General features: G+C 39.8%; 1 protein-coding gene across 1 annotated transcript; it reads left to right on the plus strand.

Moving 5' to 3' along the window:
- Positions 1-5,487: 5,487 nt before the first annotated feature.
- On the plus strand, positions 5,488-243,069 carry DNAH5 (dynein axonemal heavy chain 5). The gene is made up of 80 exons (XM_053599003.1): positions 5,488-5,593; positions 6,141-6,273; positions 7,658-7,787; positions 11,270-11,354; positions 23,138-23,295; positions 23,920-24,141; positions 25,582-25,719; positions 26,723-26,899; positions 36,624-36,737; positions 37,675-37,782; positions 40,031-40,153; positions 40,790-41,005; positions 43,541-43,648; positions 49,517-49,602; positions 50,074-50,395; positions 52,404-52,610; positions 56,825-56,996; positions 61,313-61,458; positions 68,444-68,609; positions 69,329-69,562; positions 71,690-71,880; positions 71,970-72,057; positions 73,570-73,703; positions 78,246-78,447; positions 79,009-79,244; positions 80,939-81,157; positions 82,240-82,302; positions 82,765-83,003; positions 83,709-83,949; positions 85,597-85,796; positions 88,327-88,480; positions 90,305-90,468; positions 94,426-94,582; positions 97,444-97,656; positions 98,312-98,536; positions 100,063-100,235; positions 108,474-108,652; positions 109,035-109,222; positions 109,539-109,733; positions 114,517-114,651; positions 115,623-115,730; positions 117,976-118,129; positions 122,167-122,313; positions 125,330-125,571; positions 127,974-128,150; positions 128,563-128,764; positions 129,610-129,752; positions 130,457-130,591; positions 140,975-141,097; positions 141,770-141,983; positions 144,083-144,306; positions 146,102-146,300; positions 148,469-148,641; positions 153,425-153,555; positions 158,386-158,539; positions 158,995-159,262; positions 164,296-164,527; positions 165,609-165,723; positions 165,977-166,153; positions 168,065-168,268; positions 171,365-171,544; positions 174,251-174,388; positions 178,258-178,393; positions 179,383-179,699; positions 180,928-181,083; positions 181,937-182,119; positions 191,074-191,317; positions 192,603-192,717; positions 193,210-193,400; positions 201,223-201,344; positions 203,337-203,486; positions 209,086-209,331; positions 212,288-212,507; positions 213,862-214,067; positions 214,661-214,864; positions 216,640-216,855; positions 220,665-220,877; positions 225,118-225,270; positions 225,692-225,923; positions 241,351-243,069. The coding sequence occupies exons 1-80, from the start codon at positions 5,488-5,490 to the stop codon at positions 241,500-241,502; spliced, it is 14,043 nt and encodes a 4,680-aa protein (XP_053454978.1). The 3' UTR covers positions 241,503-243,069.
- Positions 243,070-288,358: the final 45,289 nt, after the last annotated feature.

Genomic DNA, 288,358 nt, shown 5'->3' on the forward strand with positions numbered 1-288,358 from the left:
TCTGAGTAATGTCTTGGCTATTCGAGTTTTTTTCTGATTCCATATAAAATGAAGTATTATTTTTTCAAGATCTTTAAAGTATGACAGTGGAGCTTTAATAGGGATTGCATTGAAATTATATATTGCTTTGGGTAGTATAGACATTTTAACAATGTTGATTCTTCCCAGCCATGAGCATGGTATGTTTTTCCATTTGTTAACATCTTCAGCTATTTATTTTCTTAAAGTTCCATAGTTCTCTTTATAGAGATCTTTCACGTCCTTTGTTAGGTATATTCCCAAATATTTCATCTTCTTTGGCACTACTGTGAAAGCAATAGAGTCCTTGACTGTGTTTTTGGCTTGGCTATTGTTGGTATATATAAAGGCTACAGATTTATGGGTGTTGATTTTGTAGCCTGAGACATTGCTGTATTCCTTGATCACTTCTAAAAGTTTTGTAGTAGAATCCCTGGTGTTTTCCAGATATACAATCATATCGTCTGCGAGGAGTGAAAGTTTGATCTCTTTTGACCCTATATGGATATCCTTGATCGCCTTTTCTTCCCTAATTGCAGTGGCTAAAACTTTTATTACAATGTTAAAGACCAATGGAGACAATGGGCAACCTTGCCTGGTTCCTGATCTAAATGGAAACGATTTCAATTTAACTCCATTCAATATGATATTGGCTGTGGGTTTTCTGTAGATGTAGGTTTTCTGTAGATGGCCTCTATTAGTTTAAGAAATGTTCCTTCTATACCAATTTTCTTAAGTGTTCTGATCATGAAGGGATGCTGGATATTATCCAAAGCTTTTTCTGCATCAATTGAGAAAATCATATGGTTTTTATTTTTTAATTTATTTATGTGCTGAATTACATTTGTAGATTTACGTATATTGAACCAGCCTTGAGACCCTGGGATAAAGCCCACTTGGTCAGGTGTATAATTTTTTTGATGTGTTGTTGGATTCTGTTTGTTAGGATCTTATTGAGTATTTTTGCATCAATATTCATTAGTCATATTGGTCTATAATTTTCTTTTTTTGTTGGGTCTTTCCCTCATTTAGTGATCAAGGTGATGTTCGCTTCATAGAATGTGTTGGGTTGTCTTCCTTCTTTTTCTATATTTTGGAAGAGGTTTAGTAATATAGGTACTGGTTCTTCTTTAAAGGTTTGGTAGAATTCTGTTGTGAAGCCATCTGGTCCCGGGCTTTTCTTTTTAGGCAGATTTTGTATAGTTGATGCTATTTCCAAACTTGATATAGGCTTGTTCAACGTTTCCACTTCATTCTGGCTAAGTCTTGGTAGGTGGCGTGCTTCCACGTATTGATCAATTTTCTCAGATTTTTGTATTTCTGAGAGTAAAGTTTCTTGTAATATTTTTTAAGGATTTTTTGAATTTCTGAGGGGTCTGTTGTTATTTCGTCTTTACCATTTCTGATGATGAAATTAGAGATTTTACTCTTTTTTTACTGGTTAGGTTAGTCAAAGGTTTATCTATTTTATTGACCTTTTCAAAAAACCAACTTTTTTTTATTAATATTAAATCATAGCTGTGTACATTAATGTGATCATGGGTCACCATACATTGGTTTTATAAACAGTTTGACACATTTTCATCACACTGGTTAATATAGCCTTCCTGGCATTTTCTTAGTTATTGTATTAAGACAATTATATTCTACATTTACTTTGTTTCACATGTACCCTTGTAAGATGCACCGCGGGTGTAATCCCACCTGTCATCCTCCCTCTGCCCATCCTCCTCCTCCGTCCCCTCCTTCTCCCCCATCCTACCCTCCTTCTCCCCCTTCCCCCTATTCTTACGTAATAACTGGGTTATAGCTTTCATATGAAAGCCAAAAATTAGTTTCATAGTAGGGCTGAGTACATTGCATACTTTTTCTTCCATTCCTGAGATACTTTACTAAGAAGAATATGTTCCAGCTCCATCTATGTAAACATGAACAAGGTAAAGTCTCCATATTTCTTTAAAGTTGCATAATATTCCATGGTGTACATATACCACAGTTTATTAATCCATTCGTGGATCAGTGGGCACTTGGGCTTTTTCCATGACTTAGCAATTATGAATTGGGCTATAATAAACATTCTGGTGCAAATATCTTTGTTGAAATGTGATTTTTGGTCTTCTGGGTATATACCTGGAAGAGGAATTATAGGATTGAATGGCAGGTCTAAAAAACCCAACTTTTTGATTTATTGATCTCTTGTATAATTCTTCTGTTTTCGATTTCATTTAATTCTGCTCTAATTTTGGTTATTTCTTTTCTTCTGCTGGGTTTAGGGTTGTAATGTTCTTCCTTCTCCAGTTGCTTGAGATGTCTTGTTAAGTTGTTAACTTCCTCTCTTTCCATTTTCTTAAGGAAGGCTCGTAGTGCTATAAATTTCCCTCTTAGGACTGCCTTTGCAGTATCCCAGAGGTTCTGATAATTCATGTCTTAATTGTCATTTTGTTCCAAAAATTTGGTAATTTCCTTCTTAATGTCATCTATGACCCATCTATCCTTCACCACAAGGTTATTTAGCTTCCATGTTTTTCTGTGATATGCAGGTTCCTGTTGTTATTGAGTTCAACTTTTATTCCATGATGGTCTGCGAAGATGCAAGGAATAATTTCTATTTTTTAAAATTTGCTGAGGTTAGACTTGTGACCTAGGATGTGATAAATTTTGGAGTACATTCCATGGGCTGATGAGAAGAATGTGTATGTAGTTCTGTTGGGATGAAATGTTCTGTAGATGTCTGTTAAATCCAGATGTTGAATGGTTAAATTTAAATCTAAAATTTCTCTGCTTAGCTTCTTTTTGGAGGATCCAATACTGCTAAAGGGGTGTTAAAATCTCCAACTACTATGGAACTGGAGGAAATTAAGTTGCTCATGTCTGTTAGAGTTTCTATTATAAATTGAGGCACGTTCTGGTTGGGGGCATAAATATTAATAATTGAAATCTCATCATATTAAGTGTTACCTTTAACAAATATGGAGTGCACATCCTTATCCTTCCTTATTTTGGTTGGTTTAAAGGTTACTGTATCTGCAAATAGGATTGCAACACCTGCTTTTTCTGCTTTACATTTGCCTGGAATATAGATGACCATCCCTTCACCTTGAGTCTGTATGTATCTTTTAAGGTAAGATGAGATTCTTGTATGCAGAAGATATCTGGCCTGAGTTTTTGTATCCAGTCAGCCAACCTGTGCCTCTTTAGAGGACAATTTAAACCATGCGCATTAATTGAAAATGTTGATAAGCCTTTCGAAAGTCCGGTGGACATTTTTAATCCTTTTGCGACTGTGGAAGTTAGAATTTGATCAAAATTTTCTGGGTGAGTTTACTTTTGTGGTGGAGGATTATGCTGGTCTTTATGGAGAATAGGTCTGAGTGTACCTGGAGAGCTGGTTTAGTTATGGCAAATTTCTTCAACATGTGAATGTCATTAAAGTATTTAATTTCTCCATTATAAATGAAACTCAGTTCAGCTGGATACAGGATCCTGGGTTGAAAGTTATTTTGTTTTAGGAGGTTAAAAGTCGATGACCATGCTCTTCTAGCTTGAAAGGTTTCAGCTGAGAGATCTGCAGTTATTCTAATATTCTTGCCCTTGTAGGTGATGGTTTTCTTATGTCTGGCAGCTTTCAGAATTTTCTCCTTCATACCCTGTTTCCCTGAAAATAAGACATCCTCCGAAAATAAGACCTACTTACAGGAAAGATAAGATGTCCCCTGAAAATAAGACCTAGTGCATCTTTGGCAGCACACCTTAAAATAAGACACTGTCTTAAAATAAGATACTGTCTTATTTTCGGGGAAACAGGGTATTAACTTTCGTGAAATTGATTGTGATGTGTCTGGGGGATGTCTCATTCAGGTTGAGTCGTGCTGAAACTGAGTTCTGAAACTGTCTGCTATCTGAATTTCAGAATCTCTTGGCATTTCTGGAAAGTTCTCTTTCATAATCTCATGGAGAAGAATCTCTGTGCCTTGTGAAGCTACTTCATCATTTTTGGGGATCCCTATAAGACGAATATTAGTTTTCTTCAAATTATCCCAGAGCTCTCTGAGAGAGTGATCTGTTTTTGCCCTCCATTTCTCTTCCTCTTTGAAAATTTGGGAGCGGTCGAAAGCTTTGTCTTCAATGTCAGAAATCCTTTCTTCTACTTGCTCCATTCTGTTACTGAGGGATTCTACTGTATTTCTCAGATCTTTGAGGGATGCAACTTCTTGTCTCAATGTGTCAAAATCTTTGGTCATTTGGTCTTTGAATTCATTGAATTCTTGAGACATCTTTTGGTGTTGGAATTCTAATTTGATCTTATTTGCTTATTCTGAATTCGGTTTCTGACATCTCAGCCATTTGTTTATGCATGGGATCTTGTACTGTGTCTGCCTTGTTGCTCTTGGGAGAGTTGATCTATTCTGATTATTCATATTGCCAGAGTTTTTCTGTTGATTCTGCCTCATGATTGGTTTTCACCGTTGCCTTTGGCCGTCCTCAGAGTTAAGGAGGTGTTTCTCTGAGATTAAACCCCGACAGGATCACTATATTATTATTGGATCTTTGTAGGGAGTGACCCTGTGTAGCTCCTCTGGGACTGCCCAAGCCAGGGAGTTCTAGCTGTGGGAGTAGCTCTGGAGTGTGGCACACCCAGATCCAGCAACAGGGTGGGGTATGGTGTACATGGTTCTGTTGGAACCTGGTGCCTGGTGACTTTGGCATAGAGAGCCCAAGACTTCAGCATTCTATGGCCAGGAGAAGGGCTCCGCACATAGGCAGGGAGGGCTCTGGAGGAAGAGCGCAGGTCACACGGTTACCAGAGTCCTTGGCTGGGTGGATGTGCTGGTGCAGAGGCAGGGAGGGTATGAGAGGGAGGATGTGGGTTGCCCGGCTCCCTGAGTTCCTGGCTGGGTTGGGTCGAGGACCGGTGGGCGCTGGGCCTGGGCACAGGGCCTTGTGTTTGTTGGCAGAGTCCCTAGCTGGGGTGGGCGTGGGGAGGCCTGGTGGGCGAGGGTCGTTGGATTGTGTGGTTTCTGGTGGAGTCCCTGGCAGGGATGGGCACGGCTTGTTGGGTTGTGCGGGCGCCAGCCCCTTTTCACTTCTTTCTCTTCTTGCTTCTGGCATATTGAAGTCCTCCAGTTTTTTCACCTTGTTGTCTTTTTATCTCCATATCTTTTGGTAGATATGGTTTAAATTTTATGCAATCACTTAACCAATATTTAATGAATATTTAGCATCACATACCACCTGCTGGATAAAAGTGCTGTGGAAATAGTTTTGCACAACTTCAAAAGATGCTGTTCACATTGTAGCTTTTGTATTGACCGTCTTGTTTATCTGTGTCTCCTATGTCTATGTGTATATCACGTTGGTAGTTCCCAACGGAGGGGTAATTTTATCCCACGGGGGAGATTTGGCAATGCCTGGAGACATTTTTCATTCTCACAACCTGGTGGTGGGGCTGCTGCCATCTAGCATTTAGACATGGAGGATGCTGCTAAAAGTCCCACAGAGCACCCAGGACTGCCCCTCACACCAAGAATGATCCAGGCCCTACAGTCCTTGTGCTGGATCGAGAACCTGCCCATATGTCTGTGTGCATGTCTGTGTCTGCAACGCAACTTCCCCTTGACCCTCAGGTCCATATTTCCAATCTGTCCAGCACTGTCGTTCTGAGTACTGACTCACCTCGCAAAGCAACACACCCCCAAGTGCCCTCATGGCTGTGTTGATTTCACCTGGCGTGTGTCTTGGTGTCTGGGAATGCCACCATGGCCCCCTGATGCCACCACGGCCCGCTTGATGCCACCATGGCCCACCTGAAGCCACCAGGTTCACATCACTCCAGTCCACTTTCCACACTGCTGTCAGAATGATGGCTTTTTCCACAGACAACTAAACATCTTTCAGGGATTCTCCATAGACCTCAGATAACACTTAAACTTTCTAATGTTGTTTGCAAAATATTTTTATGATCATAGACTTCAGATAACATTTAAACTTTCTAACGTTGTTTGCAAAATATTTTTCTGATCTGATGTTTCCCCCATTTCCTATTATGTTTTCTAGTCCTTTTCTGTTCAGCCACCCTGACTGCCTTATGGTTTCCAGAATGTGCTGTTTTCTTATGCCTCTAGGCCTTTTGCCTGTGCAGAAAGGCCTCTATCCTCAGAGTGTGGTCAGCCTTCCTTTAACTTTAGGTGTAAGCTGCTGCCTTCTGAAAACTTTCCTGTCCTCCCACCCCAGGCTACAGGGGGAGGCCTCTTCTTTGTACCTTCTCTGAAGATCCCTAAAGCCTTGTGCATTTGGAGACCTGTACATTTGATGCTTCTGTAGCAACTGTTAAGCCATTTGTCATATCTACATTTTCAGCTTTCAACTTGCCAGCCAGACTGTGAGCTTTCTTAAGGTTGCTGGGTAGTGTAAGCCTCTATCGTGCTGGCACGTATGCGGGGTTTAATACATGTTTTTTTTGATTAAAAAAGGGATTCAGAGGGGCTATGTTTCCTCTTCCTAGTGGGAGCTACTGATTGGCATTAAGAATAGTGAGTTTGTTCTGAGAAGTAGATTGGAAAATGACTGTTTGCCAATGACAAAACAGTTGAATAAATTATGGTACATCTGTATCAAATATTTTGCAGTTATTACATAAGTTGGAATATTCTGTACATACTGGAAAGAAGTCTGTGATACACTGTCATGGGAGAAATGCACAAAAAAAATTTATGGTAGGATTTAAGTATAGATGTGTATATTTGTATATGTTTATAACAACATAGAACATAAAGAAGGATGCTTCAAACTGTCAACATCAGTTCTATAAAGAATGCCTTATTATTATTTATTTATTTATTTATTTATTTATTTATTTTTTGTAGAGACAGAGTCTCACTGTACTGCCCTCGGGTAGAGTGCCGTGGCGTCACACGGCTCACAGCAACCTCCAGCTCTTGGGCTTACGTGATTCTCCTGCCTCAGCCTCCTGAGCAGCTGGGACTACAGGCGCCCGCCACAACGCCCGGCTATTTTTTTGTTGCAGTTTGGCTGGGGCTGGGTTTGAACCCGCCACCCTCGGCATATGGGGCTGGCGCCCTACTCACTGAGCCACAGGCACTGCCCCTTATTTATTTATTTTTGAAGAATGCCTTATTATTATTAACAACTGATAGTTAAAAAGTTAAGTACTGGTATTCAGAAATTAATCTTGAGACCAGACATGTACCTACAGACAAAAAAATAAAGACAGGAGATGGTGCGGAGAAATATTTAATGGCTTAGGAAAATGTTTATAAAAATAGGGAATTTTTTTTTGTTTATCTGATGAATGCTTATATGTGCATAGAAATAAGTCTGTAAAGATTTAGAAAAAATGTTAGTAATAATTTCTGGATGGCAGATGATTTTTATCTCTTCTTTTGGCTTCTCAGTATAATGCAATTTCAAAACAGCGAGCGTACCTTGTTTTCATAAGAGAAAAAAATAACATTATTTCTAAAAATAGAAGATAGTACATAACAAACTGTGCCATTAAGTTGTCTGTTCCCTGAACACCGAAGATTTGAAAAAAACAACAATAGTATGAAATTATCATAGGACGAATCCATTTGGAACAGCAGTTGCCATATAACATTTTTATTCTTTTCTTTTAGCAAAGACTGAAGGAAGAGAAGGAAGCCAGGCGGGCTCTTCTGGACGCCAGGCATGACTACCTATTTGCCATTGTGGCTTCCTGTTTGGACCTGAGCAAAACTGAAGTGGAGGATGCCATTCTCGAGGGGAATCAGGTTGGACGCACCCGACTGCTCACTGGTTTGATGGTGGAGGGCACAGACTCCATGCTGTGCCTCAGCAGGTGTCTGTTTTAACATGGACGGGGCTTTATTCTGACTCCATGCTGGTAGTGACAGAATGAGCTTAGGACTTTCTTGTTCTCCATATTAGACAAGAAAACCCATAACTGTCATTCTGAGATTCTGATGGCAAGTCTGTCTGCATCTCTCTACAGCCAATGAAGAGGGGCTCTCATGCTATTTTGGAAGCTGAGGTTGGGTCTCTTCTCAAGTTGCTGATTAATTGTGTGCATTTATTTTGTTCTAGGATTGGAGACTAAATTGTGCCATGATTTTCTGGCTTTGACTTTGGTTTGGCAGCTGAATTTGTTTTTTATTTTTTGATCCTAGTCTTGACTTCCGTTTTCTGCCATAATTTCTTTCCAAAACCCAGGGTGTGATTTGATTTTGGATGGGGAAGGCCAAGATATGGACGGATATAATTTCCTGAGCAGTGGGCAAGGCATGTCAGGAGCTCTATGATACGATTAAAAGAAAACTAATTATGCTCTAGAAAAAGCCAGCCAGCCCTTTTTGTTGCCAGGGTGCCACACTGTGTTGAGAATCCTTTTCGGTGGGAGGCTGACTTGTAGATGTTTAACAGATGACTCTGGGTAGGGTGGTGGAGGGAGGAGTCACTAGTTTGAGCATTTGCTGATTCCTGCATAGTAAATGCTTCTGCTATGGCTGTTTTAAGACCATCCCAAGGTTACTGAATGCTGAGTTGCAAGGAGTTGTGACCACCTGGATCTCAGGGGCCGGTACCCGCAACTCTAGCACCTACCGGTTCCACCCCTTCCAGCTGAGCTCCTCTGGTGGGGTTAACAGGAGTCAGGGGAACAATCAAGGGTGGATCTCACTAAAGTATGTAAACTCTGGGGTGAATCAAGTAGGAGCTGAGGACGTGTCCTTCCCTTGCCCTTCTCCTCATAGCTAACATTTGAACGTTTACGGCGTATCAGTCTCTGTTCTCAGTGCTTTTCATTTATGATCTCATTTAATCTTCATCCTACCTGGAGTGAGGTAACATTATTCCCCAAATGTGGAGGCTTAGAAGGAGACAGGGTCCTTTGGGGAGACAGCTCAAGATTTGAAATGCTAGATGCCACTCTGCTTTCCAATTTAGGCATCCAGATTTGGGACCGTGCAGGTGGAATCCATGGGCAAAAGTTTGGATCTGTAGGAATCCCAGGCTAAACTGCTATTCAAGTTCAGGATGCAGGAAAGTCAGAACCTAGAGGTTCCAAGAAAGCACTGGCTCATGCTCTCAGGCAGGGCTAGAGGGAGCGAGGGTCATTCCCGGCTGTGATGGAATGACAGGTCCCATCCTGGCTGGACGGGTCCCTCCTGCTCAGCCTGTGGCATCCTCAATTAAGGAAAAGTAAGAAAGAAAACAGAGCCACCTACTTCTCCTTGTGCAATAGTTCAACATTTTGTCTGTAGTGTGGTGGAAATGGAGGTGGGGGGGCCTTATTGTCACACTTAAAATTTCAGGCTAGATTTTACCTTTTTAAAAAATTATTTTAGGTTGTATAATACACATAACACACAATTTACCACCTTAACCATTTGAAGTGTGCAGTTTGATATGTTAAATACATTCGCTTTGCAGTGCAATGGATCTGCAGAACTCCATTAATTTATTTGTTTATTTATTTATTTTTTTACCTTCCAAACAGAAATACTTAACAGCAACTCCCCAGTTCCCCTTCCCTCCAGGCCCTGGCAACCACCAGGACCTCCTGGCTAGGAGCTTGGCTGCTCCAGCTGCCTCATGTCCATGGGGTCCTGCAGCATTTGTCTTTCTGTGATTGGCTCATTTCACTTAGCGTCTGGTTTTCAGGGTTCACTCATATTGAAAATGTCCCTCCTCATTAAGGCTGAATGATATTTCTTTGCATATGGAGACTGCATGTCACTTATCCATTCACCCCGGCTTCTAGCTTCTGTAGAAGCTGTCGTGAGCAGTGATGTGAACGTAGGTGCACAAATATCTCTTTGAGACCCTGCTTTCAATTCTTTGGCCTGTACACGCAGGAGTGGAATGGCTGGATCTTGTGGAAATTCCATTTTGTTATGTTCTGAAGAACCTCCTATATTGTTTTCTGCAGCAGCTGCCCCATTTTTCATTTCCACCAACAGTGCACAAAGGTCCAGTTTCTCCCCATCCTTACCAACACTGGCTGTGTTTTGCCTTTTTTTTTTTTTTTTTATTGTTGGGGATTTATTGAGGGTACAATAAGCCAGGTTACACTGATGGCAATTGTTAGGCAAAGTCCCTCTTGCAATCATGCCTTGTCCCCATAAAGTGTGACACACACCAAGGCCCCACCCCCCTCCCTCCATCCCTCTTTCTGCTTTTCCTCCCCCCCCATAACCTTATTGTCATTAATTGTCCTCATATCAGAATTGAGTACATAGGATTCATGCTTCTCCATTCTTGTGATGCTTTACTAAGAATAATGTCTTCCACGTCCATCCAGGTTAATACGAAGGATGTAAAGTCTCCATTTTTTTTAATGGCTGAATAGTATTCCATGGTATACATATACCACAGCTTGTTAATCCATTTCTGGGTTGGTGGGCATTTAGGCTGTTTCTACATTTTGGTGATTGTAAATTGAGCTGCAATAAACAGTCAAGTACAAGTGTCCTTATGATAAAAGGATTTTTTTCCTTCTGGGTAGATGCCCAGTAATGGGATTGCAGGATCAAATGGGAGGTCTAGCTTGAGTGCTTTGAGGTTTCTCCATACTTCCTTCCAGAAAGGTTGTACTAGTTTGCAGTCCCACCAGCAGTGTAAAAGTGTAATGGTAGCCGTTCTAATGGGTGTGGAGATTTCACCCTGGGTCTTCTCATGAATTTCAAACTGAGACTGTTTAAAAGAAGCACTTCTTTTGGTAGCAGGCAGTTGTCAGACCTCTGTACTTGGATGCTTGTGAGTGGGACTAAGTTGCAGGCGGCTACTGGAGGGAGCATTTGGAGTCAGACATGCTCTCCTGGCAGTTTTGAGGGATTATTGCAATTTCATATTAATTATCTCTGGTATGTTAGACTGAATTTTAAGAAGGTTTATTCTCTCCTTCTGATCCGCTGTTGACTGAAAACGAAACATTCATCTACATTTATATCTGCCTTCAACAGCTCAACGCGTTAGCTCATATTAACAAAAAACGGAGGGACAGTCCCTTGTCAAATGTGCATATGTAGCAAATATTTCTGTGATTGATCAAATTACATTTTTGAATGGAATCTGCCAAGGTGAGACATTTTACGTTGAAGGCAGTGCTCCCTTCTATGAAACATGCATTTGACGTAGTCTTGTTTGAAGAAGAAAGATGATAGTAATTTCACTTTTTTATACCGACAAGGTTGACTTTGAGTACAGCTACTGATTTAGGACAAAAGTCGTTACCTTGCCTTTTTTTCCTCCCCAGATTGAAAGAATCGATCAACTTTTTGCAGCTGGAGGTCTCCGTCACCTCATGTTTTACTATCAGGATGTGGAGGTAGCAGAAACAGGTATCTAAATTTCATGTGCCATTACCCGGAAACGCGTTGTTAGGTTACGCGAGGGTGGCTTGCAGAAGAAAACCACCATGAGAACTGCCCTCTTCCACCTGTGCAGGGTGACAACACGGGGAACCATGGGTGGGGTGGGACCGTGCTGGGGGGTGGAGGGAGGTTCTGTCTTCATCACAAGGATACAGGACTGATAATGGGATTTAGCCTGGTTCTTCTGACTTTATTAGGGATATTTTATTTTCCTTGTTAGGCTGTGCTGACAATAAGGGAATAATAAAGTGTGGGATGTCTAGAGGCTTCCTCTTCTTATAGTCTAGTTCCTCCTGTGGAATTATGTTCTAGATCTTCTAATGGCATTTCTTTCTCTGTACAAGCATTATTTCTTTTTAACACAGGAATTATCCCCAGTGAGTATAATGTGATTTTTTTTCAGTTAAACATCACATTAGGTTTATTTTCTACTGACTCTGTTTTAAATGAGTAATATCAAATCACAATTTCATCATTTTCAGTTAAAAAAAAAAGTGCCAATCTTTCTATGGATTTGGTTGGCATATCCTGTTCTGCTTTTAAGTGGATTAATGTAACTTTTTTTTTTTTTTTATTGTTGGGCATTCATTGAGGGTACAATAAGCCAGTTACCCTGATTGCAATTGTTAGGTAAAGTCCCTCTTGCAATCATGTCCTGCCCCCATAAAGTGTGACACACACTAAGGCCCCACCCCCCTCCCTCCATCCCTCTTTCTGCTCCCCCCCCATAACCTTAATCGTCATTAATTGTCCTCATATCAAGATTGAGTACATAGATTCATGCTTCTCCATTCTTGTGATGCTTTACTAAGAATAATATCTTCCACGTCCATCCAGGTTAATACGAAGAATGTAAAGTCTCCATTTTTTTTAATGGCTGAATAGTATTCCATGGTATACATATACCACAGCTTGTTAATCCATTCCTGGGTTGGTGGGCATTTAGGCTTTTTCCACATTTTGGCGATTGTAAATTGAGCTGCAATAAACAGTCTAGTACAAGTGTCCTTATGATAAAAGGATTTTTTTCCTTCTGGGTAGATGCCCAGTAATGGGATTGCAGGATCGAATGGGAGGTCTAGGTTGAGTGCTTTGAGGTTTCTCCATACTTCCTTCCAGAAAGGTTGTACTAGTTTGCAGTCCCACCAGCAGTGTAAAAGTGTTCCCTTCTCTCCACATCCACGCCAGCATCTGCAGTTTTGAGATTTTGTGATGTGGGCCATTCTCACTGGGGTTAGATGATATCTCAGGGATGTTTTGATTTGCATTTCTCTAATATATAGAGATGATGAACATTTTTTCATGTGTTTGTTAGCCATTCGTCTGTCGTCTTTAGAGAAAGTTCTATTCATGTCTCTTGCCCATTGATATAAGGGATTGTTGGCTTTTTTCTTTTTTTTTGGATCCTGATTTTTATTTTAATTTAACCATACAGAATAATTATTTTTCCTGTGCCTTAAAATGTTCTTTGAAAATAGGATTTTTTTTTTAATTTTTTTTTTTATTGTTGGGGATTCATTGAGGGTACAATAAGCCAGTTACACTGATTGCAATTGTTAGGTAAAGTCCCTCTTGCAATCATGTCTTGCCCCCATAAAGTGTGACACACACTAAGGCCCCACCCTCCTCCCTCCATCCCTCTTTCTGCTTCCCCCCCCCATAAACTTAATTGTCATTAATTGTCCTCATATCAAGATTGAGTACATAGGATTCATGCTTCTCCATTTTTGTGATGCTTTACTAAGAATAATGTCTTCCACTTCCATCCAGGTTAATACGAAGGATGTAAAGTCTCCATTTTTTTAAATAGCTGAATAGTATTCCATGGTATACATATACCACAGCTTGTTAATCCATTCCTGGGTTGGTGGGCATTTAGGCTCTTTCCACATTTTGGCGATTGTAAATTGAGCTGCAATAAACAGTCTAGTACAAGTGTCCTTATGATAAAAGGATTTCTTTCCTTCTGGGTAGATGCCCAGTAATGGGATTGCAGGATCGAATGGGAGGTCTAGGTTGAGTGCTTTGAGGTTTCTCCATACTTCCTTCCAGAAAGGTTGTACTAGTTTGCAGTCCCACCAGCAGTGTAAAAGTGTTCCCTTCTCTCCACATCCACGCCAGCATCTGCAGTTTTGAGATTTTGTGATGTGGGCCATTCTCACTGGGGTTAGATGATATCTCAGGGATATTTTGATTTGCATTTCTCTAATATATAGAGATGATGAACATTTTTTCATGTGTTTGTTAGCCATTCGTCTGTCGTCTTTAGAGAAAGTTCTATTCATGTCTCTTGCCCATTGATATAAGGGATTGTTGGCTTTTTTCATGTGGATTAATTTGAGTTCGCTATAGATCCTGGTTATCAAGCTTTTATCTGATTGAAAATATGCAAATATCCTTTCCCATTGTGTGGGTTGTCTCTTTGCTTTGGTTATTGTCTCCTTAGCTGTACAGAAGCTTTTCAGTTTAATGAAGTCCCATTTGTTTATTTTTGTTGTTGTTGCAATTGCCATGGCAGTCTTCTTCATGAAGTCTTCCCCCAGGCCAATATCTTCCAGTGTTTTTCCTATGCTTTCTTTGAGGATTTTTATTGTTTCATGCCTTAAATTTAAGTCCTTTATCCATCTTGAATCAATTTTTGTGAGTAGGGAAAGGTGTGGGTCCAGTTTCAGTCTTTTACATGTAGACATCCAGTTCTCCCAAGACCATTTATTGAATAGGGAGTCTTTCCCCCAAGGTATGTTCTTGTTTGGTTTATCGAAGATTAGGTGGTTGTAAGATGTTAGTTTCATTTCTTGGTTTTCAATTCGATTCCAAGTGTCTATGTCTCTGTTTTTGTGCCAGTACCATGCTGTCTTGAGCACTATGGCTTTGTAGTACAGACTAAAATCTGGTATGCTGATGCCCCCAGCTTTATTTTTGTTACTAAGAACTGCCTTAGCTATACGGGGTTTTTTCTGGTTCCATACAAAACACAGAATCATTTTTTCCAAATCTTGAAAGTACGATGTAGGTACTTTGATAGGAATGGCAATGAATAGGTAGATTGCTTTGGGAAGTATAGACATTTTAACAATGTTGATTCTTCCCATCCATGAGCATGGTATGTTCTTCTATTTGTTAATATCTTCTGCTATTTCCTTTCTGAGGAGTTCATAGTTTTCTTTATAGAGGTCCTTCACCTCCTTCGTTAGGTATATTCCTAGGTATTTCATTTTCTTTGAAACTATGGTGAAGGGAGTTGTGTCCTTAATTAGCTTCTCATCTTGACTGTTATTGGTGTACACAAAGGCTACTGACTTGTGGACATTGATTTTATATCCTGAAACATGACTGTATTTTTTGATGACTTCTAGGAGTCTTGTGGTTGAGTCTTTGGGGTTCTCTAAGTATAAGATCATGTCGTCAGCAAAGAGGGAGAGTTTGACCTCCTCTGCTCCCATTTGGATTCCCTTTATTTCCTTGTCTTGCCTAATTGTATTGGCTAGAACTTCCAGCACTATGTTGAATAGTAAAGGTGACAGAGGACAACTTAGTCTGGTTCCAGTTCTAAGAGGAAAAGCTTTCAGTTTTACTCCATTCAGTAAAATATTGGCTGTGGGTTTGTCATAGATATCTTCAATCAGTTTTAGAAATGTGCCACCTATGCCTATACTCTTCAGTGTTCTAATTAGAAAAGGATGCTGGATTTTATCAAATGCTTTTTCTGCATCTATTGAGAGGATCATGTGATCTTTATTTTTGCCTCTGTTAATATGGTGGATAACGTTTATGGACTTGCGTATGTTAAACCAGCCTTGCATCCCTGGGATGAAGCCTACCTGATCATGATGAATGACTTTTTTGATGATAAGCTGTAATGTATTGGCTAGGATTTTGTTGAGAATTTTTCCATCTATATTCATGAGTGAGATTGGTCTGAAAATCTCCTTTTTGTTTGGGTCTTTTCCTGGTTTTGGTATCAGGGTGATGTTTGCTTCATAGAATGTGTTGGGGAAGATTCCTTCTTCCTCAGTTTTTTGGAATAATTTCTGCAGTACAGGAATAAGCTCTTCCTTGAAGGTTTGATAGAATTCTGGAGTGAAGCCATCTGGACCAGGGCATTTTTTGGTTGGAAGCTTTTTTATTGTTTCTTTGATCTCAGTGCTTGAAATTGGTCTGTTCAGGATCTCTATTTCTTCCTGGCTAAGTCTAGGGAGAGAGTGTGATTCCAAATATTGATCCATTTCCTTCACATTGTCCAATTTCTGGGCATAGAGTTTCTGTTAGTATTCAGAGATGATCTCTTGTATCTCTGTGGGATCAGTTGTTATTTCCCCTTTATCGTTTCTGATTGAGGTTACTAGAGATTTTACTTTTCTATTTCTAGTTAGTCTGGCCAATGGTTTATCTATTTTATTTATTTTTTCAAGAAACCATCTCCTTGTTTCATTAATATTCTGAATGATTCTTTTGTTTTCAATTTCATTGATCTCTGATTTGATTTTGGATATTTCTTTTCTTCTACTGAGTTTAGGCTTAGATTGTTCTTCTTTTTCCAATTCCATAAGATCTCTTGTGAGATTGTTGATGTGCTCTCTTTCTGTTTTTCGAATGTAGGCATCTAAAGCGATGAATTTTCCTCTCAAAACTGCTTTTGCAGTATCCCACAGGTTTTGGTAGCTTGTGTCTTCATTGTTGTTATGCTCAAGGAAGTTAATGATTTCCTGTTTTATTTCTTCCTTCACCCATCTGTTATTCAACAGAAGATTGTTTAATTTCCATGCCTTTGGGTGGGGTCGAGCATTTTTGTTAGAGTTGAGTTCCACCTTTAGTGCCTTCTGGTCTGAAAAGATACAAGGTAAAATTTCAATTCTTTTGATTCTGTTGATATTTGTTTTGTGTCCCAGGATATGATCAATTTTGGAGAATGTTCCATGGGGTGATGAGAAGAATGTATATTCTTTATCTTTGGGGTGGAGTATTCTATATGCGTCTATCAAGCATAGTTGTTCTAGGGTCTCATTTAAATCTCTTATATCTTTGTTTAATTTCTGTTTAGAGGATCTGTCCAGCTCTGTAAGAGGTGTGTTAAAGTCCCCTGTTATGATGGTATTATCAGATATCATATTGCTCAGACTGAGTAAGGTCTGCTTCAAGAATCTGGGAGCATTTAAATTGGGTGCATAGATATTTAGAATTGAAATGTCTTCTTGTTGTAGTTTTCCCTTGACCAATATAAAGTGAATTTAGTTGCTTTAAATCCACATGTATCTGAAAATAAGATTGCAACTCCTCTTTTCTTCTGAATTCCATTTGCCTGAAAAATTGTCTTCCAACCCTTGACTCGGAGCTTGAATTTGTCTTTTGAAGCCAGGTGTGTTTCTTGCAGACAGCAAATGGATGGCTTGTGTTTTTTAATCCAGTCAGCCAATCTATGTCTCTTCAGTGGGGAATTCAACCCATTAACATTTACGGAGATAATTGATAAGTGTGGTAGTATTCTATTCGTCTTATTTGGTGAGAGTCCATTGCTTAGTTTTATCTTTTGCATCAGTGTGGAGGTTAGGTTCTGTCCTTTGATTTCTGAGTTCTTACTTTGCTGCTGATCCATTGTGGTGGTCAGTGTGCAGAACAGGTTGAAGTATTTCCTGTAGAGCTGGTCTTGTTGTGGCGAATTTCCTCAATGTTTGTATATCCGTAAATGATTTGATTTCTCTGTCAATTTTGAAGCTTAGCTTAGCAGGGTACAGAATTCTGGGCTGAAAATTGTTCTGTTTAAGTAGATTAAAGGTAGATGACCATTGTCTTCTTGCTTGGAAAGTTTCATTAGAGAAGTCTGCGGTCACTCCGATGTATTTGCCCCTGTAGGTCAACTGGCGCTTACTCCTGGCAGCTTGCAGAATCTTTTCTTTTGTCTTGACTTTGGACAGGTTCATCACAATGTGTCTTGGAGAAGCTCGGTTAGAGTTGAGGTGACCTGGCGTCCGATATCCCTCTGAAAGCAGTGTGTCAGAATCTTTGGTGATATTTGGGAAATTTTCTTTTATAATATTCTCTAGTATGGCTTCCATTCCTCTGGGGCATTCTTCTTCCCCTTCTGGGATTCCTATAACTCGTATGTTGGAACGCTTCCTAAAGTCCCATAATTCTGACAGTGAACGTTCTGCTTTCTCTCTCTTCTTTTCTGCCTCTTTTACTATCTGAGTTATCTCAAAAACTTTGTCTTCTACCTCTGAAATTCTTTCTTCTGCATGGTCTAACCTGTTGCTGATACTTTCCATTGCATCTTTAAGTTCCCTGATTGACTGTTTCATTTCCTTCAGCTCTGCTATATCCTTTTTATATTCTTCATATCGTTCATCTCTGATTTGATTCTGTTTTTGGATTTCCTTTTGGTTATTTTCCACTTTATTAGCAGTTTCCTTCATTGTTTCCATCATTTCTTTCATTGTTTTCAACATGTGTATTCTAAATTCCCTTTCTGTCATTCCTAACATTTCTGTATAGGTGGAATCCTCTGCAGTAGCTACCTCATGGTCCCTTGGCGGGGTTGTTCTGGAGTGGTTCTTCATGTTGCCTGGAGTTTTCTGCTGATTCTTCCTCATGGGTGATTTCTTCTGTTTCCTTGCCCTAATTTTCCTTTCACTTCTTCTTGCTCTTTAAGTTCTCGTGCCTGTGGACTAAGGGTTACAGGACCAGAAGGGTGAGAAGTTTTAAGAGCAAAAAAGAGATGAAAGAAATGAGGACCGAGTGATAAGGAAAAAAAAGAAAAATAGAGAAAGGAGAGGGGGTGGGTAAAAGGAATATTGAGAAAAAGAAGAGAGGCACAGAAAGAGGAAGACAGAGCAATATTGGTGTACAGTACGGTACTTTGATACAACCTTAAAAAAAAAAACACCTTCTGGGGGTGCCCAATTGGGTGGTTCCCTTTAGGTCAGCAGCTCTTTGCTAACCTGATCAGACACAGTACCCCACCTCCACCAAGTAGAGAGGAAAGACAAAAATGCTATAAATCAAACCAAAACAAGCAAACAGAAAACTTTACAGGATAAAATTCCTGGAAAAACCAAATAATAGCGGTAGTAACACTAACAAAAATGAAGTTCTAATTATTGACATAGGCAGCAATGGGAAATTATAATTAAACTAGAAAAATTGAGAAAGAAAAAGGAGCTGTATGGAAAAGGTTGAACTTAAAAAACAAAACAACCATCCACAACATCAAAATAAACAAAAAAACCAACCAAACCAAAAAATAAAAAAAAAACACAACCAAAAACAAAGCAGTATGTATATGTTATTGAATATCGTCTGGGCAACATGTGGTCTTCTGGGGTAAGAGATGTTAATCACAGTTCTGATACGACTGGAGGCTGCTAGTTTCTCAAACCGCAGCAGGTACACACCCTAAATCTCTCTTCAGCCCACTTAAAAGGCACTTTGAACTTGTTTACTTACTGAGCAGAAGCTTTCTCAGGGAAGTGCTTGTCGCTGGAATCAGTGCTGAAGTGTCTATCCACTTATCCTGTGTGTCAAAACTGGTCTCCCTCTGCCCCCGAGCGTTAGGGCTGCAAGGCGGCTCAGACCCCGCCCTTAGGCTACTTGGTCGCTGGGTTACCAGCTTCCACCCAATTCCAGCTCTGCGACCCTGAGGGCGGAACTTGCGGGGCAGATCGCTCACAAGTCTGCCTGTGACCCAGAGCCAAACACTATTAGCTCCGTCCGGCTCAGCGGCTCAGACTGGGGCCCTAAACAAAGGCCAAAGTTCTCCGCACTCCTGCTCAGGCTCTCCCCAAGGTAGTTCAGCTGAGTGCCAAGTCCAAAGACACCAAAACGGTTCACAGGTAAGGCCTTTCTGGTTTGCAGTCTCGCTGCTACTGAACTTACAGTTGCGGGCGGGTTTAGACGGATTGAACACACGCGACCACTTGCCGGTTTTCCACTGTTTTAGTCCTCCTCTAGGGGTCCAGAAGTCTCTTGCTGACTCCCTTTATCCTCTCAGGGGTGATGATAGGCAGATCCCACCAGCCAGAGATGCCTGGAGTCCTATCTCCCCAGACTCACGGTGGCCAGATTCAAGGAAGCTGTTACTCGGCTGCCATCTTGCTCTGCTGCCATTTTTTATTATTTTATTTTATTTTATTTTTTTATTGTTGGGGATTCGTTGAGGGTACAATAAGCCAGGTTACACTGATTTCAATTGTTAGGTAAAGTCCCTCTTGTAATCATGTCTTGCCCCCATAAAGTGTGACACACACCAAGGTCCCACCCCCCTCCCTCAGAGAGTGGGATGTCAGGCTTCCAGCCCATAACTTTCATACATACAGTCAGCAACCAAAGAGAGAGTTAAATTGGTATGATACTGAGAAAGGCAAGAAGAGTTTTGTTCAGAAGTGTGCCCAGTGCCATACTGTGGAAAAGGGTGGCAAGCATGAATCTGGGCCAAATCTCCATGGTCTCTGTGGGCAGAAGATGGGTCAGGCTGCTGGCTTGTTACACAGACAGCAGTAAGAGCAAAGGCATCCCTTGTGAGAGGATACACTGACGGAGTATTTGGACAATCCTAAGAAGTATATTCCTGGAACAAAAATGATCTTGACTGGCACAAAGAAGAAGGGAGAAAGGACAGACTGGATAGCTCATCTCAGAAAAGCTACTAATGAGTGGGCGGTGCCTGTGGCTCAAGGAGTAGGGCGCCGGTCCCATATGCTGGAGGTGGTGGGTTCAAACCTAGCCCCTGCCAAAAAAAAACCACACACACACACATAAAAAAGCTACTAATGAGTAATAGTTGGGCACTGTCTTATTTGTTATGAAAGAGAAATATCTCACAGCTTTTTTTATGTGTACCATAATTTGATTGATCTCATATACCAAAGTTCAGATCATGAGTGAGTAACAGAATATTTTTGTTGGACAGTCCTGATTTAACTAAGACTGGCTTATGGTTAAATGAATATGATTTTTTTTATTTTGATAGTGATTCCAGTTCAGTACATGCTATCACTGTTTTCCCTTTCTAAAGGTATGATTAGATTTAATTAGTGCTGTTCAATATTTTCCAAAGGTAGTAAATTGCCATCCCCAAACCTATTAAAGATTGGTTTTATAATAAGATTTATATAACTGGTTACGTGACTATATTTAAATACTGGGAAAATCTCCTCACTGTCTCAGAACCAAATCAGACTCACTGGTGTTTGATAGGCATTCATTAGCCTCTTAAAGGTTAGGGCTGGAGATCAGGCGGCAGTGTTTACTTTATATTTTTGGTCTCCGCTATGTCAGTCTAATTTTCTGGGGTCTCCTAAAATGTTGCCTTTTACTTATTGAAAGGTATTTTAGTGTGGTTTTTGTATAATGTCAAATAAAGAATATTTAACACTTCTCTTATTTTATAGACAATCTATACGGTCAAATGCTTTAAAAAGTCAATGTGTCAAGAAATAGCAAATTAAACTTTTGAATTACTTACTACCTAAGGCTAAGTTATAATTTGGGATTGTCTTTAAACAACTGCTCTGAAACACATAAAACTATATGTGTACCTGGCAATGGTGCTTTTACCAACTCATTATAGGGATTAAAATAGAAGAGATAAAAAAACAAATTTAAAAATTATGTCTGATCATAATGTAAGATAACTAAAAACAAAATAACAGATGAAACAAAATGAAGGTTGAAGTTTGCATTGGGACGGGAGCATGTGGTCCTCCAGTGCCATTTCTTTTTCCGAGCTTTGTACGTCTTGGGTTGACCAAAGTGCTTGACCGTGTCAGGCCGGAGGCAGGGCAGAGACCAGGGGTAAGGGAGGGAGGAAAGTCTTTTCTGGATGGTGCTATTGTGAATCAGCTGACTTTGGATTCTCTGAGCCTGCTCTTGCTGGCCCCCTCCTGGGTATTCCCCAGGTCACCACTGGAGCACAGTGGCCTCCTATGGTGATGGACTGTCCTCACGATGGCCGTTGTCTTCTGCCGCTATTAATTTGGTAGACTGGCTCTTTCCCATCATCCCTCAGGTGCTCCTTTTGAGCAGGATTTAAGGTGGCTCTAGTCTGACTCTTTTCAGTGGGGGCCCCACCTGGTTTCCTTGAAACACTCTGCGTGTCACCCTTATCATCTCCAGAAGTGTATTAGCTCCCAGCTCAGTCCAAATTCTCTCTATGTTCTTGCTGTGCTTAGATTTCCTGAACAGGTGTCATATTTCCATTCTTTCTTAAACTCCAGGAGACATAAATCAGACTTTTAGGTGGTTGGAGCGAAGACCCTGCTTTTTGACTAGGGTGACCAACTTTCTTGGTTTTCGTACTGAATGTTCCACATCCCAGGAAACCCATCAGTCCCGGTAGACATCTGTTCCTGACCTGAGGTAGAGCAGGAACGGTTGGCGGTGGGCACTCCTGCCCTTCACAGGCCTCACAAACTCCTTCCTCAGCCTACACTCCCTGGACCCTTTCAGATTCTGATGGGGGCAGGGTAGGATGTTTAATCAGTTATAGGGCAACTACTTTGAAATTTCTGCAGGACTTGTTTTTGGTCTTGGAACTCTCTTTGTTTCTGATATCTTTCATATCTTGTATTTTGGTACTTTGGTTGAAATTTCTTGTCTAACATTTTTATTACTCATGAGACCTGGGTGGTATTAGTCAGAAGTGGGACACAATTTTGAATGAGGCAGAGAGAAAGAGACCTTCTAGTTGTTTTTATTGGGGGTTCACTGACTAAGTTCCAGTCAGAAGTCTCCAGCTCAGCACCATCAGGAGGTGGAGCCCCAAGGGAGGATTCCTCCAGAAGGTCTAATCCCAGGGTTTTAGGGTTCAGCTCTCAGTCCACTGCTCTCCCTGAAGTCCTTCATTTATACCAATCCTTCCCACCCCAATCATCTTGACTGAGCTGCCAGTTCATGTGGAGATCTAGCATTTCCTGGGCAGATGAGAACATATTGTGGTGTGTCAGAGCATATTCTGTCCTTAGTGATCTGCTCAACGAGCTGCATGCTTAGACAATTGAAAGTGAATTTTCCAGTACTAATAAATACTGAACTGGTATTTTTACGTGTTTTTCTAAGGGCTTTCCATGTATTAACTTGTTTAATCTTCACCAGAATTCCATTTACTAAGTTCTAGTGTTATTATTCTCATTTTTAAGATCAGAAAACGGAGGCACAGAAGGACCAAGTAACTCGTCCCAGGTCACATAGCTGTGAAGTGCAGCCTGAGATGGGGGTCCTGAGTCTGACTTGAGAGTGCTCGTTATTTGTCAGGATGTGGTCCCACCTTTGCTCCATCCTGACTCAGTGGTGTCTTGAAGGACCACTCAGCTCTGCTGACTGTCACAGCAGGGACAGCTGGGGCAGTAGGGGTTCTGTGTGTGCAGTCCCAGTTAGGTTTTTAACATTGCCTCTGCTGCCTATTGGCTGTTTGACTTGGAACAGGACACAGCTGCCTCAGGGTTGTGGGTCTTAGCAGTGCCCCACGGTGCCCACAGACGCTGGGAATATAGCAGATGCCAGCGAGCACTTTCTTCTCCCTCACCCTTTCTTCCTGCGCCTGGAGCAACAATTTTGAGATGAACCTGTGATCTGGAATTGACCTATTTTTTTCAGATCCCTTTAAGCCTCATGTTAGAGGTGGTTCAAGAGGTGGACCCCTCAGGGGCCCATGGACAAATCAACAACGGTAATATTTTAACAAGGAAACTTCATTCCCAGAGGCACCCCCGGGGACTGTAACTGACATTTGTGAAACTAAAATTCCTTTGCATTGGTAGGACAACTTGGCTCTCCAGGAGGGGTTAATCTTTCTGGGAAGACTAAAAAACCTAAGGTGTTTGTGACCGAGGGAAAAGACGTGGCTCTTACAGGAGTATGCGTGTTCTTCATCAGGACTGACTCTTCCAAAGCCATCACCCCTGAGAACATCCACCGGGTAAGGGCAGGAGTAATCATTTACCCCGAATTACCAAAATCACATAAATTGCACAGAAACATCCTTCCTGTGGAGACAACCATTGTGTTACTACAATATCTAAAACCACTCCCAATGAAGTATGTTTTTAAGCATTCAAAGGAAGCAATTAAGAGAACATTTGCTTTAAATCTTTTCAATAAGAGGACTTAATGTTCAATTTATTAACAAAAAAATGATAGAACACTATGTGTGTGTCTAGCAGTGAGGTCTTCCTTTTTCCAAAGAATTCCCCATCCGTAATTTACTTAGTGGCAAATTTCATACATTTAAAATAAGATTTCTAAAAGTGGATGTGTCACTTTATTTTCGTGCAAAGCCATGTGCGTCTGTACACATTTTCCGTGCTTCCCCGTGCGTGCGTTGGCTTCTTGAAGCAAATAAGTAAACATCTGGTGTTCTATTTATTTCTTGCTTTTATTTTGGTGGTTGCAATTTAGAATAGTATAAAGCTTATTTCTTAACCAGGTTGTTGAACTAATAATTGGTCTGGTGTTGGCTTCACTATCAACATTCAGAAATGACTGAGTAGCCGGTTGCAGTTGAGGATTCTCTCACAATACAAATCTTCTACCCGCTCTGCAGGAGGTGAACTTCAACATGCTGGATACCGCAGACGGAGGCCTGTTAAACAGTGTGAGGCGTCTGCTGTCAGACATCTTCTTACCGGCTCTCCGGGCCACAAGCCATGGCTGGGGGGAGCTCAAGGGCCTGCCCGAGGCATCCAGCATTCGGCAGGAGTTCCTGAGCTCCTTGGAAGGCTTTGTGAGTGTCCTGACAGGTGCTCAGGAGAGTTTGAAGGAGAAGGTAAGAACGAGCAAGTTGCTCCTTTGAAAACGATCAGATGGTCAGAAATGCGATGTGTAAGGGTGGGATACTTCCCGCGGATGGTCTTAATTTCTCTGTATCTTGGAAAAAATTTGTAGGCAATTTTATTGACCCTTCAAGACATGGTAGTGACTAGATTTAAACTGCTACAGTCTGTAATGATTCATGTATTCAGGGATTCCATAAAAAATATTGGCAGTGATACCCAGTTGTAGTCAGTGAGATGTGTGACTGCAGAGGTAAGAGCAGGAAGCGCCTGTGGCCCTGCTGTGCATCCTGGAACAGCTGTTCTCAACCCGTGGGTCGTGACCCCTTTGAGGGTCGAATGACCCTTTCACAGGAGTCACCTAAGACCATCCTGCGTATCAGATATTTACATTACGATTCATGACAGTAGCAAAACTACAGTTATGAAGTAGCAACGAAAATAATTTTATGGTTGGGGGTCACCACAACAGGAGGAACTGTATTAAAGGGCCGTGGCATTAGGAGGCATTAGGAAGGTTGAGAACCACTGTCCTAGAATGAAAGGCATTTGGGACAAGGGTGGTGTGTGTGTGTGTGAAGAGGAGGGAGGAGGAAAGAGGACAGAGTGGCTTGGATTCTGGCTCAGTCAATGACTAAAGGGCCTGTAAGAGTAAGTTTGGTGAATGTGAGATGTAGCTTCTTGACCATTTGTGTTATCTACAATAAGTCTGTATTTGTGATTGTGTGGTATGGAGGGTGGTGGATGCATGTGTGTGGGTGTGTGTAAGAGAGAGAGATGGGGACAGAGAAAGAGAGAGCAGATAAAGGAACAAGGGGGAGACTGCAGAGCCCACACCAGGTATGTGTGGGAGGCAGTGGAATGGATCCTATGGCAATAAGGACAAGTGACACTCGCTTCTCCTGGGAATACGGATCCACTGAGATACTGGGATATTGGGAGGGTCATTACATTTACCAAGTTATGTGGAATGAGGGAGTTGAGCATATTTTATCCAGTTGGACACAGGATGACTTCAGCTAACATCCCAGTTATATTTGTGATTAATTATGGTGCAGGCAAGACCAAAGTGCAGGGTGGACCAAATGAAATGGTTGGCGTTTTCTCTTAAAAAAAAAAAAAAAAAAGCAGTGTGTTTTCAAATGGTTTCACTTCATTGTATAATAGAGAGACTGAAAGTAGGTTGGACCCCCATATGGAAGGAGACCTTTTCTCTGAGTAGGAGGGGTCGGTGGGCTTTCAGGATCAGAATGAATACCGGTCCTCGCAGGCTGGGGCGGTGTGAGCGAAGCCGCCAGGAACACAGTGGGGGCCGTGCTGCCCGGCGGCTTTCCAGAACTCTGTCAGAATATAGGAAAGTGTAAAACACACAGGCCTATGTGTGTGTGTGTTTTAAAAAGCAGCATCTTATATTGAATTTTAATTTTAACTAGGTGAACCTTCAAAAGTGTGACATATTTGAGCTGAACACTCTAAAGGAACCCGTGGACTACTTGACTCTAGCCAATAACCCCGAGACATTGGAAAAAATAGAGGGTTGCATGAAAGTGTGGATCAAGCAGACGGAACAGGTGATTTTCAGAAACTAAGTGTCAGTTTCAGGTGCCACATCACTGGACGAGCCACAGAAGAAGGCGGCATTTCATTTGCTTGAGTATTTTACTCTGAGACCTTGGAAAGGTGAGAGGTTCAGCGTGGCTTTCACTGATAGTCACTGGGTAAGAAGAGACAGTGAGAATTCTAAGAGATGAAAGTAAGCACCTTCATATATTCCCTGGGCTTCACCAGTTTTTTTCTTGAAGTCTAATTTACTTTGGAGAGAATTGTTGTACAAATATGAGGAGTCTTCTAATGCGGTGTGTCCTCCAAAAGGGAGCTGGAGACTTCACCTTTAAAAAGACATTTTTGGAAAAGTCCCAAGTGAAGGAAAGGAGGTGGTCATCACATGGAAAAGTAAATACAAATAAAGTTAATTAGCCTGAGGCATGGGGTTTTCCAAGGTCATAGCACTGCAGGATTATACAGTAAGCCAAATAGCCAAGAAAACTTCCTGAGGTCAAGGCCTCTAAAAGCTCGTTAAAACACCTGAAATATGTAGTTTTCAATAGTGAAGTAGGATGATTATAGTTAGCCACAATATATTGCGTATTTCATAGTAGCTGTAAATGAGAACTTGAAATGTCCCCAGCACACAGAAATGATAAATACTCACATATTCTGAGTTGATCATTACATATACATGAAACAAATACTCACATGTATTCCATTAATGTGTAGTATATTATGTATCAGTAAAATAAAAAAATTCCCCCAAACCCCCTGAAATATAAACTATTCTCAAATGGGGAAAAATTAAAAAATGTTTTTTCAGTGAGAACAAGTCAAATACATTTTTATTGACGTTTCAAAAATGGATACATGTCAAGTTAGCAAAGGGCTGTCATTCACTCATGTAAACTGATATGACTGTAGCATAATGCAGACAGCATAACCTTTATTTGCTTATGTCCTCGTGTGTGACTGTCCTATCTCCAGCTGCCCGCTGTGGTTCCTGTGTTCCCAACGCTTTTTCAGGTTCTTGCTGAAAACAATCAGCTGAGGAAGGAGGCGGATGATGTTGGGCCACGAGCAGAGTTGGAGCACTGGAAAAAGAGACTCTCCAAGTTCAACTACCTTTTGGATCAGTTGAAAAGCCCCGACGTGAAGGCTGCTCTGGCCGTGCTCGCTGCAGCCAAGTCAAAACTGCTGAAGGTCCTCAGCCATTTCTTTTTGCCTTATGAAATGCAAATGAGAATTCTTTTTTGTGTATATTCATGTCACAGACTAATTAGGAACAAGACAATGTTATTATACCTTTATGAAAAACTGTTAAGATTGGCTAATATGCCCTCAGATAATTTTGGATGCTGTGGAAATAGCCTTTGGATGAAAAACACTTTTTGGCTAGTGTACGTGTACATACAAGTATTATTAGAGGATGTTGCATGTAATTGAGGAATAGCATGGTAATATGATTTTGGGTATATTTATATATTGTGAATTCAGACCAGCTAGAAGTAGTCATAATGAAAAATTACCTTATTTACATGTATTTTTTAGTTCTGGTATATTTATTTTACTTTGCAAAAATACTACTTCAAAATTTATCAGCTTAAAACAATGGATTTTTAAAAATTTGTTTGTTGGTTCAGATTCATTGAGGGTACAAAGAAAAAGTCCCTCTTCTAGTTGTGGCCTGCCCCCAAGAGGTGTGGCATACACAGTGACCCCCCCATCCTTTCTCCCAGCTCTCTGATCCCTCATTCCTCCAACCCCCCACCTTGAATTGATTTGAGTTTTTGTCTTATGCGGGTATGTATTAGATCATTTACTGGCTTCATATTAGAATTGAGTACATTGGATTCTTGCTTCTGCATTCTTGTGATGCTTTACTAAGAAGAATGTGTTCCAACTCTATCAAGGTTAATACAAAGATATAAAGTCTCCATCTTTTTTAATGGCTGAGTAATATTCTATGGTATATATACCACAGGCTGTTAATCCATTCCTGGGTTGGCGGGCATTTAGGTTGTTTCCACATTTTGGTGATTGTAAATTGTGCTGAACAATATGCATTTTTATCTCATAGTCTGTGGGTCAGGAATCTGGGGTGCAGCTTAGCTGGGTGCTTCTGAATGAAAGCTTCTCATGACATTGCAGTGGTGATGTGGGCTCATCTGAAGGCTCAATTGGGGGAAGAGCTGCTGCTACGCCAGCTCATGTGGTTGTTGCAGGATGCACTTCCTTGCTGGCTGTTGGCTCGAGGCCTCCTTTAGTTCCTTGCCACATGGGCCTCTCCATTGGGAAGCTTATGACATGGTAGCTGGCTTCCCTTAGAGGAAGCAGTGAGAGAGAGCAAGAGAACACTCAGTGAAGAAGCCATAGTCTTTACATAAACTAATTCTGGAGGTGATGACTCACCAATTTGTCATACTCTGTTTGTCAGAAGCAAGTTACTAGATTCATGAAGGAAGGGATGACACAAGAGCATGAACACAAGGAGTCAGTGACCTTTGGAGACCATCCTGAAGCCGCCTAACTCTCTTGACATTGATGCCATAACATCTCTTTTTTAAGAACATTTATGTTTAAGTATGATAAATGATCATTAGATTTAAGTGGTTTCATAGTTTCTTTTTCACATTTTTTAATCACAAATACATTTATGCCATTTTCTTTTTTTTTTAATTTTTTTATTAAATCATAACTGTATACAATGATATGATTATGGGGCATCATACACTCACTTCATAAACCATTTGACACATTTTTATCACAGTGGTTAACATAGCCTTTCCGGCGTTATCTCAGTTACTGTGCCAAAACATTTACATTCTACATTTACCAAGTTTCGCAAATACCCCTGTAATATGCACCACAGGTGTGATCCCACTGATTCCCCTCCCTCTACCCACCCTCCCCTTTCCCACTTCCCCCTATTGTTAAGTTGTAGCTGGGTTATAGCTTTCATGTGAGAGTCCCAAATTAGTTTCATAGTAGGGCTGTGTACATTGGGTATTTTTTCTTCCATTCTTGGGATACTTTACTAAGAAGAATATGTTCCAGCTCCATCCATGTAAACATGAAAGAGGTAAAGTCTCCATCTTTCTTTAAGGCTGCATAGTATTCCATGGTATACATATACCACAATTTATTAATCCATTCGTGGATCGATGGGCACTTGGGCTTTTTCCATGACTTAGCTATTATGAATTGGGCTGCAATAAACATTCTGGTACAAATATCTTTGTTATGTTGTGATTTTTGGTCTTCTGGGTATATGCCCAGCAGAGGAATTACAGGATTGAATGGCAGATCTATTTTTAGATCTCTGAGTGTTCTCCATATATCTTTCCAAAAGGAATGTATTAATTTGCATTCCCACCAGCAGTGCAGAAGTGTTCCCTTTTCTCCGCATCCACGCCAACATCTCTGGTCTTGAGATTTTGTGATATAGGCTAGTCTCATTGGAGTTAGATGATATCTCAAAGTAGTTTTGATTTGCATTTCTCTGATGATTAAAGATGATGAGCATTTTTTCATATGTCTGAAGGCCGTGCACCTGTCTTCTTCAGAGAAGTTTCTCTTCAAATCCCTTGCCCAGCCTGCGATGGGATCCCTTGTTTTTTTCTTGCTGATGCGTTTGAGTTCTCTGTGGATTCTGGTTATTAAACCTTTGTCAGAGTTATACCCTGCAAATATCTTCTCCCATTCTGAGGGCTGTCTGCTTGCTCTGCTTACTGTGTTCTTAGCTGTGCAGAAGCTTTTTAGTTTGATTAAGTCCCAGTAGTGTATTTTTGAAGCTGCTTCAATTGCCCGGGGGGTTCTCCTCATGAAATACTCACCCAGACCAATTTCTTCAAGGGTTTTCCCTGCATTCTCCTCTAGTATTTTTATAGTTTCACGTCTTAAGTTTAAATCTTTAATCCAATGAGAGTCTATCTTAGTTAATGGTGAAAGGTGTGGGTCCAATTTCAGTCTTCTGCAGGTTGCCAGCCAGTTCACCCAGCACCATTTGTTAAATAGGGAATCTTTTCCCCACTGAATGTTTTTAATTGGCTTGTCAAAAATCAAATAGCGGTAAGTAGCTGGATTCATCTCTTGGTTCTCTATTCTATTCCAGATATCTACTTCTCTGTTTTTGTGCCAATACCATGCTGTTTTGATCACTATCGATTTGTAGTAAAGTCTGAGGTCTGGTAGTGTGATTCCTCCTGTTTTGTTTTTATTTCTGAGTAATGTCTTGGCTATTCGAGGTTTTTTCTGATTCCATATAAAACGAAGTAATGTTTTTTCAAGATCTTTAAAATATGACAGTGGAGCTTTAATAGGGAGTGCGTTGAAATTATATATTGCTTTGGGTAGTATGGACATTTTGATAATGTTGATTCTTCCTAGCCATGAGCATGGTATGTTTTTCCATTTGTTAACATTTTCAGCTATTTCTTTTCTTAGAGTTTCATAGTTCTCTTTATAGAGATCTTTCACGTCTTTTGTTAGGTAAATTCCCAAATATTTCATCTTCTTTGGCACTACTGTGAATGGGATAGAGTCCTTAACTGCTTTTTCAATTTGACTGTTGTTGGTGTATATAAAGGCTACCGATTTATGAATGTTGATTTTGTAACCTGAGACGCTGCTGTATTCCTTGATCACTTCTAGGAGTTTTGTAGTAGAGTCCCTAGTGTTTTCCAGATACACAATCATATCATCTGCGAAGAGCGAGAGTTTGATCTCTTCTGACCCTATATGGATACCCTTGATCGCCTTTTCTTCCCTAATTGCGGTGGCTAAAACTTCCATTACAATGTTGAAAAGCAATGGAGACAATGGGCAGCCTTGTCTGGTTCCTGATCTCAGTGGAAATGATTCCAATTTAACTCCATTCAATATGATATTGGCTGTGGGTTTGCTGTAGATAGCCTCTATCAGTTTAAGAAAAGTCCCTTCTAGACCAATTTTCTTGAGTGTTCTGATCATGAAGGGATGCTGGATATTATCAAAAGCTTTTTCTGCATCAATTGAGAGAATCATATGGTCTTTGTTTTTTAATTTGTTTATGTGCTGAATTACATTTATAGATTTACGTATATTGAACCAGCCTTGAGACCCTGGGATATAACCAACTTGGTCATGATGTATAATTTGTTTGATGTGTTGTTGGATTCTGTTTGTTAGGATCTTGTTGAATATTTTTGCATCTATATTCATTAGTGATATTGGTCTATAATTTTCTTTTCTTGTTGGGTCTTTTCCTGGTTTGGGGATCAGGGTGATGTTTGCTTCATAGAACGTGTTGGGTAGTCTTCCTTCTTTTTCTACATTTTGGAACAGGTTGAGTAATATAGGCACTAATTCCTCTTTAAAGGTTTGGTAGAATTCTGACGTGAAACCATCTGGTCCCAGGCTTTTCTTTTTAGGGAGGTTTTGTATAGTTGATGCTATTTCTGAACTTGATATGGGTCTGTTCAACATTTCCACTTGATTCTGGTTAAGTCTTGGAAGGTGGCGTGCTTCCAAGTATCAGTCTATTTCCTTCAGATTTTCATATTTCTGAGAATAAAGTTTCTTGTAATATTCATTAAGGATTTTTTTGATTTCTGATGAGTCTGTGGTTATTTCGTCTTTGTTGTTTCTGATTGATGATATTAGAGATTTTACTCTTTTTTTCCTGATTAGGTTGGCCAGAGGTTTATCTATTTTATTGACCTTTTCAAAAAACCAGCTTTTTGATTTATTGATCTGTTGTATTATTCTTTTGTTTTCAATTTCATTTAATTCTGCTCTAATTTTGGTTATTTCTTTTCTTCTACTGGGTTTGGGGTTGGAATGTTCTTCCTTTTCCAGTTGCGTGAGATGTCCCATTAAGTTGTTAACTTTCTCTCTTTCCGTTCTCTTGAGGAAGGCTTGCAGTGCTATAAATTTCCCTCTTAGAACTGCCTTTGCAGTGTCCCAGAGGTTCTGATAGCTTGTGTCTTCATTGTCATTTTGTTCCAAAAAATTGGTGATTTCTTTCTTAATCTCATCTCTGACCCAGCTGTCATTCAGCATAAGGTTATTTAACTTCAATGTTTTTGTATGGGTATGCAGATTCCTGTTGTTACTCAATTCAAGTTTTATTCCATGATGGTCTGAGAAGATGCATGGAATAATTTCTATTCCTTTAAATTTACTGAGGTTAGACTTGTGACCTAAAATGTGATCAATTTTGGAGTAAGTTCCGTGGGCTGATGAGAAGTATGTGTATTCAGTTTTGTTGGGATGAAATGTTCTGTAGATGTCTGCTAAATCTAAATATTGGATGGTTAGGTTTAAATCTAAGATTTCTTTGCTCAGCTTCTTTCTGGAGGATCGATCCAACACTGCCAAGGGAGTGTTGAAATCTCCAACGATTATGGAGCTGGAGGAAATCAAGTTACTCATGTCTGTTAGAGTTTCTCTTATAAATTGAGGTGCATTCTGGTTGGGTGCATAGATATTAATAATTGAGATCTCGTCATATTGAGTATTACCCTTAACAAATATGAAGTGACCATTCTTGTCCTTCCTTACTTTTGATGGTTTAAAGCCTACTGTATCTGCAAATAAAATTGCAACACCTGCTTTTTTCTGATTACCATTTGCCTGAAATATGGATGACCATCCTTTCACCCTGAGTCTGTATTTGTCTTTTAAGTTGAGATGTGACTCTTGTATGCAACAAATATCTGGCTTGAGTTTTTGTATCCAGTCAGCTAACCTATGCCTCTTTAGAGGACAGTTTAAGCCATTCACATTGATGGAGAGTATTGATAAGTCTGGTGGAATTTTGGGTATCGAGTTTTTCAAAGGTCCAGTGGACATTTTTAATCCTTTCGCCAGTGTGGAAGTTGGAGTTTGATCCGAAGTTTCTGAGTGAGTTTACTTTTGTGGTATAGGATTGGGTTGGTCATTGTGGAGGATAGGTCTGAGAACATCCTGAAGAGCTGGTTTACTTATGGCAAATTTTTTCAACATATGAATGTCATTGAAGTATTTAATTTCTCCATCATAGATGAAACTCAGTTTAGCTGGATACAAGATCCTGGGTTGAAAGTTTTTTTGCTTTAGGAGATTAAAAGTTGATGACCAGCCTCTTCTTGCTTGAAAAGTTTCAGCAGAGAGATCTGCAGTTATTCTAATATTCTTACCTTTGTACGTTATAGTTTTCTTTCGCCGGGCTGCTTTGAGAATCTTCTCTTTCATGTTAACTTTAGTGAAGCTAATTATGATATGTCTGGGAGATGGCTTATTGGGGTTGAATCGTGCTGGGGTTCTGAAGCTGTCTGCTATCTGAATTTCAGATTCTCTAGGCATGTCTGGAAAATTTTCTTTCATAATTTCATGTAGAAGGGCCTCTGTGTCCTTGGCAGCCACTTCATCATTCTCCGAAATTCCTATAACCCTTATGTTGTTTTTTTTTCGAATTATCTGAGAGCTCTCTGAGTGAGTGATCCGTTTTTGCTCTCCATTTCTCTTCCTCTTTGAGAGATTGGGAGCGTTCGAAGACTTTATCTTCAATGTCAGAAATCCTTTCTTCTGCTTGCTCCATTCTGTTACTGAGGGATTCTACTGTATTTTTCATATCTTTGAGGGCTGTAAGTTCTTGTTTCAGTGTGTCTAAGTCTTTGGTGGTTTTGTCTTTAAATTCGTTAAATTCTTGAGACAATTTTTGAATTTCTCCTCGAATTCCTAATTCCATTTTATTAATCTTGTCTGCAAACCAAATTCTGAATTCGACTTCTGACATCTCAGCCAGTTGTTTATGAATGGGATCTTCAATCACATCTGCCGTATCTTTTCTTGGGGGGGTTGATCTATTCTGCTTATTCATGTTACCAGAGTTTTTCCGCTGATTCCGCCCCATGGTTTACTCCCTTTGGTTTTTCCCCTGGGGTTTTATCGAGGGCCCGTACAGTGTTGTGGCCTGAGAAACTGGGGCCCTGTCTGGTGTGGTGGAGCAAAGTGGTTCTGTCTTGTTTTCAGCTGGTTTCTGTTTGATCCTATTGCAACTTCTACTCTGGCTTGAAGTCTCAGCTGTGTGGAAAAATCAGCAATTAAGTCACCCCGCCTGCCCACCTCTGGCCCCAGTTGGAAAAGGAGAATCAAACCTTCCTACAATCGCACACCCAGGGCACCGCCTGAAGAGTCCTCAGTCTATTAGCCCAGTTCAAAAGGTCCGAATCAACTGTCTCAATCGGCACTTGTCTCGGGTGGAAGGGTTCAAGAGGTCTCTGGGAACTGGATCACAGGGGCCTGGTGACTCCTCTGACACAGCTCACCCCAGTGCAGCGTGGAGTCAGGAGGAGCCACCCAGCAAACAGAGCAGTCTGGGAAGGTTGACGTCTCCTTCCCCACTTTGCCCCTCCGTCGGACCCAGTCACTGGTATCTCTGCAGATGGCTAACCCAGTTGCCTGTAGTGAACAGACACTCCAGGGGTTTGCACCTGCCTGAATCACAAGGAAGTCTGCCAGGCCCCCGCAGACTGCCGCTATCTAGCAGGAGGAGATGGGGCCTGACATCTTTGAGTGTTTGATGCAGGTGATGGGAAGGAGGTGTTCACTCAGGCTTAGCCCCGTCCCTGATGCATGCTGCTAACAGAACAGAACAGAACAGAACAGACAACTTTGTGAGGTTCTGTCTCTGTTCCTGTCGTCGCCTACAGGAGACGGGCTGTTTTGAGTTCAAACGTCTTTGCTGCTGGAGAATTGCGTCTGAACACCTCTCTGGGTCGGCCCCGCCCTGGAGGCTTCCGGGTTTGTGAGCCGTGTCACCGGTGGCCTCCTCTGGTTGCCCAGGGAGACAGGGGGTGTGGCCTCAGAATATCCAGAAGTGAGCGTTCTGCCATTAAAGAAAAAACGGCTGTTGATCTACCTCCAGGGAACTGCTGCTCTGGTGTGGGCACTCAGGCGACCCTTTTCTCCTCTGTCCCGCGCCCCAGAGTCAGCACTGAGCGGCCGCAGTTTGTGCTGGGTCCACACCCTTAAGAGATCCCCCAAGAATCAGAACTCTTGGGGGATGGGCCCCCAGACCCCGATTGGGAGTGGGGCGGGGGGAAGCTAGAGTTTCATTCAGTTTCACGCAATACTACGGTCCAGGGAGGGCTCCTGCACTGCACCGCAGGGAAGTGCCGCCAAGGCTTGATTTCCCCTCAGCAGAGTGCCCTCTCCTCGCTCACGTGTCCCAGAGTCAGCGCTGACCTGACGCAGCTCAGGCACTGTGCACTCCCCTTGAGAAATCACCCAAGGAGCCGAACTCCTGGGGGATAGGCCCTCAGATCCCGAGTGAGAGTAGGGGTTCTCAGCTCTCAGTGGGGAGGCCAGAGTCTGATTCAGTCTTGGGCCCCGTATGCCTGGGGAGGGTTGCTGCACTGCACCGCAGGGAAGTGCCGCGAGGCGTGACTCCCCCTCAGCCCGGTGCCCTCTCCTCACTCGGCGCGCCTCAGAGTCAATGCTGACCAGTCGCAACTCGGGGACTGTCCACTCCCCTTGAGAAATCACCCAAGGATCCGAAGTCCTGGGGAACAGGCCTCCAGACCTCAGTGGGCGGGAGGGGAGCGCCGGGGATTCAGGGTTGCCGGCAAAGGATTCCCAAAGTTTTATTCAGCCCTATGTCCAGCAGGAGAACGCCACGGCACCCCAGTAGGGGAGGTAGGTCCAGTTTTTAGAAGGTCTCTCCCGTGGAGTGTAGTGGGAGGGCCTTGAATTTCTGCCCGCTTGTTCAATTGTGGGGCTCTAGAGCCGGTCTCATGGGGGAGGGGGACTCCCGTCCGCTTGGTGGTGGATTTTGTACCTTTTGTTTGCGTCCTTGTGATCACAACTTGCCTCAGCGGTGTTGATGTGCGTTCTTCAGCCTTCTCTCTTGGTGAGGCTCAAGTCCACCAGGATACTTACTAAATTCCTGTCCCTTAACTCTCCTTCTGGACGGGAGCCTTTGTTGAAAGCTGGCTTCAGTCCGCCATCTTGTCTCCCCTCCCATTTATGCTATTTTCAATGTGTTGATTCTTTGTACAAATTGGAGTGCTTACATCGTACTAATCAACATAGCTTTTACCTCATTTACCCAATTATAGCATTAGGACATTGGTGTTCTACACATGATAGATCCAACTTGTACTTGCAATGTGCTTCACAGGTGTGGTCCCCTTCTATCTCCTACTATCCCTCCCACCCCAAATGTCTCTTTTTTAAACTTCAGAATATTAGAGGGTACATATATTTTGTTTACATACTTTGCTTTCTTACAGATTGAGTCAATGTGTGCCCTTCATAGGCTATTTGCATGGATGTGATCAGTCATTTGCATATTTCAGTCCATGCAAGTAATTCGGTGTGCTCTGGATTTACCTTATATCATTGCTCAAAGAGACAGGAGTCGCGGGCCTTGGAATACAGTGCAGAAATATTATCAGTTGGACTTCCATGCAGTCAACTGAATGTATCAGTCTGTGCTAAATCAGTTCCTTTAGCTTCTTTTGCCTTTAGATTATCTTTCCATTTTAAAGTTCTTAGCTCATAGCACAATCCCAGCATATGGTTGGCAGATAATAAATAGCTACTACATTTAATGGATAAACAAAGTACGGGGTTATAGGAAAGGAAGTTCAGCTGACAATAGAGGAAATCCAGAAAATGAGCTTCAATGGTGGTGCTGCCCTCTTAACTCTCTTTGCTCGTCATGGGTTAGATCTTAGAAAAGAACCCTGGAAAAGATGCTTTTGAAAACTTAGTCAAAAGTTTTAAATTGCTCTTCAGTGTAGTTATATCTGGCACCCCTCTGGATTCGGTGTTCTGCAGGACGCATAGAACAAAGTGGAACTTGTGCCCACTGGATCTGTGGTGAGTCCTGGAAACTGTTTGTTACGTAGAAAGTTCTATTAGTAGCTGCATTAAAATCACCTTTCTGTATTGTGCTTAGATGTGGCGGGAGACGGATATTAGAATCACTGATGCAGCTAATGAAGCAAAGGACAATGTTAAATATTTGTACACACTTGAAAAGTGTTGTGACCCTCTGTACAGCAGTGATCCTGTGAGTTAAGCATTTCTACTCTTAGTCTACTAATGATCCTTTTTTGCACTAGCTTAATTGAGTATTACATTTTGGTTCATAGACATTACAGTTTGTTGGGAAGGTCTTAAAGCTTTTTCTCATGAAGATTATACATATTATACTAATTATACAAACTATACATGCAATAGATTTCTATATTTCTATATCTACCTTTCATCTATTGGCTATCTATTGAATATATATACAATGTAATAGTTAAAAAATATTTATTGTATATTAAAATTTCCCCTAAATATCACAATTGACATTCTGGACTATACCCTAAAGAACTGTAGGAGAAAGCTCTTCTTTTTTTTTTTGAAAGTGTCTCACTCTGTCATGCTACTTAGAGTGCTGTGCCGTCATAGCTCACAGCAACCACAAACTCTTGGTCTCAAGCAATCCTATTGTAGTTTCAACTTCCCAAGTAGCTGGGACTATATGTGTCTGCCAGAACACCCAGCTAGTTTTTCTATTTTTAGTAGAGGTGGGGTCTTGTTTTTGCTCAGGCTGGTCTCCAACTCTTGGGCTCAAGCGATCTACCCACCTCCACCTCCTGAAGTGCTGGGATTATAGGTATGAGCCATTGCACCCAGCTCTAGCATTTAAAAAAAAAAAACTTTTAGCTTTAGGAAATGCCTGCTTTTATTTATTACAAAATTAACTGTTATTAATAATTCATCATTAATAACAGTTAACTTGTTACTGCTTATTAACAGCAGGTTACATTTCTTGCATTGAAGTAAAATTTGATTAACTATATACAACTAAAATAATAAAATTATCATTAAGTATATTTATCCAAAGCATTTAATAAACTCTCAAAATGTATTCCAATGAAGATGGAATGTTTAGACTATTAGAATTTTGCTGAATTTGATACATTTTTTCTGAAAATTTTTGTGGTGTCTTCCAGGTATCCATGATTGATGCTATTCCTACACTTATAAATGCAATTAAAATGATTTATAATATCTCTCATTACTATAACACCTCTGAGAAGATCACATCTCTGTTTGTAAAGGTAAGTGCATAGTGTAGAGTCCATGGTCAATTACAGTTCTTTGCCAGTGGTCATGTTTTTAATAATTATAAATTTACCCAATTGGCACAGTCCAATGTATATACATAGTATATCTTATCATTTCTCTTAGGGTACAGGGGAGATGAATTAAATTTATGTGAGAGGCTGATTCCAGCAAATCATAATACTTTATTCCCCAAAGTAATTATTATAATAAATATTTTCTTATTTATGTAATAAAATTAAAAAATGATTCTATTTTGGTATTTCTTTCCCTATGTTACTGAGTGTATCATTTTTTTCTATTGGGTAAATTTTAATTAAGAAAAACTATAATTGCTTATCTCCTGTTTCATATTTTATATGCTATTGTTCCAGATTTATTTGATGCCACAGTTGTTTACTTGGTGTTATTAGAACAGTAATCATGGTAATAAAAGCCACTCGCAACATTCCAGTAATCTATAAAGCAATTATAATGATTCTGCCAAAAAACATAATGATGCTTAAACTTTATGTTCTAACTCGTAAGTGTTTATGGTAAGCACTGTTGCTAGTCCCTTTTCAAACAGTCTCTAAGAAGTAAATGACTTTTTCATTATCAAGGCAAAAATCTTTAAATATTGCATTAAAATAGATGAATTTTTGACTCATCAAGACTTGTGTTCTGAATATCAATGAAGTGTAGGAGGCATAAATCTTGCTGAGATTAGAGACATGGCAGCCTTTAGAGCTCCCTGGGAAACTTTTTTCCTTCTTTGCTGTAGGTAGTTCAGGTAGAAAGAAAGGATGTCTGCAAGATTCCTTCCCAACTTCTTCATACTTTAAAACTATGAGGGTTAGGGAGAATATTTCCTGAGTAAATGAGACTCAAAAGTCTATTTGGATTATTAATCTAGATTTCATGCATGTTATTTGCAAGACTTGATTTAGAGTACAAGTGTATCAGTCCATTTTGTGCTGCTATAAGGAATACCTGAGGCTGGGTAATTTATAAAGAAAAAAGATTTATTTGGCTCCCAGTTCTGCAGGCTGTACAAGAAGCATGGTGCCTGCACCTGCTTCTGGTGAGGGCATCAGGGAGCTTCTGTTCAAGGTGCAAGGGGAAGGGGGGCAGGCGTACCACATGTTGAGAAAAGAAACAGGAGGGAGGAAGGAGGTGGGTATCAAGCTCCTTTAAAAAAACCAGCTCTCGTGTGAACTAAAAACTCACTCATTATCTAGAGTGGGCACCAAGCCATTCATAACCAAACTGTCCCCATGACCCAAACACCTCCTACCAGGCCCCACCTCCAACCTCGTGGGTCAAACTTCTACATCTAAACCACACAAAAAAGTGAAACAACCATTTATCTAGTTATCAAAATGCTTTAATTATGGAAATTTTGAAGTAGGTACAAATGGAGAGGGAGTTGTATCCTGATCCCCCATGTACCTATCACTCAGAATCAGCAACTCCCACCCAACACGTGGCCGATCTTGTTTCACCTATAGCCCCATCCCTAGCACTGCAAAGCCCGGCACCCACATTCTTTGTACTGCATATCCTGGGCATTATGTCATTCCATGAGCATAGTACAACCATTTCATTTTACTTTTACTTTATTTATTTTATTTTTTATTTTTTTGCAGTTTTTGTCTGGGGCTGGGTTTGAACCTGCCACCTCCGGCATATGGGGCTGGCACCCTACTCCGTTAAGCTACAAGTGTCACCCTTTCCTTTTACTTTGTTAAAAAAAAATCAATAAATCTCTGAAGGATTTGTATAAAGTACAGAGAGATGAAAAAATGTTCCTGGTTTTGAACATCAGCTTTGCTCTTTTCTCTGGGGACTTCTCCTTTTGACAGTTCCGCTGCAGATCATGGTGGCGTGGAAAGATCAGGGTGGACGGCACTTTCCATGGCCCTGAGCAACTGTGAGTCAGGTGTTAGAGGAGGCTACCCCAGCAGGTGGGGGGAACTCATCAGTTATTGGTATGGAAGTGAATGTTTCCTTGGTTGATTAAGACATTCATTCTCCAGAAACAGGGTGGCCTGAATTGTTGACTTTCCTTGGTGCTACCAACTGTGATTCCACACATGAGTTTGACAATGTCAAAGGGTCAGTTTTTGCATATGGTTGTGATGGAAAAAAAAAAACACCGAGTTTGCAGATTGTGAACTCTGAGAGGTAGAGGAGTTAAGGACCCTTGAGTCCAATTTATAATCCAAGCCATTTTATGTACTTAATTTTACTGGAAAATCCTAGGTGACCAATCAGATGATATCTGCATGTAAAGCCCACATTACCAACAATGGAACTGCTTCGATCTGGAACCAGCCGCAGGATGCTGTTGTGAAAAAAATATTATCTGCAATTAAACTGAAGGAGGTAATGTTAGCTTAGTAACAAATGTAGGTATTTTATTATTTTTATGTTATTTTTGTTGAAGCTATCTTAAATCATTTAGCAATTATTGTATTACTGGTTGCTAAAAAGAACAGCAATTCTTTACTGTCAAGAAAATTGAGTGTTAATAAACCTACCCAGAAAATGTATTAACTTTTTCTGCTGTGTTGGGAGTCTACTGTGTCCTGATAGCACACCACAGACATGACTAAGATGAGGTAGATTTCTTTATGCATCTTCTACTTAGATGAATGGGGGGCAGACTTAGAACGATGCTATTTCCAAAACAAGGGGACCCACATAGGAAGGCCAGACCTTGGGTTCTATCATGAATAACTGAGAGTGTGCTAGACTGGAGATGGGAACAGGTGATATTCCAGCCTGATGGATGAGTATGTGCAAAGGCATGAAAGTTTGAAAAGACTTCAGTTCTATCCTAACTTCCTGTCACCTTCACTTGGAAAGGTTGTCTGTCTTTTTTTTTTTTTAGAGACAGATTCTTACTTTGTCACCCTCGGTAGAGTGCCGTAGCGTCACACAGCTCACAGCAAACTCCAGCTCCGGGCCTAGGTGATTCTCAAGGTTGTCTTTCTTATATGTGTATTTTTTGATATTCAGGAATACCAGTATTGCTTTCACAAGACAAAACAGAAGCTTAAACAAGATCCGAGTGCAAAACAATTTGAATTTAGTGAGATGTACATTTTTGGAAAATTTGAAACTTTTCATCGACGGCTTGCCAAGATAATAGACATCTTTACAACCTTCAAGACATATTCAGTCCTGCAAGAGTCTACAATTGAAGGGCTGGAAGAGATGGTCACTAAATACCAGGTATTGTACTTTAAAACTGTATTTGGCCTCATTATCGGCAACTGAACTTTAATATTTTATGTGAATAACTATATTTAGAATGATTCAAATCATCAGCCTTTGGTGTAGAATATATAATCTCATGACTCTTTAATAATGAGGAAATTAGATTTATTTGAGAATTGTGAAATGGTGCTAATATGTTCTCTTCAGGTGTTTGGTTATTAGAATGGCTTATCAGTAGTCTAAAATTAATTACCATTAGGAAAAAGCATTTTCATTAGCGGCACAAGAAATACGTTTAATTATAACTTATTTCATTGATTTATGCAAGAAATATTTACTGTAGAATATACTGTTTCAGCCACTAGTTGACACCAAGTTTGGAGTGGCATCTGCTTATCTCTACATTTAAGCATTTTATTTGGATATGTGTTAAAAAATTTAAAGAACAAGATTTTATTCTCCCTCTAAAATTCATAATTATTTTGATTTTTACCTACTTTATATTCTGAGGATATCTATGTGACTCATCTTAGTTTTGAAAATGGGCCTGGTGATCTAATAACATCTGAAAGACTTACTAAAAACAATTTATAAACAAAATGTGTTTTAAATTCTTAATGTGGATATGGTCAATTTTTTCTTATTTGGGGACAGTGACAGGAAAACTTTAGTTTTTATACTTGAATTTGAAAAGGATCACATAATTAACTGTCACACATTAATTATTATACTCTAGCACTTGAGCCCAATATAAGGAATCCTTTTCATTTCTTGAGTATACCAAGTTTTGGGAGAGAAAAAAGAAAAACCTTCATATAACAGTAAACCTTTAAGGTATACCATGTATAATCTACAAAGTGGTTAATCTGTACTTTGAAAGTGACAGTTTTTGAAGATAAAGAGGGAATACATTCATTTATTTTTCAGTTGGGAATCTTATAAATTATTTTCTATTTTTAATGAAAAGATAACTTTGGAGCATATGTCAAAGTTTATTTTCAAGTGCAACGTTGAAGTGTACATCTAAACGCAGGTAAGGAGTCTGTTCTAACATGATAAAAATAGTTGGAAATTGCTTAGGAAAGTAAAATACTGGTTAATGTGGATACACCAGTGATAAAATATGGATAGTGCTTAAAGCATAAGGTAAAAATGTCATATATTAGTGCCAATGTTAGAAGCTCAAAGTGGCATCTGCAGAAATGAATTCCCCATTTTTCTGCATGGCTGTCGAGGCCCTACCACCCCCCCCACCCCCGCAGCTTCCTCCTCTGCTCCCTTCTCATTTGATAATCTTCAGCCACAGGAGAGTAGTTCAGTCCACGTAGGGCTTGTAGAACCTTTTTTTCTGGAAAGTTCTGCCTCTGGACCATCATGTGATTACTTGTTTTTTGGGTCCCAGATTTTGAGTGAAATGACCTTCTCAATTCAGTTTTCCTCAACTTCTGTTTCACTTAAATCACTCTGTGACCCATTTTATCACTGTCTGAAATGATCACCATTTATTTGTGACTTAGTATATTCTGACCCCCTCCATTGAGTATACAAATTCCCTAAGGGCAGGGACATTTGTCCTTTCTGTCCATTCTGTATCTTTAGAGGCTATTAGCACATAATAGGTGTGCCGTAAATATCGGCCAAGTAAATGATTAGATTGAGAACCAATTTTGTAATTAATGCAGCAGGAAAGAGTAGGTTGTTTTAACGCATAAACTTGGTTCAAGAAGTTCTGTAGTTTGTATACTTTTGTCTATGGAGAGATTTGAATTGATGTTTAAAAGGAAATGACTTTGAAGAGGAGACTGTAGAAGGAGTCCCAATATTCTTCATAAAAATTGTATGCCTCTGTCAACAACGTGGGCACCTGAGTTTGTGAATGGCTTAGTACCTGGTTAAGAATGATCACGGAGCATTATAGCTCATTATTCAGAGCAAACAAAGCTTCTGATAATAGTATTTTCAAGGAGATGAACTGCCTAATTTGTACTTCCATGGTCATAGGCTGCAGCTTTGCAAGGCAATAGGAAGCAATTAATTCTAGAGAAGTTTTAAGTGATAGATTGTAGTTTGACACTTTAAGACATTTGAGGCATGGGCGTAGCTATTAGAATGTGATTCTTTTCTTCTGACTTTGTTTGTGTTCTATTAAAGCCTCATTTATTTTTCTGAGAAGACTGAAACTTTTCAACACAAATACTTTAGTAAATTCCACTCTGGCTGACCCTTTTTATTATTTCAGATAGGATTAACAAGATATGTTTAGAGGAAACGCCTCTTCTAATTTTCAGACGTGGTTTTTATTTTATTTTTTCAAAAATACATAAAACCTCATGAAAATGCTTTCCAAATGATTTCTTTGAATACAGTGAGGCAACATTACACTGCCCCTCAAATAGTAGGCACAAAGCAGTGTGAGAAATTAAAGAAATAAGATTTCTGCTAAACTGATTTTTTGAGAGTGATTGTAGAGGTTCTCCATCGAAGGGTTTATTTAGTTAAGGAATACAAGGATATTGAAATATTATCTTAATTTCTTTTATAACATTTCAGGGCATTGTTGCAACCATAAAGAAAAAGGAATATAATTTCTTAGACCAGCGGAAAATGGATTTTGACCAAGACTATGAAGAGTTTCGCAAGCAGACCCACGACCTTCATGTAGGTTGTATAATAAAATTGTTGTTGACAGTCATGTGTTTATTTTTCCTGTCTGTATAATGTCGTTAATCATTAACCATTCAGACGGCAGAGGTGTCTTCATCATGGAGGTGACCCACAGCAACCTCAGCCTGCGTTTTGTGATTTCAGATTAATACTTGAGGGCTCTTTTTTGGGAATTAAAGGGTCATAAGTACAGCTTTGGATAATGATGCAATCAGCCTTCTGCATGTCTTCTACTTAAGATTTTTGAAAGTTACTTTTTGTCTTCCATTGACCCTTTATAGCATTATTAGAGATAGACCTTTATTTCCATTTGTCACTGAATAACACTGATTATGATCAGAGGTAACTCAAATGAATGGTCAGCAATGTCTGGCATATCTAAGGCAGGCCGGCAGCTGGTCTTAGAAGTGGCAGGATTAGGACAGAATCAGCCCCGGGACCCCCTTGGCCTTTCTTTCCCCCACCACCCACCTCCCTCTTCACTGTTCACTAGCTGTCCTGTCCTACCATCCTCAAGAACAGTGTATGGCCACCGTCAGCCTCTGAGAACACAGCACAGGACCATCCCAGCTCCAGACACCTGGGTAAGGGTTGGGTTGGCCAGTTCTAGTGGGGTGCCTTGCCTCGGGCTTCCCAGCTGTGGGATCAGATGATAAGTGCATGGGCATGGAACCCACTGGGGTGGTTGTGAATGTTTGTTACCAGGAAAGAGGTGTCAGGGAGGGTAAGATGAGGTGAGAACCTGACAAGTGTATACCAAATGAATATGCAGACTTTTTCCATCCCAGTGAGGTACAAATGTACATCTTTCTGACTATAAGAGGAAAAGGACCATTCCATTACTTCTTTCCCAGAATTTTTGGTTTGAATTAAATCTGTACATTTCAAGTGCAGAACAGCTTAGAGGCATCTTTGCGTGAGTAAATTCAGTGTTAGAAGGAATAGTAATAAAACTAGCTAATTCTGTGTGCCAGATTCTGTTCGAAGCAATTTATATGTGATAACTTATTTACATAATCGCAATAATTTTATAGAGTGGGTGCTTTTAGTACTCTCATTTTGCAGAGGAGGAAGCTGGGGCACAATGGGGTTGAGTGGCTTGCCCAAAGTCACAGAAATGACCAATAGGTAGAGTTGAGGTGAAACTCAGGCAATCTGGCTTTAGAATTCAAGTTTTTATCCATTATGTGATACAACATGTTTCAGCTCATAGGAAGATAGAGTGCCGGTAATAATGTAAGCAATAATCTCTTTGGGGAGGTGGATTCAGACATAAGCATCTCTTCTTGTTGGAAATGGATGGATAGTGGCAGATATTTTGATTCTGTATTCCGCAGTCAGTATCCATCTGTGGGGTCTTCACTGTGTTTCCCCAGCAGTTTCTGATCACGTGGCATGTCCAAGCTTCTAGGTGGAATTCGGTTAGTTGGTGAGCACCTGGAAAGGAGGGATCACATTGTGTTCCTCTTTGTTGATGAGATGTAGAGTTGCTGCAGTGAAGCAAGCATTTGCTGTGCAGCTATCATGTATTAGAGTTCTATGCTGTGGGTTATGAAACCAGAAATAAATCAAGTAGATTTTCCCTTGAAGGTCACAGACAGATGGAGGGCAGACAGTGAAGAATTGAAGTGTAAGTTCATAGATACTAACAGAATAAAAAAGGACAATGGGGGCTAAAACAACTAGTTATAAGTGCCTAATATTCTGATATTATACCGGAAAGTGAGGATTCAAAGGCAAAAATCATACTCCAAGTCTTATAAAAATCTATAGAGAGGAAAGGCCTGCAAAACATTATATATGATATGTAATCATTGCTACCATCTGTAAGGTAGGAGATGAAGCTGGGAAAAAATAATCCCATGTTTCTTGACTGGGGTTAGGAAAGGATTCAGAGAAGAGATTATGCTCTGTGCTGGAAAGATGTTTGTGTTTTGCATGTAAATGGAGTAGGAATAAATGGGGTGGGGAGACCTTTTCAGACCTGTGCCCACTTCTTACATATTATGATATGTTCTTGTAATTGTTTTATTACTAGTAATTGTTGTTACTCTCTTACTGTGCCTAATCTAAATTAAACTTGATCAGAGGTCTGTATATATAGGGGAAAGCATTGTACATAGAGAGTTCACTACCACAGAGAGTTTCAGGCATCCACTGGGGTCTTGGAACATATCCCCAAGGACAGGGGAGGAGCACTGTATTCTCCTTAACCTTTTTTTTTTAAGCCCAACACTTACTCATCTTGACTTCTGTCTCAGAAATGGTGCACTTCTATCTTTGGTTTGCTGACTAGTTTTCCTTTGGCGTCTTTATTCTGTTCTCTATTCTCTTTGTTTTAACTGACCATTTTACACGGACGCCTTCAAATACTTACCCACTCTCATGAACAGAGCCCTCATCCCTATAAAGTGGGAGCAAAAATATTTGCCTTCTGTAGACTCTAGATGGAGTGAGTAGGGGGTTGCATCTTGGAGACCAGGAATGGAGAGACTCACTTCTGTGACATCTCCTTCCCCTGCAACTTTGATTCTTCTTGCTGTCTCTGTAGTGTTGAATTTTCCAGAGAGTCACCTACTTGGGACCATATAGCATATAGCCTTTTCAGACTGGCTTTTGCTACTTAGCACATGCATTTAAGTTTCCTTCATGTCTTTTCATGGCTTTTTTTTTTTTTTTTTGTAGAGACAGAGTCTCACTGTACCGCCCTCGGGTAGAGTGCCGTAGCGTCACACGGCTCACAGCAACCTCTCACTCTTGGGCTTATGCAATTCTCTTGCCTCAGCCTCCCAAGCAGCTGGGACTATAGGCGCCCGCCACAACGCCCGGCTATTTTTTTGTTGCAGTTTGGCCGGGGCTGGGTTTGAACCCGCCACCCTCAGCATATGGGGCCGGCGAACTACTCACTGAGCCACAGGTGCCACCCAATGGCTTGTTTGTTTTTAGTACTGAATAATATTCTGCTCTTCAGCTGTGATGTATGGCAGTTTGTCCTTTCACACATCGAAACATAGCTTATTTGCTCCCAAGTTTTGGGAATTATAAATAAAGCTGCTATAAACATCTGTGTGCAGATTTTTGTGTGCAGAGGTTTTCATCTCCTCTGGGTAAATAACCAAGAGGCACAGGTACCAGATTACATAGAGTATTTTCAGTTTTGTAAAAATCCACCAAACTGTCCCTTCCCACCTGCAGGGCATGAGAATTTCCTTTGCTCCTTGTCTTTGCTGGCATTTGGTGTTGTCTGTTTGGGATTTGGGCCCCTCTTACTAGGTGTAGTAGTATGTTAAATATTTTGTTCACCTGCTTTTTCTTGGTCTGTTTCATGTTGCTGTAATCGAATATTTATTTATTTATTTATTTATAGACAAAATCTCACTCTCTCACTCTGTCCCTCTAGCTAGAGTGCCCTGGTATCTTAGCTCACGGGAACCTCAAACTTTTGGGCTCAGGTGATCCTCTTGCCTCAGCCTCCTAAGTAACCGGGACTACAGGTGCCCACCATTATACTTGGCTAGTTTTTATGTTTTTAGTAGTGATAGGGACTTTCCCTTGCTCAGGAACAGAATGATTTAGTAATTTTAGTTTGGAATTTATTTTTCTTTAGCACTTAGAAGATCTTTTTCTTCCATTGATTTTTTTTTTTTGTTATCTATTATTTTCAATGAGGTATTTATTATTAAATAGTTATATCTTTCTAGATAATTTGGTTCCCCACCCCAACTGCTTATAGTACAGGGTGTTCCAAAGGTCATCCATAAAGTTGCTATTCATAGGGAAAAATGGAGAATTGTAGCTAAATGTACCTTTATTTATAACATAGTCATTACAAATTTTATGAAGAGGTGGCCAATAAGTAGAGAATATTTTGTAAGATTTTGTAATGACTCTTTTGTGAATAAAAGTACATTTAGCTACAATTTCTCATTTTTCCTATTTATGGATGACCTTTGGGACACCTGTGTTATTTTTCTCTTTATCTTTGGCATCTCTGTGTGAGTCTTGGTGTGATTTAAAACAAAGTATTTCTGTTGTTCAGAATTTGGTGGTTCTTTCATTTGTGTATTTGTCTCCTTTTTAATTGTGGAAAATTCTCAGCCTTTATCATTAGGCCCTTCTTCCAAAACTTCCAATAGATGAATTCTAGATCTTTCTCTTTCTTCCATGTCCATTAGCCTCTCTTTTGTATTTTTCACTTTTTAATTTTTCTGCTGTGCCTTGGGTAATTTATTTTAAATTCTCTTACAGCTTGTCATTTTTCAGGTATATGTAATTTGCATCCATTGTATTTTGAAATCTAATGATTTTCTCCTTTATGTGTATATATATGTTTTATTTTTAAAAATCTGAGCGGGGCATGGTGGCTCATTTCTGTAATCCTAGCACTCTGGGACGCTGAGAGGGGTGGATTGCTTGAGCTCAGGTGTTTGAGACCAGCCTGAGCAGCAGTGAGACCTCATCTCTAGAAATAGCTGTGTCTGGTGGCAGGCACCTGTAGTCTCTACTCCTCAGGAGGCTGAGGCAAGAGGGTCACTTGAGTTTGAGGTTGCTCTGAGCTGTGATGCCACGTCACTCTACTGAGGGTGAAGAAGTGAGACAAGAAAACCTGAGTGTTTTATTTTATAATGTTCTTTTTATTTTTAAATATTTATTTCATTTATTTTCAGATTAATATGAAGGGAAAGTGATTAGGTTACCTTGTTTGCATTTGCTAGGGGAAGTTCACGCTATAGTTGAGCCCTTCACGGGGCGGGGTTGGGGGTGGGGGGTGGGAGGGATACACATTAGCTGAGAGCTTACCCATCTCTTCCTCTTCTCCTCTCCCCTTGCCCTCTTCCCCTCACCCTTCTATTGTTCTTTTAAGCACAGTTTCTTCTTTACTCTTCAATAACTCTAAATACACTTACTGACAGTCTCTTTCAGATGGTTCTATCATCTCTATTTCTTGAAACCCAATTCTGTTTGTGCATTCTGCTTCTCTTTCAAACATCATTTCTTCATTCTGTTTTTAATTTATTTTTGAGCTTACCTTCCCTAGCAGGTATTTATTTAATTTCCTGTAGGAATTTTGTGGCCCTGGGCTTTGCATTGCCTTTGCTGGGGCCCTAGTAGTTGTATTTTCCCAGATTAGCTTTTACATTAATTTTTTAGATTAGATGCCTTTTATCTTAAGTGTAATATAAACTTAGTCTAATTCAATTAAACCTAATCTAGGAGTGGCACAGGTGTGGGATTTCAGTTGTTCTGGGGCAGGAGTCAATACACTATGCTAAGGGCCAAACTGTGGTGACGCCTATAATATTCGTGCATGTCTATGGCTGCTTTGGCCCCACAGTGCTAAGATGAGCAGCTGTAAAAGAGACCCGGGTCTCACAAAGTGCACAGAGAAAGTCAGAACCTTACTGTAGGGACTTCAGTACCCTCTGAAGCACCTGGGCAGATGTGAAGACACTTTGCTGCTTCCCTGACTTGTAAATAGTCATTTAGTTCCCTTTGCATGGACCAGGCAGCATTTTAAAGATCCTGGCTTTCTGAAGTGTCTGTTCAGAGTGTTAGGACTCCACAGTCCCTCTCTCCACAATGTGACAAGCCCAGTACCTTCCCTGCCGAGACCCTGTGTCCGGCCCAGTGCCCGCGGAGCCTGCCGTGGTGGCTAGTCCCACAACGGCTCTGGCTCTTGGGTCCCTCTTTGTTTCTGGCTTCTGAGCATTTGTCTTTCTTTTAAGCTCATTAAATTTTCTGTGATATTTTATTCTGCATTGTATGTATTTGTAGAGAACCGGGAGCTCTTTTATCTTGTTGCAAAATAGGAAATTCCCAATTCTAATTCATTGTTCGTAATCGGATTTTGTTCCATTTTAGAATGAGTTGCAGAAGTTCATGGATGTTACATTTGAAAAGATTCAAAACACAAATCAAGCTCTAAGCATGTTAAAGAAATTTGAAAGGTAAAAATCTGAAATAATTTCCTAAGTCCCATGCCTAAAATTGGGATAATGTGAAATATAGTTTAGCTTCTTTATCATTGCTATTATTATTATTATTATTCCATATGCTAATGGAAGAAACCCTCTCTTGACAACATGGTTATAAGGTCAAAGTTTTTTAAGTTCTTTGGAGGATTAAAAGGATTAATCCTTTTAAGGATTAAGGGTTTATTTTATTTCTTCAAATAGAGAATACTCTCAGCTTTGAAGTACCTTGTAACTGCCTATAGTAATATTTCCTAATGTTTAAGTAGTTTGAAAAAATTCTGAGTTAACAGTTTTGCCTACATTTTAAGGATGGATACTATTTTGATTTTTAAATATACCACACAAATCTCTCATTCTTTTCCATTACCATTTGTTTGAAAATAGATATTATTGAGATACTAGGTATCTTTCCATTAATTTAAGTTTTTTACTTAAAAAAATCAGATTTAATATACCTAATCTTGGTATCGATGACAAGTACCGACTTATCCTTAAAAACTATGAGGCTGACATCGATATGATTTCAAAGATGTACATGAAGCAGAAATATGACCCTCCTTTGGCTCGAGACCAGCCTCCCATTGCGGGGAAGATTTTGTGGGCCCGCCAGCTCTTCCACAGGATCCAGCAGCCCATGCAGCTTTTCCAGCAGCACCCAACTGTCCTGCGCACGGCTGAAGCCAAGCCTGTGATCCGCAGCTACAACAGGATGGCCAAGGTCCTGCTGGAGTTCGAGGTCCTCTACCACCGGGCGTGGCTTCGGCAGGTGCATCTTCCCATTTATGCTCTGCTAGGGGTCTCCACTGTCAGCAAACTAGGGGCCTCTTCTCTAGCTTTCCAGGATGCATGTTATGTACAAAGTTGGACTTGTAGGTATTTTATAAGACAGTTGGATCAAATCTGTGTGATCAGTTAAAAAGGGTAGAATGTCCATAAGAAAACATTGATTTTGGAAAAATATAAGCTAGGTTTTGGAAAACTATTTTTTAACTTACAAACTTCTGAGTGAGAAGATCTCATAGATTGGTTACTGTACTCGACTGGCCAGAAAAATTTTTTTTTTTAATGCAGTCAGATCTTGAATGTGTCCGTGAACACCCGTACTAGGTCAGACAATTAAATGGGTGAACATATCCTAGAAAACGTGCTGCATGTCTCATTGCTGAATATCACTGCATCCACCAGGTGGTGAAGGGAAAATACTTCAAAGGTGACCATAGTGATACTCGGCAATGAGGTATCGTAGCAATTTTTCTAGGATGAGTTTGTGAACTTAATTGTCTAACCTCATATGTTTGTTAAACGAAGTATTAAATTTTCTTCAGTTGTACTAGTGGTTAATCCTGCTATCCCTACCAATACTTGTATTTATTTGTCAATTGGCAGGATGTGTGATGTCTCTATGGCTGTGTTCATTGTTTTTCTAGATAGCTAGAAACTGAGTTTTAAAGATTTTATGGGCTGGGTGTGGTGATGGCCCATACCTCAAATCCTAGCACCCTGGGTAGCTAAGGCAGGTGGATTGCTTGAGCTCAGGAGCTTGGAAGCAGCCTGAGCAAAAGCAAGACTCCATCTCTACTGAAAAATAGAAAAACTAGCTGGGTGTTGTGGTGGTGCACACCTGGAGTCCCAGGTACTCTGGAAGATTGCTTGAGCCCAAGATTTTGAAGTTGCCGTGAGCTATGACACCACAGCACTCTACCCAGAGTGACAGAGTGAGGCTCTGTCTCAAAAAAAAAAAAAAATTGACATTGTGAAACTTTTCTTAGGAAAAAATAAGCATGCATAAAGGAGTCAGGGAGCTAAATGGCTTTTGTGAAGTCACCACTATTGCAGTGTCTACTTATCTGTCAGCGTCAGAGTATTGTTGCGAGACTGGAGATGCAAGAGAACAGCAGCTTTGCTGCAGGTGCAAGCTTGCTCCTGCGATTAATAAGGGTAAACAAGAAACAGACTACACCACACGGGATGGCGTGTAGCCAAGGATCTTCATTCTTGACCACCTTATATACACTGGTGGTCCTGTGCACACTTAATCTATGATCTCTAACTCTTTCTGTCTAAATTTAACTTGTGGGGAGACACCAAGTCTACAAATCAGCACAATCTTTTTCTGCTTTTTCTTTCTTCTCAGACATGTATTAACTCTTAAGCAAGGTATCTAAATAAAAATCACAAAGAACTCCTGGGGAAGAAGGGGAAATAAAAATCTCTCAAGCACACACTTAGTTTGCCTCATAATGGAGTAATGACTTTGTTCTTCCACAAGGCAGAGACCTTTAGGCTCCAAAGACAATGTGTTTTTAACACCTGTCAACCTCTGGCCCATATCTCCAGTGGAGAGAATGTTAGTCTCTGCACACGTGGGTTTAACGGGAGCATAACATCAGAGAAACTGTTCTGGATTTTTACTTCTGAACAAACAGGCTCTGAGTATGCCTCAGGGGGAGCCCAGCTCTCCTTTTGCCTTTGTGTTAGCAAAAGCCATTTTTAACCCATTACAGACTTGCCTTGTGCGGCTTATGTGGGACAGTTTAACCCACAGAGTATGATTAAAACATATTTTTTGATTGTGCAACATCTCCACCAAAACTTAATGGCTGTTTTCTGAGAGGGACTTTAGGAGAAGAGTGGGCGATCTCGTTGCCTTTAATTTAGGAAGCTCAGTTCCATGGAAGAATACACAGCGATGCTCATTCCCAGAGATGACGAGCTAGATGCTCCATGTAAGTGTTGAAATTTCCCATAATAATAATATTAATTTCTTCCCACAGATTGAAGACGTTCACATAGGTCTTCGGGCTTCTTTATTGGTGAAGGCTCCAGGCACAGGGGAATTGTTTGTAAACTTTGATCCTCTGATATTAACCTTGTTTAGAGAAACAGAGTGCATGTCACAGATGGGCCTGGAAGTCTCACCCTTTGTAGCTGCCCTCTTCCAGAAACGAGATAGATACAAAAAGAACTTCAGTAACATGAAGGTATGCATTTCCCCCTTCTTGTTTAGCCCTAGATTATGGTATTTAAAAATATTTGGTGGGGTGTCTCTTTGAGAAGCAGAAAGTAGCCAGGTGACTGCAGTAGAAGATGTGAGGGGCTAGTGCTGTGGACTAAGGATGTGGGGTTGGCCGGGGCTAGGTCACTGTAGAGCTTTAGGTTGACATTAGAAGTTTGGATTTTATTCTGAATATGCCAGGAAATCATTAGAGGATTTTGATCTGGAGAAGAAGGTATAATATCTTTTAAAATAAAAATCATTCTTGCAGCCGAGTGCCAGTGAGAAGCCGGTTTGCAGGATGGTCCAGGATGGAGCTGATGGTGGCTTGAGCTAGGATGGAGCAGAGTTGATCAGAGAACTTAGAAAGTTATCTCAACATGCAGGTTACCAGGGAACTCAGGATAATTCCCGTGTTCTTGGTGTAAGCAAATCAATGAAATGAATTAGGGCTTCCACATTGTGCTGTGTAGGGTGCATTCTGCACAACTTGCACATTAACACACAGGGCTCAACTATGGAGATGGCAAAGACTGGAATTAGTTTATTTTGAGGGGCAGGAGGGAATCAATAGTTCCAATCATTAAGTACAAGATAGGTGTTAGATATCCAGGTGGAGTTGTTATCCATGCAGGTAGATATATAACTCTGGAGTTCAGTGGAGATGTTTGAGAGTCCAAGATGGCTTCAACCTGTGTCTGGTTCTTTGGTGGGGGTGGCTAGAAGGTATGCTCAGCTGCAACTGTGGATGGGAGCATCTGTACGTGGCCTTCCAATAGGGAGGCCCCAGGCTAGTAGAATTTCTCAGGGCAGGTGTTTCCAAGAGCAAGTGTTACAGTGAACTAGGGGAAGCTGCATGGCCGTATCACAGTTTCAGGTGTCTCACAGCACCATCTTCCTTGTTCTCTGTTAGGCTCCATAAGCCAATCCAACTTCAAAAGGGGGGGAGGCCCCCCACTCCAGGAGGAGGGGAGAATCAAAGAATGTTTCAAAACCACCACAGTCGTAAATGACAATCCAAGGAATTAACTATGCTCTGCTTGCCATTTACTATCTTAGAGATGAAAAGAGTTAAAAGTGCCTACTTAACATGAGTAGCTGGTTAAAGCAGATCTATTGGCAGGTTTGGGGGACCTATATAAACTACCGTAGAGGTATGGTGCTGAATATTTAACAGAGTGTTCAGGCTTCTACAGATATATCAAAGTAGCCAAGAATTTGTTTTCTTCTTCTATACCTTGAAAGACAGTTGTACTTAAAAAGGGATAAGCTAGCACAGGCTAATAGCTGCGAGTATAGATTCTGAAGCCAAGTGGATCAGGATTCAAATCATTTATCTCTGGGTAAATTACCTTCTGAGTCTAGGTTCCTCTTTTGGACACTAGAGGAATAATAGCTCCTGGGGTGAAAGGATTAAAGGTGGGAAATAGAAAGCCTGCTGGAGGCAGATTCTGAGGATGCTTCCAGACAGACTAACTGGTGGACCTTAGAGAAAAAGTATGCAGGGGATACAATCTCCAGGAAATGCGTAAGTAGCTGCTGATAGAACCATCAAATTTAGACTTTTCTAAAGTGGCTTTGATGGAAATTGAAAGAATATTATAGAAATTGTGGAAAGGTATTATACGAAGAAAAGATTATGAGATCCATTTGGGAAATACTGGGTTTAATAAAATTCTCAAAGCACCATATGGCTTCTTACTCCCTTGTAGCAGGTTTCTCATTAAAAATTGTGATGGTCCCAGATGGGAGATACTGTATGCTGTTTTTTTTCAGATTTACCCATCAAGGGGTCATTTTCCTTACGTAGTCTTTTGGGCTTTGTATTCCAAGGAAAACACTTTGGGAAACATTGATCTAATATCAAGGTAATATGTATACCAACATGCACATATGTAGGATTAATAATAATTGTATTTAAGAGGTACATTAAAGATAGTTTCTTATAATTAATGATTATTAATATTGATATTACCCTGAAAAGTAAGCCAGATGTACTCTTAAGCTCATTTAAAAGTGGTAAAAGATAAACAAAACACTGACATAGTTCAACATTATACAATAGGTATGTTTTTAGTAGAGGATCAGAATCTACAATATTCAGATTACAAGTGTTCCTTTTGATTTTAACTGATTAATTAGTTGATTGATTATCTCCCATGTGCAGGTGCTGTTATAGGCACATTGAAAAAAGCAGACAAAATTCTTATTCTTGTAGAACATATATTCTGGTTAGATAAGAAGAAAATAAGCAATGAACATTGCAAATAGATAAATCATATAGTTTATTGAAATAAAGTGATAGTTGTTATGGAAGAAATAGGAGGATGAAGTACAGAGTGATTTTGGTGGTGGTCTACAATCTCAACTATGTAGTTGAGATAGGTCTAATTGAGAGGGTGGCATTTGAGTAATTATTTGAAGGAGATACAAAGGTCCTGAGACTAAGGATCAAAAAGGAAGACAGTGGGAAAAAGAGAGAAAGTGTGATTGGAGATGAGATCAGAGAAGTAATGGGACAAAATTAGGTCTTGTTAGACTGTATACCTATCCAAGTATTTGTATAAAGATTTGTACTCCTGAATTAGATGAGAACCATGTAACCATATAAGTAAAGGAGGGACGTGATCTGACTTAACATTTTGAAAGGATCACTCCTGTTGCTAAATTGAGTCTGGACTTAGGTGGGAATGAGTGGAGGCAGGGAGATAGCGGTAGACCATCCCAATAATGTGGGTAACAGTCAATGATAGTGCTAACAGTGGACAGGTGCTAATACTCTGTATCTGTTATAGAAGATACCTTGATAGGTGGTGTGTGTGTGCATGAGAAAGAGCAGTCAAGGGCAAGTCCAAGGTCTGGCCTATGGGCTGGAAGGATGGAATTGCCATTGTGGGAAAAGTTTTGGGGGAAGAAGAAACTTTCAGTTTCTGACATGCTGAGTCTTAAGTGTCTGTCTGATATCCAAGTGGTGATATTGTCGCCAATATGCATCTAGACTTCAGGAATGAGATCTGAGATAGGGATGTAAATTTTTTTGTCTTTGACATATGCATGATACTCAAAGCCATGGCACCTGTTGTTAGGTGTCTAGGAAACCCCAACCTGGGACAGTGGTCAGCAAGGGAGATGGTACTGAGGAAATCACAAAACTTACACCAAACTTAGTGTATAAAATTGGAAGCATATAAGGGCATACACTGTTCCATGTGCCTGGTGGCATCATGAAAGCAATGCAGTATCTGTCTTGTTTCCTGGAATCCTTTACTTGGGTACATAACAGAGTATATGTGCAAGAATGCCTAGTAGTCAGTAGACAGCAGTCAAGATTAAGAAAAAGAGAGGGGAGATTACAGCCCCCAGGAATGTTGAGTAAAGGGTAAGCAAGGACATAGGGTAGTGGAGCAACTGAAGTGGCTAAATAATGGTGCAACCAGAAGGGGGTGGGAGAACAAGTCTCATCTCCTCAGGCAGACATCTCAGCTTCTCTAGCCCAGCCTACTGGTTGATGGCCTCATCTACCTGCACTGCTGATTTACCCATGCAGGTTATAGTCACACAGACTTTCCCCTGACTGGGCACCTTACCCTGGGTTGGAAGGTCTGTGAGGAATTCAGCCTGTCTACCTCCCACAACCTGTTGACATGAACACTGGTTGCTGACTCTGTGTGCTTTGGGTCTTGCATCAAGACTTGGCCCACTATCCCAGAAAAGGGCCGAGGCAGACCTCTGGTGACTCAGATGCTTTGGGTGCTGAATGTGGTTCGCAGGTGGTGCCCAGAGGAGCAGGATGCATGCCTTCATTGAGCATACACAGTTGGAGGAGTGAGCACAAGCTTAGACACTGTTACCATGACTCCACATGGTTTAGAAAAATTATTTGACTTCAACTTTTTTCCCTTTTTACGCTGTATGGGAGATGAGAAACTCTTAAGTTCTTCTTCATCTTCAATTGTATTTTATTGGATTAAAAATTTGTAATTATGGAAAGAGCCTCCCTTCCTTCTTTTCCTTTCTTCCTTCTTTCCTCCCTCCTTCCCTCCCTCCCTTCCTTCCTTCTCATTTTGGCTATTCTGCCTGTGAGGCTGTTAGAGTCCTACAGTTTGACCCTCAGTAAAACCAATCATTTGTACAAAAGGGATATTAATAGATATTAGAAGTGATATGTTGATTGATTATTTAGTCTCCATTTCATTATAGATGATGCTGGCTGAATATCAGAGAGTAAAGTCAAAAATGCCTCCTGTCATTGAGCAACTGATGATCCCTCATTTGGCCAAAGTTGATGAAGCTCTTCAACCTGGCTTGGCTGCACTCACATGGACATCACTGAATATCGAGATGTATTTGGAAAACACTTTTGCAAAGATCAGTAAGTCTAAATGGTTACTGTTTCTCAATTTGAAAGGCTGAGTTCTTAACATCTGGTGTGTAATATCTTACCAATATGCTGATATAAATAATGAAACGAGGAGGGTCATTCTTAAGCCGTTTCATAAGGAATTATTACAAGTATATGAATTTGGTAATTTCCTGGAAACCATAAATATTCACTATTGAATTTTATCCCTAGAGATTAACCACATATTTTTAATTATTTTTATTTTTAGATGTTAGGATTTAAAGGATCTTTAGAGTTAGTCAGCTTTTTATACAAGTAGATCAGTGTATTTTGAGACCCTGAACTGAAAGACGTAAAGATTTGGATGGACTGCTGAACAACAGGATGAATGGCAAAAATTTAAACAAACACTGTTTTTCCTTAGTGAAGGACATAATACTCTTTAAAATACATGTAAGGTAGTGTAATCCCTAAAATGTGATTTTCCAGAATGTATACAAGTACACTGCAAAGCAGGGACTCACAGACATCTGGGAGATTCAGAGTAAGCAGTGGGACTGTTTTCTTTTCTGAAGGGCTTTTCAGAGCCTTTAATATGCCAGTGTCGAGTGAGTCCCCAAATGTGGGCTCTTGCATGTGGTATTTCTCAGAATCCCTTGGCTGCTTTTCTAGAAGAACATATTAACCCCTAACACATCTTCTGTGGCAGGTAGGGGGATGCAGTTAGTGCGTTTTTGGAGGTTTTTTCCCCAGAAAGACAGACATCAGGATTCTCCTCTCCTACCTAATGCTCTATACTACTGTTTTTCAACCTTTTTTTTTAATCTCACAACACATTTGAACCAATAGTTGAATTTCTGTGGAACACTTAAATTATGTTGATCAAAAAAAGAATAATAATAAAAAAGAATGTACTTACTGTGCTTTGAATGTCTTTCGAAAGTAATTTAATTAATGGTCTTTAAAAATTTTTGCAGCCCACCTAAGATCCTTGCACGGCACACCAGCTGAAAATCACTGCTCTAAACCTTCTCCTCCACGTGGTTCCACTTTTTCTAACCCAGAGTAAGCCCTACTCCCAGGAAGCCCATGCTGACCACTCTGCCTCCTGTGAACACTTCCTTCTGTGATTTCCTGTTGTGTCTACAGTTAGGACCAGAGAATCTACCTTTTGGTTGTGTTATAAAGATTTACTGCACTTTCATCTTTCTCCCCAAACTGACAGCAAAGGGCTTGAAACTGAGGCTGGTTCTTAGACTTCTTTTGTGTAACTCTCAGTCAGGTGTATAGCAGACTCCCATACATTTACAGATTCATAACTGCAGTATTTTTATACACATATAGTCTCTTTCCATTTCTTTATGATCTTAACTTCATCCCCCTCCCTCCATCCTATTAGCTCCTTTCTGCTTACCCCTTCCTGGTCCTCCCTTCTCGATCCCTCGGGCGATGCTTCCTTTTATCCACTCTCTCTTTCTTCAGTAGGCTTTTCTCTTGCTCTGGTATTTATGGCTGCTGAAGTAGCACCTCATCTATTCACAGTCTAAATTGTCCAGAGCTTGTTGTACCAGTAGGTTGTCCCTGGACCTTCCAAATAATGTAGGGCTCAGAAGTATTCAGGCATTTCTTTACAGTCTTAACCTCTGGATGAGGTTACGACGGTAAAGAAATGGAAAGAGATCTATAACCAGGTGCTTTATATCATAGACTACTTGAGAAGCTCTAGTTTGAGGGAGAGTGAAGTGAAAAAGTATGGTTGAACTCCCTAGCTTCACCCTCTTTGTTTTGCTTTCTAGATTGGGAGCTGTATTCAAAGAAAAATCATAAAGGAGTGAATGTGGCTGGATATTAAGCCAGAGATGCTTAATGGTGTCTAATGTTACATAGATGTAATCAATAAAGATAAGAATGCAGTTTCTTAGCTCTAAATTAATATTCCTTCCAAAAATACATCTCCCCAGGAAATAAAGCAAGAGGAAATTGGCTGAAATTCTCTAAAGAGACATTTATAAAATGTATAAAAACGTCATAATAAGAGTTATCACAACCCAATTAGAATAGGCTACCCAGGTGGAATTTAGTAATATTCTCCCTAGGGAATATTAGGATTAGAGTGTTAACAATTTGGATGTTTTATTGGAGTGAGAGGAGGAAATAGTTTGTTCTTAGTTCTTGTATTCTATTACATTTTTTCCCCTGTAATTTAGATTAAGGAGCTAAAGTAGAACAAAGATTAAGTTTCTTTGAGAGGCAAACTATGTTAAATCTAAAGAACAGTAGGATTCTTCATTGGATTAGTGAGCTGACACTTCTACTTATAGGTGGCCATTTGTATCATGCATTTAAGAGAGTATCAACTGCTCCTATTAACAAACAGGACTACCGCAGACATGAGTTTATACAATCTATGCATAAATGTTGTGCTAGTTTTTCTTATTGTTGCTAAGAATTTGCCACAGACTTAGTGGTTTAAATTATGAAGGTCAGAAGCCTAAAATAAGTTTTATGAGGCTAAAATCCAGGTGTCCTCAGGGATGGTTGCTTCTGGAGGCTCCAGGGGAGAATTCTTTCTTTAGTCTGTCCATCTCCCAGAGGCTGCCTACACGCATTGACTCATGATTTCTCCATCTTTGACGCCACCAGCATAGCATCTTCAAATCTCTTTCTCTTGGCTCCTTTGCTTCCGTGGTTATATTGTCTTCTATATGACCCCAACCCTTCTGCCTCCTTATTATAAGGACCCTTATGACTACATTGCCCCCTACCTGGATAATCTAGGACAGTCTTCACATCATAAGATCCTTAACTTGATCACATCTGCAACATATCTTGTGCTGTATAAGGTCACATTCATGGATGTGGTTGTGGATATCCTTGGGCACTAGTTTTTTCAGTTTGCCACACACATCCTTGAATATGCTCTGAAGAATCAGTCAGGAGTAATGAATTTTATTGAGTACACATGCTTAAATAAATGTATTGGCTGTCATTTAGTACTGAATAAGTTTACCAGGCATAACTATTTGGTATCTTGAGTAGCCCCTTTAATCATTAGCTTAGAAATGATTGAAAACTTTTTAGGATTGTATTCTTTAGGAAGTAAAGGTATTTACTTAAGGAAGTGTTTATGTCTGTGATACATTTTCTGTAATCAATTTCATTTCCTAGGAGAAAGCAGTACTAGAAAAAGAGAGATTTTACTGTATGGTACCTGCTGAAAAATGTATTACCCCTTCAATGGATATCCATTAGCTATTTCAAACAATTAGGTTACAATGTTTGCGTTTGTTAGGTAGAGTCCCTACTGTAATTGTGTCCTGCACCCAAGAGGTGTGCCATATGCCCTATGCTGTGCCCATTAAGTGGAAGCAGCCCAATCCCTTTTCTTCATCCTTCTTACTTTTGATGTAAAATTGTCGTTAGTGTCATTCAGGGTTGGCCTTTTCATCCATGGAACTTACTGCTCAATTTACTTCAGCACAACTATAAAAAGGTACCCTGTGATACTAACAGTAAAAGAAAAATTAGAGGAATTTTACTTCTAAAATATTTGTTGAATACTTACTGTGGAATAGGCCTGGGGCCAAATGTTGAAAATGTAAGGACAAAGAAGATGAATTCCAGAAGGAGATCTGACACTGGGCAGACAATATGGTATTTGCAGGGCTAGAAGGAAGCTCCGGCTACTGTAGCTGTGTGCAGATTCACAGGAAGCCTCCTAGGGCAGGAGCGCGGGTGCCAAATCCTCACATATGAGTCAGGTTAGGCAGGCAGGGAGCTGGGACACTGGTCAGAGAAGGAACAACTGAAGATAAACACGGGTGAGTTATAACTGGGTTATAGCTTTCATGGGAAAGCCATAAATTAGTTTCATAGTAGGGCTGAGTACATTGGATACTTTTTCTTCCATTCTTGAGATACTTTACTAAGAAGAATATGTTCTAGCTCCATCCATGTAAACATGAAAGAGGTAAAGTCTCCATCTTTCTTTAAGGCTGCATAATATTCCATGGTGTACATATAACCACAATGTAAATGTCTTAACACAATAACTAAGAAAATGCCAGGAAGGCTGTGTTAACCAGTGCAATGAAAATGTGTCAAACAGTCTATAAAACCAGTGTATGGTGCCCCATGATCGCATTAATGTACACAGCTATGATTTAATAAAAAATAAATAAATAAAAAAAAAAACAAACCAAAAAAACCACGTGTGAGATAGTGGGACGTCTGCGGCAGGTAACTGAGAACTTTCAATCTGATTTTGCTGCTGTCATTTAATCAAGTGCTGTTGTTTTAAAAACAAAATACTTAATCTCCTTTATTCATTTTTGTTTTTTCCAAAGAGGACCTGGAGTTGCTGCTTGACAGGGTCAACGACCTGATTGAGTTCCGCATCGATGCCGTTCTGGAAGAAATGAGCAGCACGTCCCTCTGTCAGCTTCCCCAGGAGGAGCCACTTACCTGCGAAGAGTTTCTCCAGATGACAAAGGTTATTAGGATATTGATATTTGTATTTAATTTTTTTTTGCCATTTATTTTTCTATAAATGTCATTTTTTTGAAACACAAATTAGGATTTATTTCCCTCCACTCGTGATGTCCTGTGATAGATGCGACTTGAACATGGATTCTTTTGACAATAATTTGAAAATGAAGAGAAATGTGTCTAACAAGTCACTTAGATACGAAGAATAAATTGTTTCTTTTCAGATCAGTAGCAGAGAAATTGCAATGGAATGTATTTCCAAGTTTTCCATATTTTATGAAGAATGGAGCTATTTTGCAGAAGAGCTTGTAGTAAGCTAGGGTTAATTAATGAAACAATTGCTTTTTTAATAGCTTCTGGACAGGGTTTCTTCTTTAAACATTTCTGTAGAGCAGTGCTTCCCAAACTGGTGTTCTGTGGTACACAATTCTGGAGCCATAGCTAGGGATTCTGGCAAAGGGAAGGGATGTGTGCAAACTGCTTAGAGTGAAGACCAAAGGCTCTCAGGAGATCTCCATTTAATTCACTGCAACCCATTATTTTTCAAATCTATTTGTGAATGGGACATTTTCCTCCCTGTACCAGGAATGTTGTATAAAGTGCCCCCCCCCAACCATGTCACTTTGGCATCATTTACAATATTCCTGATGGGCATGTTGGGGATAAGGACTCATCAATCATGATTTTAAATGAGGGGTCCCTAAGACACGCCTACTAGGAGAACTCATGGAATGTGGCATGGAGTTGTCTCAAGCCTATGACTTCTCGTATTTTGCTGTGCATAATGCTCACCCACATTTGGGCCCAAAGTTTCAGGAAAATCCCTCTCAAGCAAGTGGCTGGCTCTCCGCTGGGTGAATGCTCCCCTGGTAAATGGGCAGATTGCACTGCCGCCCTGCAGTTGCCTGCTCTGTAAAGGCAGCCCCTTCCCTCTCTCCCGAGATGGTGGGCATGTGGCTGGTGGGGCGGGAGCGGCTGAGGCCATTTGGCCTGCAGGCAGCCAAGATAGTCCCTGGGGTCTATATAGAGCTTCCAGTCCCTTCCAAATGTGGCTGGGCCTCAGGCCTTGCCCCTTGCCCCTTGCCCTGCACGGCCTCGGTCTATCTCACCATCCTTGCCACCATCCCCTTCCCTGGTAGAGCCCCTCATCTGTTCCCACCATATCCTGGATCCTCCCTCACTGGAACCCTGTGCACCCAACCCAGTGGCTCCACGTGGGAGGGCATAGCAATCCCCAGAGGCCCACCAGGCTCTCCAGCTCCCCAGCCGTTCTACCCATATATAGCATGCATCCTTACTTTCCTTCAAACTTGGGCAAAAAAAGTATACATTATACATGCCAAAATATGGTATTACTGTGACATAGTAGGGAGACAGCTGGACCACAAGGAAAACCACAGGTAAGGTCTGTGGAAATCCCTGTGCAGGATTCCGTGCGTTTGCCCTACTGTGAGGGTCACGTGGAGGCTACATGAACTCACTTGCCACCCCCAGGAATGAAAGTATGGCAATATTTCTGCCCAGGGAAGCCCCAGGTTCTGACTGGCTCTGGTCACATAGGCGTACTCTGCCCAGTATGGGCCAAAATTCCAGACTCTCAGGAGAACAGGTATGTGGCATAAATCACATTGTTTACACACCTAGTCTAGGATCATAAACCACCTTTGTCAGCTAACAGTGGGAACCCACCTGAAATCCAAGCTCCCAGATGCCAGCCCATGGCCAACCTCACAAGCAGGCCTGTCTAAAGATAGTAGTCTCAGGCTTGCTGTGTTAAACCTTTTCTGCCTCTATGATAATCTTCAGATTATATTAAATCATTATTATATGTACATAATCAAAAGATAACATCTAGACTTTAGAAACTTCCAGCTCCTCCTCCTCTTTACACTCACTGTGGGTAGACTTAATCCTCTCCCGCATCTGTCCTGGTCATTTTAAAAATTATTTCTCCCAGGCGGCGCCTGTGGCTCAGTGAGTAGGGCGCCGGCCCCATATGCCGAGGGTGGCGGGTTCAAACCCAGCCCCGACCAAACTGCAACAACAAAAAAAAATAGCTGGGCGTTGTGGCGGGCGCCTGTAGTCCCAGCTGCTCGGGAGGCTGAGGCAGGAGAATTGCGTAAGCCCAAGAGTTAGAGGTTGCTGTGAGCCGTGTGACGCCACGGCACTCTACCAGAGGGCGGTACAGTGAGACTCTGTCTCTACAAAAAAAAAAAAAAAAAAATTATTTCTCCCTCTGAGGAATCACCTGGCTCCATAGTTTTATTATTACCCATATTTGATGTTTTATAAAAGTGAATTTGTTTTATATTTAAAACATTTTTATAAAATGGAAAAAATAGAATTCTTAAAATCAGCTACACTACCATTATCATTTTAATGTATTTTATACCTTTTAATACAATGTGATTCCTATGTATATACAGCAGGTTTTGAATAAGGATGTTTTTTCTTTCGCTTAATATTTTTTCACAAAATATTTTTCATATTGCTATATGCTTTCACAGGAACCACTTTAGTGATGCCTTTAGAATATTCTGTTGAGTTGATGTACTGTAACTTACCTACCAGGTTCTTACTGCTGAACATTTAGTTTCCAAAGTTTTTCTATTTTGCCAAGAGCTGTAATGAATATATGTATGTATCATGGTTTGTTTTCCCTTTAAAATTATTTCTTCTCCCCACATAGGATTATTGTGTCAAAGTGTATGGTCTGGTTTGATGGCTTTTGATATTTGTAACCAAATTGCTTTTATAAGGGATGTTATCAACTTACAATGCCACTAGCAAAGCAAAAGTACCAGTTTCACTACCTTCCAACAAAGCCAGTTTTATTATACTTTACTAATTTTACTTTAAATAGTAAAGTCAAGGAATCTAATTTGAATTTGCATTTTTTTGCACTTGCACCCATATAGGTGAATGATTTCTCTTGGATTTGTTTACTTTTCATGATTTATTTATTCCTTCCACAATTTTTGTGGAGCTTCTGTGCAAACCGTTACTGTGGGGATACAGACATAAATAAAACCTATGAAATCCCAGCCATTGTGGAGCCCACCGTCCAGTGGAGAATACAGAAAAACAAAAATAGAAAAGCCAGCAAACAAACGTGTCTGGTGGTGTTAGGTCAATGGAGAAAATGTAAGAAGATGATGGAGAAAAGAAGTAGCTGGCAGAAAGTTGTGATTTTATGTTGATGGTCAGGGGTGGCATTTGTGATTGTATGTGAACAAAGGCAGTGAGAGAGTAACTGAACCGCACGAACATCTCTGGGAAAGAGCATTCCAGGCAGCAGCAAGTACAAAGGCCCTGAGGTACAAGTGTGCTGTAGCTGGAGAAAGGCAGTGAGTTGAAGTACATCAAGTATGTTCATAGCTGAGGGAGAAAATCAAGTCGAGAGGAAGAAAAGGGGTGGCTGGTAAGCATGACGCCTGAGGAAGCAGGAGAAGTGATTCAGAATTCAGGGTGTAGATTATTCTTGAATAAAAAGAGAGTGATTGCATTTACTGAAGCAGGAAGATAAGGGGTTCGCGATGGAGGTCAGTTTGTTTTGTGGGTGAGGGCATGGGGCTGAGGCACTGGGTGAGTCCTCGGTTTGTGGCTTTGCCAGGTTCCCACCCTGGGGGCAGGGTCCTTTGAGACCTGTGAAGCTGGCAGTGATGGACTGAAGAAAAATAAAGTTAGAAGCGATGAGAGACCCACAGAATAGAATTTTCAAAGGTGGGAAACACAGGGGCCCATTGCCTGTTAGTGGGGTTCCAGTAATGACCCTGAGTGTTTTTCCACTCAGCTTTTGTTGAAGGCTATTTCCTCATTAGCCCAGAGGGTAAGCTGAGGAAGGGAACAAAAACATCAGCAGTTTCTCTGAGGAAGTGTGTCAGCTCCTTTTCTTTCTATTATCATGAACCTTAAGGGTCTGAGCAGTCTTGAGAAATCCAAAACCTGAGCCTTGTGTGGGGGCAGCCTCCTGTCTGTGGTCACACCCACAGATTCCTAGGGAGGAAGGTTAATCCCCCTAGTTCACTGTGGAGTAAAACACCACTGTTGTCCGTCTCCTCTGAAGAACAGGTGGGACAGTAGAATTTTCCTCTGATCTCCACCCAGAGGCATCTTCCTCTGTTGATTAAGGGATATAAGCTCTCCTATCCATATTTCAGGGCTTGAGCCAGTCCCTTCATCTCTGCCCTGGCCAAATACAAATCTCCACAATGGGTATTTGTTTGGCTGTTGATGGGAAGGGGACGGCCTGGTTAATCTTTCTACTCAGGCCTTGTGAGCAGCTTCCTCTGTGGCCATTGTTTCTTCAGAGTGTTCACAGACCCAGCAGGGGTGTTTTCAAGCTGCCTCCCCTGCAGGCCAGGCTTCTAGGAAAAGCAGGAAACTGCTCAGATAAGACATTTCCTGGCTGACCTGTTTTTATTCCACCTTGCTCAGCTTATTTCTCTGATTTCCCTTTTTCTGGGGGGTTTCCCTTGACAAAAATGGGGTCTTTGTTCCCCATTCTGCCTGCAGGCTTTGCATGCCTTGTACAGTAAAAGTCAAGGCTGCTAGCTGAGTACGATAGGAGGAAGGATGGTGTGAATCTTTGAGCACATGCCTATTTGGGGGCCCGGGGGAGGAAAGTGACTGTAGTCTTATACAGTGATTTCTGGGTCGTGCTGGGGCCAGATTGAGCATGGGGACCATGAATTCCCAGGGCCAAGCATCTGCATCACCATGGGCTGTGTGTGCCAGTGGAGAGGGTAGAGTACCGGCTTCATTAGGATTAGACTTCTCCTAGGTGGGGCAGTGGAAGCCTGAAGGGAGTAAATGATAGTGACAAAGTAATGGTTGGAGTAAGAAATCGTGTTGTTGGGAGCAGATGTGAACCAGGGGGTCAGGGTGAGTAGACCAGGAGAAAACGTGGGTCCTAGTGGAGTCCTGAAGCATCAAGGGAATGAGGAAATGTTGGAGTTCCACTGACGAGTCAGGGAGGAGACAACTCAGGATTGGAAGACAGACCTTTTGGGTGGGTTCCAATATCTGGCGCTATTGTGGGCAAGAATTATTGGAATGACTCAGGGTGAGTGGAGGCAGTGTGTGTGATATACTTTGTTTGACATAGGGGATATTTAAATGAATCTATTTATTACTACTTTATTTATATTCTGCTTTATTTCTATGCTGCTTTTTTTTTTTAATGATTATGCTTTTATTCTTAGAAAAATTAAGACCTTTAAACAATCCTATTAGTACTACGTTAGCCTTCAAAAAGTTATTAACCACTTCTGCCATCACCCTCACTATAAAGGAATTTTCTGATTTCAACTGTGTGTTTGTACTGTTGAGAGCACTGAAAGAATGGAGAGAAAGTTAATTGAGGATTCTCTGTGAGAGCTGGCTTTGGGGGTGAGAGATCACACCATGGCTCATGTGTTTCTCTCCAAGGTAGAGTCAGAGGACTTAAGATTCAGATGTTAAAAAATATACTGATCCACCAGCGGTGCATCTTACAAGGGTATATGTGAAAGAAGCTAGTGAATGATGCCCCATGATCATATCAATGTACACAGCTATGATTTAATAAAAAAAAAAAGAAAAAAAATATACTGATCATTCAGAAAATGAAGACTTCATTCATATAGAATGAGGTTAACAGGATGGCACATGTTTAGGTCCTGTGGTTGTATGTTATTTGCTGGCCAGTATTAGGACCAAGCACCTCTTATATATTTACTCTGAGCCCGGGACTTCTCTTAGCATTTTTCATGCATCATCTTACAGAATACTTGCAACGACCTGAGGTAGTTTCTACCATTTCTCGCTCTGTTATAGATGGGGAAGTGGGGCTGAGAAGCATTTTCCAGGATAACACAGAGCTAGGATTTGAATCCAGGGAATTTTGTTCCAGAGTTTGTAGTTGTTACGTGTAGATGATGCTAACTCTACCCCATCTCTTACTCCTTACCCTAGCTGTAGCTTTTCCATAACTGTCTCTCTCTCTCTTTTTATGACTATCTCTAAGCCAGGGGTGGTTATTGGTCATTGGGAAAAGTTCTGAGTTGGGAATGAAGTTATACTATACATTATTTAATGAAAAAGAAGTATAATAGTTTATTTCAGGGCCCATCAGAATGTTCCTGTGTTAATGGCATTAGAATGCCATGTGCCCTGGAGCAGGTAGTAGAGGTTTAAGTCTCTGTGGTGAGGAGGTAACAGAACAACAAGGCTGATGTTTCAAATGGATGGGCCATGAAGCTGGAACTTGGAATGGAGTTGGACACTGTGACCAACTGATGGTCTATCATTTCATGGACTAATTTTCTGAGTAGGTGGTAAATCACTCAGATTTACCTGTCCAGCCTTTTTTCTTTTCTGCTGTGCATTAGAAGAAGAGTTGTCTTGGGCCACATATTAATACATAAACACTAACGAACGCTGATAAGCAAAAAAAGGTCTGTGCATAATTTTTGCGATATCAGACACTACAGATAAGCAAGATAGGTCTCAAATAATCTACATACAGCTCGCAGGCCACAGGTTGGACACCCCTGGATCCATCTGTATCTCTGTGTTGAATTTCTTGCAGCGTCCATCACCTGCCCCAAATCATGGCCGTTTATACTTTTTATAGCCATTCTTTAGAAATGTATATATAGTTAGAGCAAAGATGCGGGGAGAAGGAAGATGGAAGAGTAGAGTTTTGTGATATCAAGGAAACTTCACAGGAAGAGAGGCCACTAATAGCCTTTGGAGTTATTTCCTCCACTGCTGGAGAAGTCCAGGTAATTTTAGTGTATTCACAATGCTCCAGTTTGTCCTCTTGTCCTTAACACATTACTTTATAGGATACCTGGCCTGGACTGGCATGGAGGCTGTGGCCAGTCATCCCTGGGGCTCAAATCTCACCTGCAGGCTGAACTATGGCATTGCTGCCGCTCCTGTTGTGCTCTGAAGACCTGGTAAACAAACAGAACACTCTGCTAAACTTCTCTATTTTTGTTTAGGACCTTTGTGTGAGTGGGGCTCAGATACTACATTTTAAAAGCTCATTAGTGGAGGAAGCAGTCAATGAGCTGATAAATATGTTGCTGGACGTGGAAGTCCCATCTAAAGAAGAAAGTGAAAAAATATCCAGTGAACTCAGCGTTGATTCAAAAAACAAAAGTTTGGGTAAGAGATGTGGTGATGAAAAGGTCTTGTTTTTCTAGGATATTTACTAAAAACTAAAATTATATTTTCTATATAGCAATTGATTTCATGCTTCTATAAACACCCTCCTAACACTGAATGATGTTTATAAACCTGAAATCATGATTCTGATCATATTGCAATGACTCTCTGTTGTTAATTCCATTACTTTTGGTTAAAGTCCACAAACATGCTCTTTGCATTGGCTCTTGTTAGCAATCTTTGCATTAATGTATGAGTGGGTGTTTATTTCACCTTATCAGTACAGTAGGATGTATTACGGATTGGTGTTCTCCTTGGAGAGCATATATATTAGAGCAAACATTTTATGGGACAGAGGAGGACACTCATTTATGGAGAAAGAAGTTATTCCCCTACCTTTTTAGGGGTGATGGTGGGGGAGAGCGCCAGGACCCAGGACCATGGGGGAGCCGTGTAGCTTTCTCAACCACAACTCCTGAGTCTCTTCTTGGTTATTTCCTTACTGAGGAGGAGAGGTGCCCTCAGTCCACCTAGTGTCCCGATTTCCTCCTTCTACTCTTTGATGGCCTCTCTAAGAAGTGAGATGGTTAAGTGATATTAAAGTTGAATGTCATTTATCTTACTTTTCTTTCCTTTAATGACTATCATTCTATCATCCATGTGCTCACCTGTTTATCCATCCATCTAATCCATCTCTTATTTCTTTCATCTTGGAACAGCAAAAAGAGAAGGAAATTCTGATACCTTGACATCATCCCTGGATGCCAGGACTGAACCTTTGCTTTTGACAATCATGAGAAGAAAGAAAGAGACTGAGATATTAGAGGAAGAAGCCTGTGAGTTGCTGTCTTACTTCAACCATCAAAACATGGATGCTCTTCTGAAAGTCACAAGGAATACGCTAGAGGCCATTCGCAAACGCATTCATTCCTCCCACATGGTTAACTTCTTAGGTAATAATCTGATGTGGTTTGCCTACGGGCTGATCAGGCATGGTTGCTGGTGTGTGTATGTGTGTGTGTGTGCTTCCTGTTAAATGTAAATAATACCCAAAATTCCCCATTTGTTGAGCCCTTCCTTGTAAATTTATATAAAGTGAACTTTGATCATCAAAACAATTCTGTGAAGTGGGCACAATCGTTACTCTCATGTTAAAACAGAAAACTGGAGCACAGCACAGAGAGGTTCAGTAATTTGCTTAAGCTTGCTTAGATTTTGTTAACAACATGAAAATTAGTGTAACTTTTAATCATTTTGTAACAAGGTGAGAACATGTGAAATGAATTATTTCACTTAGGGAAAGAGAAAATACATACTTTTAAAAGAAGAAATAAAGAAGAGATAATTTCATTGTTAAATCATTAGTTTTTTTTTTAAGCAACCTTTTAAAATAGGAAAGATTTTATTATGTCATACTCTTCAAAGTAGATTTTCCTTTTTACTTTTTCATGTGAATTTAGTACCTTCCAGCTGATTTTATAATTCTTAATATCATCATCTTTTCCTCAGCACAGTTCAGAAATAAGTGTTGCTCTTTTTAGTTGGAAAATCCATCAGATCTGGACATGCTGAAATTAAATTTTAAATGAAAAATAGTAAAAAACAATATAACAATGTATTAAAACAAAAATCATAGGATAATAAAATCTTTCTGCTTTTCATTTTGGCATTTAAGCAAAATATCTTTAATATATAATTAAAAGGGAATAAATGAAAGTGAAAACTTTGAAAGTTTTTTTTTTCTGGTCTGGCGGCATGGCTTGGTATGTTCCATTTCATTTCAGAATGGAGGATAATTTTTTTCTTTGACACAGGATTAAGCTATTATTATACCTTATCAAATGTTGGTTGATTTGATAAATATTAAATCATAGTTGTTTCCCAACTTTTTTATTTATTTTATTTATTTATTATTTATTTTTTATTAAATCCTAGCTGTGTACATTCATGCAATGGTGGGGTACAATGTGCTCGTTTTATATAAAATTTGAAATATTTTCATGAAACTGGTTAGCATAGCCTTTTTGGCATTTTCTTAGGACATTTATATTCTACATTTAGTAAACTTCACATGTACCCTTGTAAAATGCACTGTAGGTGTGGTCCCACCAATTACCCTCCCTCCACCCATCCCAACTTTTATACTACAGGTATTTCTAACTATATAAAGTTATGTATGATAAACATACACACATACACACACATATCCATACATAAATATAGATGTATTTATGTATCTAATACCTATATCCAGCATTAAAAGCCCCTTTGATGTGATTGCAATCCACACTTTCTTCTTCATTTTTTAACTGTTCTGAGTTTGGATTATACACTTTGTGATAGGAAAGGCATATGTTTTTCTTGAAATCCCTAGAATTTTCTTGAAATACTAAATTAGTTATTTGTTCTTTGTCTTGTTCTATGGTTATCCTTGTTCTTCCTTGCTTACTTATTTATTCTTCATTTAACTAATTTGTTGGCATCCTGTTATTTGGACAGCATCATCTTTAGTATTTCATTTAAGAGTTTATAGTTGGCTCGGCACCCGTAGCTGAAGTGGTTGAGGTGCCAGCCACATACACCAGAGCTGGTGGGTTTGAATCCAGCCTGGCCTGCCAAACAACAATGACAACTACAACCAAAAAATAGCCGGGCATTGTGGCAGGCGCCTGTAGTCCCAGCTACTTGGGAGGCTGAGGCAAGAGAATCGCTTAAGCCTAGGAGTTGGAGGTTGCTGTGAGCTGTGATGCCATGGCACTCTATCTAGGGTGACAGCTTGAGGCTCTGTCTTTAAAAAAAAAAAAATAAAAAAAAGAGTTTCTAGTTAAGCCTAATCTTACACAACGAGTTTTCTGAAAGAAGGGTAATTACAACACTTTGTAATTAGCAGAAAATGGCTTGGGTTCTACAGAACTACTCTGTTAATGTTGCACAAAACTAGATCTTCTATTAGTTTTCATTCATTCAACAGGTATTTGGTTAGGTACCTGTTATGTATTGTTTTATTTTTCTGATTAAAAATGCAGTAAATCCCATTTTAAATTAAAATATTAATTCTTTCCTGTTTTGGGTTAACTCAGATGGAAACAGTGCTTCTAAGGTGAGGCAGAACAGCCTGCCCATTTTCCGGGCAAATGTCACTCTGGCCATTCCCAACATTGTCATGGTCCCTGCCTTGGAAGATGTCCAGCAGACTCTGAACAAAGCAGTGGAGTGCATCATCAGTGTCCCCAAGGGCGTCAGACAGTGGAGCAGTGAACTTCTGTCCAAGGTGGGTGTGGGATGAAGAAAGGGTTTCATATGGAAGCTCCTTCTCTTACAGATGAAAGAGGGCTGAAATTTTTCTTTTTTACTTTGTAGAAAAAGATACATGAGAGAAAAATGGCTGCTTTGCAGAATAATGAGGATAGTGATTCTGATGTTGAGATGGGAGAAAGTGAACTTCAAGGTAAATGGTCTTCCCGGTTTTCTTTTTTAAATAGTCATTGCAAATCAACATTTGTTGAGTTTCAATGCACCCCCCACACCCCACCATGCAATTCTCAAATAATTTTAGTCAGAATATTAACTTATGAGCCAATTTTAAGTTTATAAAATACCAAGCTCCACATATTTCAATATTTTAATATCACTGGTATGAAGAGTCTACTCCTCGTGGTCCTGTCATAGTTTTTGGTTGTCACTAAAGCCAGGCTGTCAAGTAGCCACTGGAGGTGTGTGCTGTAAATCACTTCTGCAAAGAAAATGAGAAGTGCATGTTCCTGACCTTATTCTGCGCAGCTCTGAGGGGGCATGTTTGTTTGAAACTGCCTCTTTCTGATCTAAGGAGACTCACATATGCCTGTCACCTTCTGTACACCTAGCTAAGAGGTTCAGCATAGAGTCTTCAGAAGGTAGTTATAAAAGTTGGGGCACTCAATACATTTCATAAACCCGTTCTCAGGAAAAGCAGAGGGTTGTGTTTTTTAAGCTGCTTCTCTGCACTGCTCTTGGGGGTTAAAGCCTTTGGGGATGTTTGTGTGCCCACATTAAGCTGCCACTTTTTTCTGTGGTCTAGAGTGGCACAGCAGTACCTGTGAGGTCCAGACCTCTTTCCACAGGGAGAACCTGGGTGTTGAGGATTCTTTCCCCAATTTTGTAATTCAGTGTCCAGGGCAGCGTTGGTGCCCGAGTGTGTCTCCACTTTTCTTACCTATTTGATGTAGAAGCTTTTTGGTTGCTACATGAGTAAGGGTCTCTGAACGGGTGTCTTGACTGTCAGCTCCATGAATCGATGTTTATTTGCTGCATCTGTGGGTGGAGGTGAAGGGAGAGTCAGGACCTTCTTATTCTACCATGTTGCTGATGTTACCCTGCTCATTCCCTGGATCTTCAACCTTTTTGGCCAATCTCTTATGAGTCCCAACTAATATCATTGGCTCAGGCAGCTGCGGAGTTAAGCAATAGCAGCTGCAGTCTTGACCAAAGCCTTAGGGACATGGCTTTTTCATTCAATGAGTTCTGAGTCAAATCAAGTAAAGGTAAACTCTGAATGGGGCTTTTTCAGAGAACTTCTGGACAGGTCCAATAGTGACAATTCAGAGCTTTTCAGGAGCTCCAGACTGAGTTGACCCTTGCAGAGACCACTGGAATACTTGTTCTCACAGTGATAATGGTTGCAAGGCTGCTATGTTCAAGGCTACCCCCCAGCCAGAAAGGAGCAGCGAGAATAAAGCAGGTGAATGCAGTCCAGAACTTGCTGATATTCAGCATTTTTTCTTGCATAATCACTTTTTGGATTATTGCAAGCTCTAATTTCCAGAGTCCTGAAAAATCAATACTGACAATCCCTTCCTTTATTTTCATTGCTTTTCTAAAGGAGATTTTCAGGGTTTCTTACTTTATTACTACAGAAATGTCATCTTTTTAAAATGCATTCCATCTGCTGTTAATATAAATTTTTCTCTTTTTTTCCTTTTAGACACCATTGAGATAGCGTCAGTAAACTTACCAATTCCTGTGCAAACCAAGAATTATTATAAGAATGTTTCTGAAAACAAGGAGATTGTAAAATTAGTCTCTGTGCTTAGCACAATTATCAACTCCACCAAACAGGTAGGTCAAAAGATGCTGGAGCCTGGGTCCTATGTTTTGCGACAAGCACCTTTGTGAAGGTGAACATGTATCCTGGGTCCTACCCACTGTGCCTGCAGTGCGTGGCTAATGGCATCTTGTGTGGACTTAGCAAATGTGTGTTTAATTGAAGATTTTTCATTTAACTTAGAAGGTGAGAGAAAACTATTATTTTCATATTGAGTACTGTTTAATGCCTTTAAACTCTCCTTTCAATACAAATGAATCTCAGTTCAAAAAAAATCAAATAGATTTCAAAGCACAATTCACTTTTGAAGAGTCAGTGATACTGTTATATTTTGAAACAGAATAAGGTTTGCCATCGATATGAAATATCTGTCATATTTTTGTATTAAGGCAACTCCTTTAAATCATTGAATGAAAATTTATGTATGTTGTTATATGGAAATGAAATAAAATTGAGAATAGTGAAAATATTAATGCTATTAATGCAAACCTGTACTGGACACAGATGTAAACTGAAGGTTTTCTTCTTACTTGATCTTCTCTCAATTTCCCCCTTTTTGTTTAGGCAAATCCATTCTTGAAGTCAAAAAGACTCAAAACCCTGAAATCATCCTTTATTTAAAAAAATCTTCTAATTCATATCGCTGCTAAGACCTGTTGAGTTTTTAGGAATGTTTCTCAGTGTTGAGGGAATAGTTGTTGCTTAGTAAATACATCTTTTCTATTATTTAGTTTTGACAGAGTGAGTTGTTATTTGTTTGAAAGCACTCTGGAAAGTTACCATTGTTGTAACAATGTCGTTTATTAGGCCCTATACTAAATGATAAAGGAAGTTGAGTATTCTGTGACACCAATAAACATTCAGAAATGTTTTCAAATGTCTTAATAATTACAGAAAATACAATAAAATAAGTCACAATGGAATCATTACTTTCTCTGAAAATCTAAGGGAAACACATTGAAGTTAACATCACTGTGCTGGCAACAAAAACTTACCACCTCTGTGTCATTTTTATTGCATTCACTTGTATGTTACATGAAGGAAATGCAGAGTTCTTAGTCTGTTTTTTTTTTTTTGCAGTTTTTGGCCTGGGGCCAGGTTTGAACCCACCACCTCTGGTATATGGGGCCGGCGCCCTACTCCTTTGAGCCATAGGCGCCGCCCTTAGTCTTCTTTTTTTAACAGTAGAAAGATTGGTAGATACAATATGTGGTGTTCTACTGGGTGTACTGAAGGTTTTGATTTTACCACCATGCACCAAGTCAATATAACAAAATTGCACTTGTATGCCATGAATATATACAAATAAAAATAAAATTAAAAATAAAATAAGGAAATGAACATTAGCTAACCCTATTTAAGAAATGGAGCAAGGTTTGACATTTAGAATGACTTGAGAAGCTTTATTTCAGATTTATAGCATGGCTAAATTGTTTCTGGGAAACTGACTATACGTACACTTGGTTTTAGTACCAGACATAGCCACCTCCACACAGCCATAGACCCTTCTGAATGATTCTGCCTCAACCACAGAAAATTCTATGATCCCAGCCCCTTTATTGTTGCCATAGGTGATTCGATCAGAATGTAAATCCAACCTACATTCAGCTCATCGTAAGTTGGGCATCAACTTGTAACACTGCCTGTCTTGGAAAGAAGAACCAGTCCGAACAATCAAAATAACCTTGATAATAACCTAAATCATTGAAATAACCTTGGCAAATTAAGCAGAATAGCTCTACATACATAGTTTATCTGATTTTTCCATTAAGGTCTTGGTTATCTCCACTCCAGAAAGTTCCAGTTTAAAAACGATTGATGCTTTCAGATAAAATAGGAATCTAAAACTTATCAGTTAGGGTTTATTAATATTGTAAGCTCTTAGATATTGAAAGAGTTTGGGATTCTGAGATTTCTGCCCATATCCAGGAGTCTTTAATAATCTGTAATTTCTTCTCTAGACCAGTGTTTTTCAACCTTTTTTTTTTTTTAAATCTCACCGCACCCTTGAACCTATAGTTAAACTAATGTGGCATACTTACGTTGATCACAAAAGAAAGTGTAAAAAAAGAATATCAGAATATACTTACTGTGCTTTGAACTTCTTTTGAAAATAATTTAATTAGTGATCTAACATCCAAAATAATTTAGTGAAAAATGTCATGGCACACTGGTCGAAAATCACTGCTCTAGAGCATCATACATTTGTGAAAATGTGCACGTCTTCGCAATGCATTCTTGGTATGCACGTCGACAGCTCAGCCCAGGCGAGGGTTGGTAGTGGTTGGGATGGACAGTGGCGGGCTTAGCTTTCTGCATTTTAATAGATGGGAAGTCTCAACACCCATTAAACCCAAGGCTCTGAGCTGAGGGATGGATGAGCTGTATGTGGGAATTGGTGTGGAACAACTTGTAAATTTGGGGCAGGTTGGTGCAATTTGCTTAAAATAATCAGACCATTTCGAATGCTGTTGGTAATGCTCAATTATTTCAGATAATTGCATTTGCTATTCTGCATCAGTTTTTTTTTTTCATGCAGATGTAACTCTGAAATTATAATGGAAGTAAGTGGAAAAATTTGATTCCCAAGGGAATTAGAAATGAAGAGAAATTTGTAATTATTTGTAGAAGATATGATTTCTATCCACTAAATCTAAAAGGCTAATCCAAAAAAAATATTATGGCCCCAGTTAACTTAGGAGTCAGTTGAAAGATAATTATAGGGCATTTCTGATAGAATGCAACAAACATATTTCTGAAAATCCTCCTTTTTTGTGAAGTTGTATATTTAATACTAGCTATTATGGGTTATGAGAAAAAAAGGACTGAGGCAGATACACAATAAAACTAAAACGAGGGGAGTCAAGCCCCAGCATGCTGGAATAAAATCCTCTTGCTGTTTGCATCAAAAAAAAAAAAAAAAACAAAACAAAACTAAAACTAGGAAGTTTTGTAATCAGAATAGTAAGAAAATAATAGCAATCATAGTAAAGTAGCAATCATAGTTAAATATTCACACATTTAAAAATACATGGTAATTATAGTACTATAGTAACATAATATAAAATAGTAAATTATAGTAATTATAGAACTTTATTACTAAAAGGTAAAGAAAGTTTGGTGAAAGGTGGGATAAGGAATAGCTGAGGCTACTGAGGTATGGGAACAAGGTTAAAATATACAAACATTAGGCTAAACTGTGCAAAGAACGTTCTTTTTTGTTTTATTCTTTCTGCTTTTATTTTTGTAATTGTTTTATTGGTATGAATTTATAGGGCACATGTGCAATATTGTTACATGTATAGATTGTGTAGTGCCCAAGTCGGGAATAACACACATTGAACCCACTGGCCCATTTCTAATCATCTTCCCCCTTCCCATCCTACCACCCTTCCGAGTCTCCATTGTCTATCATTTCACTCTCCACGTCCATCTGAGCACATCTTTTTGCAGCTGCTTACGAGTGAGAATAATGTGTGAAGGATGTGGTTAAGATAAATGACAAAATTGGTCCAAAAGGAAGCCATGGAGGAGCGTGCTCTTCTATGGATGGCTGCTTTAGCTGGTACAAAAGAGCAGCATTCATTTTGCTGGAAAAAAATAGCATCTTATAACACGATATCCCCTTTATACTGATGCCATTCCCTATTTACTAATTGCCAAGGAGCCATTTCGTCTCACAGAAGCATGCTTGAGGAAACTGGACTGTTCATTACATTTTTTTTTAAACTTATATACCATTCATAGCCAGGTATAAAAATAGGAGAAAAGAGCTTGTTTACAATGATGACGTTATTTAAAAATACCTAGGGACATTCATAATGAGACATGTGTGGGGTCTCTATGAAGAGTAATAGAGAGTAAACTTGATGAGTAATTTTTGAAAAGATTGGAAGATATGGAAACATGTACTATATTCCTGAATGGTAAGATATAACATGGTATAGATGTCAGTTCTCATTGCATGAATTTGTATATTTTAAGCAATTCCAGGCAATCTCCCAGTGGGGTCCGATGGTGGCTATGCTCTGTTTGGCTCCCACTCCTGTCCCCCCAGAATCTAATCTCCACTCTTCTCTACCAAACTGTCAGACCTTGAGCACATCAGTAGGTTCCTGTTGAGGCTTCCAATGGTTTCACCAATGAGGAAGTGGGAGGAGGAGGGAGAGAATGACCTCAGACTACTTTTTCCCCTATAGCACCCTCTCTGTGGCATGACCTTGAGTTACAGTTTTTGACCTCAGGTTCAGCTCCAATCAAGAGGGCCCAGTCACCAAAGGTCTTTGAAGCCTCTGTTCCTCTGGTTTCTGGAAACGACTCCTCTCTCTTCTGGCTAGAGATGGGTCACAGTGCAATGTTACTAGCCCTGGGTTAGTGTTCACGCCATGGTATATAGTCCCAGTTCTGTGGCATTTCCAACTTATTACACAGTTCATTAATTAAACGTTTTCATAAACCCACGGAAACTGCCGGCAGTTGGCATGTGTTTACTTATGTCATGATGCCATTTCAGATTCTTCCTTCTTGAGACAAATCTGTTGTTATGTTTATTCTAGGAAGTTATTACATCCCTGGATCGCTTCAAACACTACAATCATGTTTGGAAAAAGGAGAAAGAAGAAACCATCCTGATGTTTATTATGCAAAACCCCTTGCTGTCTGAATTTGAATCCCAGATTCTGTATTTCCAAAACATAGAGCAGGAAATTAACGCTGAGCCTGAATACATCTGTGTGGGTTCCATCGCTCTGTACACAGGTTGGTTCATTTTCTTTTAGTCATATAAATTCAATGGTATTTTTCTGTTTTTCTAGATTAGTATTCTAGAGAGTTCTACCTATCTTAAAGATTGACTCTCCTTTCATGGGCCTCAGGCTTTAAGACCAATTTTTAGATTTGTTTTTAATTCCCTTCTGTATAATTATTTATTCGGGACTATTTTGAACACTTTGTTGCTAAACCTTGAAATAAAGGCAAGTTAATGAAAGGGATGAATATGTTGTATTTGGAATTAATATTTATTCTTTCTTTAATAAAGAACAATAGTAAACATTTGAGGCTTATCTCAGAGGGATTTCCTATGTGTTTTTTTAAAAAGCATTTTGAAATGTGTTTTGAATTATTATAAAAACAAATTTTATAAAATGAATGCATATGGAATGATTAGGAAGTGTGTATTATTCCAGTTAGATTTTTTTTTTTAAGGATCAGAGGGCTGTTTGAGCTGCCAAGTACTGACTCTCAGTGAACAGTGGCCCCGTGCCTTTTCATGCTGGCTCAAGTTTTTCAAACTTAGCTGTGGACATTTGGGTTTTACAGCTGACTTGAAGTTTGCCCTGACCACGGAGACAAGGTCCTGGATGGTTGTTATCGGCCGTCACTGTAACAAAAAATACAGGAGTGAGATGGAAAACATTTTTACACTTATTGAAGAATTCAATAAAAAACTGAATCGCCAAATTAAAGACCTGGATGATATTCGGATAGCGATGGCGGCACTGAAGGACATCAGAGAGCAGCAGATTTCCATTGACTTCCAAGTGGGACCCATTGAGGTGCCTGATTCTCACTTGTTCATTATAGAAATATTTCCACATGTTGGGTTCTATCAGTGAAATATTAATCTGGTCCTCACTGGAGGTTAGCACCACCTAATGTGTGCGAAACCTAAGAACAGTGATTTCAGGAATGATGCTGCTGAACCCTTATAGGGTGCCTTTCACAGGCCGATTCCCACCTTTACATGTCATCCAGGATCCAAAAGAGCAGAGCCTGAGATGAAGATTTCAGTGCAAAGGATTTATTGATGGGTGCTCACCACAGAAGGGGGGTGAGGGAAACAGGAAGGGGTGGGGAGAGAAGCCTATTCTGATGTCAGGATCAGACTCTAATCTCACTTTTCTATGTCCCTCTTTGAAGTCTGAAATATTTCATGGTAGTGTGAACATGGGACAGACCGGTGCACATTTGCACTTCCGCCATGTTGGCCAGGGGAGTCCCCTGGTTCATTATGCTCTTTTTGGGTAAATCCTCAAGGCAAAGAGCCCCTTCTTTGTGTAACACTGGAGAGATCTTGACATCTGACGAGGAGGTACAGTAACTGACAATCCTGTTTTCTCCCATCTGAGAGGCGAGACAAAAGTAGCGTCAGGTAGTCCAGGTCAAAACAGAACCTTTATCACTGACGGAATTTATTTGAGAGCCATGATTGAGCATGTTACTGTGGTTATGTACCTCTATCTCCTTCTGAAATACACACACATGTCCGTGCACACACACTGGGCTTGTGAGTACTAAATCCCAGAATTAATTATGCTTTTTCACCCCTCAGAGGCAGCATTGGAAAGCTGCAGGTTTCTCTTTCACCCTGACTCAGTTGGTGGCACTGAGTGTGGACCATGGACATCCCTGCACGGAGCGGAGGGCAGGGGGAGAAAGGCACTGTGCTGTGCTTGCTCAAGTTAGGAATTTCCCCCCAGATCAATAATCAGGTCCTCATTTTATCTCTACAGAGAGAAGTAATGGTGGGAGAATAGGGTTCAGATATTTAGGGAAAACGCTTTCTTTCCTTCATTTTCATCTTTTAGCCAGGAGAGTATTCCTGGAGTTTGCACGCTAGGGGGAATGATTTGGCTCAGGCTATAATTCAAGAACATGCCCTTGTGTCTTAATATTGGGACCTCTTATCAACAAAATGAAATGGACAGAGTTAAAAATCCTGAGTTTTAAATTCTAATATTAGAAGCTAAACTATTTTATGTTTTTCATTTACTTCATGTAATGTTGTAGTCTTCAAATACAATCTGGTGTCCTAAGTAAATGTATCTTTCGTTTGTACCAGATCAGACAGACTCATCCCAGGAAAAATGCTACACTGTAGTCATCTTCCAAGTACTTCCCTTGACCATATCATGACCGTAGGGATAGTCAGGAATGAGGTAGGCAACACTTTTTCCTGGACGAGTTTGCGAACAATTGTCAGACTTCCTATAATATTTTATAGCTTTCAAAATGTATTTAAAATGATATTTTTTAATACTTGCAAAGATCCTTTGAAGAAGCTAGAAAATTTTTGCATTTTACAGATGAGGACACTGAAGTTGAATGTCTCAGTTGCAAGTAGAAAGCTAGAGCTGTCAGGGTGGTTTTGGTATCATGCTGGTTTTTCCATTCTAATGCTTGAAAAAATGACTGTGTGTAGATTTATGCATCTGACCAGCATAAATTAGGTTCTTCTTCCTTTGTGTAGGAATCTTATGCCCTACTTAACAAATACGGACTTCTGATAGCAAAGGAGGAGATGGACAAAGTTGACACATTGCGCTATGTGTGGGAGAAGCTGCTGGCCCGAGCCGGTGACGTTCAGCATGAATTAGTCACGCTGCAGCCCACTTTCAGGAAAGAGCTTATTAGTGCCGTGGAAGTCTTCGTCCAAGACTGTCACCAGTTTTACTTGGACTATGAGTTGGTATGTCTCTGGCTTTCTCCATGTGCATTTTTGGGGATGAAGAAATAGAGCATGCAAAATGTAGTTGTTTAAAAATTGCATGTCAAATTCCATGAAATTTCTTAGGAATTCCCAAAGAGTAGAAATTTCATTTTCACGAGAGCAAAAAAGATTTTCCATTGTAATCCTTCCCCGTTAGAATTCATCCAAAATAATTTTAATAGAAAATCATGAATTTAAAAGTGCGGTTCATATTGTACGATTACTGAAGTTGTTGGATAGCATTCTAAATTTGTGCATAAAAATACTATTCACAAGTAGTTATAATAATCCTTCTTTTCACATCTCTTAGTTCCACAAATTATGTAGAGCGCAGAGCACAGGGTGGGCCCTGTCCTTGGTGCTGACAGATAGTGGTAGGCAGGACAGGTGGCGCTCTGCCTCCAGGGAGTCCATATTTTAAATTTACGTAAAAAGTTTAGTGCAGAATCTTCTAATGTACACGTGTTGCATAATGAGACTTATTTTCAGCCAATTCTAATGTGCTGCTGAAGGGAGATATGTAGAGTATAGGGTAAAATTTGTACCTATTAAATATCAGCACAATAAAATACAAAGCTAATAAAGTTAAGAGATTGGATTCACGTCCTAACGTAATGGATGGAGAAGCACAGATCTCCATATGTTTGAGTTGTTCTAATGTGGGAAAACCTGACTGGAATGTTAAGATTGTGGTATTGGAATGGTAAAATCCAAGAGGTATGTGGCGTTAGTATTTAGCTTAAACCAGATATTCTGTGTGCCCTCAACCTCTCTTCGCCTGTGTCACCTAAGAAATGAATACATATTAAATATGTAGTCAATTAAATATTTTTAATTTGAAAATATTTTTGGCTTAGGGCAGATGTGGAATTAAGGTGGCTTTTTTAGGCTTGAAAAATATTTCCAAATGAGTCACATTCTGAGACCTTATTTAATAAATAAAATACAAAGTTTCCCATTATGCATGTGACGTAGATAAACATTAACTTTAATATTAAAATATTTTGAATTCATGAAATTTGTAGGCAAACACTTTATTCTATGTTTAACTTTTTGTTCAGAGTGGTCCAATGACAAGCGGCTTGACACCCCAGGAAGCCAGTGACAGGCTTATCATGTTTCAGGTAATCATCTTTTGCATTTCTAAACAAACTTTTCTTTTTTTTCTTTTTTTGCAGTTTTTGGCCAGGGCTGGGCTTGAACCCACTCCCTCTGGCATATGGAGACAGCACCCTACTCCTTTGAGCCACAGGTGCCGCCCAACAAACCTTTCTAAATAACAAAACTTTATTGTGTTTTAAACACGTGTATTTTTCTTTTTTAAGACAGAGAAGCCTATTGTGGAATATAGTATGTACTTCCAATACTAAAAATACGTTAAAATTTTATATATATTAAAAACTATGATGTGGTGTGTTCACAATTAGAGATGGCTTCTGTGAATGAATCATAGCCCCTGAGCACTCCTATTTCTGTGCGCTAGAGATCTACATCTCTGGCTTGCTTGTTTGCTGTGTTTCATTTTTACTTGTGTATTTGTTCACATGCAAATCATTTTGATGAGTTTTCACTTGTGTTTTTATCAGAATCAATTTGATAATATCTACCGAAAATACATCACCTATACTGGAGGAGAGGAGCTTTTTGGACTGCCAGTTACGCAGTATCCTCAGCTTCTTGAAATAAAGAAACAACTAAATCTTCTACAGAAAATATACACTCTGTACAACAGTGTCATAGAAACTGTGAATAGTTATTATGACATCCTTTGGTCAGAAGTGAACATTGAAAAAATAAACAGTGAACTCTTAGAATTCCAAAACAGGTGAGAAATTAAATGTGTAGCATGCCTAGAGCTGTTGAACTTCAAATGCTTTTTTGTTTGGCAGATGCCAAGTTCTCTTTACATCCTGGGTGGCTGAAAAGCACATCTTGCTACATTGTTGTTGTCCATAGCTTCACCCTTCTCAGATGCTATTTATTAATTACCCCTGTGTGTGCACAGTGAGACAGGCACATCCTTTAAATCTCCATGCATCTTTTTAGGGGCTTCTCTGTAGCTTCGAGGGAACTGATCTTTATTTACTGTACACTTGTCAAACATTTGAAGTTTATGTTAGATGATTCCCTGGAGTAAAAGGAAGAGCCCCATGATTTTTCTACATCATCTTAAGTGTTGAATCCATAGAAAATGGACTTCTTGTATATTTTGGTTGACAGCCTGATATACTACATCGTGTTTTGTACTTAGTAAGTTCTCAGCATGTGTTTATAGAATTGAATCGAACGAAAAGCACATCTAAAATAATTCCTCTAACGAGGTGGTTGTTATGAGAGATGGGAAAAAATATTTTCTGATGGGCAGGAGTAATTTTATGTAATAAAAGTCAGTATCTTAGCAGATAGAGTATCAGTCATGAGTTTAAAAATGGGATATGTATTCAAAGAAACTGTTTTAGGTAGAAATGGTGGCAGACAACCTTGGAGTGGAATCATCGGAACTTATATTTCTTGTGGGTGTCCTTGCCAGGTGTCGGAAGCTGCCCCGGGCCTTGAAGGACTGGCAGGCCTATTTGGACCTGAAAAAGACCATTGATGATTTCAGCGAGTGCTGCCCCCTGCTGGAATACATGGCCAGCAAAGCCATGATGTCAAGGCACTGGGAGAGGATAACTGCTCTCACTGGGCACTGTCTGGATGTGAGGAATGAAACCTTTAAACTAAGAAATATCATGGAAGCGCCTCTTTTGAAATACAAAGAGGAAATAGAGGTACAGTTGACACAGAGCACGTGTGGTGGAAGATTTTAAGGTCTCATGGAATTTATTTGATAACATTACTGTATTTTGGAATGTAGGATCTGTAATGTTTGCTCAGACAATTGAAACTCTTTTCCTGGCATTCAGCCATTAATTCCTTCAACAAATGTTTATTGAGTGCCTACTGGAAGACAGGTTCTTACTGGGGACATAATGATGAAGTTCTGCATTTTTAGATCATTAAATGATTAGTATAATCAAATAATTATACAAATAAATGTACATTAGTTACAAGCTGTGGTGCATACCATTGAAGGGAAAGTATGTTGCTCTGCGAGAGCCTGTGATAAAGGGGTTTGGTTTATCTGGGGTGATAAATGCTGGGAAGCCTGGGGTGTGCGCTCAGGACAGGCTGGGTGAAGGGAGTCTGGTCATGTAGTGGGGGTTAAAAAGTGCAAAGAAGACTATTCTTGGGAGATGAAGCATTGTGTATGGGGGATCTGAGGGACATTTGAGGAGGCAGGAGGAGCCCCATGAGGCTTGGGTAAGGAGTTAGGGGAGAGAAGAGACAGCATCGGTGAGGGTGGTGGAATGGGCCCAGATAGAATGATCAATTTGGGTCTTTAGAGAAGTGAGGGCTCTCTGGGAGATGTGTTTGCAGTAGGGGATGACATGGCTAGTTTGGCATTTTGTAAATATCACTCTGGTGACCATGAGGAAAAAGAAGGTCTTTGCCTTTGAGGAGGATGGGGGGGTGATAGGAAAACCAACTGTGAGTTTCTAAGAGTAGTTCTGGCAAGAGGTGATGGTTTGCTGGATGAGAGGGGAGGGAGTAAAGCTGGAAAGGTGAGAAAAGAGGAAGGGATCTTTAGGGAGTAAAACTGGGCAGAATTTGGCAATGGAGGGAGCATGGTAGGAGACAGAGGATGAACCCTGAACTTCATGCTGAGAAATGTACACAGATGATGGTGATTCTCACTGAGAAGAAGACTATGAGAAGGGGCTCAGATTGCATGACCAGGTGCAAAGCTCATGAACTTGATGTGGGGCATGAGTTTGATAATTCACTGATTGGGTTTGGGGTTCCCTTGAAACACCTAAGCAGAGAAGTCCAGTTGGCAAATGGACGTGGGTCTTTGCTGGAGATATCAATGTTCACTGAATGCACGGGCATCAACGAACTTGCCCAGACAGTGGATGCAGCGTGGCAGTGTGGGAAGACACAAGGGGAAAGGCGAACTTTGAACAAAGGTCTGGGGTAAGGGAAAATGACCAGAGCTAGGGGAGGAGTCGGTGTCTGCTAACTTCTTCCTCTCATGCTGCCTTTATTTGACCTTGGAGGGGAATCAGAAACGCATTGCGTGTTGAATCTGTGATTAGAAGGTGCTTGCACATCTCTTCTGGCATCATTGTTTTTGGCATAGATTGGTGGGAACTTTTATACATTAAGGTTCTGTGATTTAGTCATATCTTTAATTCCATCTCTCTCCCTACATCGATACCTACATATACACACATGTCACAGTTTAGATCTGAAAATCTAAGTGTTTTTAGATGCATCTGAAGCAAATAGTAAAGCAGGATCTCTGCTGAACATAGACAGTGAAGGAAGGACGTGTGACTTTCACGTAATAAAATGAGCGTTTGCTATGTTGATAGGACATCTGTATCAGTGCAGTGAAAGAGAGAGACATTGAGCACAAGTTGAAGCAAGTGATCAGTGAGTGGAACAGCAAAACATTCATATTCGGCAGCTTTAAGACTCGTGGAGAGCTCCTCCTGCGGGGGGACAGCACTTCCGAAATCATTGCCAGCATGGAAGACAGCTTGATGTTGCTGAGTTCCCTACTGAGCAACAGGTAGGAAAATTGCCTGTCTTTTCTCTTAGATTTGAGAGCTATAAAAACATTTCAAGGAAAATTAATAAAAGATGTACTATGATGATACATTCATACAACTTATTCAGTGTTGAAAATACTCGTTTTAATTTTTGCCTTTGGCAAAGCGTGGGTAAAACTGGTTTTATTTCATTGTCCTCTATTTGTGGGATGTGTATGGAACCATCAGCTGAACAGAAGAAAGCAACCTGTCATTAGCCACATGGGTCTTGGGAACATTTCAACTTGGCTACCGCCAAGCCTCGCTGCCCAGCTAACAGCTCAACAGGCGGCAGAGTCCAAGGGGAACTTTATTCTGAGTTACGGAGTAATCATTCTCCTGGAACACACTTTCGCCAACAACTACAGTCTGGAAACTCTTAGTTGCGTTCACATTTTAATGAGATGACAAGTGAAGACAGAGAAAGAATTTAATTCTTAAAGAGGGGTAAAATAACACAGACTATCGACCAGTCTGACACTTCTAATGGACAGTAGCATCACTCTGGACACGCGGACCTTAGATACAGGATCCTACCTTTACCTGGTTCGTTGCCTCCATCTGCGCGAACCATATTCAAAAAAATGCAAAACAGTATTTATTTATTTATTTATTTTTGGTTCACCAGGTTGCCCCCAAACATGTGGCAGTTGTGTAAAATGTGTATTCCATTGAGATAGCAGATATTAGTGTGCTATTGTAGCTTTAAAATATCACTCTTCTTTCCTCTGTATAGGTGTATCAATACTTCAATGTAAGAAGTACCATCCACTTGATACTGGCTTGATAAAAATTTCTCTTCTTTCCATTTACTTGGTACACCTGAGTAAAATGGGGATATTAAATTAGGTCGTAGAGAGTTAGACCATTGAATAATGGGGAGGTTTTGAATTTCTCAGGATTTGGTGAGTTTTGATGAATGATTGTTATTATTCATACACAGCCAGATGGGAGGGTAACTGGAGGAGGACACCCTTGGGGGGCAGGAAGAGCGTACATACAAGTTAAAATCATCTGCTTTAGGGGGGCACACAACTTTCCTTACTAATGGCGTCTGGTCCGCAGATGGAGCTGTGGGAGGAACATATATTCAACGTTTATTTACCGAACATCTCCAGGGTTCCGTATGCTCTTCCAGGTCCTGTGAACACAACACTGAATAAGGCAAAGACCTCTGTTTATCTTACCTTTTAGCAAAGAGCATGAAAATGGTCAGAAAGATGTGTGGACTATTAAAACTATTTGGTTAATAATGAACGATATGGGAAATAAGAACTAAGAATATGGAAATAAGAATTTTATTGAATAGTATAGCTTTGAGTGCATATTATGTAGGGCTAGAGAGATTGACAAAGGAATAAGAAGAAAAGAGGAAAAATAACGATCATCTGTATCACCGTTTATGATCGCGTTTTCCAGCAAATAATAGAAGCAGTACATACAGAATTGCTTATGCAAGGCTGAAGTTTCTGTCTTTCTCATGTAGAAGTTGTCCCAAGATAGATGACCCAAGTCGGGATGAGGGCTTTGCACATCAGGGACTCACTCATGTCTTCCCAAGTGTTCCCCTGTTCCCCACACTGCCCATTATAGCCAATGCTGTTACTCACATTTGATATAAATAGTGGTTCTCAGCCTTTGCTACTCACCACATACACCTAGGGGACTTTACAGAATTTAAAAACTCCCCACACCCGTGTGCTTCCCGTGCATACTGAATCAGAGTCTCCGTGGGTGGGTCCAGGCAGGCATCAATAATTTTGAATGCTTGCCAGATGGTGCCAATGTGCAGCTAAGGTTGGGAACTAGTGATGGGAAACTTAGTTCCGTGACTGAACCTTGCTGCAAAGGAGGTTGGGAAATTCAGTATTGTAGCTGGGTAGCTGTGAGCCCACATGGAGATGGGACTATCAGGAGGCTACCTGCACTCTGTCTCAAGGGAACGAAAGGGGCAGAGATTAACTCCGGGAGAAACATCACCCTGGAGCACGTGTACACCAAACGTGAGCTGGGTGGGTGGGAAATCAGAGAGGCTCAGAAGAGGGGAGGCTAAAGAGAGAGTCCACATCTTCTCCTATTTGTAAACAGCATTCGTTGTCTGGGTGAACTGATGGTGCTGTAATTGCTCTCTCTTTTATAAAAATTGAAGATTCCACAGAATAGGCACAGAAGCGAGTAGAAAGCATATTACCCCCTTGGACATAGTAGCAATGACTCGTAGTATATTACTCTGGCAGCTTGGTGGAATGGCATCTGCACCCTGATCTGCTCCCTTGATTATAACCCTCTCACTCCTTTCTGTGCTCTGGATAAAAATAAATGAATAAATAAAAGACTACCAATGCCCACTAAATGGTGATGAATTACTCACTTGGTTGCCTCATTTAAAAAGCCAATCACAGAATCAATGTTGTACAGAAATACATTAAAGATTAAGATTTTTAAGAAGCCCTTCCTGAAAACTAACACAACACCACAAAAATAAAATCCTAAGCATGTGTTTTATTTTAGGTACAATATGCCCTTCAAAGCTCAGATTCAAAAATGGGTGCAGTACCTCTCCAACTCAACAGACATCATCGAGAGCTGGATGACGGTGCAGAACTTGTGGATTTATTTAGAAGCTGTCTTTGTGGGAGGAGACATTGCCAAGCAGTTGCCCAAGGTTTTGGAATTTTCTTTATAATGTCATCAGGGTTTTCAATTACAGAAAAAACTAAGAGCTAATACTCCCTAAAGAAAAGCCATAATATTTCAACACGTATTGAAGCCCTCTCCCCCGACTTCTGTTGTCACTGGTAATGCCGTCACCCTTCAGAGGGAGTGAGGAATTGGAGAAAGGGAAGGAGTGGCAATCAGAGAGCAAGAATGCTCCAAAACCATGTGGGTTGATCAGAAATGGCGTGTTAAGAAAACCAAGGAGGAACATCTGCGCGATTGATAGGCTCCTCCAGATAATTTTAAGGTGGAATTTGGAAGAGTATAGAATATGGCATAGTTATGTTGACAATGGTAGGATAACTTTACCTCTACTACTGACATTTTAAAATAATGAATGCTATACAATATAACCAATTATATCTGCACTATAAAATTGAGGGGTGGAAATGTGCAGAAAAAAAGCTTTAAAACAGAAAAACCTCCCCCCCCCCGAGATGTTGAGTATAGTTTTCTCATCTAATTTTAGTGCTCTTACTAGGTATATATGGAGTATATTTGGAGAATTTTAAATAGACATTTTAGCCAGTTTTCAAGGATTCTTATTCAATTATTTTAAGTCGTTTGCAAGATTCTAATGTTTTAACAATATATTCAAGTTTTGGAAGCATGATGATGTTAAATGTTTTCTTCATTTAGTTTTCTTTTCTTTTTGGCTAGTTTTTAGTTCATTTATAGAAGGCAAATCTGTTAACTGTTTGTAAGGCAGACAATTTTTAAAGTTTTTTTTTTTTTTTGCCAACAGTGAAATGTATTCACACACTAAAATCTATTTATTAATTTTCTCTTTATATTTGTGTGTGTTTTTCTTCTTGATGGCTAGAGAAGAATCTAAAATTTGACTTAATGGAAACTTTCACATAGAATATTTAATAACTGAGTGGAGTTTCTTGCTATCTTATTTGGTAGGATATGCTTGTTGGTAACAGTTTTAAGGAAGAAAAAAATTATCACTACCCTCTCAAGATAAATCTGTTCAATTTTCCATTTTTTCTTAAAAACAATTATTTAAAATTTTATTGTTGTTATGCTAGAATTAATTTTATATCCTTATTTTAAAATGATTTTTCTAAATAAACAATCCTTTGCTTATTATAGCAAACATAAAAATAGCAACTTTATCCCCTTTAGAGATAACTCATGAAAACAAATGAGTGTCCCTCGACAAATGAGTTCCTCCCATACTACCTTGTAATGTGTTATTACTTTGGAATTTGTTTCTTGTTTTTACTTAATGCAATGAGAGTGCCATACTGGAATTGAGCTACAGATTCTTAATAAAGAGGATAACACAGTGCAAAAGGGCCCAAAAGAATTTCAGTAGCTGGGTGTGGTGGCTCATGCCTGTAACCCTAGCACTCTGGGAGTTTGAGGCAGGTGGATTGCTTGAGCTCAGGAGTTTGAGATGAGCCTGAGCAAGAGTGACAATCCATCTCTACTAAAAATAGAGAAACTAGTTGGATGATGTGGAGGGCACCTGTAGTCCCAGCTACTTGGGAGGCTGTGGCAAGAGGATCACTTGAGCCCAAGAGTTTGAGCTTGCTGTGAGCTATGATAAGGCCACAGCATTCTACTTAGGGTGACAGAATGAAAACTTGTCTCAAAAAAAAAAATAAATAAAAGAATTTAAATAGAACTTGTATGACATTAGGCATTAGCTTGGGTATCTGGACTGGTCAGCACTCTAGCCGCAGCTGGAAGTAAATGAGATGCTCTGATCTGATTGCAGATGTGTCCACGTCCACTATTCTTTGTTCCTTTGTTCTCATAGGAGGCCAAGCGCTTTTCCAATATCGATAAATCCTGGGTGAAGATCATGACTCGGGCACATGAAATGCCCAATGTAGTCCAGTGCTGTGTTGGGGATGAGACCATGGGCCAGCTGTTACCACACTTGCTGGACCAGTTGGAAATATGCCAGAAATCCCTTACTGGGTAAGTGCACACTGGCTCTCTGAAGGCTGCAGTATCATTGAGATGAAAGGGAACGGAGAGGCTGAGAAGCAGGAGCCAAATCTCTTTTCTTTTGCTCTTTCACGTATAAAGTTGTTCCAGGGATAAAACTGTTATTCTGTAGCCTTATATTCTTTCCAAATACTTATTAGATTTGTTCTGATGTTGGAGTCAGGACTTAAGGCCACTTCCAGCACTGGGATAAGCTCTTAAAAAATTCATTCCTGCCTGGGTGGTGCCTGTGGCTCAAAGGGGTAGGGTGCAGGCCCCATATGCCAGAGGTGGTGGGTTCAAACCCAACCACCACCATAAACTACAAAAAAAAATAATAATAATTCATTCCTGCCTTTTAAAGTTAATATGCTTTTTATTCTGATATGATTCTTGGAAAACATCGTAGGACCAAAATATTTTATTATACTCATTGTATCATACAGTGTGTGGTCTCCAGAAGCAGTCAGTATTATGCAAAAATAAATGTCTAATATAACATGAATCTGTATGTAGACATTTACATTATCTACGATTACATATCGTATGGATTTACAATCTATGATACCTCAGCCTTCAGAGAGCACACACACACACACACACACACACATTTATGTATAGTAGGCTCAGTAGATTCCAAGAATCATAATTTTTTTTGCCCTTGGTTTATCAAAATAAGATAAGTAGAAATATGTTAAGCAGTAGTATTCCATAAGAAGTGTACATTGAGACTTAAGGCAAGCCCACTTATTCTGAGCTTTAAACTTTTATAATGATGCTCCTTGGTCAACTCTGGGAGAAAGATAACCTTTCACTATACAAAGTATCCTCAGGACATGTGATAGTGTCCTGTGAATAGCTGACTTGTTCTGCGCACAGAGGAATCCAGGTCACCTAAGCCAGCCTGCGGTAATAGACACAAATCCTGGTGAAAATGCTGAGCTTCATAGGTGCTTTGGAAAGATCTCTGTGAAGGAAATGGAGGAATTTATTAAACTTGAACAAAAAAGTGATTAAGCTGAAAATGGCAAAAATACCTGTATGATAACTTGTAAGTAATACGGATAGTAATATTTATTCATTGCTAATCAAAAAAAGTTTTGAGATAACTGAAAAATAAGGTAATGTGAAAGTTATGGTCAGATCAAAAGAAGGGCTAATAAACTAAGATGGTAAAATGGGTGCAGAGAAATCCTATAAACAGACCTCAGAGTCAGAGACCAAAGCCCGTTCCTAGGGCCCAGGGTTAAAAAGGACGTATGAGGAGGCACAGCGTTGATACAGGATTCACAGGATAAAAGGTGCTAGTTGTTCAAGAAAACATTATTTTTTTGTCCTTGAATTGATACTTTGGAAGAATTTCTATTGTGTATCCTCTTAAAAGGGACCCCCGAGTCTTCACAAACTTTCTTATCACAGTGTGGGGCAAACATGATCCTTCCTCATAAACGGAATGACTGTGTATACGTCAACAAATCCTTTGTGAATATCATTTTCGTATCTAAGTTGGTGGAAGGTATTGGGCAGCATAAAATATGATAGATTTAAACTCTGACAAGAGTCCAGAGGATAGGCAGCCTGCACTGCTGATTAAGGACAAATTCATAGACTTTGGCAATCAGCTGGGGAGAGATGGGGTTGGTCTCCTTTTGGGGAAGTTGAAGAGTCTAAACAAGACCATGCTCAAATCGATGTCCACCCCACTACCTGTGGAGCTGGTTCAGGAGGAGCTAGAGGTAGGGCCAAGATTTCCCTTAGGAAGTATTCGCATGTTTTCTCTAATTTAGGTGATGGATATCCCAAAGGTCTGTGCTGTAAAGTATCACCATGATACCTTTCCTTGAGAATTGCCCAGGGCAGGGTTCTTAAACACCATACTTATTGCCAATGTCAATATTAGTAAAACATCCTTTAAATGTCTACTTCAACACATAACCACTTGTAAGTAATTCCTCCAGTGCAAATTTTTTGAAAAAAATCAACTAAAAAGTATTCATGATTTGATCTGCTTTATAAAATAGATCAAGTCAAGTTCCTGTTGAAAGACATTTTACAAAAAGGATTTTTGTTTTCTCGTGATTGATGCTGTGCCACTGTTTTTAAGCTATATGATGATTTAGCATGACCAGCTGTGTTTCAGGCACCAATGAAGGTTCTGGGATGTAGATCTGAATTCTCTAAAGCAGTTAATTCTCTAAGACCCATGAGTCCACCACCAGAATAAGGAAGGCCTCAGAGAAAGAGGACAGAAGTTATGAAAGTTTCCATGATTCCAGGGCTCATCAGGATGGAAGGGTTGAGGGGCAGAGGCCATGAGGATCTTGTTCAGGTTCAGTCCCCCCTGAAAATCTTGCTGAGGAATCATACTGCTGGTCTTCCTCCAGCTGGGTTTGTTATTTTTCTTTTCCTTTCTTGTCTTCTACTCGCCACCATAGATGCATACACACACACACACACACACGTGCATTCTCACACACACACACGTGCATTGACACACATGTGCATTCTCACACACATGTGCGTTCACACACACGTGCATTCTCACACATACACACATGCATTCACACACACATACACGTGCATTCACACACACATGCATTCTCACACACACACGTGCATTCACACACACACACACATACACGTGTGCATTCACTGCCCTCTTTGTTATTATTTCTTTTTACCATGGACATATTCTATTCTGTCACTTGATCTTTTAACATTATTTTATAACTTCATAGAGAAAAAGTCTACTCTAAAATTATTCACATATTCACAACTTTTTAAAAAAACTGAGATTTCCCTGTCTTTTGATTCTATTACCAAGAAGAGCTTATGAGACAATATGTGTAAACATGTGGGTAATCATATTTACATGAAAGCAATGCCTTCCTGAGCTGTCAAGGATCAGCATGGACAAGAAGAGGCTTTACACAGATCAGATATAATTTGAATGGGTAGCTCAGTGTGGTGACACATGCTGTAGTCCCAGTTATTTGAGCCAGGAGTTGGAGGCTGCAGCGAGCTATAATCTTGCCTCTGCACTCCAGCCTGGGCAACAGAGTGAGAACCTGTGTCTAAAAATATGATCTAATTTGGGTGGGGGTTCAGCAGGAATGTCTCTGTCATGTTCAGTGGTCATTTTATGCCATCGTAGGAGACAGATTCCACAGTCTCCTTCCATCCTGGTCTAACTGGATAGGAAACATGACCAGATTCTTTATCAGAATCAAAGCAGTTACTGATGACAAGTAACCAATGGTAATTAGTAAGTCAGCTATTAAGAATAAAAATCAACAGTTATGCAAATTAGGATTGGGATATTTAAAAGAATAAAAAAACTAAAAATGTAAAAAGCTAAAACATGGAAAATTAAAAATTACTATCATAAAAGCAAGACTTTAAGAAAATGAAGGGAATATAAGATGATGACTCTGTGGGCTCTCCAAATTTCAGGAACTCCTGGAGGCAGAGAACAGGGCCACAGCCCCCACGGGGCTCCCCACATACTGGTTTTGCTTCTCCTTTGATGACAGATTCACTGAATTCCCTTTTAAGATATAACTCCAAGAATTATATGGAGCTGTTAGCTGACACAGCACTGTTCTTTAGAAGGAAAACAAAACAAAATCAAAAATTCCCTGGGTATATTTTATCCTGCTCTTCACACAGGATGTACAAGATTTTCCAGACTAAGCAAAACATATACATTATGCTTTTAAAAAATGAAGAAATTCTGCCACCAATTTTGGAAAAAAATCATTTCTCCATCAGAATATGGAATTGCTATTTGCCACATCTCTTAATAAAAAAACCCCAACCATTGAGAAGTCAGGTGGGAAAATCAGATTATCATACAATCACTCCTTTTTCCCCATGCAAGGTTAACTTATTCCTAGAATGACCAGTTTCTGTGTGTTTATAAAGTTTATATTTCTCTTTCCTTCTTAGATACCTGGAGAAAAAACGACTCTGCTTTCCTCGGTTCTTCTTTGTGTCGGATCCTGCCCTTCTGGAGATCCTGGGGCAGGCCTCGGACTCCCACACTATCCAAGCCCACCTGCTGAATGTATTTGACAACATTAAAACTGTCAAGTTCCATGACAAGGTTCGCTTAATCCGAATCGCGGGCCAACCCGCGATTCTCTTAGAATCTCAATTGTCTTTATTAAGTAGTTCTCTGATCCTGTGTTTACAAAGGGTTACTTTCATGTCTGTTAACTTTAGCTCAGTAATGGAGAGCAAACTTTGGGGTACAATCTACTTTCAGAACTGGGTAGTTTTTTACCATCCAAAGTGTAGATTCGAATAAAAAACGATAGTTTAAGAATGATTAAGATTGCATGTACACAGCTGTTGTGGTTTTACACGCCAAATTAACTCCTTAGGCGTCCAACAGGGTAGAGAACCCAGTTGGTCATAAAATAATGCCTTGAATAAACAGACCTGCCCTGGTGATTTGATTTTTTAAGTCAGATTGCAGAAGGTTATGGGTATGCTTTATTGAGTTTTTTTTTTTTTTACACTTCCATGTTTATGGAATTATGGAGCTGTGGGGAGCCTCCCTCAAAGGTCATAGAACTTGAGGGAGACTTCACTCGCACAGCTGCCAAAAGATACTGCCTACCCCAACCCTCTATCAAAAATCCCAGAGGAAAGCAACACTTCCCGTTTGTTATTGTACTCAGATTCCCTCTGCTGCATCAACAAATCCTTAGCAACGTTCATTTAGTCATCCTGGCATGCAGTTTACTTTGTGAAGGAGCTACCATGTGCCAGATGTCATGGCTGACGTTGGGCTTCCCTGCGAGGGACTCCTTCCCTGGTGCAGGGGACGAGAAGTAGACAAAGGAAGCCTGGAGGGAGCAGTTATCACAGTGGTAGGGATGTTCCACTACAGAAATTAAAAACCAGTTGTTAAGGTCAAGCCTCTTGCTATGTGCTAGGCCTGATGCTGGCCCTGGGTCCCCAGGAAGTCATTTTTATGTAGTCATGTAGTACGACACTCAAAAGAAATCTGGCAATTACATTATTGATGATCTTGGACTGAATTATTATTATCATGCTTGTCTGAAAGATAAGGCTCATGGAGAGTTCCTGACTGGGAGCCCCATTCTGGGTACATGGGTGTATTAGGGAAAGCTTTCTGCAGGAGAATATGAACTTAAACTGACATTTTGAACGTGAAGGGCACACACAAGGGCCTGGAGGTGCGGGCAGCCCAGGATGGCGGACGTGGGGGTGTGTGAGCAAGTGTATTTGTTTTCTAGGTCTGTTGCGGCTTAAAACAACATAAAAGTATCCTCATTATTCTAGAGGTTAGAAGCCAATCTTGCCTTAATTCAATTGCATCTGCACTGACTCTTTTTTCCAAATAAGGTCATGTTCATGGATACCAAGGCCTAGGACTTAAACACACTTCTTTGGGGTTCATAGTTCAACTCACAACAGGGAGCGATGGATAAAGGGAAAAGCAGGGGCAGGCCAGATTCCAAAGGCCAAGGGTGTCACATTGTGGAATTCTCCTGCATCCTGAATGTGACAATGGGCCATGGGAGGATTTCATGAGGATATAGTGGCCTGATCTGTGTTTCAGAAAGATTCTCTGGTGCAGTTTAGGAGGTGGAAGGGAAGGAACCAACGAAAACAAGATTGAAATCCACTGCAAAATCAGGATGGAAGAGGCTGAACTGTTGTAAGAAAGGGACTGAGAGGACGGAGGGACAGGATGGACTGCAGTGGTTCCCAAACCAATGTTGCTTGTTGATCTATTGGCTATGTGGGTTGAAAGTTAGCCAAGAAGTTCTTTCTGATGTTTCACATAAATCCCTGTCACCTTGTGGTCCAGCAGCGAAGCTTCTCACTGCCTTGGATTGTGCACTGAGGATAGTTTAAACCTCTTCCATTGTTGGTTAAATGCCTGTAGAATTTGAGCCTTTGTTCGTAGAAATTACTTAAGATCCCATTGTTTTTGTTTTTTATGGTTCTTGCCATAAGGTTTCTACAACCAGGGGCAGATCCTTGTTGTGTGAGTCCTAAGTCTTATAAAATCATAAATACAAATTTACATTTAGGATGTTGGAAAGGGTTTGTATCAGGAAGGGGCCTTGAAACTGAAGACTGATTAGCTTCTTGGTACACTGCTTCTGTCTACAACTAAGGAGGACTTCATTACTACAGCACTAAAACTGAGCCCAAAGGAACAGCATTCAATTTTACCAAAGAACAGAAACAACAGCAAACATTTGCATTTACTTTATATTTCATGTTACTTGGTTTAATTGGCATGAACCCCTTGTGAGGTGGGCAGGGAATTAAGGTAAGCATGACTTCTAATGACTAATTATAGGCAAGGAATTTAGTTTTGGAGATGTTTTCCTCCAATATCGCAGGGTCATTGACTGTATGTTAGAACTCCAAATACTACGGTGTTCTCCGTCATGCTGCGTGGGAGTGGAAGTGAAATGACCAGAATAGTAGTTGGATTTGGATTAGAAATCACGTACAACCACGATCCCCTGTGAAAAGTGCCAGGTTTGGTAAGAACTGGAATTATCTTGTGTAGTGTTTGCATTGATCAAATTCACTAGGTTAAGGCTAATGTCAGCTTGATGACCTTGTGGTGTGGAATAGCAGGTTCTTAGTCCCATGTCCCTTGGGAAACTGTAGAGATTTTTTTCATCATCCCATTTGTATTAAATATTTCCTTTAGAAAAGGTTTTCCCCCTCAGAGTATAGATTATTTGAATTGACTGAGTGTTCCCTTTTATGTGTAGAACACTAACATGGCTAACTTTTTTATTGTTTTCAAAGCAATTTTCTATCTTGCCCTGTGCAGTATTTTATAATCTGCAGTTTAATTCTCTGTAGCCAACATAACATTTTATAAGAGGAGACTGGAGGAAAGAAAGGTAAAACACTTACAAAATTTGTATATGACCATAGCTATTTTGTTGGCTCCTAACACAGGTCTATGATCGAATTCTGTCAATTTCCTCTCGAGAGGGCGAAACAATTGAATTGAACAAACCTGTGATGGCAGAGGGCAACGTGGAAATTTGGCTTAATTCTCTCTTAGAGGAATCTAAGTCCTCATTACATCATGTGATTCGTCAAGCAGCTACAAATATTCAAGAAACAGGTTTCCAACTAATTGAATTTCTTTCATTTTTCCCTGCTCAGGTCAGTGTATTGAAATGGGAAAGTATTCAGTCATCTTAAATCTCAGATATTGTCTATTGTAAGCTCCACAAATGGCTATACTTAAATCTGAATGAGTATTAAAGTTTTCACTAAATATCAATGACTGTAAAGGTTTCAACTACAGATTGTATGGTCTTACATAGACTTACCTGTGCTTTTGAGTTGTAGCGATGCATTTGATAAATCATCTTTAACATAAACAGCTTTTTTTCCCTATGGAATATCTTTATGTAACAATGTATATAATGTACTTAGTGGATACTGTACTAGAAAAGTGAAAAATATATTTTAGCATAAAATACGGGAAACAATGTTTTCTTAGGCATCGTGATTAGTAAAGATTTTATGAGCCTCTGGTCTGTGTAAACACTGCTAATTTGGGCAAAGCAAGTTTTAGGCATATTCTTTACCTACAAGAAACTTCAAATCTCTTTAGGAAGAAATGTGGCTTAAACATAAATGACTTAAAACTATAAGAAATGGCATTCTCATAGATTGTGAAAGAAGGTATCAAGTTGATGTTATAAGGCTTTATATTTTCATAATAATTACAACTATTCATTATGTTCTACTTTCCTTTTAAATATATAAATATGTCACACATAACTCATGAACCCTTTTTTATTTCTATAAGGTTGGATTATTAGGAATTCAAATGATATGGACACGGGATTCAGAAGAAGCCCTTAGAAACGCCAAATTTGATAAAAAGATCATGCAGAAAACCAATCAGTCTTTCTTGGAGCTACTAAACACTCTGATAGGTGTCACCACGAAGGATCTGAGTTCCACAGAAAGAGTGAAATATGAGACCCTGATTACTGTTCATGTGCACCAACGAGATATCTTTGATGACCTGGTAAATTCGTTATAAATGCTGTGACATATACAGAAAAGCAAATACCCGACACTATGTATGTTTACCCACTAGAATTAGTTTGATTGAATTCAAAGAAAAGGTTAAATTCAGGCAAAGAATCATCTTAATCAGAGCGTGTTGTCAGATTTTCTTTACAGTTCTTAACTAAAATGTTAGTCATATTCCGATGATCTATGCTAAGACATTATTGAGGCAATTAGGGTTTATTTAAAATTTTTTAAGTGATTCTTTTTAATGTTAAAATGTCATATAGCATCCTGAAAAGCTTTCATTTGTCTTTTTTTCTTTTAGCTGTTAATTGAAGATCACTATTTTCTTGCTAGAGAAATTATTAGTAATATTGTTACCCTGTTTCCCCGAAAATAAGACAGTGTCTTATTTTCAGGTGTGCTCTCAAAGATGTGCCAGGTCTTATTTTCAGGGGACGTCTTGTCTTTCCTGCAAGTAGGTCTTATTTTCGGAGGATATCTTATTTTCGGGGAAACAGGGTAGTAGGGCTGTTTAGGACCATCCAAAAAATCATATCCTGGACAAGTTTTGCTACACTTTATGTCATTGGTTGCAAATGGCCTTTCCTAATATAACTCATAACATTCAGGTGTCAGGGAGGTTTTTGGCTTTAAGGAGAGAACAGAGTGGAAAAAGCGAGTTTAGTAGCTGTAGGAAATGGGAAATGTGAAAAGAAATGAAATGAAATTTGTCCTGTACTGTAAGCTGTAACATCAGATAGGGGAGGCCAGAAGCTCTTATTTTCATAATAATTTTTTGGATTGTGTCTCACCCCATTATGTAAAAAAGATTACGAAAGATTGGTACTGATGTGATGGAAATAAAGGCGCACATTCAGGCTATTGTGTGCTAATCTCCTCTCTTAATAGTTAAGCACACTCTTTGCCACTCTGAGAAATAAAGGGCTCAGGGTAATTTTAGATTTCTTATTTGTCAAAGAAGAATGATTAAAGTGGCTTAAAATTTTGGTTAAAAATTCAGACAAAAGCATCGCTAGGCAAGAACTGGTCATTTAGATATTAGAAATTTTGGCCTTAAGTAATTTCTGGGGAAAATAATTAATGGACTAAAAAAACCCCAACAATGTGTTTTGTCATAATCTCAAGAGATGCCTTTTTCTTAATGAGATTGTTTAGTTCTGTCTTTGTGCCAAAATATGTTTTTCACAGATTGTATTTCATGCTATCGGGTACTTAAGGGTGAAAGTTAGGAAATGAGCATCTTATTATGAAAATATGTAATGCCAGTTAAAGAGGTGCAGAATAATTAGTTTTTTTTCTTCTTGAATTTTCCTATCCTCATAGCTTCTTTTCTATTGATCAGGGGGTTTTATTGATAAATGAATGGGTTAGCTGGTGATACGGCCGACATCTCTGAGCTGGTTGGGTTGTCTCTGAGTTCTGTTCATTCCACTTTATGATGTCTATGAATGCTAATATGTATGTTTAATAAGTGATTCTCATTCACTGCTCTAACATATATCTTTTGAATTTCAGTGTCACATGAATATCAAGAGTCCTGTGGACTTTGAGTGGCTGAAACAGTGCAGATTTTATTTTAATGAAGATTCTGACAAGATGATGATTCATATCACAGATGTGGCTTTCACATACCAGAATGAATTTTTAGGCTGCACTGACAGGCTTGTCATAACTCCACTCACAGACAGGTGATGGGAGGATTCTGATTCTTCAGCCTCTCTCACCCCCTTCCCCACCATTCTGATTCTCTTGAGTTGCTCAGGGGATTTTTGCTTAACGTCTCTTGAGGGTTTATTGGCTCTCTGATCTCAGAGCCTTTGAAATGTAGTATTTTTAGCTTTATACCTGTGTCTTCATATGGGATTTAGGTTTGTGGCAGAATCAGACCTTGCTTCCTTTGCCTTCTGTCTTATAGAAGGGAAGTTAAAATGTATCTGTGGACGTTGAATGGGTAAGAAAGGGAATAAATTGCGGTGTGTCACTAGGGATAAATCACAGTGGGCCTTGAGGGCTGATTTGGTACCTTTTCATTACTGAGAAACAGTTAAGATGGATTTTAGTGGAAAGAAATTGAGAATCAATGCAGGTGGAAAGCAGAGAGGCCATCGGCCCAGTAACTAGAGTCGCCACTGAGAGCTGTCACTGCAACCTCCTCAGACTCAGTCTCCTCATTTACAAGGAGACTATAAATAAACTAGGCTGTCCCCAAGGGTCCTTCTAGGGAATAATACTCTGTAATTTTCTCAGTCTAATCAGAGTGGTGTGGTATTAACCACATTGCACATTCTCTGTTGGGAGACGCATGGAATCTCTTTTATCGCCTTACATTCTGTACATGTAACATAATATCACATTGTACCCCATAAATGTATATAATGTTGGCCTGTCAATTAAAAATAATGTTAATTTAAAAAGTGTGAAGAGTAAGCAATAGCAATTTCCCTTGAAATACTTAAGCAGTTAACTCACACCTCTCTCTTTCAAACCTCTTGTACTTTTCCCTTGCTCTCTCTACACCAAAGGCCTGTCCCTGTTTCGTGAGCAGACAGACATGTTAACAGGAGAGGCCGTACACTCATCTTCCACTACCACATCCATCAGCCTGGGCTCGCTCACGTCACCTCTGTCTCTCCTGTTGTCTGGGCAGCTCACCCATGCTGCTGTCCAAAGCCAACAGCCCCACTGACACCATCACTTTCTGCTGGATCGTTGTCGTCACCGTGGGACCATACCGTGATGCTTCCACACAGACACTTCCACCGTGACTGCTCCATTTGCTTCCAATTCCTGTGCTCCCATCAAAACCTTTCAAAAGCACAATTTCTCTCCTCCTCATTTGTTTTGAACTTGCCCCCCTCAAATTCTTGGTGTTAGTTTTCTTTTGCTGCCATCACAAATTACTACAAACTTAGAAGCTGAAACGACACGGATTTATTGTTTTTATGGTTCTGTGCATCAGAAATCTCACACAGCCCTCACTGGATTAAAATCAGGGGTCAGCAGGGCTGCGTTCCTTCTGGGAGACTCCAGAGGGGAATCTGTTTCCTGCTCTTCTAGGTTGTTGGCAGAATTCCTTTCCTGAGGTTGTAGGATCTAGGACCCTGTTTCTTACTGTCAGCCGAGGGCTGTTCCCAGCTACTCAAGGTTCCTGCATTCCTTGATTCTCAACCCCTTCTTCCATCTTCAAAGAGAGCAATGGTAGATTGGATCTCTGTCATGCTTTGGAGCTCTCTCTGTTCTATCTCATGTCTCTGACCCACTTTTCTGTGGCTCTCCTCCCCTTATAAGGACTCCTGAGATCAGACTGGGTCCATTTGGTAGTCCAGGATAATCTCTTCATTAACAGTGTTATTAACATTAATGACATCTGCAGAGTTCCTTTACCCATGGAAAGTAACACATTTATAGGCTCCAAGGATTAGAACATCTTTGGGGAACCAATATTCTGACTATCACACTTTACCCATCACTCTGATAAAACAGAGTGAAAGTCTGTGAAAGTCACTTTGACCTTCAGGTGCTAAATCCAATGGTCATTTTTGGATCTCATTTTCCTTGAACAATCAGTAGCAGTGGCGTAGTTCATCATTCTCTCCTTTTTTTTTTTATTGTTTGGGATTTATAAGGAATTAGGTTATGCTGATTATAGTTATTAGGTTAAGTCTCTCTTGTAATTGTATCCTGTTCCCAAGAGGTTCGCCATACACCATGACCCTCACCCCAACCTCCTCCCCTCTCCCTCATTCCCCTTCCCTCCCCCACTTGTATTAGATCATCTACTGCCTTCATATTTGATTTGAGTACATTGAATTCTTGCTTCTCTATTCTTGTGATGCTTTACTAAGAAGAATGCATTCTACCTCCATCCAGGTTAATACAAAAGATGTAAAGTCTCCATCTTTTTAATGGCTGAATAGTACTCCATGGTATACATATACCACAGCTTGTTAATCTGTTCCTGGTTGGTGGGCAATTAGGGTCTTTCCATGTTTTGGTGATTGTAAATTGAAATGCAATAAACAGTCTAGTGCAAATATCCTTATGATAAAAGGATTTTTTTCTTCTGGGTAGATGCCTAGGAATGGGATTGCAGCATCAAATGGGAGGTCTAATTTGAGTTCTTCGAGGATTCTCCACCCTTCCTTCCAAAAAGTTTATGTTAGTTTGCAGTCCCACCAGCAGTGTGAAAGTGTTCCCTTCTCCCCACATCCACGCCAGCATCTGCAGCTTTCAGACTTTATGATGTGGGCCATTCTCACAGGGGTTAGGTGATATCTCAGGGTGGTTTTGATTTGTATTTCTCTGATGATCAGGGATGATGAGCATTTTTCCAAATGTTTGTTAGTCATTCATTTTTGGCGGAGAAGGTTCTGTCCATATCTCTTGCCCAGAGTTAGATAGGATTGTTTCCTCTTTTTCTGTTGATGAATTTGAGTTCTCTGTAGATTCTAGTCATCAACCTTATCTCAGATTCATACCCTGCCAATATCTTTTCCCATTCTGAAGGTTGTCTTTTTGCTTTACTTGGTGCATCCTTAGCTGTGCAGAAGCTTTTCAATTTAATTAAGTCTCATTTGTTAATTCTTGTTGTTGTTATGGCCACAGAAGTCTTTGTCATTTGGAACCAGAAAAAATGCTGTATAGGCTATTCTTAGTAATAAAAACAAAGTTGGAAGCATCACCCTACCAGACTTCAGGCTATATTACAAGTAAAAATCAAAACAGTATGGTATTGGCACAGAAATAGAGACATAGACATATGGAACAGAATAGAAAACCAAGAGATGAAACCAGTCTTTACTTGCCTTCTGATCTTTGATAAACCAAACAAAAGCATACAGTGGGGAAAAGAATCCCTGTTCAACAAATGGTGCTGGGAGAACTGGATAACCACATGTAAAAGACTAAAACTCGACCCACACATGTCACCCCTCACAAAAATTGACTCAAGATGGATAAGAGACTTAAATCTAAGACACAAAAACGATAAAAATCTTAGAAGAAAGTGTGGGGAAAACAATCTTAGAAGATGTTGGACTGGGGAAAGATTTTATGACATTCTCTCTTTTTTGATAGATTTTCTTCTTCACCACGCTCACCTGGTTTCTCACTCTGGTCTGGTGGTCCCTTCATATCTGTTCCTCCGTTCCACTTCACCTTCATGACCTCTTAAACCTAGAACATGCCAGGGCTCTTTTCTCCTCCATCTCCTTGAATCATCCCACATGACTTTACATACTGCTAGATGTTGACCTCAAATCTCATCATCTGGCCAGGCTTCCTCCCCGAGTTCTAAACACATGTATCCACCTGGCTGCATGCCCACCTGCAAGCTTATGGGATATTTGCCCTCAGCATGTTTGTTTGTCCCCCACAAAGTGCCCTCCCATCATCTTTTTCTTCTTAGTTTATCAGGGTGTTGGGGGAAGTGTAATCGTCAGAATAATGGTCCCCCCAAAGATGTTCATGTCCAAGTTCCTGAAACCTGTGGCCATGTTACCTTCTAGTTGTTCAACCCAACCATTCTTAAAGCAAGTGTCTCCCTCACCTCATCATCCAACCTACCATCAGGTTGGTCAGTGCTGCTTGGGGAAGACATCTAGAAAGTGACCACTTGACCACTTTTGCTGATCCTTTTGGTATTAGTACTCTCATCCAGACCACCACGATCCCTAACCTGGATTATCGCGACATCTTTTAACGCACCTCCCTGCCTCTGCTCTTGTGCCTGTATAGACTGTTTCCAGTTCAGATGTCAGATCCTGTCACTTCTTTGCCCACGCCTTCTGCGGTGGTGCCATGTCGCCACATCAGCCTACGCAGCCTGGCACAATCTGGCCGCTGATACTTCTCTGCCTCTCCTTCCTCCTTCAGCTCCTATTACCTGCTCCTTGGCTGACCCTTGAATAGCGCCAGCACAGGCCTGCCACAGGACCTGCCCTTGTTACGCTCTTGGCCCAGAAGCCTTCTTCCCTCAGGAGCGGCTCAGCCTGCTTCCTCACTTCCTCAGGCCTGTCCTCAATGGCACCTCTGCGGGGGTCTCTGACTCTCCACATTTGAAGCAGCAATCCTCACACTCCATAACCCTCTTAGCCAGCTTTATTTTGCCTGTTTCTTATTTTTAAAATAATCTGTTTCCTTTATTTATAATATAAGCTGCTTCTTTTTTTTTTTTTTTTGAGACAATCTCACAATGTCACCCTTGGTAGAGTGCTATGGTGTCACAGCTCACAGCAATGTCAAACTCTTGAGCTGAAGTGATTCTCTTGCCTCAGCCTCCTGAGTAGCAGGGACTACAGGTGCCAGCCACAAGGCTCAGCTATTTTTTGGTTGCAGTTGTCATTGTTGTTTAGCAGGCCCAGGCCAGGCTTGAACCTGCCAGCTTAGGTGTATGTAGCCAGCGCCCTACTCACTAAGCCATGGACGCTGAGCCGAATATAAGCTTCCTGAGGCATAGGCTTTGTGTGATTTATTCTCTAGAATAGGTCTGTCACCTAAAGGTGCTAAATAAATGAATACATGAAAGAAATGATTATTTTCCAAAATGGCATCTTAATGGTGAAAATCTTAAACGGCACAGAAGAACGTTAATGTAGAAAACGTGAGAGGGAAAACTTTCCTATGTTTCAAAACGATTAACAGTTTGTTTTCTATCCCTCTGAAAACTCTGCATGGCTGCGTGTCAACATCCTTTTTAAGTTTTGCATCTAAATATCATAGTTTATCACCTTTCCTGAAACTGGGTCCCCTTTTGCCACATTCATTATCTTACTTATTTTTTTGCATCAAAAAACTTGAGAACTTTAAAAGCTAAAGTATTTATAAGTGGAGGTGATTCTGAAGTGTTTTAAGCCTGTTTCACCAGAAATGTTCACTTGTTTATTTTTCTTTAACTAACCTGATTATGTTAAGAACTGATTCCTTGCTTTCTGCTACTTATTGGGCTTGGGTTCCATTGCAAGATTTTCTAACCTTTTACAAAAGAAAACTGCTCACTAAAATTTAAAATTAATACTTAAAGTCAAATGCTGGAAGCACTAATTTGTTTGTTGTTAGCATTTTGCTGATTGGTTTGTGGAAATCCCACAACTCCAACAGCTCTTGGGGCTCTGTCCATCTCAGCACCATGTGGACGGAGCTGCACATGTTTTAGATGATAAAATAGCCATTACTATGTAGTCACACATGCCACCTTCCGCCAAAAACACATGGTGTTTCCTCCCACTTTGGAGCACATGCGGAGAAGAACAGAATTGTCCTGTCACTGCTGTCACTTAAGACCGGGGCCGAGGCGGCTGCGGGCTGAGAGCTAACAGATGTGGACGGCCTGTGTGTGACTTTCCCTGACACACTCTCACAGTTTCTGTGAGTCGTGCCTGAATGTTGACCACTCAGTCTTACTCGCAGCTGCTGTGTGGTCTTAGGCAGGACACCTAACATCTCCGATTGTCTTCTTTTGGAATCACTGTGTGGACGGGGGGTGATACAAACACATAGAGCAGATGTTAGCTGTTAATATTTGTGCTGTGACTGTTTTTCTTAATCACCAGTAACACATTCTTTAGCAACTTTTCCTTAAGCACGTCCTACAAATAAAGGTCTGTAACTACAAGTTTTCGATAAAGAAAAGTACTTTGCTGATGCATGTGCTGTGTTATCTTAGGAAACTTTTCAGCATGTTAGAATCAGCAGGAGCTGAAACCACTTCTGGTTTCCATGTGGTGAGATACATCCATGGGGCTGTGAATACTTAACACCAATGCTGGGGATGGATCGGTCGTGTTGAGCGCTAATGAGCCTTGGCTCAGGGGGTTGGTTGCTGTTCTTCTGGCATCATGATTGCGTTTTATGTTTCTAATTCCAGTAACTGCCAGGACAGGACAAACCAGTTGAGAATGTAAGGCTGGACCAGCACAAGCCATTTATTCAACAAATGTTCACAGAGTACAGGTGACAGGGGTTAGGCAAGAGTTGAGGATACAAGTGTGAACTAGACACAGCTTCTGACAGCAGAGAGTTTATAGCAATTTAATTGGAAGGTGGGACACTGAGACAGAGCTGTCAACAGGCCACTAAAACACACACAGTCCAAACCCTGTTCATGAATGGAGACAGTTTTGAAAATAGTTAAGAGAAAGAGATTAGAAAGAAAAGCAGAGGAGGGAGGGAGGAAGGCACACACGTGTAGAATCCTCTGGGAAGAGCCTCATTAACAGGGACGTGGGGATGCTCTGACAGCCCTCTTGTCTCGGGAAGGCCATTCGGGCACCAGCGTAGCAGTTGGTCTGAAGCCTCACCTAGCAGAGAAGTAAGGGCTGAGTCACCGACATGTTCACTGACTCTTCAGGTAAATGGGATGATTTCTTTGAAGCAACTCACTATTTTCTCAGTTTAAATATAAACCCAATGATCCTATTTTTGATGAACATTTGTAAGATGGAGCAGCTGAGGGGACAGATGGAAACATACTTCTTACCCTAAGAGGGTAACTAGGCAGTGCGAGGGCCTGGCTCGTGTCTTAGCAGCTCCCCCACAATTCTGAGAATAGTCGCTCAATCTGTGGCCAGGCACAGTGGCTCAAGCTTGTGATCCTAGCACTCTGGGAGGCCTAGGTGCGAGGAGCTCATGAGTCTGAGACCAGGTTGAGCAACAGCAAGACCTCATTTCTGCTAAAAGTAGAAAACAACTAGCTGGGCATGGTGGCACCTGTAGTCCCAGCTACTCAGGAGGCTGAGGCAGGAGGATTGCTTGAATCCAGGGGTTTGAGGTTGCTGTGAGCTAGGTTAATGCCAGAGGACTCTAGCCTGGGGCAAAAGAGTGAGACTTTGTCTCAAAAAAAAAAAAAAAAAAGTTTCTCCATCCTCTGCAAGCTTCTTTCTTCACCTGTAAAACAGAGGGACAGAACAGTAGCTTCCATCCAGAGTTCCCTGGAGACTTAAATGCGATACTGCACGCGGAGCACAGGGTGGTGGCTGTTATTACCGGCTTCGCTCTGAAAGGAGTGGCAAAGGGGACGGGGAGGGGCAAGGCTTTGGGTTACCAGGCTCAATCACCGTGAGAGCAGGCCTCCTCCTGATTTCACGCCAGATTCTCTTCTCCTTAGCCAGGCTCTGTAGAAGTTCATGGCTGAGTCATTTACTTGCCTTTTCAGCACCTGTTTCTGATAAAATAGAGAGCCTGGAACACCTCCAGGTGTTGTGCTAACTGTTCATTTCCACCTTTCATGCTGGGTAATCACTTCATTTCCTTTAAAATATTTTTCAAGTCCAGGTGAATGCTTTATGGTTAGGCCATAAGAAAACCTTAAATCACACTACTTTACAAATGGTTGCCTTTGACGACACCAGGTGGTGCTGGGAACCAAGTAATTTGTCAGCAAGTTCTCAGGTTAAAACCTTTCCTTTACATTGCTGATTCTCTCACCAAATCTCACCAAATCTCATGTGCGGGTCTCACAGATGCTCACAGACATAGATTCGAGATGTGATTCCAATCCCAAGTTCATCAAATTGTTGACTCTTAGATTCGAAAGGGGATTAATCTACTTAAATCGTTCCAAATCTCTTTCATAGAATATCTATTTTTTTTTTTAAGGCAGGGATCGATTTCTGTGAAAAAGATGCCAAGTAAATTTTGGAAATGCTATGTATAATTTTTCATACTTGGAAATTCTGAATACGTGTTATCACAAGAAAGCCTGAAAAATTCAGCAGTAAAGAAAGCTGTTTAACTGTTTAAAGGGTTTCCAAACTTATTTGACCATAGATTACTCTTCCTCTTTATAGAACACATATTACCGTGGATAAGGATAAGTGTCTTTTAGGATGCATTGTTTTCTAATCTCGTATGGCTTTCATTTCACTGTGATGTCTCAGAAGAATCTTCGGGATGCTGGTGGGATGGGGCTAGTGATGTTTCTCCTGCAGGTGTTACATCACGCTGGCTCAAGCTCTAGGAATGAGCATGGGGGGAGCCCCCGCTGGACCGGCAGGAACAGGCAAAACAGAAACTACCAAAGACATGGGACGATGTCTTGGGAAATATGTCGTAGTTTTCAATTGTTCAGACCAGATGGATTTTCGAGGACTTGGACGGATTTTTAAAGGTTTGGGTTATATTTTTAATTTGATGAGAAATTTCAGTGAATATCTTCTTAAAATTTATTTTCCATCAGTTAGCTACAGTGTAGGGTCATTTTTCAGTTTGTGAAACATTTTGGAAAATCTTTCATCTTGCCAGGGTTGTGTGGACCACATGTTAATATCACTTGCCTTTTGTGATGTTCTTTTATCACAGAACATTGGATGATTACAGAAAAAAATGCCAAATTATGAGCTGTTTTGGGTTGCTTGGTGCATGCTTTATTTGTTCAATTTTATTTTTGAATAAACTTACATATGCTTGTTTTGGAAGCCGCATTATGTCCTTTTCATTGGATTTCCAAAATTGTATCCTAATTGGATTTTCTATTTAATTTCCTTCCTAAGGACTGGCACAGTCTGGATCCTGGGGTTGTTTTGACGAATTTAACCGTATTGATCTACCAGTTCTGTCCGTTGCAGCCCAGCAAATTTCCATTATTCTGACATGTAAAAAGGAGCATAAAAAATCTTTTATTTTTACTGATGGAGACAATGTGACTATGAACCCTGAATTTGGGCTTTTCCTAACCATGGTAAGGATGTGCCTGGAAAGCTACTGAATTTCAGCTTTATCACAATCTTCACGCATCCTCTGGTCATCTGTCCTCTGTTTTTCACAACTGGAAATTGGGATTATGATTTTCCCTCCTATCTGAAAGCCTTTAAGTTTTAAACAAAAATCATATTAATAACTCATGGGTTGGTCTGTCCAAGGAGAGTGATTTTGTAAACAAGTTCTGTGGTTGTCATTCCAGACTCATTGTGTGTACATAATGAATCTTCTGAGATCACGCTGACAGGTTGGCCCATGATCATACTGTTCATCCTTGGGTTGTATTTTCTGTTTAGAATCCTGGCTATGCAGGGCGGCAGGAACTCCCCGAAAACTTGAAGATCAATTTCCGCACGGTGGCCATGATGGTTCCGGACCGTCAGATAATCATACGAGTTAAGTTGGCAAGTTGTGGCTTCATAGATAATGTTGTTCTGGCCAGGAAGTTTTTCACACTCTACAAATTGTGTGAGGAGCAGCTTTCTAAGCAGGTGTGTTATTCTGAAGGTCTCTTAGGCACATTTCATTTTACTATTCTGTAAAATGTTTTTGTTTTGAAAAATTGTAGACTGGACTTATTAATAACATTTGTTATTGATACAAAGTAGGAAAGTGTATCATTATAAAATAATTTCATATGTATAGTTTGGTTGAGAAGTACATTTAAAGAAATTAATATAGACAGCATAGAAATGAAGTGAATTCTATCCAAACTGATTTAAAAGCCAAAGAATTATTCATATTAATATTTGCTGTTTATTACACCTATAGATTTATCATCATCCTGGATTTACTTTTCTCACTTCTTTTTTTGTTTGTTTGTTTGTTTGTTTTTAGATTTAGAGGGTACAATTGTCTTTTGTTACATGGATGAGTTGTATAAAGGTGAAGTCGGGGCTTTAAGTGTACCCATCACCAGAATCGTGTGCATTGTTCCTGATAAGTAATTTCTGGTCCCTCACCCCCTCCTTTCCTCCTCTTTTCTTAGTTTCCAGTGTTCATTACCTCTTTCTGGCCATAGGTACCCATTGTTTAGCTCCCACTCATAAGCAAGAACACGTGGTGTTTGGTATTTGTTTTTCCACTCCTGAGTTACTCCATTTAGGATAGTGGTCTCCAGTTCTGCCAAGTTGTTGCAAAAGACATTATGCATTCATTTTTATGGCTGAGTAGCACTCCATGGTGTGTGTGTGTGTGTGTGTGTAGGTGTGTATATATACATATACCAGATTTTCTTCATGCACTTATTATTTGATGGCTGCTTAGGTTGACTCCATAGCTTTACAAAGGAGAATTGTGCTGGGATAATCGTTTGGGTGCAAGTGTCCTGTTGATACATATATAATAACTTCTTCTTCTTTGGGTAGGTCCCCAGTAGTGGGATTGCTGGATTGAATGGGAAATCTAATTTTAGTTCCTTGAGGAATGTCCGTACTGTTGTCTATAGATGTCGTACTAATTTACATTCCCATCCACAGAGCGTACCTGTTCCCTTTTCACTATGTCCACACCAACATCTATTGTTCATGACTTTTTAATAATGGCCATTCCTACAGGGGTAAGATGGTATCTCATTGTGGCTTTAGTTTTGCATTTTCTTGAAGATTAGTAAAGTTGAACATTTTTCGTATGTTTGTTGGCTGTTTGTATGTCTTCTTTTGAGAAAAACCTGTTCTTGTCTTTCACTCACTTTTTGATGGGATTATTTGTTTTCTTTCTTGCTGATTTGCTTGAGTTCTTGTAGATTTTGGATGTTAGTCCTTTGTCAGATGTATAGTTTGTGAATATTTTCTCCCATTCTGTAGCTTGTGTTTTTACTCTGTGGATTATTTCCCTTTCTGTGAAGAGCTTTTTAATTTAATCAAGTCCCATTAATTTATTTTTGTTGTTTCTGTATTTGCTTTTTGGGTCTTAGTCATAAATTCTTTGCATAGCCTAATGCCCAGAACAGTTTGTCCTGTATTTTTTTCTATATTTTTTTTATGGTTTCAGGTTACATTTAAGTCTTTAATCCATCTTGAACCTTTTTTTTATACAGTGAGAGCCAGTTTTATTTTTCTATATGTGACTATACAATTTTCCCAGCATTATTCACTGAATGGGGTGTCTTCTCCCCAGTGTATGTTTTCTGTTGCTTTGTCAACAATCAGTTGACTTTAGCTATTTGGTCTTATTTCTGGGATCTCTGTGCTGCCGTGTGTCTGCTTTTAGCGTATATCAGTGCCATGCTGTTTTGGTAACTATGGGCTTGTAGTATCATTTGAAGTCAGGTGTGTGATGCCCCCAGATTTGTTGTTTTTACTTAGGGATTGCTTTGGCTATCTGGGCTCTTTTAAAATTCTGTATGAAATTTGTGGTTGTTTTTTGTAAGTCTGTGGAAAATGACTTTGGTATCTTGATGGAATTGCATTGAATCTATAAATCACTTTGGGAAATATGGATGTTTTAACAATATTAATACTTCTAATCCATAAGCGTGGGATGTTTTTCCATTTGTTTGTATTATCTATTATTTCTTTTCTTTTCTTTCATTCATTTTCTTTTTTTTTTTTTCTGAGTGAGTCTCACTCTGTTACCCTGGGTAGGGTGCCTGTGGTGTCTTAGCTCACAGCAACCTCAAACTCTTGGGCCCAAGTGATCCTCTTGCCTCAGACTCCTGAGTAGCTGGTATTATAGGTTTATACCACCATGCCTAGCTAGTTTTTTATTTTTAGTAGAGATGGGGTCTCATTCTTTTTCAGGCTGGTCTCAAACTCCTAGACTCAAGCAATCTACCCACCTCAGCCGCCCAGAATGCTAGGAGTTTCTGGGGTCTCTAGTGAGCCACTGTGCAGGGCCTCATCTCTGATTTCTTTCAAAAGTACTTAATAGTTTCCCATGTAGAGATCCTTCATCTCCTGTGTAAGTATATTCCTAGGCATTTTATTTTCTTTGCAGCTATTGTAAATGATATTAAGTTCTTGATAAGACTCTTAGTTTGACTATGATTAGTGTATAGAAATGCTACTGATTTGTGTATATCCATTTTGTAACCTGAGAATTTTCTGAATTCTTTCATTAATTCTGGGAGTCTTTGGGATTTTCTATATAAAAATCATATCATCAGCAAACAGGAATAACACCTAACATACGTACTGCTTTAGTCCCTGTCCTCCTTCAGGCTTCCGTTCCAAACTTCTTCACTTCTAGATTGTTTTATACCCACAGATTCAACCAAATTGTATTCCCACTCAAAAGTTCTTTCTCTGTGAGTGTTCAGACACTGGCCACTGAGCCTGCCTGGTTAGCCTGACCCTGACTCTTCCCATTTTGTCAGCAACATTCTTGGTTTCTTCTGCTAATTGCAGCCTTTGCTCACTCCCTCTTATCTTTCTCTCTGTCAGGGAAATTTTTCTTTTTCTTTTTTTTTTTTTTTGCAGTTTTTGGCTGGGGCTGGGCTTGAACCTGCCACCTCCGGCATATGGGGCCAGCGCCCTACTCCTTTGAGCCACAGGCGCTGCCCGGAAATATTTGTTTTTTCTGTGCTGTTTTGTGCATGTGGGAAATTCCCCATATTACTGACTCCTGTCTTTTTTTTTTAAGGTGGTATAAACATAGAACATTAAACTTACCACTTTTAGGCATACAGTTTAATAGTGTTAAGCATAGTTACAGTGTTGTGAAACTGATTTTCATAACTTTTTCATCTTGAAAAACTGAAACTCTGTACCTACTAAACAACTTCTCTTTTCTTCCTCCCACAGGCCTTGGTAACTACCATGCTACCGTCTGTTTCTACGAATTGGACCCCTTTAGATACCTTATATAAGTGAACTCACTCAGCACTTGTCTTTTTGTATCTGAGATATTTTATTTTGTATAACCTCTTCAAGGTGCATTTATGCTGTAACGTGCGACAGGATTTCCTTCCTTTTTTGGCTAAATAGTATTCCCTTAGATGCTTATGCTGCCTTTGCTTATCCCTTTGTCCGTCAGTGGATGATCGGTTTGCTTCCACCTTTCGGCCGTCGTGAACAGTGCTGCTGTTTGGGACCCTGCCTTCAATTCTTTTGGATTTATTCCCAGAAGTAGGATTATTGGATTACATGGTAGCTCTATTTTCTGACCATTTAGTTTTTTGAGGAACAGCCATATTGTTTTGGGTGATTAGACTTTAATTATTCACTTTTGATTTGCTGAATTTTGGCATGGTTGAGTCTATACATAGAAAGAGAGAGAGTGCGCGCAAGGGACTGGTGAAGCTGGGAACTCAGCTTCCTGATTTATCCTTATTCTCCTCCTCCAGGTCATCCTGAAGTGAGGCTGCTTTTCTACCGTCCTCAGAATTCTCATCTTCTTATTTATCAGTAAAAAGGCACATATGTGTGTGTGTGTGTGTGTGTATACAGGGTGTCCATAAAGTTCATGTGCAATTTAAAATTGCACACTATTTTTTTATTATTATTTTATTAAATCATAGCTGTGTACATTAATGCAATCATGGGGTACAATGTGCTGGTTTTGTATACAATTTGAAATATTTTCATCGAACTGGTTACCATAGCCTTCATGGCATTTTCTTAGTTATTGTGTTCATACATTTATATTCTGCATTTAGGAAGTTTCACCTGTACCCTTCTAAGATGCACCATAGGTGTGAATTTTATGGACACCTTGTGTGTATATATATTCATATACTTATGGCTATCTATGACAGTCATGAGTGAGGTCCCAGTTTAATTCTGGCACCTGTGGTGCATCTTACAAGGGTATATGTGAAACTTAGTAAATGTGGAATGTAAATGTCTTGGCACAATAACTAAGAAAATGCCAGGAAGGCTGTGTTAACCAGTGTGATGAAAATGTGTCAAATGGTCTATGAAACCAGGGTGTGGTGCCCCATGATCACATTAATGTACACAGCTATGATCTAATAAAAAAAAATTTAAATTTTAGCTTAAGGGAGATGAGTAAATTTCCTTACGTATGATTAAGAAAAAGCTCCAGGGGACATTTATACTCCAAAAGAAAATTTACTTGATTTTCCATCACGCAAGATCAGTTAGTTCTGACCTGAGAGCTTATGCTAAGGATAGCACATGGGAGGATGCTTTTGGATATTCTCTATTTGCTCAAAAAGTGTACCTATAAAGAAATTCATTGCTCCATTGTTTGCGTTTTCTAAAGGAAAATGAGCATTTAGTCGTTTTTGTGAATAAGACTTCTATCAAGTTCATATAGTTGCCTTGAGTAGGTGAGTGTTGAAAATGAGCCCGGTGTGTTTTCATTCTTCAGGTACATTATGACTTTGGTCTGCGTAACATCCTGTCAGTGCTCCGGACCTTGGGAGCAGCAAAAAGAGCCAACCCCACAGACACAGAGTCCAGGATTGTCATGCGTGTTCTGCGAGACATGAATCTTTCTAAGCTGGTGAGATTCACAGATGGAAACGTTCCACCCTCTTAAATATCAGTTCAACTAACAAAGCACACATGAGACTTAGAAATATTTATTTTAAATGCTCATTTAAAATGCCTAATTATCAGGCAAAGTGCTGGAAAGCATAGCTTTGAACTACAGTTTTTCAGGAGTTACTTTTGACTCCTATCTGTCCTGAAATGTGCCTATTCTAACAGAACTGAAATGGATTTAAAAAAATCCTCATGTTAAGATTCTGAATACCTTGAATCCTTTTTGCATTTTAGAACTAAAATCTTGCCTTTAAAGTCTGTATAGTCTGGTAGGAAATTGTATGTAAATTTTACAACTGTGTAATAATTTCACAGTCTTGTTTCAAATGGAGACTGAAAACCAATGTCCGATATCAGTGGGTCTAGCTCAAAATAAATGTATGAACCAAGTTCCAATTTTTGAATTTGTTACTATTTCTCACTTAAAAAATTCTTTTTATTTTATTTTATCTTTTATTTTTTTATTGTTGGGGATTCATTGAGGGTACAATAAGCCAGTTTACACTGATTGCAATTGTTAGGCAAAGTCCCTCTTGCAATCATGTCTTGCCCCCATAAAGTGTGACACACACCAAGGCCCCACCCCCCTCCCTCTGTCCCTCTTTCTGCTTAATGTAAATTAGAAATTGTGGACTGTAATGTAGTCCCCTAAACTGGCTATTTTATGGAAAGAATATTATGTATTTTCAGTATTTTCTTTCCTTCCATTTTCTTGCTTCTTGTTTTTTTCTTCCTTATCTTCAATTTTTTTTTTTAATTTATAGGAAAGATGAGGAAAATAATACTCAACTTCAATGAAGGTGATATTTTGTTTATTACTGGCCACATTGAAATAAACTGGTCTGGATTGGACATTTTCAATTTTTCTGTACCTTGCTATATTTGTGCCAGAAAAATTGGTCTGATTTCCCATTCTTTTCTCTTTCTTAGATCGATGAGGATGAACCCTTATTTCTGAGTTTGATTGAAGATCTTTTCCCAAATATTCTTCTGGACAAGGCTGGTTACCCTGAGCTGGAAGCGGCAATTAGCAGACAGGTACAGTGTTTCACAGTGCAGTGTCCTCTGAGTGGAGCGGGATTGCCAACCTGCGGGCTCCACAGACGACACCCAGGCTACCACTGCTGTCTTAGGAGAGGCCAAGTGTGTGGTGTGTGTGTGTGTGTGTGTGTGTGTGTATATACACTGCACCTCTCATGGAACATCCCGGGCCCTCGGGGCTCCTCCTGTCATACAACCACCTGTCTAGTAGTCAAGTGGGAGTGGCCACATGAGTGGGGAGGGGTCTCATACCAGGTGCAGAAATGAAAAGCTGTTCTGGCTCGGCTGGCCGCCTCTCTCGAGCATGGCTTGGTTTTGGGTTTGCCCTGGCATTTGCCACGTTGCCTTCTCTCCAGGGTCCTGACTGAGTGTTATTTGTAGTGAGGTCATGTGGCTTCTCAGTTCTCTCTTTCCCCCGTGGGCACCTGTGGTTTCTTCCTTAGGCTCTAGGGTGGGGAATCCGCCCTGTTATGTCCTTAAGTGTCTGGACTCTCCTCATGTTTAGTGCAGCTTTGGCTTTTTTGTTTTTTTTAGCTTTAACTTTTTTTTTTTTGTAGAGACAGAGTCTCACTTTATGGCCCTTGGTAGAGTGCCGTGGCATCACACAGCTCACAGCAACCTCCAACTCCTGGGCTTAAGCGATTCTCTTGCCTCAGCCTCCTGAGTAGCTGGGACTACAGGTGCCCGCCACAGCACCCGGCTATTTTTTTTGTTGTTGCAGTTTGGCTGGGGCCGGGTTTGAACCCGCCACCCTCGGCATATGGGGCCGGCGCCCTACTCACTGAGCCACAGGCGCTGCCCAGCTTTAACTTTTTATAATCTTCCTGGGCATGAAAATGAATCATGTGAAACTCGTGCCTCATTTTCCTTTTCTATGAAGAAGAATTTGGGGAAAAAAAAAGTGTTGTTTTATAAAAGTGGTGATTCGCTCATAAAATGCATGTCAATTCCTTGAAAATATTTGTAATAAAAAATAAATGTGTATTTTCCTTTAAAAAGTCAGTATATGAAAGTATGAATTTCCTGATTAGGGAAAGTGATAATCTTTTCTCGTAATAGTTTCTTCATCTTTTGGCTAAACTCTTTGTAGTACCACCTAAAAAGCTAAGTATTAAGTAATTTATAAAACAACTTACATCGGCAATTTGTAGTATAGATAAAATATGATGAGCAAATACACAGACATATATAGACTATTATCCAAAATTATTTAAGTAAAATTAAAATCATCATGTCCAGTGTGTTCAAGCATAGCCTAGTGGTTAAGCACATATACCACCGAGTTGAATTTCTTAGCTCAAATCCTTATTCCTTAGCTTTACAAGTTGATCAACTTGGGCAAATTGCTTAGTCAGTCTGTGCCTCAGTTCCCTTCCCTGTAAAATGAAGCTATGATAGTACCACTTGCTCATATTATTAATGAGATTCATCTTTTTTTTTTAATAAACTTAATTTTATTTATTTATTTTTGCAGATTTTTTTTTTTTTTGGCCAGGGCTGGGTTTGAACCCATCACCTCCGGCATATGGGACCGGTGCCCTACCCCTTTGAGCCACAGGCACCGCCCCGAGATTCATCTTAGAATAGCGTTTGGCACAGAGTAGCTGCCATATAATATTGATATATAAAAAGTACACCGTGGATTTACAAAGATAGCTTGAAATTTATATGGAATTGCAATCAACCTGGTGTGCTATCAATTTTTCCACTTACAAGTATTGTCTTATAAGTTAAAAATTTAAAATGCATTTTGCCACTTGAATCTTTAAGTCGCTCCTCAGATGTGCACTTGATAAAATGTTAATGTAAATGTCTGCAATGACCAGAGACAAATGCAGATGTTTCTTATTAGCTTGGGGTAGCATTTTGATTGTGTTCAACCTGACCTTTGTTTATGTACATATGCATTTTTCATGTGGTGTTTTTTATTATGGTAAAAGGTAAAACATGAAACTTACTATTTTAACCATTTTTAAGGGTACAGGTCGGTGGCTTTAAGTATATTCGGATGGTTGAACAGCCGCCACTACCATCCACCTTCAGAACTTTTTTCATCTTCCCAAATTGAAACTCTACCCATTAACCAATAAGTCCCCTTTGCTTCTCCCTACTCATATATTAAAACAATAAATCCCTCTCTAAGTATGAAAAGAATAAACCCCTCCTCCCTATAGTCCTGGCTCTCTCTGTTTTAGCACAGTGATACATCCAGATCCTTACTGATGTTTTGTTATGTTGTCAGGTTGAAGAAGCTGGTTTGATCAACCACCCTCCCTGGAAACAGAAAGTCATCCAGCTGTTTGAAACGCAGAGGGTGAGGCATGGAATGATGGCCCTGGGGCCGAGCGGGGCAGGAAAGACCACCTGCATCCACACCCTGATGAGAGCCATGACCGGTATGGGCAGCCAACCTCACTGGCTTAGGGCACATATTTAAGTAGTTGTGATGTGTGTGACTGCACAAGACGGGGGTGAAGGCAGACACATTAACATATTTTTACTGGAGGGAATGCTGTTACCGATTACTGGGGACATTTTAAAAGATGACATGGTATGTTGATGGGCCAGAGAGAAAAAAACATTTTTTAAGTGACTTTATGCTCTGGGCTATATGTCTTACACAAGTTATATCATTTAATTTTCACAAGGATCTTCAGAAATAGGTATTATCACTGCCATCTTATACAAAAATCACAGTTCAAATTCAGAAAAGACCAAGGCTTTTCTGAATCACTTATAAAAGTGACGTTCCACTCACAAAAAGCCTTGTTTTCCCAGTATACTAAGCCACTTTACAAAGTAAAGCGTGCTGTCTCCTAATCAACGTAAACTAATTTTAATATCAACTCTTGAATTCTATGTGCTGAAATGATCCTGATAACTAATCTTCTTCCCACCTGGAATCAGACATGTTTTCTGGTGAAGTTAAATAAATGTATTTCACTTCCTGATGTTTCCTTACATCTAGGGTCAAGGATGATGGGCATTGCCACTTTTGTAATTATTCTTGTATTCTGTGGTTCTGATCAGACATTGATAACTCTCTTCTTAAAAGTATTGGCAGTCCTTAGCCATGGCAGAGTTGAGTTTCAAAATGTTGTAGCTTTGGCTGCTGAGGGCCACATACATAGTGTTCCCGTGGGTTTTCAGTCACTCATGGAACCCCAGTGCACTCCCTGCTGGTGTGGTACCGGGACATGATTGTGGTCGCCACAGGCAGCTGGTATTTGCTGTAGGGCCCTGCATGGGCTGGATTTAGTCTCTCCTCAGTTGTTGGATGAAGGGAATTCAGCCTGTGTTACACTGTGCTCACAGTTAGCACCTGTCTGCGCCCAATCTGAGAATTCATACCTGCAGGACTGATCATGTCGGTTTTTCCATGTATGGCATTATGATCATATTATGGGATTTTTATGTTTTTAAATGATTGTGTTTTCCCTCTCAAATTATGGTTAAATATATCTTTGTTGCGGTTAGGAAGCTGCCTTTTGTTAACGGTAAACTACAAATGCAGCTGGTACAGTAACTTGAACAAAATGAGTACTAAATATTAAACAATGCAGATACATAATGTATAGTACGGCTGAATTATTTAATCCATATGGCATCACTGATTTTGGAGAAGTTCTTTCCAGAGATGAATTAATCATTAGACTATTTGCTATTTATTAACTTGTTCTTGGGGTTTGTAGGCAGGACAGACATGTCTTTTGAGTAACACAGTATTTCTTACTGAAAACTTTAATAATCCAGAGGATTGAGAAGATATTAATAATTGGGTTGAACTTCTTTTTATTAAAAAAGCCCAAAACTCTTGTATGATGTTTTCTCCCTGGTTTATCATGCATCCAAGCAGTAAGTGTTTTTATATTTGGTCCTTGGAGGTTCTGTTGGGCTTAGTTCTAGAAGCAGGAAAAGAGGTATGAAAAGGCTGGCTGCATCTTCACGGATTGTGAAGTGCAGCAGAGTGAGAGATAATTATAATGCAGCTGTGAGGAAGGCTTGGACAATTACACTGTGAGTAGATGTGAAGGAGGTTGGAAAATCTCCAGGGAATTATAGAAAGGCATATGGATCAGATATTGCCTCTTGTGAAGCTTAAAGGTTGAGTAGCAGATTCAAAAAAAGCATTCTGAGCAGGAAGAAGAGCTGGGGTAGGAAGAAGGGATTGGAGGGAACTTGATATGCCCAAGGAAATGCTTTGGTGTGGGTGAAACACAGTTGGTGTGGTGGTTTGGGGGTGGTGCTGGTGACGGGCTGCTTTTGGAGGTATAGCAGGTGTGACTGGTGCCCAGTGCCTCTTTGACTCTCCTCTGCTCTGGGTGTGGCTGTGCTGGACCGTGCCCCCTGCTCCAAGCTCCAGTAGTGTCTCTCAGCTTTTCAGTTTTAGGATTTTGCCTGAAGTCAGGGATTTGACTCAGCCTGGAAGTGGCTTAGGTGGTAATTAATGTCCCTGAAGAAGCCATACCCTCAACTAACAAGGGAGAAGGGTTGATGGCAAATGTCCCACCTCCTGTTTTTCAAGAAGATACTACATCGGCCCTGAACTCAGCAATACACCCTCCACTGGCTGCGGCTTCTTTCCTGCCTCACTCTCTCTCTTCTCTCACTCTAAACTGCAGGCACCCAGGTCCTTCTTTCAGGCTCTGTGTTCAAGAGAATTCAAATTAGGATGGCAGGTCTGGCATCAGGAACTTTGTTGGTCATGCTAAACTCCTGGGATTTATTCTGTAGCTGATGGGAAGCCACTGAGCTGGGGATTGGCATGATCACCTTTGTGGGCAGAAAAGCATCCAGTGGCCACATGGAGAACAGACTGGGGGCTGGAGGGGTGGTCTTGAGTCCAAAAGGGGGTGACAAGAAAAGGAAAGGGTGCCCACTCTTGACAGAGCCCGTGAAGGTGGGGAGATCAGGACAGAGCCAAGAAAAGCCTGGGAGGACGAGAGAGAGGAATGAGTTTAGCCAACACTGTGCAAGTCAAGCATTTTTTGTTTCTTAGAGTGTGCTTATTAAAGTGTTATGAAGTTTTAAATAAAAATAATGAGATTCTATCTACTACCATAATGAAATAATTTTTGATAGTTTCTCTGGTATGGGCCACAAAGTCCAACTTCACTTGTGATACTGTCGCATTAAGACTTTCCTAGCGTAAAGTGTAAAGTGTGATTTGATTAACCAATTAGTGCTACCAAAGTTTTACAGATATCGTCTATTGCAGAAGCTAAAGTGCGGCTGAAATTGAACTTCATAGCCATAAATTTTTATAAATAATTACTCTGATTGTTTTTGTGATTCCAAGAAAAGGAGAAATACGGTTTAGTTTTCTAAATGGGTTTTTAGGGTTTTTCAGAGAAAAAGAACCAGAAACACACACCCACGTCGGTATGTAGGAATTTATTATGAGTATTTGGCTCATGTGATTATGAAGGCCAAAAAGTGCCACAATCTTCCATCTTCAAGCTGGAGACCTAGGAAAGCTGATGGTGTAATTCAGTCTGTGTCCCTGCCGGAGAAGCCGAAGCGCTGATGGTGTAGATGCTGGCTAAGATGCATCAAATGTCCCAGCTCATAGAGGCAGCAGGGGGAAAAAGGGGGAAATCCCTTCTTCTTCGCCTTTTGTTCTATTGGGGTCTTAAAATACTGGATGATCCTAACCTGTCTACTCTGGGGGGAGGGCACGCAGCTGAGTCTATAGATTCAAATGCCAATCTTATCTGGAAATAATGTTTTATCAGAGCGCCTTGTTTCCAGCCCAGTAAACCATTGCAATAAGTTTTACTGTAACCCATTAATGCATGTGTTTGTGGATCTATCACACAGTAAGTAATATTTTAGCATTTATTTTTATCAGTTCATAATTTAAACCATGTTTATTCTTCACTCTTCTGCTCACTAGCCACCGTCTCTTATGCACAGAATCTCAGCCCATTTAAGAATAGGTTTAACGTTTGAAAAATTCGAATAAGTTTCTTGAGTTTAGTCATAAAAGAAAGTCTTTGATTTTTACAAAATTTATTTGGCTTATCTTTCTCAAGGTGAGTAAGACAACCTATCAGCAAGTTAAAGTTGATCATGGAGAGGAGGAGGCCTCTTCTCCGTGATATTTCAGGCGCAAGACTTAATCTAATATACTGTAAAACAAAGGGTTTTTTTTTTGAGCTATGAAATGTAGAGAATTTCTGTATTATGTTAGTACCTTCTAGTATGGTGTCCTTTCTTCCCTAGGCAATATCTGATTTTTGGTTACAGAAGATAAAAAGTTGCTTTAGTCAATAAAGTAACTTGGAATGCAGTGAGACATATTTTCAATGCAGTTTTGCATTTTTTAATATTTTGAGCAGCTGCTGACATACCCCACAGATTAGTGCAATGTTGCTTACTGATGGTTCACATGGCACTTGAGATGTTTAAAATTTGGTTTTCCTTGGTCTAGATTGTGGAAAACCACACCGGGAGCTGAGGATGAATCCCAAAGCAGTGACTGCCCCACAGATGTTCGGTCGGCTTGACGTGGCCACAAGTGACTGGACTGACGGGATATTTTCTACCCTTTGGAGGAAAACCTTGAGAGCTAAGAAAGGTAGAAGATAAACTACAAGTATTATTTTTGACTTCTGAATGAAATTCTTGGTGGATGTATCGAATTAGTAAAACGACTGTATTCTCCTTATAAAATTTTAACCAAGATTAAGAAATCATGAATTAGTATGATATTTGTGAATGTTCAAATAGTGACATTGATTAGCATATTTTAAGTCCCTCCTTTTCTAATTATTTTTTTGAAAAAAACAAAACATTTCTGCCTCCATATGATATCTTAGAATAAAGTAAAAATAGAGAAAGCTGTTAAGGGAAATGTATAGTATTGAATAAGGTTGATTTTACTATAACTATCTTCACTGAATATTTTATAAATATTACTCTTATTTAAGGATAGCCTATTTTTTTTTTTTTAAAAAAACCAATTCCACTATAAAATCATAAGAGAAAATGGATTTGGGATTCTCTAAGGAGAAAACTGTGTATATCAAAAATGAAGTCTACATTGACCTAACAAATTATTCTGTGCAGATGAATATTGTTGTTTGATTATTTAAACTCATTAAGAGGTCGCGGTTCAGTCTGAATAGCCTCTCATGGATGGACTCTGTCCATTTAACACAATGTTCTCAGAATATAAGCTCAGGGGGAAGAAGCTCTACTGTCACGGTGTTTCTTCATTCCTGAGTGAGAAGGGGAGAGGCACAGTGAAAATAATGCCGGGGAGTGGTAACATAAGAGAGGAAGGAGACACCTGGGCTTCCTTCCTGGGTCTACCATTCGGGCAACCCTGTTATACTGAGAAAAGTTCAAGGTAGCTCCATTTAAGTTTTATATAAGGAATGTGTCTGGCCATGCTAACATTAATTGTCAAAAGAAAAGTGAAAATGCTTAACTTCTGAAGTGTGCTCATAATAGAAATCGCTGTTCTATTGGAGATGAAATCAAATTTTGCTTCTGATTTGTTCCCGAAATCTAGTGTGATCGTGCCCCCAGCGACCAAATGTTCCCTAAAGAATAGGAGCTCAGAGAAGTTTTCTTCTTTCCCCATAAAAAAGGCAACAGATAACTTTTCGTTTGAAAGTGACTGGTGATTACATCACCATTTTACTTGAATTGCCAGCTGAATGAGTTTGATTAGGATTTTGAAAGTATTTCTTTTTTTGAAATAGATTCTTCCACAGTTGTTGCATAGCAGAGAACAATTCAACCTACAGACTTGGTCAGGCTGTGAATAAGAGCAGCTAGTAGTTAAGAAGTTAAGAGGAACATTACTATTAAATCAAATGCCTAATTTATAGTAGCATTCTTAGAGCATTCTGCTGCTGCTTGTCATTTTTTCCACCTCCAAGTCATCTTCTGAAATGACTCCTGTCAGATTTTGTCCACAAAGAGACCTTCTGAACTGCTTTATCAAGGGCACTTGGGATCTCCAGCTGGTCAAATGCAAATGGCCAATTCTCAGTCCCGTCCTGCTCTCAGTAGCATCGGGACAGACGTCACGTCCCTTCTGGAAACCCTTCTGTCTGTTGGCTCTGGGGTTTCCTCATCCAGTTATCTCTTTCCCACCTCTGCTTCTTTGAGAAGTCTGGAAGGAGGAGCCAGAAAGCGGGACCGTGGCAGAAGCCTAAAGGTTACACACCTCTGTCCTCAGACCTCTCATCTCTTTCTGTACATTTATGAGAAGGATTTACCCAGTCCCATGGCTTTAAATCCTCGTCTCTATTCCGATGGTGTTCACATTGTAATCTCCAGCCCTGACCCCTGCCATGAATCCCCAACTCAACAATTCTGCCGGGATCTCTGTTGGCCACCTCAGACTTAACATGAACAAACCGGGTAGACTCCATCGCCCGCTTTCTCACGCTCTGCCTTTCCACCGCACTCACTCACATCTCCCCGCCGCTTCCTTTTTGCCATTGAGGGTCAACTTTCTAACTGTTCCTCCAATGTGTTCACCTTAGTCAATCTGGGCTGCTACAGCAGACTGCCGTAGCCCTGGAGCTTGTAAATAGCAGGCATTTACAAGTCTGATGCCAGGTACCAGCAGGCTTAGCCTTCTGCTGCGCCCTGGCTGACTGCTCAGGTGTCCTCACATAGCAGAAGGGCAAGGGAACCCTCTGGACTCTCTGAACAAAAGCATTTACTCCATTCCTGAGGGCTCCACCTGCATGACCCAGATGCTGGGCTCTGAAGACCATCGCTTTGAGGGTTTGGATGGGTTTTTGAGGGAAATAAACATTCAGTCCTTGGTATGACTCTCAGCTTGTCCTCCATCTGGCACTTGGTGCTTTCTGTTCTCGCTGTCTGGAAGATTCTACCTGTAGATCTTTACATTACTTCATTCTCCTTTTGGAATATTTCTTTGGCCACCTTTCCTGAGACAAGGCCCCAAAAGTTGTCCTGCCTGATTTTCCTAATCTTATACATTTTTGTTTGCTTGCTGGTCATCTCTACTGCTTAGAATGTAAGTTCTATGAGGCAGGACATTGTCTTATTTTCCAAACTAACCCCTAGAACAAATCCGACACACAGAAGGTGCTCAGTGAGTATGAGTTCAGTGAGCAAATGACTTTGATTTGGTTATGGGCCTTGAACAACTGCTACATAAAGAACTTAAAAAGTCCTACGTGATGAAATAAGGCAATTGTTTCTATCAAAACTTTGTTTAAAAATTAATGAAGATGAGCTGGGCGTGGTGGCTCACGACTGTAATCCTAGCACTCGGGGAGGCTGAGGCAGGTGGATTGCCTGAGCTCAGGGGTTTGAGACCAACCTAAGCAAGAGCAAGACCTGTCTCTATTAAAAATAGAAAAACTGGCTGGATGTTGTGGTAGGCGCCTGTTATTACCAGCTACTCAGGAGGCTGAGACAAGAGAATTGCTTGAGCCCAAATTTGAGGTTGCTGTGAGCTATGACGACTCCATGGCACTGTCCCCAGGGCAACAGAGTGAGACCCTGTCTCAAAAAGAAATTTAATGAAAATGACATTAACTTACGATATATGCCTATGTATTTATGTCTGCTTTCTCCCCTCCTCTGGTGGGGTGTTCTAGGGGAACATATCTGGATAGTTCTTGATGGTCCAGTAGATGCCATCTGGATTGAAAATCTGAACTCCGTGTTGGATGATAACAAAACCCTCACCCTTGCCAATGGAGACCGCATTCCCATGGCTCCCAACTGCAAGATTATTTTTGAGCCTCATAACATTGACAATGCTTCTCCTGCTACCGTCTCAAGAAATGGAATGGTTTTCATGAGCTCTTCTATCCTTGATTGGAGTCCTATTCTTGAGGTATAATTGAATCCTTCTTTTGTATAATTAAAAAGGAAAACAGATCCTTTAGCATTCTTGTAGTGTATATGCCAATTTTTTTTTTTTTTTTGCAGATGGCAGTGTAATTGCTTTTTTATGCTAATGGTTATGGAAAATCCTTGAATGCACTGGGATAATATTCAAACCTTTATTACCCCCAACAAGTTCCTTCAATTCTCTTCTAATCACTTTGAAACTGGGATTTCTAGCTCATAAGTTGTAGAGTCATTGCCAGACCTATATGAATCAATAATTTTACCAAACTCTCTGAAGGCTGAATAAGTAAAATTTAATTTCAGAACTTTGAGGATTCATGACAGTTTTAAAAGGCACTCATTCATATAAAGTTTGGGAACAACCAACTTAGAATATTAAGTTGAAGATAGTTTATTAAAATTGCATGTAAGGAATTTTTATGAGACTCAGTAGTCATAATATTAGTTTTAAGTTTGTACATAGAAATAATATTTCAGATAATATCTCTTCAACTCATGTTTAGCTACATGATTTTATTATCACCAATACAGGCTACAATATATTGATTAGAATTATAATTAAATACCTTGAATGCTTAGGTCTTTTACTAAATAAATATTATAATGTAAGGAAGAATGCTTATTAGATAAGCCATGTGGAAAATCTTTGTGACATAGTTTGTTGAATTTATTATTTTTATTTACATGAGTATTTTGAAAACGATATTGATTGAAAACTTATGAATTCATAATTTAAATAAAGTAGATGCTTATTTTATACTGCCATTATATTTTTGTACTTTTACTTCTAAGTAGAGATATCTTAATTTTTTATTGATGCATTTCCAGAATTTATACAACTCTGGGTTGCAAATGGGTTTAGATTTGATATGAACGTATGCAGAAGAAGCATACGTATTATGTAGCATAATAGTAATGACATAGTTGAATGTGTCACTAAAAATACTTCCAAAGGGTTCAGATTTCATAATGAAATGATCCATTCATTAAGGAGCATTAAAGCAGAGGGTTTCAACCCTGACTTTGCAAAAGTGATCACCAATGACAGTTCTTTAATATACAGACGATTGGTTCTCTCTCTAATTCTACCACATTAGAATCCCTTGGAGGGGACCCAGGACATTTTCTTTTCTTAAAGTATCACAACATTTTTTTTTCCCCTACACAGGATTAGTAACCACAGAGATACAGCAAGATGCAGGAGAAAATATATTTATGTGATTTCTTCCAAAATACTTCAATTTTACAAAGGTTTTTGAAAAATACTTTTACACAAGCAAATGACTATTTAGAGTTGCTATTTACAAAGTATACTACAGTCTACCCATAGTGAGGGTGGATAAAGCCTTTACATTGATGCTACATCTACTTAAAACATTTTTATATATTTTTAAATAGTGCAGTTTCTTCCTTGGTTAGGAATAAACCAGACTCAGGAAGAATCAGGCAGGAAATGTTCAGAGTGGTGCGAGGCAGCTCTGAGAGGCTGACTAGAGGGCAGAGTGATTGGAAAGTTGTTTTAATGGGAACCTGTCAGCTTCAGGAAGCCGAGCTGGTTACCTGCCCTAGTAAATGTCGCTTTTGGGTTCCATCAACTCAGGAGTGCTGTGTTATGTTTCTGTAGAGGTAGAATCATGGTAAATTCATGAACTAATGAATAATTCAGAATCCACATTTTGTTGCTTTATGTTCGGAGTCTCTAGTTGTTTCTTGGACTATTTGAGGTGAAGAATGAGCTGATTCCCTGACCCGAAGAGCATTTGCCTCCCCTCAAGAAAACGTTGTGTGTTAAGTGGTATTTTGTTATGAATGACATACGCTTTCTTAATATTGGAGTCCAAAAATGACTAAATTCTCCACTTCTATGCATAATCCTCAACGCTTTTCTCCATTGCTTATTAATAACTCAGAAGGAACAAGTTTCCTTTTTCACCTTTAATCCTTTATTTTTTTCCCCTGAGTTTTTCCCATATTGTATACTTCCTCACTTTCTCAGGGCATAGTTTAATCAAGAGTTGAAGACTGTTTCTCCATCTTGGCTCTGAGTCCTGAGCATATGTCTAGTGTAGTAGCCACATATGGAGATATCACAGGAAACCCAGCCACTCCCTGGGTTTGAATTTTGGCCTGGTCACCTACCAGGTGTGGGATCCTAAATGGGTCACCTAAACTCCCTGGGCCTCGGTTTCCTGATGTGTAAGAGGGGGATAATGACAGTTCCTACTTCATGGAGTTGTTTTCAGGATTAAATTAATTAATATGTGAAAGATTTTCTAGCAAGGCCTGAAACGTATAAGTGCAGAATGATCATTAGGTATTTTACAAATTTTCATTTTCCTGGTGTGGTAGTAAGTTTAAGTAAAGTACTATTCTGTGAACTAATAGGGTTTCCTTAAGAAACGCTCACCCCAGGAAGCTGAAATTCTTCGTCAGCTCTACGTGGAATCTTTCCCAGACTTGTATTGCTTCAGTATCCAGAACTTAGACTACAAGATGGAGTTGCTGGAAGCCTTTGTCATCTCACAAAGCATTAACATGCTGCAAGGGCTGATTCCCCCCAAGGTAAATTGCTCAACGTTACTGAGAGTTTCTCTCTTATTAACTGAGTCAAACTGGGCAAAAAATATGGCACTTGAAATCAGATTTAGTCAGAGCTGTAGGGGACAGAGAATGTTTCAAACACGGATCACACATGTTAATATTTTGGTGTTTTTGTAATACCTTTAAAAAAAACAAGCCATGGATTTGGAATTTAGTTGTAGCCTAACAAAGTCATGTGATCAGAATCTTTAATTTGTTTTTTGGGTCTGTGTGGGATTCCTAGATTTATTTTTTCCTCAGTTTTATTCATCCTTCCCTTTGTTCTTGGGGAAGCCACTGTCCCTTTTCTCTGTTTATTGTTTGCTTTGAAACTCCAGAGCAAAGTTTTGGTTTGAGAATCAGGTAATTAACACAAATGTTTCTTTCCCCTTAGGAGCAAGGCGGGGAGGTGAGCAGGGAGCACCTGGGCCGGCTGTACGTGTTTGCTTTGATGTGGAGTGTGGGTGCAGCGCTGGAGGGGGGTGGCCGGCGCCGGCTGGAGCACTGGCTGCGCGCTCGGGCCTCCTCGACACTGGAGCTGCCGCTGCTGGACGGTCCTGGGGACACCATGTTTGACTACTATGTGTCACCTGACGGTGAGGATGCTCCCGTCCATCCAGACCTTGCAGATGGGGACAGTTTTTGATTTATTTTTCCCTAGCTCACAAACACAATCTGTTTTTTCCTAAATGGGAATTAAAACTCTTGGCTGTGAAATTCAAATGAAATCTTTTCTGTGTAAGGAAGGCTGAAAAATTTTCGTTTTGAAAAATTTGATTTGCCTTCCAAATGCGCATCTTCCTCTTGGCGCACTGAGCTTTTAGTGAATTAAGGAAAATTAAAAAAAATCCACAAATCATGTCCATTTTGGCGATTTGTTTGATATAATCTACAATTGATATCAAACTTAGAAAATTTGAAGTATATTTTTGCCATATGTATGTTTATCTTTATTTATGTATCTTTAGCTCTGTACGTCTGTACACACTTTAGGGTTATTAGCATGTGCATACATGTATAGTACACATACATCATTATATATGATGTGTAGGCATGTATGTGGATATTATACATGACATCCTAGGATATTTTGCCTAATGAAAAGCTTGTGAGAATAGATATTTTAAAATGATTATTTTAATCCTGTTCTTATTCTGTTCTGTATTTTTATATACGCTTTTATATAATTGAAAACCTATATATTTAAAAACAATTCCAAAATACTTCCTACTATTTCCTAATTAAGACAACTTTGGAATTATTCCTTGGGAACTTTTGACTCAGTTAACACCTACTTGTACACTTAGATCTCTAATTTTAAGATCTTTATTTGATGGGGAGTATTTTATCAGGCGACCTCCTAAGATTTCAGATGTCTTCTCATCACAGTTAGTAGTTAAATTACTAATGTGAGGATGCAAATGCTCTCTATTCACCTCAGGTAAATGGATGCATTGGAACACGTGTACCCAGGAATATGTGTATCCCTCTAATACCATCCCAGAATATGGCTCTATTCTGGTGCCAAATGTTGACAATGTGAGGACTGACTTTCTAATTAACACCATTGCTAAGCAGGGCAAGGTATGGCTTTTTAACTTTTAGTAAAAGTAGCATACTTTAAAATGTCACTTGAAAATGTGAAGCCTTTATTATAGAAGGTTTTTTGTTGCTGTTTAGAATAAATGAAGATATCACCTAAAGTACTATGTTTCTTTTATTATTCCTGGTAACATATTAGCATTAAATAGTTGTAATTCATAATTAATTATTTCTCCTGGATTAGTGGAGAGAGTGCAAATTGTGACTTATTGTTCTAAAGAGAATTCCTTACGTTGTCTTGGTTTGCTAGAGCTGCTGTCACAAAATCCTGCAGCCGGGCCAGCTTACACAGCAGCAGTTTATTTTCTGGCAGTTCGTGAGGCTGAAAGCCCAGGGTCAAGGTGTTGGCAGGTTGGGTTCTTTGGAGGCTTCCCTCCTGGGCTTGCAGGTGGCAACACCTTGCTGTGTTTTCCTACGGTGTTTTTCTGTGTCCCTAAATCCCCTATTTCTTTGCGTATGCCAGTGTCCTTTTCTTATAAGGACACCAGTGAGGGCAGATTAAAGCTCACCCTAAAGGCTTCATTTTACCTGTTCACCTCTTTAAACACCTTACTTCCAAGTATAGTCACATTCTGAGGTACTGGGGGTTAAGGCTTCAACCAGTGAATTTTGCGTGGTCACAGCTTAGCCCATTCTGATCTGTGTATTTCATTTCTTAGATTTCTTTCTCTCCTTCTCCATTTTAGGCTGTGCTATTAATTGGTGAACAAGGAACAGCCAAAACAGTCATCATCAAAGGGTTTATGTCAAAATATGATCCTGAGAGTCACATGAGCAAGAGTCTGAACTTTTCTTCTGCGACCGCCCCGTCAATGTTCCAGGTGTGGGTTCTTTGGTTTTTGCTCATTAAGCTCAAGTCTGTGCTCAACTTTGGGGGCTCAAATCTCTTTACTGTTCTGCCTCATCTGAACTTTCGTAGCCATGATAAATCTCCCACGTGTGTGTCTTCCATTCTCTATTTTGTTGAACTTCAGTAGAGTCTCTCCGGGGGTGGCGGGTTCAAACCCAGCCCTGGCTGAAGTGCAACAAAGAAATAGCCGGGTGTTGTGGCTGGCACCTATAGTCCCAGCTGCTCGGGAGGCTGAGGCAGGACAATTGCGGAAGCCAAGAGCTGGAGGTTGCTGTGAGCCGTGTGACGCCATGGCACTCTACCGAGGGCGGTACAGTGAGACTCTGTCTCAACAACAACAAAAAAATCTTAAATTGTGGAGAAATAAAAAAGCTTCTATAGGATACTACAAGCCTCAATACTATGAGTTTAAAATAGCTACATAGAAAACTTTGTGAACGCGCAAAATCCCAGCTGAAAGAAATATTGTTTATTTCTAATCCTACTTCCTTTCCCTAGGGACTGTTCTTCTGAGGGTGTTATTATCACTGTAGCTTTAGGCTAAGACATTCTGGAGTCCTATCTGAAGGGTCTCCAAGGCCTGTTAATATGTCTACAGAAGTGTTTTTCACATTTCCCCCTTTTCCCACTGCCACTTTCATCTTGTTCCCTGACTTAACATTCCACTGTGGCTCCTGTGTTCAATTGCAACAAAGTATAAAACCCTGCAGTCTTAGCATAGGAAATATTTTACTCTATCCTGTAGGAGAGAAGTAAAAACAGACACCTCAAATTTGCATTCTTCTTTTTTTTTTTTCAATGAAGCTTCTAGAAATGACCTGGGTTTGCAGGTCTCGGTTATGAATTGTGTAAGACTTTATGAAACGGGAAGAAACCCTAGACATGCTTTAGCCATTTGTAAGTCATCTCTCCTGCGTTTATTACAATATTAATACATTACCAAAAGATACATGTCATAACTTGCAAAGAGAAAGGAGATTTTTAGGGGAATCCAAAGAACTTTGGTTTTGATGAACTTTGTTGCCTTTCAGTTGTTAAAATGAAAATATGAGAACAATGAGAATTGTTGATATCATGCTTAAATTATACCTTTTAATCCCTTACTTGAATTAGTGATAGGAAAATGTCAATATACTAAGACTATTGATTGAATTTCTAAATAAGACTTTCATCTTTATTATACTTCTCTGGTGGAGATGGAATTTCCAATGCTGGCCATCCTTCCATCAGATGAATACCGTTGACTTAGTGTCTTGGTGGGAAGGTCTGGATGGAAGGTGAACTCCAAATTGCAGTGACCCTTTGTGTTTGGGGAACAGTACATTCAATTGTCCTATGCTGGCAAGGTGCTAGCATTATACATATTCCATTGATAGTTTTAAATGTAAGGATATTTTGTTAGTTTTACTTTAGTAGAACATTCTCTTTAAAGATTATAATTATAAATAACATTATTTGAGGGTGCAGGTTTAAGAAATCAGATCAAAGTGTGAGTTTTTTTTGCATTTTATGGCAGTAATGAACTAACTAGTCTGACTTCCCGAGACTGTACTAAATCTTGAGACCAGCAATTTAATTTTGACAGTAAATACCTAGAACTAGCATAGATTTCATGGGGGAAAGGCATAGTCCCCCAAAAGACTACTTTCACTTCAGATGCCAGCCACAGGCTCAGGAATTCCAGGCCACCCATACTTCTAACCAAGTGGCTATAAATTGGGCAGTTCCCACAACCTCTCAGTTTCGATAATTCGCTAGAATGATTTACAGAACTCAGGGACGTGCTAAGCTTGCTATGACAATTTTCTTATAAAGGATGTAAATATCAGCTGAAAGAAAAGACCCATGGAGCAGGGTTTTGGAGGGTAGCCAATGGGAGCCTTCTCTGTTCTCGGGATGTGTTAACTTCTAGACCTATCATGTTATGTCACCAAACAGGAGGCTCCCCTGAGCCTCAGTGTCTTGAGTTTTTATTGGAGTTTCATTACACAGGCACGGTGATGGAGCTCAGGCTCCAAGCTCCCTTTTCTCCCAGAAGGTCAGCTGATACCACAAGACTTAAAACCTCAACTTTCTAATCATGTGGTTGGTCTCTCCTGCATGAGTGGCCCCAAAAGAGGCCCATGTGAATAACAAAGGCATTTCTATTATTCAGGAAATGTCAAGGGTTTAAAATCTCTTTCCAGGAAAAAGAGGCAAAGGTCAGACAAATTCTTTATTGTAGGCCAAAGCCTTGTATTTCTGTCACCAACTCTGTGGTATTTGACTCTGTAAGGCAGGGGTCCTCAAACTTTAAACAGGGGGCCAGTTTACTGTCCCTCAAACTGTTGGAGGGCCGGACTATAGTTTAAAAATAAACTATGAACAAATTCCTATGCACACTGCACATATCTTATTTTATCACACCACCTCATGTGGCCCACAGTCTGTAGTTTGAGGACCCCTGCTAAGGTAATAAAAACCTATGGTCTGTGTCTCTTTAACACAAGGTATTTATTAATTTTCTGGAAAAAGTTTATGTTGTTTAGAAAACTTGCTTGTTCAATACACAAATTCATAAACTGTATAATAAAGTTCTAGAAGTTCTTGAGGTATAATAATTAGAATAATCAGAAGAATAACCAAATAGGCTTTGAAAACATAAAAATCTATACTCTTTAGGATTCCAGCACCTGATTCACAAGTAGTTAACCCTATTTCCTCTTACTCTCCAATGTTAAGGCAGAGTCAACACATCATTCTTTCTTTTTGTGTTCAGAGGCATCACAGGATCATCTGCTCTGTTTAGCATTGAAGCCTGTTTTGACAGCTGAACATTAGAGCTTTCTATTAAGCAAGACTCATTAGTTTTAGAAAGCTTTCAATTAGCTAAACTGCTGTAATTAACTTTCCCACTATAATTTTCAGTCATTCATACTAAACAGGGCTGACGGAGCAGAGCATTTGCCTCTGTGTCTCCGCGTATCTGGATCTCAACCAAATTGAAATTGTAGGAGAGAAAATGGATAGCTACTATCCCTCCCTGGTCAGTTGCCATGATGGCACAATTGTCCAGTGAAGAACACATCTGTCATTCCACAGGTGATTTTCATCATGGTGGGAACAAATTTACAAATTAACAAATTTTATCAGTTGGAGGACTGTGTGTCCCTCTTTGCCTAGGACAGTCCAGTTAACGTCCATTGTCACAGACTAATAATGAATAGGATCCCTTGCCATTGCCAAAAGACAAAAACTATATAGTCACCCTAGTTTTTTGATAAAGGGATTCAGTTTTTAAAGAGAGATGCCTCATTCCACCCCACAAACTAATATCATTTAATTTTTTTAATATTTGAAAGTGATCTATACATAACTTTAGAAATTTAAATCCAGAAAGGTGAAAAGAAAGGGAAGATTGCCTAAGAGAATTTTTGAAAAGATTTATTTCTACTAAAAGTAACCTTAAAGTTTTTTGAGTATAGTAACCATCTTACAGAAGGTTGCACAGCAGTAGGGTTTTATTTTTTAAAAACAAGAATCTTAGAGCCTAGAAGGAAATCCCACATTTGTTTCTGGACGCAGTGCCACTTTTCTGAATGACATCTTATGCAAGAGATGAATCTATAAAGCAGGTAAGCCTTCATTTGCTGTGGTGGAATTGGGGCTGGGTTCTGCGGTCTCTTCAAACCTCATCTTGGCTTCCGGCAGGGGTCCCTGTGGTTGCAGAAAATCCTCTTGGTTCCTCAGAGTACAGTGTGAAGACAAGTTTCCAGAGGAGAATCCTAAGAGATAAAATGTGAAAGTACTTCTTCATGATAAAGCTCTCTTAAAATGTCAGATTTTACCGTTAATATTCATGCACTCCAATGTAAGATTTGAGTACTGTCTGAATCCTGTTAGTTGGTGGCAGAAACTATGCTAGACCAGATGTCCCTGTGCCCTGCTGTGCCATGCACCCCTGTGTCTCCCTCCAAGGCCGGGTGCCCCTGTGCCCCTGTGCCCTGCTGTGCCATGCACTCCTGTGTCTCCACCAAGGCCGGGTGTCCCTGTGCCCTGCTGTGAAATGCACCCCTGTGTCTCCCTCCAAGGCCGGGTGCCCCTGTGCCCTGCTGTGCCATGTACCCCTGTGTCTCCCTCCAAGGCCGGGTGCCCCTGTGCCCTGCTGTGCCATGTACCCCTGTGTCTCCCTCCAAGGCCGGGTGCCCCTGTGCCCTGCTGTGCCGTGCACCCCTGTGTCTCCCTCCAAGGCCGGGTGCCCCTGTGCCCTGCTGTGCCGTGCACCCCTGTGTCTCCCTCCAAGGCCGGGTGCCCCTGTGCCCTGCTGTGCCGTGCACCCCTGTGTCTCCCTCCAAGGCCGGGTGTCCCTGTGCCCTGCTGTGCAATGCACCCCTGTGTCTCCCTCCAAGGCTGGGTGTCCCTGTGCCCTGCTGTGCCGTGTACCCCTGTGTCTCCCTCCAAGGCCGGGTGTCCCTGTGCCCTGCTGTGCCGTGTACCCCTGTGTCTCCCTCCAAGGCCGGGTGTCCCTGTGCCCTGCTGTGCCGTGTACCCCTGTGTCTCCCTCCAAGGCCGGGTGTCCCTGTGCCCTGCTGTGCCATGCACCCCTGTGTCTCCCTCCAAGGCCGGGTGTCCCTGTGCCCTGCTGTGCCATGTACCCCTGTGTCTCCCTGCAAGGCCGGGTGTCCCTGTGCCCTGCTGCGCCATGTACCCCTGTGTCTCCCTCCAAGGCCGGGTGCCCCTGTGCCCTGCTGTGCAATGCACCCCTGTGTCTCCCTCCAAGGCCGAGTGCCCCTGTGCCCTGCTGTGCCATGTACCCCTGTGTCTCCCTCCAAGGCCGGGTGCCCCTGTGCCCTGCTGTGCCATGCACCCCTGTGTCTCCCTCCAAGGCCGGGTGCCCCTGTGCCCTGCTGTGCCATGCACCCCTGTGTCTCCCTCCAAGGCCGGGTGTCCCTGTGCCCTGCTGTGCCATGTACCCCTGTGTCTCCCTCCAAGGCTGGGTGCCCCTGTGCCCTGCTGTGCCATGTACCCCTGTGTCTCCCTCCAAGGCCGGGTGTCCCTGTGCCCTGCTGTCCCATGCACCCCTGTGTCTCCCTCCAATAGCTTTTCTTTATCTCCCAAATCAAAAGGCTAATTTATCGTTTAGTGCTCTTATTTTATTTTTGGCTTGTAGTTCTACATTATTGTATTTTCATGTTATTTTTGATATATCTTACTTTTTGTAATACATTGTAAACTCTTGACCAGTGTAAGACTGTTTTCATTTGGTTTTAATAATTATGGTAACATGGGAAGATATTATTTAGGCAGTAGGTTTATTAATAAAGTGTGTAACTCTCATTTTTACCTTTTGGATAATAGTATCTATATGGACACCTACAATTAAATATATATTTCAATTATTTGAATATAATATGTATGAAAAACCATTTAGGGAATGGCATATAGAGATATCCATAGCAATGATGAAATATCTCTGCATTGTTATAATACATTAAGGTTAGCAAATGTTTACACATATATCATGAATGTACCGTACTCTGATGTGTGTGTGTATATATGGGTGTACATATAACTATATACTTTTATATACACCTGTACTTCTGGGCCGTGATCCAGAACTATTAAGTGACTTACATGAAATCACATAGCTAGTAATTGTGAGAAGCAATAGTTTAACCCTGTTTTTTTTCTTTTCTGACTTTAACCCCAGTCAGAGTTGTTATGTGAAGCCATGTAGGTTATGCAAATTTTGTGCTGGGTACCATTCAGTAATGATTGGGACTAGACAACACCCAATCTGGTCACTGCACGTGACCCTGTTGGGACCCCCTCTCCTGCAGCATCTGTCCCTTTGTCTAGTTGGGGAGACAGGTTCACAGGCAAGTGTGGGAGTGTGATAAATGCTATCTACGGTGTAACCACTGTGTTCTGTGAGAACACACTGCTGTTTTGTTCTGTGGTGCCCGGAGGAGAAGCAGACTAGTTTCTTTAAGGGATTAGAGAAATAAATGCCATGAAAGAGTTGGCTATTTCTTAAGACAATTTAGTTTTTATATTAATTTTAGGAACTATAGAGCTTGAATTGTTATTAAGAAATTCAGAAAACTGAACTGTCCCCAGGTGTAGGGGTCCTAGTTTAGAATGGCAGACAAGAGCTTTCCTCACTTCCACTCCAAGCCTACCTAGCTTCCTGACAATCTAGTTTTTATTTCTAAAATGCTGCTGTGCACGCAGGTATCCCACATGTGTATAGACAGACACTGAGATCAGAGGCTTGTTCAGGTCTCATGTCCTGCTGATGAGGATCCTCCAGGCTCAAAGTAAAGTCATTGTCTGATCTGAAAGAACAGCCTGGGTTGCCCCACAGCTCACGGGCTTGCCGGAGACTTCAGGTTTTTTTTTTTTTTTTTTTTTTTTTTAATAGATAGCTGGTTGGAGAGAAATGGCATTTGTGGAAGATCGTTCATCTAAGTCAGGATTTAACAAAGTGTGTTTGGCTTACACTAATCCATATATCTATATCTATTAGGCTTAGAACTGGCTACTCTAGAAGTTTGTAAATAAGTATCTCATGATGAAAGCCTGTCTTTGAGATGAACATGGCTGCATGGTCTATGTTTCATTGTTAACTGAGTAAAAATGGATTAAGACCTTGAGGGATAAGAACAGGCAGTGAGAAGCAGGAGGCATTGTAATTCCTGGCAGGTCACTCATAGGGAAGCCCTGAAGCGTTGATCAGGGTTACATTGCCCCTTAGAATGTTCGTTCTGGCTACTGAGTGGAGAACAAGATGGAAGAGGTGTGGCTGCACTCAGGACCCGAGAGATGGTTGCACTAAGTCCTCAGGAAGGAGGTTGGATGGACCACGATGGTGTAAATAAGGATGAAAACAAGGATGCATTCAAATTGTGGCTGGGAAGGGGACTGCCAGGACTCATGATTGGTTGAGCAGATGTTGGAGAAGAGGCACAGGACAGAGCAAGAAAAGTCAAAGGTGTATTTTTGCATAGCATTTATCTATGTAATAAATATAAACTGATTGATACATAGTACCAGACACCTTTCTAGACAGCCAGAAAGCAATGATGAGTAAGATATGCAAGGTGCCTGCTCTCCTTACATTCCAGCGAGGAAGACAGACAATTATCTAATAAGCAAATATACCTACTTGGTTTTATTAACTGGTTTGTACCACCAAAGCAATGAATGAGGTGGGAGGAATGTGGTGGAAGAATATTACAAAGAGATTAGACTGATGTTTTTGAGGGGACAGACAAAAAATTCTGGATAAAATTGCAAATCACGTATTAAAGACATTATATATAATTTACAAAGAAGTTTCTAAGATTGGATGGAGTCAGGGAGGGGGCAATTTAAGAGACTATGTTATTAATTTCCCCCAGAAAGGTAAGTAACTGGACAGGGCATATTATTGTTTGGGTAATAAGAGACACTTTAGGAAACAGTGTTGGACTTTTAATAGAAAGAATGTAACAATGTTAGATGTGGAAATATTTGCAGGGGGCAATATGGTAGATGGTGCCAATCTCTGATCTGAGCAACCAGAAGGGGTGCAGACTTTGTTGGGAGTAAGAGAACTTTATATTTGGATGTGTTGATTTTTATGATGCCATGGAATATCCAAGTGGAGAAGTCCGGATGGGGACACCTGTCCAAAGATCTAGTGTTTCCAAACACCCCCCAAATGGATAGACATATAAAGACACACAGCATACTGTTATAGGCTGAGTGTGCTTGATATGGAAATCCAAAATCAAAATGCTTCAAAACTCAGAACTTTATGGGTGCTGACTTGATGCCACAACTAGAAAATTCCACCCCTGACCTCACGTGATGGGTCACAGTCAAATGCAGGCACGCAACACCCAGTTTATTCAGTGTCCCCAAGGGGAAGAGCATCCTCCCAGCTCCCTTCAGCTTTGATCTATTTTTTCTGTGTCTGCCCAGGTTCCCCCACACAACTGTGTTCAACGTATGTTATTCAATGTAGACAAACTTGGTTGCATGCGCAAAATTATTAAAAATGCTGTATAAGATTACCTTCAGGCTGTGTATATAAAACATAAATGAATTTCATGTTTAGATTTGAGTCTCATTCCCAAGATATCTCATGATCTATATGCAGATATTCCAAAATCTGAAAGCGTCTGCAATTCAAAACATGTCTGCTCTAAGCATTTCAGATTAGAGATACTCCACTTATATTGAGTTTTAGGCCTTTCTAAGGTCTCACCAAACTCCAAAATTAAGTCACTATTGAATGTGCAGCAATTCTAAAATCAGGAGTCTCAACGTTTAGGTTCACAATTTACTTAGTGCTTGTCTCTGTTTGGTTTTTGCTTTTGTAAATTTAGCTCTTTTATGACAGACGAGGGCTGTCTGGAAAGTATCCAGCCATGTGATATAAAAAATATATTAATGGCTGGAAACTTACTGGAAATCTCTCACAGGTAGCTCACCAGTGATTTCCTATCATTTCAAAGAAACTCAGGTCATCGTGAAAGGGAAGAAAATACAGGGGGTGTGGGTATTCATCCAACTCTCCCACCTGTGGCTTTTTAGCTCTCAGAAGTTCCCACCAAATCATAAAATCTTCACATGCCAGAGAGCGCTTATTAACAGATGGGGGAATGTCTGGAAGGCTCTAGTTGGCCATAAAGAAGTGGAAGGACATTATTATTTATTAAATTGGCTTATGCATTTAAATGCATTGAAAAGCAGAGATACATTTAGGCTACTCCATGAGAGAGTTTGCTTTTATGTCAAGGGCATATGAAATCTTTTTGCCATTGTACTATTTCATGGAAGATTTGTTTTGTAATTGAATGAGTTGCAATATATTTATATATCCTTCTATTTAAAAAATAGTGAGAAATTTTCACATTACTTGCTGTTATTCCTTAAAATGATGATGTCAACTTACAATTTGCAATTACTGTGGATATTTCCAAAGACAGATGTATAGATTTTTGCATTTAGCTTGGTGTCATTTTGTGGTTGTATCTTGGATATAAAAGTCATTTTTAACTAGTTTGCTTTTTATCATGAAATAAGAAAACTTTTTTTTTGGTTAGGAGAAGAATTAATTTTATCTTAATATACCTCCACTTTCTCCTGGACTTATACATCATCTGTAACATAATTTAAAACCATGCATTAGTAGATTCCTCCAGTGGTAGGAATGAAATGAGGTCTTAAGATTTTAAGCTTTTAGAGTATGTGAACTTTGAACCTCCTATCTTCCCTGTTTAATGCCCTTTTTATTAGTTTTTTTAAAATTACATTTATTGTTGGGGATTCATTGAGGGTACAAAGAAACAGGTTACATTGATTGCATCTGTTAGGTAAAGTCACTGTTATAATTGTGTCCCACCCCCAAAAGGTGTGTCACACACTGTGATCTCCTATTCCCCCTTTCTATCAGTTTTAATAATCTTTTTCACATTGCCAGGATTTTTTCTTTCTTTCTTTTTTTTTTTTTTTTTTTTTTACGACAGAGTCTCACTCTTTTGCCATGGCATTGTCATAGCTCACAGCTACCTCAAACTCTTCGGCTCAAGTGATCCTCTTGCCTCAGCCTCCCTAGTAGCTGGAACTACGATCACCCATCACATTGTCTGCCTAATTTTTCTATTTTTAGTAAATATGGGGGTCTCACTCTTGGTCAGGCTTTACCTCCCGAGCCCAGGCAATCTGTCCGTCTCAGCCTCCCAGAGTGCTGTGACTACAGGAGTCAGCCAAAGGAGATTTTCACAAAGCACAGCATAGTTTGCTCTCATACCACCTAAGCTCAAAGTGTAGAAACAGAGAGAGAAAGGACACAGGCGGGCTTTGTGTTGTGGGTGAGTAGAGGTTCAGTGTGATCACCTCTGCCCATGGGAGCTGGCTGGGACTGTGTCATGCTGCAGTGACCAGCGGCAGCCCCGGCAGGCTGTGCAGCTCAGGGCACAGGCTTAGGAAGCTTCTTGGACAGTTTAACTTTATCTCTGATTATAGGGAAACTTTGAGCAGGGCTGCAACCTTTCAATGATGGGGATTACAGTGTCATTAACAGAGACACAATAAGGCAAAAAAGAAATCTTTGGAAATGGACAGAGGAGTTGTCTCAGCCCATTCAAAATTTACATTGATCAAAATTTCATTTTTTCCTAAATTAAATCAAATCTTCAAAGGTTGTGAACATTATGCAAGACAATTTAGGTACTTTAGGATTTGTTTGCTAGAATTAAGGGGGAATTTTGGTCTTTCTAAATGATACCTGTCAAGTCAAGGCTTCTCAGTATTTTTTAAAAGGAATTGACCATGTCTTAGGGGATTTTTCACAGACATTCCTATTGGCTTTCTTGTTTAACAGAAGACAATAGAGAGCTATGTGGATAAACGCATGGGTGCGACATACGGGCCTCCAGCCAGAAGGAAGATGACGGTTTTTATCGATGATGTCAATATGCCAATAATCAATGAATGGGGAGATCAGGTATATTGATTCTGCTGTGTATTTTATTTCCTTAATTCATTATCAATTTATTCTTTCATGAGTAAATTTTTTTTTAATTTCTTTGTTAAATCATCACTGTGTACATTAATGCATTTATAGGGTACAATGTACTGATTTGATATACAGTGTGGAATGCTTACATCTAAATGATTAACATAACTGTCTCCTTGCTTATTTGTTGTGGCAAAAACATTCATACTCTATTCTTAATAGTATAGAAATGTATCACTGAATTATGCACATTAGGTTGGATCCCCCCCAAACCCTCCCTCCTCCCGCCTCCCTCCTCTGCTCCCCTCTCTTTCCTCTTCCCTCCTTCTTTTTGGACTATAGTGATGTTTTCCTATTCCTACGAATGTGTAGGTGATTATATGTGGAATTCATAGTAGTACTGAGTACATTGGATACTTTTTTTTCCATTCTTGAGATGCTTTACTAAGAAGAATATGTTCCAGCTTCATCCAGGTAAACATTAAAGATGAGAAGTCTCCATCTTTTTTATGGCTGCATAATATTCCATGGTGTACATATACCACATTGAAGATGTGATTCCTGAATTCCAATAAAGTCCAGTCTTTAAAAACACGCAAGTTGTTAGGCTCTGGGGATATAAAGGAATGACATTTTCATTCTGAAAGTTGTCTTTCCTAGGTTACTAATGAGATAGTACGACAGCTGATGGAGCAAAACGGATTCTACAACCTGGAGAAGCCTGGAGAGTTTACCAGCATTGTGGACATTCAGTTTTTGGCAGCCATGATCCATCCTGGGGGTGGACGCAATGACATACCCCAAAGGCTCAAGAGACACTTCTCTATATTTAACTGCACATTACCCTCTGATGTTTCCATGGACAAGATCTTTGGTAAAATGAGTGTTTATTGGGGATGAGAAGGGAAAAACCCTGCTTGTGTTCCTCTGAGAAACCTCCATCCTTGAAGGGGTTTTGGAGTAAGGAATGAAGAGGCTTGATGCAAGGTCCATGTCAGGGGACTGAGGAACTCCAGGAGAAGCCCTCCTGAGCTAACCTTGGTTCATATTTATTATCGTAAAGCATGAAAAAAGTAGTTAAAAGGTACTCATTAGAAATTAGCACTAAAAAGGGGGAACATGGAAAGTGTCAGACAGAACATCTCCAACTTATTTTTGCAAAACTGCAGACCTTAAGCAAGACCTCTGTCTCCAGTGTCTAGACATCTTGGAATCTAGAGAATCTTTACCATAACATTAGGCCTGGTATTGCTGCACCTCGCATATATATTTTCCTTTGGACACCAGTTCTCTGATCTCTTCCATGTACACAACCCACATGCTGTTCTCATGATTTTTCAGGTCACTCAAGCAGGAAGCAAGTCTTGTGCCAAAGATCAGGGCCAATTTTCCCTTTAACCCTGAGGTCAACTCAGGAAAAAGAGTAGCTGGCTCCTTAGTCTATAGCTCCCATTACTCTCAAGTCATATATTTCATTTCATATAGGATTTTTTTTTTCTAGATACACATGAATTGGATGACTAGGTAGATCTTTTCTATCTATGTTTTTCTTTAATCATCACTAGCTTGTTAAGCAGGGAGGTTAAATGTTAGATGAACATGGACATAAGATTGTTTCCTCATGGATGAGATTGTTTCCTTATGGGTATATATATTTTGGGGTCTGAATTGTTATATTCTGCGTCCAACATTTATGCAGCTGATACTTTAGCCAGTACATGTAGTGAGTTTGGCCACAGAAATAATGATGCAAAGGGCAGAGATTAGCCACATTCTGATCTTTGGAACAATTTGTAGGATTAAAGTTATTGATCAAATATGTAGCATTTCAGGCCAGGTGCAAAGGCTTACGCCTATAATCTCAGCAAATTACAGGCCGAGGCCGGTGGGTTGCCCGAGCTCATTGAGTTTGAAACCATCTTGAACAAGAGTGAGACCCTTGTCTCTAAAAAATAACCAGGTGTCATGGCAGGTGCCTATAGTTCCAGCTACTTAGGAGGCTGAGGCAAGAGAATCACTTGCGCCCAAGAGTTTGAGGCTACTGTGAGCTAGGATACCATAGCACTCTACCGAGGGTGGCAAAGTGAGGCTCTGTTTCTATAAACACACACAAAAAATATGAAGCATTTAAGAGATAATTTAACTGAAGGACCACTAGCCTAATAAATAATGATGTAAGTTTAACCAAGCAATGGAAATGCACTTATGACTGGTTTTGGAATTATCCTTCGTAGAAAAGAGTGTAAAGTTTTGGGCACATTCGTGTTAGTATTGGTTGACAAGTTTTGGAACTGCTATTGAGAAAAAGCTCATACGATTTCACTAATTAATTCCTGGCAGACTGAAATCTGAGTACCCCAGACTAGTGGACTGTGGCAGTCATCTTCCTTCAGACACAGCAGTGGGCAAGGTCTGGAGTTTCCAAACTTGGAGAAAGTGAAGTGGGCCAGAAAGATGACTGTTATCAATTTTAATTATTCTTTATTGCCTGGAAATGCTTATATATAAAGTAAATTTAAGCACTTTATAATGCATGGGAGAAAGATGACTATTATCAATTTTAATTATTCTTTATTGCCTGGAAATGTTTACATATAAAGTAAATTTAAGTACTTTATAATGCACGGGAAAACAGATGTTTCCATTCTGTTGGGCTGAGACAAACATTTTTCCTTTTTAAAAGACAATTTTCTATATTGGTCATTGTTATCCGTGTCATAGCCAGACTTTTCAGTCTTTATTAATCAACTTTTCAGTGTTCGGAATGCTGACTTACTTAAAATCTGTACCTATTTTTTTGGGTACTGGATTTGAAAAAGCAAGAGAACATTACTTTATATAATTTTCTTTTATATGTGGTTCTCTGTTAAAATGCGTAATGACGTTTGCGCCAACTCTACATTATAATGCTTTTCATTTTAATTTAGTTTATTTGAATGACCAGTCAAAATGTTACGATTTTCTCCTTTTCAGGTGTGATTGGGGTTGGCTACTACTCCACCCAAAGAGGTTTTTCAGAGGAAGTGAGGGATTTTGTGATGAAATTGGTGCCCCTGACACGCCGACTATGGCAGATGACCAAGATTAAGATGCTCCCTACTCCTGCAAAATTCCATTATGTGTTTAACCTTCGAGATCTTTCTAGGATCTGGCAGGGGATGCTGATTGCTTCTTCAGAGGTCATCAAAGAATCAGATGTAAGTGATACCTAAGAGAGAAAAACAGACAACATTGCCATTGATTTAAATATTTTCATTAACTTATTTTTTGCTTGACCTATGAAAATGCTTTGGGGTGTTTCAGAATGGAAATTCTTTTCTTTACCACTTTTCAACTAACATAAAGAAAGAAAAAGTATAGATGTCAGAATATTTTAGTTAAAAATTTTAACTGAATGAGGTTTATGTTGAAGAGAAAAGTATGAACAATCCTTTTCTAATGACTAGAATAAAGAAACTCTTGATTTTATTTTTCCACCATAAGAAGATATTTTTTATGCCGAATATCAGAAATAGTCACTACTGATTTTATTGTGTAATAGTTTTCACAATTTAAGCTTGACATTTTCACTTTAAAAAGTAACTATCTTTATAAATATTCAAAATTAAAGAAAGACATTTTCTTGTCATCATCCATGCTTTTTTTGGTGGGTAGACACACCAAAAGAATTATGTAAGTTGGTAAAATTGAAGAGTGACATCAGAGTAGAAATTTCATTTAATAGAAAAATGAGCATTGTGAATACTCTTGAATATGGCAGTTCCCAGTGTTACAGGATTCCCTTCAAACTAAGAATGTTATGTAAAAGTCCAGTAGTCCTTTCCCCACAAAGTGTAGACAGCCTATATACTTAGGCAGAGCTGTCCTCTTTTTCAGCCTTTCTGGAGCTGGGAGGTAATTACGCAAATGAGTTTTAAGGGACTTCTCTAAAACACACAGAAACAGCTGAAATATCAGCAAAACTGTCGCTGAGCACCTCAAGTGTTGACCATTCAGTAAAACACCACTCTCCAAATGCTTGCAATATAGGTAACCACTCTGCTGACGTCCAAAGACTAGATATTTGGGGGAAAACTCACTCTCCTTATTACAGAGAATTCAGAGTTGATTTAGCAGCAGTGAACATTTTAATTTGGCTTTTTTCCCTCAAAGTTATTTACAACTCAATATAATTCAGTTCTCAAAAGATTATTCTTTAAATGGCCATTTTTTTGGTGCTTATTTTCAATCAGCATAGACAATTCCAGAAATTGGCTTTGTCATGAACTTTTGACTTAATTGAATCATTGAATATATTTTATTTAATTCCTTTTATATTCTGGCAAGCAGGTAGAATCTTATGATTAGCAATACTATGGCTTAGAGACCTTCTAACATGAAAAATCTTATCTAGTTAAGAAGTATTCACCAGTCTCTCATATCAAATAATGAGCTTCGACAAACATTTGTTATTCTCGGTATAGAAACAAGAGTATTGAGTAATTAATTTCTTCAACTTTCAGTTATCTTTGGGCCCTGGGTCATCTGGACTAGGTGTTTGCTTTGTTTAGATAACCCAGATGTTTGTCACAATTTTTTTTGTAACTTTTTGTTAAATAAATAAACCTTTATAATACATAGTATCTCAGTTGCAGATATAAAAGTTGTTCATACACTGTATGTTTTATTGTAAACATGTGAGTGTAGGTATTTATCAAAAAACTGATTTATTATCAAAAATTTAAGAACTACACAAAGTGTTAATTTATTGGATGATTAGAGAGCTTTTTTGTCTGAGCATATTTCCTTTTTAATTTGGAGATAGCAAACAAATAGACTACTTTCTGTTTAAAATACTTGAATGAGATCAACTTGAAGTGAACTTGAGTATCTTTTAATCCTAACTTTTTAGTCCTGTGTCAGGAAGGACATTACTCTACAGTGTTGTCAACTTGAACTCCTAATTACAGCCCTGTAGGAATTAATAACACTTTTTAATTACACTTTCAACAGGATCTTTTAAGGCTATGGAAGCATGAGTGCAAACGTGTTATAGCCGACCGCTTCGCCTTGTCCGATGATGTGACCTGGTTTGATAAGGCTTTAGTGAGTTTGGTAGAGGAGGAGTTTGGTGAAGAGAAAAAACTCTTGGTGGACTGTGGAATTGACAATTATTTTGTGGATTTCTTGAGAGATGCGCCTGAAGTCACAGGTAAACTATTGAAGCAGAATTTGAAATTCCCCCAAAGGGGAGTCACCAATAGGGAAGTCTGACAACAGAAGGTTAGGGAGGTTGAGTTTCTGTTTAGTCAACTTTATTGAAACAAGCCTTGGATGTAATGGGTGTTCAGTAAATGTAGGTGAGGTAGAATTGGGAGGCAGAGTAGGGGAGGAGAAATTGCACAGGGCTTGTTGAGATAGGTTTTGAGGAAGGACTCTACCACCCATAAGCAGGACATCTTGAAAGTTTCTTGAACCTCGTTCTCCTCACTTATAAAAATGAAAATACTACCGTTTTCCCGAAAATAAGACCTACTTGTAGGAAAGATAAGACATTCCCTGAAAATAAGACCTAGTGCATCTTTGGGAGCACACCTTAAAATAAGACACTGTCTTATTTTCGGGGAAACAAGGTAGTATTTGCCTCATGCACAGCATGGGGAATAAATGAAATGTTCTCTGTCAAATGACTTGGGCAGGCTGTGGCTCATAGTCAGTGCCAAATAAAGGTAACAAAAATAACCCTGGTATTATTCAGGTCACCCTGAATGCTGAAAATAAAAAGGATATCTCTTCAATTATATGAAACGGCTATTAAATATAATTGGAGGCAAGATTGGTGGTCACGGTTCTGGGAAAAATTGAGATGTATTACTTTTCTTATGAAAAGAGGCAGGGCTCTGATTTTTTTTTTCCCTGAGTAATAACTGGATTTAAGTAGAATATTTTTCTTTCACATAATAACTTACTCTAATTCTGAGGATAGATTTTAAGTTAATTCACATATTTCAAGAGGCATGTTCAAAAATGTACCATTTATACCTTGTAAATGATTGGATATGACCTGGAAGCCCCTCACTCGATGGGATACAATATGGGTGATCTATCAAAAGTTTCTGAGTGACAGTTGCGAAAAAAGGATGTTTATTGCTGGCTATGCAGCTGGAACAATCCTTTTACAGAAAGAAGCTGATATGTTTTATTTTAAATCAGGTCAAACAGACACCCAAATCCTAGAAGGGTAAGGGCATTTTAGAAAGTAATTAGAATTTGTGTATTTTACTCCTTTTGATGCGGAAGGATAAATAATTAGATTGTGATTTTTGAGGAATAGAGCACCATGACTGCATTTTTCAGGGTAGGAGAGGGTCTAGGCATAAACTTTCGTGTCTTCAAAGCATTTTCTGTCTCAAAGCTTGAGTGGCACATGTAGGAAAGAGGTGGGACTATTGAAATTTGGTTAGTAAGAGCTTTGCAAATAGGTCAATCTTAGCGATTATTATGTTAAACCAATTTCTTTGTCCTGCCATAAAAAGCTTAATATACTATTATATTAGGACAAAGTTAATTGAAAATAATTGTGTACTATAAGATGTGGAAGATCCTGTCACTATCTAGTGCCAGTGAATATCTAAGTTGTTACTGGTACATTCCACTAATATGTGACTGTTTTCCCCATAGCTAATGTTACCTGGTAGTGAATTTATCTACCTATATGCACAATTTAGCTTTTTCTTTATGTGCTTTATAGTCAACATTGGGAAAGTATTAAGCTGGTATAGTATATGCTTATAATTTAAAAAATGCATATTGACTTTAATTCCTTTTTCTCAGTAAAATAATTCAATGTGGTTATTTATTCAGAACAACCCTCCACCTCCATTCCCTAATTCACTCTGTCCTTACTGCTAACCTAAAAAATTCTTGATTCATAAAAATTTCCTGAGCAAGCACAGTGACCTTTTTCCTTTTTATTCTTATTAAAAAATCATGTAATTCTTAACCTCCTTTGCTGATTTTGACATTAAATCCCCCCCTTTTGACTTTCATTTTGACCATTCAGGTGTTCTCTGGGAGGAGCTTTGAGTTGCTAATGTTTAATTGCAGGTTCCAATTCAATTCCCTGAATGCGACATTATTTGGCTCTTCCTAGACAGAAAAGAACTAGGATGGCTGGTGATCACAAAAACCCTAATGCTTCTCTATTACTGTTTTTCTTCTTTTTTTCTAAAAATGCATACTGTGGCATTTTGATGATAATAAATATTATTTAGAGTTAAACTGTAGAGCCATGAGTGTATTAACTTAGGTTTAAGGAAGTAGTAAAGTTCAGGGATTTGATCAAATTTAACGGATTCTTTTTTAATTTCTCCACCAAAGGTGAAACATCTGAGGAGGGTGATGCTGTAATGCCCAAAATTTATGAGCCAATCGAATCTTTCAGTCACCTAAAAGAGCGTTTGAATATGTTCCTGCAGCTCTACAATGAGAGCGTCCGTGGTGCTGGCCTGGACTTGGTGTTCTTTGCAGATGCGATGGTCCACTTAGTCAAGGTAGTGGCTGTGGGAGCAGAGAGTTGGTGGAGCGACAGACCCTTGGCTTCGTGCTGGAATCCTCTCCCCCTTTTATTTCCATCTTGTAGGAGACTATCCAGTTTAAAAATAAATGCAATGCTATATTCCAATTTAATTTCTAAATTGAATGCAGCACATCACACCTTATAGGATTGAAGTAAGAGCACATGTATTTCCATCGTGTGAGGTGATAATTTTATTCAGTGTTGCTCTGCAGCTTCCAGCTCCGTGTTTTCATCCCAAAGGATGAGTATCGTTGACATCAGAGTTCAGAGCACAGGCTAACTCTGCTTGTTTTGGTATCATGCAAAGGGTAGCCCAGAAAAAAGTACATAAACCTTGAGGATATTGTGCTATGTGGAATAATTCAGGTGCACCCCACAAAGGGGCAAATAGGATTCTACTTAAATGAGGTACTAGAGTAGTGGAAATCGTGGAGACAGAAAGTAGACTGCAGAATGCCAGAGGCTGGGTGAGGAAGGGATTGGGGATTCTTTTGTTAAATGGTTGGAACAGAATTTCAGTTTTGCAAGATGAAGAGTGTTTTGGAGATGGCTGTGATGCTCACAGGACCATGTGAATGTACTCCATGCTGTTGCACTATACACTTGAAAACTTACATGCCCTAATTTATCTATGGTGCAAGATAATGCCGTTTAAAATTCATTGTTGATATTTGCACTTTGTTGACATCAGTTACTTTTTCACACTACATCTTCTCAGGAAGAAAGCAATTCAAGGTTGTCTTCCATGACTTACATTTAACCATGAGCAACATGGTTAACCATTACAGATGGTCATCCCTAATAATTATGGAATCTTACAAATAGAGAGGGTTTTGGAGGTTATTTAGCCAACTCTCCGTCTGAAAATTAGAATTGCCTGCCTGCATGAAGGACAGGAAAGCATTTCTGCAAGGCTGGAGTACGTCTGGGAGGGGGAGAAAGACAGTTTGTTCTGGGGTTGGGTTTCCCAGCCTGAGGACACTTGGGGAGGTAACACTGTGATTTCTCAGAGGCATCTGTACTGAATTATGAGCCCAAATGTCCTTCCAAACCAAATGCAAATAACATTTTGAAATTAGCACCTAATTTATAGTTGATTAAAAATGAAGTGTTTCAGAAAGGATGAATGTCCTGTCATATTCAATAATTAAAAGGAAGGGGGAAAAAAAAAAGAGAGAGAGAAAGACCTTATTTTCTAACTGAGAAGTACCAAAGGCAACTTCATGACAAAATGTATATTGGAGACAGACTTTGATTGGCCTGGGGTTTCAAAGCAACTGAGATTTGAAGAAGAGGTTATTTATGTTCGTTTTGTGCTTGATCAAATTCGCTAGGACCATCTTCCCCCCCGTGTTTCACAGCCCAGACAATGTGCGATGAGGCTTTCTTCGCTCTGTCTGGGCGTGATGGTGGCAGTGCGGGTGCCTCAGCTCAGATCCCTGCCAGAATTTTCCTTCCCTCACAGCCTCTTGCCTGTCTGCTCTGGAATTGGCCGAGGAACGCGTGACTGAAGTTTCTGAGCTAAAATGCTGCACTGCTCTGTCTTCTGGGCTGACCCTCCCTTCTGCTCGCCTGTCTTCTTTGCATAGCGCGTTCACATTCCGTGGTGTGTGGGCATGAACCTACCAGGCACGGTAGAAGCCGAGAGACAGAATTGGAGACAAAATCTGCAGCCAAACAGGCTGTGATAGGAGACCAAATTCATTTCTAATTAAAGTATTGATTTTGTTTCAACACAGAGTATACCTCTGTAATACCACTTTTGCCTCTTGGGAGAAAGTTTGAACTAGACAGTTTATGGCCTTTCATGATCTGGCCCCGACCTACCCACCAGCCTTGTGTCATTGGGAAAAGTGAACTGTTTTAGGTCAAACACGTCGCAATCCTGGAGCACCCTACCAAAGTGTCCCCTGCCCCGACTGCCTCGCGTACAGTTGGTTTGAGTGTCTGTCTCCAGGATCAGAACGTAAGCTCTGCAAGGATGGGCACCTGTCTTCTCAGGATGACTGCTGGGTGGTCACACTGGAGAATCGTGTTGAATCTCCTTGACTTTAAGCAAGTCCCCAGTACGGCCCCAAGGACCCTTTTGCTGCTGCTTGTTCAGCCCATACTGAGTGTCCTTCTGATGGGGAAAACCTCAGGCTTCCGTGCGTCCCATTAGTTCTTCAAATGTAGCCGACCCCCCTGCCCAGGGTGGCACCTTCTTTGTATAAGAAACTTCTAGTCATCTTTCGGGATCCAGATTCAACTCCAGCTCCCTGTCTCACTCACTGTGGCTCACCCGGCAGCAGTGTTTTCTCAGCGCTCTGTTCCTGGACTGCCGTCCCGCTGCCTCTGGGACGGGGCTTACCACGGTGCATTTCCCTAACTCTCTTCCCTGCAGGCGGGGACAGACGTTATAACTTTTAAATACTTGACCTGCGAAATTAAAAAATGAAAATCATCCTCTCTTAGTTCATATAGAACAGAACAAAATATTTACATTTGGGGGGTCTCCTTTGACAGTGCTTTCTCTTGTAATTTTTGTTTTGTTTTGTTTTTTTTGTTGTTGCAATTTGGCCGGGGCTGGGTTTGAACCTGCCACCCTTGGTATATGGGGCCGGCGCCCTACCCATTGGCCACAGGTGCCGCCCTTTTTTTTTTTTTTTTTTTTTTTTGAGACAGAGCCTCAAGCTGTCTCCCTGGGTAGAGTGCTGTAGCATCACAGCTAAGAGCAACCTCAAACTCCTGGGCTCAAGAGATTCTCCTGCCTCCGCCTCTACCTCCTAAGTAGCTGGGACTATGGGCGCCTGCCACAATACTCGGCTGTATTTTGGTTGCAGCCGTCATTGTTGTTTGGCGGGCCTGGGCTGGATTTGAACCTGCCAGCTCAGGTGTATGTGGCTGGTGCCTTAGCCGCTTGAGCCACAGGTGCTGAGCGTGTAATTTCTGTTTTTAACTACATGTGAGGTTTTTTGGTGTCTGCTTTTAAAGCCTTTTTTGTTTGTTTGTTTGTTTGTTTATTTATTCATTCATTCCGGTAGATTTAGGGGACACAGTGATTTTTTTTTTTTTGTTACAGGGATGAATTATATAGTAGTGAAGTCAGAGCATTTTGTGTACTTGTCACCGGAGTAGTATACACTGAACCCCAAGGTAGCTTTTGACCTCTTCCAAGTCTCCAAAGTCCTTTATTCTACTCTGAGTGGCCATGTGTACCTAAATACTTGTGAGATTTGTTTATCTGTCCCTGAGAGACTTCACATGGGATTATGAAAGGCTTCTATTTGTTTGTTCATGTTATCTGTTCATTTGTCAAATATGTTTGGAGGGTTTATTGTGTGCCCAAAGCTGGAAATGGAAAATTTTAATATGAGACCTCAGCCTAGTTTGAGGTAAAGGAATTGGGGTGAAGATTTCTTAATAAATAATTGATAAAATATATATAGAATCTCTGTTATATTCACCTGCATCAAACCAAGGAAATGATTAATGGTTGAGAGGTAGCAACCAAGGAAAGACACAGAAGGCCATAGCATGGCTGCTGGCAGCTCCTTAGCTGCCCTGTGTGTGCCTTTGAAGTTGTACTGGGGAATATCTGAACAGACCTGTCTGAACCCTTCCATCCACTGTCACCTTGAAGAGCATTGCATGGAGGAATGGGTGAGAAGCTGGGAAAACAAGGCTCACATTCTTACTTGTCTTGCGTGTTCTCAGGTCCATGCAGGACAAGAAGAATGCTTTTACAAGGGTTTGCACTGAATTGGAGGAAATAATCCCAAGCCCAGGGATATTCCCAACAGGAATAGAATATACTCCACTAGAATAGGGATTTCTGAGGAAGGGTGTTTAACAAAACCTTGGTTGAGTGCAGAGCCCCAGAGAACCCTGGAAGTTTCCCTGGCTGCAGAGAAGTGGCCCCTCCTGCCCCATCAAACCATCATTTGTCCAAGAAAAGTAGATATCACAGTAACACCTCAGGCTAAACTGCGGTTAGGAGGGAAAGAGAAATCATCATTGCATGAGGTTAAAAGAGCATCAAGGACAATTCCACACCAAATCTGTTCTAGGTGGGGTGGGAAGCCTGGGGGTGGGAGGTAAGTAGTTCATTCAACAACAATAAAGGCAAATAAACATGGGCTTCTACCATTAGAGGGATTTGGAATAGTCTGGGGCTACAGACCAGTGTGGACTGACCTTCTGACCCACCTATAATCACTTCTTGGTACACATGTTAGGTATCACTATCTTTGCCAACTAATGGGAGAGTGTTTATGTTACTTTTCCTTTTTTAAAATTTCAACATCTATACCATATTTTGAGTTCCATCCCTTAAATCTAAACTATTTTCAAATGTGAAGGCTATTTTAATCAACTGCATGCTCTGTATTCCAGGAGTAGACATTATTCCAATACTTCTCTTCTCCATCCTGTCATACTATATTAGGTTGGGCAAACCAAAAAGAAACCTCAAAATCCCCTTTATATATCTCCTTAAAAACCAGAGAAATCTAGGCTGTGTGCTGACCTTCTGCACTGGTGCCTTGCTAGTTCCTAAAGGTACAGTTTACTCACCCAGTCCCATCCAGGTCACTCTAAAGATCATTGTATTTCAGAAATGCCTTCATTCCTTCAACCAGTATATCTCTCCAATCTGATCTGGAGATACCTGTGTCTTCCACAATAATTATTTGGCCTTGTTGTTATATTAAATAAATAGGGGGAAACAGAATATTTGCATGTTGAAAGATACATGCCATTTCTATTCTGCATTACAGATCTCTCGAGTCATCCGTACTCCTCGGGGAAATGCCCTCCTGGTTGGGGTGGGCGGATCAGGAAAGCAGAGCCTCACAAGGCTGGCTTCCTTCATTGCTGGCTATACTTTCTTCCAGATCACTCTGACAAGGTAACATGCTTTTACTTTAACCTAAAATGGATTTTGATAAAAGGTTCTCAGAGGCCAACTGAAATTAAAAATGCATTTTTTTCTTATATACACTGTTAAACGATTCAGTGTGCAAACTCATTCTAAAAATAGTGGTACATATCTCATTGCTGGATATCACTACAGTCACCTTGGAAGTCCTCCCCTTGGGAAGCTATATAATGACACTAGCACCTAGTCCACCCTGCATAGCAATTTTGGAACTTTTTTCTGGAATGACCATCAGAGCTGTCATCATGTGGCAGAGAGAAACATACAATGACAGTGATGAATGCCTCTCAGCAAGACGCCACCACATGCTGATAGGAATATAATTGTGAGACATTGATATACCAAGGTTATGAAACCTCACCGTATTGTTTGTATAGTGCTACAATGACAGTGATGAATGCCCCTCAGCAAGACGCCACCGCATGCTGACAGGAATATAATTGTGAGACATTGATATACCAAGGTTATGAAACCTCACTGTATTGTTTGTATAGTGCTGCCAACGTACATGCACGTTGGTAAGTTCTCAAACTTAATTGCCAGACCTCATGTGATGACAGCTCTGATAGTCATTCCAGATAAAGAGTTCCAAAATTGCTTTGAAGGGTGGACTAGGCTGGTGTTGGTGCATAAGTTCCCTTGAGGAGTACTTTGAAGGTGACCGTAGTGATATTTTGCAATGAGGAAATTCTAGGATGGGTTTGCCACCTTAATTGTCAGACCTCTTGTATGACAGTGATTTTCTTTCTAGAATGTTGATTTATCATTTCTCTTTCTCTGTCATAGCCCATGAAAATTTTACATTAATAGTTTGCTTTTGAAATATTTCATTTTCTCATTTAGCGAAAAGCTACCTCCCCCTCCTTTTTTTATGTTACACATGAGTAGTATATGTTCTCCTTTTCATGCATTTCAGGAAAACTTTACCCCAATTAAATGTTAATCCAGATTTCAAGAATATTAATACAATGGGAAAATAAAGAAATAGTTTATGTTGATATACCCCATTCAAACATTTAAAAATGTGTATTGAATACTATTTGTCAGGCACTGCTTAGGTGAGCACAGTAAATGCAACGTGTGTCATTGTGGAGCTTGTAGTAACAAATGAGCAACCCACCCCATAAGGTGTGTTTTGTAGGTACTAACTATGATAAATGTAGACCAAATCCCACTGAAGTATGAGTAAGGGGTTCCTACCTAGTCTAGGAGATGATTAAAAAAGATTTCCTGGGAAAAGCAATTGAACTGAAACCTGAAGATGAATAGGACTCATCTCAGAGAATAATAGCAGAAAAGAATTAACTGTATGGAAAGATTAGCATATATGAAATCAGCTCTGGAATCAAAGAACTCAACCTAGACCTCCCGTTTGATCCTGCAATCCCATTACTGGGTATCTATCCAGAAAAAAAACCTTTTATTATAAAGACACTTGTAGTAGGATGTTTATTGCAGCCCAATTTATAATTGCTAAAATGTGGAAACAACCTAAATGTCCTTCAACCCAGGAATAGATTGATAAGCTGTGGTATATGTATACCATGGAATATTATTTAGCCATAAAAAATTGGAGATTTTACAGCATTTGTACAACCTGGATGGAGGTGGAACACATTATCCTTAGTGAAGCATCACAGGAATGGAGAAGCATGAATCCTATGTATTCAATTTTGATATGAGAATAATTAATGACAATTAATGACACAGTGGGGCATGGAGGAAGGAGAGACCAGACAGAGAAAGAGGGAGTGGGTGAGGGAAAGGAAAAGAAGAAAAAAAAAGACAAGAAAAGAAAATAGTGACTGATTCTCACATAAATTGGACTTAATTTTGACCAAAGTTCATTACTTAAACATTTATTTTTAATTCAACTTGTTAATATGTTGTTTGGGATATTGCATCTTCATTTATAAGTGAAATATGTTTGTAATTTCCCCTTTATAGTAATATATTTTCTCCAATTTTAATATCAGGTGTACCCAGATCAAGTAGAATGATTTTGAAGTATTTCTTCTTTTTCTATTGTCTATAAGATTTGGCATGATCTATTTTTTGAAATTGTCTTTTACTTTTATTTATAAATATTAGTTGTCTATTTTTGAGACTTAAAAAAAATGATAAGAAGTTAACTGATGACTCCATACTGAATCTCAGAGTCAAAGCCTTCTATAATAGATATACTCTTATTTGACAATGTGAATGTTACTTTCTTTGCATTATTGTTATTATTGCTTAATATTTCGATGCAGCCATTCTCTGATTTCTTTTCTGAATGTATTTATGTTCATTCATTCTTTATGAGGTTTTTGTTTCTAGTCCTTATCTTAAACATTGTTATTTTTATTAAATTTTAAGCCTCTTTAATTTTGTGAAGGCAAAAAATGGAAATCTAATAAACACATGTATATGTAAAAATTAAAAAAAAGAAGTTAAATAAAGCTGAGTGGATGAGAATAAAGTGGCAGGTGGGAAGGGAAGAGAGATGGAGGTCTTTAAAAGAAGATACAAATTGAGGCCTCATTCTGTGCCAGCAGCAAACCATCAATGAGTTGCTGCTGAGGAGGATGGGTCTGATTTGTATATACAGAAAATAGGTGGGAGGAACTAAGTCAGAATAGTTACAAGGCCGTCTCAGGTGTATTATGGAGTCATGAGTGGTAGCAGTAAGGATGGAGAAGTGGAGAGTGGAGATGCAAGAGATCGTTAAGAAGTTAAAGCTTTTGGACTTGGTGGGTCCTGGTTTCTGGCTTGGGAAACTAGCTAGATGGTTCTGCTACTCATTCAGACAGGGAGCCCCATAGCAGTTGCACTCAGATGAGTAAGTGCAGTGCAAGGAGAAAACAGAATCATCCAGTGAGTAGTAAACATGAAGAGATAAGCAGGGGTGATTCAGAGAGGCGAAACAGACTTCACAATTACCCCAGACAAGGTTAGAAGCAGGAGCTAGTTTGGGGAGCTTTTTGAGGCTGAAAGTTATTTAAGGTTCATTTCTAGGCATGGAAGTGAGAAGTCTTTCCTACTGGGCATTGATGAGCAAAATATGCTGGTGACCTGCCTCATGGAGGGAGACCCAGGACACCTGCTAGGACACAGGCTGAAAGTCATAACATGGGTTCGGAGATCCAGACACTCAAGTTGTTGTTGATACACTATGCACTGAACTATAGGATTCTTCTTGAATCCAATAAATCCAAAGATTGGTATTTTATTCAAGTACTAGGGCAGAAAGAAATCATTCAAGGTACTTTGCTTATAATTCTTCTAGTTTGTAGATAAAAGCTGAACTAGATAAAAGATTACCTGTACAGGAAAGGGATTGGACTCTGAGATTTTTGTTTCTAATATATGTATAAAACCTCGTAGTTTTCAATGTGCTTTTACATACATGAGCTAATTGGATCTTCTAAAGAACTTTGTGAGTTAGAAGAACATATAGCAATAGTCCATCTTGCAGGCGAAGCTCAGAGAGACTGTAAATTTCCTGACATCCAAGATCTTGCTGGAAACTTATTGTTGGATTTCTGGTTTTCAGTCAGGTGTGACTTGTGCTGCATCAGAATACCTTAGAAGACACGCCCTACCACAACTCTCACTGTGTTAAATTGTTTTCCCTGCATGTCATCCTGGGATCTTTGTTTCCTTTTCACAGCCTTTGTGATACAATCTTAGTCCTTAAGCTTTTGCACAGCCATGTGGCCGAGGCTGGGCTGCAAAAGCCTCACATTTGGGAAGCACAACCGTTTGTTAGAGATCTCAGGTCCCTTTATGTGAGGAGAGGGGCCTTGAGATCCAGGATACAGGGTTGAAAATTTTCCCCAAGAGAGATGTTTCTGTTTGTTATTTTGTATTTTAATGGGAGACTGTGTTTTTGAAATTTTTTTTTTCCTGATCTCTTGGATATCACGTCTCTAAATGTCTTCTAGAAATACGGATGCTTGGACATGGTACTCCTAATTCTAGGGTTAGGTTATAGATATTAGAAGTGAATAGAGTTAAATATTTAGTAACTTAAAAAAATAACAAATGGCCACTTGCTCTTGTGCTCTGAATTCTGAGTTTATTTAATGATGCAAGATACAAACAATAATGTAGTCAGCCTGACTCTCCAGGATTGGAATATTTTCATTTATACATTTGGTAGAAATGGACTGCTCCCGGGTGGGACCTCTTTAACATCTCTTGATTGTAGGGTGACTTTAGCTTGAAGATTGCTTTTGATAGTGATAGAAGACTTGAAGTGGGATATTTTATAACATTTCTGGCTAGTGTGCGTACTGATTGCTTATAAAATGAACTCTTTTGTGTAGAATCAAAGATGTGATAATAATAAGATGTTATTATTAGGGATGTTATTAGGGATGAGGAAGGTACGGTTTATAACAGGGCATCTCCCTCACCTCATATAATCACAGCTTGCATTGATTTAGTTTAGTTTAATTTAAAAAATATCTTCTAAAAACAAATTGCAGATGGGTGCTTAATACATATTCAAATTTGACTTTTCTATTATCACTCGTATACACATTCGAATGACATTTGATTGCGGTAAAAATTTTATTTTTCTTTTAGGTTGACTTTTCTAGTTTTTTTTGTGTAAAAATCTAATTAATTATAATTGTTTTATGAAACATGGAGCTTTAAAAATCAATTAACTAGCAACATTCATATATAATACATGTCTATATCATAGAACAAAAAAGTCTTTTTTTGGTTAGCTAACTAGTATAAAGTATTATAAGATTTTCCCTTTCCCATGAAAATATTTTAGCTAATGACCCACTGACAATGTTTCTCTAGATCCTACAGCATGTCAAATCTGATGGAAGACTTGAAGGTTTTGTATAGAACTGCTGGTCAACAAGGCAGAGGCATCACTTTTATTTTCACAGACAATGAGATTAAAGAAGAGTCATTTCTGGAATCCATGAACAACGTCTTATCATCAGGGGAGGTAGGAGCTCATTTGCTGTTCACAAGTTTTGTTTCCTTAGATTTCCTCCAACTTAAGAGTTGTATTTCCTTGTATTAGAGTTTTGAGCAGGTGCTACTGGAGATTAAGTGATCAGTATATTTTCTGTGGGATTTTCAAGGCCTACAACTCCCCATCAAAATATGGAACTAAGCATTTAAAACGTCCCCCAAATTCAAATGACAAAACAGAGGAGGGAGGTGAGAAGGAAAACGGATGAGATTTTTAGAATGTCTCTTTACCGCCTGCCAGGGCAATACCTTCACAGGTAATAGCAGAATCCTTTGTATGTATTTTAAAATTTGGTGACTTCACCGTGAAAGCTTTCAGTTAATTTTTTAAAGGTGAGCTTAAGAACTCAAATACATATGGAGCTCTATATCTGGATTTGTTTTCATATGTATGTATAGAATTTGAAAACCTGTACTTCTTTTAAGGTCTCCAACCTATTTGCTCGAGATGAAATTGATGAAATTAATGGCGATTTGACATCAATCATGAAAAAAGAATACCCCAGGCGCCCTCCCACCAACGAGAACCTGTATGACTATTTCATGAGTCGGGTCCAACAGAACCTTCATATCGTGCTCTGTTTCTCGCCAGTGGGGGAGAAATTTCGAAACCGAGCTTTGAAGTTCCCTGCCCTCATTTCAGGGTGTACTATCAACTGGTTCAGCCGATGGCCTAAAGATGCTTTAGTTGCGGGTTAGTATGGTGGAAAAATTTATGGCAAGCTTTTTGGTTGACCGTGTTTGTTTATTTACATTCTGTGCTGCTTGCTGTCTCTATACTGGGTTGAGCAAACTCACTTTGTCCAATATTCAAGCATTTTTGACATGGTAATGCCCTTTCTTAGTGAGGAGCTGGTTTTTCTCAGGGTGTGCTTGTCAGAAAATGAGGCCTCCATCTGCATCCCCCTGGCTTGAAGGCTTCACCTCAGATGGATCTCAGGCAAGTTCCAGGATGGCACAGGAAGGCAATGGAGGTTTCATTTCATGGATAGTGTGGTTTGGGTTCTTTTTAAGTGGTGTTTGTTAACCCAAAGTATCTCTTGGACATCTTCTCATGGCTCAAGTGCAGGCAAAGAGGAAAAGATTACCCAGCAATCCGATGCTGGCTTCTGTCTTTGACAAGGAACGTTCACCGAGTGACCCCTGGTCAGAGTTCTTTCTGCTCCTCCTCCTTTCTAATCTTCCATGCCATGGCACACGAACACTTCCTTACTCTGTAAATGAAATTGGAACCATAAAAGAAGTCGGGGAGATGGTAGATTATACCTTCAGTTCACATCCCCCTCCCCAGTCCTTTGATGAGAAATAATCTGTGGATATTTTAAAAGATAGAGATACTTGCATCCCAGACCTAGTGCACCAGAACCTCAGGAGACCCCTGATTCAGGGTGGTGGTTTGCAAATTTTTCCCTCATTTTTGAGCTTTAAGCAGAAGAGCCTTATTTCCCATTGACACCTGCCAGGTAGCCCTCACAGATCAAACGGTGAAGAGGAGAAGGGGAGCAAGTGTGTGGGGCCTGGACCTCCAACCCTGATGCCCCACTCCTGCCTCTCCGGCTCCGTGGTCCTCCATTCGAGAAGGATCAATTAACCCATCTCCTCCTGCACTTCAGGGCAGAAGAGACTGGGGGGAGTGAAATTGAGGGGTTGTCAGACATGGAGTGAGCCAGTGGGATGAGGAGTGGGGCTGGAAACTGCAGGTTGCTTCCCTCTACCTGTTATCACCTATCTAGCTGCTTTTCATCTGGGTCTATCATTTGTAAATATTTTATCATCTATCACCTATCTATCAATCATCTATAAATTATATATAATTTTTCTATTACCTATCTACCTATCTATCACTTATAAATTATTTGTCTATTATCTATCATCTACCTATCAGTCATCTATAAATGATATATTTATGTATCACCTATGTAGTTTGTAAATTTTTTATCTCTTTATTAATAATCTATACATCATATATTATCTATCATTTATCTATTATGCATATATTTATCATTTATAAATTATTTGTCTACCATCTATCATCGATCTATCACCTCTATCAATCATCTGTAAATTATTTATCTATCATTTATTATCAATTTAGCTATCATGTATAAATTATTTATCATCTATATATCTATCATCTATATCATTTTTAAATTTTTTGTCTATCATCTTTCTATCAATAATTTATAAGTTCTATGTTTACCTATCACCTATCATTTATCTGTTATCTATATATTTATCTATCATTTATAAATTATTTATCATACCTCTATCATTGATCATCTATCTTTTTATTAATCATCTATAAATTATATATTTATCTATCATCTATCTATTTTTCTAAACAAACTCTTGCCCATTGGAAAAGTCTTGTTTTTAGCACACTACTATTGACAATAATGGTTTTGCAACCAAATGAGGCTTTTAAACACAGAATATTTAAACATGTTTGAAATAATGTACAGTACAGTTTTCTCTTTATCTTGTAAAGCATGAGAGAGACCAGTGATTTAAAATTTTAAATTCCATAACAATTTAAATACAACTAGCAGTAAGATTTAAAAGCACCTTGAAGTTGGAGCCACACGTAGAGCACAAATCAAGACGGTTTCAGAGCTGTATTAAAGTTTACTATGAAATATGATTATTAGTATGCAAGTACTTTGTAAAATGCCATGGAGGCTTTTACCCTTAATAATAAAAGTACCAAGTTCAGGTGACAAATACTGTAACATGCCACAATTAAGCTGATTTAATTCCAATATGGAGGTTTTCCTGCTAAGTCCCTGTTTCAGTGGTCCCTTCTTTTATAAGACAAAGGTCTTATTTCTTATCAATCCTTCCCTTAGTTAATCTCTCACAAATCCACCCCATTATTTTAAATCTCTTCAGACATCCTGAGCCAAGATTACATGGAGGGCTGGGAAACTTTCAATTCCATGTCCTTAATTCCTATCCAGTGTCCTAACCTCCATGTGTGAATCTAATTGTTTATTCAAAACACATTTATTGGGCTTCATGCCATTTATTTTGTCAGGCACCTTAGAAGGCGACGCAGACTTGGTTCTTTACTCCAGGTTCTCTGCCCAAGGAAGCTCCCCTGAAGTCTCCTGCATAATACGCCCCATCAGTTTTTAACTCCAGCCTGGCCTGTCTCTCCTGGCCTGAAGTCTGTTACTCAGAGGCCTGTTTTATTCACACTTAATGTCTGAAACTGAACTGGTTCTCACCTCTGCTCTCCATCTCTCTGGAGGTGCCATCCTCATTCATCAGACCAAGCCCTCAGACACCTCTGTTTTCAACACCTCCCCTTCCGTCCCCTCTCAGGTCTTATCCATCACCAGGTCGTGTCAACTTTTTCTCCGAAGTATCGTTCAAATCTGTCTAACTCTCCCTTTCACTGACAGCTTAGGCCAGGCTATCATTGTCGCTCACCCGGAAACCCGAATAGCTTTCTAGTGGCCTCCCGTCCTCTTCCACCTGTCTCCCATCCATCTCACACTGCAGACAGAATCATAGTGGTAAGCGCGTAGGCCCAATCACATTCTGCTTAAAACCTTCCTGTCTTCTCCCCACTCTTAGGCAATGTCTTTAGCATGACCTTCGTGGCTGCCAAGAGCTGGCCATACTGACCTCTCCAGTCTCTCCTGAGGTCACTTTTTCTTCCTGCTCTATTTCCTAGATCCCTGAACATGCCGTTTCCCTTTGCATGCAAAGCTCTTCTCCCGTTCTTCCTTGCACACGCCTCCTTTGTCTGGATGATGCTGGCCAGCTAAATGTCACCTCTTCTGGAAAACCTCCCTTTGTTTTTTTTTTGGCTGGCACTGGATTTAAACCCTCTACCTCTGGTAAATGGGGCCAGCACCCTACTCCTTTGAGCCACAGGTGCTGCCCGAATCTGCCTAATTTTTATTTCTGTTTTTTTGAGAGACAAAGAGATAACTTGCTATATAAAGAACAAAAAAAAAAAAAAAAGAAAAAAGAAAGAAAAAGGTCATCCTTATTGATACTCTCAGTTTGTTTCCTTGTAGTTACCGTGCCATACGAGGAAACGTTCAGAAAGTGGGTGCTTCCCTGAACATATCCTGAGATGCCAGAGTGCTCAGCACGGTGCCCGGCACACAGAAAGTGGTGCAGCCATTGTGGCTAACACTGAAAACCATTTCTGTACAGGCAAAAATTGCTCTTATATTTCCAGTGCTTAGACTTAAATGTCCTAGAATTTGAACTTTTCTTTGTTTTGTGCTTAACTTATACACAAAAATAGGACTTCTGATTATCTTAATTTACTGCTGTTCAATGTATGGTGAATTGCATGTGTGACCACCAAACTGATGAGCACGTTCTATTGTTCACACCAGTGGTTCCCAACCTGTGGGCTGCGACCCCTTTGTAACAATAAAAATACATCATGGCATTACGAAGGTTGAGAACCACTGGTTTACACGAATGTCTGTACTGCCCCACACTTACAGCATTAACGTCTAAATTTAGTGATTAACTGCTAATGATAACTAGCTACCGTCTTGATGTATTTGCTAACGGTCACCTGTTAGACTTGCTCACTGCCTTCCTTATTTCCTTCTTGTTCTCATTTGCCACATATCTTTTTACAACCCTTATGCACATAGGCTGTTTCTTCTAATAAAAAAAAATGGTGGTGATAATTTCAACTGTATGGTGCATAACCTTGTAAATTCTTTGGGATTGAGAGCAAGTTTCATATTCTCCTTCCATTCTGTGGCATCCTTGACCGTGGTGCCTGGAGCAGGCATTTGGTATCCATGTGGTGATTGGCTGATGTCATAGCCTATTTGTATAGCAGGAAATATGTCTTTGAATTGCTCCCCTGTTTGACACTGTGAGGAAAGTGACAGTCTCCACCAGGAGATTTTTAGCCAAAACATTTCTAAAGAATGCTGTAAATTAGGATTGACTACAAATCGCCAGCTGCCACATTTAAGAACAAGATGACCCAGGCATAGCACATTTCCAAAAGCCGAATGCAGTCAGAACCTGGGGGAATTAAGGGTATTACAAGTTCTAAGTAAAACACTAAATGGAGGGCGGCGCCTGTGGCTCAGTCGGTAAGGCGCCGGCCCCATATACCGAGGGTGGTGGGTTCAAACCCGGCCCCGGCTGAACTGCAACCAAAAAATAGCCGGGCGTTGTGGCGGGCGCCTGTAGTCCCAGCTACTCGGGAGACTGAGGCAAGAGAATCACTTAAGCCCGGGAGTTGGAGGTTGCTGTGAGCTATGTGATGCCACAGCACTCTACAGAGGGCCATAAAGTGAGACTCTGTCTCTACAAAGAAAAACAAACAAAAAAAAACACTAAATGGAATTGTAAAATACGAGTACCAGGTGGGCACTGATTGCTGAGTTATTTGTACCATTTTGTCCTTATGTAAACTATAAAACAGGTGGGCTGCCCAGAACCTGCAGCTGTGCAGAAGAAACTTCTTTGCACAAGTACTAGAAAACAAAGAATGATGATAGCTTTAATGTATTTTATAGTTTTATACATAAAAGAGAAAATAAAATTGTTGATGTTATAAGCCTGGGGCCAAAAAGGCTGACATAGATCTATCTAGCCGGGACTACAAAAATAGTAGGCAGTCGAAGAAATAGCTAAGTCTTTAAAAAAACAAACAAACAGTTAATTAAAAAAAAAAATGGCGATTCCCATTCATACGTGTATTTCACACCCTGTCATCTTTGTCATTTCTAGTGTCGGAACACTTCCTTTCTTCCTATGAGGTTGACTGCAGTTTGGAAACTAAGAAGGCGGTAGTTCAGTGCATGGGCTCCTTCCAGGACGGGGTGGCCGAGAAGTGTGTTGATTATTTTCAGAGATTCCGACGCTCTACCCATGTGACCCCCAAATCGTACCTCTCCTTTATCCAGGGGTATAAGGTCACATATAGAGAAAAACATGTGGAAGTGCAGACCCTGGCCAGGAGGTGAGTGTGACGTGCCGATACAAAGAAGGAAGCAGGGGTTCTGTGGGCAGGTTGTGATGTGTGGAGAGGTTTTTGTTTGTTACAGCTGGGGCAGCAGGGCAGGGGCACCACTGGCGTGGAGAGGGTAGAGGCTGGAGGTGCTGCCCAGCATCCCACAGTCACGGGGCAGCTCGGCAACAAAGAAGTATCCCGCCAAGGTCAGTGTGCAGGAGTCGAGCAACCCTGCTCTTCAGCCTATCTGGAGGATTAGTCCTCCGTTCCTAGGAGCTTTATTGCTGTCCCAAAGGGGAAACCGTTGCCAGGTTTTTATGTGTCCTACCATTTTATTACAGAAGCAATAGCTCTGGAAGGGAGTGGAGAACGCAGACATCTCCCCCTCTGTCCTCTCCGCTGTCTCCTTCTACCCCTTCTAAACTCCTGAGAAGAGCAGGCCTGCTGCCTGTATGCACCGCCCAGGGTGTGCCCTGCTTCTCGGAAGTTTGTTCCCAATTTCACTGCCATGCCCTGTGCTTTTCTGAACAGTCAGATTTGCCAGAAGATGGCCCGAATCAGCCAGAGTAACAATATGGGAGTGATTGCACTAACTGGCTCTGAGCGCGCCCATCTTTAAGATCACATTATTTCAGGTTCAGGCAGGCAGCTAGTTCCTAAGGCTGTTCTGATGGCTTTAGATTTCCTTTTTTTTTCTTGAGCCCCCATTTTTCTTTTTTAAGCTTCATCCTTCTCTTTTGAAAAACAGAAATTATTTATTTTCCTTCTTCCATGAAAAAGCTTCAAACATTTGAAGTCTGTTGTCATGTAGCCTAAAGTCATTAAGATGTTTCTTGCATGATGCACATTTTAGAACGTTCTTCATTTCAAAAAGCGTGTTCTGGCAGATTCACCCTTCCCACACGGGGTCCATGAAGAACACAGATGTTACCAGTCTAGAGTTATCCTGGGCTTAGATCCTTTTGCTAAGCCTCTTGAGTTTGCTGTTTGCACACACCTATTCTTCAAATATTCATTCGTGGACCATTACTTGGAAAATGTGGCCAAGCACCACAAATTTTAACATGGCCACTTGGATTTTCAATTCTAGAATGAATACTGGCTTGAAAAAGCTAAAAGAAGCTTCAGAGTCTGTGGCAGCCCTGAGCAAAGAACTAGAAGTCAAAGAAAAGGAGCTACAAGTGGCCAATGACAAGGCTGACACGGTGGGTGGACTGTCGCACCCGTACCACGGCCCCTTTGACTTCCCAGTTCACGGGTGTTGACAGTGGCTGCATGTTCCCTAAATTAGAACCGGGAGTAGAAATCATTTATTTCCTTTGGAATAAAATGTTCTTATCATATGTATGAGAAATTGGCTAGGTGGACAAGCGCCACAAATCGGGGCAAGGATGAGCATTTTCAGCTGGGTCTTTGGTAATTTTTGACCAGGTGCTTTTTCGCTTTATATTGAATTAGGTCTTAAAAGAAGTGACAATGAAAGCACAGGCTGCGGAAAAGGTCAAGGCAGAGGTCCAGAAGGTGAAGGACAAAGCCCAGGCCATTGTGGATAGCATTTCTAAAGATAAAGCCATTGCTGAAGAAAAATTGGAAGCAGCAAAACCAGCGTTAGAAGAAGCAGAAGCTGCGCTGCAGGTAAATCTATGCGATAGAACGGACATCAGCTTTAGGGCCCAGGAGGCCGACGAAAGCCAAAAACATGAGCACTAAAAGGAAGTGCTCTGCATGACACTGGGACAATCATAGCAGCTTTCTGAAATAACATTTCCTCATTTATTCATTGAAGGCCTTGGCATCTGTAAGGTACAACCTCACTCTCGAGTACCCACATAGAGAACTATTGGTGTGTTGTAGCTCATTTAATGACAGAGTTTGGGGCAGGCTTCCTATACGATTAAATAAAGCAGTTAGGTGGCAATAACATAAACAGTGACATTTTAAAAGACATTAGATGCTGAGAAAATATAATGAGTGCAGTGGACTAGATCATACTTTAAAAGGCTGGTCTAGTTTAGAAGACTCAGTTCATAGGTAGGAAGTCCCAGGTACATCCCAACTGACATTTTGGCATCAGGTTATGTAAATAGACACCCCCCCCCCACCATAAGATATCTTATGCAAAGAATTTATTTCTATCTTGATACGAACCTGACTTTAACCAGCTCAAAGCAAAAATAAAATCTACCTCCAGATGTTAAATGAATGTTATAACCGTCATAGTGCTTTGCCTGCAAAGAAAAGAAGAATTTTATACTTAGCTGAAACAGGTTGATTTTCAGATCTGTCCTTCCCTTCAAGTCCTTTTTACCTGGGTCCCTAATATAACATAATTCTTTTTGAAAATTCCTTCTTAAAGGTAAAGTAAAATAAGCACTCCTAGCCCTTACATCTTATGTAACTTTAATTTGACCCTGCTTTCCCAGCCGGCTGTTATTCTATTTCTCTTTTTCTTTTATGGACAGACATCTGAAATAAAGGTCTATCTGCCACTTCTAGATCTTTACCACACATTCTCCTTAACTTCCAGCTGTCCAGCTTTTCACATATGCTGGGCCATTAAAACAAACCTTTTCAAGGTGTACAGTTACATTTTTGATGTGCCAAGTTCAGTGTTTTATCTTTCTCCCCAGTCCTCAGAGAAAAGATCATTAGCCTTGATGAGAAAGTCATTGGTTACTATCACTGGTTATCTCTGGATGGGAGGGATGGAACGCAAACAAGATGGAAAGTGTTTAAGACCTGAAGGGACTGAACACACAGTATATGTGTTAGAAATAGGACTGTGTCCAATGCTCATATTGAATGCTTATCTAATACATATCCCATGAAGACTTTGAGAGTTATTATCAACCAAAACAGGACTGTGTCCAATGCTCATATTGAATGCTTATCTAATACATATTCCATGAAGACTTTGAGAGTTATTATCAACCAAAACAGGTCAATGAGACTATTAAATCATTTACTTGATAAGAGTAGTAGAAATGGAATGGAACTTTCTGAGAGAGCTTAGTAAAATTCATATTGCTCAAGTTCTTTCGTTTAAAGGTCAGTTCCCAGCTAAGAAACCTCTAATTATTCAGTCTGTCAGCCCTGCGGCTACCCTCTGGTGACAGTACCCGGTGACAAGTCTGAGTTGGTTAGGAGAGAGGTGGATTCTTGACCTACATAGCTAATGAGCAAAAAGCACTGACAAAACTGTATTTTTCCTGGTTTCGAACCCTGATAATCTACTTATGTGCTGAGTATTCTTTTTCTTTTAGGTTACGCTTTTCTCTTTTTTCTGGCACAAAGTGGACTGTGGAATTTTAGAGAAGTCATAGGTCCTTATCTGCTCACAACATTTCTCTCCACTTGCTGTCAGTTTAAATAGTAGAATCGTGAACTTTTGGGACTTTTTTGGGGTATTAGAAGTGTGCCTAAACCCTGTGGCTCTGTGTCTGATTTAGACATGTTTTGTGTCCTCTGTTGAGCTGGTAGCATTCAGACATGAAAAGCTGGGTTGCCTGCACTTTCTTATCTGACGCCTGCCTTTTACCCCCCCAGACCATCAAGCCCTCTGACATCGCCACTGTCCGCACGCTGGGCCGACCCCCTCACCTCATCATGCGGATCATGGACTGTGTGCTGTTGCTGTTTCAAAGGAAAGTCAATGCAGTGAAAATCGACCTGGAAAAAAGCTGTACCATTCCTTCCTGGCAGGAATCTTTGAAACTGATGACTGCAGGGAACTTTTTACAGAACTTACAGGTTGGTAGTTCAACAGTGATGGGCTAAGAGAGAACTCCGTCTTCACTGGGGTATCTGAGCCCTTTAACAGAATATGTTTTTGAAAAGAATTCTTTCTACATACATGTTCTTCCCAGTATAGAATTTTCTCTTTAAAATATAAGACATTGTAAACATTAGAGCCTTTTCCGGCAGATTTTAGTTATATTAAAGCATCATCGGTGATAGGTACACGTCAATAAAATTGAAAAAAAAAAGACATTTGAAGATTACATATGTGTATATGTGTGTACATATTAACATATTTATATTTTGCAATTCTTGGTAGTAAGGTTTTTTGGTCTTAATTTACAGCTTTAAGATTTTATTATGAGATAGTACTTACAGGTAACAACATGTATAAATTTCCAACGTACAGCTTTATGAATATTTACATGGGCCTATACCTATTAGTGAACACTCAGAGACCCCAGAAATCAGTCCTGTGTCCCAACTCAGTCCATAACTTCCCTTCAGATCATTATTATTCTCATCTCTATCCAGATAGTTAGGTTCTTCTGTTTTTGACATGTGCACATATAACATTCCATGGTATGAGCTCTTGTTTTGACTTCTTTCATTCAGTGCGTCTGTGAGATTCATTTTTACTGTTGGGAAACATAGTATTTCTTTCTTTTCTCATTGTTATGTGGCTTTCCAGCATACTAACATGGTATGAATAAACATACTATGTTAAACAGCTGGTTCTTCAAGGGGGAAAGAAGAAAAAAAAAAAACCCACCAAAAAAAAGCTCTGAATTTGAAATATTTGTCCTGCGGGTGTTTCTGCTCCCACAATGGCTATTTTCAAGCAACCAAGACGATGCCTCTGCAGGTGGGATTGGGAAGTGCTACACAGTAGCTCGCCCCTTCACGGTGTATCTGCCAGACAGATTCAGTGGACCCACATGACCTGGAAGACACAGACAAGAGTAAAATGATTACAAAGTAGTGCATTTTGACTACCTGTTTATCTTTGTTTTAAATATCATTTAATTAATTGTAAGTTTTATACAATTCCATTTTTTTTACAGTGGCTGTGTTTAACAAGTCTGTAAAATTCCTGAAAATTTAATAGTTATTTTTTACTAGCACCAGTGTGAAACACTGTATTTTGTTCCAATTTGTTTTTCCATTGTCCTACTGCTGAATTTTTGGGCTCTTATTCCATTTTGGCTCTTACAAACAAAGCTGATGTGAATACTGGCCTCGAGGTCGTTTGGTGGCTTTATGTCTGCGTGCATTTCTGTTGTCTGTATATCTGGAAGAGGAATTTCTGGGTCTTACACAGATTTAATCAGCTTTGGTGAATAGTGCCAATGAGATTCCAAAAATGGCTGTGTCAGTTTGCACACTCACCAGCAAGGGGTAAGTTGCTGCACACCTTCACTATTTTCTACTTTTAGTTATTCGGTAGTAGTATTTATTTAGTTATTAGTAGTAGTAGTGCTTTGTTGTCCACTTAATTTGCATTTCCCTACTGACTAAGGACACTATCTATCTTTTTATAGGCTTATGAATCTCTTGAGAAATTTTTTTGTTAAGTGCCTCTTGAGGCCTCTTGTCCATGTAAAAATTTTTTTTATCACTTTGTAGAAATCTTTAACATATAAAACATGACTAACTTATTTATAAGTTTGCAAATACTGTCTGCTGCTTTCTGGGTCAGTGTTCACTCTGATGATGGTGATCAGAAGTTATGAAGTTCAATGGAGTCAAATTAATTTATCAATATTTTCCCTGATTGTGTTTTCCGTGTTCTATTTAGGGGATTCCCCCCCCCCCCAATCTAAGGCAGAATAAATTCTTCGATGTTTTCTTCTGGAAGTGCTATTGTTTTATCTTTCATATTTAAATTTTGAGACAACTAAATGGGAACACACAGCCCACATCTATCTCCCAAGCTGTAACTTCGGTGCTGTTATTCAGTCTTCAAACCACATTGCTCAAGGGATGCCATTAACTTCAGCAGCTGTAACAATAGGTAGCTTATAGAAATAGTGGAACATATGGATTTGTCCAAGTTAATTATAATAGGAGACTCTCTGCCAATGAATTTGGACTTTGAACGGAATCCTAGCAGGTGACTCCAGGGTCCCGCCTTACCTGGGGCTGAGCCTGGGCTCTTGGAAGCTTCATTGCTGTTTGTCTTTCCGTCACCTCCCAGACATTCTTCTGGCTTTTCTCTGGCTTCACTATTTTTCAAGTCCCATAAGAGAAATTTGTGTTAAATGAGGTCTGAATGAGAGTGTGTTCTACTCAGCATTGTGTGATGTGTTCTGTGAAGGCTTATGTCACTAAATTATTTAGATGCTACATTTCTTTCTACCTGGAAAACATTTAATCAAATAATCTTCTTTCAAAAGATCAAACACCACTTTTAAAAGATCCCAATTTCATTGTTTGGTCCATCTTCTTTTTCCGATGTGGGAAGCCATTCTTAATTCATTTCTGCTACTATTTTAAAATTTTATCCCTCCAGCAGGTAATAATTCTCTCACATTCTTGTTAGTTCTATGATTAAAAATTAATTCATCACCCTCAAGGCCTAATGTCCAAGATATTATCTTCAAATTTCAGGTGAGTTTAATAAAACCTCTGTCTGACTACATTAAGCACTTAGTTACTGATAAATGCTAAATACATGTGTCCTCAGGCTGAATACACCTGTGTATGTGTTTGTTTTTAATTGTAGATTTTTTGTGTTTGTAATTCATCTATTTAGGATTCATGACGAGAAATTTTTATTGCTTTGGACATTGTAATAACTATAATGGTATTCATCACCTAAATAATTTACTATTTCCCTGGATCCCAGTCTATTTATTTAGGGTTGATATCTCTTTCCTACAGAAGACAAATTGTACTCTAACTGACTTCTTATCTGTCATTATCTACGATGCTTTCACCTTTAGAACTTTTGCATGATATGCTGAAATACTGACAAAATATTAAAGCGATCCCATTTATCCTTATGTGGCTGTTTCAATATTTTCAATGGTCTTGATGGCATAACATGACAATGACTTCATGGAAAGAAGTGTTTTCATTTTTTTTTTCACTCTTTTTCTCTCATAGCAATTCCCCAAAGACACCATCAATGAAGAGGTTATAGAATTCTTGAATCCTTACTTTGACATGGCCGACTATAACATCGAAATGGCTAAACGCGTCTGTGGAAATGTCGCTGGTCTCTGTTCTTGGACGAAAGCCATGGCTTCCTTCTTTTCTATCAACAGAGAGGTGCTGCCTCTGAAGGTGAGCCCCCTGGTGGAGGTGTGTGAAATGTGCCCGGGAGGAGTCTCCGGGTAAACTGGTCCTGTCTTTTCAGAGTAGCGCAGGTACCTTCAGCCTCCGGTGTGACGGTCCTCAGGCCTACAGGGAGAGCAAGCAACAGAAAGGCTGAGCATTTCTTTCTCCTCTGTAATCCCACAGTTTTATGAGCCTTTAAGCGTGGGCTCTCTACAAGGATACTAAGTCCATAATGGGCTGCTGGATATTTTTTCCTCCCCCGTGTTATTTTTCTTAATTTTGAAATTTTTAAATATTTTTATATATTAGGGCTACATAATAGTTATATATATTTATGGGGGTACATGTGAAGATTTTATACAGGTATACAATATATATCAGTCAAATCAAGGTAATTGGCTCAAGCATTTATCATTTCTTTGTGTTAGGAACATTCTGATTCCACTCTTAGTTATTTTAAAGTATGCCATAACTTATTGTTGACTATAGTCATTTTGGTTTATTCATTATATATAATATATACAAATATATATATATGTGTGTGTGTGTATATATATATTTGCACCAGTTAACCATCCCCACTTTATCTCATCATCCTCTCTACCTTCCCAGCCTCTGGTGACCATCATTCCACTCTTCATGAGAGCCGTTTCAATTTTTAGCTTCCACATGTGAGTGAGAACATGGGAAGTTTGTCTTTTGGTGCTTGCCTTGTTTCACTTAAAGTTCTCCAATGTCATCTAAAAAATTAGCTGGGCGTTGTGGTGGGCACCTGTAGTCCTAGCTACTCGGGAGGCTGAGGCAGGAGGATTGCTTGAACCCAGGAGTTTGAGGTTGCTGTGAGCTAGGTTGACATCATGGCACTCTAGCCTGGGGAACAGAGTGAGATTTTGTCTAAAAAAAAAGAAAGAAAGAAATATAGACTAAGGCCTCTAATTTCACTTATTGCTGGCTTCACTTATAAATCCCTGCTTCCTAAGTGAGGAGAGATCACAGTCACTCCCTAAACTTCAGGTAGAGCGCCTTTGATACTAATTACTGGGAAACAGTTGAGGGGCTGTGCACTTTCATCTTGCAGTCTCTGCAGATGGGGCCAAATGACTTCCAGTAGTGAAAACATTCTAACAGGCATTAATTACTCTGATAGCAACTTGGATTCTGTTTAAGCACATGATAATGAGATTTCTCTTTGATTCACATCGGTCCTTGCTTTAAAAAGTAGAATCTTAAATATTGGACACAGGTAATAACAATAGCAGCATCTATTATTTATTAAAGTTTGGTATGTGCCAGGTAATAGACTTGGGGTTTTATATATGCTATTTTGTTTAATCTTCACCAAAGCCATGGGTGATAGTTTTCAGTTATTTTAATAGAGAAAATGGGGCTCACAGGGTTTAAGTAATGTGAGCAGAGCTCTAGAACTTCTAACTTGAGCAATTGAGTTTGAAGGATTTTGGTTAGAAATTATTGAGAGCCCCTCATTTAATAAAAATGTTTATGTTTTGTGAATAAAGTACTAGAAATTGTTCAAAATCTTTGAGGCTGTGATAGTATGTCATTAGTACGTTACTTTAAATTATCCGTTGTTTTACAGAGTGGCCCTACTTTTCTTTCATGTTTGAGCTGTAGGAACAGTTGCAGCTTAGAGCATAGCTGAGAGAAAATTGTTACACCATTTAGATAGATTTTTTTTCAATGATAACTTTTATAGTGGTGCTTTTGCCCATCACCAGGGCTAGTCAATTATGAAATTCTGACTTTTTCCTTAAAGACTTATTCTGCCAAAATTTTAAAGCCTGGGGTTTTGAGATAGAGAGATAATTTATCTCAATTTTTTTTAAAAAAATAATTATTACTTCTTTAACACCTCAGAAAAGGTATGGTTTGTGCTAGTGGACCTGCCATTGTAGTCAATTCTCACATTTGTAGTCTTAAAAGAGAGAGATTTGATTTCAAAAAAATTCTTTTAAAGGACCCAAATCCCTGTAAGCATAGGCTATTTTTCAAACTTCATCTTTTGCTAATATTATTGCTTTTGAGTATGTCTTTTGTATCTATTTTAGTAGCTTTTTAAAAACAAATATTTTTTGTTGGCCACAGCTCAAAGTATCAAATCTACTTTTATGGAAAGTAAGAAATTCATGAAAAACCACAGGAGCGGCATCAAGACCACCCCACAAACACATCGTGCACTTTCACGTTCACTAAGAGTTATGTTCTGACCTCTGTTACTCGTCCACAGTGATGAGTCTTGCTAGGCAGATAGCTCTAGATACTCAGTTTCCCCCTACAACTCTTAATATTATAATGTTCAATAATTTGCATATGTATTTAATATTATAGTGTTCTAGTCTAAAGATGGGCTAACTATGGCCCACGGGGCCAAATGTAGCCTACTAGTCATACTTGCATGGCTCATGAAATAAAAACAGTTTCAACCTTTTTAATAAATAAATCTATGATAGCTTTGATTTTGCCTCTTAGCCCCAGAAATCTGAAATGTTTACTATCAGGCACTTTACAGAAAAGGCGTATTGACTTCTTACTAATAAACTGTGACTTTCACATTAAGATTTGGTGTTGATGATGCAATTTGAAAAGATGCTGAGAAAAGGAACAAACATGTAATTCTGACGAATTATCAGATTCTGGCATGCAGGATGTTTGGAGATTTTCTGCCACCTTTTGCCCTGTGTGCATCCTGTGCAGGCCAACCTGGTGGTGCAGGAGAACCGGCACGTCCTGGCCCTGCAGGACCTGCAGAAGGCTCAGGCGGAGCTGGATGACAAGCAGGCGGAGCTTGATGTGGTGCGGGCTGAGTATGAGCAGGCGACAGCTGAAAAGCAGGTACCTGTCCTTTGTCCTGGGAGGGACTGTCTCACACTTACACAGCGATTGTAAGCCTCGTTCCTTTTCTATTGTTACTCTCAAAGTGTTTGGTTTCCAGGGGGGAATCAGTGAATTTATATATAGCACATCATAGCACATCATCCCTCACTGAGTCCTAGACTTGGTTTCTACTAGACACCAAGGGCCTTTCATGAGATGGCAGGGTGGTCAGCCACAGTAAGCAGTCAGTTTAGGAACATAACCATTCTGAATTTCCTTATTAAGGATATGGTGCTGATAAGAGCATTTTGAGTAGGATTTTTTGTTATATTTTTCAAATTCTGTCTTTCCCCATTACCTTATTTAATCTATGAAATGACCTTGCAGGATGGGCAGGGTGTATGTTTTTATTCCCATTTTAGTGAAAAGAAACTGAGGCTTAGAGAGGATAAGAGACTGGATCCTGGTTTCAGGGTGGTCAGAGGGGCTGTGGACTAGACCTTGATCTTCTGATATTTATCTGAGGCCTCTGCTGGGTCAGTGTGAACGACCATATGGCTGTATCCCAGCGACAATGATCATCTACAGCCATCTCAACCTATGCACACATCGCAGCTTCAGCACATTTTGGAATCTAGGTTTATACATTTTCTATTAGCTCTTTATTTTCATTTATACTAATTGCAGCTCCACTGGGGCCTCCTTCTTTCTGGTATTTGAGGCAGAGTTAACATGAAGCTGATGTAGCTTGAACTTCAGGGTCCCTTGATTTGCAGAGGTCCTGGTGAGTGCTGGGGCTCCAGAGTTCTTGGGATTTGTAGACTGTGACGTTTCCAGGTTATGATCAGCAAACATTCCCATGCCAGTGTTCAGTTATAATGCCTAAAGAAACTGCAGAGAAAAGGCACTGAGGACTTTGTCATGATCTTCTCCCTTACTTTGAATACATACTCACTTTTGTATTTTATATTTGTAAAAATTCTCTGATGATTTTTCTTAAAGTGGTCTCCCCAGGTTATAGAAGCTTCTGGCCTCACCAAATCTGTATCTGCCTTGACTATATTCTATATTTGGTAGATAAGAGCTAGATTCACCCTACTTTCCCCCGATTTTATGAAATTCACCCCTGGACACATTGAAATTCTTGACTTGGTCTTATAGCCCCAGTAAAAGTCCCAATAAAAGAGTTTAGACCTACATTTTAGTTAACACTATATATGGAGTGTATGGTGTTTTCCCTTAAAGCTAAGTCTTCTCAAAACAAAATAACAGCTTTTTAGAAGTTTTAAAGAAGTAGTACTTATATGGATTTATATTCTTATGTTCCATAAAATTCATTTATATAGGGAGAAAATTAACATTGCAATTTGAAAGAGTGCTTTAGAAATGATGAGGAAGGCGTGTCAATTTCCATTATTTTGGGTGCTGCCTTAAATCAGGGAACTATTGCAAACAGTGAAAATATTTTATGTTCTCATTTTATGTGTTTAAATTTTAACATTTCATATTGATTTATTCAATAAGCTTTATTGTTTTTGAGCATCTTTTATTTGTGAGGTAAATAATCCTGGGACTACACAGGAACTGTTAGTCCTTGAAAACTTGAGTTTCAACAAATGTCAAAATTTCTTTAATTAAATCTTCTTAGCAAAGTATCTTAAGAATGGAAGAAAAAGTATCCAGTGTATTCAGCCCTACAATGAAACCAAGTTCATGGTTTTTATAGCCCAAGAGTATGGGGAAAGGGGATAGGGAGGGAAGGGGTGTGGGGAGGATGGGCGGAGGGAGGGTGATTGGTGGGACCACACCTATGGTGCATCTTACAAGGGTACATGTGGAATTTACTAAATGTAGAATATAAATGTCTTAATATAATAACTAAGAAAATGCCATGAAGGCTATATTAACCAGTTTGATGAAAATATTTCAAATTGTATATAAAACCAGCACATTATACCCCATGATTGCATTAATGTACACAGCTATGATTTAATTTAAAAAAAAAACAAAACCTGGCCTCACCTACCACCACCCTGTGAATCTGACACCTTCAGTCATTTTTGTTGCTCTTTCCCCTGCAAAGAACTCCAAGACTGTTCCAGGGACTGGTGGAGCTCCCAGAAGGAAGGAGAAGGGCGTCAGCACGTCAGGTCCTGGGCATACATGGTCCCCAGTACCTTTGCTTAGGGCTCAGCTTGCCCAGACCTCCTGGGGGCAACGCAGCGCTCTGTACCCCATGAGAGAGCAGGCCTGAGGATGGGTCCCGCACAGGGAACCCAGGGAGTTCTGCATGCTCAGCCCGGCCAGGCTGGGGCACAGTCTGCTTCTATTCTTCTACTCCCATTCACCATCTCCCTTCCCCTATATCACAGTCCCCCGAAGGAGCCTGGGCTTTCAGAAAACAGAAGCCAGGAAGGGAGAGGCCTGGTCATTTTTTTATGTGGCTGGGTGGAAGTGGGGAAGCAGAATGTAGGGGAAAACAAATCAATATTAAAGGTATCTCATAAATGAAAAGTTTTTCCGAATAAATGATGCAGAATCATACTTCCCAGCTGGCGTCAGTCCTCTTGGAGGGGAAACAAACAAATATGGGTGGTGTACAGAAGTGTAGATGTAGCTTTCTGATAAGCTTTTAATTTTTTTTACATGAACTATAGGAGAAAGAAAAATAGAAAGAAAAATAGACCAGGGAAAACTGGCTAAAAATAACTTGTTTTTGAAAAACACCGTATTGTGTTATAATTACAAAGCAATTCAAATTTGTTGTAGAAACTACATATAGGTAACCCTGGAAGTGAACCTGCATGCTATTTTATCCTTCATTATTCGTATTTTAACATATGCCTTTGTATTGTACACGTGTTTTTAAATCTTTATAAGACATAATTTGATAATACTGTTCTATAAATCCAATTTTTAACTTAGTAATATATTGTGATCATATTTCATGGTTACAAAAGTTTTTTAAAGATAATGTTTCATGGGTTCATAGTATTCTTATTCACAGATACACCGTAATCTATGTAAATGATTTTGTATTGTTACACTTGGAGCGTATAAGAAGGTTATCTGGAAAGTATCCAGCTATGTAATGTGAAATACAGCATTAGCAATGGCTGGATACTTTCTGGACAGCCATCCCATATATTTGTTGTGTCATGAGTGAACATCCAGCAAGCGAGGGTCATGTAGCTGACTCCTTGTCCACTGCCATTTTATTTCGTAAGTTTGAACTTTTGTAAGTAGGATTAGTGGTTGTAACTTAAACAGAGAGAAATAGAGCCATTTGTTTTTAAGAACTCAGTGCTGTGAGGCAACAGCGGGTGAAAGTCTGGGTTCAAGGATTTTTATTGCCACCTGGTGCACAGGAAGGGATCTGCTACGTCAAACATGGGTGAAATTTGTGCGGGAGCCTCAGATTTGCAAATAATGTGTGGTTTCCCCTAAAGTGAAAGAAAGTGTGCACTTAGATAAAAGCAATAATGATGCCAGGAGAGATATCCCTAATTTTTAACCGAGGCTACATATTCATTTACATTTTTGGTGCAATATGAGATTAGCATATATGCTCATGGTCTATTTCCATTTTTCTTCATAAGGAAATTATAAATGATATAAACTTTCACTATGTCTAAGTTATTAACCTGTGGGGAGGGTCTGACTACGTGGCTCAAGGCACCACCTGGAGGAATCTACCAAAGTTCTGTGATCAGGGAATAAAGAGGATTGGACAGACTCATAGAAATGCAATCTCATGCTTCCTGTGGAATAAATGGCTCATGTATCTCAGAAAGGCAGATAATATGGCATGTGTTAATGTTATATTTTTGAGCCCCAGGCTGTATTTTTCTCACTGAAAGTTTTCTTCTGATGATGGCCTTCTTTAGACTTTGCTTGAAGATGCAGAACGGTGTAGACATAAGATGCAGACGGCTTCCACGCTCATCAGTGGGTTGGCGGGTGAAAAAGAGAGATGGACAGAGCAAAGCAGAGAGTTTGCTGCGCAAACGAAAAGGCTCGTGGGTACGTAAAGGAGATTGCATGTTGGCGTTGATAGGGTGTTAGCAAGCTTACCCTTTGATCAGAAAAAAATAATGCTTGATTATTTCAGATTCCTGTGCATGTGTGTGTCTTCAACCATTTCAGAGGAACTACTATTGCTCTGGCCTCTACGCTATTCTTACTAGCTGTGTTAACGATATCTATTCGAATCTCTTATTATCAAGTCACTTTAGAATTCTATACATGCGTGGGCATATTGATCAAGGTCGCTTTTAATGAAGGCTGTATCTACTGAGATTTTGTATCTCTCTTTTTTTTTTTATTGTTGGGGATTCATTGAGGGTACAATAAGCCAGGTTACACTGATTGCAATTGTTAGGTAAAGTCCCTCTTGCAATCATGTCTTGCCCCCATAAAGTGTGACACACACCAAGGCCCCACCCCCTCCCTCCTTCCCTCTTTCTTCCCCCCCCAGAACCATAATTGTCATTAATTGTCCTCATATCAAAATTGAGTACATAGGATTCATGCTTCTCCATTCTTGTGATGCTTTACTAAGAATAATGTCTTCCACGTCCATCCAGGTTAATACGAAGGATGTAAAGTCTCCATTTTTTTTAATGGCTGAATAGTATTCCATGGTATACATATACCACAGCTTGTTTATCCATTCCTGGGTTGGTGGGCATTTAGGCTGTTTCCACATTTTGGCGATTGTAAATTGAGCTGCAATAAACAGTCTAGTAGGGGAGATTTTGTATCTCTTAAACTCAGAGGTCATCTTCTCACTTCCAACCGAAGTGAAATAATGTCATGCTCGCCCACTAGCACCTGTTAGGGGTAACTAACAATAAATCTGGCCACTGCTTATTCACCCAGACACAGCAACAAGTGGTTACAGTTTGATTTGTGAAATTTAGTTTAAAAGAATGATTGTCTTATTTATTTTTTATTTTTGTTATGCTGCACAATTATGAGGAAGAACATAAAATGTTCACTCTCTATTTTAGGGGATGTGCTGTTGGCTACAGCTTTTCTATCTTACTCTGGTCCATTTAACCAAGAGTTTCGTGATCTGCTGTTAAACGATTGGAAGAAGGAAATGAAAGCTCGGGAAATTCCATTTGAAAACAATCTAAATCTCACAGGGATGTTGATCGATGCTCCTACTGTTAGTGAATGGAGCCTCCAAGGCCTGCCAAATGATGACCTCTCCATTCAGAATGGAATTATTGTCACTAAGGCATCTCGTTATCCTTTGTTAATTGATCCACAGACTCAAGGCAAGATCTGGATTAAAAATAAGGAAAGCCGAAATGAACTCCAGGTAACTTGTGTTCCAGTATGTTTATGTTACTGGTGAAGTTTTATTGTTCCAGTTTAACAAGAATTCAAGAATAAAGAAATATTTAGAAACACTAGAGAATTTTTATAATCCTAAGTGGAGCAGTAGCAGATGCAAGCTTAACTCTAATATTAAAATCTTTTCTAGAAATTTCATTATTTGCATTTGTGTTGATCTCTGTTAATACCATCTTTCAATACTTTTAGACTCAATTCTGTTAGGTCCTACGGCTGTTTTTGATAAGCACAGAAACGTGGAGTTGTATCACATGAAGTGTGCAGCACTCTAGGAGAACTTCCTAATTATTCCACTATTGTTTGTCATAAAGGTGGTAGTGGCAAGGGAAGAACTGTGTTCGTACACAGAATCTTCACATGCTTCCCAATAAAATAAAATGATGATCTGTTAAAAAATAAATAGAAACAGGTAAGCTTTCTGCACCATCTCACCAAGATAGGTTCTACAGCCAAGGATTCCTAAAATCTATATATAGGTTGAGGAGCCCTTATCTGAAATGGTTGGGACCAGAGGTGTTTTAGTTTTTGAATTTTTTCAGATTTTGGAGCATTTGCACTTGCATAATAAGCTAACTTGGGGGTGAGACTGAAGTCTCAACTTATGTATTTTTTTTTTTTTTTGAGACAGTCTCACTATATCACACTAGGTAGAGTGCTGTGGTGTCACAGCTCACAGCAACCTCAAACTCTTGGGTTTAAGTGAGTCTCTTGTCTCAGCCTCCCAAATAGCTGGGACTGCAGGTGCCTGCCACAGCGCCTGGCTATTTTTCTGTTGTAGTTGTCATTGTTGTTTTTAGCAGGCCCGGGCTGGATTCGAACCCACCACCCTGGTGTGTGTGGCTGACACCCTAACCACTGAGCTATGGACACTGAGTCTGAAATTCATTTATGTTTTAGATACATTTTATACACATAGCCTGAAAGTAATTTTATACAATATTTTAATTTTTTTTTTGCATAAAACAAAGTTTGTGTATGTTGAACCATCAAAAAGCAAAGATGTCAGACAATGGAGTTTTCCACTTGTGGCATCATGTTAGTGATCAAAAAGTTTTTGATTTGGAAGTATTTCAGATGTTCCATTTGCGTTCATCTCCTGTGGTCGAATGCTTCAGCACCACTCCATCCCAGTTATCCCTGTGCACCCCACCTCGATTCTGCCCATCAATAGAACCTTGTGCTCCTGTTTCTAGATCACATCTCTAAATCACAAGTACTTTCGAAACCACCTGGAGGACAGCCTTTCTCTTGGAAGGCCCTTGCTTATTGAAGACATTGGGGAGGAACTAGATCCAGCCCTGGATAATGTTTTGGAAAGAAACTTCATTAAAACTGGGTCTACCTTTAAGGTAGGTTTAAACCTGTTGATAGCAATTACCATGAGGCCAGGTTGGCCAGATGGCATTTTCTCAATGGGTAGCGATTCAAATTTGAATCAGCAGTGAGAGGCTTTCATATACTTCCTGAGTCTCTTCTATATTTCCTGAGTTGGGATTAGAGCATTCAAGAGCAATTCTTTTAGGAATATCAGCTTCACTTTTGTAATGAAGAGCCTGACTGTATTCTGATATTTGACTGTTGATAACTTTCAAGCCTCTCCATGGCCCTTTTGCCCCATGTCTGAGTGAGCTGTTAAGAAAACCTGGGTGCTCCTTCCTTTAGCACTGGTTGGAAATTCAAACAATGCAAGCCCTGTCCAGGCTTGTGTGTGAAGACCCTCTTCCCAGCTTTACCCTCTAACCTCCATAAGACCACACACCGGCTACCCCTCTTTGCTCTCTCAAACCAGTTTGGGGACCTGCTTGGAAGCCTGCTCTGGTCCCCCCAGAAAATCTTATTATGTGAGTAAGAAGCGTGTTTATATCCTTTTGCTGCATGTGGAATGTAATGTGCCTTAACCTCTGACTAACATGTAAGATGAAGGTTCTGTCTCGCTTCTGCAGCGTGGTCACAATTTTGGTGCTAAATTCTATGTTTCTTGCATCGTGTGTGTTGACTTTCCTTCTTTCCATCTTCCTCCTCTTCTTTCTCTTTATTCCAGTTGTTTGAAGCCTTCCGAATGACCATTTTTTTTTTAAGTATCCACATTATTGTTTAAAGCAATAATGCAACAAATTTTAATTTAATAATGATCTGACAGAAACAAAGGCACAGGAAGGTAATCTCTGTTTTATTATTTTTAATTTTGTTTTTATAAAAAAGGTGAAAGTCGGTGACAAGGAAGTAGATGTTCTGGATGGCTTCAAGCTCTACATCACCACCAAATTGCCCAATCCAGCCTACACCCCTGAAATAAGTGCCCGGACCTCTATCATTGACTTCACTGTCACCATGAAAGGTCTGGAAGACCAGCTCCTGGGGAGAGTCATTCTCACAGAGAAGCAGGTGAGTGAAGTATGGCAGCAGCCTTTTCTGCATTGATTTGAGATTCACTGATGAAGATGTATGTAAGAGTTGTAGTAGACTGTGTTAGTTTTTTCCTTTTTATTCTTTAGGTGTTTCAGACAAATTCCCAAGTGTCTTCTTTTTACTTAAGGATATTATTAACCAATTACCTACTCATATGTTTCACATATGGTTCATAATATACCTGTATCATGGATGGCGTTTATACAGACCGATGCTGTAACTTTGAGGACATCAGTCTCATTTTCAGGATTGTTTTTCTGGTCTTAAATCACTTTACTTTTCTGAAAAGTTTGTTCTACTGTGTATTCTACCCACTTGACTTTTAGGTTTCTACTACACGTGGAAGGTTTTCCCTCATTTAATTAATTATTGTGCTTTTAGAATATAAAATTTAAACTTTACACTCAGATGACAAACATGACCAATTCTTATTTGGGATCTAGGAGAGCTATGTGTGTGTGGTGGTGGGATCTGAATTGAGAAGATAGACGTTTGTGATACTTGAGTCTCCCTGTGCGCCTTCTGAAGGCTACTGACTTAAACTCTAGGAGCATAACTCCAGGTCTCTTTTCTCTACTTCTGTTTTATGGGATAACTTAATGCTCAGTGAAAAATGGCCAAGAATTTACAAACTTCCTTCCTTCTTCTGAGTCAGCCCTTTCTTTAGGGAACACCCAAGGTTGACACAAAGAAATGTGGAGGTTTTTATTCTTATTTTTTATTAAATAATAATGGTCTATATTTATGGAGTACTGTGTGCTGATTTGACATCTGATGTGGAATGCTTACATCAAACTGATTAACATAACCACTTACTTAAATGGAGAGGATTTTAATGGGATTGTTATGGTGAAACCGGCTGAACTCTTAACATTGCTGGTGATTTTCTTCTGCGTTTGATAGGAATGAAGAGTTTCGTTTACTCCATGTCGTCTTTTATGCTGACCCGAAGATTTACTTAGGTTAAGGCCATTGGCAAAACCTTTGGGCTCTGTCCCTCCCATTAGCTCTCTGTGTTTCTTCTGTGTTTGCTCTGCTGAGTCCTACTGTGTTTGTCTATCTCTGTCTCTTCCCCCCTTTCCCCCTCTTTTCCTTTTTTTTTTTTTTAATCTTCTCTCTTTATTTTTAAATTATAACACATGAGTCACAGGGTCATAAAGTGGGAAATTGCATTAAGAAATTTAACTGAGCTTTGTAAATTCGTGTGGTTGGTTGACTTCCGTGTAGCAGGTATGATCCTGTAGTCTCTACCACAGGCTAGCTGCTGAGGTAATGATAATTCTTCACAGCATGCATTTACTTAGTTTTTAGTCTTGAGTTAAATCTCAATAAAGGTGAATGAAGGGATTTAGCACTGCCATATACATGCTTTAGGAAGGGCTGGAATTCTTATCAACAGCATGTCATGTTGGGCAAATGGGAATTCCTAAGCGTCTTGGACCCTTCTCCATCACAAGTATCTTTTGCTTTGCCTTCACCTGTTTAGGGTGATAAGGATTCAGGGAGGTAAGGGGCCCTGGTGGCAGTTTGGATAATATCTTCGTCCTTGATTGCTATTTTATCAATCTTTAAAATTTCAAAATATTCAGGGGGTACAAATATTTTCAGTTATGCAATCAATTTTGAAATGGTTGAGTCCTGGCTACAAGTGTGCCCGTAGCCCAAAGAGTGTTCACTCTACTTTTTAGGTAGATTTTTACCCATCCCTTCCATCCCCTTCTCTGCTGCTGAATTTGCACTGAATTTTACTTCCCTCTGTGCACATGTGTGCTCTTTGGGCAGTTCCAATTAAGTAGCAAGTACATATGGTATTTGTTTTCTCATTCTTGAACTATTTCACTTCACTTAGGACAATGGTCTCTAGTTCCACCCACATTGTTGCAAAAGGCGTTAATTCATCCTTTTTTGTGGCTGAAAAGTGCTCCACGATACTTCATTTTGTTAATCTTCTCATGACTTGTCCTTTGTTTTCTTATATTCAGTTGCAAGGAATACAATCTCCTTAGAACAAATAATTTGGCCTGAAATATTTTGGTTTCAATGACAACGACAATAACAGCAAACCTAGCACTGAGCCTTAATTGTTGCATCAGTGGTTCAAGATTAAGCAAGAACTTTCAGCTTGTCTGAAAAGACTTTGAAAAGCCAATATGGATCCAGGAACGGGATTTTCCTTCCTTCTAGGAAAAATGGAATGTCTTCAGAAAATTACTCCTTTATTATCATGTCATTATCGGCATCTATTCCTGGCTCACAATGAACAGTTCTTACCAAATGAATGGTCAAATATGACACTCACTTTTAAAAAATAAAAATAAAGAATCATCTTACCTTGGACCGTATTATAATACCACACCTAACTTTTATTTGTTTTTTTCCCGAATGATGTAAGAAGTAAGCTGCTGGACTTAATATCGATGGATTTTAAGTAATATACTTTCTCCAAGGGATTTTTTCTTTTGTAGCATCTGTTCTTTCCACCATATTCCTGAATCTGCTCACATTGCTGAATCTTCTCAGGCTTCATAGTGAGTGAGTCCAGGTTACTTTCTGGTGTTTCTGAGTTACTTTCTAAAATTCAGTCACTCAGTTGAATGGCCTTATGTTTGTACCTTATGGACACAGATATGTAAGAGTTTTAAACTCCAAATTGTTCCTTTGACTTTAAGGATAGTATGGTTTCTTTGAATATAATTACTTCTTGGGTGATTGTAAATATATGCTATGAATATAAAATTTGTATTGAGCCACAAGGGGCTATTGGAAGCTGAGAAGATCTCACAGATAGGAGGTTGATGATGGAAGACATCTGAGAAGTGTGGTGCTGAAAAAAAAGTGAATCTCTTCAGTCAGGATGAATTATGCCTTCACCAGCCTATCAATTCTTCTAGTGAGAGGAGGTTTTGAACAGTAATTGATCATGCAAGGGAAAGGCCAATCTTTGATTCCATAAGTTCACCAGCTGTCCAGTGTCCTGGGAATACAGAGGGACCTTATTATCACACATGAGCTGTTCTCGTGAATGCTCAGCCATACACCTGCTAGACCCTCAGGTCTGTTTCAGAAACAAATGGGAACCTTAGAGCATCTGAATGCAAGGAAGTAGGTCTTTTTTTTCTTAAAAAAAAAAACAAAACAGATTTCACACTTTTCTAAAAATGTGTGCTTTGAAGCAGACATTTTAAATGAGCATGCTGTTCAAGTTCACATCAAGCCCATATTCAGTTATTTACCTGATGTACCTGTGAGTAGATTTAGACATTCTGCTGTTGTTACCAGAATTTGATATATACAGAATGTTTTCAACTGGCAGTAAACCAGTTAACTTTATAGAAACCAAATCTCTTAGGCTAACTCTCACCTTGATCTTAGAGAATAATATAGAAACTCAAAGAAAACTATGTCCTTCTAGGAGAGGAATATCAGTATTGATCAACAACTCCTACCAGTCACACAGTATAAGGTTTAAGGCGTATCCTTGCTGTAATTCTGGATGGGCAAACAGGTGTGTGGTTTCCTTTCCATTTGAGGTAGAAGGACCTGAACTCAGTGAAAGCATCATGAGAAGTGATTTAATAAAGATACTAAACACACATTGTTATCACTAGCCACTGGTGGGGGAGGAAAAAGGCATCTTGTTCTGAATTCTCTGGTTTGATCTTTTCTATTTTAATTACCCATGTAAGGTATAAAACAGAAATAATCCTTGGTAATGAAGCCTGAGTGACACCTTTAAAAAAATAAGAGCTCTAAAAGGATGCCCTTTATTTCCTTTTATAGATTTCAAAAACTTGGTTGCAGATGCATTTTTATACACCAATATTTGTAGTTTTCATCCTCTTCTTTTTGATAAATGGCATGTTCATGAAATTTTACCAAACCACTCTTGTACTTTCTTTATTCACTTTGGGATATGTTTCTTTTTTACATGAGCATTATCACAGTTTATATAAGAATTTTAGTACATAGTACTTACATACACATGTTTAGCCTTAGTATGTAGAACACTTAGCACACATGCTTAGTCCTCCGCATGTGTTGTGAGTGTCTATCCACCTGTGGAGAGATAATCCCTGTGGTGGGCAACAGGTTTATAGACAAAATTATTTTGCTTTCTTTGTCCTGTTGTATTAATTCAAAAGATTACTATTTTCTTTTTATGATTTGGTACAACTCAAGTAGTATGGTAGCCCAGGAGAAATGTGTTTAACTCAGCGATTTAAGTGAAAATTGTCTAAAACCACATACTCAAGTGGATTTCAGTCTTTCAATCCTGAATGAAAGTCAAATGGCAGTTGTTCTTTTTCTTTCTCAGAAAATCTTCCTTTTACCCATAACTATAGTCCTGTTCTAGTATCTGGCTCCCCACATTGGTTCATGGATTGCTTTTGTGATTCCAAATATACTTTAAATTATACTATTTACTTTAGGGCATTTTATTTCATCAATTTTGAACTTTGAAGAAATGTACTTAGCTTATTTTAATCCTTTGGAAATACAGGCAGTTACTTTAATTGACAAATTCGTTAACAAGGATATTAAATTGACTGCAACTTCTTAATAATATTTAGTCTTTTTACTTATTTTTTTTAAAGAGAGAAGAGAATAATTTGCCTCTTATTATATCATACTACCAACTTTGCTTACTTTATTAGTAATATTTTCATAAGCAACAGGGAGGCATGATTTCAACTTCAATCCCAAAGTTTTCTCAAATAGAGTTGAGATTGGAAATGTAGATTACGGCAGGTTTTGCCAACTACGCTGAGGGTTTTGGGCTTTTCAGAATAGGTAAAGGGGGATCTCTGAGGGACTGTGAACAGAAAAGAGGGTGACAGCGGAGGCATTGTGCTCAGGGAGACCTGCTGGGGTTAGGGCAGCCTTGGATAAGAAGTGAAGCCTCAGTTAGGACAGTGGTTGTGTTTCTGGAGAACATAGCAGAAGATAAAGGTCTTGGGGAGGGTGATGTGACTCGGTGTGGCTGTCAGATTTGACAGGCCAAACTCTCATTCCCCTGGACACAGAAACCTGTACCCTTACAATTTAGTTTGCTACCCCTCTTCAGCTGCCTTGTTATACATGTTAATGATAATATGTGCAGTTTCTAAAGTAGCATTTATTTTGTGCTAACTTGATTTTTCAAACTATTTATATTCCAAATGAGCATTTATCATGCTTCTGAAAATTTGGCTGGAAGTGCATGAAAGGAAGGGGTAGAAGGAAGAGACATTTTGAGCACTTATTTTCATCCAGTCACTGTCTGCGCTGCATTGCTGGTGATGTCCTTACGGTCACTCTAGGATCTGTTTGCCTGAAGACAAAAAAACCCGAGGCTTGGAGGGGAGAGTCATGCAGCTGAGAGGTCCTGGGGGTATGATTCAAACATATGTCCTCCTGTTGTAAAACCATCACTCCTCTGCTTTCTCTTCCTCCCTTACCTGTCTTCAGGTGAGGGCCTTTGTGGTGCTCCCCGTTAGGGCCTCTGAAACAATAATAAGTGCATGAAATTTACAAGTACAGCAGAAATTGTTTGAATTTTCTTCTTTAACTTCACTTTTATTTCCCAGTGTAATCGTAAGGTGAGGGTTTTTATTATAACTTCTTTTGAAAAAAGATTTGATAGCCGCCATTAAATGTCACGCGTACCAATTTCTCCATTTTCTGAAATTTGGCATTCTTCTCTAGTGAATACGTGAATTAAGATAACCATGAAGGAAGCTCTCAAATGGAACCAGATAACACACAGAGACACAGATGAGAAGAGGAGGCTTTGCTTAAATTGCTGTATCTCAAAGAAGTAACAGTTTATAGAAATTCTGATATTTTGTTTTTGCTTAAGGAGGGAATTCTTCCTTGATTTTCAAACTACTATGTCCTCAGACCTCTCACTGTACTCCCAGAGCAGGAGTTGAGAGTCAGGTAGGGTCTACCCCTTCTAACTGGCTAATTAGATGAACTGAATGGAACCTATAGAAGAGGTCGGTGGTCTTTCTTTGCTCTTTGCCTTTATGAGATTTTGTTGCTACTGCATGGTTCTCGGAGAGTGAAAATTTTTATGCCTGTATTTCTGGCATTGAGACTAGATTTTCCATTCCATCATATGTTTCAGTTTCTCTGTTTGAAAACAGATATAGCATTTAATCATGACTTGCACAGTCTTAGTTGGTGCCTGTTATGTACTGGACGTTGTTCCAAGAATTGGGGATTATAAGAGTGAGCTAAACAGACTCAAGAACCACACTATCCCTAGAGTGTCACACATCCCTCACTTCTATATTATGTAAAAGGGTGGTGAAGACATATTGTGAAAAAGAGCATAGTCAGAGGGAGAGCTAGGGACTCAGTGGTGGCTGCAGACCTCACAGGACACCAGCCCCAGTGCAGAGGCCCTGAGGCAAGAAAGGTCTCTGTGTGTGTGTGTGTGTGTGTGTGTGTTTAGGGCAGTGGAACTCAAATTTGGCACCTGGGATGGCAGCCCCATGTCATCTGGGATTATGTTAGAATTATACACTCCTGAATTCTATCCCAGGCCTGCTCAGCAAGGTTTTTAGGAGATCCTAAAAACCATTTGAAAACCATTGATTGTTTTTCAGTTTGAAAACCATTGATTTAGGGAATAGCAATATGGCTGAAGCAAAATGAAAGTGGGGAGAAAGGTAGGAAATGAGGTCGCAGCAGTAGTGGGGAGGGAGTGTGGCAGAGCCCCCGGGCCTTGGTAGGGATCTTAGCTTTTACTCTGGGTGGGATGATTGGACATTGGAGGGTTTTGAGAGAGGAAATGTATTCAGTAGCATCATTCCGACTGCAGGGCTGGGATTAGACTATGGGGGTTAGTGATGGATCCTGTCATTTAGAGGGGAGGTGATGATGGGAGCTTGGACTAGGGTGGTGACAGGAGGAGGTGTTGAGAAATGACTAGATTCTGATTCTAATTTTGGAGTATAGATAATAAAATTTTCTGATGAATTTGTGGTGGGGTTTGAGATCAAGGAGGGCTCAAAGGTTTTGCCCAGTAGACCTGGAAGAATGGGGTTGCTATTTTCTAGGATGGGGAAGGCTGAGGTCAGGCAGGTTGAAGGGAGGACCAGAAGTTCAGTTTTGCTGATGGTTCTAAGTAGGACGCATCCCTTAGATGTCTAAATGCAGGTTTTGAAAGGGTGTGTGGTCTGGAGGTGATAAGAGCCAAATTACAAACTTGGGAGTTGTCGGTATTTCGGTAGAGTTTTAAACAAGACAATGTATGAAGTAGTATGGAGATAAGTTTCTCAGATGCATAAAAATAAATAATTTTATTTACCATTAAAGGGTCAGCAATGACAGTTTTGGCCAGGTCTGGCTTCCCCTTTCCCTTGAACTCCTGTGTGTACTGGATCCTAACAAAGGTACATCACATAGTTAATCACGTAATCAATGAGCACTCCCATGATGTGTGATATGATTTCATGTGACTCATCACTGCATAACTAGATTTCTGGTTCTCTCTGGAGGGAGTAGAATCTACAAAACCCATTGAATCAATATCCAGAATATCCAGTTGAGTATTTTCCTTTCTGAAGCCGCTCTAGATATTTAAGCTTGGTACCACCTATCCAGGTAGCAGCACTGAGTCACAATCAGAACCGCCAAAAATACTTTATTTTCTTGTTGATTTTCCTGTTTAATTCACCTATATTTAGCACTCATTTCCCTGTATTGTACTTATAATAAGGACTTATACATTATTAACACAGTTCAACTTAGGTAAATTGTCAATGGAGCCTGTAGTTAGAAAGCTTTTCTAGTAAACTCTCTAATGAATGTCTTCTTTTAAAAATTGTAAGTGCTATTTACTCAATAACCTTTGCCTTCTTAAATCTTTTCTTTAGCTCTCCAGAGTCTCTCACACTAGAAGCTGATGTCCACGTACAGTTTGAGTTGAAACCAGAAGCATTATTTTCTCTGTGGTTCTCCGCTCTGGGCTTCCTGCCTCCCGGGCTTGCTCAGTGTCACACGTGTCTCTTCTTTCCCCCACCCTTGCCAGCCCCACCTTTCTCTCCTTCTTCTCCTCTGCCTCCCTCTCTCCAAGCTTTCAAAAGGAAGAGATACCCAATAAGATGGCAGCATTGCAAAGCCTCACTCTTTCAGATACCTATAAAGGTCTTTCCAAGAAGACACAAAACTTTCCTTCCCTTGAAGAGAATAGTATTTCTCCAGGCCAAGAAGAATTTGCAATTTATTTTTTAATTTAATTTTAATTTAATTTTTTTAATTAAATCATAGCTGTGTACAACAATGCAATCATGAGGTACAATGTGCTGGTTCCATATGCAGTCTGAAATATTTTCACCCAACTGGTTAACATAGCCTTCATGGCATTTTCTTAATTATTGTGTTCAAACCCTTATACTCTTCACTTAGTAAACTTCACCTGTACCCTTCCAAGATGCACCCTAGGTGTGGACCCACCAATCACCCAATTTAAATTTACCTGCAGTAGTAGATGAGGTTGCTTGTCTATGTTTTAGAAAAGTGGTTGTTCATAAAATTGGATACTATTTCAACTAGCAAGTTCTGTCTAACACATTCAAACAAGAAGCGAAACAGAAGTAAACATATTTAATCAGAGACATGTATATTTGTCTTCAAGTATACTTGATCTTCAAATGAGTTTGTGTTTGTAATCACAAAACTCATGTGAAACTGATTTGACTTTAGGCATCTGAAAGCTGATGACAAGGCTATTGTGAATATTTTAGCAGATTTCATGTTGGCTGGCACCTATCCTTCCTTACTTTGCTAATTCTTTTGTTCTTTTTTTGATGTTCTTATTTCCTGTTGTCAAGGAAATACAGTACAGGAGCTTGGGAACAGCCATGTAGGTTAATATTTTAGGAAACATCTAAATAATACCTGTTAATTAAGGAAGAAAATATATTTATGGAAATTAACAGGAGTTGGAGAAAGAACGAACTCATCTGATTGAGGAGGTAACTACAAACAAAAGAAAGATGAAGGAACTTGAAGACAATTTGCTTTACTGCCTGACAAGCACTCAAGGGTCCTTGGTAGAAGATGAGAGTCTCATTGTTGTCCTGAGTAACACAAAAAGGACGGCTGAGGAGGTGACACAGAAGCTAGAAATTTCTGCTGATACAGAAATTCAAATTAACTCAGCCCGGGAGGAATACAGACCTGGTGAGTTTGGTAATGAAGACAAATGTCACAGGCAAATGAAGCGAGAAAGACAGGAGAGTTAGAGAAATGGACGGAAGTGAGGAAGTCGTACAAGTGAGTGTGCAAAGTAGGGTGGTGGCTGTGCATGTGTCGTGGGAATAGTCAGTAAAATGGAGGTGGAAACATTTTGCAATAGTATAAATTTTCTAGGTGCTTAGAATTTATGTTATGCAACCAATCCTTTAAGGCTCTTATAGACTACTTTTTTATTTTTCGTTTTTGAGACAGAGTCTCACCTTATTGCCCAGACTGGAGTGCAGTGGCCTCAGCTTAGCTCACACCAACCTCAAACTCTTGGGCTTGAGCAATCTTCCTGCTTCAGCCTCCTGAATAACTGGGTCTACAGGCATGTGCCACCAAGCCTGGCTGATTTTTCTATTACTTGGTAGAGACAGGGTCTCACTCTTGCTCAGGCTGATCTGGAACTCCTAAGCTCAAGGGATCCTTTTGCCTTGGCCTCCCAGAGTGCTAGGATTACATGTGTGAGCCACTTCCCCCACCCGGCCTCTCATAGACTTATTTTTAAGTTAGAAAGAGGGAGAATTTTTTTAAAATACGTGACTCCAAAGTAGGGACATCTGAGCACTCAAGGGTCCCTGGTGGAAGACTAGAGTCTTGTACTGAGTAACGCAGGACAGCATTTGTAGAGTTTTGTTTATACTCTGTGTATCGAGAAGGTAGTTCTGTAGTCTCACAGGAGATCTTTATCCTCAGCCACCAACTTGCAAATGATTTCATACAAGAAACACCTGCTGAAGACTTTTTTGATAATTTATCATTCTTCCTGAAAAAAATAATGGCGATAGTATCATGAATTGGTGGAGAGGCAGGAGCATCATCAGGGAGTGGCTGGTTTTGCAAATCTATTTTGCGAGGTTAGGGATAGCTCCATCCTGACACTTGAGAATGAGGTCCTTAATGGCTACATTGCTTGCTGAATATTCCTTTGGGTGCCTTTTCTACCTATGATAAAACAGTAAAATATATTGATAAGGAGTCTAGAGATGCTAAAATGAAAAGTACCATTTGATCAACACAAACAACAGGCTAGTTTTACAAATTTTCTAAGTAGGAATTAAATATACTAATAAATGAGCATTGGTCTGGGTCCTACTGCTGGAAGGCAGCAGGGATAAGACATAGAAATAGCAGCTGTTGTTTCCATTTAGACTCTGGGCTGATCTGTTTGCCTGGAGCATTCCTTTCCCCTCTTGTAGTACCTGCAGCCTTGCTCTTTGTCTTTCAGTTGCTACACGGGGCAGCATCCTCTACTTCCTCATTACTGAGATGCGCTTGGTTAATGAGATGTATCAGACTTCACTGCGCCAGTTTCTGGGCTTGTTTGACCTTTCCTTGTCCAGGTACGTCTGTTCTCAGGAAGCCAAGCTGGATTCTCTATCTGTGGACTGAAATGTTGACATCACATTCACAACTTCTGTTTCCTTCGTTGGAGTCTTTTTCTTTTGCTAGTCCAAGATGAGTGTAATTACCAATGTATTAACAAGTCATTCTGATTTGTCATTTTATGTCCAGAGAAAGCTCTATCAACTATTCATCCATTAATTTGATTGCTTTGGTTTCATGTATTTCCATTAAACAAGAAAATCCCCAAGATATTGTTGTGAGTGATATTGCCCTGCAGGTAAAATTGATTTAGACAACATTGAGGGCTGTGTTATATTATTTCATGTTGAGAAAACACTTGTTATTTTAGATTTAGGAGGCTTACTCTTGATGTGTAAAAATAAGAATTGGTTCCCCCAAAGTTGCTTATTTTCTGTTAAAGGTGCTGTTTTTATAGACAGTTGAAAAGGGCAGTGGGATAAGCCTGATGTAAATGTTCTTTTCCCTAGGTCTGTCAAGAGCCCAATTACAAGCAAAAGGATTGCTAATATCATTGAGCATATGACCTACGAGGTTTATAAGTATGCTGTCCGAGGTTTGTATGAGGAACACAAATTCCTGTTCACTTTGCTGCTTACCCTAAAGATCGACATGCAGAGGAACCGAGTGAAGCATGAAGAGTTTCTCACTCTTATTAAAGGTCAGTGTAACAATAGAAAGTATTATACACAGGTACAGGTGTAAGAATTATTGTGAAGGCCCTGGGCAACATTTCTTTTGGTTATAACAATTTTTTTTCTTGTGTTTAAGATTGTATTTATGTGAAATAATTCGTTTGTTCATTTATTGAATGAATACTGAATGTTTACTGAGGACTTACTGGGTATTAGGGCATTGAATAGGTATTTAGTACACATCAGTGAACAAAACTTCTTGTAAAGCATATGTATAGAGTATGTCTGTGTGTCTATAGTAGAATTTCTATCAATTCTTACTTCTCTGAGATGTAGCAACTCAAACAGAACCTGCTGTTACCCTCTTTGCCTCCATCCATTATCTGGTTATATTTGAAAGGTTCCTTAGTGAATATCTTAATTAATTTGTTCACTAGATAAGAATTGCAAATTTTAGAAAATGTAGGAATTAGTACAAGTAACATTTGATGGCAGCTAACATATCTTTTTTCAGAAGTTATAATAAAAACCCTCATATTAGGGCGGCGCCTGTGGCTCAGTCGGTAAAGCGCCGGCCCCATATACCGAGGGTGGCTGGTTCATGCCCGGCCCAGGCTGAACTGCAACCGAAAAATAGCTGGGCGTTGTGGCGGGCACCTGTAGTCCCAGCTACTCGGGAGGCTGAGGCAAGAGAATTGCTTAAGCCCAGGAGTTGGAGGTTGCTGTGAGCTGTGTGATGCCATGGCAATGTACCGAGGGCCATAAAGTGAGACTCTGTGTCTACAAAAAACAAAACAAAACAAAAAAAAGCCCTCATATTATGGTTACACTGGGAAATAAAAGTGATGTTAAATGAAGAAAATTCAGACAAACTTTTCTATGTTCATAAATTTCATGCACTTATCACTATTGTTTCTGAGGCCCCCAAGGTGAGCATTGTAAAGGTCCTCACCATCCAGGCCTCAACTCAATCAGGGATATAGAACTCTTGAACAGATGAATAGCAAGCAGTGAGATCAAAGCAATAATAAAAAATCTTCCAGCAAAAACACTGGAAGATATTGGCCTGGGGAAAGACTTCATGAAGAAGACTGCCATGGCAATTGCAACAACAACGAAAATAAACAAATGGGACTTCATTAAACTGAAAAGCTTCTGTACAGCTAAGGAGACAATAACCAAAGCAAAGAGACAACCTACACAATGGGAAAGGATATTTGCATATTTTCAATCAGTCAAAAGCTTGATAACTAGGATCTATAGAGAACTCAAATTAATCCACATGAAAAAAGCCAACAATCCCATATATCAATGGGCAAGAGACATGCATAGAACCTTCTCTAAAGATGACAGACGAATGGCTAACAAACATGAAAAAATGTTCATCTCTATATATTAGAGAAATGCAAATCAAAACAACCCTGAGATATCATCTAACCCCAGTGAGAATGGCCCACATCACAAAATCTCAAAACTGCAGATGCTGGCGTGGATGTGGAGAGAAGGGAACACTTTTACACTGCTGGTGGGACTGCAAACTAGTACAACCTTTCTGGAAGGAAGTATGGAGAAACCTCAAAGCACTCAACCTAGACCTCCCATTTGATCCTGCAATCCCATTACTGGGCATCTACCCAGAAGGAAAGAAATCCTTTTATCATAAGGACACTTGTACTAGACTGTTTATTGCAGCTCAATTTACAATCGCCAAAATGTGGAAACGGCCTAAATGCCCACCAACCCAGGAATGGATTAACAAGCTGTGGTATATGTATACCATGGAATACTATTCAGCCGTTAAAAAAAATGGAGACTTTACATCCTTCGTATTAACCTGGATGGAAGTGGAAGACATTATTCTTAGTAAAGCATCACAAGAATGGAGAAGCATGAATCCTATGTACTCAATTTTGATATGAGGACAATTAATGACAATTAAGGTTATGGGGGGGAAGCAGAAAGAGGGACGGAGGGAGGGGGGTGGGGCCTTGGTGTGTGTCACACTTTAAGGCGGCAAGACATGATTGCAAGAGGGACTTTACCTAACAATTGCAATCAGTGTAACCTGGCTTATTGTACCCTCAATGAATCCCCAACATTAAAAAAAAAAAAAAATCTTCCAGCAACAGCAAAAAAAGCCCCAATTAGATGGGTTCACAGCCAAATTCTACCAGACCTATAGAGAAGAACTGATATCCATACTGAAGAATTTTTTCTATAATACTGAGAAGGAGGGATTTCTCCCCACCTTATGTTGTGAAGCCAGTATCACCTTGATACCAGTGTCAGGAAAGTAAACAACAACAAAAAGAAAACTACTGACCAATATCTTCTATCAATATAGATGCAAAAATCCTCAATAAAATACTATCCAACTGAATTAAGCAGCACATAAAAAAAAAATAACCCACTAGGACCAAGTGGGCTCTATCCCAGGGATGCAAGGATGGTTCAATATACATAGATCAATAAAGGTGATTCACCACATGAACAGAAGCAAAAACAAAAAACCATATGATTATCTCAATACATGTAGAAAAAGAATTTGACACAGTCTGGGTAATGCTCATGGAGCAATCCCCAACCACTCTCCTCCTTTAACAACATTCTTTTCACCTGCCAAAAGTCATATAGCCCATGCGTATTTTCCTTGTTACCCACAAGTACACAGTTTTTCCTCTTTAAGGTTGCTCTCTACCCCGTGTGCTAAGATTTACCCAACATTGCTAAGACACTGTATAAATAAAGCTATTTCCATGGTTCAGGTGCTGGCTGCAGCCATCAGCTGTGTCAGTCCTCCAAACCCCATCCTATCTCTCATCTTGTTCTTGTCTGTATCCCTCTTCTTCATTTCCCACTTTTTTTGCTCGGGTCAACTCTCCCTCCTCACACCGTGTCATGAGAGGTCCTTCCTGTGCTGGTATTTGACAAAAAAACCCTCAAAGAAGTAGGTATTAAAGGCATAGAACACATCTTAAAATAATAAAAACTGCATTTGAATAACTCACAGCCAACATCATGCTGAATAAGGAAAAGTTGAAACATTCTTTCTAAGAACTGGAATGAGACAAGGGCTCTCTGTGTCACAGTTTCCATTCAACATAGTGCTCCAAGTGCTAGACAGAGAAATCAAGCAAGAGCAAGGAATAAAGAGTATCTAAATAGGAAAGAAGAGTTCAAACTCTCACTTTTTGCTGATAACATGATCTGGTACCTAGAAAACCCTAAAGACTCCAAAGAGATCCCTGGAATTGATATATAACTTCAGCTAAGTTTCAGAAAATAAAATCAATGTGCAATAATTAGTGGCACTTCTATCTATATATTTAAGCAGAGAGTCAAATCAAAGACTCAATTCCATTCGTGATAGCTACAAAACAAAATAAAATGCTTAGGAATATGCTTCATCAGGGAGGTGAAAGCTGAACTATGAAACACTGAGGAAGGAAATCACAGAGGACACAGATGCTCATGTATTGGCAGGACCAACGTTGTTAAAATGTTCATATTAGTCACTGTGATTTAGAGAGTCAATGCAATCCCTGTCAAAATACCAACATCATACTTCACATTTCTAGGACAAATAAATAATTCTAGGCTTTATTTGGAACCAGAGAAGAGCTCATATAGCAAAAGCAATCTCAAGTAAGAACAAAAAATCTGGAAACATCACATTACCAGACTTCAAACTATACTACAGGGCTATTTTAACAAAAACAGTATGGTATTGGTATAAAAATAAAGACACAGACTCATGGAACAAAATAGAGAATATATAAAACCAGATATAAAACCACCTTCCCAAAACCAACTGATCCTTGACAAAGCAGACGACAATATACACTGTGGAAATCAAGCCCTGTTATATGTATAAAGGGTGCTGGGAAAGTTGGATAGTCACATGCAAATGAATAAAATTAGATGCTTTTCTCTCAATATTCACAAAAATTAATTCAAGAGGGATAAAGGACTTAAATGTAAGGCATGAAACTATTAGAATTCTAGAGGAATTTTAGAGGAACATGTATGAAAAACTCTTCTAGGTATTGGCCTAGACAAAGAATTCATGAAGAAGACCCCAAAGGTCAGCAAGAACAAAAACAAATAAATAGGATTTGAGCAAACTAAAATGTTTCTGCACAGCTAAGGAAACAATCAATGGAACAAATAGACAACCAACAAAATGGGAGAAAATATTCACCAGTTACACATCTGATAAAGGCTAATAACCAGAATCTACAAAGAACTTAAGCAAATCTCAACAACAACAAGATAAACCCCAAACAACCCCATTCAAAAGTGGGCAAAAGACACCAACAGAAGCTTTTCAAAAGCAGAGAGATAAATAGTCAATAAACATATGAAAAAATGCTTGCTAATCATCAGGGACATGCAAATTAAAACCACAATGAGATATCACTTTACCCCTTTTCATATGGCTTTTATTAAAAAGTCCAAAAACAACAGATGCTTGGAGGGATGTTGAGAAAAAGGAATGCTTATACACTGTTGGTGGGACTGCAAATATGTACAACCTTTACGGAACCTATAGACCTGCCATTTGATCTAGCAATTCCACTACTGGGTATCTATCCAAAGGAAAAGAGTCTTTTTTTTTCCCCCACCCTGGGTAGACCGCCATGGCATCATAGCTCACAGCAACCTTCAACTCTTGGGCCCAAGTGATCCTCTTGCTTCAACTTGTTGTGGTAGACTGCCATGGTGTCATAGCTCAAGCCATCCTCTTGCCTCAGTTTTTCTATTTTTAGTAGAGACAGAGCCTTGTTTTTGCTCAGGCTAGTCTCAAACTCCTGAGCTCAAGCAACACACCTGTCTTGGCCTCCCAGAGCACTAGATTATAGGCATATTCCACTGCATCTAGCCATAGAAGAGAAGTCTTTCTACTAAAAAGGCACCTGAACTCAAATATTTATTGCAGCACAATTCACAAGTTGAAAGATGTAATCAACTCACATGTTCATCAGTTCACGAGTAAATTAATAAAATATGGTATATGTACACCATGGAGTACTACTTAGGCATAAAAAGGAGGAACTAATGCCTTTTGCAATGATTTGGATGGAACTAGAGACCATTCTAAGTAAAGTATCTCAAGAATGGAAAAACAAAACACCACATGTACTCACTATTAAATTGGAACTAACTAATAAGCACACATGTGCATAGTAGGAAGGAAAACTCGGTGGAAATCAAGCAGAGAGAAGGGGAGGGTTGGGGAGGGATAAAAACCTAACTAATGGGAGTAATGAACATTATTTGGGTGATGGACACACCTGTAGCTGTGACTCAAGCTTTACAAAAGTGATCTATCCTTGCAATCAAAACGTTTGTACCTCTTAATATTTCGGAAAAAAAAAATCTTGGCTTTGCCACTTTCTTGATGTTCCTGAGAAAGTCATTTACCCTTTTAAAACTTCAATTTCCTCATCTATAAAATAAAGATAGTAAAATCTACGTAATAGGGTTTTTGAGAATTCACACAATTGGTGTAAATACTGGTATATAGAATATGCTCAGCAAATGGTAGGCATTTTTATGTTATCTTTAGTATTTTAGTTTATTTTGATTGGCCTGATGTTTGTTATGGGTTGGACAGGTTTTTATGGGTCTTTGGTATTCAACACTGCTTTATGAAACCAAGTTTCAGAGTATAGTTGCCAATATGAATATGTTTCAAATCTACCCTTTAATATGCGTAGTTAGATTGAGAGCTACCTGATAATGTAAACTCTCTTTGTAAGTGCCTTAATATCGTTTAATATAACTTAAAATGTTATTAGGATAGTGCTATTGTCTAAATGTCTGTGTCTCCCCAAAATTCATATGTTGAGATTCTAATCCCCGAGGTGATGGTATCAGAAGGAGGGGCTTTTGGGAGGTGATGAGGTCATGAAAGCAGAGTCATAATCTAAGGGATTAATGCCCTTTTGAAAGAGGATCAAGAGTGATCCCCACCCCTTTCCACTGCTCACCCCTTGTGAGGTTGCAATAAGAATATGGTCTTCTATGGACCAGGAAGTGGGCCCTCTGCAGATGCTGACTCTGTCAGCACTTTGATTTTGAACTCTCCATGCTCCAAAACGGTGATAAATAACTTTCTTTTGTTTATAAGGAGAGTGGTTATAAAAAACCACCCAGAATATGATGTTTTACTCATGTCTGGGTTGGGAAATGATCAGCCAAGATAACTTTCTAAGTCTGCCTTAGCTTTGACTCTTTATGGGTATGTGGTATAACTTGATAGAACTTTTATTATAAGCATGTATCATTTTTATAAAGTCTTATGGTAAACACCTAAATTTAGGTTTTTTTTTCCTTTCAAAGCAATCGTTTGAAGAAGGAAGGGAATGGAATAATTCTCAGTCATCTTGAGAATTTATTTTGAATTATTCCTTTCTCAGCTGTTTTATTCAGCAAGAGTCTAATTAGTCTGGTATCACATTATTCAGAAATATGTGCCTTTCCCCAAATTACAATCCTCCTTTGTGCCCCATTATAAACTTTTGGAGTAGGCAGGATATTCGTGCCATAGTTATCATGCACTAAGCAATGAATAATGCTTTAATCAGAAACGAATACCCGTTCCTTTCTGTGGATGGCCTTTTCCCTCATCCTTTTCAGTTTGTTGGAAAATGGATGGTTGCCATGGAAATTGGTGCAACATTTGTTGTATACAATGCCGTTGTCTTTAGGTCTTTAACTACTCTCTGGTGTAAACCAATCTATTTTTATTTTATGAACTAGTATTTCCATTGAATTGGCTTCAGGGCCACACTTACCTTGTTTTTATAAGTATATTAAGATGGATTTGGCAAAAGTCAACAATTTAGTGCTTTATACAGTGCCTGGATAAAATAGAGACAGATTTGATAAATATCTTGAGTGCTATTATTCATTTATAACCTACTACATTAAAACAGTAATTTTAAAGATAGATTGATTATATCCTTTTAAGAATAATACTTAGAGCGTATTTTCCTTGAAATTATTTAATGGATGTTATTTATTAGACTGTGTATTATATACTATAGGAGATTTCCTAACTGTTGAAATATGATTGTTCACACATTCAGTTTTCCTGAAGTGGGCAACAATAATACTTTCAAGGTGTCATTTATGTTATGGTGCTGGATGCATTATATAAGTTACATGAACTTAGGTAAATCACCAGCAAAAAGATGGGAAAAAGATGGGGAAAAAGGGAGTATTCGGACAGCTCGAGACTCTGTCTCAAAAAAAAAAAAAAAAAGTAAATAAAAGGGAGTGTTCACTGTCACTAGATTGACTAAACATAAGTGACAGAGTCCTTGGAGTATGCTCAAGATGGATATAAATAATACACTGATCTATAGAGAGCATCCTTCAAACAAATCTAGTGCCACTAACATTTCTAGATAAATTCTTTATTTCAAAGGAGCTTGAGCTACCCTGAGAAGTTCTTGATATTGACAGTAGGTGCTCATTTAGTGATCCTCTGCCATGTCCTCAATCCTTTTTTGTGTGCTTTACACATACATATCACAACACCAGGCTTTATTATTCCCATTTTACATATTTGGAAATAAAGGCCCAGACAGATAAAATGCCTTGTTCCAGACCTTGGTCAGGTGGTATTAGGGCAAAGTTTGGCATCTGCCTAGTTCCAAAATTGTATTACTGACTATTAAATGAGTTTTACTAAAATCATCCATTCAGTTATTACATTTTAGAGCATGGTCTTTACTATAATTTATATTTATGTGAAATTTAAAATAATTTAATAATTTTTTAACTAAATAGATTGGTTTATAGTAAAGAAAGAAAAATCTTATACATTTAATTTCACAGGTGGTGCCTCATTGGACCTGAAATCCTGTCCTCCCAAACCATTTAAATGGATCCTGGATGTGACTTGGCTGAATTTGGTGGAACTGAGCAAACTTAGGCAGTTTTCAGATGTTCTTGATCAGGTAACTTAATAACTTAAACACATGTCATGTTGAGCAGCTGTCTGATTTATCATTAGAAGAGTTTTATCCTTTCTTAATGCTGTCACTTAAAATGGCAGTGCCTGTCCTTGGCCTTCCTTAAAGTTCCCACACTCTGAAAGGTATCCTCCACTTGTTATGGGCTGGTCTAGCAGAAACTTCCTGGGCCAGAAGTCAGTATCATCAGAAAAACAAATAGATTCAAGTGGATTAAATAACTAGAAGGAATATTTTACTAATAGATTGGTTTATAGAAAGCTTTCTTTCTAGAGATTAAATGAAAAGAAAAATGAACAGCTGGCCTGTGAATGCTAAATTCTCTTTCCTTTCTCCTGTTTTTCTCCCTCTTTTTCTTTTCTTCTGTTCCTCCCACTTTACAGACTTAGTTAGGCAGTCAGCCAGCTCCTGATGAGTACTGCGTGTGTTGGAATCATAGAAGTTGAGTATAGAGAGTTGAATTGGAACAAGCCAGGAAATAGGTTCTTGAAAGTCAGGTGACCATGTAACCATACAGAAGTGAGATTGGCAACCAGGTAGCTTTATTAGTTACATATTGAAGACTTTTTTTTTGACCAGGACATGAATACAGGTTGGTTTTGACTTTCCCAGTTTAAGTTGACCAGATGCTTATGTTCGGCTATATTTGTATGTTTTGGCTTATGATTGGGGATGTTTGTTATTACTACCATGTACTTGGGGTATGAACCATTCTTTTGACTTAAGCAACTTTTTTTTTTCTTTTTTTTCTTTTTGTTGAGACAAAGTCTCACTTTGTTGCCTCGCTAGAGCACCATGGCATCATAGCAACCTCAAACTCTTGGATTCATGTGATCCTCTTGCCTCAGCGTCCTGAGAAGCTGGGACCACAGGCACCCTCCACATCAGCCAGCTGGTTTTTCTATTTTTAGGAGAGACAGGATCTCACTTTTGCTCAGGCTGGTCTTGAACTCCTGAGCTCAAGTGATCCATCCACCTTGGCCTCCAGAGTGCTAGGATTACAGGTGTGAGCCACTGTGTCTGGCCAACAACTTTGTTTTTAAAGTTGTTAATGTGCTCTAGTTTATCCTCCACTGGACCATTATCCTTTGTTCTAACCTTCTGGACATTATATCTTATGCCTGAAATCCCTCTATAGTAAGTATTCTTTATTATTGAAAGAGGTTATTTTATATTCCTACTTTATATTCTCTAAATATGAACCTGAAATGATTTTTCTTTGATTAGAACCGCCCCACTCCTCCTCGGCAAGTACACTTGAGGTTTTAGTCAAATGGGAAATACCAGAGAACATGAGATTATATTTATCTGTAGATGTTATTTGTTTGTTCAATATTTTTGACATGCTTGTTTATGTAATGGCCTTTCTTTGGCTTTTTGAGCTCCAGAGTATAATGTACTGTGTCCTCTTACTCTTTACTGATTGCCTAAAGGTAGTAGGTATCTGATGGTCCATTTGATGATACTAAATGTTATGTCAAATTACTCTGGATTAATAGAGTATTGACCAAAAGTCTTTTTCCTTCAATAATAAAGATGTATTAAATATCTTCTTTTGTGTGAGAAATGGTTCTGAGAAATGAAGAAACATAAGTGAATGAGACTTGGTTCTTGACATGAGAAGGTTTTGTAAAGCAATTTATACTTGCTTGAAATATTGAAAATGAGTTTGCATTGATTTCTTTATTCTTTACAAATTTGTTGCCACACACATAAAGAAATTAAACTCCCCAGGACTCTCCCTACTTTGAAAACTAGCTTTAGGTTGATTTAATATGTCCTGATTTTAAAGAAAATCATGTTTGATTTTAGACTATCAAACTTTTTGGCACTGGCACATAAAATAAAATAAACAGTCAAGGAATATAACTCACATATGCCTGGAATGATCAGAAGGTTTAATGAAAGATATCTGTGAACTATTATGAAAAAATTTTTGCCTGGTATGACATATTTCTTCTCCCATGATATTTTCAGATATCAAGAAATGAGAAAATGTGGAAAATTTGGTTTGATAAGGAAAACCCTGAGGAGGAACCTCTTCCAAACTCCTATGACAAATCTCTTGATTGCTTCAGACGTCTTCTCCTCATCAGGTCCTGGTGTCCTGACAGAACCATTGCCCAGGTAAAGAGTAGAAATTAACAGGAAAAACAGGAGAATTTATGTACTCGGTGTGTGTGTGTGTGTGTTCTAAACAGGGTCTTGCTCTGTTGCCTGGGCTAGAGTGCAGTGGTGTCATCACAGATGGTCATAACCTTAAACCTCTGAGCTCAAGCTATCCTCCTGCCTTAGCTTCCCAAGTAGCTGTGACTACAGGAGCCTGCCACCATACCTGGCTAATTTTTCTTTGTTGTTGTTGTTATTATTATAGAGACAGTGTCTCACTATGTCATTCAGGCTAGTTTTGAAATCCTGGCCTTAAGCTGTTCTCCCACATTGGCTTCTTAAAATGCTAAGATCATAGGTATGAGCCATTGTGGCCAACCAAGAAAATATTTTTAAAGAAAATTTCCTTTTAATACTAAAAATGTTAATTTCGATGAGAATTTTCTTGCAAGCTTCTATGTAATTTTCTAGCGATACAAATGTGAAAAATGGAAAGGCAAGCAACAAGTAAATATCTGAGGAGCATCATTAACCTTCTTTGGTCCAATTAAGAGTAGATGAGAAACCCTGATTCTCAGGTTGTCCCACAGGTGGACGATAAGGAAATGCATTATTCTTCTGTATCATTTCATATTAATTTAAAACTTACATGTCTGATCCATTTTTCTTGTAATAAAATAATTTTTCTCTAAGCAGAGATAATGTAAAAGCATTAGGGTAGAGGTAAACTGGAGGAAAGGACAGCACATCCATCCCAAGAAAATGTCACCACCCTACATGTAAGCGAGTAGGTTTTAGATGTAAGTGGGCTGTCCTAAAACTGAATTTTACTTATGGCTTAAATGTGATTCCCACCTTCAGAAAATTCATCTTTTTAAAGACCTTTAATCTGCTAGCCTAGTATCGTGGAATTTTACCCACTATAAAAACTTGTGTGTTTCTTTCACAATTAAAAATTGAACTCAGTATTTAGCACGGGTGGACTCCTCAGGGACTTTCCACAGAAGCCCTGGAGGCATCCCTGGCTGGGGTTTATAATGGAATGCGTGGGGTTTTCCTCTTCACTCTCCAGAGGGAGTGTTAAAATCTTACGGAGTACCACCTCCAAATCCTCTCAGGTACTATGGAGTCATGAAAGCAGCTATGTTTCAATGATTTATTGAGAAAGAAGAAATGAGTTTTGCAATTCAGGGCACTGAAATCACCTTTCTTTTCAGTTTTCCTTATCAACTTCTGTTACTTTTATCCTGCCCAAATGAATTTTCAAACAGTTGGCTATGTAAGGGCAGTGGGGAAGGTTTGAGTAGTTTTCTTCCTCCTTCTTTCTTTTTTTTCACAGAAAACTTTACCTGGTTCAATGCTGAAATGTAAGCATTTGCCCCCACTTCTGCCATCTCTAGGTTCACCCTGGCCAGGGCCTCCTAACGTGTTTCCTTTTAATCCTTCCTGCCCATTGCCCCTGTCCTGTACATGCTAGAGGAATTGGGAAGATCAAGTCATTCCTCGGCTTTGCAAGCCCTGCATGGCCCTTACGGTAGCACTGAAGTCCCACATAATATTTAGAAGGTTCCTTTGGAAAAAACGTTCTCTCCCCTGTCCTTTTAGTTTCCTTTTGTGACTTTCAACAAGACTGTGTTTGGAGACTCATGTGAGACGGTCTGCAACATGGACCCCTCAGCCTCCCTGCCCCACAGCAGCCTCAGCCACTGCCTGTTCTCTGACCGTGGTTGAATGTAACTGTCTCCATCTGGGGTGCCTGGCTGCAGAAATACCACACTCTCAGGGGGTGTCTCATTCTATATCCACATTTGTGTCTCAAAAATACTCGACGAAGGGAGGTCAGCATGGGCAAGGGGGTTTATTTGTTTATTTTTCTTCTACTCAGAGGTTGGGTCGGTTTTATTGGCACCAGTATTGGGACAAAAAAAGTTCTTCAGAGTTGAGTGAAGAGTGAAAATGTGACACTCTATTTCTGTTCGTGCCAAGGAGCTGTTGGCTTTCTCGAAGGGGGGCAGGCTATGTGGAGCCTGGCTGGCCCACCCATGAATCAGCTCTGGCATGAGTTATTCTGGGCTTCCTTCTGACCCCGGGTGGTGGCTGGCTCTTTTCTGCCTCATGGTCTCCACATCTGTGCCTTCTGCATGGGACATTCAACGCTCAGACCCACCTAGCTGTCCTATTTGTCCCGAGAAGTCCCACTCTGTCATCCAGGCTGCACCTTGTTGCTCCGTTCCCAAGGGAACCTTCTCTGACATATTCCTGCAAGACTGATCAGTGTTGCAGTGTCCTATCACCTTGCAAGTCCTGAATCCTTAAAACTAGTTTAGTTGCTATGACGGGCTCAATGTCGGTCTCATCTTCGGGTATAGGAGTAAGTATCCTCAGGTCACATGTTCACGGCTCTTTCCCTAAAACCTGTTGCATTACCTGTGACAGACAGGGAGGAGGTCTTAGGCCCAAGATATTTATTTTTTTTGTTTTTTTGTTTTCTCAGGAGAATTCTCTGGGTTGAGGAGACCTAGTAAGGCCTCCTGCTTGCCCAATGAGATAATACAGGGTGTTGGATTGAAATAGAAGTAAAGAAATGCACTCTTTCTAATGTGTGTTTCAAATCCATGCCTATTATGCTGGGAGCTTATCTGGAATTGCCATGCATCCTTCCTAATGTATATTTGCACCATAAACTTACTACAGCCTTTAGATTAGAGGTCACTTTGAACCGTAGTTGTGACCCCATTTGAGAATATCCCTTTTCCAGAAACATCTTTCTGGGGTGAAATTCAGTCACAATTTCCATTATAAATAAAGCAGCCTTCCCCATTTTTTTATACCATGGGTTTGGTAAACTAATGTTTGATAACAAAATTTAGCCCCCTCCCCATTTAGATTCAGCTGCTAAGAGTGGTTTTTGTGTTTTTAAATGCCTGAAAATAATCACCAGAATAAGAATTTGTGATGTGAAGATTATATAACATTCAAATTTCAGTCTATAGAGTTTCATTGGAACAAACTCATGTATTGTCTATAGCTACTTTCTGCTACAATGGCAGAGTGGAGTAGTTGCAGCAGAGATCATTTAGCCTGAAAATCCTGTAATAGTTACCCTCTGAACCCTCAGTATTCAGCTGTGGCTTGGATGGTAACGTCTGTCTAGAGTCTGAGCTGAGTTGTACAGCGGTACCAGCTGTGTTGAGCTCCTCACTTCCCTGGAGTAGAAGGCACGTCAGTCCTGATGGGCACACGACAGAGATGCTGCAGTGATGGCAGGTGCCTGTGGCTGAGAAGCAGCCGCAAGTGTGGAACGCCCTAGTACTCAGCCTCTGACGCCCATCCTGATTACACAGCTCAATTCCTCAGTGATGGTGACTGAATGTGGATTTAGAGGAGACTTTTGGAAGTGAAAGGACATGTCAGGCAGATTCTTTAAATACCTGCCAGAAATCTGTAGGAAGACATGTGGGGCATTTTTATTCAGGCTAGAGACTTTGATACTGGATCTGGCCACCTAGAACAAACACAGAAAGGTACACAGTGAAATGGCCTGCTGTGCCCCAGTGTCACCCAGGCTGAACTCCACTCCTCAGAGCTCCTCCCACCACTGGGAGCAGGAAAGGAGAAGAAGGTTGGAATGTGCGGCCATCTCCGTGAGGGAGGGGCTCGGCTACTGTTTGGTCATTTCATTGCCAGTGGTCTAGCCCTGCCAGTGGCCACTCTGACCACTACTGGTCAGACATTGGGGAGTCAGGTAGGATGCCTTTCCCCAAGGAAATTTGGAAATAGTTGCCAAGGCAGAAAAACCAGTATATGCTACCAAGTTGGCATGCCTCTTAATCCACCATTGATACAAGGGACTGGATGTCATGAGGAGGAATTACAAATTTACAAGCAGGATGAGGTTTACAGTAAAGCAGCCCAGCTCTTTCTGAATTAGCTGCTATGAGTTTAGGGAAGGAGAACACTTATATTTTTGTTTTTTGCATTCTCATGAGATGGATATTTCATGAGAGACTGACTTAAAAAGAGACACTTTATTACTCATGTGAATAATAAAGCTTGTGTGGGGAGTTTCCACATACCAGGGAGTCAGGAAGGAGGACCACTCTGGTCCTTCTACACTCTAGATCCATTGGCACCCACTTCCCACCTCTTACCAAGATGCAACCGAGATGGTAAGTCAGAAAATCCTCTTGTTGTAGGCACTGCTCTCCAAATCTAACCTGCAAAGAGGGCACACCTGCTGGGGAACACCATACCCATTTGTCAGTGCAGAGGCTTGGGGTGTGACAATCATTTTGAGAATAAATAGGACAAGATAGGGAAGAGCCTGTATTACCAGCTGATGCTTTTAAGTCAAAGATAACAGCTTACCCAGCTCCCTCTTCCTTTTGATCAAGGTCTATCTGAAACCTCCTGTTTCAAGGGAAGCTCTGTCTGCAGCTCTTTTGCATTTCTCTCAGAATCCAAGGGGACAGGCTCACCCCCTTGGCCCGTGAGAGTGTCACAGGTCACGCTGCCCCTGCTGCATGGCCATGCTTATTACGTGGCAATGACATTCTGGGGCATCCCCTGGAGAGAAACTTCGCTTTTGTCCACTTGAGGTGGAAGAAGACATCTGAATAGGAGAGGACATTTCTTTGAGGGGATCTGATTATTTACAAGAGGGACAATATAGAGTAAGAGTCATAATCACAAGATTTGTTGAAAAATAAGTTGTAACTCTTTTACCTCATTTGCCAAAGGACTATGTTGTTGCTAGAATTTTCATTTTTTATGGTTGATAATAAAATAGACAAATCCTGTGATATTGTGAGCATGGGTTTCATTCAAAATAAAATTAACAGTGACAGAGATGAGCCAAAGGTGAGAAGGGGTGATGGAAATGAGGAGAAGAAAGATTATGGATTAAATCTTTAAGAAACTCATTCATTCACCCAGTCAATATCCAGTAAATTTCACTCAATAAGTAGTCATTCAGTAATTATCTATTTGATAAGTTCTATGCATCCATTAAATTTTAGCCATTGTGGTGCTTACTTGAGTTTTTGAATGCACATGTATTTGCCTTAAAGCATACTAAACAATGGTGTTTCCTAATACTTTTATTTTTCACGTGTGATCATTACAGAAGTTTTGAGACAGACTGTGTTATGGTCCATTATTTCACTTACAAGAAACACAGTCGACAGGGTCCTTTCTGATTCATCTGTGCAAGTTTCAACTTATGTGGCTTATGGGTATTGCTGGAAGAGTTTTATCTGTTATATCTGCACAGATTTTATGTTTCCTGATTTTTGTGTATCTCAAAACTTTTGTAGTGACCTACATATAGCAAGCAACCTGAAGTGGGCTCCAGGCCAGAAGTCATACAGCTTTGGTTCTGGTCTTTTAAGTGTATGCTTGGGGTTGAGCAAACAACATAGCCTTCCTGACTATAGAATGGTGGTACAGACAGACAAACAAGCAAGCAAGAAAAGCAAGCCCCTGTCCTGTTCCCTCAGCAGAGTTACCGGGGACATCATTGAATTCATCCAATGGGTTCCGGGTGTGGAATACACGGCATTATGCGTATGAAGGGATTGGAACTATCTTTGTTAACCCGTGTGCTGTGTTTTGGTAGGCCCGTAAGTACATCACCGACTCTATGGGAGAAAAATATGCGGAAGGTGTCATTCTGGACTTGGAAAAGACATGGGAGGAAACTGATCCACGGACCCCGCTTATCTGCCTCCTGTCTATGGGCTCAGACCCCACCGATTCCATCATCGCTTTGGGGAAGAGATTAAAAATAGAGACCCATTACGTGTCCATGGGCCAGGGCCAGGAGGTCCACGCTCGGAAGCTCTTGCAGCACATGATGGCAAACGTAAGGCAAACGTCTGCACTGTGCTGTTGATACTAAATTATGGGAGAGCAGTGCAGAGAAAAGGAATTATGAATCACTGGGGGGTTAGTGCATGTGCGGCATGCCATTTACCAAACAGGGAAAGGTATGAAGTCTTTTAGAAAATGTTCGTGGAGAAACAGATACAAATTTAAAACTTTTTATGCTGAACCTTGACCTATATGGAAAACTTATCCAGCAAGGACATCTTATTTCACAACCAATTTGTATAATATAAATATTGCTATATTAGGATAAAAACTATGTTAACAAGATGTTTGTTAATTTCAAATTTAAAATAAATAACGATGTAACTAATAATCATAGTTTCAAGTAGGTACATTTATAACAATTTAAATGGATCACTTCTAACCTTCATTTTATCCATCTTTCCTGTTACGTAGTTTAATTTCCAGTAAAATAAAAATTTTCAACATTATTAGCATGCTCTTAACTTTTAAAAAATTGTTTTAAAAAATTTCTGTAAAAATGCTTATTTTAAAAGTTTGGATGCACATATTCTTCTTAGTAAAGTATCTCAAGGATGGAAGAAAAAGTACCCAATGTACTCAGCCCTACTATGAAACTAATTTAGGGTTTTCACATGAAAGCTATAACCCAGTTACAACCTAAGAATAGGGGGAAAAGGGAGAGGGGGGGAGGGAGGAGGGAGGATGGGTGGAGGGAGGGTGATTGGTGGGATCACACCTACAGTGCATCTTTTTTGTTGTTGTTGTTGAGACAGGGTCCCACCCTATGCCCCTGAGCAGAGTGCAGTGGGCGTGGTAGCTCACCACAACCTTAGACTCGGGCTGCGGGCACCCTGCTGCCTCAGCCTCCGGAAGCCGCTGGGATTACAGGTGATTGCCGCAGTGCCCGGCTGGGTTTTTCCATTTTTTTCATGAGTCGGGGTCTCACTGTCACTCAGGCGAGTCACGAACTCCTGAGCTCAAGTGATTCTCCCTCCTCAGCCTCCCACAGTGCTGGGATTACAGGTGTGAACAAGGGTACATGTGAAACTTAGCAAATGTAGAATATAAATGTCTTAACACAAAAACTAAGAAAATGCAAGGAAGGCTATGTTTTTTTTTTTTTTTGGTAGAGACAAAGTCTCACTTTATGGCCCTCTGTAGAGTGCCGTGGCCTCACACAGCTCACAGCAACCTCCAACTCCTGGGCTTTAAGTGATTCTCTTGCCTCAGCCTCCCAAGCAGCTGGGACTACAGGTGCCCGCCACAACACCCGGCTATTTTTTGGTTGCAGTTTGGCCGGGGCCGGTGCCTTACCGACTGAGCCACAGGCGCCGCCCCAGGAAGGGTATGTTAACCAGAGTGATGAAAATGTGTCAAATGGTCTATAAAACCAGTGTATGGTGCCCCATGATCGCATTAATGTACACAGCTATGATTTAATAATAATAATAATAAAAAAGTTTGGATGCAATATGGCTGAATGAACTGTCTACGGAAGACAAATGGAAGATCTCTCAGTATGACAAGAACAGAACATTGAATGCAGAGTATGGACAATCCAAATGAAAGAACGGCTAAAAGATTCTTAAATTTTCAGCTAAGAAATTTAGATCAGGATTCACTCTAGCTAGATAAAGGAAAACAACCAAAGCCTTCTTGTTGTTCTCATGTTTTATATTTAGTTTCTTTGTCTTGCATTATAGACAATGTCAGTTGAAATTTTTTAAAAAGCAAAAACCTAGAGAATTTATTAAGCAGTACTGTATACTTTGTGAAGAAAATATAAGGGAATATGTGAACTGCTTAGGTGACCAGTTCTATGTGTAATTCTATTAGTGTTTTAGATCTGGTGCTTGGTTTGTTTTTTGGAACGGGAAATAACTCAAGCTACCCTAGTCAGTGATCCAAAGCAAGTTGCAGTAAAACACCTCGAGATTGTAATCTGGACATTGTAGATGATTCTAGCAAAAATATTTTATAGATTAGATATTGAGGAAATTTTTGTTGCTTGACCCCAAATTTTGCTTGGGCTGCTTTACACAAAGAATCTTCTTATAGAATAGTTTATGGAAAATACATGGCTTATTATTCTGTAAGGCTCTTGCCTTTAGAGTGGTCAGATTTTCAGGGAAGCTTCTTGTACATTCTAAAGGAGGTATGCCTGGCTACCAGGATTTTGAAAACTAGTGGGAAAGGGGAGTAGCAGGTCTGACACTTCAGCAGGCAGTTTCTTCCACCCACGTTCAGTATCTAGTCCCTTAAAGTGCCGAGGGTCTCCAGTCCAGGCCCTGCCTATTTTGTCTTTTAAAGAAAATCAGTTTCCTTTTTTATCAGCGTAGGTGAGAGCATATTGGGGGTAGACTTTCGATTTTCCTCTTGTAGCCAATCTTTCCCCTCTACTTCTAGGGGTACCTTGTGCCACCTTTTCTTGAGAATTTTGGGAGTCACATGATGCGAATCAGGTTGCATCTCAGCTTTCCCTAAGAGCCAGTTTAGGATTCAGCTTTCTTGAGTCAATTTTAAATGCTGTCAATTTTGCCTCCATCCTCACTGTCTTTCTCCATAAGAGTTCATTGACCCCCTTTCCCCCACCAAAAAATCCTTCATTGAAGTTTTGATGGAATTTTAGGGAAGGGGATGAGTTAAAAGTATGTTTTCAATCAACCATTTTTATCTTGAGGTACTTTTTAAAAAAGTTTTGCTTTGGTTATTGTCATGGCAGCTACCATGTAGTAGTATTACAATTGGTGTGCTTGGCTAGTGTGGGAAAATGCCCAGACCAGGGAAAAAATACAGCTTATCTCAATTAAACGTTAGTGTATCCTTCGATTTGGCCTAGATTAATTTAAAGAAATTTAATTAATTTTTATTAAATTCTAGTTACTTAATTTCTAAAGAATGCAGTGACTTAAGTTTCTGGGTAAAATATAAAACCAGCTAATTTCCATTTATTGTTGTTGACTTAGGGAGGGTGGGTGCTTCTGCAGAACTGTCATCTGGGACTTGATTTCATGGATGAGCTGATGGACACAATTACCGAAAGTGAGACTGTGCATGACGTGTTCCGCCTTTGGATGACCACTGAGGTTCACAAGCAGTTTCCCATCACACTTCTTCAGATGTCCATTAAATTTGCCAATGAGCCTCCACAGGGCCTCCGGGCAGGGCTGAAAAGAACATATGGTGGTGAGTCTACAGGAGTTTTTCATACTGAAATCATTTTTTTAAAGAGATCATAAAAGGCAGAATTAGTTAGGAGATAGTTACAGCAAGAAGTACTGTTATTCAACCTGATGGGGAGGTGGTGGTGGCCTCTTTGGTCTCGTCCCTGGTGGAATATACCCTGGTAGGGTGAGGGAGTCAGAGTTCAGATTCCCTACCTTCTATTTTTCTATTTTCCCTAAATATTGCTCTGCTTAAACCTATGCTGTTCTCTAGCTAAGTTAGAGATGTTGACATAAAAACTGAACACTTTTGTCATTGACAGTCTTTACTCTCCATATCTGAAGTGGTGCAGGAGCCTCTCCCAAGAGCAGAGTCTAGATGAAAATGATGGTCTGTCTGCCTGCTTTTCATTAGGGCCATGGGTTGGAACGTGAACAAAGTTAAACTCAAACAGCAACAAAAACAAACAAAAATGGCTTAGCAGTCATGACTGACACTGCGACCGTTCCCTCTGCTTTTGCTTCTCCTATTTCGTCGCTTTGTGTCTGGGACTTGTGGTCAGGGAATGAGTGGAAAGGTTGGGCTCAGGAATCCCAATTATGAGCCTTCCTGGTGACACAACCTTTGTTCTCCCGGGTTCTAGTCACACAAATAACCCGAGTTTCAATTTTCTCCTATGGAAAATAGGGCTAATAAAACTTTTCCAGGAGGACTGAAGCAATTTGTAACTAAGATAGTTTGTTTAGTAATATGGTAAGACATATAATTATTACATAGTCAATCTTAAAAATTCTGAAGACAATTTGGGGGGAGCTGCTAACAAGGTTCGAATTTCTGCCAATCTATAAGATAATGTAGGGCTAAAATAGACATGGAAGGCTAATGACAGTAAAACATAAATCACATAATATATAATTATATATACAACATAATATATAAATATATAATAATGATTATTTGGGGCATGTATTCCGATTGCAATGGGCTCTTCTATATATGCCATTTTAATTAATATTAAATTAGTTAAAAGTATATGTCCCAAATAATACTATAATAGTAATTATTATTAGTAGTAGTTTATAGTATCTATTTTAAACTGCCATTATCCTTCTATCCAATTCCATTCCCACATTATCTTGGCAGATTGGCAAGAACTTGTTAGAAAACTCTTTTCCCTCCCCCAAATCCCTTTGAAGAATGTTGAGAGAAAAGTGACCTCTGGATGCCCAAAAGTTAAATTATAATTGTCATATGAGTATAATAAAAACAAGTGAAGTTTAATATCAGGAATTTATAAAAGATATTACTTATAAAATTATTACAAAATAAAGACATTTGAGAGATGATACATTTTTAACCTGACTGACCATAACAGGCGTGAGCCAAGACCTGCTGGACGTGAGCTCTGGGGCCCAGTGGAAGCCTATGCTGTATGCTGTGGCCTTCCTGCACTCCACTGTCCAGGAGAGGCGCAAGTTTGGCCCCCTGGGGTGGAATATCCCCTATGAGTTTAATCAAGCGGACTTCAACGCCACAGTGCAGTTCATCCAAAACCACCTGGATGACATGGATATCAAAAAGGTACGGCTGTGCACACCTCCTGCCCCCGTGGTTTAGGGAGCTAACCATAGAAGGGTGAGGCTTTGCTGTGCTGGCAAAGTCATCTTCAAGTCCTAGCAATTTGGGGCACACCTGCCTCTTGATTTCAGGAAGGAAAAAGGGAAAATTTTGATTATCCTTTTATTTCTTAAAGGAGAGTTCACATTTCAAATATGACAATCAAAAAAAAAACAAAACAAAACAAAACCTGTCATGGGGGGTATGGGTGGAGAAATCTGTTTTTTAAAATATTACAAATTAAAAATGAGAGCTTAGGTTGTGTTTGAAAATTGTTTTTTCAAGAACTACCTCCATATTATCAAAAAGTGAACTTTTTTCTCTTACTATTGAAGTGTAAAAATGTGCGTGCATGAAGAGAGTGTGTCTCCAGTCACGGACACGAGCTGTGCGTAGCTCTTGGTGTTTGCCTGTTTCATTTTCCTTCTTCACATTCCTGATGGAGAAGGACTGACTGAATGACACGGATGCACGTGAATAGATGCATGTTACTTGGCAGGGAAAATAACTAGGAGACAGTGATCAGGTCTCCAGAATTTCTCCATGATTTTTCCCAGGGCGTCTCCTGGACCACTGTTCGCTACATGATAGGAGAGATTCAGTATGGAGGTCGGGTCACTGATGACTACGATAAGAGACTGCTGAACACATTTGCTAAGGTTTGGTTCGGTGAAAACTTGATTGGACCAGATTTCAATTTTTACCCAGGATACAATATTCCAAAATGCAGCACAGTGGACAACTATCTTCAATATATCCAGGTGTGTTCAACTTCAGAATTTTATGCATAGAGCAAATATCTGTAGTCCTTTGGCCTTTTCGATATTTATTTACACTTCATATACTGTTTTTAAATTGTTAATGATGATATCTACTAAAGCTTCTGCTATAGACGCTTTCTTCCTATTTTTATATTCACCTGATGATTGAAATACTTATATTTATTCTGAGTGCACTTTGTGTGAATTCTTTCTCTATCCTCCTCCTCTTTTAATGCGTCGGGGAGCAATTTTCTTTGGGGTGATGACAGATGAGGCAGATTTAGAAGCAGGAGATCTACATCAATCACCTGGGGTTCTCTGCCAGTGGGAGCTCTCAGCTACCACAGCACGTGGAGCAAAGGCAGCTTCTAGATTCACTCTCTTCCTTGATTCAATGCCCTTGACTAATCTTGTCATGTCTATTCCTTAACTCTGGTCTAATTAACAGGTCCAGGAACCGTCTCTGTGTGCGAAAACTTCCTGTAAGACAGAGTTTCTTGACGTCAGCACTCTTGACATCTGGGGTGGGATGCATCTCGGCTGTGGGGCTGGCCTGTACATTGTAGGATGTCTGGCGATGTCCCTGTCCTCTACCCACTGATGCCATCACAGCCTCTACCCAGCTGTGAGAATCAAAAATGTCCCCTGACATTGCCCAATGTCACCTGAAGGGCAAGGCTGTCCCTGGTTGAGAAACATTGTCGTAAGAAGGGAATAAGGTGGATTTTGACAGGCAATTTGGGAATAGGGAGAAAAAAGAAATCTGATTTTCAGGGTGATTGTATTTTCTGTCTCTTAAATTCATTAGAACATATTGTAACAATTTATCTCAGAGTAAACAAACTAAAGCACAAGGGCCCCCAAAGGCTGAATTTATCAGCATATTTATTTTTTTTTGATATATAAAAGTAATGAGTTTATCGTATATTACTACCTCTACATTTTTATTAATTTAAATAAATAAATTTATTTGTTTTGCTGTACTGCACATGTCTTTAAATCATTAGCAGTGAATAGGAAATGTGCCTATGAAAGTATAAATTTAGGGGTGCCAGAATGTATATTTCTGTATACTCCTCATTTCATAGTGCATTTGAGATAACTCATAAAAAGACATAAATAAAGGAGGAGTAAGGGGGGAAAATATGAATATGACAATAATTCAGTACAAGACTCATACATGTCAAAGTTTAGGTCAATTTGCCTTTATTTAAATGATTGGGAGGTTTTGCCTGCTTGGTCTGCATCTGGCTTTCTCTCACGCTCCATCTCACTCTCTCTCTGTTTCTGTTTTTGATTGTGTTGCTCACTCAATATTTCTCTCTTTTCCTAGTCTCTGCCTTTTTCTCTGAGAGAGTACAACTTCTGCCTGCAGCCTTATTTGGGTCATGATTACTAAAACCATCATTTCCTGGCATCTTATAAACATAATAACTATTAGTTATACAACATTTATTTAAACAACTGGTTTGAATTAGATTAGTCTATCAGAAAACAAAATACCAATCCACAGCCCCCTTTTTGCTTCACAGTCATAAAATAAGACAGTATTTTGTTGATTTAATTTTGTTTGAGGTGTAAACTTTAAAAAATCATGAGCCTGTTTTTATGTTTCTTAATGTTAATTTCTTTTCCAAGGCACCTTTTGACTCTTTTCTGCAGGAATTATCAAAGTTTGTAGTCTGACACAAATAAGACATATCCTAATAAAAGCATTTTTACTTCCTAAGACAGTATAATTTGACATGTGCTTATCTGGGGTGTTTGTTGTTCAGAGTTTGCCTGCCTACGACAGCCCCGAGGTGTTTGGGCTGCACCCCAATGCTGACATCACCTACCAGAGCAAGCTGGCCAAGGACGTGCTGGACACTATCCTTGGCATCCAGCCCAAGGACAGCTCTGGTGTAGGGGCTGAGACCCGGGAGGCTGTGGTGGCACGGCTAGCCGATGATATGCTGGAGAAGCTGCCCCCGGACTACAGTCCCTTTGAAGTGAGTTGATAAAATCCTGACCAAGTGTCTGTCTATTTGGGGGTGTGAGGAAGAAGAGAGGAGGGCAAAATTAATCTTTCTCAAATTAAAATAAAAGTCATTTACAGAACTAGCTTCTTAAGAAACCAGAAAAAAGTTTTTGAATCTATGAATGTGTTTTGAAATACAAACAATAAAGAAACCTGTTAAGAATGTTAATATTTATTTGCTGAAAGTAAACTAACTAAACTGTTTTTATTCCACCTTGCGCAGCTTATTTCTCTGTTTTTCCCTTTTTCTGGGGGTGTTTTTCCATGCCAAGAATGGGGTCTTGCGTCTCCATTTGCTTGCATTTATTATTAATTTATAATCACATACTGATGCGTTAGGATTGCTTTTCTAGAACCTTCCCTAAGGTACTTTATATTGTCATTTCTTCAAAGGAAAGCTATGTTATTTTTAGAATAATACATCTGACTATTAAAAAAATTCATATTGTATTATTCTTACTAAAGCATCACAAGAATGGAGGAGCGTGAATCCTATGTACTCAATTTTGATATGAGGACAATTAATGACAATTAAGGTCACGGTGAGGGTGGGGAAGGGGAGACCAGAGAGAGAAAGAAGGAGGGAGGGGTGGGGAAAGGAAGAGCAGAGAGAGGGAAGGAGGGAGGGAGTGGGGCCTTGGTGTGTGCCACACCTTTTGGGGGCAAGACAGGATTGCAAGAGGGACTTTGCCTAACAAATGCAATCAGTGTAATCTGGTTTATTGTACCCTCAATGAATCCCCAACAATAAAAAAAATTCATATTGTGTAGTTTAATGGATACCTTAAAATTCAGGCCTTCTTAATTTTAAGGGGTCTGTATTTATATCATTACCTTTCTGAAGCTTCTTCATTTCATTAATTTTGAAAATTGGTATGTTTCAGTGTATAAGTAGCTTCTAAGAAAATTTATGATTATTAAAGTTAATTTTTTAGACATTTTAATATTACAAAAAGATTTATGATAGTGTTTAAAAAAAATCTTTGATGAAACCAAAAGTAAGTGGCTTACTTTCTATGTTGTCTTAAGAGTTGACTGGACAATTGCTTAGCACTTTTGGCATGGAGTCACCATGTTTCATTGTACATTGTCCCTTTTCCACTTAGTTTTCAAATGGAATCCTATAGAATTTGTTTTTTTTTTTGTCCACTCTATTGTTTCCTACTTAGGAGGTGATTTTGGCTGCTGGTACTATAGTCAATCTCTATGACCTGTCATCAAGGGAAATTTTCCTGAAAGAATTTTTGAAAAAACAATACTTCATTTTATACGGAATCAGAAAAAAACCTTAAATAGCCAATACATTACTTATAAATAAAAACAAATCAGGAGGCATCATGTTACCAGACTTTAGATTACACTACAAATCTATAGTGATTAAAACTGCATGGTACTAGCGCAAAATTAGAGATATAGATATATGGATGAGAATGGAGAATCTAGAAATGATTCTCTAGAATCCAAGCCACATATTGTCATTTGTTCTTTGATAATCCTATCAAAAACATTCACTGGGGGAGAGATTCCCTATTTAACAAATGGTGCTAGGTGAACTGGCTGGCGACCTGTAGAAGACTGAAACTGGACCCTCACCTTTCACTGTCAACAAAAATTGATTCTTACTGGAGAAAAGGTTTAAAGTTAAGACATGAAACTATAAAAACTAGAAGAGTGAAGAGAAAATGCTTGAAGATACTGGCCTGGGAAGATATTTTATGAGGAGAACCCCCATGGCAATTGAAGCAACACCAAAAATACATTAATAGGATATGATCAAGCTAAAAAGCTTCCGCACAGCTAAGGGCACAGTAAGTAAAGCAAACAGACAGCCTTCAGAATGGGAGAAGATTTTTGTAGATTATGCTTCCAACAAAGGTCTGATAACTAGAATCTACAGAGAACTCGGTCAATAAGAAAAGAATAGACAACCCCATTTCTTCGTGGGCAAGAGACTTGGACAGAAACTTCTGTTAAGATGACAGGTGAATGGCCACCAAACACTTGAAAAAATGTTCATCATCTTGGGTGGTGCCTGTGGCTCAAGGGGGTGGGACGCTGGCCCCATATGCCAGAAGTGGCGGGTTCAAACCCAGCACCGGCCAAAAAAAAAAAACCTGCAAAAAAAAAAATGTTCATCATCTTTAATCATCAGAGAAATGCAAATCAAAACCGCTGTGAAATACCACCTAACTCCAGTAAGATTAGCCCACATCATAAAATCCCAAAACTGCAGATGTTGACATGGATGTGGAGAGATGGGAACACCTCTACACTGTTGGTGGGACTGCAAACTAATACAGCCTTTTTGGAAAGCATGGAGCATTCTTAAGGAACTAAAAGTTGACTTACCATTTGATCCTGCAATTCGATTACTAGGTATCTACCCAGATGAACAAAAATCATTTTGCAACAAAGACATTTGAACCACAATGTTTATTGCAGCCCCATCCATAATTGCCAAGTTGTGGAAGCAGCCCAAATGCCCTTCAACCTATGAATGGATTAACAAATTGGTATTATATATATATATTCCATGGAATACTATGCAGCAGTAAAAGCGGGAAACTTTACATCTTTTATGTTTACCTGGATGGAGCTAGAACATATTCTTCTTAGTAAAGTATCTCAAGAATGGAAAAAAAGTATCCAATATACTCAATACTATTATGAAACCAATATATAAACACTTACACATTTATATGAATGATAAAACACTAATATAGTCCACAAAGAAGGAGAGGAGAGAAGGGAGAGGAAGGGAGGGGGGGAGGGCAAGTGGAGGGAGGGTATTTGGTGGGTCTCACCTAATGTGCGCAATGCAAGTGTACATTTCAAAACAACTAAGAGTATATTATAAATGTCTTACCACAAAAAATAAGTAAGTGCAGTGATGGTTATGTTAAGCAGTTTGATTTAACCATTCCACATTGTGTATCAAATTATCATATTGTGCCCCATAAATGTATAAGGTTATGATTTAATGAAAATTAAGTTAAAATAATAAAGAAAAAAGGAATCTCTGATCACTAGCTTGGAGAAAATCAATACTGTTATCAGCATTCATAAACACTTCATTATAGGATCAGGAAAGAGGTCATTTGCATTTAACAGGGGTTTAAATATTTATGAAGCAATAAAATCTCTAAAAAAAATGGAATAAAGGTTACTTACATAAGCATGGGAAGCAGCAGGATTTAGAAGAGTCTTCCTCCTTTTGCTGAATTTGTCAGTGCAACCTTAGTATAAAACAACTCAGTCTAGTACGGTATTTGATACAAAGAGGCCTCTTTGTAGGATACTTGTAGGATGATGATGGCTGGATGGATGGACAGGCGGATGTGTGGTTGGATGGATGCCAAGTTGTGGAAGGCGGATGTGTGGTGGGATGGATGGATGTTCATGGAAAAAACAGCTTTTAAAAGAGAGGTCTAGTTTTTCGAGACAATCTGTAGAGTGGTTGTGTGTGTGTCCATGTCTGCTTCTGTGTGTCTGGGTGTGGCAGTGAGTGAATATTTCCCAATGAATGCATTTGCTTTATGGAAGACTGCGTGGGAGTGGTCTGCATTTTACATTTTTCTGTGAATTAATGCTGTCTGTTCTTTTCTATGTGGCATGAAAATTTGGGCTGGCCATCTAACAGCTGCTTTCATTCTTTCTTTCTGTCATTGAAAGGAAAGAGTTATTATTTATGGAATTGTAAGAATTTGGGTCTCCTCACCTCCATAAAATCCTTTAGTAGCTATCTAATTTTAATGTGTGCCCTGAATATCTTCATGGCAGGTAAAGGACAGGCTGCAGAAGATGGGGCCTTTCCAGCCTATGAACATTTTCCTCAGGCAAGAAATAGATAGAATGCAGAGAGTACTCAGCCGTGTCCGAGGCACCCTGACCGAGCTAAAACTTGCGATTGATGGCACCATTATCATGAGTGAAAATCTACGAGAAGCATTGGATTGCATGTTTGATGCCAGGATTCCAGCTTGGTGGAAAAAAGTATGTATAAGCCTGCTTTTATTCTACCTAATCACTTATTGTTGTGATAGTCGTAATTGGCAAGTGGAAAGTAAATTAGGATAATTTACTCAAAACGGTTCTTTTGCTTAGGGACTAAGCTCCTTATAGCCCTGTATTTTTAGACTATAAGTAGAAAATTATATAGCATCTTCTACTTATCAGGTACACTGCTGGTAAATTTACATGTTATCACTTCACTGAAATTTTGCATTTTATTGCCCTGATTTTACAGATAAGGAATGTGAGGTAGGAGAAATATAATCTTTTACCAGGTCCCATGTCTAAGAAGTCCAAGAATCAGAATTTAAGCCCAGGCCCTTTGACTCCCAAGCCCATGTTGTTAGTTTCATAGAAGGAAATGTGTCCAGACACCACATATACATCAAAAGTCACACCACAAAGAAGTGTGTCTTAACACAACCACCAAGAAAATGCAGTGAAGGCTGTGTTAACCAGTTTGACGAAAGTATTTAAAATTGTATATAAAACCAGCACATTGTACCCCATAATTGCGTTAATGTACACAGCTATGATTTAATTTAAAAAAAAAAATGTGGTCCCGTTGTGTCTACAAATATAGTACGTAGTATGTATATCTCAAAGGAATAAGACAGTATTTAACAGTATCCTTACTGATTACCTGTTGGTAATTGTGCTAAAGACAGAGTTTTCAGGAATAATTTTTTACTTGGAAAAATAAAAGGAGTTTCTGAGTGTCTTTATAAAGTAGAAAAATAAATGTATTTTAGGAGAGTCACTGACGTAAAGGCGCCTACGTGAAGTTCTTCTCTGTGCTGTATTTACGTGTGTGTACGTGGTATATGCACACACATTTTGTGGGGAGATGCGAGATTGTGAATATTAATTATGGTGGAGAAAATGCACGGGGGAAGAGGGAATGGTATTGCTGTCCTTTAGAACACATTTCCTGGGAGAATCTGGACCTGCCACCTGGTTTCCTGTCCCTCTGACTACTGCTGTCCTCTGGGTGACTCGACCCCACAGCATGAACCCATCGAGTGCTGGCCTGACGGCTCACTCTCCCGGTGTCTGTGCTCCGAGATGTGACGTGTGGTCTACTTCCCAGTGCCTAGGCCCTGCCATCCCTGACGGCGAGAAGGAGGAGGGAAGTAGGATATAAATGAAGATACAGGAAAGTGACAGGATTTCCTCCTTCACGGTTTGAAGTTAGGAATGTCAGTGAAACCATGGAAAGAATATAGGCATGGACAAAACAAAACCTGCTCCTCCCAACAGGACAGTGTTTGAGGGTGGGAAGAGTTAAAGTGACAATGTGGAAGTAGGGGAATAAAATGGAATGGACAGGAGGATCATGAGAGCGGAGAGCAGAGGTCATTAGATAAGAAAGCACGATGCTAAGTGGGTCCTTCACAAGGATTCTGAAGTCACCTGGAATGATGACTAAAAGTAAATAAAGGTAGCACATGGGTTGTATGAACTTACTCTGGGCCAGAACATCTGGGTTCAAAGCATCTATCTTTTGAGCTGTGTAACTGGGCCTAAGGTAGTGACTTGCCGTCCCTCAATTTCCGTACCTGTACAGTGGAGTATTAGCACTATGTAATTCTCATCATCTTGTGAGGATTAAATGAGTGTATGTATCTGAAGTGCTTAAACAGTGCCTGGGATATGGCCAAAGCTATGGAAGTGCTTAGTGTTATTATTAGCAAAACCACACCAGTACCACCATCACCATGACCACACACCATAACTACCTTTACTATCAGTACCACCACCATCACCTCTACCAACACCTCTACCACTAATACCATCATCACCATCATATCTGCCAACAACACCATCACAATGGTTGCCACCATCTCTACCTCCATCTTTACCACCACCATCACCTCCATCAACACCTCTACCACCTCCACTGTCACCACCACCAACATCAAACCACCACTATCATCTTCATCGCCACCTCCACCACCAGGAAATCCACCAAAATCATCACTACCACCTCACCATTGCCATCAACACCATCTCCTCCTCCTCCACCATCACTATCAGCACCACTGTCATCACCACCACCATCACTACCATCATCACCACTACCATCACCACAGCTGTCATACTCATGATTATTTGGGGGTTGAGTGGAAGAGTAAACCAGAAGCGAAAGTCCTTGATGAATGAGAGGAAGTGAGCAATAGGTGACAGACAGCAGAGGGGAGTTAGGTCCATATGGCAGGAGACTCTGAGGAAGAAGACGATACCAAATGATGATCTGAAAATCGCAGTCAGAAATGACAAGAACATCTACTCCCCTGGTTCTGAGGGAGACGGGGAATGAGGAAAGCAGCATCCTGCATTTGAGAAGGCTGCGTAGGAAGCAGTGTGTCCTGGGGGTGGGGTGGGGAGCAGACTTCCGTGAAGAGAGGGGCAGAGGGAATGTTCAGGAAAGAAATGGAAGATCTAGAGGGGTTTTCTGGCTGTGGCACTGAAGATGCTGAAGATGCATTGGGAAGGCTTCAGAGACTGGAGGGTTAGGTTTAGGTCAGATGGTGGGAGCAGTGAGACTGCAGGGTTGGGGAGGCTTGGCCTTCTGTAGGCCTGTGGGCTAAAGGAGAAGGTCATAGGACTTGTTCAGTGCTAAGCCTCAGGTATCTCATCAGCCTTTGGCAGAGTCCAGCAGTGACCACTTCAGGCAGCACAGAGGAAGTAGGGCTTCTTGTCATCCTCTCCCTCTTATTTTGTGACACCACTGTCCATCCCTTCAACCACATGGCTTAGAAACTTAGACCCAGCTTTCACTAGACTCCTTTATTTCCTTCTCACATTCAATAAATTATCAAGAACAGGGAGTTTTCTATCTGAAGTACCTCTTCTCAATGTCAAGGTCAGAGGGAGAAACTTTCGGACAACTATACTTTGCTGGTTTATTCCCTTGTTAAACCAGCTCACCTAGCTCAGCCAGCACAGGAGAGCTCTGGAAGAAATGGATCTTTACAAGGAGGCAATCTCATGAATAGCTTCCTCTGCACTCCGACCACATGCAGCATAAACACATCTCTCTTAGTAGACACATCTGTAAAGATAGGAGAGAATGAGTTATTTAATTCTTAACTTATGATCTTTTTATTCAGGTTTTTATTCTACTCAGCTCATTATCAGTCTTTGGAATCTCAGTAGGTCTTGAAAAATAGGCAAATGCATTCTTAAGATATTTGAAATTCAAGTAGTATACCTACATAGATTGATTAGTACATTTATTTGTACCTAAAATATTGCAGCTACAAAACTGTTATAATCTGTGATTTGAAGATACCTACCATTGCGGCTGCTGCTAACGATAATGAAATACCCATGCCAATTGTCATAATGGAAATTCCATAAATGAATTCAGGGAGAAAGTTAGAGGCAATAAATGCAAATAATTTGTGGATGGTAAATGGACCTGGGTTTCCATTTTTTGCTTCTTAATGAGAAGAAATAAGAGTGTATTTTAAAGGGACAAACACTCCAGAAAAATAGCTGTTGTTTACTTCATTAAAAATAAGCGGAACAAGTCTTCTACAATTTATTATCTGCAGAATATGTTTTAATGTGCTAATGATGTATCTTGGTGAGGCCATGAGCGTATTTATGTGAATAGAAATCCTATTTTATATTGTATTGATTGAAATTGTGTATATGTGAATCCTAGTAAATGTGGAATGTAAAGGTCTTAGCAAAATAAGAAAATGCTACAAAAGCTGTTAACTAATGTGATGAAAATGTGTCAAATGATCTATGAACCAAGTGTATGGTGCCCCATGATCATACGAATGTACACAGCTATGATTTAATAAAAAAAAAAAAAAAAAAGAAATTGTGACCTAAGGCAAAATGGTAGAAGCCTGTTAAATTTAAATCAATAAATCGTTTTGATACCTTTATAGCAGAATCAGGGATGAATATACTGGTACAAATGAAGTGATTCAGTTGACATCAGGCATCTTGAACAGCTCTGTGAATTGAGCTGGTACCCATGTGGCAATTATCTGGTTCGACTGTATCTAAGTATCATTAATATCATTAAAGAGAAAGAGTCTTTTGGAAAGTTTACTTATCAGAATCCAAAGGAAATTAATTCACAATTTAGGGACTTTGTCATTGTAAAAAGTGACATTGATTATTTAATCTGTTTTTTTCAGTGAACATAGTTTATACTACAGAGCTACTTTCATTAATTATTTTAATGTCTGCATTTCAGGCTTCTTGGGTTTCAAGTACTCTGGGTTTCTGGTTCACTGAACTTATAGAAAGAAACAGCCAATTTACCTCTTGGATTTTCAACGGCCGACCTCACTGCTTTTGGATGACGGGCTTTTTTAACCCCCAAGGATTTTTAACTGCAATGCGACAGGTAATAGCTCTGATTTGTGCCTGTTGTGTTGTTACAATTTTTCTCTACAGGGTTTTGTTCTTTCATTGTAGTTTTAAAGACCATAATAAGACAGAGAAAGACCGTCTGTTTTTGTTACTAGCAGTATTATTGTCATGAACATAAATCCAGCCACTTGTTTCTCAGGCTGCTGCTAGCTTGAATTTTAAAATATTTATTCATTATTTTTGTATTTTGTCTTTATTTTATATTTATGCTTAAAGTTCCAGTGGTTAAATTAGGACATAGGTACTTTTTTATGAGAGAATCTTTTTATTTCTTTAAACACAATTCTATTTCCTTTAAATTAGGGTCATTTGAAGCTGAAGTTTCATTATTATTATGCTCTTTCAGTGAAGACAAAACTCTGATTGCTTCTTTCATCCTTTCCTGCCCTGAATAGGAAATAACTCGGGCTAACAAAGGCTGGGCGCTGGACAACATGGTGCTTTGCAATGAAGTCACCAAATGGATGAAGGATGACATTTCTGTCCCTCCCACAGAGGGTGTCTATATCTATGGCTTGTATCTGGAAGGTGCTGGCTGGGACAAGAGGAATGCGAAACTCATTGAATCTAAACCCAAAGTGCTCTTTGAGCTCATGCCTGTCATAAGGATTTATGCAGAAAACAATAGTAAGTTGTTTTGTACATTCAGTGAGAGTTGGTGTTGTTGGGCTGGATGACATGATAAGCATAGGATTTTATTATTTTTGTTATGTAATTAAGATTTCATTGTTTTATCAACTAGCTCTACACTGACGCCCATGTTTAGTGAGGAGTTATTGGTCTCTAGACACTTTCTTGAGTGTCATTGAGGAAGCAGTAGTTCTAGACAGTTTTTGATTGTATAATCAAGCAGATTAAATATATGGATATTCATGAAACATTTGCTGATGAAATGAGAAAGAAATGTTTGGATGGTTAATACATGGCAGGAAAGGGTTAGATAACAGTAACACCAAGTGGTTAGGGGCTGGGTCTTAGTGGTTAGGAGTATTGGGCCTGCATCAGACTTTGAAGGGTAGATATGTGGAGTGGGATGAGTGGAGTAGGAAGGTGTTCTAGGTGGGACTACCCAGGGCTCACCTGGAGGCCGTGGCTCTACCAGCTTGGGGATTTGAGCCAGGTTGTAAAATCTAGATTGAATTCAGTGGCATTGAGCTTAATCCTTTAGCTAATGGTAATATGCTGATTCTTACCTCAGCCTTTGAATGTAATAATACTCCTATGAAGCCAACATTATTAGACTTTGGCAAAATCATCAAAGCTATATTTAAAGAAGTCTAAAATTACCTAAACTATTTTCCATTGTTGGCTTGACATTTTCTGGAGGCTTTTGTTGTTGCCTTTAAGTCACTCTCTTCAGCAATAGCCATCTTTCATACACAGGGAGTTCTATATTCATTTTAGAAGCATGAACAATAAACTCTAGAGGTAGCCATGAAAGGGGATCCCAAGAAAGTATTGATTTTATGAGATGAGCACAAAAGATTATAACAAGTATATGGATAAGATAATCTCCCTTTGAAAGGCAGCTGGAGGTATCCCCACTTCTAAGCTAAGTAACACATTTGAAAACATAAGTCAGGGAAAAGATTTTATAAACAGTCAGTATTCATTTTTTAAGTAAGCATTTTCTGAGTGCTTAATAGATACCAGCCATGACCTTAGGGGCTAAGGGTGTAAAGAGAATTATGAACATGGTTGCCTACTGGGACTCATAGTCAAATGAATATGAACAGGGTTGCCTACAGGGACTCATAGTCAAATGAAGGAGACCCATAGTAAATAAATAATTGAAATAGAAATGAATAAATGTTATGATAGACAGACACTTAGGTGCTCTGGGAGGCTGGAAGGAAAACAGCTATGTCTGGGAGGACGGGAGAGATTGCTTTTGAGATGTGCTTTGGAGGATAGGAACGAGCATGATGGGAAAGACTTTTCTTGGCTAGGAAATAACTTTAGTTACCTGTTCAGTCATTGACTATTTATTGGGCACTGACCTTCTGCCAAGCACCGCCCTAGTACTGGGGATGCAACAATGAAAAAAGACAGGTGGACTCCCCATTCTCATGGTTCCCAGTCTCAAATAGGGGCGATAGTCAGACCAAAAGCAAATATAGTCGAACTTGTTACTTGAAGGTTCTGTTTTTGTGAATTTGCCTATGTACTCAATTTCTTTGTAACCAACCTCCATATTGATACTTCTGTCACCTTCTGGGCCATTTGCAGACATGCACAAAGCATTGAAAAACTGGAGTGGCCTTTTGCACGTGTTGCCAGCTAGGACTTAATAAGGTCATAGTCTGCCTTCTTGTTTTAGCTCTTCTACTCAATTTAGCGCTGTGTATCCAATTTTTTTATACTTTTCTCTCTTTAAAATGGCCTCATAAATGCTGTAGTGCCTAAATGCCATCTCCTGCTTCTGAGCACAAGAAGACTGCAGCAGGCCTTATGGAGAATATATGTGTGTTGGCTAAACTTCCCTCAGGCGTGAGTGCTGTTGGCCTTCAGTGTAAAGTTAGTGAATCATCAATGCATATTTAAACAGTGTCTTTGAATAGAAGCACATATAGAACAAAATTATGTATTGATTGGTTGATAAAAATGTTGTGAACAGATTCTTTCAGGAAACAAACCCTGTATCTCCCCTAGGAGCAAGGGCTCTGCCTCCTTTAATTCAACATTCTTGGTGACTTCGTAGGACATAACCTCCATGAAAAAGGAGAATTGACTATAAATGAATGTACTGATTTCAGACAGTTTTCGTTTCTCTAAAGAAAACACACATGTAGTGTCTTAGTCCATTTTCTGTGGCTGTCACAAATCCTACAGACTGGGTAAATTACAGGTGATTGAAGTTTATTTTGCTCATGTTTCTGGAGGCTAGGAAGTTCAGAAGCATGGCACCAGGGTCTGTCAGGGTTATCCTGTGATGACAGGCAAAAAGCAGAAATGAGCACGTGAGACACAGAGAGAGGACCCAAGCGCCAAACTCTCTTTATAACTACCCATGCACGCGATAACTAGCCCATTTGTGAGACAGTGACATTAATGCATTCATGAGGGCTTTACCCTGAGGACCCAATAACCTCTTATTAGGCCTTTCCTCACAACATTACGGTGGAGATTAAAATTGTAACATGAAATTTTGGGGAGGCACCCTTAAGCCATAGCACATGGTAAGCTAGAATATGAAATAATTGAGAAGTTCAGTGAGGAAGGTACAGTGAACAGAGATCCACATGGCAGAAAGGGGCTCTGCTAATATCCAGGAACAGAGGGAGAGTGAAAAGGCAAGAGGTGGGAATGGATGTGCCGTGTTCAAGGAACAGAAGGCACGTGCAGCTGAAGTACCACGATGAAAGGTAGCGGTGGGGACAGAGGAGGTCAGAGGTGTGTGTGAGAATGCAGGATGCGATCTGGGTACAGTAAGCAAAGAATTTGCTGGGACGTGGGATACTGGCAGGACTTGAATATGTAAAGGAGCCCAGGCATGAAGGGTGTGGTTGACTTCTTTAAGATTTTGAAGTTGCTGTGTGAGTGCCATGACCAGATTTTTCCTCAGGGAAGGTGAATACCCGCAGGAGTGAAGATGAAGAATAAAAAAGGAGGGTCTGAGAATGAGCAAGTGCCGGGAGAGTCTACTGGAGCAATTCATCAAGTGATATGAGGCAGCTAAGAAAGGGCGTGATGGTCAGGAATGAGTTGGGGTATGAACAATACATAGCTGGAACCTAAACAAGACCTGAGCATCTTTTGGATGAAGGAGGAAAGGAGAGAATTGAAAATGGCCTCAAGGTTTTCAGATTTCTCATCTGCCTCAGTGTATATGGGCCGTGATCGGCTGGGAGTGACCCTTACAGAGAAAACACAAGGTTCTGAAAGGCACAGGGGCGGTGTCACAGAGCAGAAGCAGTTGCAGCCAATCTTAGTGTGGTTTTTCACAACATTTATGTTTCCAGTGAGACATATGGTGGCCAAGATTGCTCCACAGGTAAGCTTAAGTAGGTGGCTGCCAGAGCTGAGATAGAAACCCAATTCTGTCTTATACTTGAATTTACATCATCTTTCTAGAAGAACATAACCTTTTAATTATATGTCTCTGACTAGAGAGGGATGAGATGGCTATAAAATCATTTATGATTTATGGTAGGTTCTACAATTTTTGAAGCAAACTCAATGCCAGTAGGATCATCTTCTCTTACAGAGGTGGGAAGGGGGACCAGTGCTCATGTGTCCTTTCACTGCGTCACGGCCTTCTAGCCTTCTTGAGTCCTGGAAGCACAGTACACCCGTAACTCTGGCTTAATACACATATCTACTTACCTGGGAAGTTTTGAGGTATTCTTGGAGCCGTGATCGCAAATCCATTTCTCTTTGACTAGTGAATAACGGAGGAGGAGAATAAATGTCTTTCAGAGAGAAAACATGTCTGTCTGCACTTGGTCTTGGATGAGATAATGTGCCCATGGTACCTTCAGGAGAGCTGTTTGGCAGACTCTCAACAGTACCAATAGGGATATTAACAAAATTAAAGGGAAAAACCTTACTGATTTCTTCTTAATTTGTAGCATGTGCCCAGCCTTCCCTGAGAGTTTTATAGAGACAGTTCCTCTTTTTTCCTTGTAATGCTCATGAAAGGCTATTTTTCTTACCCAAGTTTTATTTTAGAAGATGATGCTATGGCTCGGGGATGTTACATGAATTGTTTACAGCTCAGCAGCTGGTAAGCAGAGCAGCTGGGATTTAAGCCTGGGTTACCCTGACTCTAATCTGGGATTTTCCTCTGGGTGGGCTCTTCTGAAGAATTTCAGGCAGGGGTTAGAAGATAGGCTCAGTCAGGGATATTTGGCTGTCAGTAGTGTTTAGGTAGATAGCAAGGCTTCCCATGAAGGAGGTTCTGAGTTCTGATGGCACAGGGGCTCAAAGACAGAACTGATGTTTATGGAGAGCATTTTACAAGTGGGCTTCCCTCTGTGTCTCATCTAAGCTTTACAACAGTTTGTTAGGAAACTTTGTCTTTGCTTTGAGGACAAGTTAAGAGAGGTTACCAGTGTTTAAAGGATCAAGGAAGGGGTGCCCGTGAGGGGAGAGTTGAGCACCAAATAAGGAACGTGAAGGTTCTCGCACACTGCTCGGCGCATGGGTGCCTCTGAGATTCTTAGTTGAATCTGAAAGGAAAAATGTGTCTGGCTGGGCTTAAGCATAATGCCCGTGGCTTTGAATTTATTGGTTCATGTTGTGAAGTCCTGCAGCAGTGACTATTTTATAGAAATAATAATAAAAAATGTTCTTTTAGCCAAAAATTATATTTTAGAAATCTTGTTTTATCATATCTTTGCTTCCAGTCAACATGTTGTAGAAATATTTCCCTTATAAAATGAAAGAAAAGTCTTTCCTAATTTGAGTTAGGTATTGTTCCTCCCCACCCCATGACTATACTATAAAAATCCATGGCAATTTGACATTGAAAATCTCAGCATGATAGTAATAAAGAAATAATTTTATAATACTGGTAATTCTTTATTATTTAAGAATAGGTAGGTATTCATAGCAGAACTGTACTCACCCCGCTGGGCATTAGCTGGTGGTGATACTCAGAAGCAGCAGGTAAAAGAGAGAATTAAATAAGCAAAGGAAAAAGAAATTAATTCTAGCGCATTTTTGAAATGAAAAACTTGAGTTCTTCATTCTTTTTTTGTTTCGATAGAAGTTGGTGGAAACTTCTTTTACCACATAGCTTTGTGGTTAAAAAGTTGTTTCTTTAGTGAGGAAAAACTGACATCCTCTTACTCTTTTCATGCTGCGCCTTTAATTTTTGTTTATTTTTGGTAATTGACTAGGGCTTTATTTGACATAAGGGGCTATAGCGTCATAAATAATCCCCAAACACTTCGAGTACAGCATTTGTAAACTAGAATGCTTATAGTTAATAGATTTTATGTTAATATCTCCTGGCTTCCAAGCCTGATGGGTTTATATTAATTATTTAAATAATTCCTCATTAAAATTTAGCTGCAGGATTGGTTTACTTATTTTCTTTCTTTTTTTTTTATTAAATCATAACTGTATACATTGATATGATCATGGGGTATCATACACTCGCTTCATAAACCATTTGACACATTTTTATCACAGTGGTTAACATAGCCTTTCCGGCGTTATCTCAGTTACTGTGCCAAAACATTTACATTCTACCTTTACCAAGTTTCGCAAATACCCCTGTAAGATGCACCACAGGTGTGATCCCACCGATCCCCCTCCCTCTACCCACCTGGTTTACTTATTTTCAAAAGAGAGTCTGGATATTTATTGAGTGGTCCACCCCCAAATTCTTTGAAAAATTCACTCTTTTTGCTTGGGCCTCATGGAAAGGTCATTCCAACAGTACTAAACTTACCAGGAGGGTGGAGCCACACACTGAAATTCTAGATGCTCTATTATTAAAGCAGGCTTGAGAGGTCAGGTAGGAGAAAGACGTATCTCTATCCAGATTTATTAAATGGGCAGAGCAATGCTTCTACATGAACATCAGTGCTGTCGTTGATGTGATAGGAAAGCTGTGGTTGGAATAGTTGGGGCTGATGGGGCAACACTTATACATACTCTGGTCACTAAATCAAGTGTGAGATGATTTCAGGGACCACGAAACTAATGGGGCTATTTCCTGTGATGGAGAAAGTGTGTCTAAGATCACCCTGGGACGCACCTGTGGGACCCGACACTACGCAGATGTGGGACTGGGGTGAGGACAGCTACAGTGAGACTGGGCTGTGAGACCTCCTGGCTTCTCAGCCCCATGACATCTGATCCACTTTCAGCTTGTAAACCTGTAATTCTGGAAAGGTCTTTGGAACATGCATTTGGGAATTTTCTTTAGTGAAAAGGTTAAGTGTGTGAGTATAGGCACTTATGTATACAAGGGTAGATGGGTACATGGAGAGAGAAAAAGAAAAATATAGCAGATAACATATTGTAAGCACCTACTACATCCCAGGCATTCACAGATACTAACTGATTTAATCTTCACCACAACTCTAAAATTCATCAGCTCCGCTTTGCAGCTGGTGGAAATTAAGATTTAGAGACTTTGGAGCCGAGTAACAGCTTCCTTGCATCTGGGCACCGTGAGTCTGGGGAGATAGGACTCCAGGCGTCTCTGGCTGGTGGGAACTGCCTATCATCACTCCTATGAGGATACAGGGAGTCAGCGAGAGACTTCTGGACCCCAAGAGGAGGACTAAATCCGTGGAAAACCGGCAAGTGGTCGCGTGTGTTCAATCCGTCTAAACCCGCCCACAACTTCCACAGGCACAAGAACTTAAAGAGCAAGAGGAAGTGAAAGGAAAATTAGGGCAAGCAAACAGATAAAAGAAATCACTCATGAGGAAGAATCAGCAGAAAACTCCAGGCAACATGAAGAACCAGTCTAGAACAACCCCACCAAGGGACCATGAGGTAGCTACTGCAGATGATTCCACCAGTATAGAAATGTTAGGAATGACAGAAAGGGAATTTAGAATACACATGTTGAAAACAATGAAAGAAATGATGGAAACAATGAAGGAAATTGCTAATAAAGTGGAAAATAACCAAAAGGAAATCCAAAAACAGAATCAAATAAGAGATGAACGATATGAAGAATATAAAAAGGATATAGCAGACCTGAAGGAACTGAAACAGTCAATTAGGGAACTTAAAGATGCAATGGAAAGTATCAGCAACAGGTTAGACCATGCAGAAGAAAGAATTTCAGAGGTAGAAGACAAAGTTCTTGAGATAACTCAGACAGTAAAAGAGGCAGAAAAGAAGAGAGAGAAAGCAGAACGTTCACTGTCAGAATTATGGGACTTTATGAAGCGTTCCAACATACGAGTTATAGGAATTCCAGAAGGGGAAGAAGAATGCCCCAGAGGAATGGAAGCCATACTAGAGAATATTATAAAAGAAAATTTCCCAAACATCACCAAAGATTCTGACACACTGCTTTCAGAGGGATATCGGACCCCGGGTCGCCTCAACTCTAAACGAGCTTCTCCAAGACACATTGTGATGAACCTGTCCAAAGTCAAGACAAAAGAAAAGATTCTGCAAGCTGCCAGGAGTAAGCGCCAGTTGACCTACAGGGGCAAATCCATCAGAGTTACCACAGACTTCTCTAATGAAACTTTCCAAGCAAGAAGACAATGGTCATCTACCTTTAATCTACTTAAACAGAACAATTTTCAGCCCAGAATTCTGTACCCTGCTAAGCTAAGCTTCAAAATTGACGGAGAAATCAAATCATTTACGGATATACAAACATTGAGGAAATTCGCCACAACAAGACCAGCTCTACAGGAAATACTTCAACCTGTTCTGCACACTGACCACCACAATGGATCAGCAGCAAAGTAAGAACTCAGAAATCAAAGGACAGAACCTAACCTCCACACTGATGCAAAAGATAAAACTAAGCAATGGACTCTCACCAAATAAGACGAATAGAATACTACCACACTTATCCATTATCTCAATAAATGTTAATGGCTTGAATTCCCCACTGAAGAGACATAGATTGGCTGACTGGATTAAAAAACACAAGCCATCCATTTGCTGTCTGCAAGAAACACACCTGGCTTCAAAAGACAAATTAAAGCTCCGAGTCAAGGGTTGGAAGACAATTTTTCAGGCAAATGGAATTCAGAAGAAAAGAGGAGTTGCAATCTTATTTTCAGATACATGTGGATTTAAAGCAACTAAAGTCAAAAAAGACAAAGATGGTCACTTTATATTGGTCAAGGGAGAACTACAACAAGAAGACATTTCAATTCTAAATATTTATGCACCCAATTTAAATGCTCCCAGATTCTTGAAGCAGACCTTACTCAGTCTGAGCAATATGATATCTGATAATACCATCATAACAGGGGACTTTAACACACCTCTTACAGAGCTGGACAGATCCTCTAAACAGAAATTAAACAAAGATGTAAGAGATTTAAATGAGACCCTAGACCAACTATGCTTGATAGACGTATATAGAACACTCCACCCCAAAGATAAAGAATATACATTCTTCTCATCACCCCATGGAACATTCTCCAAAATTGATCATATCCTGGGACACAAAACAAATATCAACAGAATCAAAAGAATTGAAATTTTACCTTGTATCTTTTCAGATCATAAGGCACTAAAGATGGAACTCAACTCTAACAAAAATGCTCAACCCCACCCAAAGGCATGGAAATTAAACAATCTTCTGTTGAATAACAGATGGGTGAAGGAAGAAATAAAACAGGAAATCATTAACTTCCTTGAGCATAACAACAATGAAGACACAAGCTACCAAAACCTGTGGGATACTGCAAAAGCAGTTTTGAGAGGAAAATTCATCGCTTTAGATGCCTACATTCGAAAAACAGAAAGAGAGCACATCAACAATCTCACAAGAGATCTTATGGAATTGGAAAAAGAAGAACAATCTAAGCCTAAACCCAGTAGAAGAAAAGAAATATCCAAAATCAAATCAGAGATCAATGAAATTGAAAACAAAAGAATCATTCAGAAAATTAATGAAACAAGGAGTTGGTTTTTTGAAAAAATAAATAAAATAGATAAACCATTGGCCAGACTAACGAGAAATAGAAAAGTAAAATCTCTAATAACCTCAATCAGAAACGATAAAGGGGAAATAACAACTGATCCCACAGAGATACAAGAGATCATCTCTGAATACTACCAGAAACTCTATGCCCAGAAATTTGACAATGTGAAGGAAATGGATCAATATTTGGAATCACACCCTCTCCCTAGACTTAGCCAGGAAGAAATAGACCTCCTGAACAGACCAATTTCAAGCACTGAGATCAAAGAAACAATAAAAAAGCTTCCAACTAAAAAATGCCCTGGTCCAGATGGCTTCACTCCAGAATTCTATCAAACCTTCAAGGAAGAGCTTATTCCTGTACTGCAGAAATTATTCCAAAAAATTGAGGAAGAAGGAATCTTTCCCAACACATTCTATGAAGCAAACATCACCCTGATACCAAAACCAGGAAAAGACCCAAGCAAAAAGGAGAATTTCAGACTAATCTCACTCATGAATATAGATGGAAAAATTCTCAACAAAATCCTAGCCAATAGATTACAGCTTATCATCAAAAAAGTCATTCATCATGATCAAGTAGGCTTCATCCCAGGGATGCAAGGCTGGTTTAACATACGCAAGTCCATAAACGTTATCCACCATATTAACAGAGGCAAAAATAAAGATCACATGATCCTCTCAATAGATGCAGAAAAAGCATTTGATAAAATCCAGCATCCTTTTCTAATTAGAACACTGAAGAGTATAGGCATAGGTGGCACATTTCTAAAACTGATTGAAGCTATCTATGACAAACCCACAGCCAATATTTTACTGAATGGAGTAAAACTGAAAGCTTTTCCTCTTAGAACTGGAACCAGACAAGGTTGTCCTCTGTCACCTTTACTATTCAACATAGTGCTGGAAGTTCTAGCCAATACAATTAGGCAAGATAAGGAAATAAAGGGAATCCAAATGGGAGCAGAGGAGGTCAAACTCTCCCTCTTTGCTGACGACATGATCTTATACTTAGAGAACCCCAAAGAGTCAACCACAAGACTCCTAGAAGTCATCAGAAAATACAGTAATGTTTCAGGATATAAAATCAATGTCCACAAGTCAGTAGCCTTTGTATACACCAATAACAGTCAAGATGAGAAACTAATTAAGGACACAACTCCCTTCACCATAGTTTCAAAGAAAATGAAATACCTAGGAATATACCTAACAAAGGAGGTGAAGGACCTCTATAAAGAAAACTATGAAATGCTCAGAAAGGAAATAGCAGAGGATATTAACAAATGGAAGAACATACCATGCTCATGGATGGGAAGAATCAACATTGTTAAAATGTCTATACTTCCCAAAGCAATCTACCTATTCAATGCCATTCCTATCAAAGTACCTACATCGTACTTTCAAGATTTGGAAAAAATGATTCTGCGTTTTGTATGGAACCGGAAAAAACCCCGTATAGCTAAGGCAGTTCTTAGTAACAAAAATAAAGCTGGGGGCATCAGCATACCAGATTTTAGTCTGTACTACAAAGCCATAGTGCTCAAGACAGCATGGTACTGGCACAAAAACAGAGACATAGACACTTGGAATCGAATTGAACACCAAGAAATGAAACTAACATCTTACAACCACCTAATCTTTGATAAACCAAACAAGAACTTACCTTGGGGGAAAGACTCCCTATTCAATAAATGGTGTTGGGAGAACTGGATGTCTACATGTAAAAGACTGAAACTGGACCCACACCTTTCCCCACTCACAAAAATTGATTCAAGATGGATAAAGGACTTAAATTTAAGGCATGAAACAATGAAAATCCTCAAAGAAAGCATAGGAAAAACACTGGAAGATATTGGCCTGGGGGAAGACTTCATGAAGAAGACTGCCATGACAATGTCAATAACAACAAAAATAAACAAATGGGACTTCATTAAACTGAAAAGCTTCTGTACAGCTAAGGAGACAATAACCAAAGCAAAGAGACAACCTACACAATGGGAAAGGATATTTGCATATTTTCAATCAGACAAAAGCTTGATAACCAGGATCTATAGAGAACTCAAATTAATCCACATGAAAAAAGCCAACAATCCCTTATATCAATGGGCAAGAGACATGAATAGAACTTTCTCTAAAGACGACAGACGAATGGCTAACAAACACATGAAAAAATGTTCATCATCTCTATATATTAGAGAAATGCAAATCAAAACAACCCTGAGATATCATCTAACCCCAGTGAGAATGGCCCACATCACAAAATCTCAAAACTGCAGATGCTGGCGTGGATGTGGAGAGAAGGGATCACTTTTACACTGCTGGTGGGACTGCAAACTAGTACAACCTTTCTGGAAGGAAGTATGGAGAAACCTCAAAGCACTCAACCTAGACCTCCCATTCGATCCTGCAATCCCATTACTGGGCATCTACCCAGAAGGAAAAAAATCCTTTTATCATAAGGACACTTGTACTAGACTGTTTATTGCAGCTCAATTTACCATTGCCAAAATGTGGAAACAGCCTAAATGCCCACCAACCCAGGAATGGATTAACAAGCTGTGGTATATGTATACCATGGAATACTATTCAGCCATTAAAAAAAATGGAGACTTTACATCCTTCGTATTAACCTGGATGGAAGTGGAAGACATTATTCTTAGTAAAGCATCACAAAAATGGAGAAGCATGAATCCTATGTACTCAATCTTGATATGAGGACAATTAATGACAATTAAGGTTATGGGGGGGGAAGCAGAAAGAGGGATGGAGGGAGGAGGGTGGGGCCTTAGTGTGTGTCACATTTTATGGGGGCAAGACATGATTGCAAGAGGGACTTTACCTAACAATTGCAATCAGTGTAACTGGCTTATTGTACCCTCAATGAATCCACAAAAAAAAAAAAAAAAAAAAAAAGATTTAGAGACTTTGATAATTTACCCATGATTCCTGGCTGACACGGGCAAAGGTGAAATCAGGATCACATTTACCTGTTTTGGGGAGTTCCTGTGGTAGTGGCCTGCTTAAAGATTGCATTTCTCTTGGTAGCTGGGATGAAACTTGAAAATAAAGTCTGAATTCAAAATGAGGACAGCCCCTTGGCATATTGAAGCCCTGGGCTCATTTTTCTCAGGTACCTGGTAAAGTAGACTGCAGCGTGGGAAGGCAGTGAGAGCCTCTGCCCTGGGTGGACGGGCTCCCACCCCTGGGGTTCCCTCTGTCATGCTGCAGACTGGAGGTGCTCACTTCTGTTCTCCTGGAAAGGACTGTGAGGCCGGGCCTGGGATATTTGGGTTGTTCTCCTCACTTCATCACACTAGTCATGTGGCTTTGGAGGACTCTCAAATATGCCACAAATTAGGTACTTGGGTACCTAATTCTCTCTACTTAATTTTCATTTCTTCCTGCAAGGATGTGGAGGTATACAGGGTGGCCATAAAGTTATGTGCAATTTAAAATTGCACACTATTTTAAGTTGCACCTGAACTTCATGGCCACCCTGTTTATGCACAGTACATCCCAATCATTGCAGAGATTAAGTTCACAGGCTGTATGTCAATCCATTCTGCCCAGGTGTGAGTCTTAGTTATCACTCTAGCTTCATAATCTTGGACAAGTAACTCATTTCTGTATGTGTCAGTTTTTCTAATCTGTAAAATGGTCTCATAATAGTATTCATCACACATGGTTGTTGAGAGAATTAGACTGATGATGTCAAGCACTTATTAAATACATAATAAATAATTTTAAAATAATTACCATTATTAAAATGTTTAACTCACATGACTTCTAAAGTATTAAAAGAAATACTATATGTAAGAATGAACGGTCTAATAATTTAAATATCATTAGCAAGAGGGAGGTTAAATGAAGGAATGACTTCAAGGTTATATAGAGACTCTCTATGTAACTTGGTTATCTTGAATATTGAAAGAAATATATGAGATGTATTTTAATATTTGGATGAAAAAAATGTGGGTGCCCCATAATCATATCATTGTATACAGTTATGATTTAATAAAAAAATTAAAAAAAAAAAAGAAAAAAATGTGGGATGTATAGAAAAGTTACATAGTTAGAAAATGAAATTTCTCTAAGGTGTTTTAGTAAAACATTTAGGAACTTAAGTTTGTAGCTCACCAATTTACACAACCTCTGCTTCCGTTTCTTCCTCCGTGGACCCTAAGGCTTTACACATATTCAGCTGATTTGTTCTACCTACCAAGCACGCTTATTTTTGTCTTCAAAGTTCTTTGTCTGAGTGGAGGAATGGTTTAGAATCATCTGTTTATGTAGCTGTTTAGCATCTGTCAGCATTTTCAGGATAAAATTACATTTTCCATGGCTTCTAATCCTGCTGCGGAAGTTTGCTGCCTGCTGTGGCTTGGCACAAACACTCTCAGTTCTAAAGCAATTATAAATAAATAAAGTCAGATAAATATTTCAGAGAATTATTTTTATTTTTCACTTGCTTGTTGAATATAATGTTATTTTTTCCCCTCCATTTTCCTTTTGGGATTGAAATTCAAGGGGTCAAATATTTCCCAAGGTGGAATTATAATTATCATTAGGTTCAGACCTGAGTCCCCAAAGGCTTATTTCAAGGCTTATAAAATGGTTGTCCGTCAAGTCTGCAGCAAGGAGAAAAATTAGTTATATATTTGTTACATATTTACAGATCCTAGGATTAAAGGGCTTAAATATGTCTGTTAGCATAGTTATTATTAACTGTGTTCCATGATTCATTATCATTCACTTACTGGTTCAGAATTTTTAATATATATGTCTAATTATTATTACTGATATCCTCATAGAAAATGAAAAAAATTATAGCCAGTTTTAAAATTGGTTATAGTGTTTTGGGTTGTTTCTATTGATTAATTTCATGGGATTAAGTAAACACAGCTATCAAGTGCTGTAAAATATCTAAGATTGTTATTTTAGGACAGGGTTTCACAGCCTTGGTACTGTGGACAGTGCTGGTTGGAAGCCCACAGTTGTGGTAGCCCCAAAAGTCATCATGTGTTGATAACAGAATTGCCCCTGGTTAAGAATCACTGCATTAGGATGTTTATTTTGTATTGAAACTTATGTATAGTATTATCATCTCCAAATATTTAATTTCTTCCAATAAAATTAATTAAATAGACATTGGGTATCTGAAAACACCTGGGACAGCAGACTGAAGGTTATTATGCCAAATAATGGGACTAACTGCTCATGGTACCTTGATTTTGTAATTTGGTAGGAAAAAACAAATTATGGAGCATGTTAGTTCTGGGAAATAAATTCAGTCACTCTGATCTATTAACACTGCATTAAAAATTACTGTTTCCATGCCCCCTTTTTTAGCACTAACTTATGAAAACAAAGTTATTCTCGTAGTTAAATGTGATTTCACTGAATGCATAGTTATGTGACAGTCATTTATAATATTATAAATAAGATAGGTGTTGATATAACTCTTTCCTTAGAAGACTTATAATCTGGAGGAGAATATAAAATAATAAACTACTTCCTGAGATGGATGTTATAAGATGTGCAGCTGAACTACGGTAGGTAAAATCCATGAAGCTTAAACTCCTAGGCTGCTCATACACAGAGGCTCCTTCCAAAGCCTCCTTTTGTATTTGCAAATTTTCATTCTTCTTCTTAAAGACGGCTCCCAGGAACTGAGCAAGTTAAAGGCCTCCCAGACTTGGATCTGTCCCTGAGTGTGGGGTTTCAAGGGCTGGAGAGACAGAGCCTGTAGTTAGAGGTGAGGGTATTAGGCAGGGTCCCTGGGGGACGGGCACACACAGGCTGCCTCTCATTGCATATGTGGTTGTAGCAACTGCATCTCCTCTTCTAGGCAGAAAGGTGGAGTTGAATGCCAGGGAGCTGACCTGTGGCAGCACACTTTGATCCCCAGCCATTTTTATTTCTCTACATACATGGAGTATTTGCAATGCCTGGCTTGGCAGAGGGTGGAGTTGGGGACCCTTCATCCTGTGGTTTAATTTGTATTGTGGATGGTGGTTTGGAGTGTTGCAGATTTTGGAGTGTTGCAGACTGGATGTCTGATTGAAAATGACAAGCCACCTGTGCCAAGGGCAAGCTGTCAGGGGCAAAGAGAGGGTTGTGTGCCCCTGAGGTCTGGGGCAAGGAGTTCAAGAGGAGGGGGGACGTGGAGTTGACAGGTAGAAAACAGGGAGGAAGCACATGGCAGGGGTCGTGGCAAGGGCAGGGGCCAGTGAGGGACTGGAGGCTGTCTGGGTGTCTTGCCACAGGCACTGGCAACCACGTGGGACAGTCTGCTTCATATCTGGGGTTTGCCTGACCCCCAGAAACCACCCCCTATTATTCCAAACCTGTCTCTCTTTGAAATGACCTTCAGAAAGCACGAGGTTGGCTCTGGACTCTGTACTCTTAAGTTAGAAATCCACCAAGTTCCATTCTTTTATAATTTCTTTTACTTTTCTTTTTCAGCCTTAAGAGATCCTCGGTTTTACTCCTGCCCCATCTATAAGAAACCAGTTCGAACGGCCTTGAACTACATCACGGCTGTGGACCTCAGGACAGCTCAGCCCCCTGAGCACTGGGTGCTCCGGGGGGTCGCCCTTCTCTGTGATGTCAAGTAACATGGGGGGAGTGGGCCCCTCCCAGAGCTTCAGAAAATGCAAGATCTGAATTTCTTGTAGCCTTTTCCTTCTGTGAGCGCTGGACAGGGTATTAATCAGGCTGCCTGTGCAGTGACTGAGCCACATAGGTTTTCCCTGCTCCTGGACTGAAGGCCTAATTACATTTTTACCTGCTTTATCATTCGTGGCCAATGTCTGTGTTTGCTGAAAAAGTTATTTAGTGATCTAAAAGTAAAATTTACAACTTGCTACTGAAGTGTGGTGCACAAATTTACAGTAATCCATTTTCTCCTTTTTTCACTCAGAAGACTGAGGACGGTAAGCAGACAGTATTTCTCTGAAGGGATTATTTTTCTGTTAGTGTGGCCTGGTAACAGCCAAATTCTCTAAGGCAACAAGGCAGATTTGTGCTGAGTTTGCTTCTATTCACTTTGCATTTAGGTCAGGTCAAGAGATTTATTTTCAGGACTTCAAGCAGCCAATTAAAAAGACCTTCTAAAAAATATAACAAAATAGAAGAATGTGTTAAGAATATAAATAGAGAAGTTCTTTAAACTGATGTAATAAACACATAGAATAATCTTTAATAGTACTCAAAATTAATGATGAGATACTAACTGGTATCTCTTATAATAAAAAAATTAAAGCTAAAAATGAATTGTAGACCGCTCTGTGTAAAACTGATACACTCACAAATTGGTAGAACAATGTAAATCGACCTCAAATAATTAAGTTAAATCCAGAAAGAGCCGTATCAACATTCACATACTTTGATCATCATTTTCTCCATCCCAAGAAAACAATTTAAAAGACTACAAATTCTACAAAAATTGTATTTAATAACAGAAAAAAATGGAAATGACTTGTGTTTAATCGTAAGGCTCTGCTTAAGGAAAAATAATCTTGAAAATGTTACAATTTGGAAATGGCAAACATAAGATAAGTGAAAGATATAATTTCTAAACTACTGAGTACACTGTGATTATAAATAGAGAATATGTTCACATGTGGAAAAAGACTAAACAACAACATGGAATAAGAAAAACACGTAGAGTAATATGGCAGTAGTTGTAGCTGGCTTGAAAAAATATAATGATTAGAAGAGAAAAAAGAAAAATATTGGCGTGGGGTGATTTCACATGAACTTTTATTAATTAGGAAATACGTTAAGGAAAATTTTCACATTTTTTTATTTTAAATTCTGGTTATTTTCATAAAATGTTTCATCTGTAATCTATTGACTAGAGAACTTGGTCGGTATTAAATTAGAAAACGTTTGGTTAATTTTGGATTTGCATAATGGCATTTTGGGGGTGATTTTATTTGGTGGTGGCTGCCGGAGAGAGGTGTGGGTCCCTCTGCCCAGGTTCTGCTCTGTGCACCAGTATCATTATTTTACGCTGCTGCTGCTGAGAGCTGGTCCCCAGTGGTTCGGTGACTCCGACCAACTGAGAAGATAGTGTGTTCATTGGAGCAGTTTCTCGTGTTGTGATTAATGTACCAGTTGATAGATGTGGACTGTGGTAAATAGTCATTTTGTTTTGAAGAAAAAGTAATGAAAATGTGAACGTGGTGTGAATCAATAAAGCGTTGTTCATAAATATCTGAATTGTAATTGTTCTTTATTATCAAGGGGATAATTGGCACTAAGTATCCAGAAATAAGCTTTCAAAACTGGATATTTTCATCAAAAAATGTTAAAATGTGTAATTCCTAAAGTTTTGTGGTACAAGCCCATTAGTGTGTGTGTACGTGTCTTGGAGCCCAAGGTAGAAAAAGACACAAAGGAAACAGCTGGGACATTTTAGGCACTAATTCACCCGGCATGTTTCTGCAGCAGCGCTGTGTCCAGGAGGGCTTTTCTGCTAAGTTGCTCCATCCTTGCCCCGGCTCTTCCACCAAGGGCAGTTGCCATTTCACAGAGTCAGGACAAGAAAGGACCAATTGATTGAACCTGCCAGGATGGAGAGGGTCCTCTATGGCCTTGGAAGAAAACGAGAGCCAGGGCCTTGATAGTAGTCATAAAGCAATCTTTTCACCTGTCTTATATTGATTTATTTTTAGAAGTATTTATTTCATACCTCCTGGTTCTCAAGCACTCTTCTACCCTGTGGTACAATGGTGAAAAAAAAGTTAAGTACTTGATCTCAGAGAATTCACCTGAGAGGGATAGACGCAGAAAATAAGCAATCGTTCAGGTATGTACGTACTTCCCTTTAATCTCGGTTTATGACTGTATAACAGGACGTGTGTGAGGTCCATCGGCAGTAGCATAAAGATTGTGGGTTGAGTGCTAGAAAGGAAAATACCAGACGCTGTGAGCAGGAGTAACAGGGGAGACCTCAGCACATTGGTCGTGTCCCTAGTTACAGGCAGAAACCATGTGATAACATCCCCATTGCTTTTCTTTATTGATATTGTCTTTCATGGATGAATCAGTTGTATTACATTTATGGAGTACAATTTGATGTTTGATATGTGTGTACTATGTGGAGTGATTAAATCAAGCTAATTGACATATTCATTACCTCGCTCGGCGTTTATTTTATGTATTTTTTAAAAAATTTACTTTTTTAACTGACACATTGTAATTGTACATATTTATGAGGTACAGTTTGATGTTTGACACATGTCTGTGTTGCATGATGACCCAAGCAGAGCAGGTAGTGTGTTTATCACCTCATATGCATTCATCATTTCTTTGTGGTGACAGCATTCAAAGGCCTCTCTTCTACTTATCTGACACTAATTTTTAACTAAAGACACAGGATGTAACAGCAGAGCAGCCGCTTAGCATCCTTGCTGGGGTCTTCCCTGGTCCTTTGGTTCCCTGTGCAGCCCTCTGCTGCTGTGACCCTCTCGGTGCAGGGGGAGGCCTTCCAGAATTGAGACAAAGTGGAAAGTCTTGCCTCATAAAAGCCTGCCCTTTTATGCTTGGGGTATCCATCATCATTCCATGGAAACTTAGCGTGGCCTTCTCTGAGCTTCCCTCTAAGGGAAAGTCGGCAAATATTGAACCAACTCTGTATCTGGGAGGCCACATACCCATGGGGATCAGCACAGAGCCATGATCCAGGCTCTTGGGCAACATCTCTACCTGGATGCTCTTTGTCTGCTGAGACCTAAGTTGATTTGGAATAAGGAAAGGCGGCTATGAGGAGGGGACACCTACCTTTAGATTTAACAAGAAGGAAAAACACTCTCACCTGTCCTGAAGACCGATTCTTGCTCCATAAAGGGAGAAGGCAGGCCCAGAGTCTGAAGGGAGGGTGACTTGATTACAGGACTTGGAGGGCAGGGCTGCTTTTCTCCGCCCCCCCCCACCCGCCTTCTTCCCTTTCATAGATTTAGAGGGTATAATCTTTTTTGGTTACATGAATGAATTGAATAGTGGCGAAGTCTGGGCTTATAATGAACCAGTCACCCTAATAATGTACATTGTACCTAATAGGTAATTTTTCAGCCTTCGTCTCCCTCCCTCCTCCCCTTTCAGAACCGCCAGTGTAACACTCCGTATGACTGTGCCTGCTTCAGCTTAGCTCCCAGTTATAAGTGAGAACGTGCAGTATTCGGTCTTCTGTGCCTGGGTTACTTAACTTAGAATAATGGCCTCTAGTTCCATCCACGTTGTTGCAAATACATCATTTCATTCGTTTTTATGGCTGAGTAATATTTTATACCTTGTTGATGGCTGCCAGTACGGAGAAGTGGCTGATTGAAATCATGTGCTTCTAAGACATTGAAAAGAGGGAATTCTTATTTGTGTTAAATGCTATTTGCAATGGGAAAGATATTGTAAAGACTCCAATATTAAAAGACATGATGAGGCAACCACCAATTGTATAGATAAGTAGCTCGTAATATCTGCTGTTCAGAGAAAATACACAGTAGCAACATTGTCATTACCAGTGATAAACTTTTCCTCAAAGGTGCAACATTATGTAAAACTGGAGACCTGTCTTCACACTGACAGTGCAGTTTCTGGAATTTTTTCAGCATGAAAATCTTTAGTAATGATAATCATAAAATATATTTATGAATAATTTCTCTTAAAGATACCCCTCCAAATCCACAATACACATTTTCCCCCAAAATGGCCCTGATGAGGTACATTGTTGTTTTTAAATTTTTAGTAATTTTGTAAGTATTAGGAGTGTTGTAAAAAAATAATATTGTGCAATTGATTACTATTGATTAGTAGCCCCTTTTGGCACATGAAAATAATGACTCTTAAGGGTAAACAAATTGTTTGCTGATATTCACAATATGATCTTCCAGATTGGGTGAATACTTTGAAAAACGAATAAATGATTCAGAGAGGTTTTGAAAACATGAAGAAGCCTAGTAGCATTCTGGAGGTTTATGTATTCTGGTCTGTTGACTGGCGTCTGCTGGGTGCCACATGGGCCTCCCCAGTGTCTATAAACATCTCCAATGAAGGAGGGTAAGAAAGAGTTCAGTTAGCTTCAGACTCAGGTATGATATTTGGCTAAGAAAGTATGAATTCACAACCACGTTCTGAGCCATCTGAAATGGCGAGACTTATTCTGTGTTGCACTTTGAATAAAACGAGCTTTCTGTGAGAGCAGAACGTGATGTTTGTCTAATCTGCACCCTGAGAAGGTTTTCTGCTTCTGGTATTCAGCCTGGGAAGACCATAAATCTGAGACCCAGGTAGACAGTTAAGTACAGATAGCACTTTACTCTCTCCTTTCACTTGCATGAAAGAAAATGAAAATACAGTGACCAGAGAGGAAAGAGGGAACCTGAAACGAAGTAACCTGAGTGGGGACATGGTGGATAAGAAGCAGCTGTAAGTTTCTTTTCCTCAGACACCTTTACAATGCATTTGTTAGCAATAACCCTGGAAATTGCAAGACAATGAATTAATCTAAAAAACTCCCCCAAAGGAGCCTTTGAAAAAATGGCTTATGCATCCTCTGGATTTCAAAATTTTCTTTACAAAATGCTAACAGTTTTATGAGCTATTATTGTAATGTCAGTGTCTTATGTGATTTCAGCTGAGGTCTTATAAAAGTCCAATCAGCCCCTTCCTCTGAGGAATGCCCATAAAACACAGAGTGGATTAGCTCATGAGGATTCTTCTGTGCCCCCTCGGTGCCTTCTCTGATTTAGGACTCCATTTAGTTTTCCAAGGCTCTGGATTTATAGGCATGCTTAATTGTTTCCAAGTTTGTGTTTATGTTGGGTGGGTGCAGAGCCATGATCGGGAGCGTCGTCCTCTCTATAATTTGCATGCCAAATGGTGGTTTTCCTTGGGCAATCCATTATTGTTTCTTGCTGTGCATCTTGTGGCTAAAGCCGAGACACATTGTGCGGCGTGATGCATCGCCCCTGTTGCAGTGATGTTTTATGATCATCATAATACCTTTCTTTATTTTTTCACACAGGCTAATATGCACAGCATTTGAATCAAATGTAATCACAAGCAAGCTAGCCTGGAATCTCAATTAAGTTTCCTCCAATACGTTTTGCAAGAGTCAGTTTTAATAAGGCCACATAGCGTGTTCATTCTGCATAGCTGGGAAAGGAGAAAGATCAAAGGTGCTGAAGGACACCAAAGAGGCTACCTAGAAAATCCTGGGATGGAGAGACCTGTGAAGGGTTATGAATCAACACTTGGGCTATGGCTATACTGAACACTCTCCTGCACTGCTGAGCCCGGTTTAAAATTCACTTGAGGGAGTTTCACCCCTTCCGTGCAGTTGACTGCGATGTATCTGCTTGTAATTTATTTATGCACATACTTAAGGAAAATCCCAAGAGGTCTGTAGAAAAAGCTTATATAAAACATTTTAGTGTTTTATTGTTTGAAAAGTGATCATGTGCATGTAAAAATGAAATTTTTTGTTACCCTCTCAAATAGGGAAAATGTTCTTGGTGTTTCGGGAGCATAATAAGTTGCGATTGTTTGCATCTTATATCCCCTGATGCATTGTACTCCTGATACCAAAGATTTAAAAGTGGTACAAATGAGGGGCTTTTGAAAAATTGATTGCTATAAGTTGAATCACATTCTTGGGAAACAAGTTGAGAATTGACTGGATAATATAGTGAATGGATATGTCTTCATTTGCTTTAACCTACATTGGTTTATTTTGTTTGTTTGCTTTCCTAATCTATTTTCCCCACGCTAAAAATTTGCCCATACTGTTTTATGGGAAAGAGCAGACATATTGTTTGACTCACCTTGATATCATATAAGGATGGGGAATGCACTTATAAGTTAGGAGATGAGTGTGGAATAGTGAGAGAACTTTTGTAAGTTAATGTTAGAGGTATAGGATCATTGCAAATTTATTTATTTTGATCCCTGCTAATGCTAACTTGTTTGCATTTAGGAGTTTATATTCAGGGTGGATATAAAGTTCATGTGTGATTTAAAATAGTTTAACATAGTAAATTGTACACGGACTTTATGGACACGCTGTGTTATTGTAAGTACAAAATATATTCTAAAAGCAATGACTTGCATATAAACAAAATAACTAGATTTTTTGGAAAATTTAAATCTCTCTTTTGTAAAATACAAATGGGTCTTTAGGTGAATTATAAAAGAAAATGGGGCATCATCTGGGAATTAAATAGAGCTTGGTTACATAATTTTATGTCATCTTATTCATACTTGATAATAATACATTTCATAGAAAAAATATTACACTAGAGCCTTGTACTGTTGCCTGTAACATACAAACATACAGACATACGTCTGCATCTTTTTGTCATGATGTCTTTATGGTTCTAGGATAGAGTCTATGGAAGACAGTCCCTACTTTGGGAGAGTAATACATGATGAGCCTCAGAATTGGAGAGGCTACAGCCTCTTATAAAATCCCAAGGTGGTTTTCAGGGTCATATTGACTTAGAGAAGCCTTTGCCAAGTTGTGAAACCCTTGGATTGTGTCTTTGCACAAAGATCCTTTTCTTTACCTTATCACCACCTTCAGCCATATCCTTGGCTCTCATGAGATTAACTGTTGATTGTTTAAGGTAAGAGTCCCCTGGAGGAACACTTGTGTTTTCAGGGATGCCTTCATTGTGGACTTCCCAGCTTTCACGACTGTGATAAACGTGGACGGCTTAAGCTGCCCTGTCTATGGTATGTATGGACTATGCCCAAGTAGGGATTCAGTCCTTTTCTCTTCTTCATAAGGGTATGTGGGTCATTATGAAAGTTTTGAAATGTGCCAAAATGAAGAAACACAAAATCCACACGGATAGAAACAAATGAAACCCCCTTAATGACACCAATAAGCCGAGCAAGTTGAAGCACATTGCACAGGTGAATCAGAAAGGACACTGTTGACTGTGTTTCTTGGAAATGAAATAATGGACCATAACACAGTCTGTCTCAAAACTTTCATAGTGACCTGCGTACCAAGCCCAGCTTTATCTCCTTCAGTGTCATTCCCTCTTCATTTTTGATTTGGAAGAGAACATATTTCCTGGACCTTTTGTCTTTCTTGTTTTGATGGGAGCACATTTCTGAGTCAATTTTACAGTTCTAGACCCTCTGCAGCTTCTCTCTGCATGATGAGTATACACATACCACACAGGTGTAATCATGTGCCACTGAGTGCTGACGTCTGATGCTGATATCTGCACCTTCAGCCGTCATGCTGGTGTTCAGACTAGCAAAGCCTATTATTTATTGCATTCACAAACTAGCGACCATCTATTGGAGATGTAAAATAAACAGTAGATACTGGGTTGCCATCAAAAGAACTGCTTTTGTTTATTATAAAATCCTTTAATAATGGTTCTTAACCCTGCCTTTCCATTACAATCATTTGAAGAGCTTTTAATAAATTTTGATAAGAAGCCTCCCCCCCACCCCAGTCTAATTAAATCAGAATATCTAGGGGCAGGAGGTGGGACATTCGGTTAAAGCAGCCAGGGATGAGAATCAGTTGGAAGTGCACTACCCCTTCCTTACATGCAGTTTTGCTGTATGGTTCCAGTTACCTGTGGTCAACCACAGTTCAAAAATAGGTGAGTACAGTGCAATAAGATCTTTGAGAGAGAGAAAGACCATACTTGCTTAACTTTTATTATAGTGTATAGCCATAATTATTCTGTTTTTTATCAGGCATTGTTGTTACTCTCTCACTGTGCCTAATTTACCAACTAAACACTATCATAGACGTGTAGGTGCAGGAAGAAAACACAGTATATATAGGGTGTGGGACTAGCCACGGCTTTAGCTGTCCACAACCAATCTTGAAATGCAGTCCATGGATAAGGGGAACTAAGGTGTGAACTAGCTGATAACTATTAAAAACACCCAACAATGAAGTAATTGGAAAACATATGTTTGTGGTTAACAATCATTAGAACATTAGAACAATTGAAGTGGTAAAAATGCTTCTTATATAAACAGTCTCTTTATATAAACAGATCTGCCTTTCCCCAGAATGTGCTGTTAACTCTCTATGATGCGTGCTCCTCCTGTGGCAGAGGATGTTGATTCACTAGGAAGCACAGGGAAATACACTTTCCAGCAGCCCTGGGAGTCCCAGAGGTCCTCGTCTGCTCTGGGTTTCTTTAAGGTATTCAATTCTTCAGTAGCAGCCCCATGCGGCTTTCCTAAAATTAGCATTTCTATGTAACATCTATCCTAGGTAACTTCTGCCAACTTATTAAAAGGATAAGTTAATTACTTGAGTGTTGATTAATGAAATGACTTTTATTTTGCGGAAGATAAAAAAGTGCCAGTTAGGACCAGAACTTGAGGGTAATCCCTGACACCGGCCTCCTGCTCATCTGCATTGGTAAAGAAACGGACACCGTCTTGCCAGAGGGTGGAGGAAGTATTCGCTGTCCATGAAAGGGATTACCAGAGCTCTGTGGCATTTCCTGTGTCTTCATTACTTTATGTTTGGTGATTTAATTTAATAATCTCTCAGGAAGTGATGTTAGAGGTGAGGTCTTTATGTGAAATGAATGTTCTCACCATTGTGCTTTATCTGAGCATCGAAAATTATTTTGTGCTCAAATATCCTTTCACCTAGTTTATGGCCACTAATTCTCCACACTGTGTTTATTAAAAATGAAAAAAATCTTTGAAAAGGTAAATATTCATAGAAGACTGTAGATCAGACCTATTTTATAAGCTGGGAATGATAATAGGGAAAAGGGCCAATGTTTGCCAAATTAGGTATCATAACCATAGTGCCTCACTTATGCTCCAGAACAACTTTGTGAGGTAAAAACTATCTTCATTTTGCATATGAGAAAACCAAGGCTCAGAAAAGTTAATTCTGCCAGGGGCCAGAGTTACAGAGCACTTAAATGGGACGGTATGCCTGGCTGGAGTGTTCAAGTTCATTCCTTTAAATAGCCAAGGTTCAGTTCAGTATCCTTGCATTAATCTTAACTGGTCTTTATCAGCTCACCTTGAAACAGAGGCAAACACCTTCTCTATCAGTTAGTTACTCCTTGACCTTCTGGCTGACTCAAGGTCAGGGAGCCCCTGCTGCTCATTTCTCAACTGAGCTTTGTCTGGCCGTGCTGAGTCTCAAGTATGGCATGCTCGTTAGCTCTGTGAAAAATAATTTTCTATTCCAAGGAAGAGGATAACAATATCATTAGTGTTTCTCATTCAGGAAAACAGCTATCCGTACGGTGTGACAGAGAACAAGAGGACAGCGGCACCTGTCCTCGGCGTGCGTTTGCCACCGAGAATGTGATCACCCCTCCCTTGATGACATTCTCTTCAACCCAAGAAAGAAAGAAATCTCTCAGTTCACATCGCTCTTCTCTTGATTCACATATATTTACGTATTACTCACAGATTACATTAGATCTAAGATTTATAGAATCTTAAGTAGAGAGCTTTCATATTTTATACCAAAAGGCTCATCTTGAGCAAAAGGAGTATGTGATTTTTGAAGAGATTTAAAATGGTGAGAATGAAAGGCCTCTTTTAGAAAGCTGGCTTGGTTGGGGCTATCTGAGGTTTTGATGTATTGTGAAGGGAGCCTGCAGCCAAGGAGTTTGGGATTCTTTCCCACTGGTGAGAAAATTCATATTGAAAGATGAGGGAATGATCTCATAGCAGAAATCACAGTTGTAAGTTTGACTTTTTTCTGTTCCCTGAGGTATGCAAAAATGTGATGTGAATTAAATAACCCTTAAAAGAAAAAGAACACACACACATTTATCTGAGGTAAGAAAGAAGCAAAACGAATTCATATGCTGTGCAGCTCCTTGTTTAAACCTATTTTGAAGCCATGTGATATTTTAGGAAAAAGCAACTAAGACAAAGTTTTTTTATTTCCCATAAAGCCTTCAGTATCATTTGGACAATAACTGTTCTCTCCATTTTTGAACTTCTAACAATTAGAATAAAACTTGCAATCTGGCTGTTTTTTTCTTGTCCCTGAAGATTCAATTAAAACCAGTTCACAGCCCTATCATAAGGAGGCGTGAAGCCCAGCCCTTCTCACAGCTTATCAGAGACTCCTGGCTGCTTCCAGGTCAGTCCATTCTGCTTTGGTCTCTTCATCTTTCTTCTATTTTAATACTCTCCAGTCTCAGTGGTTCGTTCCCTTAGTTTCCCCCCCAACAATAATCACATATGGCTGTTGTGTGTCGTGGACCTTTGCTGAAGAGTTAGCTAACATGGTGATGGAATAACAAAGCATAGAATATAATGGAAATGAAAATTGAACGGATATTGCTGTTGTAAAACATTTTCTGCCCCACCTATTTTCCTGCCTCTCATCTATTATGTTTTCTTCCTCTCTACTTTAATCCTCCAACCCCAATTAGTTTTCAGCAATTATTTCTTTGAAGATATTTTCCCTCTCCTCCCCTGGCACGTCCATCTGTTTTGCAGACGTTGGGGTGCTTAATGATGCCCCACATTTCTCTGAAGCTCTGTTCATTTTTCTTAATTATTATTTCTCTCTCCTCCTCAGGTTTCCTAATGTCTATTGGTCTATCTCCAGTTTATCTCCAAAGTTCTTTATGATCCAGCTTCCATTTCATCTGGTGCTTCAGAGTCTATAACCTCGATTAATTTATCTTCAAGCTTGCTGATTCCATCTTCCATCAGTTCACATCAACTTTTGCACTGCGTTCTGGGCTGAATTGGAGCATCTCCAAAATATATATGTTAAAGTCTGACCCCCTGTGCCATGGAAGGTATGTGACCTTATTTGAAAGTAGGGCTTTTGCTGATGTAATTCGTTAAGACAAGGTTACATTGGTGTAAGGTGGGGCTCCAAACCGATATGACAGGTGCCTTTATAGAAGGGAGGGGATTTGGACACAGCCACGCACATTCAGTGGGAGTGCCACGTGAGGATGAGGACAGAGGTTGAGGTGACAGAGGAGAAGTCAAGGAACCCCAAGACTGCCAGAAAATCACTAGATCTAGGAGAGAGGCATGGGACACAATTCTCCCTCAGTAGGAACAAGAGTACTGACACCTTGATGTGGGCCCTCTAGCCTCCAGAACAGTCAGGAAATACATCTCTCTCGTGTAACCCACACAGTTGGTGGTATCTCATCGTGCAACCCCTAGCAAACGAATGTATGCTCTTTTGGTGATTTCGTTTTTTTTTTTTTTTTCCTTTTTAGTGTTGTGCTTTTCAACTGCAGAATTTCCATTTGATTCTTTTTATAATTTTTACCTTTTATTAATGTTCTCTATTTGATGAATCATTCATTGTGAATATACCTTCTTTTCTTTCTTTTTTAAAATTTCAGATAAATATGAGGGTTCAAACCTTTTTTTTTTTAAATTCAGGCTCTCCTTAAATTATTTGAACATATTTGTCATAGCTGCTTTGAAGTCTTTACCTGTTACGTCCGACATCTGAATTGCTTCTAAGGCAATTTCTTTGGCTTGGTTTTTTACCCTTGGGTATGGGTTATATCTCCTGTTTCTTTGCATGTCTTACGATTTTTATGTTGAAATACAGACAATTTTAGACTCTATAGTGTGGCAAATCTGTGTACCCCACCCCCACAGGACTTGATTTTGTTGTTTGTTTAAAGACTTGGCTGAGCTAGTTCCATGACATCTGTTTCCCTGGCAGTGTGAAGGCTCTGGTGTCCCTGCTTGGATTTTTCTCTTCTCGTCTTTGTCTTTTATCCAGCTACACAGGGGCAGATCCTGAGTCAGCACAAGCCACTTATCAGTCAAAGGTTGTGCTCCAGCTCTTTAGCCAGTTAGAATTTCGTCCTTTATCATTGGATATATGTATGGCTTGGGGATAGCTTTTGTCGTTTCAGGATTTTGTAATTTTTTACCCCTCCTTTCACCAGGGACTAGTAGCTTGGAAGTTTACTCTCTAGTTACCACTGAAAAGGTGCAGTATTGACCATGCTTACAGTTTTCCAGAACATTAGGGATAAGTCTGATTTTATTTTTAAACTGCCTGCCATGGCATAGCCTGCAGGTCAGAGTAGCTTACTGTTGCTTGTATAGTCACACGTGCCCAGGAAGCCTCTTGAACTAACAAGGCTCCTGGAATTGCTGACGCACCTGTGTGCAGCTTTGAGCTGCTTTCGTGCTTACTCCCCATCTCACGCTGAGTGCTCTGAGTGCGTGCAGTCTCTCGGTGCCACACAGGCTCTCTAAGCTCCAGGGTTAACTGTGGCCTCCAGGGAGTTCTTCTCAGCTATTTCTTTCCCTAGATTTTTTAAAATTCTGCTGCTTTTCCATTGTATTTGTTGCTCCTGGTATCATGGAACCACTAGCTCCTCCGAAGTGCTCACCAATATTCTCAACCTGCCATTGCTGAAATAGAGCTTCTGTCCAAAAGTAGGACTTGGGTGGGGGAAGGAAGTCCCAGTTCCCTCCACCGTGCCCACTGGGAACAGAGCTTGTGCAATTCACCAGTGAGGGGTTGAGAGATACCAGCAGCCTGATCCTGAAACCATAGCCTTGGACTGAGAGCTAGGAGTGGGGATAGTCCCATCTTCTTGGATACACACCCCTTGTGTGCACATCCACAATCCACCCACAGAGGTGGGGGTTGGGGGCAGAAGGGGATCATGGTTCTGATGCTACAGACTCTTACTACTCCAACTTAAATTTAATAGACTTTCTTGAATGTATATTTCTTTCTCTGCTACAAACCTTTATGACATTTCCAGACATTTTACATGATTAAAGAAAGTAATTTTCACTAGTTAAATGGTCATCATACTGAGAGTATAGTAAGCCTACCATACAGCCATTCGAGAAGTCCTACATGCCCATTTAATTGTACTAATTATCTTCTTTACTTGCTATCCAGAGTCCCACCGGGCAGTTGGCCAGCCTCTCTCTTACCTGATCTCTTCTTCCTTGCCATTTATTCCATCCCAATCAAATTTTGCTTTTTCAAATGCAGAGTAATTTAGCCATCCTATTTAACTACTCCTAAATCCACCTTTTCCAACAAAAATAGCCCATTGAGAGGTTTACTAAGCAAAATTACTTCCTCTCTGCCAGGATTAATTCTGAAATCCAGGTCTCAAATTAAAAAAACTCCATTTATTATATTACCTGGTATTGCTCCTTTACTTAAATCCTAAATGGCTTTGAAGAGATAGGCCCCATGTGGGGCCAAGGTAGGAAGAAGGTCTTCCACTGGGAGGCTCTCAGTCTCCCAGGGGAGACAGACATGGGCATTACCCAGGGAAATTGTATGAAAAGGCTAAAATAGCAGTCTGTGCAGGTGCTATTGGGACCCCTCAATCTCTGGGAGTCACACAAGGTTTCAGAGAAGGGGGCAAGAGCATTCCATGCAGAGGAACAGTGAGGAAGTCAAGAGGTGTGACGTTGTGAGGTCTAAGCTATGACTAATTGTTTGGTGAGAATGGAGGGGACAAATGTAGGGATGTGGTGATGAAAGACTAGAAACATGGACAGAGACCTGAAAAATGTGTTAACTAGGTGTTTGATTCTACTTCCCCAACTAGATGTGGTGTAACTGAAGCTGACTCATTACTGGTTGAGGACTCCTGTTATTCAGTCCGTGTGTTAGACTCCACTGAACATAGTGAAGGCTTTCTATAAATAATTGCTTAACTGTTGCCTAGAATATTGGCTTTATTCCCAAGCTGGCAATTAGTACCTCACATCATAAGGAGAGTACCCAGATACCCCATCCTAGGACTTGCTAAGAAGTAGCTAATCTGGTCCTTGGAGCTCCTCCTGTTTTACATCCACCTTATATAGTCAAAAGACTAGATCCTTAAAGGAAGTCCATGGTGGGGGGGTCCTGGGAAAGGTGGGATTCATCCTAGAGATGCCACTGAGGATCTACTTCTGATCCCAGGCAAGAGAGGGGATCTTCCCAGAGAACCAATGGGAAAGATTGGGGCACTTCCAAAAGGGGATGCTGGTATCTTAATTCATGCCCACCACTTACACAACACTCATCATGTGTCAGACACGTCGTCAGCACAATGTATATATATGAAGTCATTCAATCCTCAGAGAAACCCTCCAAGAATGGTATTCTAGCTTTCCCATTTTATATATGGGGCACTGAGACTTTCAAGGTCATTTAGATGGTAAATGGAAGTCTATGAGTCTGGCTGCCCTACTTCCTCTCATGGTGGGCAGCGGGGTTCAAGCCATCTTGAAAGAACAGTTTTCTGGGATGCAGAACTCTGGCCTGTGAGGAAGCAAAGCTGAGTAGGGCCCATCAGAAGAAGTCAGGAATGGAGGACATCACCTATTGAACAGGGAAGAAGAGCAGAGTAGAAGAGAGAAAGAATGTGCCACACCAGATTTGTGGACAATGGGTCTTCCCTGCATCAAGGAAGAGGAGGAATTTTGAAGTAAGTGCAGTAACAGACCATAACTCTAATGACAAACAGTGCATCCTCACTGCTGTTGGGATTCTAGGCATTCACATCCTATTCCCTGCAATCACCTGTCTGAATGAACTGAAATCCTCAGCAGTTGGATAGAGGAAGATCTAAAATACAGCATTGTTCCAACTCTGCAGATACAGCTGGTTGGCGGATGGAGCTTCTGTTGCATCACACATGGCTTTGCTGACACCTTACTCCAGGATTCACTTGCCCACCCCGTCATAGGCAATGTTGGGCTTGTTCAAGGAGGAGTGAAGGAGGTGGGAGAGAGGCAAGGCCTTCCTCTAATGGGAATTATTTTCTTTGAGCTGTGAGGAATGGACAATAAGAGAAAGAAAAGTGATGGAATCTGAAATTAACCAGAATCTGAAAGCAACTAGAAAATGACAGACTTGTTCACAAATATTGGAAAAAAATAGGGATAAGAATGTAGAGAGAGTGTGTATGATGCCAGGGATTGGCTGGTATTAAATAAATTCATTCCCCGAAACCCAGGAGTTCAGCCCAGTTTGTACTTGGTGATATTTGCACAGAGATCATTTGTACTCATAATCCACGTGGGGAGAGAACACACAGCTCTAACTTGTGCCTAAGTGTGAACGATCATCCCTCTTCACTTATTTATTTCACTTCATTATTTATTTATGCTATTTATGCTTTTCCCCTTCCCAGTCCTCCCATTGATTGCAGTGTTATTCAAGTTAATTTTCATAAATAAATTATTCCAACAATGGATTAAGTATAAATTAGTTGACATAATTGTGCATCCATTCTGGTAAATACAGAATGTGGCATGAAGTATATTTTATGCTAACATAAGCTGTTAGTTTCTCTGATCATTAAACTTTTCTGAATAATAATAAATCACATCCTCCTCATTACCCTTTAGGTTCCTTTAAACTCCATCCATGAATTTCAGTGGGGAATGATAAAGGGAAATAAAAAGAATTCTGAGCTAGAATCCTGTATGGGATGTAACAAAATAGAAAACACACACACACTTGCGGCTTCCTTTCTTAATGAAAATATTTTTTCATTCCCATCAGTAGATCATTTTTTTTGGCTTTAATTTTGAGGCACTTCCTCAAACAGCAAGATTGAATATAGTCATTTAGAGAGATTCAACCCTTGAAAATGGGTAACTCCCTCCCATTCCATAATTCAAAGTAAATTTTGGGCTCAAAGACCATCCTAAGGCTAGAACAATTTATTTCAAGGATACGTAGCCTAGGGAGGGTTCTTGATCATTGTCTTCTTTTCCTTCTTCCCCCCCATTTTTCAAGTACAGTCTATATCTGTTCTCCTTCCCATCTCCAACCTCCCCTCCTCTCCTCATTCCTTCAGCAGACTCAGACTTGCAGGAGCCTTAGTTCCCGAGAGAGAGTGGGAACTCCCTGGAAGAAAGAGTGTCCTCTTTCCAGCTAGGCCCTTGGAAAGCTCTGCCTGGCTAAGGTCTTGCCCACACATATGTGAAGTGGCCTGAAGGATGTGACTCTGATGGGCTAGGACATAGTTATGATGTCAATGTGGAGACTTGAAATGGTGAGTTGTAAGGACAGAACAACAGAAAGAGAGGTTCCTGAAAGCATCAGAGATATTGTCTTGCCAAATAAAGCTGGCAAGAAAGAACATTAGAATACCTCTATAGTTGTCTGTGTGTGTAATCTAGGTGCTATGCTAAGAAAGCCCTTCCCCAACACAAGCACATAATGATTTTATGTTTTTGCAATTATATTTAATGAGATAGAATTTGGTGGGCGTAAAGAAGTGATGTCATTTGAATCTATTTTATTTAAGTAGGCAATTTTGAAACTGATTCTTGATTAAATCATCCTTTCTCAACTGATTCTGATCCCCCATTTTTGAAATTAAACTGCCCTATATTCACACAGGGCAAATTGAACACCAAAGTCTCCACTATTTGCCACAATTTCTTGCCCTTCAGGAAAGTACCACAGCTGCTTTTGTAGTTTCTGCCCCCACCCCCTTGTTTTGTTTCAGTTTTCGTTTTTGCTTTTGGCTGATGTTACTTTTTCTGTTGAATAAATGGGAGCTGAACGTGCACCACGTAATGTATTTGAAAAGCAATGAAAAGTAAGGAACCAGGTTAGTGCCACTTCGCCCAAAATGCCTGGAGAAGCAGGCTCCACCTGTCTCTTGGTGCTAGAAATTGCAGAGTTAGGAGTTAGGAACGGATGCCCATTGGTAGCGGTCTCTACAATGGATGGGGGGCTGCCATAAGAGGTGGTCGGTGTGACCCAGTCCTCTAGGCTTCGGGCAGCTGGATTTTGACATTGAGAGTGTGGCCATCTGGGGAACAGTTTGAGTCTGGAAAAAAGTAGAGAGCTTTTGGGTGGCACCTGTGGCTCAAAGGAGTAGGGTGTTGGCCCTCCAGAGGTGGTGGGTTCAAACCCAGCCCCAGCCAAAAAAAAAATGGTAGAGAGCTTTCCTCTTCTGATACTGTTCATCATGGAAAGGACAACCGGTCAAACAGGGCTGAGACTTGGTATCCATGTATGTGGTTTGTGCACATAGAAGAAGTATTTCAGCCACACACGATCCACTGATCTGCTTCTTGGCGTACACCACCGGACTGATGCAACTGTCCCTCACATCCTTGCTTCTGGCCTCCTTGTTCTCTCAAGGCAAAATCCTCTTTGGCATCAACCTCCAGGAAGCAGCATGTTATGTCTCACAGATGCACAGGGCTCACGACCACCCCAGGGCTGGGTCTAGGGTGGCCAGCGGGCCTGGAACCTGGGCCATGTAGGGGCCCACCATGGTCTGCTGGGAGGCAGAAAACCTGGTGTGCAGCTGGAGTGGGGTGTGGAGGTGGGGGTGGAGGGGAGGTGAGAGACAGTAACATGTTCAGTTCTCACAGACCCCAGGATATGTGGGGAATCCCAATAGCCAGGAGCCTAACTTGAGCTCTCCCCTCTACCGACCAGTGTTTGTCTAACCAAGGACATTTTGTTCATTATGAATCCATTTCTTTATCCACTTCAAATCAACTTAAAATAGACATATGTTTAGGGTTTTTTGAAAAAATTTTTTTTACCAACTTTAGCAAATAATCTAAGTTGGAAATAAAGCTTTTCCTTTAGATATTTTAAGAGATAAATTAATCTAAAATAAAAACATTAGGTAAGTATTCTTCAATGGAAATAACTATAGACATTCTTATTTATTATCTGTTTGACTTCAGGCTCACTGCCTAGCTTCTAAGCATCCGTTTCCTCATCTACAAAGTAAGGGTAATTCTGTGATTTGCAAGCTTATTTTGAAGATTAAATGAGACTTGTAGAGTATCCATTGTCAATCTGGCAGTGAGCTAACACTGATGAGTCAACGTTCAATTAGTTGTAACTCATCTTTAATTATCCTCACATATCACCCTGCTCAAACTCTCTAAATGGAGGAAACAACCTAGTAAACAATTTAGCACTGCTTGTTCATGTTAATAAAACATTCCCTATTATGTTCTAGCACTATTTATGGTGCTGGGCAAATCCATGTCCATGAATTTCAAAAATTAATGGAGGACAAATAAGTTTATAAGATTGTAACTACTTGGCTCATTGTAGAAATTTCTCAAATGGATGTTATTTTAAAATGTAATCAAGACAATTAAAATAGGTGTTGAAATGCAGTAAACTATCAGCACTAAATATTTTGGCTGTAAGAAGATTTAGTTTTAAAATTTTAAATTGTTTTGTGTCTGTAAGCTGCATGCGAATAGGTTTACTTCATTCATTTTGCCTATTTTGTAGTTGCCTTGAAACTAGCTTTCCTCTACCCCACCTATTTTTTTCTCCCTGAAGGGCACTCTCCGAGTGGTGGGAAGATGTGGACACACCAAAAGAATCGTGTATTCCTGCAGGTTTTGATCATGACTGGTTTGATGTTGCCTCCCACTTGGGGCCCTTCCCTGAGCTGTTTCATTTGTGAAAAGGCACCAGCAGCACTTAGGTGTTATCATATTAAATTAAATATATTCAAATTTGCATTTTTCAGGGAAAAATTATATATATGGCCCCCCCTTTTTTAATGCAAGCTGGATATGAATGTGGGTTTAGTATTTTTGGTTCTCTTTTCTCCAAGGTCCCAAGCTGCTGGCGTTCAGTGTCACTTGTGATCACCTTCCCTGGAGTGTGGGCGTGACCTGTAACTTGTTTCTATGAGGGGGATCTATGTGATTATATGTATGTGGTTCTGTCGTTAAATTGCATAAAATTGTATCATTGTTTAGCTGGAGTCTCTGTCTACCTTGCTGGCTTTAAACATGCAAACTGCCAAGAAGTAAGTGGCTGTGTCGGGGAAGCCCATGTGGGAAGAAACTCCAGAGCTGTCACTAGCAATGTAGCGTAGGTTCTGTCCTACAAATGGCAAGAGAATGAAGCCCTCACTCCTATAGCAGCAAGGAAGTGAATTGTGCCAACAACCTGCGAGAGCTTGGAAGCAAATCCTTCCCCAATTGAGTGTCTGATGAGACCACGGTCCTAGGCAACACTTTGATCAGAGACGCCAGCTAAGCCATGCTTGGACTCCTGACTGCAGGAGCAATAGATACTATCTATGGACACGGAGGCTAATAAATATTGTTTTAAGCTGCTAAGTTTGTAATGTTGGCTCTGCCTCAATAGATAATTAATACATTTTTTCTCAAATTTGTTAGAGCTTATCTCATTGTTATCATCTGATAAACTGAGTTATCTTAATCCATAATATAATGCAAATAGTTGCTCTTAGGGAGTAAATAATAAACTCACACTTATGGGCTGATGACACAGTAGAAATGTACAAAGCACTAGCCAGTACTAGGAGGTTCTGGGCCCAACTCTGACATCTTATGTCCTTCTCATTCTTGGGCCTATTTGAGCAATTTAAAAATGAAGAGTTTGAACTAGATATATTTTAAGTTCCATTGTAGCTGAGAGTTCTATTACAGGCTTTAAAATTACAGCGCTAAGAGTATAACTTTATTATGTCTAGTGAACTATTACATAAACCTCTTATTTGTTTTGGAATTACTGATGCTCATAAGTGCCTGTTGGGATTAAAAGGGCCTTACTTAACCACTGATGAGAGTACATTAACTTCTCAGTGGAAGCCAGCTGATTAATTTACACAATATTTTAAAAATCTTGTCTGTTTTGTTAAGCTAGAAGATCTACCAGCAGGAAGATGACAAATTAGATACAACCTGTTAAGTATAAATAGATTTTCTCAGTTCATTACCATATTAAAGTGATACCTTTTCTTTCCCTAGGTCCCAGATATCACCACTGATGAGCTGATTGGACTGTTAGCTCCAAAGGGACCCTGTGCTCTAAGGATGAGATGCCCGACTCATGCCAGTTTACAACTCCCCAGTTTACAAAATCTGGCCATTCCCTGTCTGTCCCGTCTTATGGTCCTATGACTGAGTTCAGTTCAGTGTGTATAAACACCCCTTCCTTAACTCTTCTCTTCTGAGACACCCATGATTGCTCTTCGTATTTGGTCCCTCTTGCTGCAGCAAGTAGTAAAAGTAACTGTTCTGTACCAGCGTGTTCCTAGTGCACCAACACACATCCATCCATCCGGGTAAACTTCTCAGATGAAGATAAGCATCACCAGCACCCTAAACCCCCCTTTTGTGTCCCCTCCCATTCACTAACCTTCCCTGTAATAACCAGTGTTCCGACTTCTATCATTATGGAATATTATGCCTGTTTTAAACTTTTTACAAAAGTAAAATTAAACACATGGATCTTTTTGTGTCTGTCTTCTTTCGTTTGGTGTTCTTTGAAATTCCTCGCTTTGTGTGGAGAGCAGCAGTTCATCCATTCTCACGGAGGTGTAGGACGGCATTGTATAAACAGCCGCTCGTTGTTGGCCGTCTGGGTAGTTTACAATCAGGTGCTATTACAAATAATGCTGAACGTTCTGGTATGTGACTTTTGCTGCCCAGGGGTGTGCACTACATCAGTTGTGTGCCTGGATGTGGAATCGTAGGGTCTGCATTAGTTTAGTGATTACTTAAAAACAGTTTTCCAACGTATTAATACCAAGTTATACTCCAGGGGCACTGTATGAGTTAGAAGTTCTTACTTCACTTGCTTATTTTACCTTCTCATATGAAGTTAAAATTCTAAATGTCTGGTGCCTGTCCCAGAGCAATTCAATTAAAATTTTCGTGGTTGGGGCTAAGGACTCCTAGTTGTTAAATGGTTCCTAGGCAATTCCATTATGTAAATAGAGCTCATAATCACCCATCTACAGAGGTCCCAGGACTGGTGTCCCTGTACAAACCATGTTTCTTAGCATCACAGGACCTGGCTGAACGTGCCTTTGTTCCTCTCAATAGTTTTCCTTCTCCAGTTCGTCCTGTTACTTCTCAGTCTCCCTGGGATACTGACCCAGATTCTCTTCCCTGTGGGCACACTTTCCATGGGCCTCATCTCCCTCCATTTCGACACCTCTCTCTGGAATCTCTAGCTCCATCATGGAAGCCTCACCACTAAGACTCAGATCTGAACGTCCAGCTGTCCCTTGGGCATCTCCACACAGACACGTGGCAGGACACTTCAGGCCCCACACAGTTCAAATTAAAATCATCACCTCCACCCTTCGTTCTGCTTCTTTGTCCTCTAAAGTAGTCAGCGGCAGCCGCCTCTCAGAAGCTGCGAGTCATCCTTGGAATCTTTCTTTTCTTTCAACCCCCACACCCAACCAATTACAAATTTTAACCTCCTGAATTTGTCCACTGCTTCTCCACCACTGTGTCTGCCTCCTTTACTAATACAGATTCCTCCATGCTCCTCTGGCCCCCCACATGGATCCCAATTAAACTAACTGTCCTCGCGGCACCTGGAGTTACCTTCTTAATAAGCAACTTGATCGAGTCCCTGCTCTGTTTAGAGCCTTCGTTCCTCAAGCGGGATGCAAACCCTTGATCCTGAGGTGAGAAATCCTTTCTCCTCTCCCCTGGCTTATCCCTCACCCCGTCTCCTCTTTCTGCCCCTGTGCAGTCTGCCCTGCGGTCCCAGTAAACCTGCTCTTTCCCTCACCCTTGGGCTCGTCTTCCCTGTAACACTTGCGTCTTCCCTCCACACTCCATAATCTTGCTAACTCCTGTTCACTCCTCAGTTCTCAGCTCAGCCCGCACCTCTTCTAGCAGGATTCCCCCTTTTAGCCCCCACTGGTGGGGTTAAGTGGCTTATCCATGTGTGTCCTCACAGCTCCTAACTGATTCTGTTCAGAGCTGCAAATTAAACTTCACAGTGTGCTTTCCGGTGCTCATCACCTGAGGGCAGGTGGGAGTCAGGATTTATTAGGCTTCCCATTTTCCTCTGAGGGTCTAGTTCAATTTAGAAAGAATTTTTTAAGAATTATATGTATATTATTCATTCTAAATTATATAACTATATTTAAAATCGGTCAAATATGCCCATACAAACATTTTTTAAAAAGTCAAATGTAAGAGTTCTTCAGCTGAGAGGTAACGCTTCTCCACATCCGCCAGACACTGACACTGTCACTTTCTAGCTGTTGTTATTTTATGCCTTTAGCCTCCTCCCCCAACACCCCTGTCTTTCTTCTCCCAACTTCACTGCAATTAGAGAAGCTTGTGATGAGTTGTAGGACTGACAAACGAAGCAATAGGTTTTTGCATTCCCTGCAAGGAAAAAAACTGGAGACAAAATCTCTAGCTTGATGATTTCATCTAAGCAGGGTGGAGGTCACAGCAGGCTGTGAATCCCAGGTGCATTTCTTATTTTTTTTGTTTTATTTTTGTGGAGATTTGGAGCCTCTTGGGCTGCTTCTCTGAGAAGTGTCATTCCATTGGTATCCTGAGAGACAAGTGTCATCCAAAAAGGCCACAGGATCTGGTCTCCAGTGGTGACAACAAGGATTGCTTTGTGGATGAGTGTGTGAGTGTGTGTGTAAGTGTGTAAGTGTACGAATGTGTGCACGAGAGTACGTGTGAGTGTGTGTACACGTGCTGTCACATAGTGCGTGATGGTAATTTCACCTCAATTTCCAAGAAATCAGTCTTTTAGGAACATGTTAATATCTTTAATTTTATTTTTTTCTGTACTGATGTCTCTCTAATTGCTGCTTGCTTTTATCCACAACTTTTACCCAGATAAGAACTCTCCAAAAGACTTTCTGTGGAATCTGATTCCTTCAGTAGCTCATCTAGATGAAAGTTCCGAACTCATTGAGCACAGGTGCTGTGCACGAGCCCAGCGCAGGCTCTGTGAGGAGCCAGCTGTTTAACTCAGCATTTCTTATACGTAGTTAACTACAGAACTCTTTTTCTTTAAATTTATTAATATTCTGCAGAATGCAGTTTTAAAAATAATGATTGGACCCCTTTGGTTTTTTATTTCTGCTTTGTGGCACTCCTTGTGCTAACCAGATTCCTACCTTTATTAGCAATTATGTAAAAATGATAATAATAGTTAACATTTATTGAGAGTTAGTGTGTACATTATTCCAATTGTAGAGGTATTAGCTCATTAACCTTTCCACCAATCCTATGAAATAGATCTTATCACTATCCATACTGTATTGACAAGAAAAGGGAGGCACAGAGAGGTTGTCCAAGGTCACACAGCTAGTTAGTCGTGGCACTAAGATTTGAACCCAAGCTGTTCGATATTGTGCTCAGTATTATTCTTGGCAGCTTACCTACTTTATTTGCTTTTACTACATTTCCTGAACCCAAATTTTCCAAGGCACCGGGCAAATGATAGGCTTTTATAAGTGTGTAGCACCACGTGAATCTTCTAGCATTCTGTCTTTGTTAAATCGACTTCCATCCCATCTATATCATTCCTAACAATGTAGTTGCCTGAAATGGACTAAAATGATGACACTCCCTCCCTCCCACCAGTGGCCGTCACCTGCCAACTTTTTTGGCTAGTTAAGGAAACAGAGCAGGAATTATATGGTAATATAAAGCCAGCACATGGTGAGCAAATTCAAATAATCTACCGGAACACAGATTGAAAAACATGCTGTAGTCATGGGTCACAAAACAAACACAGACATCACAAAACAGACTGCCAGAGGATGACAAACATTTGAATATAAATTAAAAGAAGCTCTGCAGACACAGCATAACAAAAAGCCCAATTAACAAAACTAACCATATGCTACTACCAGAACGGTTGGACACAGTGTAAAACACACATGCACATTAAACGCAAAGAAATCTCAGATGAAACAGCTTCATCAGAGAAACTGGAACCAGTGCCAGACCTAGATGCTGCAGTGATAAAAGAGATTCTCCAGAGAGTCACTTGAAATATCCCCCAATAAAATAGCTATTAAAGGTATACATACCCTGAAGCCTTGAGCAAATAGCTACTGAAACTGAAGCAAAACAATAAAGTTTTGGGTTTGCTTTATTATTTTTTTCTGCATTGAATTACCACAGACCTTGATTTATTTAGCAACTTTTTAAAAGGTCTTATAGACTAGTGGTGAAGAGTGTGAACTTTAGAATCAGACAGGCTGCAATTCAACTGCTAGCTGTGCAAAGTGCTCATGGTGAGATTTTTTTCAGGACAGTTAGTCTGTCACTTATTACATATGGAAATGGGGAGAACAATAGTCCCTTCTTCATACTTTTATCAGGATTAAAACTGATAATTTATCCAACTCATAGTACAGAGCTAAACATTTATTCCAGAAATGTTTATTTAGTTTTTAATCTTATACCTGTAGATTGGAATCTATATTTTGAGTTGTTGACTGTTTGGTTTTTCACTGACTAGAATTCCATGTTGGAGGATTCTGTCCCTGAAAATATATTACTCTAATAACATTGACAGTGACTGGTCATAAAACATTCTTCCATTTTGTTTATTTGTTTATTCATGTATTCATTCAACACACAGCTCCTGAACATCTTTAGGCATCGGGTGTACTGTCCTTGGTGCTGAAGACACAGAGCTGATTAAGATTCAACACTATCAAGATGCTCCTGGATCTGAGGGAGAAATCCAGAAAAAAAAAAATTGCCATAGATATGGTAAGTGAATTGTAATAGATATGGTAATCTGAATTGGATACAGATTTGGAATATTGTGAAAGGACTATTTTCTCTGTTGGGGGGCATGGTCAGTGAATAGTCATTCCTACTAGATTTTGAAAGATCAACAGTGATTTCAGGAGAAAATAGGGATTTGGAGATATATTGACCTTTTTTTTTCAAGTTATTGAAGCTTATATTGGGAGAATAATAGACTGCTGTTTTCTGTGGCTATTCAACTAACTATTAGCTTCTCCATGAAGGAAGGAAGGATGTTTCAACTTTCCCGGGCTTCTTCCTCCTCCCATCCCCCAAGCTCTTGAGGGAGTTATTAAAATGTACATATTAAGAAAGAATGTGGACTTCGGGTTTAATAGATTTGGGTATGGATTTTCTTACTCACTGTGCTCTACCCTGCCCCCCACAAAGGTTGCGCCGTAGTTGTCTGTGGGCTTGGCCTGCCCACCCACCCCTCTGTAATGTTGTTTTTTCCTCCTGCCTCTCTTCTTTATCCCTTTACCAGTGCTTCTGGGATCACTTCTAGAATTAACTACTTGAATTCAAATCCTTACCTGAATTTGTGTCTTGAATAGAACCCAAACAGTAAGAGGACCTCTGTGTTGGGTTGTGCTTTTCAGCTTGGTGTCAGTGAACCTATCTACGGCTGGGCACTATGCTTCCTGGAGTCCCTTTCCTTGTATAATTCTGGGATAGGTATTTTGAAAATGAAAGTGAGCAGAGGCCATTATGCCAAATGATGAGACCACTGTAGATGTGACTAGCAGGTCTGAGCTTCTAGCTTCCAACTCTGGTCCCAGCACCAGATTCAAAGCCAATACATAGCACTAGACTACTTTCCTCTGAACATCCTGGTTAGGGTCTTCTGATACTCAGTGCCCCTCCTCTAGACCTTCTGTTCTGCAACTTTTCCTGCATTTGTGTATGCTCTAAATGCTATAATAGTATAATATTTTAGTAGTTCTGTTTTTCTGATTTACGGCTTCTGACTCAAATTCGTGATAACTTAAAGAGCTAATGTAGGGAATTTTCATCCTTTTCTTATACCAGACACTGGTGTGAGCTCTCCACACAACAACTCAGTCAGTTAGCATGGTAATTATTTCTATTTTGTAGGTAAAGAAACTGAAGAATGGAACATCTAAGTTAATCAGGTTAGCATCACAAAATCAGTAAGTGATGGAGCTGAAATTTAAACTAAGCATCCATCTTCAGAGTCTATGACTTTATTCAAAGATCTACCTCATTCCTATGGTCAAACTAATGTAAATTCTTCCATAGTTGTTCTGCACATTATCTCCTCAATCTCCTCCTTCCTTTCTTCTCCTTCTCTCCCTTCCTTTCTCCCTTTTCTTTACAGGGCTCTCTGAGCTCTTCCAATCTGCCTTGGCCCTGAGTCCATATCATGAGATTCACATGCAAGTGACCATTCAGAAGAGGCCCAGGTGGGTTGCCATAATCAGCTCTCTCATAGAATGAGTAGTGCAGTTGGTAATTTCTACATAAGATGTACAATGTGCATTTATAGAAAACATGCCAAGTACTAGTGGGATGGATAATTTTGTGTGTCAACTAGGTTAAGAGGTGCCCAGAAAACTTGTAATTCAGATTAGCATTTGAATAGGTAAACTGTAAAGAAGATCTGATCTGACAAGTCTGTTGAGGACCAAATAGAGCAAAAAGGCCAAGAAAGGGCAAATGCTCACTCTATTTTTATTCTGGAACATGCATCCCTTATTGCATTGGGGTATCAGTGTTCTCAGGCCTTTGGGTTCAGACTAACTGTTCAGCACTGGCTTTCCTGGGCCTCCAGTTTGCAGACAGCAGATGGTGGGACCTCTCAGCCTCCATAATCATGTGAGCCAATCCCTCATAGTAAGTCTCCTTCTGTGTGTCTCTTCTTGTTTCTGTTGCTATGGAGAACCCAGACTAATACAGCCAGGTACTGTCCAAAACACTTTATGTGCATTATTTAATGTGATACCCAAAAGAAACCTATGATTTGGATTTTGTAAAAATATTCCATTTTCTTCTCAGGAGGACCGAGGTTTATAGAGGCTAAGCTACTTGGGAAAGGGCACACATCTGATAAGTGGTGGAACTTGGATTTGAAGGCTGGTAGGGCACTGATAATCTGAACATAGTTCTTCATGCCTGGTTTTAATTGTCTGTTAGATTTGATGTCACTAGTTAAGGGAGATGATTATGTTGGAAAACAGCTGAAAGTGGATTAAGGATGATTGTCAAGGTGTTTCATTGGTGTAAATAAAGCATTTAGTACTGGGGGCTATTGATAAATCATCCTAGCATATAATCTAGAGACTGAAGAAAACACACATCCCTTGCCAAACCCAACTTCTTATTCTTAACACTAATGTAAAAGTTTGGGAAAAAAAATAATGTAACCTCTCAGAAATCTATTGCCTGAAGTAATACACAAAAATCTGAATTTATCCCTCATGAAGAAGTGACTACTATATTATTAATTTAAAATGACTGACTTGCATTTACTGGTTCCAATGTATGCCACAGGACCTCCTTCCAGAGAGGAGCAGAGAACAGCAACTTTGATCTGTTTTAGACAACACTGGGGATTTAATGAACAAAACCTCCCAAAATATGTTGTACTAGTTGTCATGAATGCGAATCCCATTTATTTTCTTTTCCTTTTTTTTTTAAAAGAATATGCATTTTCTTTGTTTTTCTTGTATTAGCTCTAAGCCTTCCTGGCTATCATTTGCTATCCATGACTCTACTGAAGAATGCTTTTTTAAAATTATTATTAAATCGTAGCTGTGTACATTAATGCAATGCATTAAAGTTTTTGATTGGCTTATTAATGCAAGTATGGGGTACAAGGTACTGGTTTTATATGCAATTTGAAATACTTCCTTTTTTTTTTTGTAGAGACAGAGTCTCACTGTACTGCCCTCGGGTAGAGTGCCGTGGCGTCACACGGCTCTCAGCAACCTCTTAACTCTTGGGCTTACGCGATTCTCTTGCCTCAGCCTCCCGAGCAGCTGGGACTACAGGCGCCCGCCACAACGCCCGGCTATATTTTGGTTGCAGTTTGGCCGGGGCTGGGTTTGAACCCGCCACCCTCGGCATATGGGGCTGGCGCCCTACTCACTGAGCCACAGGCGCCGCCCTGAAATACTTCCATCAAACTGGTTAACATAGCCTTCACTGCATTTTCATAGTTATTGTGTTAAGACATTTATAGTCTATACTTAGTAGATTTAACATGTACCCTTGTAAAATGACCTTTAAATTGTACCGTAGGTGTGTAGATTTAACATGTACCCCTGTAAAATGACCTTTAAAATGTACCATAGGTATGGTCCCACCAATTACCCTTCCTCCACCCATCTTCCTCCCTCCTCTCCCCTCTCTCTCCTCTTTCCCCTTCTTGGGCTGTAGGTGGATTATAGCATTCATATAGAAGTGTGGGTATTTATAAATTGGTTTCATAGTAGGGCTGAGTACATTGGATGCTTTTTCTTCCATTCTTGAGATTCTTTACTAAGAAGAATATGTACCAGCTCCATCCATGTAAACATAAAAGAGGTAAAGTTTTCATCTTTTTTAAGGCTGCATAATACTCCATGGTGTACATATACCACAATTTATTAATCCATTCATGGGTAGATGGGCACTTGGGCTTCTTCCATGACTTAGCAAATTATAAATTGGGCTGAAATAAACATTCTGGTGCAAATATCTTTGTTATAAAGTGATCTTTGGTGTTCTAGATATATATCTAATAGAGGAATTGAAGGATTGAATGGCAGGTCTATTTTTAGATCCCTGAGTGATTGCCAAACATCTTTTCAAAAGGAACATATTAGTTTGCATTCCCACCAGCAGAGTAGAAGTGTTCCCTTTTCTCCACATCCACATCAACATCTCTGGTTTGGGGATTTTGTGATGTGGGCTAATCTTACTGGAGTTAGATGATGACTTAATGTGGTTTTGATTTGTGTTTCTCTGATGATTAAGGATGATGAGCATTTTTTTCATGTGCCTGTAGCCTGTCTTCTTCAGAGAAGTTTCTCTTTAATTCCCTTGCCCATCCTGAGATGGGATCACTTGTTCTTTTCTTGCTAATATGTTTGAGTTCTCTGTGGATTCTGGTTATTAAACCTTTGTCAGTGACATAACCTGCAAATATCTTCTCCCATTCTGAGTGCTGTCTGCTTGCTTTACTTACTGTGTTCTTGGCTGTGCAGAAGCTTTTTAGCTTGATCAGATCTCAGTAAGGTATTTTTGGTGTTGCTTCAATTGCCCCAGGGTGGGGGGGTGAGGTCCTCCTCATAAAATATTTGCTTGGGCCAATTTTTTCAAGTGTTTTCCCTGCATTTTCTTCTAGTATTTTAGTAGTTTTATGTTTTAAGTTTAAATCTTTTATCCAGTGAGAGTCTGTCTTAGTTAATGGTGAAGGTGTGGGTCCAGTTTCAGTCTTCTACAGGTTGCCAGCCAGTTCACACAGCACCATTTGTTAAATAGGGAGTCTTTTCCCCACTGAATGTTTTTGATTGGCTTATTGAAGATCAAATGAAGATCAAATGGCTGGGTTCATCTCTTGATTCTCTATTCTGTTCCATCCATCTACCTCTATGTTTTTGTGCCAGTACCATGCTCTTTTGATCACTGTTGATTCATAGTATTGTCTGAGGTCTGGTAGCGTGATTCCTCCTGCTTTGTTTTTATTTCTGAGTTATATCATGGCTATTCGAGTTTTTTTATGATTCCATATAAAATGAAGTATTTTTTTTTTTGAGGTCTTTAAAGTATGACAGTGGTGCTTTAATAGGGATTGCATTAAAATTGTATATTGCTTTGGGTAGTATGGACATTTTAACAATGTTGATTCTTCCTAGCCAGGAGCATGGTCTGTTTTTTTATTTGTTAACATCTTCAGCTATTTCTTTTCTTGGAGTTTCATAGTTCTCTTTATAGAGATCATTCATGTCCTTTGTTAGGAAAACTCCCAAATACTTCATCTTCTTTGGCACTACTGTAAAAGGAATAGAGGACTTGACTGTTTTTCAGCTTGATTATTGTTGGTGTATATAAAGGCTACAGATTTGTGAGTATTGATTTTGTAATCTGAGATGCTGCTATATTCCTTGATCATTTCTAAGAGTTTTGTAGTTGAATCCCTGGTGTTTTCCAGATATACAATCATATTATCTGCTAAGAGTGAAAGGTTGATCTCCTCTGACCCTATATGGATACCCTTGATCGCTTTCTCTTGCTTGATTGCGATGGCGAAGACTTCTATTACAATTTTAAAAAGCAGTGGAAACAATGGGCAGCCTTTCCTGGTTCCTGATCTGAGTGGAAATGATTTCAATTTAACTCCATTCAATACAATATTGGCTGTGGGTTTGCTGTAGATGGCCTCTATCAGTTTGAGAAATGTCCCTTCTATACCTATTTTCTTAAATGTTCTGATTATGAAAGGATACTGGATATTATCAAAAGTTTTTCTGCATCAATTGAGAGAATCATATGTTCTTTGCTTTTATTTTGTTTATGTAATAAATTATATTTATAGATTTACATATATTTTGTTTTTTGTTTTTTTATGTTTAAGAATTTATTTTGTTTTATTTATTTATTTTTTATTAAATAATAGCTGTATACATTAATGTGATCATGGGGCACCACACACTGGTTTTATAGACCATTTGAAACATTTTCATCACACTGGTATAGACCATTTGAAACATTTTCATCACACTGGTTAACATAGCCTTCCTGGCATTTTCTTAGTTATGTTTTCTTGTCTTGTGTTAAGACATTTATATTCTACATTTACTAAGTTTCACATGAACCCTTGTAAGATGCACCACAGGTGTAATCCCACCAATCACCCTCCCTCTGCCCATCCTCCCCACTCCTGCCCCTCCCTCTCCCCCTTCCCCGTATTCTTAGGTTATAACTGCATTATAGCTTTCATATGAAAGTCATAAATTAGTTTCATAGTAGGGCTGAGTACATTGGATACTCTTTCTTCCATTCTTGATATACTTTACTAAGAAGAATATGTTCCAACTCCATCCATGTAAACATGAAAGAGGTAAAGTCTCCATCTTTCTTTAAGGCTGCATAATATTCCATGGTGTACATATACTATAATTTATTAATCCATTCATGGATCGATGGACACTTGGGCTTTCTCCATGATTTAGCAATTATGAATTGGGCTGCAATAAACATTCTGGTACAAATATCTTTGTTATAATGTGATTTTTGGTCTTCTGGGTATATACCTAGTAGAGGAATTACAGAATTGAATGGCAGGTCTATTTTTAGATCTCTAAGTGTTCTCCAAACATCTTTCCAAAAGGAATGTATTAATTTGCATTCCCACCAGCAGTGTAGAAGTGTTCCTTTTTCTCCACATCCACGCCAACATCTCTGGTCTTGGGATTTTGTGATATGGGCTAATCTTACTGGAGTTAGATGATATCTCAAAGTAGTTTTGATTTGCATTTCTCTGATGATTAAAGATGATGAGCATTTTTTCATATGTCTGTAGGCCGTGCGCCTGTCTTCTTAAGAGAAGTTTCTCTTCAAGTCCCTTGTCCAGCCTGCGATGGGATCACTTGTTCTTTTCTTGTTTATATGTTTGAGTTCTCTGTGGATTCTGGTTATTAAACCTTTGTCAGAGACATAACCTGCAAATATCTTCTCCCATTCTGAGGGCTGTCTGCTTGCTTTACTTACTATGTTCTTGGCTGTGCAGAAGCTTTTTAGTTTGATCATGTCCCAGTAGTGTATTTTTAAAGCTGCTTCAATTGCCAGGGGGTCCTCCTCATAAATACTTGCCCAGACCAATTTCTTCAAGGGTTTTCCCTGCATTCTATTCTAGTATTTTTATAGTTTCATGTATTGAGTTTAAATCTTTAATCCAGTGAGAGTCTATCTTAGTTAATGGTGAAAGGTGTGGGTACAGTTTCAGTCTTCTACATGTTACTCTGGGCTGAAGTCTCAGCTGTGGAGATATACCAGCAATGAAGTCACCCACCCCCCACAGGTAACAATTAGATAATGAAAATCAAACCTTCCTACAACCACACACCCATGGCACCACTTGGATAGTCCTCAGGCATTTGGCTCAGTCCAAAAGGTCCAAATCAATTGTCTCAGTCAGCACCTGTCTCAGGTGGGAGAGTTTAAAAGGTCTCTGGCAACTAGATCGCAGGAGTCTGCTGACAACTCAAATATGACTTGCTCCGATGCTCCGTGAAGTCAGGAGGACCCACCCAGCAAATTGATTAGTCTGGGAAGGTTGATGCCTCCTTCCCCACCTTACACCTCTGTCACACTGATAACCCCGCAGGGCTGTGACCCAGTTGCCTCCAATGAGCAGATACTCCAGGGGTTTGCTCCTGCCTCAATCACAAGGAAGTCTATATCTGTTCAGCCAGGCTGCTGCTCTCTGCCTCTATCCAGCAGGGGGAGGTGAGGCCTGACAACCTCAGGTGTTTGATGGAGGCTGGGGGGTGTTCACTCAGTTCAAGCCCCGCCCCTGATTGATGTTACTGACAGAACAGAATAACTTTGCAGGAATTTGTTTATATCCCTGCTAAATTCCCCTGCAGAAGAGAAGCTGTTTTGAGTTCACAGAACCTGCGCCTCAGGCCCTGTCTTTGCTCCTGCAGGTTTATATTTGCAGCACGGTTAGCTGTCAGTTTTAGCCTCCTGCCTTCCTTTGTCTATAGGCTGACGATCCCCTGAGGGCTGGGTGCGTCTTAGCCTCAATAAACAGTCCTCTGGGTCAGCCCCACCCTGGGGATCTCCAGGCTCTGTGAGTGTATTTTCTAGTCCCCGTGCTCCACCCAGGCCGGTACCACCTCAGGCAAACCCTTTACTCATGGGGCCTACGTTTCAGTCCCAAATCTGTTCCGTGGTGGTTGCCACCTGAGAAGATGCCCGGCCTCCTCTGGTTGCCCAGAGAGACGGGGGTGTGGCTTCGGAATATCTGGGGGTGAGCCCTATTGTTGCCCAAACTGCTGCTGCTCTGCGCCTTGGGGCACCACCGCTCCTGTGTGGTTCCCTCTCAGCCGACTGTCCTCTCCTCACTCCTATGCCACAGAATCAGCACTGATTAGCTGCAATTCAGGCCCTGTCCACACCCCTCGAGAAATCACCCAGGAATCTGGACTCCTGGGGGACAGGCCTCCAGACCTCAGAGTGAGAGTGGAGAGGAGTGCTGGGAGCTCAGAATTGCAGGTAGTGAATATAAAGAGTTTTATACAGTTTTATGCCTGGCAGGAGAACACTGTGGCACCCTAGTAGGGGAGGTAGGTCCAGTTTTTAGAGGGTCTCTCCCGTGGAGTGTAGTGGGAGGACTTTTCAACCCTGCTCGTTTGTTTGTGGGGCAGTCTGAGCCATTCTTATGGGGGAGGGGACTCCCGTCCGCTTGGTGATGGATTGTGTACCTTTTGTTTGTATCCTTGGGGTTGCAGCTCACCTCAGCGGGGTTGATGTGTGTTCTTCAACCTTCTCTCTTGGTGCAGCTCTAATCCACCACGTACTTGCTAAATTTCTGTCCTTTAACTCTCCTTCTGAACGGAAGCCTCTGTCTCCACGTCTGGCCCTACCACCATACACTCGCAGACCCGCTGCGCAGCTATCCAGGTGTGAAATGGACACCCTTGTTCAGATTCCAAAAGCTCTGTTTTGACTCTGACTGCCGGCATCTCATCAAGCATTAACATTCTGCTCTCAAAGGTGTTGATATTCTTTACTGTTTTCCTCTTCATATGGATATTCACTCATCCATTTGTTCTTAAGAGTCACATTGATCCCAGATCACATAATGCACTAAATGTAGGGTGGGCCGGTGGATGGAGGCTACTGAGACATGAGCCTGGGTGTAGTGCGGGGAGCCTAGCCAGGCCCACATTGAATTACCTCAGGGCCCAGCTGAGTGGGTTGCAAGATGCTGCTTCTCCTTCACAGCCCACAGTTCAGGAAACCGGAGAGGCGAAGGTGGGGTGGGGTGGGGTGGGATGGCGTTGGAGGGGGGGTGAAAACAAGAAACCCCCAAACAAAAGAGCTCCTGGTCCTCCTCCCCAGAAACAAAGCCAGATTTACATATATTGAATCAGCTTTGAGATCCTATGATAAAACCCACTTGGTCATGGTGTATAATTCATTGATGTGTTGCTGGATTCTGTTTGCTAGGATCTTATTGAATATTTTTGCATCAATATTCATTGGAGATATTGGTCTATAATTTTCTAGTTGGCTCTTTTCCTGGTTTGGGGATCAAGGTGACATTTGCTTCATAGAATGTGTTGGGTAGTATTCTTTCTTTTTCTATATTTTGGAGAAGGTTAAGTAATGTAGGTACTAGTTCCTCTTTAAAGGTTTGGAAGAATTCTGATGTGAAACCATCTGGTCCCAGACTTCTTTTGGGGGAGATTTTGTATATTTGATGCTATTTCAGGACTTGATATAGGCCTGTTCAACATTTCCACTTAATTCTGGCTAAGTCTAGGAAGGTGGCATGCTCCCAAATATTGGTCAATTTCCTTCAGATTTGTGTATTTCTGAGAATAGAGTTTCTTGTAACATTCATTAAGGAGTTTTTGAATTTCTGAGGAGTCTGTTGTTATTTTATGTTTGTCATTTCTGATTGATGAAATTAGAGATTTTACTCTTTTATTCTTGGTTAGATAAGCTAAAGTTTTATCTATTTTATTGACCTTTTAAAAACCCAACTTTTTGATTTATTGATCTGTTGTGTAATTCTTTTGTTTTCAATTTCATTTAATTCTGCTCTAATTTTGGTTATTTCTTTATTTCTGCTGGGTTTGGGATTGGATTGTTCTTCCTTTTCCAGTTGCTGGAGATGTCCCATTAACTTGTTAACTTCCTCTCTTTCCGTTCTCATGAGGAAGGCTTGCAATACTATAAATTTCCCTCTTAGGACTGCCTGTCGGTATCCTAGAGGTTCTGGTAATTTGTGTCTCCATTATAGTTTTGTTCCAAAAATTTGGTAATTTCCTTCTTAATCTCAGCTATGGCCCAAGTATCATTCAGCATCAGGTTATTTAGTTTCCATGTTTTTGTATGAGTACACAGATTTCTGTTGTTACTGAGTTCAACTTTTATTCCATGATGGTCTGAGAAGATGTAAGGAATAATTTCTACTTTTTAAAATTTGCTGAGGTTAGACTTGTGACCTAAGATGTGATCAATATTGGAGTATGTTCAATGGGATGATGAGAAGAATGTGTATTCAGTTTTGTTGGGATGAAATGCTCTGTAGATGTCTGTTAAATCCAAATGTTGAATGGTTAAGTTTAAGTCTAAAATTTTTTGCTTAGTTTCTTATTGGAGGATCTATCTAACACTGGCAAAGAGGTGTTAAAATCTTCAAATATTATGGGGCTGGAGGAAATCAAGTTGCTCATATCTGTTAGAGTCTCTCTTAGAAATTGAGAGGCATTCTGGTTGGGTGCATAAATGTTAATAATTGAAATCTCATCATGTTGAGTGTTACCCTTAACAAATATGAAGTGACCATCCTTATATTTCCTTACTTTTGCTGGTTTAAAGCCTGTTGTATCTGTGAATAAAATTGCTATACCTGCTTTTTTGTGATTGCCATTTGCCTGAATTATAGATGGCCATCCCTTCACCCTGAGTCTATATTTTCTTTTAAGGTAAGATGAGATTCTTGTATGCAGACGATATCTGGCCTGAGTTTTTGTATCCAGTCAGCCAAGCTGTGCCTCTTTACAGGACAATTTAAGACATTCACAATTATTGAGAATATTGATAAACCTGGTAGTATTTTGGGTATTGAATTATTTAGAAGTCCAGTGGATCTTTTTAATCCTTTTGCCACTGTGGAAGTTGGAATTTGATCAAATGTTTATGAGTGAGTTTACTTTGGTGGTAGAGCATTGTGCTTGTCATTGTGGAGGATGGGTCTGAGACTATCCTGGAGAGCTGGTTTAATTATGGCAAATTTCTTGAACATGTGGATGTCATTAAAGTATTTAATTTCTCCATCATAAATGAAACTCAGTTTAGCTGTATACAGGATACTGGGTTGAACATTATTTTGTTTTAGGAGGTTAAAGGTTGATGACCATCCTCTACTAGCTTGAAAAGTTTCAGCAGAGAGATCTGCAGTTTTTCTAATATTCTTCCCCTTGTAGGTTATGGTTTTCTTACGTCTGGCTGCTTGCAGAATTTTCTCCATCATATTAACTTTGGTGAAGTTAATTATAATGTGTCTGGGAGATGCTTTATTTGCATTGAGTTGTGCTGAGGTTCTGAAACTATCTGCTATCTAAATTTCAGAATCTCTTGCCATGTTTGGGAAGTTCTTCTTGATTATCTCTTGGAGTAGAGCATCTGGGCCTTTTGAAGCAACCTCATTGCCTTTTGGAATTCCTATAAGGCTTATATTAGTTTTTTTGGAATTATCCCACAGCTCTCTGAGATAATGATCCATTTTTGCTCTCCACTTCTCTTTCTCAGTGAGCATTTGGGAGCATTCAAAACCTTTGTCTTCAATGTCAGAAATTCTTTCTTCTCCCTGCTCCATTCTGTTACTGGGGGATTCTATTGTATTTCTCATATCTTGGAGGGCTGAAAATTCTTTTCTCAGTATGTCAAAATCTTTGGTGATTTTGTAACCCTGCAAATTCTTTTCTCAATGTGTTAAAATCTTTGGTGATTTTGTCTTTGAATTCATTGAAGTCTTCCCCCCACCCAGGTGGTAAGATAGGACTTTTATTAGAAGTAAGAAAGGAATACAGAAGAAGTAAAAAGCACTAGAGGTTCTGGAAGGGGGAAAGAAATGAAGAACTCACTCAGGAATCTCCATGTGGGCTCTTTTATCTAGGGGTCTTAAGTCTAGAAGATTACACATGGCTGGCAGGAATTCATTGAATTCTTGAGATAACTTTTGTATTATTCCTAGAATTTATAATTCCAACTTTACTTCCATTCTGTTAATCTTATTTGCCATCCAAATTCTAAACTGTATTTCTGACATCCCAGCCATTTATTTATGATCTTTTGGTGTGTCTGTCTTGTCGTTCCCTGGTAGAGTTGATCTACTCTGATTATTCATCTTGCCAGAGTTTTTCTGCTGATTCTGCCCCATGATTATTTTTCACCATTTGGCTAGATGAGCAGGTAAGGTGAAATTGGATTGGGGGCTCCTGGAGTAGTGATTAACCAGCCCTTTGCCCAAGAACTGGGATTGGTGACTGCAGCTTTCCTCCTACAGCTTTGCAAAGGACCCGTACAGTACTACAGTCTGAGACAGTGGGGACCTGCTTGATGTGGTGGGGCTAGGTGGCTCTGTGTTGTATTCAGCTGGTCCCTGTCTAATCCTAGTAAATCAGTGACTCAGGGTTTAAGTCTTGGGTGTGGAGAAATTCAAACAATTAAGACCCCCCCACCCCTGTCCCCTGTGGGCAACAACTGGAAAAGTAATATCAAACCTTCCCACAACAACACAACCAGGGTACCACCCTCGGTGGTCCTGGGGTAATTGGCTCAGATCAAGAGTTCCAAATCAACTGTCCCAGTGAGCGTCAAGTTTCAAGTGGGAGAGTCCTAAAGGTCTCCAGCAACTAGATAGCAGGGATCTGCTGGCAACTCAAGTGTGGCTCACACCAGTACTCTGTGAAGTCAGAAGGGCCCACTCAGCAAATGGGTTAGGCCAGGAGGTTGATGCCTCCTTCCCCACCTTGCACCTCTGTCACACCCAGTTACTGGTAACCCCTCCAGAGCTGTGGCCCAGTTCCCTCCAATGAGCAGGTGCACCAGGGGTTTGTGTCACTGGGAGATCTATGTCTCCTCATCCAGGCTGCTGCACTCTGCCACCAGCCAGCAGGGGGAGCTGAAGCCCGACTACCTTGGGTGCTTAAATAGAAGATGGGGAGTGTCAATCAGTTCCAGCTCCACCCCAGATTGTTGTTGCTACCACTTATATTCTCGCAGAATTTGTGTTTCTGTCCCAGCTGTAATCCACTGAGGGCCAGACACTGTTTGAGTTCATAGCAACTGCAACTCAGCCCTGCCTGTGCTGCTGCTGCTGTGCCAATTCTTATGGAGCTGGCGTCTCTGTCTCCACTGCACTCTGTGTTGTGGTGGGCACAGTTAGAGCTCACAAAGGATGCTCAGTTCCTGCCCCTCCCTGCACTGATGCCGCTGCCATGTCTGCTTTTGTCCCAGCTATGCTCCACTGGGAGCCGGGTGCATCTTGGGCTCACAAAAGCAGCAATTCTGACTCAGCTCCGCCTTGGGAGCGTGCCACCTCTACCTGTGTGTATTCTAGTCTCTGTCCCCACCATGGCCCGCCTGGGCAGGTACCACCTCAGGCATACCCTTTGCTCACGGGGCCTGTGTTTCAGTGGCTGCCACCAGAGTAGAGGCCTGGCTCCCTCTGGTTGCTGAGAGAGATGGGAAGTGTTTCTCCAAAATATTACAAGGGGTGTGAGCCCTATTGTTCCTGCCACAGCCACCACTGCTACTGCCGCTGCTGCACTGTGCCATGGGGCACCGTCTTTTCCTCTCTCATGTGGCTCCCTTGCATCATAGTTCCCACTTTACACCTATGCCACTGATTCAGCACAGACTTGTAATAGCCTATGCCTTGTCCATACCTCTTGAGAAAATGCCCAAAAGTCTGGACTCTGCAGGGGACAGGCTTCCAGACCTCAGAGTAGGAATGGAGGGGAGTAATGGGAGTTCAGAATTGTGGGTAGAGTATGTGTTCAGTTTTATGCCTGGTGGGAGAGTGCCATGGCACACTAGTGTTTCCTCTCTGTGGAAGGAGATCCAGTTTTTAGTGGCTCTATCCTGTGGAATAGCAAAAAAAGAGATCTGAACTCTGCTCACTTGTTTGTAGAAAGTACACTGCAAGCTGTTCTCATGGGGGAGAGGACTCCTGTCTGCTTGGCAATGGGTTTTGTATGTATTGTTTGTTTCCTGGGGGTCACAGCTCGCACATCAATAGGGGTGATGTGTGCTCTTCAATCTTCTCTCTTGGCTCAGCTCCAAACCATCAGCTTCCTTGCTAAACTTCTCTCCTTTAACTCTCCTCTGTGGAAAGCTATCTCCAGTTGGCCATATTGCCTCCCTTTCTGAAGAATGCTTTATCACTTTAAGAAAACCAAATGTCAGAAAAAGACCTTTCATTGCTGTACTCATCATTCAATAATTAGCCACTCCTCCAGACAAGGAATTCAAAATGAGAGCTGTGGTTTGCCAAACCATCTTATAGTTCCAGCCATTAGTGTTTACCCAGCTGAAACTGCAAGACTAAAAATAATCCAATTTAGTAACAACAACATATTTTGAATCAGTACTAAACAGATGGTGAACTATCCTCCATTCATCATTAATAAAGGTTCATTTAGCACCCACAGAGAATGACTCTGGGTTACTGATTCCTGAAGCAGAGGTGAAATTTCTGCATTGGAAGATGATTATCATCTTTTTGGTGAAAAAACCACCAAGTAGCATCTGAAATGATTTTGTAGAATAAATAACCTCTGGAAATGGGAACACCAGTAAGGTCCTCAGTAAATTTTATGGCCTCAACAGAGGATTTCAGGAATAATAATTCTAGAAACTATGAGTTTTCTTATTTAAGAATTTAAAATTGGAAATTATCTCCTTCCTTTCTGCAATTAATTTTAGTATACCAGCAGATATACTAAATGATTTTCTCTTTTTTAAAATACTGCCTTTACATTTTTGTTTTTATAAATGTTTAGTTTATATTTTATATTATTTTCTCTCTCTCTTGAGCTCTGTATTATATTAACACATATATGGGTAATATTAAAAGTTGGTAATGTGATTCTCCAACCTAACAATTCTTCCTAAGGATTTGTGAACTCTAGTGTTTCCAAGACTATCAATTTGGGACTATTTTTTAAGAACAGAGTAGCCCTTGCCTCTCTTGAGTGTCACTTTGCTTATAATTATCTGTAAGAGTCATGTTTTCATTATTGACACACCACAAATGAAAGAGTTTTTCAAGTTTTCTTAACATTTTCCCATGGATGGAACACTCATTAAAACAGTTTAAAAAGTTGATTTACTTGTTTATTTTTAATAGCAGTTTTTATTATACTATTTATTTTGTATATTAAATGCCTTTCAAATTTAGAAATCCACTTTTAAATTTACATAACTTCTTCCTTTTCTAGTTAAAAGCTATAAAAAATTAATTTTCTGTGACAGCTAGTTGCTCAATGACTCTCCCCTTTCTCTGAATGATGTCTCCATAAATGGAAGATGACAATGTGTTTAGCTAAAATTTAAGGTGTTCAAATGCCTATTATAAACAGGAATTGCCAGTCATATATAGGAACATATACACATGTTTGGAGGTGGCCTTGCTCAGCTGACCTTTGCTTGGAATGTAGTCTTATGGCTGGACTTCCTGCATCCATCTTGGGAACATGAAGTAATCTTGAGGTTGGAAGCCACAGGCTAATGATAGCAGAACAAAAATATGAATGGAGCTTGGATCATGCGATCACACCTGGACTGTTTATATTTGAAGTGCATGTTATAAGTAAGAAAAATTACCTGCTCTATCATGGAAAGGACTTATCTTGGATCATTTTTCTATTCTAACTGAAATAGACCTTCATAGTGGAAGTGGGTTCTTACGGTGAACTATAGGCCATGTTGGATATGGTCCCACAATACCTTCCTGATATCATCTGCTACCAGTCTCCCCTTCATCCACTCCATTCCAGCTGGATGGCCTCTATGCTATTCTTTTGAAACAGAGTGTATTCTTCAGCCTTCAGGATTTTGTACTTGTTATTCTGTCTACCTAGAGCACTATTGCCCCAAATGTTCGTCCAGTGAGTTCTTTCATATCCTCCAGCCTGTTACTCAAGAATCTCTTTTCCAGGACTTCTTTTCTGTTCACCTATTCTATCATTTCAGCCTTCTATTCCTTGGCATCTTACGTCAACTTTCCCTGATTTAATTTTCTCTTTTAAATGATATAATATTTGATATATTTTGCTTTTTAATGCATTTTATTGCCTGTATATCCTAGAATTTAAGTCTTAGAGACTGATATTTTTGTCTACTGGAGTAGGGCCAAATACTTGGAGTCCACATATCTGAATATGATGAGGAATTACTTGACCAAGGGAGGCATGGAGCTAAAATATTGAGTCTCAGATTTGGAAAGCCGTTAACCTTATTTTGCTTAAATAGCAGAAACCCTGGCCAAATTTCAAATGAGGGAGATAATGCATATTTACAAGAACAAAAAGATAAAGACTGAAGCAAAGGAATGCAGGAAGTTGAGAGTCAAAGATCCTAATTAGAGAGGATTGCTGTAGTCAAGGGGAGAGAAGTGGTTTTCTTGTGGAAAATGAGAAAACTGTGAGATTAAAGATCAGAGAGATTTTTCACACTGGTTAGGATGGAAATAGAGGAAACTCAGATCTGACAGTCTCCATCTTCTATGAAGAATAGGGTGCAGGCAGTCTACTGAGTATGAGGGAGAGGGTAGAGATGGAAGGACTGAGTGAGGGGGAAACGTTTCACCATATCAGCCACTGAAGGAAACAGGAATAATGCGAAACTAAATGAACAGTACTATACAAAGTGCATAGGATACTCTGGTAGACAGTGGTCATTTATAGTCAAGCCGACTGTCACAGCTTTATTTGTTTTCTCATATTTTTTAGTAACTCGCAAATGGGAGTTGGGGATAAACCAGAAGAGATGGTTAGCTTTCCCCAAGGTTGGTACATTGTAAGGTGGCCAAGGCAAGATGTCTGGATGGCTGTGGTTGAGTAGGGTGTGAAAATGGCTTAATGGCATCCAAGATGGAGAGGTGGGTGGAGCCAGGAGGAGAAGGGTACACCTTGAGCTGTGAAGATAGGATGTGTCCTAAAGTCCCAGGGTGTTCCTTGATCTTGGACTCCATCTCCACCCTTAACTGAAAATAGGTTTGGACTTTTGCTCTACTTCCTCCTTCCACACATACAGAGAGGTTGGGGGCTGGGAACTTGGGCTCTTGATCCTGCCATTTGGGATCAAATTCTACTTCTGTCATTTTCTACCTGTATGATCTAGAAGAACAAGCTACTTACCCCCTCCCCAATTCAATTTTCTCATCTTTGAAATAGGATTGTTAAAAGGATCGGTGAGATATGTATAAAGTACCTAGAGTGAGCTATAGCACACAAGTGCACTTAATTATTGATGATGATGACAAAGATGCTACCGCTGATGGAGTTAATATTGATGTAATAACTTCCACAATTCAATGGAACCTGCAAAAGGAGTGCACCTGTCCTTCCCTTAAGGTGGGGCAAGGGGGACTTGTGTCTTCTAAACAGAAGCTCATACGATTATGAACTATACACATTTTCATGAGTATGACATGAATTAAATGTCTGGTCTAAGATTCCTGCAGAATATAGTCAGATAAAACAAATAGAAACTTCCAAGAGATAGCTAAATGTTTTTTTTTTTTTAATTAAATCATAGCTGTGTACATAATGCAATCCTGAGGTACAATGTGCTGGTTTTATATACAATTTGAAATATTTTCATCGAACTGGTTAACATAGCCTTCAAGGCATTTTCTTAGTTATAGTTTTAATAGCTTTTTTACAAGAAAATTCAGATAGAAAATATTGATCCTCAATTCACTATAATTTCATAGTAGAAAAATTAAAAAATAAATTAATCAAAATTAAAAATAAAAACATCCATAATCTCACCATCTACATATAATCACAAATAGCTTGAAATAAGCAAATATCTTGAAAATGGTACTTTTTAGTTATGTATCACACACTTCTATTTTTATGACTATTATCCTGTGGTGTTTTACGCAGATGTGGTTCACTTGTCTCTGCATCCTTGGCTGACACTCTGATATCAGTGACTGAACTGCACTTCCTCTAGAGCCCATTTCCTCTCTTCTCTCTCCTCTTTTCATATCTGTGCTTCCCTGTACCCACCATTGTGTCAATCAGAAATTATAGGGAAAATTGAGGCTTTCTTAAACTTCTGGCCTGAGCTGTGGGCTCTTGTCCACCTTCAGTAGCAGTTCTACTTTGGCAGTGTTTTAGATAGTAGTTTGCTATTAATAAAGTGACTTTCATTTCCATCTTATTAATCATCATTAGCTTCAGGGGGAAAAGCTAATTAGGAATATTCTTAACTGCTAGAATAAAATATCACTAAATACCATAAAACTTGATCCAGCTTCCTCATAACCCATCTAGTTCTCTGGCTCTGCATTAATACCCTCTATGTGCAGGTGAATATGTTCTTTCTAACTGTATTGTGCATAAAACCCTTAGAACAGTACCTGGCACATAGTCTGCCCTCAATTTTTTATAATTGTTACTTTATCCTTTTCAATATTTTAAATAGTAGAATATCATTTAGCTCTTTGCAGTAGTTATTATTATGTACCATATCCCTTCAAATAATTAATGTGTTAGAATTTTGGGCTATACAGTTTCTTAGATGTTTCTGATTATGCAAAGATCACTCACTGATGGAGAGAAAATGCCTAGGCAAGAATCTTCCTCAAGAAGGTTTAGATTTACACACTTTTAAGATTCTTCTCAATGATGGTACTTTATATAAGGTAGACTTTTGATTATGTACCATTTGCTATTGGGCATTTGAAAACTTTCCAAACAAAGTTCTTATTTGTTAAACTAATGATTAACAAAGCCTAATCTACTTTGATGGATTTAAGTAGGTTCCAGAAAGAGAAGAAAATAAAATATCTCTTTAAAAAATTATACAAGTGAAAAGAAATAAAAATATTATGAAACCCAGAAATGACTATTTCACAGATACCAAACTATACAAATTTGATGATAATGATAATGAAAATGATGATGCTTTACATTAACATAAGCGATTTCTAACATTTATTTTGTTATGTGATTCTCACAATATCCTTGTGATTTATAAGTCAATGTGGAAAAACAATGGGAAATATATTTTAAAGTGTTGAAGTTTAAAGGAGTAGTAATAAAAGTAATAATTTGACATGGCTCTGTTTCTTTACTGATAGAATAAAGCTAGATTTAAGATGAAACAATTATTTTTGATCATTTCAACAGTATAGTTTTTCAAATGAATTAGATTTGAAGAGATTTCGGGAATTCACAGGAATTGACAGACAATACACTAACTGTAGTTTATACCTAACCGAAAATATAAAATGAGTTTAAATAAAAATTTCATATTCTGAGTTTTCATGACAATACTCACAAAATAGGTTATAGTTTTCATGTGCAATGTAATCAAGACCACCAAAACTGTAAGATGTCACATATTATTAAGACTTTATTTACTTGTGGTGAAACTTAATGTCAGTAATAATGTTTTATGGTACTAAGAAATATGCAAAGTGCTTCCCCCCAATTATCTGAACATGCCAATCAGGCAACATATTAGTGAAGGTCTTGGCATAAGAAGTCATTGGTAGTATTAGCCCAGGATGTTTCATTTCCTCCTGGGATCATAAAAAAATACTGGTTTACTTTTATATAACTCCTTAAAAAGTATTAAGCACTCTATGCAATTTGTCTGGCTGGGTCTGCCGAAGAATCTTAGTAGGTGAGCGTGGCGTGTTTACCCAGGACAGTACAACGTGGTGGTGAATGTGGCAGATGCCAGTGCCACAGTGCCTGTGTTTAAAGGAGTTTAAAGGAGTAGTAATAAAAGTAGTCAGGTAGCTTTGTCCTCACCAGCTACCTGACCACGTGGCTGTGGCTAGGTGCCAAACCTCTGTTTCCTCACACCCAGGCCAGGAGGATGGCTCGTGGTAGTGATAAGGAGGGAGTGACTTGCTAGCTGTGAGATGTTCAGAGCACTGCCTGGGTGCAGGAGGCCCTAGAGCAGTCTTGTAGGGGAGGAACCCAGGCTCAGAGAGATGAGGCTGCTTTTCCTAAGTGATTTTTCCTTTCCTTTTTAAAGGCTGACTCTTCATCATAAAGCAAAGAGAAAGGGGCTGCCTAATGCAACAAAGAAAAATGAAAAGTTAAAGAAATTGTGCTTAAGTTTAAGAGTTTAAGAAACAAAGTTTCCAAAAATCATTTGTTTAAGAAAAGCCTTCTGCCTTGTGTACTTCTGTGGTCATCTGAACTTGTACCCTCGTGGGGTTGGGCGAAGGGCATCCTTGACAAAAGAGCTAATAATTATATATGTTACCAAAAAAGTGAGTGCATTTCCCTTTTCTACCTATGATATGAAGAGAGCTTCCCTAATGCTGGATTATTTCTGTGATGACAAGGATGTTTAATACAAACATATATATATGTATTTTTTTTAGAGTTTTATTTATTTATTATTATTTTTTAATTGTTAAATCATAGCTGTGTACATTAGTGCAATCAAGGAGTACAATGTGCTGGTTTCATATACAGTCTGAAATATTCTCATCAAACTATTCAACGTAGCCTTCATGGCATTTTCTTAGTTATTGTATGTAGACATTTGTATTCTGCCTTTAGTAAGTTTTGCCTGTACCCATTCTAAGATGCACCATAGGTGTGGCCCCACTTATTACCCTCCCACCACCCGAACCTCCTCCCTCCCTTCCCCTTCCTTGGCCCTTTCCTCATAGTCTTGTGTTATAGTTGGGTTATAGCCTTCATGTGAAAGCTATAATTTAGCTTCATAGTAGGGCTGAGTACATTGGATACTTTTTCTTCCATACCTGAGATACTTTGCTAAGAAGAATATGTTCCAGCTCCATCCATGTAAACATGAAAGAGGTAAAGTCTCCATCTTTCTTTAAGGCTGCATAATATTCCATGGTATACATGTACCACAATTTGCTAGTCCATTTGTGGCTCGATGGGCACTTGGGCTTCTTCCATGACTTAGCAATCATGAATTGGGTGCAATAAACATTCTGGTAAGATGTCTTTGTTATATTGTGATTTTTGAACTTCTGGGTATAAACCTAGTAAAGGAATTATAGGATCGAATGGCAGGTCTATTTTTAGGTCTCTAAGTATTCTCCAAACATACTTCCAGAAGGAACGTATTAGTGTGCATTCCAGCAGTGTAGAAGTGCGCCCTTTCCTCCACATCCACGCCAACATTTCTGGTTTTGGGATTTTGTTATGTGGGCTACTCTTACTGGGGTTAGGTGATATCTCAAAGTAGTTTTGATTTGCATTTCTCTGATGATTAAGGATAATGAGCTTTTTTTTTCATGTGTTTGTAGATTGTGCGTCTGTCTTCTTTAGAGAAGTTTCTCTTCAAGTCCCTTGCCCACCCTGAGATGGGGTCACGTGTTCTTTTCTTGCTAATACGTTTGAGTTCTCCGTGGATTCTGGCTATTAGACCATTATCAGAAGTATAACCTGCAAATATTTTCTCCCATTCTGAGGGCTGTCTGCTTGCTTTACTTACTAGGTTCTTGGCTGTGGAGAAGCTTTTTAGTTTGATCAGGTCCCAGTAGTGTATTTTTAATACTGCTTCAATTGCCTGGGGAGTCCTCCTCATAAAATATTCACCCAGGCCGATTCCTTCAAGAGATTTCCCTGCACTTTCTTCAAGTATTTTTATAGCTTCATGTCTTAAGTTTAAATCTTTTATCCAGTGAGAGTCTATCTTAGTTAATGGTGAAAGGTGTGGGTCCAGTTTCAATCTTCTACAGATTGCCAGCCAGTTCACCCAGCACCATTTGTTAAATAGGGAATCTTTTCCCCACTGAAAGTTTTAAATTGGCTTGTCAAAGATCAAATAATGGTAAGTAGCTGGATTCATCTCTTGGTTTTCTATTCTGTTCCAGACATCTACTTCTCTGTTTTTGTGCCAATACCATGGTGTTTTGATCCCTATTGATTTATAGTACAGTCTCAGGTCTGGGAGCATGATTCCTCCAGCTTCGTTTTTATTGCTGAGTAATGTTTTGGCTGTTCGAGGTTGTTTCTGATTC

Source organism: Nycticebus coucang, chromosome 1 (genome assembly GCF_027406575.1).
Source record: "Nycticebus coucang isolate mNycCou1 chromosome 1, mNycCou1.pri, whole genome shotgun sequence".
Classification (NCBI taxonomy): domain Eukaryota; kingdom Metazoa; phylum Chordata; class Mammalia; order Primates; family Lorisidae; genus Nycticebus; species Nycticebus coucang.

Coding starts and splice junctions, on each gene's coding strand:
- DNAH5 (XM_053599003.1), top strand. CDS start 5,488: ATGGAGGATGCTGCTAAAAGTCCCACAGAGCACCCAGGACTGCCCCTC. Junction 114,652..115,622: donor ACATGAATCTTTCTAAGCTG/GTGAGATTCACA, acceptor TCTCTTTCTTAG/ATCGATGAGGATGAACCCTT. Junction 122,314..125,329: donor AACCTTGAGAGCTAAGAAAG/GTAGAAGATAAA, acceptor GGGGTGTTCTAG/GGGAACATATCTGGATAGTT.